This window comes from Homo sapiens, chromosome 4, assembly GCF_000001405.40.
Source record: "Homo sapiens chromosome 4, GRCh38.p14 Primary Assembly".
Lineage (NCBI taxonomy): Eukaryota > Metazoa > Chordata > Mammalia > Primates > Hominidae > Homo > Homo sapiens.
In genome coordinates, this window is record NC_000004.12 from 79,488,346 (window position 1) to 79,776,703 (window position 288,358).

At 36.1% G+C, this 288,358-nt stretch overlaps 4 long non-coding RNA genes and 1 pseudogene across 9 annotated transcripts, besides 5 other annotated features; 3 read left to right on the plus strand and 2 right to left on the minus strand.

The window, feature by feature from the left end:
* Window positions 1-4,247: 4,247 nt before the first annotated feature.
* On the plus strand, window positions 4,248-88,115 carry LINC00989 (long intergenic non-protein coding RNA 989). The gene is made up of 4 exons (NR_038826.1): window positions 4,248-4,429; window positions 4,807-5,240; window positions 25,440-25,557; window positions 86,796-88,115. It is a non-coding gene; the product is annotated as a long intergenic non-protein coding RNA 989 (long non-coding RNA).
* Window positions 70,186-71,183: an enhancer, noted in NCBI's record as "OCT4-NANOG-H3K27ac hESC enhancer chr4:80479685-80480682 (GRCh37/hg19 assembly coordinates)". NCBI's record gives its function as "activates a minimal SCP1, AML or CMV promoter by ChIP-STARR-seq in naive H9 embryonic stem cells {active_cell/tissue: H9 hESC(naive)}" and the evidence as "EXISTENCE:reporter gene assay evidence [ECO:0000049][PMID:30033119]".
* Window positions 71,184-72,179: an enhancer, noted in NCBI's record as "OCT4-NANOG-H3K27ac hESC enhancer chr4:80480683-80481678 (GRCh37/hg19 assembly coordinates)". NCBI's record gives its function as "activates a minimal SCP1, AML or CMV promoter by ChIP-STARR-seq in naive H9 embryonic stem cells {active_cell/tissue: H9 hESC(naive)}" and the evidence as "EXISTENCE:reporter gene assay evidence [ECO:0000049][PMID:30033119]".
* LOC107986294 (uncharacterized) lies at window positions 73,810-135,131 on the plus strand. 2 transcript variants are annotated; one of them, XR_007058155.1, is made up of 7 exons: window positions 73,810-73,956; window positions 96,803-96,882; window positions 108,137-108,254; window positions 108,532-108,636; window positions 112,383-112,432; window positions 118,484-118,615; window positions 134,883-135,131. It is a non-coding gene; the product is annotated as an uncharacterized LOC107986294 (long non-coding RNA). The 2 variants fall into 2 exon arrangements; XR_007058156.1 differs by lacking the exon at window positions 73,810-73,956 and adding an exon at window positions 96,108-96,518.
* Window positions 97,412-98,007: an enhancer, noted in NCBI's record as "OCT4-NANOG hESC enhancer chr4:80506911-80507506 (GRCh37/hg19 assembly coordinates)". NCBI's record gives its function as "activates a minimal SCP1, AML or CMV promoter by ChIP-STARR-seq in naive H9 embryonic stem cells {active_cell/tissue: H9 hESC(naive)}" and the evidence as "EXISTENCE:reporter gene assay evidence [ECO:0000049][PMID:30033119]".
* OR7E94P (olfactory receptor family 7 subfamily E member 94 pseudogene) lies at window positions 99,409-99,738 on the minus strand (annotated as a pseudogene).
* Window positions 173,400-173,570: a silencer, noted in NCBI's record as "fragment chr4:80582899-80583069 (GRCh37/hg19 assembly coordinates)". NCBI's record gives its function as "represses an EF-1alpha promoter that drives an FKBP-Casp9 reporter gene in an ReSE screen in HepG2 liver carcinoma cells {active_cell/tissue: HepG2}" and the evidence as "EXISTENCE:reporter gene assay evidence [ECO:0000049][PMID:32094911]".
* On the plus strand, window positions 175,362-208,109 carry LINC02469 (long intergenic non-protein coding RNA 2469). 3 transcript variants are annotated; one of them, XR_007058159.1, is made up of 3 exons: window positions 175,362-175,503; window positions 179,644-179,782; window positions 208,068-208,109. It is a non-coding gene; the product is annotated as a long intergenic non-protein coding RNA 2469 (long non-coding RNA). The 3 variants fall into 3 exon arrangements; XR_007058158.1 differs by lacking the exon at window positions 208,068-208,109 and adding an exon at window positions 201,643-201,682; XR_007058157.1 differs by lacking the exon at window positions 208,068-208,109 and adding an exon at window positions 198,339-199,004.
* Window positions 208,110-208,566: 457 nt separating this feature from the next.
* LOC105377302 (uncharacterized) lies at window positions 208,567-255,996 on the minus strand. 3 transcript variants are annotated; one of them, XR_938927.3, is made up of 4 exons: window positions 255,874-255,996; window positions 223,114-223,173; window positions 214,546-214,646; window positions 208,567-209,489 (listed from the first exon to the last, which is right to left on the minus strand). It is a non-coding gene; the product is annotated as an uncharacterized LOC105377302 (long non-coding RNA). The 3 variants fall into 3 exon arrangements; XR_938926.3 differs by lacking the exon at window positions 208,567-209,489 and adding an exon at window positions 241,718-241,760 and having other exon boundaries at window positions 212,832-214,646; XR_938924.3 differs by lacking the exon at window positions 208,567-209,489 and having other exon boundaries at window positions 212,832-214,646.
* Window positions 239,250-239,544: a silencer, noted in NCBI's record as "tiled region #5843; HepG2 Repressive non-DNase unmatched - State 24:Quies". NCBI's record gives its function as "represses a minimal TATA promoter and a strong SV40 promoter by Sharpr-MPRA in HepG2 cells {active_cell/tissue: HepG2}" and the evidence as "EXISTENCE:reporter gene assay evidence [ECO:0000049][PMID:27701403]".
* Window positions 255,997-288,358: the final 32,362 nt, after the last annotated feature.

The window sequence follows — 288,358 nt, forward strand, 5'->3', positions numbered from 1 at the left end:
GTTAAATAGGGTGTCCTTTCCCTACTTTATGTTTTTGTTTGCTTTGTTGAAGATCAGTTTGCTGTAACTATTTGACTGTATTTCTGAGATTTCTATTCTATTCCATTGGTCTATGTGCCTATTTTTATACCAGTACCATACTGTTTTGGTGGCTATAACCTTGTAATATTATTTGAAGTCAAGTCATATGATACCTCCAGATTTGTTCTTTTTGCTTAGTCTTGCTTTGGTCGTGCAGACTCTCTTTTGGTTTCATATAAATTTTAGATATGTTTTTTCTAGTTCTGTGAAGAATGATGATGATATTTCAATGGAAATTACATTGAATTTGTAGTTTGCTTTTGGCAGTATGGTCATTTTCACAATATTGATTTTACATATCCATGTGCATGGGATGTGTTTCCATTTGTGTCATCTATGATATCTTTCAGCAGTGTTTTGTAGTTTTCCTTGTAGAAGTCTTTCACCACCTTGGTTAGGTATATCCCTAAGTATTTTATTTATTTTGCAGCTATTGTAAAATGGGTTGAGTTCTTGATTTGATTCTGAGCTTGGTCGCTGTTGGTGTATAGCAGTGCTACCAATTTGTGTACATTGATTTTGTATCCTGAAACTTTACTTAATTTGTTTATCAGGTCTAGGAGCTTTTTGGATGAGTCTTTAGGGTTTTCTAGGTATATGATCATATCATCAGCAAAAAGTGACAGATTGACTTCCTCTTTGCTGATTTGGATGCCTTTATTTCTTTCTCTTTTCTGATTGCTCTGGCTAGGACTTCCCATCCTCTGTAGAATAGAAGTGGTGAGAGTGGGCATCCTTGTCTTCCTCCAGTTCTCAGGGGAAATACTTTCAACTTTTCCCCAATCAGTATAACATGGCTATACGTTTGTCATAGATGACTTTTATTACCTTAAGGTATGTCCCTTCTATGTCAGTTTTGCTGTGGGTTTTAATCATAAAGGAATGCTGGATTTTGTCAAATGCTTTTTATTTTTCTGTTGAGATGATCTTACGATTTTTGTTTTTAATTGTGTTTATGTGATGTATCACATTTATTGACTTGCAGATGTTAAACCATCCCTGCATCCCTGGTATGAAACCCACTTGATCATGGTGGATTATCTTTTTGATATGCTGTTGGATTTGGTTAGCTTGTATTTTGTTGAGAATTTTTGCATCTATGTTTGTCAGGAATATCGGTCTGTAGTTTTTTGGTTGTTGTTGTTATGTTCTTTTCTGGTTTTGGTATTAGCGTGATACTGGCTTCATAGAATGATTCAGGGAGGCTTTCCTCTTTCTCTGGCTTTTGGAATAGTTTCAATAGGATTTGTACCAATTCTTCTTTAAATGTCTGATGGAAATCAGCTGTGATTCCATCTGTTCCTGGACTTTTTTTTTTGTTGTTGGCAATGTTTTTTTGTAACCATTTTAATCTTGCTGCTTGTTGTTTGTCTGTTCAGAGTATTTCTTCCTGGTTTAATCTTGGAGGTTTGCATATTTCCAGGAATTTATCCATCTCCTCTAGGTTTTCTAGTTTGTGTGTGTAAAGGTATTCATAGAAGACTTGAATGATCTTTTGTATTTCTGTGTTATTGGATTTAATATATCCCGTTATGTTTCTGGTTGAGCTTATTTGGATCTCCTCCCATTTTTTCTTGGTTATTCTTGCTAATGGTCTATCAATTTTGTTTATATTTTCAAAGAATCAGCTTTTTGTTTTATTTATCTTTTGTATTTTTTTGTTTCAATTTCATTTAGTTCTGCTCTGATCTTTGTTATTTCTTTTTTTTTTTTTTTTTTCTGCTGGGTTTGGGTTTGGTTTGATCTTATTTCTCTGGTTCCTTGAAGTGTGACCTTAGACTATCTATATGTGTTCTTTCAGACTTTTTGATGTAGGCATTTAATGCTATGAACCTTCCTTTTAACATCGCTTTTGCTGTATCACAGAAGTTTTCATAGGTTGTGTTATTGCTATCATTCAGTTCAAGTAATTTTGAAATTTCCATTATAATTTCATTGTTTACCAAAATATAATTCAGGAGCAGATTATTTTATTTCAATGTATTTGCATGGTTTGAGGATTCCTTTTGGAGTTGATTTTTAATTTTATTCCACTGTGGTCTGAGAGCATATTAATATAATTTTGATTTTCTTAAATTTATTGAGGCTTGTTTTGTGCCTATCATATGATCTACCTTGGAGAATGTTCCATGTGCTGATGAATAGAACATATATTCTGCAGTTGTTTGGTAGAATGTTCTGAATATATCTGCTAAGTCCATTTGTTCTAGGGCATAGTTTAAGTCCATTGTCTGACTTGTTTTTGATGACCTGTCTAGTGCTGTCAGTGGAGTATTGAAGTCACCCACTATTATTGTGTTGCCTCTTATCTCATTTCTTAATTCTAGGAGTAATTGTTTTGTAAATTTAAAGCTCCAGTTTTAGGTGCATATGTATTGAGGATTGTAATATTTTCCTGTTGGACTAGTCCTTTTATTATTCTATAATGTCCCTCTTTGTCTTTTTAAATTGTTGTTGCTTTAAAGTTGGTTTTGTCTGATAAACGAATAGCTACTTCTGCTTGTTTTTGGTGTCCATTTGCATGGAATATCTTTTTCCATCCATTTACCTTACATTTATATGGGTCTGTATGTGTTAGGTGAGTCTCTTGAAGACGCAGATACTTGACTGGTGAATTCTTATCCATTCTGTCATTTTGTATCTTTTAAGTGGAGCATTTAGGCCTTTTACATTCGATGTTATTATTGAGATGTGAGGTACTGTTCTATTCATCCTGCTAGTTGTTGCCTGACTACCTTGTTTTTTTTTTTGTTTGTTTGTTTTTGTTTGTTTTTTATTGCTGGTGAGCTTGTGTGATCATTTGGGGTGTCAATGAATCTTGCTTTGTCATATCATCAGAATTGTTTTTCTGGTTCCTTCTCATTTGGGTAGACTATTTCAGAGGAAAGATCTGGGACTCAAGGGCTGCTAATCTGATTTTTTTTTCCTATGGGGTGATCCCTTGATGTGGTGTTCTTTTTCTTCCCCTAGAAATGGAGCTTCCTGAGAATAAAACTGCAGTGATTGTTATTGTTCTTCTGTGTCTAGTCCCCCAGTGGAGCTACTGGGCTCTGGGCTGGTATTGGGGAGTGTCTGCAAAGATTTCTGTGATGTGATCCTGTGAAGACCTGTCTTCAGGTCTCTCAGCTGTGGATGCCAGTACCTGCCCCAGTGGAGGTAGCAGGGAAGCAAAGTGGACTCTGTGAGAGTGCTGGTTGTAGTTTGTTTAGTGTGCAGATTTTCTCGAATGCTGGTTTGCTAGCAGTGAAGCTGTCATGTGGACAGACTCAGGACCTCTGGTTAGCCAGGGTGTTACAGGTGGTGTTTTCTCCTTTCTTGGAGTAGGATTGTTCTAAGTTGCTGTAATGGCTTGAGTTGGTTGACTTCCAGCCAGGAGGTGGCACTTTTAAGAGAGCATCAGCTGCGGTAGTAGAAGGGGGATACAGGCTTGCCCTAAGTTGGCCAGGGTAAATATTCAGTCGTCTCAGGTAATAGGTGAGGCCATAGAGCTCCCACAAGTTTATATCTTTTGTCTCTGGTTACCAGGAAGGGTAGAGAAAACCATCAGGTGGGGGCAGGGTTAGGCAGGTCTCAGCCTAGACTCTCCTTGGGCTTGCAGTGGCCACTTTGAGGGATATGGGGTGTGTCTCAGGCCAATGGAGTTATGTTCCATGGGAGATTATGGCTGCCTCTGCTGCTTCCTACAGGTTGCCAGGTAAGTGGTGGAAAGCCATCAGTGACAGGCCTTACCCAGCTCCCATGAAACCAGCAAGGCCAGTCTCATTCCTGCCATACTCCCCCAGCAGCCAACAGTGCCCAATTTATACCCAGGCCTCTGGTGCACAGGGCTGAGATCCTGCCCCAGGCTACAAGACTCCCTGCTGAGAGAGCAAGCATGGCTTTCAGTCCTCACCCTTCCCTTCCTGTTGCGGCTTCTGTGCTCCTATCTGTACTTCCCGTTCCCCACACCCCAACCCCCTGGACTCTGCCCAGGAAAATTTGTCGTCTTTGGAAATTATTACAAAGTTCAGCTGGAAGTCTCCTTCTCCCTGTGGACCTTCCCCAATTCCACTGGCTGCCCTCCTCAAGGACCCCTGTGAGATAAATTCAGAAATGGCTATCCTTGGCTTCCCTGGGGAACAAGAGTGCCTGCAGTTCTTTTCCCACTTCTTTTACTTTTCTATTTCACTGGGCTCTCTAAATTCATTTCAGCTCTAGGTAAGGTTAAACTCTTCTCCCGTCTTCTGGATTTTCAGGTTCTCCAGGGCCGATGTATGTTTGGAGATGGATTTCCCCCTCTCACACTTCAGGCACTCAGTTTTTTGGCAGTCTCATGGAGTTTTCAGTGGCAAGCCGCTTATTTCAAATGGTCTGTGAATTCTTTTGGTTTTTCTGATATGTTCCTGGTGTGATTCTTCACCAATTTTATCTCGAATTATATTTTATTCTACATTATGATTGCTATTATTTCCTTATTTTTCTTTGTATTTATGATATATTTCTGCCATTTAAAAAATTTCTTACTACTTCTCTGACATTTGACTTTTGGTCTTTTTCTATTAAGTAAAGATTTTAAAATAATGTTTTAATTTGAGAAACTTTAGTTTTTAATTGAACTACTAAAACGTTTTACACTAATTATATTATTCTTTCTGATCTTGTCAGAGATTCTCTATTTTGCTCACCTATTTCTTTTCTAGCTGATGTTTATTATATTGACTATATTATTATTATTTTTTCTTTTAGGGATTTGGAAAGGATTCCGTGATGGTTAATATTGAGTGTCAACTTGATTGGATTGAAGGATGCAAAGTATTGTTCCTGGGTGTGTCTGTGAGGGTGTCACCAAAGGAGATGAACATTTGAATCAGTGAGCTGGGAGACACAAACCCATACTCAATCTTGGGGGACACCATCTAATCAGCTGCCAGTGCAACTAGGATAAAATCAGGCAGAGAAATTTGGAAAGACTAGACTGGCTGAGTCTTCTGGCCTTCATCTTTCTCCCATGCTAGATGCTTCCTGACCTCGAATATCAGACTCCAAGTTCTTTAGCTTTTGGACTCTTGGACCTTTGGCCACAGACGGAAGGCTGCACTTTTGAAGTTTTGGGACTTGGACTGGCTTCCTTGCTCCTCAGCTTACAGATGGCCTATTGTGGGACTTCACCTTGTGATTGTGTAAGTCAATACTCCTTAATAAACTCTGCTTTATATATATATCTATCCTATTAGTCCTGTCCCTCTAGAGAACCCTGACTAATACAGATACACAGAAAGTTCAATTTTCTAAATTTTAAGCATTTTAAAACTTACTTGGGTCTATTTTTCTCTCATCATCTATGAACAGAGTAAAACAGTAACTATTATCATTCACATCCCTCCAGCTCAGATGCTACATTTGGCATAATTTTCACATTACTATTTTTCCTTCACACTGTTTTGCTGATATAATCTCAGATTTCAGATCCAGGTTATTATTAATTATTAGCTTAATATTTTGTATTTTTATCTTGTAAGTACTACATTTGAAATTTTAAAGCTAATCACTCTATAGAGCTAAGAATTCTATTTGCTGAGTTATTTATATTTATTTCTTAGTTGACTTAAGTGACTAGTCAAATAGTTTTTTTCACAAAGAATTTTATATGACATTGCCTCTCAGTCTAGTGTATCTAAAAACAACTTTCTGTCGCTCTAGCATATAAATATGAGCTTTTCTAACTAAAATGCCTTGGATCTCAATCTTTTCTGCCCAAAGCTCTGTAAACCTTTGTTTTTCTTAGCATTTAATATTGCAAATAAAGTCTGATCTACAGACATTCTGTTTTTTTGTTCCTTTATGGTTCATGGGATTATTTCATACGACAGAAATGTATTCTGAGGGGTACTGGAATATATCACTTCAAAATAAGCCTCTTTGGAATACAATTTTTTTTTATTTTTATTTTTTTTTGTTAAAGGCCACTGAGAAAACTTCTGCCTATTTGTCTCTAATTAATCTGTCTTTGGCTAGTCTAATTCACAGGGCCTCTGCTGGAGAACCTAAGATGAGTAGAGGAAATGATTTGTTGTTTTCCTCTCCTGAAATACCTAACTGTGGGTGTTTATATTAGCAATGATTTTTATCTTCACATTTTTTTCCTGATCTTAGATTGTTTCTTCCATAACATTACACTCCTCATATTAATCTTTTTCAAGGGAATGATAGAGAAATTTATCACAACAGCTGTTTATTTTATTCACTAGCTCAGGCAAAAAGAGCTCGTCCAGGCTCTCTGATTGTCTTGACCATCACCAGACAGATAAGGTGCCCTAAGTTTTGGAGTGGAAGGGTCACTGTAAGCTACCCGCCTACTTTCCATAAGTGCTGATGTTCCACAGGTAGGACAAAAGTGAGTTGGTCCTTTAGGCTTCCATCAAATCTTCGACATGGGCACAGATGCTCCTTGACTTACAATGGGGTAACATCTGGATGAATCCATCATAGGTCAAAAGTATCATTAGTCTAAACGCATTTAATACACCGATAAACCCATCTTAAAGTCAAAAAACCATAAGTCAAACCATCGTAAGTTGGGACCAGTCTATGTAGGATCTAGCAGATTATTTTAACTTTCTATATGTGGATGATATTCTTCACAGTTTCCAGAGCTGATGCAAACTTCCTGTTGTTTTGATATTTGGTCAGCCATTTCCAGCTACAAATATGGGAACTCGGGAGGATCTGTGCTCTAATCTTCAGTCTACCATACTCCCAGCACTTTAGGGGTCTTAAGTCTGATAAAGTTTTGAAAAGGAAAGAGAAAAGCTGCATTCTGTGCTCCTGAGACAGGGAAGCCCAGCGGAAATAAAATATCCAGGATGTGGAGCGGGCGAGATTGTGCACCATTAGTATGTAAAGCCTTGATTCAGATGGATGGTTAGGAGTACAGTGCCAATGAGAGAGAAAGAGAGAGAGAGAGAGAGAGAGAGAGAGAGAGAGAGACACCTCTGTTTGGACCGGGCATCTTTGCTGTTTGAAAGAAACCTTTCATCCAGACAGTTTGAGTCTGATCTTACCTCATTCTACTGGTGAGCTGTACTATGTCTTGCACAGTGCTGCCTCCCTTTTTTTCTGTGGCTCTTTGACACCCCCACCTCCCTGCCAGCCTGGTGTGGCTGATCAAGCTGTTCAAACAACTGGAAGACATCAGAAGTTAAACACTCATTATTTTAATTTGATGCTAATCATGTGTTAATGAGACTAATCCTTGCAATGATTCAGGTAATTTGCTTAATGGCTGCCCAGAGTACAGATTATAGCAATCAGTCACGTCTGATAAGATGTCTGTTGTGGAGGAGGCTGTCAGGTGAATGAAGTGGGAAAAGGCTCAGGAGTAAGGGTCTGATGTCAGGCATGTTCTGTGTTGGAGGGTAGGAGTTAAGGGAAGGAGACAGCTCAGAAATCCAAATTTTCAATGAGAAATGAACATCCTAGTGTTCTTGTTTAGAAGGAAGAAGTTGGTGTTGACAGGCTTTCTCATCTTATAGTGACACATACACACTGAGATAAGCATGACAGTTTGAAGAGAGTTGGATATACAGTTCATTTTGTTCTGGAGAAATCAGTACAATTATTAGTAGACATATTCCTACAACTATTAAATTGAGTTAAAAATCTTTTTTGCTATCAAAATGTCAAAGAAAAGATGAAACCACTCAGAGCAAAGGAAGATACATTTTTTTCTTCTCATCTTAGGAAATAGATGCTAAAATCAACATTCTAAACTGAAGCATTATTATGTTTATAGTATACTCAAGCATTGTAAGTCTATAGTCAGTCCTTCATATCCATGGGTTTTGTATCCATGTTTTCCATCAATCATGCCTTTGAAAATGTCAGAAAAAAAAGTACACCAGTAAAACTAACACAAAACAAAAAATGATACAGTATAGCAACTATTCACATAGCATTTACATTGTATTACATTTTATGAATAACCTGGAGATAATTTAAATTATAGGGGACAATGTGAGTTGGTTATATGCAAATACAATGCCATTTTATATAAGGTACTTAAGCATCACTGGTTTTTGTAATCTGCAGGGGCAGCGCAGGGTAGGACAGATGTCCTGGGACAATCCCTCACAGATACTGAGGGACAACTGAAGATACAGTCTCTGATGTGCTTAAACTAATCAGTTAGTCCTATGTTGGAGGCATGCCACCGTCTACAACTTTGCTGGATTGAATCATGATATATTTTTCAATAAAATATTGAAACTCAATAAATTATAAAATGTACAGATATAGAAATAACAAAACACTTCTAGAGTACATGTTCAAAAATTCTGCCGATTATTTGCTTTGCTTTAATTTATTTGTACTGATAGAAAATTTAAAATTTTATAGATTTATAAATCTAGATATCTGAATTGTTTCATTCCCATTCAGTATTTTGGTGAGGAGAGAAAAGTGAAAAAAAGGAGATAGATTCAGGCATGAAAAAGATTTGTAGTTTATTTTATGTTTAACTTAGTTGTTTTGATACATTCATGATACCCTCTTCTATCTTCTGTGGAATGCAATTTAGTTCAATGTAACAACATTTCTGTAGTATATCTTATCTTCAAGGAGGTGTTATTTAGTTTCTTTTGTTTCTTTATTTGTTTTGTGTTTTACAAAACAAGGGACAAGCATCTTTCTTGGGAGCAAAGAATGTGCCCATCTTATGACAGTGAGGGTAGGAATGGACAGGGAAGGAAAAATTGGAGTCAGCTGTTTGAGGACTAGATGTTCAGCTGCTCTAACTCAGAATGTGAATTTACAATAAGGATGTAGAGGAGATACCGTAACATGAGCATAGTATTTTGGATTGACATCAACAGGAGGATTACACATATGGGAGGGATCATAGCATCTAGGACATTTATAGATACAATTATATGTGAGCATTAGTCCTGTGAACCCAAGTTAACAGTTTTCCTTTTTCACCCTAGTTAAGAAGTTATTTTATCACCATAAAAGGCTTTCATGCACTATTTCATGCTACATAAGTGCAAATAAAATGCACTTGTATCAGTGACAATGATATGGATGAGACTGGTTTCATTTTTAAGAATCAAGATGATTGTTTTATAAGCATGTACCATAAAAAGAACAACCTGTGGTATGCTCTAGAATTTGAGAAGCTAATGCTTTTAAGGCAGGCAGACCATTGTTTTGGTAGCAGTTGTTTTTGTTATTATTTTTATCATTAATTATTATTATCAATCCCATTTTATCTAACAAAAGAGAATGGCTTATTTGGCTTGCTAATGATAAAATAATCTGCACAGAAGCAGGAGGTAAACCTCTCGAAACACTGAACTTTTACTGCATGGCTTCCTTATAGCACATTGCCTCTTCCATTAAGCTGAGGCAAGAAATATATAGAGGAAATGAAGTGAAAAATGCTAAACATCTGTATTTATGTAAGACAATAGAGTTAGAAGAGGATAAGATGATGCTTACATTGCTTCATGTATTGGAAAACTACTTATATAGTCATGATATAAGTGTTTTAGTACATTCAGGTTGCTATACAAAATATCATAAACTATATGGCTTATAAACAACAGAAATTTATTTCTTACACTTCTGGAGGGTAGGAAGTGCAATATGAGGGTGCCAACGTGGTCAAGTTCTGGTGAGGGCCCTCTTCCAGGTTGCAGACTACCAACTTCTCACTGTGTCCTCACAGGATGAAAGGAGCAAACTAGCTTACACTAATCCCATTCACAAGAGTTCTGCTTTCATGCCCCAGTCACCTCTAGAAGGCTCTAACTTCTTAAAGTTATCACATTGGGGATTAGGTTTCAGCATATGAATTTTGGGATGGAAAGGGCACAAAGGTTCAGGCTATAGCAGTAAGTTAGTTTTATTTACACAAACTATATCAAATACAGGTACCTCTTTAAACTGATCCTGGCTCTCTTTTCTCTGTAGTAACACAGTGTATCTTGGCATAATTGTTTTCATTCTTCCCTTTTATTTGAACTTTCGTGTCCTTCAGAAGTTAAGCTAAATGGAAAAATCCTTGAGAAGATACTTAAACTAGCCTACCAATTGTAGGGTATTTGGCCTCTGCTGTTGAAATCACTTTAGACATCTGTGTTTGTTTTTAGGAGGACTTTGACATAATACTTGTTAAGATATTGTGAAATTATACATTCTTTTTAGAAGTTATGCAGTTTGTAGGAGCATATTTTACAAGATTGTAAAATCTCATAATTATTTCATATCTGTGACAAATAACACAAATTATTGTTTTTTTCTTCATATCATCTTCCATGAAATTTAACGGACAGTGCAGTTTCACTTTAACACTAGGTTTTCAGAGTATTAGGATTTATCCAAACACTAAGTTGATTGAGAAAATGTCTCTTTGCCTCATCTATATTGCTAGGCTCTTGAAATTCTAAAGTGTGTTATTTTGCTTAAGTTAGGAATATATTACAAATGATATAAGAAATTTAGAAAATATTAGGAGGAAGAAAAGTTTTAGCCCCAGGTAAAGGGATAATTTTCTGTTTTGCTTTATTTGTGGCAACTTGGTCGGACTTATTTTTATTTCTAATTTTCAGGTTAAATATCAAATATTAAAATATTACTAAAATTATCGCCATTTCAAGACAAAATAATATGAATACATTATTGATATAAATAAATTAATGTGAATTTCTCACTTGCAATTATTGCATTTGCATCTATTTTGATTAATGTATCATGACCAAAATGATTTTTAGATTTTACCATCAAAACAATTTGGTAAAGGGATTCATACTCCTTTAGTAACTTAAAACCGACAAGAAAAAAAGGTGTTCAGTACTTGCTTTTTAAAAATAGCCTCCAATATAATAGATTTAATTTTTCCTATTCCTCTCACTAAATAAACAAAAACCCTGGAAATTATTTGCAAAACAAATAGAAGACTTTGAAATGTGGAGAAAGGAAGGCAGAGCAGTTAGGGACTTTGAGTCCCAAGGAAGTACATGGTGGTAAGTTTCATGTGAATGTATGTATGTAGGTAGGTATTTATTGCCTCGTATATCCTAGACTTGGACCTGAAGTAAACAGCAATCAAGAAACACAAATGGTACAAGACAAACAACAACAACAACAACAAAAACAACAAAGAAAAAACACCCAGCTCCAACAAAAGCCTTCTCTCTTTAGTTAATCCTGAAAAGGTGCTTAGCAGGATAACAAAAGTGTTTGAGAGAAAAGCTACTGTACTTCAGCTAAACACCATAGAAAAATCTGTGGCCCCACTCCACCCATACTAGCAAAGATCACATGGGGACCCTACACGGTCATTTTTGCCAAGATAAAACAAGTTACCCCAATTTTCTTGCTGGGGTGGTATAAGAGAAGGCTGAGTAGGAAGCCTATAATTTTGCTCTAATTTAACAGCAATGAGATGCTCATTCCCCCACTGACTTTCTCTACTGCCCGGCAGTAAGAAGGCAATCTCACTATCACTCCCATGTCTGGCCATCTGGGGAACAGTAGTGAGGCTCTCCTACCTCTCCCAGCCAGAGAAGTAACAGTGAAGGCTTAGTAGGATGTCAAACTCCCACCACCACCCAACGGCCAAAAGGGCTCCACCATTCCTTGTGTGCCAGTGAAGGCTGAGTGAGGAACCTGGACTTCTAACCCCATCTGGAAGTAATGAGGCAATCCCCTTCGCCTCTTCTCTTGCTGGAGTGGCATCAGAGAAAGCCAGCTAAAACAGAAAGTCTAAATAAAATATACAGTCTCATAACATATATCTAAAATGTCCAAGTTTCATTACAAAATTGTGAATCATACCAAGAACCAGAAAAATCTCAACTTAAATGTAATAAAAAATTAATAGACTCCAAAACCAAATGCTAGAGATCTCACAATTATCTAGCAAAAATTTTGAAGCAGTCACAATAAAAAAAAATCTTTAACAAGGAATTATGAACACACTTGAAGCAAATAAAATAAATGGAAATTCTCAATAAGGAAATAGAAGATATAAAGAAGAACTAGGTAAAAAATTTAGTGTTGAAAAATACAATAACCCAAATAAAAACATAAGTGGACTCAATAACAGAATAAAAGGATCAGAGGAAAGACTCATTGTACTTGAGGAAAGAACATTAGAACAACAGAAATGACCTGATGTGAATCACAGAGAAAAGAAGCTAAACAAAATAAAAAGAGCCTCAGAGTTCTGTGGAATTATAACAAGACATCTAAAATTTATGTAATCAGAGTCCTAGAAGGGGAGAAAAAAGTGGGTGGAATGGAACAAGTATTCAAAAATAACAGCTGAAAATTTTCCATATTTTGGGTAAAGATATGTACTTAAAGATTAAGAGGCTGAGTGTAACTTAAACAGGATAAATCTCTGAATAACTCCTATCAAGGCATATCATAAACAAATAGTTAAAAACTTAAGACAAGAACTAAAAATCTTGAAAGCATCAAGATCAAAATGTCACCTTATAGGGGAAAAAAACTAAAAAACTGACATTACAATGGTGTTCGCTTCAGAACCTGTGACAGAGGAAGTGGCACAACATTTCCATGTTTGTGTGCTGAAAGAAAAGAAAAGAAAATTCTATATTCTGTGAAAATATCTGCCAGAAACTGAAGAGAAATGAAAACATATTCAGGTAAAGGAAAACTACGAGTGTGTGACCACTAGGCTTGTGGTAAAAGTATGACTAGAGAAATCAATCAATCGATCAATCGATCAATCAATCATCTATCTATAGAATATTTATACAATATATACATATAATATATATATAGCATATATATACTACCTGGAGAAAACAGTAAAAAAGCTATACAAAGAGATTCATTCAAGTGGCATATAGATAAAATAAAAATAGAGTTTTAAAAAACTTCCAGTTTACCCTCAAAAAGGCAAGAAAAAGAAGAGAGTAACATTTTAAAAGAAACAGAAAGAACAACAGAATGAAAAATAAGATGCCAGACTTAAGCCTTAACATATAAATAATTACTTTAAATAGAAATAGTCTCAATATAACAATTAAAAGGTAGAGATTGGCAGAGTGAATTAAAAATACGAATCAACAATATGCTGCCTACATGAAACTCACTGCAAACATAACAGGATAGATAAGTTGAAAGTGAAGTAATGGAAAAAATCTGTATCATGTAATATGGTTTGGCTCTGTATCCCCACTCAAATTTCGTGTTCAACTGTAATCCACAGTTTTGGAGGTGGGGCCTGGTGGGTGGTGATTGGATCATGGGGGCACCTTCTGATGGTTTAGCATCATCCCCCTTGGTGTTGACGTGGCAAGAGGGAGTTACCAAGAGATCTGGTGATTGAAAAGTATGTAGCCTCCCCTTCTCGCTCTTCTCCCTGTCCTGGCCCCCTGTAAAGATGCCTGCTCCCACTTTGCCTTCTGCCATGAGTAAAGGTTTCCTGAGGCTTCCCCAGAAACCACTATGCCTCCTGCACAGCCTGCAGAACTGTGAGGCAATTAAACCTCTTTTTTAAATAAATTACCCAGTTTCAGGTATTTATAGCAATGAGAGAACAGACTAATACATCATGCAAACCTTAATCAAAATAAGGCAGGAATATTTCTATTTATTATAAGATAAAATGGACATAGCTGCAAAGAAAATTACCAGACACAGAAAGGGAGATTGCATAATGATAAAGAGGATCAACTTATCAAGAAGGTGTAGCAATTTTAAATGTATATAAACCAAACAATGGAGCTGCAAAATATGTGAAGCAAAAAAACTGCAGCTAAAATTACACTTTATAGTAAAAGACTGAATGCTTTCCCCAAGTCTATTAATAAGTGGGACTTATCTGCTGCCACCACTCTTATTCAGCATAGTATGGAAAGTTTTAACCACTGCAGGAAGGAAACAAAAGGAGAAGGAGTCATACAGATTAGAAAGAAATAAATAAAACTGTGCTTATTTGCAGATAGCATGGTCTATGTAGAAAATACAAAGTAATGTACAAAAAATTTCTAGAATTAATAAATGAGTTAAGCAAGATTGTAGAATACTAAGTTAACTTACAAAAATCAAATTTCTGTTTGCAATAGACGTCAGTACAGTAAAATTAAAAATACAGTTTTCTTTACAATTGCTCAAAAAATGAAATATTTTGGTGTAACTCTAACCAAAGATATGAAAGACTTGTATGCTAAAAATTTCATATCTCCTCCAATTGATATGCAGATTTAATGCTATTTCTATCAAAACATAACAATACTTTTATAGATATAGGTAAGATTATTTCAAAATTTATATGAAAAATGAAGAAACTAGAGTAGCCATAACAATTTAGAAAAAGTAGAATAAAATGGGAGAAAGCAGTCTACTTGATTTCAAGACTTATATGGCTACAGTAATCAAGACTGTGTGGTATTAGCAGAGGGATAGACACATAGAACAGTGGAACAGAATACAGAACCCAAAATATAGATCTATATAAATAAATGCAACTGATTTTTAACAAAATTGTAAAAGAAATACAATAGAAGAAAGATAGAGTCTCAACAAATCCATCAACAAAGATAGAGTCTCAACAAATAGTACTGGAGCTATTTAAAATCTCCAGCAAAAAAGAAAAAAAAAACTTCAATTTAAACCTCATCTGTAAACTGAAATAACTCAAAATAGATTATGGATTTAAATATAAAATGTAAAACTACAAAACTTAAAACAAAGTCTTTGGGATCTGGGGCTATGCAAAGAGTTACAATCTGCAAACTAAGAGAAAGATTTGCAAATCACAAATCTCCCAAGAATCTAGTATCTATCCTATGTCTAGAACATATAAAGAAATCTCAAAACTCAAAATTAAGAAAATAAACAATCCATTTAGAAAGGGGGCAAAAGACATGAACAGGCATTTTTCCAAATACTATAAAGTTGAAAAATAATTACTTGAAAATATGTTTAACACCATTAGCTGTTAGGGAAGTGCAAATTAAAACCACAAGAAGATATCCCTACACACCTATTAAAACGTCTAAAACAAAAAATTGTAACAACACCAGATGCTGGTGAGGATGCAGAGAAACTAGGATCATTCATACTTACTTGCATAAATGTAAAGTGGACAACCACTCTGGAAAATGGTATGGCAGTTTCTTTAAAAACTAAACGTGCAATTATCATAAAACCCAGCAATTGTACTCCTAGACATTTATTCCAGAAAAATGTAAACTTAGATTCACGTGAAAATCTGCACATTAGTAGTGTTCATAGCAACATTACTTATAATAGGAAAAAATTTGGAACCACCTAGATGTCCTTCAATGGAAGAATGACTAAACTATGGTACGTCCATACCGTAGTGGTCTACTCAACAATGAACAGGAAAATGCTCCGGATACATGCCACAACCTGGTAAATCTCTAGAGAATTATGCTGAGTGAAAATAAGTTGATTCCAGTTACATACTTTGTGATTTCATTTATATAATATTTTTGAAATGATCAAGTTGTAGAAATTGAGAAGATTATTAGTGGTTACTAGGGATTAAAGAGGGGGTGGAGTGAGTGGAAGAAAAGTGGGTATGAATATAAAAGTGCAACATGAAGAATCCTTGTGGCGACGGAAGTTTCTGTATTTCTACCACATCAATGTCAGTATCCCAGTTGTGATATTGTATTATAATTTTGCAAGATATTGCCTTTGGGAAAACCTGGAGAAATATGGATGAGATTCCTCGAAATTATTTCTTGCAACTCTGTATGAATCTACAATCGTCATAAAACAAGTAGGTGTGGAAAAAAGCCACCCCCCAAAAGATCTCAAATTCACTCCCAACTCCCCAAGCACAAGTACTTTTTATTTGGAATGTTTGAATTCGGTAAATTGAAGGGTTAAATATCCAACACATAGTTCCAGGAGAACATGTGTGCTCTAGACTGATAATTAACCATTTAATTGGTCTTCTCTCCTATCTACATTGTCCAATACTTCTAAATAGTAATTGAAATATAGAAAGTTTTCCCCACTTGGAACAGGCGATACATTCAGACATCATTCTGTTTTTATAATTTATGCACATTTTACATATAGCAAATGGAAAGAAACTCCGTCTTTCATGAATGTGTTATTGACATTAAATGTAAAAAAAAAAAAAAACCTCTAATTCAATTTGCCCACCAGTTGTAAGACATTGGGTACTCTATGTTCTTGCAAAAATAGAGCAGAAATCAAACTTTTTTATAGTTTGGCAATTTGGTGTCATTAGGGAATTATTAAATGATTTGGAGAGGTTCCCTCACATGTTTTACAAGTCATGGAGAGCTTTACCCTCCAATTTTATTTCTAATTTCTATTCCTGAGTGTCCCTTATTTCTCCCTTCTCCATCAGCTATGATCTCCTTCTCATGCTTTTACACATCTTACTTTCTGGTTACCTTCTTCATTGCTACACTCATTCTCAAAAAAATGTATAAGAGGAAAAACTTGTTGCATCCCACAGAACTAACTAAAAATGTTACTGAGGGTATTAAAGGCTATAGATCTAAGTCAAAAGTGTTAGTGTTTCCTAAGTAACTGTAACAGAATTTTTGCAGTGTCTGGGAACCAGAGATTTGCTTTCACCTTACAGTTTTTGTCAGTAGGCTAAAGACGCAGAATGAATTCAAAAGACACTTGAGAACAAATACTCTTATATAACCCCAAGACACATTTTAGTCTTTATTTTCAGACTGATGCCTTGAAAAATATCACTTCTGTTTTGAGTATATTTCTTAGGGCCAATTTTGCTAATTCATGTGTATTTATATTTGGGGGGTTATGGAGTGTGCATTTGAAACTCAAAATAGCATATCTCCTGGAAAAGAAGTGATGACTTCTTTCCAAAGAAAAGAAAATGGAGCCTGGCATTTTTTGCTTAAGGTCTATGACCCTAGACAGAAATTTATGTCAGTATCAAATGGCTGTAGTTCTCAAAGGCTTCCAAACTCCACCTTCCTTTTAGGAGAGACATTTTCAGTCTAAAATTAATTACTAAAATGTGAAACAAATCAAAAGACAAAACAAATCAGGCTGTTAAGACAAACATTAAAAATCAAATTATGCTCTCAAAATAGGCAATTTACAGCTTGGAAGGGTAATTGCCAAACCTGAAATGCATACAAACAGTTGAAATTACTGACTCAAGCTGTATATTACCTATTGGAGGGCATAATTTGACAATGACTCTTGCAAAAGGGTAGAGATTCTATCATTTTTCATGATTTAACAGCAAAATATGGTATAACACTCTGTCTAAGAGTCTGAAGGCGAATTAAATTGAAGAAAGAGCTTTAGCTGTAAGAGAAACGGGTGTTGAAGCTATATGTCAGGAAGAAGCATGGATTGGTTTTAAAGTTTTACAGTCCTGTGTTAAATGAACACTCTCTGCAGAGGCAACTACTGACCACAGTGTTTCAGGAAATCATTTAAATACTTTTAACTTGCTGGCTTTGGAAAGGAGGATAGGAAGTATTCAACTTGACAGTTGAGTGATCAAACGTGGTTTTTTTTGTTGTTGTTGTTTTCTATTATTATACTTTAAGTTCTAGGGTACATGTGCACAACCTGCAGGTTTGTTACATATGTATACATGTGCCATGTTGGTTTCCTGCACCCATTAACTCATCATTTACATTAGGTATTTCTCCTAATGCTATCCCTCCCCCGCCCCTAACCCCCTGACTGACCCCAGTGTGTGATGTTCTCCGCCCTGTGTCCAAGTGTTCTCATTGTTCAATTCCCACCTATGAGTGAGAACATGAGGTGTTTGGTGTTCTCTCTTTGTGATAATTTGCTCAGAATGATGGTTTCCACCTTCATCCATGTCCCTGCAAAGGACATGAACTCATCGTTTTTTATGGCTGCATAGGATTGTGAATAGTGCCGCAATAAACATACATGTGCATGTGTCTTTATAGTAGCATGATCATCTCAGACATAAAGTTCCCTGAACATTAACACATTTACTTACCAAATTTGATTTCAAATTCTAAAACAAAGAACTCATTATTTGCACTTGTGGAAATGTTCATATTGCCAGCATATTCTTTTGCACATTGGAAAAAAACAATCATTCACTTGAAATGGCAATATTTAGAATTTTGGTAGCAGTAATGTAGGGCAGGCGACAGTAGCCAAAGATGGCACAGAGGAAAATATTAAATGTCAGGAGAGGGACGAATCCCATGTGTCCCAGCTAGATTGTATTTTTTCCTGGGGCCATTCATCTATCCCCTCAGTCCTAGTTTATCACTATCTTCTAGCTGTTATGTTTCTTTCAACTGTATCATTTGGTACTCCCTTCTCAGGACAACCTCTCTGCCCTGCACTCAGATTTAGTCACATCTAGATTTTTTCAGTTTGGGCAATTAATATGCTTATGACCAATAAGGCTACAATTTCCATATATGCTTGACACAACCTATACCAGAACAGGGTTCTTTTATTTAACAGCTTTATTGAAGTATGGTTAACGTATAATAAATTACAGTACACAATTTGATAAGTTTTGACTAACGTTTTCACCTGTGAAACAATCACTACAATCAAGATAAGAAACATATCCATTACCTTCAGACATTCCCTAGTGTTCCTTTTAAGTCTTTCCTTTCCACCCACCCCCATTCTTTTTCCCTCTCCCCAGGGATCCACTGATATAACTTATGCTACTATAGATTATTTGCCTTTTCTATAGTTTTATGTAAATAGAACTATATAGTAGATGCTAAATGGAATCATATAGTAGATACTGAAGTTTCTCAGTTAGCATAATAATTTTAAGATTTATACATGTTGTGTGGATTAATTGTTCATTCCTTTTTATTATTAAGTATTAATAACATTTCATTGTATGAAAATACTAAAGTTTGTTCACTTGTTCACTTGTCAATAGATATTTGAATGGTTTCCAATTTTTGGCTCTTACAAATAAAACTCTTAATACTATGAACATTCACGTACTAGTCTTTCCATAAATATATGCTTTCTGTTGAGTTGGGAAAATATCTAGACTTGGATTATTTGGATAATATGGGGGTTATATTTTTCCTTTTTTTAGGAAACTGACAAACTGTTTTCCAAAGTAGTTTTACCATTTTACTTTCCTAGTAGCAATGTACGAAAGTTTTAGTTCTTCTGCACCTTCCCCAAGACATAATATGATCAGTCTTTATTTTAGCCACCCTCATTGGTGTGTAGCCGTATCTCATTATTGTTTTAATTTGCATTTTTCTGTTGATTAATCATGTGAACCTCTTTTTGTGTTCTTATTTGCCATTATTATATCTTTTTTAGTAAAGTGTCCATTTAAATCTTTTGCTTATTTTAATTGGGTTGTTTGCTTTTTCTTGTTGTGTTTAAGGGTTCTTTATGTACTTTGTATATATGTCTTTTATCAGATATATGCTTTGCAAATATCTTCTTTCAGTCTATGGCTTTTCATTTTCTTGAAGTTGCTTTGACAAGCAGAAGCTTTTAATTGCAATAAGATATAATATATCACTTTTAATTTTTAGAGGTCATTATTTTTGCATCATATTGAAAAAACTTTGCCTAATTCAGAGTCACAAAGATTTTTCGTTCAAGTTTTCTTCTCAAACTTTTATCATTTGCAGTTTTACATTTAGATCTATAATCCATTTTAGTTAATTTTTGTGTATGGTATGAGGCACAGTTTGAGGGCTTTTTATTTTTGCATATGGATGGCCAATTTTATCAACATTACTTCTGGAAAACACTATCCTTTCTCTCCTGAATTACCTTCATAACACTTCTTAACAACAACCCACAACCATAAAGCTATTCACTAAACAATGTTTGAATGATAGCATGAATAAATTCAGGAATCACATTACTCTACATATTTTAGTAAAGTGCAAAATATGTGTTTACAGGTCTCCTATGCAAGAATAAGATTACGTTAATCACCAAAGACTTTGATAAGTGTCCTTATAATCGGTACTTAGAAAATAGGATTTGTGAATAAGTAAATGAATAAATGAACAAACAAGTAGTTTACTAGAATGTGTAGATCACGTTTTTAGTTCTGTTGTTTAGGTCATTCATTCTTTTCTTTTATCTTCTTATAACTCTTGACTTCAAATAACACTTAGAGTTTATCAAGTTTTTCCACAGGGACTGAGAGTCCAGCTAGTTCACAGGATTTTACTGCTCTCCGCATAATTCAATTCCAGAAAGTTTAAGTCCCAGTTGCTAACAATGGCAAAATGTAAATCCGTGTCTATTTATTGATTTTTTTTCACCCTTCGTTGCTCACTTTCCCCATTCACTCACTTTTCCTGCCTGAATCAATCCCAAATAAAGTACCTGAATATAAGATCTGGTTTCCAAAAGTGCTATGGGGCAAACCCAAATGAAGGCATGGGTGAATTAGTGATATAATTCCTCTGAAAAGCTGCCAAACTCTGACCAAAGGGGATCCAAATATGGAGTTTTAATTTTTTGGTAAAAAGTTGAGCCCATAGAAACTTTTATGGATAAACTGAATAACCTAGTCTACTTCAATTTTTCAATATTAAATATAAGCAGAATTGAAGGTTGTTATGAAAACAATGATTATTAAATGTTTTATTTGTGTTGAACTTCTCTGTGAAGTTGTTCATAACACATTTTATACACCATACAATGGAAATTTGACTACCTAAAAACTTTAACATGTAGACAATAGCTTGAAACATACTCTTTGACCATCATATATGTTTAAATGCCTATAATATTAGTTCTAAATATTAAAATTCAAATCTTCATCATTCTTAAAATGGGTATTAAATAATCTAAAAAGCTTAGAACAAAATATTATTTGGTATAAAAAATGCTGTGTTATTTGCTTTATTTTCTTATCATTTCTGATTTATAGATAATATCTTGAATACATTTTATATGTATATATTTCACAAAAGCCAGGTCAAAAGAACATGAAAAGAATAGAATAAATGGTAATAGATAACTGATAGAGCACATTTAAATTACTTACGTGTGTAAAGTGCTGCTTTAATATGTAAAATCTATTGCACATCTTTTTAAAAAATTATGATTGATTTTGATGTCAATATTATAATTTCTATTTTGACTTCATTGGAAAGATGGGATTTGATTTCTTGTGCCCATCACTGTAATATAGAGATATCCCCAAACTGGAATTTCAACTTATCTTCACCCAGGTTCTTATGATTTAATTAGACTATTGATTTTTTTTTTTTTTTGGCTGTGAGTTTTGCTCATTATACATTATTCTCTGCTCGGTTAGATAATATTGTCAATGGTTTGTTCAGTCCTCAGTTTTTCCAATTATTTTTATGCACTTTGGGTTTAATCAATTAATTTTCCAAGCTGTAAATTATGCATTTTGAGATCATAATTTGTTTTTAATGTATGTCTTAACACCATGATTTGTTTCATGTTTGTAATTAATTTTGGGCTTTGAAAATAAAATTGCATGACAAATCATTATGGTAATGCCACTGCCGTAGACAGCAAAGCTGAAATTTCTCAGATAAGCAAATTTTCTTTTCATTTTGATTTGTTAAAAAAGTTTAAACAGTTAAAAATGAGTGATATTGAGTCATGGCATTCCAGGAAAATACCAAGCACATTTTCACATTAAAGCGGGACTACCAATATCTAAGTCATTGTAATACATGCTGTATCATTACCTATTACTGCATAACAAACCACTCTAAAACTTAGATCCTTAAAATAATAACAATGTATTACTTTTCACAAGTCTGTGGATCAGATGGACTTTTGTGTTGATCTGATCCAGGCCTGATTGATCTTGACTGGACCTGCCCATGCATTTATGTTTAGTTAGCAGGTCATCTAGGTGACTCTGTTTCTGGGAGTTGGCTGGTTGTTGGGTGGAGTGATAGTGCTACTGGACCACATTTCTCTTCACAACCAACAGGGTAGGCAGGGTTTGATTATATATGGTAGTTGTAGGGCTCCAAGGGCAAGAGTGGAATCACGGAAAACTCCTTGAAACCTAGGCTCAGAACTGGCAAATCCTTTTGACCACATTCTATTTGCCAAATCAAGTTACAAGATTCAATTCAAGAAATGGAGAAATAGAATTCTCTCGATGGGAGAAGTAGCAGAGACTCAAATTCAGGGAGAAGAGAATTGTGGCAATTTAAAAAATCTACTCTTTTCAAATAAATCTGATCTTTCAACTAATCTTTCAGTTTTCAAGCTTTTCACCATGATGAATATTATTTTCCTATCCTCCTCTCTCTATCTCATTCATAAAGTATATTTCCGAAAATATATATTTGGTGCATGCAGATGTATTATTATTACTCAATATTCCACAGGTCCTTATACTATTCAGCTGCTTATTTTTTCCTTGTAAAAATTATGGTGGTCAGAACAGTATAGAAAAAGAAAGTTTAAATAATTAAACTTTGTGTCCTGTTTGGTATTATAAATATATGTTACTATCTACTGTGGAAACCAAATCTGTTATAACATATAAATATATACTACTATCTACTGTGGAAATCAAAATCAAATTTGTCCCAGGTTGTCATATAAACCTGAAAGTCTAGTTTTAAATTTGTTCACTCTCTATTTAGGTTTCATTGATTCAAATCCTGACTCTCTCTGTTGGGCAAGTAGCTTATCTTTTTTGTGCCTGAATTTCCTCATCTGTAAATTAGAAATAATAATCGTACCTGCCTTATACTTTTGTTTTGAGGATTAAATGAGGTTAAATATGTAAAACACTTAAAACAGTCCCTAACATATAGAATTACTCAATACATAACAGATAATGTTTTGATTAACAACCAAATGTCCATAACTGGCTTTCAGTTGACCAGCTTTTATACTTTTTTTTTTTGGTCTCTGTTAGATCATGTAACTAATTTGGGGAGAAAATGTTTGGAATTCAGTAAACAGTACTGATTGGGAAAATTAAACTTGAAATGTTCAATTTATATTTCAAAATGGAAATAAAAAATTAAATAAAATTTGGTGCAACAGATATTTGACTATCTCTTGCTACGTTAGTCCTTCTGATAGATGCTGTGAGTATAAGGAAGAGTAAGACATGGTTCTAACAATAAAGTGCAAAGATTCCCTATAATCATCTTATCCCAGGCTACCATGTTGATGACAGTATTTTTTTAAGTGGCTCCTGGGCATATATCATGGTCAAATACAAACAACATTATTATTAATTATTTTTCTTCAATGGTTGCCAGTAGAGGAGAAAAATAACATTGTAAAATCTGGAATAAGTTGTGGTATGGGGGTTGGAGGTGAGCTATGTGTTAAACAAATTGCAAAAACCTTTTGAGTCCTCTGAGGAGTACCCTTTCAGATCTATGGAATACATCACAGTGAAGAGGAGGGATTTAGGGAGAGAAGAAAAACAGTTAAACAGTGGCAATTTTAAATGAATTGTCACCATTTAAAAAATCTGCTCTTTTCAAATAAGTCTGATCTCTCAACCAATCTTTCAGTTTTCAAACTTTCCACCATGATGAATATTATTTTCTCATCCTCTTCTCTCTGATTCATAAAGTGTATTTCTGAAAATAGGTATTTTGTACATGCAGATGTATGTATCATTATTGCTCAATATTTCAAAGGTCCCAATACTATTTAGCCACTTATTTTTCCCTTGTAAAAATTATGGTGCTCAGAACAGCATAGCACAAGAAGGACACAGTGAAAGAGAAAGGGAGTGAGAATAAGCACATACATTTGAGCTGTTGGGGAAGGGAGTAGAAGGAGTAATCATTGATAATGATGGTAAATTTCATCGTCTAGGATATGAATGAGAAAAATATGGTGTGCTGGCTTTTATATGTGTGTATGGAATATAGAAAAAGCCATAGAATATTTCCAAGAAAATCTAGGAGAGCAAAATTAAGGACTAATTAAAATGTGTTTTTCTAGACCAAGGAATAATTATTAAGAGCATTTTTTGAGATTTCTTCAACCTGTAAAACATTGACCCTCCCAGGTATTCATTTAATAATTGTTACTAACCATAACAACAATATGTATGTTATTAATGTAGTTAATTTATGAGACAATAAATTAAATTTCTATAGCAGCCCCTAGGTAACAAACCACATGCACATTATGTCATTTTGATACCAAGCCCAGGCTGTTTCCCAGTGGAGACTAGATTGAAAAGTCCTCAAAGAAAAAGCATCCATTTTCTTTCATATGGAGAAGTGGCCCTTTCCATCAAATCCAAGGACAAAATAAGCCCAAGAGGTAGAAACATAACACAAATATATATTATGTTTGATAATATTTAACCATTTCCCAAATATGTGAAGTCACTACATATATATATACATATATATATATATATATTTTTTTTTTTTTTTTGACAGAGTCTTGCTGTGTCACCAGGCTGGAGTGCAGTGGCACAATCTCGGCTCTCTGCAATCTCCGCCTCATGGGTTCAAGGGATTCCCCTGCCTTAGCCTCCCGAGTAGCTGGGACTACAGGCGTGCATCACCACGCCCGGCCAACTTTTCTGTATTTTAGTAGAGACAGGGTTTCACCATGTTGGCCAGGGTGATCTAGCTTTCCCGACCTCATGATCCGCCTGCTTGGCCTCCCAAAGTGCTGGGATTACAGGCGTGAACCACTGTGCATGGCCGATGTCACTATTTTTTAACAAACCCAATCACAGGCAGACAAAATATGAAATATTATACCCATTTCATTATGTGAAGAAATTGCAATGCATTTTTATTTCTATTTGTACTTTGTACTTACCCTATACTTTAAAAATAAAATCTAAGAAATAAAAATTGCATGAGAAAATAAACAATAATAAAATTTTTATTTAGTCATTTGCAAAATAATTGACTTTTTAGAGCTTTATTTAAATATCTTTGTTATTTTTAATGTAAAATTTTGATAGGTTATGTATTTGACTATTGGTAGCAGATTTGGGAACATTAGAAGGTGGTTTTTAATGAGATCGATATTATTATGTTAATACTCCCTAAGATTCCATTAGGAGAAGATTTAAAAATAGATAAGAAATACAAGGACGGGAGGAGAAGAATGGAGAGAAAAAGAGAGAGAGAGGGAGAGGATAGACATCTAATTCTAGCTCTTAGATGTACAATATATAGTTTTATTTTGATAAAATGCCATCTTTAGTACTCAATTTTTCCTTCAACAACAACCAAAGATAGTGTTCACTTTGCTATAATTCTCTCCACTTGCCTTATCTCTGTTATCTTTTTTCTACCACACATTTATGTTAGGCAGCTCAGACTAACTACAAAATAGAAATACATTTCTTAGCAGCTGTTACCATAATTCTAAAAATATACTTTTCTTTCTTACAGGATTTCAAACCTTCTGGGTTTCTTCCCAGCGCTAAATCCTGTCGACTGGATTCACTAGGATGAATAGAGAAAGAAGTGTTACATTTTAAGATAATTTCTTTTCTAAACACACAGAAAGGTAATAATTCTGGCATTTTACAAAGCATGTCAATTAGCTTTCTCAATGCTTTTTTTTTCAATTGTTTGCTCACCAGTTTTGTTTTAGTCTTTTGCTTTCTTGCATATTTAGTTTTTAATTATTGGGAGTCATGAACTCATTGGAAAGAGTACACTCAGAATTAGGGAGTTGGGTACATCTTTGCATGGGGCAAATATGAAAAACATGAACAGCAATGACACTTATGATTAGTGTGCTCTACAGTGAACTTCCTATCATGCTCCCAGGAAGGAGGCTTAGCCTCTCCTGGAGTTCAGTGTTATACTACCAAGTCTAGCACATTGCTTTGCTTTTCCAAAATAGCAAATGTCTTAGCACTTACCTAATGATGATCTAAGGAAAAGTACTAGGGAAATGGCATTATTCTGAAGACTTTGTTGACAGCTGCAAACCATAGGCTATGATAGCATTAGGGAAATGGCATTATTCTGAAGACTCTGTTGACAGCTGCAAACCATAGGCTATGACAGCATTGCGGGAAAGCAAGAGAAGACACACCTCTTCCCCCTTCTAACAGAAACCCCTCCCCCAACACACACACACACACACACACACACACACACACACACACACACACACACACACACACACACTCTGGCTATACCCATGGTATGTACCCTTATTTGAGTTCTGTTCATACTGGACATAAATAATTAGATTTTAGATAGTTGGCAGTTACACTCCTCTTCTCTAAAAAGATTTCTTTTTTCTTCTGCACTCCTCACCAGTTAATCTGAGCTCTTTTGTTCTGCTAAAGGAAGATAAGGAAAAAATATTTCTTAGTTCTATTTAATCACTGGCATGCCAGTATTGGAGCTACTGCTCCGTGGAGACTGCCAAAACCTCGACCTAGTTACTGCTCCTTTTTGTGGCATCTTACCATGCGGTTTGTGGCACTTTGGAACACAAATTCACAGTTACCAGAAGTTAGGTTTATCACTGTTGCAAAGCCACTGAGTTCTGATCCAGAATCTCACAAACTGGTACATGCCCACGCAGATCTAGCCTGTCCAGAAGATGAACAGGAGGAAAAACGCAATGCCAAGAAGGAAGCAACCGGGTCCTAATTAATCAGAAACAAATAAGTCATTTTAATAGTGATGTTGAAGGAGATAGAAATGTATTCTTATGAGAACCCTATGTTCCACCAGGATGACACTGTGAAATTATTCTACTGCCAGTTATTGTCACTAAGTTCTGGAATACTGGAAAACAAATGAGTCATTTGGAGTGTGTTCCTATTTTTTGTTTTTATATTTTAATGCACTTCAAGATGTAACACAGCTTCATGGTCTCCTTTTTTAAAAAAATTTTCCTTACACTTAATTCCAAAATGATCCTTGATTAGCAGATGGATAGATATGGAAACAACCACTTTATCTGTGGAAATCAGTTATAAAAAGTGATAAAATACACTCAACATCCCCAAAATTCAGAGTTTAAGATGAGGAAATCCTTACCATTGCCAAAAGGAAAAAAAGAAAAAAGAAAAAAGATTTGAGTGTTGCTAGGACCATTTCATTCAGTAAATGTTTATCAGGCATTTGCACTTTTCTACTTTTATTGCTCATTTGATTTCTGCTGCTTGAAATATTCTCCACTCACTGTCTTTCCCTGAAGACAAACCCAAATGTCACCTATGTTTGAAGCTTTCTTTAATTGCCTTTTTACCCTGAACCCATGAGCCCTTCATTCTCCCTTTACCAAAATTCTCTACCATTTATTATGTACAGGATTGTTTAACACATGTCTTAAAAACACATCCTGTGCTATCAGTTCGAAATCTCCACCTTTGAGAGTTAGGCTTGTCTTATTCATATTTGCATTGTTTGCAGTGCATTGAATCTAGTGGTGGCTCAAGAAAATATTATGTTCAATTTAAAAATAGGTGTTCTATTTCTAGTTTTGCAGCATCTTACTGAACACCAGCACACACTGAAAATAGATCACATATTTCCCTGGCAAACAATTTACGATTTGAATTTTCAATGAGTCCAGCGTTGATGGACTTGTGACAGGACATGTGATTATTTGGTGGATTCAGAATGAACCTATTAATAGCTTTTCAGATAATTCATCTAACGTGGCTGTAGGAGCTTCACAAAGTAATAAAGAAGTCGAGATTTCAGTTAAGAGAGTATCAGACAATATGACTCCTGATGGACTGGGCATACCAACTTCTAGGAAGCTTTAGCAGAGATTTCATTGCAAATGGTAGAGAGAGTTAGCCTCTCTCCTCTTTCCCTTCGCACTATGTCCTAGGATTGGTTGGTTTTTAAAATTCTTTGTCAGAGAACTCCTAACACTGAAACAAAATAGGTAACAATGTTAGAAAATTGCATGAGGGAAATCTAGAAATGCTGACCTTTCATTTGAGAGTAAAGCACCTGAATCAGCTTTCAGATTGTCGAAAAGAAAACACAGCTATTTCCAAAACAACTAAAAAAGTAAATTAAAAAAACTATATTTGGAGAAGAAAATAATAGAAATAATCTGGAATTAGAGAATTAAAAAGTATAGTATAAAAGAGCTTAAACTGAGCAAGTTTTATTTTTTCAAGATAAATGAATGATGGATCTTCTTTGGGATTTGATTGGTAGACATTTTTTGTGCGTTTCTGAAAATGGAGCTGTTCCATAAGACATGAATTGGTCTTCAATCTAATAACAATTTCTAACACTGAACAGAATCTAGGAATCACTTCTGTTTTGAAGTTTCTATAATATGTAAGAATTATGACAACAGTAATGCCAGGCTTACAAATAAATAGTTGTTAAATAATAAGATAAATATATTAAAATAAAAAGCATTTCAAAATAAGCTCTGTACTCTCTAAATATCCACACTGTATTATCACCTTATTATATTTATTTTTACATATTCATTTCTGCATTTATTTTTATAAATCAATGCTCCCATCTACATCTATATTTATCTATCTCTTTATATAGCATCCTCAAGACACAAGGCAGATGCCACGTTCCAGTATGTTTTATGGCACAAAAAGGTACTCAGTAAATGTTAAATTGAATAAGTAAATATTGAAAGATATTGAGCTTAGACAGGCATAAATATAGGATCACACTGAAGGTGAGCTATGTGAAAATGTATAAGTGAAATCTGAAGTGATGGTTTCAATTTTGCTAATAAATAATTTTACAGCAACAGTTTCTAAGGGATGTGAAAGGACAGTGCTTTACCTAGTATTATTTGCTGGCATGAGTGAAATACATTTTAAGAGAAAATTACATGGATGAAACTGTCAACTTTCTTTTTTTTGTATTTTATTATTATTATACTTTAATTTTAGAGTACATGTGCACAACTTGCAGGTTTGTTACATATGTATACATGTGCCATGTTGGTGTGCTGCACCCATTTAACTCATCATTTAGCATTAGGTATATCTCTTAATGCTATCCCTCCCCACTCCCCCCACCCCACAACAGTCCCCGGTGTGTGATGTTCCCCTTCCTGTGTCCATGTGTTCTCATTGTTCAATTCCCACCTATGAGTGAGAACATGCGGTGTTTGGTTTTTTTGTCCTTGCGATAGTTTGCTGAGAATGATGGTTTCCAGTTTCATCCATGTCCCTACAAAGGACATGAACTCATCATTTTTTATGGCTGCATAGTATTCCATGAAGCTATATGTATATGTATATGTGCCACATTTTCTTAATCCAGTCTATCGTTGTTGGACATTTAGGTTGGTTGCAAGTCCTTGCTATCATGAATAGTGCCGCTATAAACATATGTGTGCACGTGTCTTTATAGCAGCATGATTTATAATCCTTTGGTTATATACCCAGTAGTGGGATGGCTGGGTCAAATGATATTTCTAGTTCTAGATCCCTGAGGAATTGCCACACTGACTTCCACAATGGTTGAACTAGTTTACAGTCCCACCAACAGTGTAAAAGTGTCCCTATTTCTCCACATCCTCTCCAGCACCTGTTGTTTCCTGACTTTTTAATGATCGCCATTCTAACTGGTGTGAGATGGTATCTCATGGTGGTTTTGATTTGCATTTCTCTGATGGCCAGTGATGATGAGCATTTTTTCATGTGTTTTTTGGCTGCATAAATGTCTTCTTTTGAGAAGTGTCTGTTCATATCCTTCACCCACTTTTTGATGGGGTTGTTTGTTATTTTCTTGTACATTTGTCTGAGTTCATTGTAGATTCTGGATATTAGCCCTTTGTCAGATAAGTAGATTGCAAAAATTTTCTCCCATTCTGTAGGTTGCCTGTTCACTCTGATGGTAGTTTCTTTTGCTGTGCAGAAGCTCTTTAGTTTAATGAGATCCCATTTGTCAATTTTGGCTTTTGTTGCCATTGCTTTTTGTGTTTTAGACATGAAGTCCTTGCCCATGCCTATGTCCTGAATGGTATTGCCTAGGTTTTCTTCCAGGGTTTTTATGGTTTTAGGTCTAACATTTAAGTTTTTAATCCATCTTGAATTAATTTTAGTATAAGGTGTAAGGAAGGGATCCAGTTTCAGCTTTCTACATATGGCTAGCCAGTTTTCCCAGCACCATTTATTAAATAGGGAATCCTTTCCCCATTGCTTGTTTTTGTCACTTTTGTCAAAGATCAGATGGTTGTAGATATGTGGCATTATTTCTGAGGGCTCTGTTCTGTTCCATTGGTCTATATCTCTGTTTTGGTACCAGTACCATGCTGTTTTGGTTACTGTAGCCTTGTAGTATAGTTTGAAGTCAGGTAACGTGATGCCTCCAGTTTTGTTCTTTTGGCTTAGGATTGACTTGGCAACGTGGGCTCTTTTTTGGTTCCATAGGAACTTTAAAGTAGTATTTTCCAATTCTGTGAATAAAGTCATTGGTAGCTTGATGGGGATGGCATTGAATCTGTAAATTACCTTGGGCAGTATGGCCATTTTCACGATATTGATTCTTCCTACCCATGAGCATGGAATGTTCTTCCATTTGTTTGTATCCTCTTTTATTTCATTGAGCAATGGTTTGTAGTTCTCCTTGAAGAGGTCCTTCACATCCCTCGTAAGCTGGATTCCTAGGTATTTTATTCTCTTTGAAGCAATTGTGAATGGGAGTTCACTCATGATTTGGCTCTCTGTTTGTCTGTTATTGGTGTATAAGAATGCTTGTGATTTTTGTACATCGATTTTGTATCCTGAGACTTTGCTGAAGTTGCTTATCAGCTTGAGGAGATTTTGGGCTGATACAATGGGGTTTTCTACATATACAATCATGTCATCTGCAAACAGGGACAATTTGACTTCCTCTTTTCCTAATTGAATACCCTTTATTTCCTTCTCCTGCCTGATTGCCCTGGCCAGAACTTCCAACACTATGTTGAATAGGAGTGGTGAGAGAGGGCATCCCTGTCTTGTGCCCGTTTTCAAAGGGAATGCTTCCAGTTTTTCCCATTCAGTAACTGGCAAACTGGATAAAGACTCAAGACCCATCAGTGTGCTGTATTCAGGAAACCCATCTCACATTCAGAGACACACATAGGCTCAAAATAAGGGGATGGAGGAAGATCTACCAAGCAAATGGAAAACAAAAAAAGGCAACGGTTGCAATCCTAGTCTCTGATAAAACAGACTGTAAACCAACAAAGATCAAAAGAGACAAAGAAGGCCATTACATAATGGTAAAGGGATCAATTCAACAAGAAGAGCTAACTATCCCAAATATATATGCACCCAATACAGGAGCATCCAGATTCATAAAGCAAGTCCTTAGTGACCTACAAGGAGACTTAGACTCCCACATAATAATAATGGGAGACTTTAACACCCCACTGTCAACATTAGACAGATCAACGAGACAGAAAGTTAACAAGGATGTACAGGAGTTGAACTCAGCTCTGCACCAAGTGGACCTAATAGACATCTACAGAACTCTCCACCCCAAATCAACAGAATATACATTCTTTTCAGCACCACACCACACCTATTCCAAAACTGACCACATAGTTGGAAGTAAAGCACTCCTCAGCAAATGTAAAAGAACAGAAATTATAACAAACTGTCTCTCAGACCACAGTGCAATCAAACTAGAACTCAGGATTAAGAAACTCACTCAAAATCACTCAACTATATGGAAACTGAACAACGTGCTCCTGAATGACTACTGGGTAAATAATGAAATGAAGGCAGAAATAAAGATGTTGTTTCAAACCAATGAGAACAAAGACACAACATACGAGAATCTCCGGGACACATTCAAAGCAGTGTGTAGAGGGAAATTTGTAGCACTAAATGCCCATAAGAGAAAGCAGGAAAGATCTAAAATTGACAACCTAACATCACAAGTAAAAGAACTAGAAAAGCAAGAGCAAACACATTCAAAAGCTAGCAGAAGGCAAGAAATAACTAGGATCAGAGTAGAACTGAAGGAGATAGAGACACAAAAAACCCTTCAAAAAATTAATGAATCCAGGAGCTGTTTTTTTTTTTTTAAAAAGATCAACAAAACTGATGGACCACTAGCAAGACTAATAAAGAAGAAAAGAGAGAAGAATCAAATAGACACAATAAAAAATGATAAAGGCGATATCACCACCGATTCCACAGAAATACAAACTACCATCAGAGAATACTATAAACACCTCTACGCAAATAAACTAGAAAATCTAGAAGAAATGGATAAATTCCTCGACACATACATCCTCCCAAGACTAAACCAGGAAGAAGTTGAATCTCTGAATAGACCAATAACAGGCTCTGAAATTGAGGCAAGAATCAGTAACTTACCAACCAGAAAAAGTCCAGGACCAGATGGATTCACAGCCAAATTCTACCAGAGGTACAAACAGGAGCTGGTACCATTCCTTCTGAAACCATTGCAATCAATAGAAAAAGAGACAATCCTCCTTAACTCATTTTATGAGGCCAGCATCATCCTGATACCAAAGCCTGGCAGAGACACAACCAAAAAAGAGAATTTTAGACCAATATCCTTGATGAACATTGATGCAAATATCCTCAATAAAATACTGGCAAACCGAATCCAGCAGCACATCAGAAAGCTTATCCACCATGATCAAGTGGGCTTCATCCCTGGGATGCAAGGCTGGTTCAACATACGCAAATCAATAGATGTAATCCAACATATAAACAGAACCAAAGACAAAAACCACATGATTATCTCAATAGATGCAGAAAAGACCTTCGACAAAATTCAACAACGCTTCATACTAAAAACTTTCAATAAATTAGGTATTGATGGGAGGTATCTCAAAATAATAAGAGCTATATATGACAAACCCAAGCCAATATCATACTGAAACTGTCAACTTTCTATGACTGTTTCCCTGGTTTCTAAGTTAATCATTAAATTATTTTAGGCCAAACACAAAAGTGATTAAGTGCACTAATGCCCTATCTCTACTTTGTATCCTGAGCAGACTTCTTCAGCTGTCTGGGACATACATACCTTTTGCTCTATTGTACTGATGTATTTTCCTTACATTCATTCAAAAGGAACCTTCTGACCTCACTCCAACTAGGAGACATCTGTTACTGCAGTCATAAGCTGAGGACTACAATTTAATAACCAATAGCTGACAAAGAAAAAAATATTTTAAAAACTCTCCAAAAGGATGGTTTAATTAACAAAAAGAAGACCCCTAAAATGACAAAATAAACCCCAGAATAGCTTTCAGTTAAAGAATAAAATAAACACTTGTCAGTCACCACATTTAAGCTTGAATTAGGCTTTTGAAGGTACCTGTAAAAACCTTATACTTCCCTCTCGCTCTTGCCTTAGAATGACCATCCTATTATATTTTCAAATCCAGGTTCACAGCAACATATAGATGACATTATATTAAGATAAAAGTCTGTATATTTCTTATGATAGCTTACTATTTAAATGGCATGTCTGGTTTAGGATGTCAACAGGACATGTAATAATTGGCAGTAAAGGCACAAGGGTAAATTTGTACAAGAATTTTGTGCTAAGTTTTATGCAACTGGTTCCCAGAAGCTACGGGAAAATAAGGAATTCTGAAAGTGATTTAATAAAGAATAATGAATATTTTAAATACATACAAAACCTTTAATGTGCCTAAAATTGGGCCTTAAGGGGTGATAGGGCTTGTAGTATTTTGATTTTGTCTTGCTTCTCTGTAACAATACATTCCGGATATCCTTCATGGTTATAGAACAGATCATTCAGATGTATGTGAATGGTATTGAACATATAATTTGGGTAGATTATTGTAAAACACCAGTTTCACTGGAGTCACATGATGAAAAAAATCCAGATTTTGAATTAAAGAATGCTGGAATTGTGTATGTATTGGTGATTGGGTGAAGAGAAGTCCTATCTAAGGGACTACTACTGTGGGTTCAGAAATAGGTTTCATAGACTGACTTTCATGAAATATAAAGCTATACTAGAATCATCTACAGAAAAAGGACTAGGCATACCTGAATAAAAAGTGTCTCAGATATTTCTGATTAGAGAGGGATGTTAATCTTTAGCCACAGACCGCTCACCTTCAATGGAAACTAAAATTAGGAACACTTTATTATGTCAACTTCCCTGGATCTGACATTTACAACCTTGTCTTTGAAAAGTTGCTAATCATGATTTAATTGAGATATTCCTTCTTCTCATTTTTCTGTATCTTGTGTGTGCGTGTGTGTGTGTGTGTGAACACTGGTAAGTAAAAAAATGAGACTATATAAATACACATCTAAATATGAAATATCAGGACCTGTTTTAGGAGATTTAGAACCAAAGCATAAAGACATTCAGAATGCAAAATTAGAGTAGTATAGTTGGAGTGTAGGGAGGATAACAGAGCCTGGAGAGGGGAGAAGGCAGAAAGAAAACAGTGTAAGAAAACATTTAGGTGGAGGATGGTAAAAACAAGCACTGATGATTATGTTTTTTTTTTTTTTCATCTGTGTCGTGACTATTCTGCTCTGTTCCACCTTTGATGTCTTATAAGGAAGAACAATCAAGATAAAGTTGTTCCCATCATGTGTGGTTTGAAGCTATTATGCTAATTGTTGGGAAAGTCTTATTCCGCACAAGAAATGCCTGAGATATGTCTTGCAGGCTATGGTGTAAATCGCCATGAGAATTGGTTCAAAAGCATCAAAAACCAACATTTTTAAGCTCTTGTATTTTTCTCCACTCCTATACTTTCCAACGGCGTATATTTAGAAGTTGGCATGTTGGGTTTTGAGTAGCTGTGATCTTGTAAATATTCTTTCCTCGGCCCTGCTAAGAAAAGCCATGTCTGATAATGCTCTATAGATGATAGGGAATCTGGATGGTACCGTTCATTCTACTTGACCCTCTGTTCCTTGACTGACTGAATGTGTGTGTGTGTGTATTCTCCAGAGCCTGCAATTTCTCATCTTCTCTGATGATATTTCTATAAAACCAATAAACAACCACTTCTACTTTCATAATTTTGAAGTCCATCCAGTAGACAAATCACCATTCTTTCTCTTCTATTTGGCCTTTAGTGAGGCAGTCATGTACTTGGACCAACCAAGAAGTAAGTGACTAGGATCATTTTCAGGACCTGGTTAGATCTACAGAAACAAAAGCAAAATGTGTTGAAATTCCCAGTGTGAAAACAGTGCCTTTAAATAGAGAGCCTGCTATCAATCTCAAAGGAATACCATTATTTCCGTTGTCTCTATCTGGGCTATTGCAGCATTTCTACCAACCCATTTACTCTTGAGAAGAGTCCTCTGGTGATTTCCATCTCACAGGCTGCCTTAGGATTTTCCTTATTAGTTAATCTTGCATTAAATATTGTAGCATAATAGTTTCCTTGAGACAGCCACTTTGGACTAGGATAAGTTTTTAAGATTTCATTTCAATCATAAGACTAAGTATCTATCTGGCAAAAAATACACTGTATCAAAAACGAATAAATAAAATAAGCCCACCATTTAAAAACCACTAATAAGAAATGTTCAAAGTATGTCCAATGTGATGAAATACTAAATGTTTTAAGGATATTAAATAGTGATTCTATATATCTTATTAAAAGTACACCTATCAATTGCTAAAAAGATAAAGATATGATTCAACACTAGTTTCTACCAATGTATTTCCCTTACTCTACATCATCAAAACAGTAAGCTATTTGCTGGGGAATGGAAGTAATATCTTATGTAGAACTGGAAGCTATAATGATTATTGAAAAATAAGACTATAATTGATATTCAAAATGTTTTAGAAATTCTAGAATTCTAGAAATTCAAGATTCCTAGATAGGCACAAAATAACTTTGATAGTAGCATAAATAATTTATATTATATTGATAAAATACTCTTTATTTTCCAAAAAAAAATCCCCACAATAACAAAGGACACTATGTCCATAGTCCAAGTGCAAAAGAAAGTGCATATATTTTCTACCTAAAATATTTGGATTTCATTGCGCTCTATGCTACTCTAGTCATTGTATTTTGTATAACCCCTTATCAAAAGCAACATTTTTTTGTGGCCCCACTGTAAGGTAAGCCCCTTACTCTCAAGTTTTTTACAACCTATTTGGATAGGAACCATTTTCATTTATCTGTGATAGAGGCTGACTGAACATCTATACTGTGCAGTACACGGCGAGGAAGGAAAGCATATTGTCCCCAATTTTCAACAGCTCATTTACTCTACATTTTTTCAAGTAGTTTTCCATTTCATTCTTAATTTGTCTTGTAATTCCTATGACATAATGAAGGTAAGTATCCTAAGAGAAAAATGGAAGCCTGGAACATATAAGAGAAAAAAGTTTACAACTAATTAGCAGAAAATAAAATATTAAAGACTAAAAGGAGGTCTTCTCACTGGACCAGAAGTCTGTTCTCTGTTTTATCTTGTATCTTGTCAATGACAAAATTTCTCTGGGTAGGGAAAAAAGTCTGAAAAAAAAAAATTTAACCATACACATATATAAAAATGTATAAAAAATCCTAAGCATATGGAATGCTAAGGAGCAAGCAGTTAGAAGAAGTTGTGTCTATAATTTTAGTAGGCAATTGGTCTGTGGGATTATGTCAAAATTACTTTTAGGGAGAACAATTAAGTGTGTTCCACTTTCATGGTAGAGTCATAAAAGAGATCTAAAAGTATTAATTTGCCAAAATTATATGACGAAATGCAGTGATTAGTTTAACCAAGGTAATTATTTTCCAATTTTTCAGAATGGTTTTCCCTTGGGGTGCTGTAACAAATATACCATAGATTAGGTGGATTATACAACAGACATTTATTTCTCATAGTTCTGGAGTCTGTGAAGTCCAAGATCAAGGTACCAGCAAATTTGACGTCTGGTGAGGAGCTTCCTACTTGTTTGCAGATGGCCACCTTCTTGATGCATGCTCACATGTTTGAGAGAGAGATCGTATCTCTCATGTTTCTTGTTATAAAGGCACTAATCCCATTGATGAGGGCTCCATCTTCATGACCAAATTATTTTCCAAAGGCCTGACCCTCAAATACCCTTACAATAGGGATTAGGGTCTCAACATATGAATTTGGGGTTGGGGAACACAAATATTCAGTCCATAGCAAGAATTGTTTAGTAGACCCAGGGATAGAGTTTTCCTGAATTATCCAGTAGGCATAACAAGCATATGCTACATGCATCAATAAAACAGAGACACCAACAAAATTTTTTTAAGAATTTAACATTTAATTTAAAAAAAAGAACTTAGTACTTTACGGAAGAGAAACCAAATGTTGTAAAGCTTCTTTACACTCATTTCATCATTTAGTATTTTTTTTTTGTGGTTAACTATTTTGTTGTGGGTAGGGCTCTCTTGTCTTTTCTATCCTTATGACTTTTCTAAAGATCTTAATAACAGAGAGCTGGCAAACAGTGTGGATCCATAATGTTTATGGAAGGCATCAGGCACAAGAAAGAGTCCAAGAATGCTCAGGCATGTGCAAAACTGGAGAAGTAACACAGAAGCAAGGAGAGATCATGCTGAATAGGCATTGACAAAAATGGTTATATGTGAAAGGACCTCGACAAGACCAGTCTCTTATTTTAGTTCCAACTTTATGAGTTACTAGCTCTGCGACCTTAGGAAGCTACTTAATGTCAGATTCCTCATTGGTAAAATAGGGAAACAACACAAAGGGCTATATTAAGAATTAAATAAAAAGATGCATATAAATAAATAAATTCTTACACATAGTAAGTGCTCAGGGCCACTTCCCTGCTAAATTTATTATTACTAAGGCCTTCCAAATTCTATCCTCGTGCCCCTCCATGTCCATGAAGGATGGAGTATGTGTGATCTGAAAGGTTATTAATATTTAAAATAAAAACCCTGCCGAGTTGGAGCAAAACATCACAAATAAATTACCTTCTATCAGCAGTAGTTTTTTTAATTGGAATTATATTACCTTATCATTTGCTCATTTATATGTAAATGCTTACTTGTGTTCATATCCTGCCACTATTTTCACATATGCAGCTCTTGTTTATTCATGGAAGGGGGGATGTAAAACATTAGTAAAGAATATGAAATTCAGAAACGATGGCCAATCTTCATTTAAAACTATTTTTGCTAATAGTTTTAATTTCCTTTCCTCAAGTATATTTTTTGAAGGATCAAGCTATGACTAAGAAAGAAATGGTCTCTGCCCTTGCTGAGTTTATGTTGGAGCTAAATACTAATTCATGCATCGTAACATTACCTCAGTCATAGTGTGTAGGTTTCCAAAAGATAGTATAGAAAAAAGACCTACCAGAAAAAATGTACTTTGGGTTTCAGTTTTCTAATTATTTTTGCAACTCATATTTCCAAAATGTAGAAAAGTTAACACACTTTCAAAGATTCCCCTCTTTTATTTTTCTCCAGGAATCTTTTCTGGCAGTTACAAGTTCAGAATGCTTTTGTGCATTCCAAGCAGTCTTGCCCAGATTCTGCCACCTGTTCCATCATTCTGGGTATATTTAGGGTATAGTTCTTTTCCATATGGGCAGTGTAATTCCATTAAGTAGCAATCCAGCACAATTTCTTTTTTTTTTTTTTACGTTAAACCTCGAGAGTTAATCGTCCATCTGTGTGTAATCATCGATTCCATTAAGCCTTATGGCCTTGTCAGATTATCAAACATTTTAAACAGTACTCCTTTCTTCGCAGGAAACACATTTGATAATTAAGGGCATGATGGAATCTAAGTTTTTGAGTCTGACTCCAAGGTCCCACAGTGGCTTATGTTAATCCTGAGTCAAACTTCGCCTCCTCTAGATCACTGAGCTTTGACTACAACAGGACGTATCGTCGATCTCGTTTAGTCAGATTTCCAAACAAGCAAGATATGATGTTTAGATGTCAAAGACAAATCAAATGTTTCACTGGTTTTGTTTTCACCTGCAAGGCGTACTTTCAAATTTCTGTTCGCGATGACTGAGTGAGTCATGAATCACATGAGTATTGAAGAGAGCAGTCCTCGGCTATAGACTGTGTGTGACACAGACTTCTTGCTTGTTTTTATAGGTTTCTGTTGTCTCTTATTGCAGAAGAGACTCGATTTTCAGACTGTCAGTGAGGAACTTCATAGAAGGAGGTAGTGTAGGTGGGTTTCTTGTCAAACTGAATTTGAACTTTGATTTTTTATGAAGTGAAAAATACTAATAATTGTCCACAAAATATTGCCGACTTTAAGTATTTTTGTCCTTATCTTGTTTATTAAGCAGGGATGAGCACAAGTCAAATGAGCAGAGCCTGGAGAAAATTAAAATCAAGAATTCTCACTCCAAGTCACAAAGTACAATCATGATGTGTGACCGGGGTCTTGAGAGCATTAATTTCCCATTCCCTTGACAATGAACTCTCCTAATGTATGTATTAAAGACATAGGATATAGTACTTATTATCAGCATATCATAAATCTTCCATTAAAATAATACAAATAAAGCACTGTGCCTAGGCCACTGGAAATAAAACTGTTGCATAATTGACAGGCTGTAAGTATTTTTTTAAATCAAGTAATAGAAAATTTTGTTGCCTTCCACAGTCTAAATCTCAGAACTATCTAGTTACTTGCTCGGTTTCACTTATTTTATTTCAATGTGAATATTGAAATGTTTGTCTCAGTCTACCAAAATATAAATAATCAAATTTATATTAAATTGTGTATTTTATTTCCTGATACAAAACAAAGACTTTTTTATGATGGTGTAGGGTGTCTGGACCCAGGGAAAGTAGGCTTTGTATGGTCTGGTGGCTGAAGAACTAGACGCACAAAGGGAGAATCTTGGCCTTTGCAGAACAGCAGGTCTGGACAGCTTAGTTCACTGCACAGCCAACTCAGAAGCCCTTCCGGAGCAAATCTGGCCCAGAAGGCTGCACATATTTTTGCCTGGATAGACTTCTTCATGTTCAACAGGAGCCTCTGCAGCGATGATGGGGTCCTCCATATTGCTCACACAAAGCTACAGTATGGGACAGGAAATCTGGCTCTTTAACCCTCTGGCTGCTGCACATGACTATTTGGCTAGCAAAGCAGAAAAATGTCGACAGCCTAAGGTTTAAATGATTAGTAACAGGTTTTTGAGTGATTTTCCCAGAATGTGCTAGCATAAATAGAGGACTGTGAAACTGTGGTTTGTGGTATTTTTTTTCTTCCTTTTGATATTGTGGCTTGTTTGTTTCCATTTCTTTTCATGACACATTCCTTTTTATGACTGTACACCCACGCCAAATATCCAAATGCAGGCTTGAAAGGGAAGGTGCTCACCTCAAAGCACTTCCTGATTAGGAATCAGGTGTCTACATCCAGAATGCTGATAGGCTTTTTAACTCTCCAAAAATTGATCCATTGTGGTGAGTTATTTTGGCTTATACCCTAGATTTTGTTTATAGGCTGGAAGAGACAGACACGACTATTAGTACATTATTACTTACTGCAATATTTGAGAATTTTCTTTTTAATGAGTACATAGACCACTTATTAACAATGTGATGCCTTACTTAAGAAGCAATACAGTGCTTTCTTTTTAAATTTTTAAATGTTTCTTTTCTATATTTACTATTATTATATTTTAAAAAACATGAAACTGACAAATAGATTCATATCCTGGGTGGTTTGATAAATGTTACTTATACATTGTAATAGAGAGATTAAAAATATGACATTTAATGAGTAGAAATGGCACCAAATAATGCAAAGCTTTGAGCGTAGTTTATTGAGATAAGTCATATTATATCAACTTCAGCAAACACGGGTTTCTTAAAATGAATAATGACAATCCTCTGTTGGGAAAACCGTTCTGTTCAGTAACAAAGCACAGGTTTTGAAATCAAGAGCATTGTTTTGAAAATATTTGCAGGAGCCAGTCATTAGCTCCTATATGTGTTATGATATGGATACAGGGCATACCTTATGATTTTCTATGTCTCAGTATGCATTTTTTGGTTAAAATAAGATTTTCTACTTTTTAGTATGAAAGAAAACTGAAGCATCCGAATATGGGAAACCTCCAGGACTTACATAAGTGAATGAAAGAAACCAGCAGGCCTCTGATTTGTATTTGTCACTATTCTTATCTAGTTGGCATTTTATGTTGGTAATCACCACAAGTTTTCTTGTAAAAGCCATGTAAAAAGTACCATATTTAAACAAGAAAGGACAGAAGAAAAAATAGTGCGTTTTCTTAGCACTTATACAGGTGCTGCTTTTCCCAACTTAGGAAAAAAAAACCTCTTTCTAGCCTTTAGAAAGACTATGCATTTCACTGAACACAAAGCCCAATCTCCCACTGCCCCTTTACACATAATCTTCTTGAGAGACAAAATCAGTTCTCTGACTTCACTTTCTCACACGTATTCCATCTGTCTTGCACCCACCACTCTACTGAAACGGTTCTTATTAAAGTCATTTATGACCTTCGGATTGCTAAATCAAACAGACATTTTGATATATCTTGTCTTATTTAATATGATCTCATCTCTTCCCTATGACATTCCATTATTCTTGATGTTTTCTTTACTTCTTTGGCTTCCTTCATACTACTCTTTGCTAGGCTTCTTAATTGATCTACTTTTCTTTGTGGGATTCTTTCCCTCCATCTATCTTTCAATTTTCACGTTTCCTCTGATTAGTCTATCTTAATCTTTTTCTCTCCTCACTTACCACACCCTGACCTGAGCTATGACACTCCTCCTCCCAATGTGCATTACAGCTCACTTGGTGAAAACCTCTGAGTTCGTTAAGATGCTTTTGGATACAAGTAACAGAAATAAAAACATGCATAAGGCATGAAACTCAAAATTTATTAGCTCACATATCTAAAACATTAAGGAGAAAGTTAACTAAAGGCTTGGTTGGATCCAGTAGTGCAAAAATATCAGCAGAACTGTTTCTTTTGTTGCTTTTTAACTTCTGTATTGTCTTCATCTGCAAACTTTACCTATACAGAAACAAAGACACCACCAGTTACTCTGGGCTTACTTATTCTAACAGCTAGTAATCCCACTGGAAAAAACATGACCACCTCTCTTCCGGCATCCTCACCAGTACCTATGTTTGTTTTCTGATTGGCCTGACTTGATTCAAGTGCCCTCCACCATCAGAGGGAGAGGCATGGTGTTTTAATAGTCAAACCAGAATCAGTAACTCAGGAAAGGGGCATTTCACAAAAGAAAGTAAAGAGTAGATTTAAAACAAAACAACACATGAAAACCTCAGTTACAACTCTCAAATCTAGAACGTTTTCCTATACCCTTATCCTAGGACCCAGACAAATGTATTGTCTTCATTTCAAAATTACATCCCCAAAACTTGAATTAGAATTCCTTCTAGTCACACCCCTAAACATATTTATCTTCTTAAGCTTTTGGTAATGCTACCACTACTTAAAATATCATCCAATGCAGAAACATAGAAGATATCTTAAACTTCTGCCTGACAATTCTATCTGCTAAATAAATACCAATGAAATACGTTACATTTGTTTTTTTCTCTCCAAATTTATTGTTACTACATTATTGCAGGTATATGTTATCTTTGAACTGAAGAATGTCCTAACTGGACTTATTTCCCTCGAATCTACTTTCCATATTGCTATTTCATTATCATTCTAATACATAAATATATTCATTTTACTTACCTGCTTTAAGCCAAATCACCCCCAGGATGAGTTATTCTCCAAACTCCTTCCCTGTCAATTCATGCTCTAAGTCAAAACTTAAGCCAAAGTAATCTAGAGTTTTCCAAATATGTCATTCTATTCTTGCTTGAGTGCCTTTGAACCCAGAATTCCTTTGTCCTAGAATAACCTTCCTCTCCTATCTTTTTAAATGCATTTATCTCATAGGATCTATTTTAGGTACCTTCAAGCTGAGTTAAAAACTCCCCCTTTTCAACCATGAACCTTGTATGCAATTTTTTTATTCCATTTATCAAAATGTATTTCTTTACATATTAACCTCTCTCTCTCAAGACTGAACTCCTGAGGGAGGAATATGTTTTATTAGACTTGTTAAGAGTTTATCTAATTCTATCCAATGACAGTCACCATGTCTGTAATATTGCATGAAAAAAAATTTACACTGAATAAATGCATGCAGGCATGAGTGAATGAATGAATACAATAACAAACTTTGATAATCTGAAATTATGAAAACAATGATTACCACCCAAAAGGCAAAGAGGAACTTCATTTTTAGAAAACATTTAAAACAAAAGCTTTAATTTCTGACATTAATGATTTCAATAATATTCATGGTTTATAATCTACATGAATGTTTCAAGCACTTCCACATTGAAAGCATCATTTGCCTTTGCATGATAGGCCAAAAGAAGTATCATTACCATCAGTACTACAGTGCTTATCAGAGGGAGAAGCTAAGGAGCAGATTGGTTGTGTGCCCATCCCAGGTTCATGAAGAGTATTGGCAGTAGCACTAGATCAAAAAAAATTTGTTTCCCTAGTCATTTAAAAGCATAAATTAGAACTATTCTCCAGAATCAATGGAGAAGGCCAGAGCATCCTATTTTAATCAATTATAAAAATTCTCCTTCTCCAATCAAAGAAAGGTATTAGTGAAATGAATGAAAGTAATTAAATCTAATTTAGTCATGCAAATGAGTTTAATTAAAAGAAATCTACCCTTTAATAACTTCAGGGGAAAATGCAGTTCCTTATGGAGTTTGAAATTTAGTTAAGCTCACAAGACACAATAGCTGAACTGATGAGACCACACTGTTGTAATCTGCTTGTGTAAATATTGACACATGTAGCATTTATTTTGTCTCACAGTGATAATACTTGCTCTAGGCTTCTGATGAAATCTGGCATTTATAATTATTAAAAGATGCTTGTTAAAAATATTCTTATCCATCATGTTAATTCTATGAATGAGATCGCTAATACATTGACCTCCAAAATAAAATATTGCCTAAACCAGAGTTTAAGAAAATGAATTTAAATTCAACGCTCATGGAGCCCCTACTCTACAGAAAACGTTGAGCCATAATTATAGCAGGAAAACCAGGGGAGGAGCAACGGGAAGGTCCCTGTCCTGAGCATGCTTACAGTCTAATGACTGCACTGTCTTCTGTCTGTAACAATTACAGACAGAATTATTCAGAATGAAACTACAAGACTTGGATGCCATAAGGAAAAAAACATAATTCCATGGGAGAACAGAAAATGGAACACTTATTTAGAATGACTGGGAAGATACAGGAAACTCTTCACCAATGAAAGCAAATGTGACCTGGCTTTAGAGATAGAGGAGATTTTACTACAAAAATACAATGATGAGGAGAAAGAGGGAGACATAAAAGACAAAACATTATAATAGGCAAAATATTATCCAAAAGAAGGAAAAGTCCATGCTTAAATGCTCTATTAGCTTGGTGGGCTACAGGAGAAAAATTTTAGAAGACAGATCCACAGCTAGTCAGAGGTCAGATTTTGGGGGATTTTAAATGCCATACTTGGTGTCAGGACCGTTATCTGTAGACATTATAGAGGTGGGAAAGGTTTTTGAACAAAGGAGTGGCGTGACTACTTGTCATTTGGAAGGAAGACTCTGATTAAGGATGAAGAAGAATTTATAACGGAGAAATAATGGAGACCAACAGACAGGTAGTTGTTGAATTATTTGAATAAGGGTACAGGATGCTGTGGTGTAAGGCAATGGCAATGAGAATACAAAAGGAGAAGCAGAGTCCCAAGACTTTAGCAACCAGTGAGCTTTAACATCGGTATCAGGGTGGACAGTGATGCTCTCAATTAAACTAGAGAGCACAGAAAGACAGGGAAGAGATACTGAATGAAGCCAATCCACAGCTGTGCATTTCAAACACAACTTCATGCCTCTCACAACCCCCTCACTCTATTCTACTTTTTCTTTTTCTTCATACTTCTATGTTTTCTTAGGTATATTGCATCTTCTTTGCTAAATATAAGCTTCAAAAGGGCAGACAATATTTTGCTCTATTGTTCACTGATGTATCTTGAAAATCTAGCATATTGTAGATGTATCTTAAATGTCTAGCACAGAATAGAGTCTAATACATAATAGATGCTTGAAAAGTATTTGCTAAAAAATGGTAAAAAGATGGTAATATTGAAATCAAGTTATCAGTAAAAAAACTAAAATTAATACATGGCTTCCAAAACCCTGAGTTATCTATCCCTGTTTACTTCTGTTTTTTCTTCTATTACTGTTGTTCAATGGTGTCCCATGCTTCAATTACACAGAATTCCCTTTAGCACCATGAAGGCCTGCTCTCTTCTGTTGTTGAATTATGTTCAAGGCCAATCACAATGTCTCTTATCTCCAGGCCTTTAAACCCATTCCTCCGTCTCCCAAGAATGTGCAAACTACTCCTACCTCCCTTATCTCTGCTCAATCATCTCCTCTTCATTCTTGAGGGATCAATCCTTTCTCTAAGGAGCTTCTCCTTTGGAGAATTGCTTGAGCCAGGGAGGTTGAGGCCGCAGTGAGCCATGGTTGCCCCACTGTACTTCAGCCTGCTGGGGGACAGAATGAGACCCTGTCTCAAAAAAAAAAAAAAGAAACTACTACCGATTCCAAATCTGGTGTGGATGTCTCTGATTTGTCCTTACACAATACTCCATCCCTCTGTCAGGGAAAATTTTTACACTATATGATCATCAATTGCCTAGTCCTTGTTTACTTCCCCATCTATCTGATTGTGTATTTATGAAGGAACACATGAGTATCTTTCACCAATGTTCCCCCAGCGGGTAGCACAGGACCCTGCAAACATGAGCACTTAATACGTTTGTATTCAAATAATAAACATGTGGAAAAAACAGAAAACAAATAATAAACATGGTGGTTCAGTTTTCAAAAGTAAACTTCAAAAATTCTGACACAGAAAAGGAATGCTTAGAATACTAATGTAGAGATATTCTAAATTAGAAGAAAATTAAAATTCATTTATGATTGTACTATTGTTTCACTTAAGTAAAATGAGAGGCTGTTAGTGATGAAGATGGAAGAATTTGGGTTTGAGAGGAAATGGAAAGTAGGTACGACTTGGGATAATTATCTAAGGAAATCAGGTAGAGAGAGGGAGCAAGAAGTGAACAAAAGACTAACATTCCCAATGAATATCAAAGGGCTTAGAAAAGTGCTAATTTGCAAAGAAATTGTCCTCTAAATGGTAAGAGAATGTAAAATTTAAAATATTACAAGTAAGTAGTTGACAAAACAAGAATAAAAATTAACAATCTATTCCATTCTTAAAAAAAAAAAGTGATATTTTGCAATGCAGAATCAGAGATCTGAGGGCTAAGAAGGGTGCTTATGTAATTACTACTTGTATCTGTGCTGGTTGTATTAATACCTTGCACTGAAGCACCCAGTGTCGGGGTGAGTGGGAGCTACAACACAGCTCATAGTCTTCTTGCCAAGCCAAACACCTGATGTGGCCCTATATCCACTAGGAAGAAGGGGCACATTTTCTTAATACTCACCATGACTTTGACTGCCTGCCCAGCCTTCCAACCATATGCCTGGCTCTCTCCAGAGAGGAAGAATTTTCCTGGTTCTCCCAAAGGCACAATATGAACTAGCCTCATTCCTTTATCGGGATGAGGAAATAGGAGGCTTAATTCAAGTTTAACATGTAAATACTAACATTTGGAATTTTAGATTCATGTTGCAAGTGCTTTAATACATTTGCCATCAAAATCAATTTTAGGAAAAGGCAATAATAGTAATCTAATGAATGTGGGATGCTACTAACATCAGCTCATCTAGGACTTCTTTAATGGAGTGATGTTGGCATAAGCCACTTCAAATTTATTTTTGAAAGAGCTGAAAACTGAATAAATGATTGCATGTGACAAATAAGAAATAAACTGATGAATAAATAAATATTATTTTTTTTTTGGTTCAAGTTGTATGGCAAATATTTTCTCTGTATTCCCTTTGTGTATGGCTATTTTCCATTAGTTCAGTATTCCTACGGCATTATTGATGAGGATTTAGTGAGAGAAATGGAATTGGGTATACTTTACCCTGGATTCTCAGTCATTCTGAGCAAACTTGTATGGGTTTCAATGTCCTCATTTTTTAAAATGAGGAGAATAATGAAAGTCTGCCATGAGACTTCAAGGTAAAAATCATAAAGCACAAGAAAACAAATTAGAATAACTGATTCATCTCATCTGGAAGGAAGGATTTTATCCTATCTATAATTACAGTCATAAGCATCCTAGAAGCTTCTATTCGTAATATCTAAGGAGTAATATTTAAATTTTATTTAATAATATTTAAATATTAAATAATTTAAACAATTAAATATTTTAATAATTTTAATAATTTAATTTAAAATAAGTTTAAATTTAAATTTGAAATTTTCATTTAAAATAATTTACATAATTAAATATTTACATAATTAAATATTTAACAATATTTTAAATTTAAATATTTAAATTTAAAATTATAACTTTGTTTAAAGGTTCCAATTATGGGACTCAGAGACAAAAGTTCTTCAAGTCTGTGTCTATTTCTTCTAGAAGAGCTAGGATACAATCTTGTTATAATAAATTATATCCACAAACACATGATCAATGGCTTGTAATGAACAGGTTTTCTTGCATACAATTCAAGTTTGCATGTGTTTTATTTTTCATTCTTCAAGGAAATGGAAAAGTGAAGAATAATGTTCTAAAGGAATGGTAATTTAAAGTGACCCCCAAATTATTAATACCTCTTCTAAGTTGAGAACTCTGTTTTTTGTCCTGATTACATGATAAAATTTTTCTATTGTCTTTTTATTTTTTTTAATTTTGAAACATTTCTTCTCATGAAATCTTCCAGGTTAGTTTGCGATTCTACCATGCTTAATTGCTCATTGCAATTTCCTGTGAGAAACAATTATTGAAAAAAGTAAGATTCTTTTTTTGCGTTCAGAGTTGTAACTACTAACTAAGCAGAAACTACAATGCTTGAGCATTCAATAGTTTAAGGTGATTATGAGCAAATCTAGGAGTCTAGAAAGTTCAACATTTACCAATAAATTTGATAGATTGTAGACATGATGAGGAAGCTAATGCAAACCATTAATATTGATATTGTAGGAGAGAAGCTCTAGAAAGTTCTTGGTTTTTTTTTTGGAAAAAGGAGAGGAATGGTGGCTGATTAATGAGAAAGCTAATGCAAATTATTAATACTGATACTGTGGAAAAGAAGCTCTAGAAAGGGTTTATTTTTTTTAAGGAAAAAGGAGAGGAATGGTGGCTGATTAGGAAGGTACATCTTTAATATTGTTTAGTTATTCTTTTATTATAAAATTCTATATTTCGTTGGTGCTGACTTTATTGAGAGTAGAACATAATAAGGAAAAGCATAATTTCTGGAGTTAACATATTGAGTTTGAATTCTGGCTGTGAAAACTTTAATAAGATATTTACATTTCTAAGCTTTTGTTTCATATGAAAAAAATGTAGATGATGTGCTAATATGTCTATCTTACAAAACGATTTTGATTACTTGTATCAAAGTAATGTGTGGTCAGTAAAACAGAAGTCATCACATGTTTTCTGGATAATAAGTGCTTAATATCAAAATTGAGACTTTCATGATTGTTGACCCTCAAACCCCCACTAGAAGTGCAAGAAGCTGCCTCCAATGTCAGGGAAGCAATCATTGAAGATCTCATATTAAAGCAACAAATAGTGTGGTTCTCATAAAACTTCTAAGAGAAGTTGCTGCAATTCTTCAGAATCTTTGAGAATATTTTATCAATTTTTCTGTCTGTAGCAACAAAGCAGGTGGCTGTCAAGGATTCATCAGGAAGTCTATGAGTCTGGGTAGATCAGCCTTTGGAGACTAAGAGCTTCTTCACCTACATTTTCCTAATTGGTTTCAGTTTCCTATAATTTACAAACTCTAACCAGGAATCTTACAGAAAGGAGGATTCTGGGAAACACATGTCCCATCTTCACTTCTGCCATTCAGGGGAGGCCTTGGAAGGAGATAATAGTGATGCCAAGTAACGTTAGACACACGTTAGACATTCTAAAGTAGGGGTCCCCAGCACCGAGGCTGCAGATCAGTACCAGTCCATGGCCTGTTAGGAACCAGGCTGCACAGCAGGAAGTGAGTGGCGGGAAAGCAAGCAAAGCTTCACCTGTATTTACAGCCGCTCCCCATCACTCACATTACTGTCCGAGCTCCGCCTCCTGTCAGATCAGCAGCAGCATTAGATTCTCATAGTGGGGGAAACCCTGCTGTGAACTGCACATGCGAGGGAACTAGGTTGCATGCTCCTTAAGAGAATCTAATGCCTGATCATCGGTCACTATCCGCCATTAACTCCAGATGGGACCGTCTAGTTGCAGGAAACAAACTCAGGACTCCCACTGATTCTATATTATGGTGAGTTGTCTAATTATTTCATTGTATATTACAATGTAATAATAATAGAAATAAAGTGCACAATAAATGTAATGCACTTGAATCATTCCAAAACCATCCCCCACCACCTGGTCCTGGAAAACTGTTTTTCACAAAATCAGTCCCTGGTACCAAAAATGTTGGGGACTGCTGTTCTAAAGCATTTAGAATAATGCTTCTTGAAAAATGAGCACTTGGTAAATATGGCATAATACTCTGTTGTATTTTGTTAGTAGTGGATTGAATTTGCATAAGAAATCTAAGTCTGTAATGTATTCATATATACACTTCTTGAATGATATCTCTCTTTGGTATCTCTGTCTCTTTTTCCCTCTTTCTCTCTTTTTCCTAAAATTGAATTTTTTTTAAAAAAACCCCACAACTTATCATGAATGAATGAATGAATGAAAGTTGGTAAATTACCTATCAGGCCAGGAAAAGTACAGTACTATAAGGTTTGATATGGGGATGATGAGTGGAGCCATTTAGCTTCTGAGTCCAGGAAGACCACGGTGGATAAAGTCCAGGCTAGGATGGACATTGCTGCCATGTAATTATCAAGGCCCCAGGAATCATGATCGAGGTCTCCTCCGACATTTCAGAAGTAAACTGCTCTCCTAGCTTCTCACCATATCTAGCCATAAGTAAATCACTTATGCTCCTACTTTGATTTTTTTAAATTTTTTTTTTTTTTTTTTTTTTTTTTTTTTTTTTTTTTTTTTTTTGAGACGGAGTCTAACTCTTTCGCCCAGGCCGGAGTGCAGTGGCGCTATCTCGGCTCACTACAAGCTCCGCCTCCTGGGTTCACGCCATTCTCCTGCCTCAGCCTCCGGAGTAGCTGGGACTACAGGCGCCCGCCACCGCGCCCGGCTAATTTTTTGTATTTTTAGTAGAGACGGGGTTTCACTGTGTTAGCCAGGATGGTCTCGATCTCCTGACCTCGTGATCCGCTCGCCTCGGCCTCCCAAAGTGCTGGGATTACAGGCGTGAGCCACTGAGCCCGGCCTATGCTGCTACTTTCAGAGGGTTGGGGTAGGGGACAATAAAGAGAACAGAAGTAAAGAATACAGATATTTTTTCTTGATTGTGGATTATTTTTAATTTTTGTAAATTTATATGTAATTTAGCTATTATAAAAAAATGGTATTACTGGTTTCTCTGGGTTTTTTTGTTCACTGCAACCTCCATCTCTCAGGCTAAAGTGATTCTCATGCCTCGTCCTTCCCAGTAGCTGGGATTACAGGTGTGGGCCACAGCACCTGGCTAATACTTTTTTTTAGTTTTTTTAGTAGAGATGGGGTTTCACCATGTTGGCCAGGCTGGTCTCAAACTCCTGACCTCAAATGATCTCCCCGCCCCCGCCTTCCAAAGTGCTGGGATTGTAAGTGTGAGCCAACATGCCCAGCCCAATTGAGAATTTTCTAAATGCACCTTTTCTCTCTTGATAAGTCTATTAACTGAAGTTTAGTTTGCCTTCTGTTTAAAGAATGTTTTAAGTTGGTAAATTACATATCATTCTCTATGATAGCTGAGCTGAGAATATTGAAATTTTGGAGATTTTTATATACTTTACTTATGTGGTTTGAGAAATAGTTTTACCCATTCTAAGAAGAGAATTTTATCCAGTATTAATAAAGAAATAAATAAAAGTATGAGACTTCCTTGTAGATGAAAAATCACTGACTTCATTCCAGTAAATTTCAGTTTTCAATCAACTTACTGTTTTCCCATTTGCATTGCTGCAGTGCCTGTGTAGCAAAGATTGCTAATAATCACCAATATCCATTTCCCTATTCTTCGTCTTCCTGGTTAAACAGCTAAACCACATTTTCTGTTCCTTTGCAGTTAAATTTGGAATGTGTAATCCAGATTTAGACAATGAATATGGTAGAAATGGTATTACTGCCAGATCTGCCCCATAAAAATCTCTCCCATATAATCTGTCATCTTCTTCCTCTTCCGATAGTTATTCAAGGGACACATTGAATTCAGAGGCATTAGGATTAAAAGAAACATGTCTCTGAATGACTGGTTGGTGTAGATTCTGCTACTGGTCCTTCCCTCCCACTTCAGCAATATCATCTGACTGTTAAATGAGTAAACAAATTGCATTATGTTTAAACCGTGATATTTCAGGCTTTATGTGTTACTTCAGCTTAGCTTAACCTAACTGGCACAGTACTAAGCATAAAACAGGTAATAGTTGGCAAAATAAATAACAAAAAAATTACCAAAGCTATCTTTTAGGTTTACAAATCTTATACTCAGTTAGTTGATTTCCATATTCCAAGAGTGAGTCATTGGATCTTAAATGCTCTGATTTGTGCAGGTGACCCAAGTCTGGATGTAAATGTGTTTTTAGGCAACTTCCACGTGGAAAGAGGTACTCATCAAGTTTAGCTGAATAGTCTTGTGATTCACAGCTTGTCTTTTGAGAAGAGTGGAGGAAATCGTGTCATTTATCATGGGTAATTCCAGTATGGCTCACACTATCAATCTCTCTGACAATCTCCTCAACAACTCGAAGACCAATCTGTGGCTGGAAACTGTCCAGGTGATAAGCATCAGGATGCTGTGGGCCAGGCCTGCTACAACACCTGCTCTAAAGTCAGATGTACCATCTGCAGTGAATGTAACCCAACTTATGAAGAGGAATCCAACAGTGTAACAATGTTACAATATGCACGTAAGAAGGGACTTAGTGATGTCCCCAGTGGGTTCACCTCTCTCTTTGAACTGAGCAATTTTATGATTATAGGAACAACTGTTTTCTTCTTTCATAACATGAGTAAAAAAGCCTGATCAACTTCTGGTGGTATAAAATATTCAGATTCTTAGTAAATAAGAAGTTTAGAGATGGAAATAAATGCTTTATGGATTTGTTGTCTCAGCTAGACACAGGCTTCGAGAATTTAGAATATTTTTCTTTAATATTCACTATCTGAAAAATAAATAAGAATGGATTTTTAGTTTTAAATGATTCAGTAGCCTTGTTTATACTATTTCTTTCTTTTTATAAAAAGTCTCTTTTGCTTCTGGTTTTAATTTATATTCTAAAAGCTTCCTCTTTCTTCTTATATAACTTGGTCTTTCTCATCAGAATGCTTGGTTAGGAAATCACCAGTTACCTCAATCTGAGTCAATCATAGTACCCTAAACCCTTACAGTGGTCCATCCAGAGATAGCCACATGACTCAAGTGGAGCCAGTTGAAGTCCTTCTCCAGATTTTTCAAATTTGACCCCCAAAGAAAGATCTTTATCTGGTTGATGAATCCATGAGAATGTAAGTCCAGGAGTTGTCAGCTGTCCTAGTTTCTGCCATCTTGAGCAATCAAGGCCAGCAATAGAGATAGTCCTGTGAAGAGAAATGGAGGGAGTTTTGTCAATACTTGAGTTCCTGATTCTTGTTTTACTTGAGGTAGGCTTCCCGCCTGCCTTTCCTATAGTATGAGTATATAAAGTATATATTTGGCTATGTAAGCCAATAAATTATTTTGTTGCTCAAATTTAAGGTGTATTTAGTATCATGAAAGCAAGAGTCTTAGTAAAACCATTGAGAGTTTTTAAATATTAACTTTGTTGCAGAATGATTTAAATACAATAAAATGCATACACTTTGCATATTTCCAATGAGTTTAACCAGTTTATATACTGATGTAACTCTTATCACAATTGAAACATAGAAGATATCTAATATCTCAAAATTCCCCTGCTCCCCTATCCTGTTATTGCCCCCAACTTTCAGCCATAGGCAACCACTGATTCACTTTCTATCACTAAAAATTAGATTTATCTCTTCTAGAGCTTCGCATAAATGAAACCATACAATAAATACTCTTGTGTTTGGTCTCTTGCTCATAGCATAATGTTTTTGGGACTCATCTCTGTTGCTCTCTATATATTGTTAGTTCATTTATTTTTATTGCTAAGTAATATTCCATTGTGTTACATACCATAATTTGTTTATCCATTTACTTGTTGATGAACATTGGATTCTTTCCATTTATTAGCTCTTCTGAGTCAAGCTGCTATGAAAATTTGTTTTTAAGTCTTTGTGAGTAAATATCTAGAAATAAAATTGCTCGGTCATACATAAATGGTTAACTTTATAAGAAATTGCTAGCCTATTTTCAAAGCAGCTGCACCATTTTACATTTCCAGTAGCAATGTATAAGAGTATTTTTCCTTATAATTGCGAACACTTTATATTGTCAGCCTTTTAAATTTTAGCCATTCTGGGGTATATTTTATTGTGGTTTTAATTTTCATATCCTGATGACTAATGATGTTCAGCCTCTTTTTATGTGCTTATTGGGCACTTTATCTTCTTTTGTAATGTGTTTATTCAAATGTTTTGCCCATTTTATTTATTTTATTTTATTGAGACGGGGTCTCACTCTATTTTCCAGGCTAGAGCGCAGTGGCACAATTACAGCTCACTGTAGCCTCAAATTCCTGGGCTCAAGTGATCCTCCTGCCTCAGCCTCCCAAGAATCTAGGACTACAGGCATGCATCACCATGCCTAGCTAGTTTTTCATTTTTTCTTGTGGAGACAAGGTCTCGCTATGTTGCCTAGGCCAGTCTCAAACTCCTGGCCTCAAGTGATCCTCCCGCCTTGGCCTCCCAAAGTGCTGGGATTGCAGGCAAGAGTCACCATGCCCAGCCCTTGCCCATTTTATAGGGTTGCTTTTCTTATTATTGTCTTTTAAGAGTTTTTTATCTGTTCTAAATATGTCTTCTGCCAAATATATATATATATATATATATATTTGACAGAAACATATATAGTTATATATATGTATTTGACAGAAGTATATATAAACTGTGAATGTTATCTTATTTTGTGACTTGCATCTTTATTTTCTTAATTATGTCTTTCAAAGAGTAGACATTTTTAATCTTAATGTGACCATTGAGTTTTTTTGTTAATAGGCTTTATTTCTTAAAACAGTTTTAAGTCCATACAAAACTGAGAAAACAGTAGAAGAGTTCCCATATACAGTACTCTCTGTCCGCACATATGCACAGCTTACCAACTGTTGACATTCCACACCAGAGTGATGCATTTGTGAAGACTGATGAACCTACATTTATACATAATTGCCACCCAAAGTTCATAGTTTATATTGGGGTTCACTCTTCTTTTTGTACATTCCATGGGTTTGAAAAAAACTTATAATGACATGTATCCATCACTAAAATATCATACAGAATAGTTTCACTACCCTAAAAACCTCTGGAGTGTGCCTATTCATCATTCCCTCCTCCCAACCCCTGGCAACCACTGATATTTTCACTGTCTCCGTAGCTTTGCCTTTTCTAGAATGTCACACAGTTGAACTCATACAATTGTATAGTCTTTTCAGATTGTCTTTTTTTCATTTACTAATATGCATTTAAGTTTCTTCCATGTCTTTACATGGAAATGGTATGATTGCTCATTTCCTTTTAACACTGAATAATACTCCATTGTCTGAATGAACCACTATTTACTTATTCATTCACTTACTGAGGGATACTTTGGTTGCTTTCAAATTTTGGCAGTTACAGATAAAGCTGCTATAAACATCTGTGTGCAAGTTTTTGTGTAAACGTAAGTTTTCAACTCATTTGAGTAAATACTAAGGAGCATGGTTGCTGGATCACAAGGTAAGCAATGGACTAGAGTTCCTGTTGCTTCACATCCTTGCCAACATTTGGTGTCATCAGTGTTTACATTTCTTTTCCATTCTAAAAGGTGTGTGGTGTCTTATTGTTTTAATATGCAATTCCTTAATGATATATGATATTGAACATCTTTCCATATACTTTGCCATCTGTATGTCTTCTTCAATAAGTTGTCTGTTAGGGTCTTTGGCCCATTTTTAATGGGGTTGTTTTCTTATTGTTGAGTTTTAAGTGTTCTTTTAATATTTTGCATAGAAATACCATAGATCTTAGTGTGTTCACATTGTGTCCTCTGACTTTACTAAAATCATTTATTATTCCTAGGAGTTTTGTTTGTTTGCTTTCAGGTTCCTTGACGTTGTCTTCCTTTCCAATCTGTATGACTTATTTCTCTTCTTGCTTTGTTAAACGTGAAACTGCTTTCAATCTAACATTGAATATGAATGGTAAGAGTGGACATCCTTCCCTTGTTTCTGATCTTAGAGGCAAAGGACTCACTCTTTCACCATCGAGTATGATATCATATCTTCTTCAGATTGTTAAAATGGTGGATTACGTTAACTAATTTTTGAATATTGAACTAGTAGTGCACAATATGGATAAACTTCACTTGCTTATAGTGTATAATGCTTTTTCTATATTGCTGAATTTGATTTTTTTTTCAAAAATTGTTGTATATGTGTTCATGAAAAAATATGTACTATCTTTGGTTTTCCTCTCAGGGTAGTGCTGACTTCATAAAATAGGCTAGTAGATGTTGGCCAGGCACGGTGGCTCACGCCTGTAATCCCAGCACTTTGGGAGGCCAAGGCAGGTGGATCACCCTAGGTCTGGAGTTCGAGACCAGCCTGACCAACATGGTGAAACCCCATCTCTACTAAAAATACAAAATTAGCCGGGCATGGTGCATGCCTGTAATCTCAGCTACTTGGGAGGCTGAGGCAGGAGAATCACTTGAACCCGGGAGGAGGAGGTTGCGGTGAGCTGAGATCGCGTCATTGCACTCCAGCCTGGGCAACAAGAGCAAAACTCTGTCTCAAAAAAAATAAAATAAAATAAAGAAGATTAGTAGGTGTTTTTCCTTCTTCTGTTTTCTGAAACACATTGTGTAGTTTTGTTATTATTTCTACTTTTTATTTTTTTATTTCCTTTCTACGTGTTTCATACAATTTACTTATAATACTCTAGGTCTAAAGATATTTGGGGGAAAGATATTAAATAAATAGGTTTATTCAGGTTATCTATGTTATCTGTTGTAGTTTGTGGTTTATGATGAACTGGTCAGTTTCATCTACATTGTTAAATTTATATGGACAGATTGGTTATAGTATTCCCTTTGTATTCTTTTAAAGTCTGATGTGTCTGTAGTGACATCCCCTGTTTTATGCCTTATATTAGTAATTTGTGTCTTCTCTGTTTTTTCTTTGTACATCAGAATTTTCTTTTTAAGTCTTGCTAGAAGTTGATCATCAAATATATTTTTCAAATTCAAAAAGAGAAGGATAAGCTATTATATTTGTCAATATATTGAATATCTACCCCTTCTTTATTCCTGATGTTCTAAGTTTCTTCTGGAACTATTTCTCTTTTGTTTAAACAAATTCCTTTAGTACTTCATTGTGAGCAGGTGTTATGGCAATACATTCTCTTATTTGTCCTTCATCTGAGTGTATCTTAATTTCAGCTAGAGAGTGATTTTACTGAATATGGAATTTTGAGTTGATAGATTTTTTCTTTTTCTCCTCTATTCTTTTTTACTTTTTCCCCCGAGACAGGGTCTTGCTCTGTCACCCAGGCTGGAGTGCAGTAGCACCGTTTGGCTCACTGTAATCTCAAATTCCCAGGCTCAAGCTATCCTCCCACCTCAGCCTCCTGAGTAGCTGGGGCTACAGGCATGTGCCACCACACCCAGCTATCTTTTTAAAAAAAAAATTTGTAGAGACAGGGTTTCACTATGTCACCCAGGCTGGTCTCAAACTCCTGAGCTCAAGTGATCCACCTGCCTTGGCCTTCCAAAGTGCTGGGATTAGAGGTGTGAGTCACCACGCCTGGCTGACACCTCTTTTCTTGCAGTTTGTTCTATTTTTCTTCTGGCTTCTGTGAGCTTTTCTTGGATCTTCAAATGCTGAGTAATTGTGGATTGTATTCTGGATACATTGCATATGATGTGAGACTCTGAGTCTTGTTTGAATTATATACAGAATGTTGATAATTTTTGTATTGGCAAGCTATTTGGATTTGTCAGTTCACCAGTTCTGACACACTTTCTGTAGGCTGTGGTTCCCTTGTCAGTTCAGTTTCAAAGCCTTTGCAGTATCATTCCGATATTAACTGTGAGATTAAATACAAACAGTAATGCCCCATTTTGACGTTTCCTTCTATGTGCACTGCCCCAGTGGCCAGTCTGGAATCTGGGCAGTGGACTATCTGTTAGTTTAATTCTCAAGGTTTTTGGTATGCTTAAGCTTAGATCCATTCATGCACAGGTGGAGAGTGAGCCCAGGCATCCATAAGCCTGGGCTTATCGATTATTTTCCTAAACTTTTCCCTCTCAGTGATTTCCATACTATGATCTCTGTGATCCAGCGCCTTCTGGGTAAAACCCACTGCCAGTTTGATATTTCAAATTCTGGTCATCTTTCTCATCTGCCTTATATTATTTACTTTTCAGAGTTCTCATCTTCACATATTCTGTCCAAGTTTCATAGCTGTATTCAGTAGAAGAGATAGGGTAAACTGTACTTACTCCATTTACCAGGTAGTTATTGTTTTGTTTATTACATGTAGATCTTCAATTCACCAATAATTGATATATGTAAAAATAAATTGTATTTCTCAATAAACAATAAGAAAATAAAATAAGAACATACCATATATAATAGCATGTTGGCTCACAGGGTATTTGTTGATTAATTTGTTTGTTTGTTTAGTTATTTATTCTCTCTCTCTCCATTAATTTTAGGCACCACGAAGGCTATGCCTAGGCCTGTTTTCCTCACTCATCCTCATAGACCCAGTGCTTAACCCAGTGCCTGATATATAGAAAGAGTTCAGTAAATGTTAGTTGAATTTGTAGATGTCTGTGAATGAAAATGTGTTTTATCATAAGAAAATACATACTGAATATTGCTATTAAATAATATTAAAAAGTGCTACCATTTGATTCAAAGAAAAAGTATAATGAACAAAAAAGATACTGGAAAGACCTACACTAAAATGTTAAGAATGGTTGCCTTTGGTGGAGAAGTTGATTGCATACATATATTCTTCTTTATTTGGGCTTTCTTTGTCTTCCCACTTAACTGCACTGTGTCAGTCTTTAAATTTAAAAATGGTATAAAATAATTTGGCAGTAATCAATGATTGGCATACACAGGATAGAACTGTAAAATAGAAGTTACTTCTCCTAGGTTCAAAGTATGAATCTACCTAGTAGAATTTTTGAGTATTTAAAAAACAAGTGTATAATGAGAAGCTTTTAAAGAATGCTAAAGATCTTAGATCACAAGTGAGTGAAATAAAAATTCTAGCAAAAGGAGTATTGTGTCAAAATAAGAAACATGATTCTAATAAATAAATGATTTCTAAGTTACATGTTAGCAGAAAAAGTTGGTTGTATGAGGTCTAGTCATAGCCATGTGTGAAAAGCTGCCTGAAAGTATAGAATCATCTTGGTGAGGGTTCTAGTCTGCTGCTACCTTGTCAGTGATCTCCTTGACCCTCATTCTTGGATAAGTTTTCATGTTTCTTTTTGCTTGATTCTTGTTTTCTACAAGTTCCCTCTTGGTGGTCCACCTTGGCTAGATAGCACAATCCTCCTTTCAAATTAAATGTGAACGTTAACACCCATTTCTGATGTCCCCTTCTGTGAATACGTTAATATAATGCTAATTTTCTCTTCTATACCTCCCTCGTCCTAGAAACTGGGGCAGTAAAGCTAAGCATTTTTTTCTATTCTTCATGGGACCTACCTGATCAGAGGAGGCATATATTTTTGTTAGTTTCTTCATTGTAATACATTTATAGCATCAAGTCCCTACAGGCAAAGTCAAGCACAGCCTGTGATTTGGAAATCATTCTGTGTAATTTTTGGCTTTAGAATTAGGAAGTCCTTAATTGTCTCAAACTTAATCTGTGTGTTCTAACCTAAGCTTTTATTAGGATTAAAAGTGATACATTGATTGTATGTGCTTCACAATTTTTCCTTTTTACCCACTGGTTCAAAGTTCAAATAGAGAAAATCAGGCCCCTTTGATGTTTAACAGTATCATAGCCTGGATGTTCTTCACTGACCCTAAACATTATTTCTCTAACCTCTTTGTTCACACACATCATTTTGCCCTGCCCAACTCTATACTCTTAAATGGGCATATAACCTTCGTTCTGATTAAATATTCCATAATTTATTTTTCTAGCCTATTGAAATCAGTATCAAGTTGCTATCCAAGAATGTAATAAAGAATGTACCTCAGATAAACAAAAGCCTCTCCAGGTTGAATACTCGTGTGCAGACTGAGAGAAAGGGCTTTATTAAGTGAATGTAGGCTTTTGTACAAATGAGTTTAAATACTGAGTCACTTGACACAATTACATAGTCATTCTGGAAATGGATATTTAAGCCATGCATATTTGGGTGTGTTTTTATTAAAGCAGATTCTTCTTTATGAACAGTAAGTTGATGTTTGTGCATTTTTCATACATTCTTAAGTTATAATAGCAGCATTAAATAGTACAATAGAAAAGATTGTCCTTGATCGCAGCTCTTTGAAGATATAGACATGAAATTAAGAATCTCACATGTACTATACTTTTTCTCAAAGAGGAAAATAAAAAATATGCTTATTTGACATTGTATCAATAGTATATTATGAAGTATTAGAATGTTAAAAACATTTTTTCCTGAAGCAGTTTATAAGAAATCTTGACACCATCCCATTTGTGGACAATTTAGCAGGATTTGAGTGTGATCTTTCAATGTATTACTTTGTTTCCTAAGTTGAAATATATTGCAGTAGAAGTATGTTGTGTACAAATTAGTAAGCCTATGTGATTGCTGGGACTCAAAATGTTTAGACAGTTACAGGTACACGGTAGTCCAGAGAGGTTTCCTTGGAATCAGTGAGATCCTAGAGTTTATATGAAACCCTAGGACTTTATGAAATCCATACTAGTCTCTGAAATTATAAGCAAAAAATCAAGTGAGTGTGTCTTCATGTGTATTAATTATTCTGCAGAAAGAATATACAGTTTTCATCAGATTTTTCAAAGATATTTATAATGTGAAATTTGGCACTTTGGGGCTCAAATAAGTTGTATTTAATTGCCAGAAATAATCTGGCATTTCATTCATTAATTCATTCAGAAATAATTATTGAGTGGATACTATGTATCAGACACTGTTTTAGATACTGGAGAACCAGCAGTAGACAAAACAGTACCTGTCTTTATGAAGTTTACAGGCAAGTAGGGGGAGATAAATATGAAAGAAATTAGTAAATGTATTATGTATCTGAATATGTCAGATAGTTTTAAATGCCACAAACTGATTAATGAAAAAACAAGACCCTATAATCTTCTGCCTAAAAGAGACATACATAAGGACACCTAAGACCCAAAGTAAAAAGGTGGAAAAGGTCTATCAAGCAAATGGAAAACCAGTGAGCAGGGGTAGATACTCTTATAGAAGACAAAACAAAATTTAAGCCAACAACAGTATAAAGAAAAAAGAGAAGAACATTATATGTTGATAAAGTGTTCAATACAATAAGAAGATTTAATTATCTTAAATATATACACACCCAACACTTAACACTTAACGTTTTAAGCATCCAGATTCATAAAACAAATACTATTAGGCCTAAGAAAATAAACTGATAGCAATGCAATAATAGTTAAGGACTTCAACACCCCTCTGACAACACTAGATAGGTCAGAGAGTCAACAAAAAAACTCTGGACATAAACTGGACTCTAGGCCAAATGGAACTAATAGATACTTACAGAACATTCTACGCAAGAACAACAGAACATACATGTTTTTCATCTGCATATGGAACATTCTCCAAAATTGACCATCTGCTTAGCCATAAAGTAAATTTCAGTAAGTTCAAAAAAATCAAAATCATGTCAAATACCTTCTTAGACCACAGTGGAATAAAATTAGAAATCAATACTAAGAGGAAATCTTAAAGTTACATAAGTATATGAAAACTAAACAACTTTCTCTTGAATGACTTTTGGGTAAACAATGACATCAAGGCAGAAATAAAAAAATTTTCCAAAATGAGTGAAAATAGAGACACAACATAGCAAAATCTCTGGGATATAGCAAAAGGAGTCCTAAAAAATGTTTATAGCATTAAATGCCTACATCAAAAAGATAGAAAGATCTCGATTAACAACCTAATGTCACAACTCAAAGAAAAACAAGAACAAATCAAACTGAAAGCTAGCAGGAGAAAAGAAATAACAAAGATCAGACTAGAACCAAATGAGACTGAGACTGACAAAATGATAAAGAGGATGAACAAAACAAAAAGCTGTTTCTTTAAAGGGATAAACAAAATTGATAGACCACTAGCTAGTTTAACGATGAGGAAAAGAGAAGATTCAAATACGTACAATCAGGAATGATAAAGGCAACATTAAAATAGATACCACAGAAATGCAAAAGATTATCATAGATTACTAGGACCATCACTATAGACACAAACTAGAAAACCCAGGGGAAGTGGATAGATTCCTGCAACCATACAACCTCCCAAAATTGAACCAGGAAGAAAAAGAAATCCTTAACAGGACAATAATGTGTAATGAAAGTAATTCAGTAATAAAAAATCTTCAAACAAGTAAAGTCCCAGGATCAGATGGGTTCACAGGCACATTTTACCAGACATACAAAGAAAGGCTGCTACTAATCTTATTAAAACTATTCCAAAAAATAAAGTAGGAGGTATTCCTCTCTAACTTATTTCATGGAACCACTATTACCCTGATAACAAAATCAGACAAGAACATAACAGAAAAAGAAAACCACAGGCCAAAATTCCTGATGAGCACAAATGCAAAAGTCCTCAACAAAGTAATAGCAAACTGAATCCAACAGCACATTAAATAAATAATTCATCATGATCAAGTGGGTTTTATTCCAGGAATGCAAAGGTGGTTCAACATTCACAAATCCGTAAATGTGATTCACCACATATACAGAATTAAAAACAAAAACCATAGATCATCTCAACTGATGCAGAAAAAAAGCACTCATCTAAATCCAACATACCTTCATGATAAAACCCTCAACAAACTAGGCATTGAAGGAATGTGCCTTAATATAATAAGAGACATATATGACAAACCCACAGCTGACATCATACTGAACAGGGAAAAGTTGAAAGGATTCCTCTTAAGAATTGGAGCAAGACAAGGTTATCCCCTTTAATCATTTCTATTCAATATAGAACTGGAAGTCCTAGCCAAAGCAATTAGGTAAGAGAAAGAAATAAAAGTCATCCTATTTGGAAAAGAGGAAGTCATATTATTTCTGTTCATTGATAACAGAATCTTATTATATGTGGAAAACCCAGAAGACTCTTCCAAGACTCATAGGCTTGATAAACAACTTCAGTGAAGTTTCACAATACAAAAATCAATGTAAAAAATTAGTAGCAATTTGATACGCTAGTAACATTCAAGCTGAGAACCAAATCAAGAAGTCAATTCTTACAATAGATACAAAAATAAGTAAATAAAATACATATATATATATATTTAACTGAGGAGGTGAAAGATCTCTATAAGAGGAACTATAAAACACTCATGAAAGAAATAATAGATGATACAAATTAATGCAAAAACATCCCGTGTTTAAAAAATTAATATAGTTGAAATGATCATACTGCCCAAAGCAGTCTACAGATTTGATGCAATTTCTATTAATTGCATTCTGGCTGTTATTAAAAAGTCATGAAGCAATAGATATTGTTGTGGATGCAGAAAAAAGGGTTTGCTTATACACTTTTGGTGGGAATGTAAGTTAGTAAAACATTTATTTAAAACAGTATGGAGATTTCTCAAAAAACTAAAAATAGAACTACCCTTCAACCCAGCAGTCCCACTACTGGATATATACCCGAAGGAAAAGAAATTGGTATATAAAAAGACACCTGAGTTCGTATGTTTATCATAGCACTAATAGCAATAGCAAAGTTATAGAATCAGCTTAAGTGTACATCAATGGTTGAATGAATAAAGAAAATGTTGTATATATACACCATGGAATAATATGCAGCCATGAAAAAGAATGAAATCATGTCCTTTGCAGCAACATGGATGGAGCTGCAGGCCATTATCCTACGTGAACTAACTCCAAAACAGAAAATCAAATATCGCTCATTCTAACTTATAAGTGGGAGCTAACAACTAGGTGCACATGAACGTAATGATGGAAACAATACATGCTGGGGACTCCAAAAGCAGGCAAGGTGGGATAGACATGAGGGTTGAAAAATTGTCTGTTGGGTACAATGGTAACTATTTGGGTGATGAGTACAACAGAACTCCAAACCCCCATTATGCAAAACATCCATGTAACAAATCTGCACATATACTCCCTCAATCTAAAATAAAATAAAAATTTATAAAGTAGAAAAAATGAACTAAATAAATAAATGCCACAGTTTGAGGGTGATAAGATGGACAGGTATGCATGTGTAGTGGAAAAATGTGAGGGAGATTGCTATTTTATAAAGGGAGGTCAAGAAAACTCCCTAGTCATGTGACCTTTGAGCAAAGACCTGTAAAAAGTGAATTTTGTGGATAGATATGTGATTGATTGTATATTGACCAAGATGATCTTGACTTCCCTTCATCTTGACTTAACTTTAGACAGGTTTTTTTATGAGTATGGGCCCTTGACCTCCCTTTTCTTTGAGCATTTCCTTTAGAAATTTTGCAATCTTAAATACCTTCTCTGTTTCTTTGAAATGTAAATTTTCTACAACCAAGGAATGTCTCTCCAAAAGACCTGGAAACCTTTTCTTTTAAATGTAATAAGCTAGAAACACAGGGCCCTTATCTCCCAGTCTCTGTGAAAGGGAAGGGGGGCAATAAATGACAATTAGCAAACACAGATGGTCTATTGGCATTGACCAACCTCCTGGCTAACTTTCTCCAGTACTTTTGCACTATCTCACCTCTGAGCTTAAAATCTCTCCTACTTTTTGTTTCAACCTATCTCTCCTTTTGCAATGGACTCGATCCTTATTGCAATAATTTTGAGTAAAGTTTTTCTTTTTCTTTTTTGGAGATGGGGCCTAGCTCTGAACCCAGGCTGGAAGGCAGTGCCATGAACATGAATACTATAGCCTCAACCTCCCTCCCATCACAGCCTCCCAAGTATCTGGCACCACAGGTGAATGCCACCATGCCTGGCTAGTTTGTTTTTTCTCTTTCTTTCTGAAGAGACAGGGTCCCACTCTGTTGCCCAGGCTGCTCTTGAACTTCTGGGCTCAAGTGATACTCCCACCTCAGCCTCCCAAAGTTCTGGGACCAAATAGTTTTCCTTGCCTGATGAATCACTCCAGAGCATTTTTTTCCTTCACAGTTTAGAGTATGAGAGAAAGAGAAAAGTGAAAATGGCCCCAAGAAATTTGACTTGAGCAATTTAAAGGAAGTCGTTGTCACTGATTCGGAAAAACAAAATCGTTTTGGAAGGAAGAAGAAAATAAATGAAGTCACCTTTGCAGCTGTTACATTTGAGTTATATATTAGATATCTAAGAGGAGAGGTAAAGTGACTAGTTGAAAGTAAGAATCTGGAGTTCAAGGAAGGGTACTGAATGGAAATATGAATGTTTGCAAGTGTCAGTATAGGCATAGTATTCACATCCATAGGGTGAAATGAAAGTCAGTGGGTTTTGCCAAAAAGAGGAAAGAGGTCTAATGATTAAGCCCTGGAAAATTTCATTATTATAAGATGATAGGAGACCAGAAAAGTAAAATAACCAGGTACAGTAAATAAGATGAAAGAGGAACAAGGAGAATAGTGTCCTGGAAGCCAAATGAACAGGGTACTACAAGAAGAAGTGATCAACTGTGTGGAAGGCACAGATAGGTTGAATTAAAGATAAAAATTATGAATGCAGGACTTGATTTATCAAAATGGACATTGCAGGGACTTTGACCAGAGCTTTTCGTTGGAATGATGAGAACAAAAGCCTAATTTTGGTGGGTTCCAGAGTGAAAAAAGGAGAGGAAATGGAGACAATGAGTACACACAACTATTTTGAAGCTTTTCCATAAATGGAAGCAGAGATATGCTATAGTGGTTGAAGAGGAATATGAAGTTGAAGAGTATTTCCCTCCCTCCCTCTCTCCCTTCCTCCCTCCCTTCCTCCCTCTGTCCCTCCCTCCCTCACTCCCTCCTTCCTTCCTTCTTTCTTACCTTCCTTCCTTCCATCCTTCCTTCCTCTCTTTCTTTCACTTTCTCTCTTTCTTTTCTTTCATGCGCGTCCGTGTGAAGAAACCACCAAACAGGCTTTGTGTGAGCAATATAGCTATTTCACCTGGGTGCAGGTGGGCTGAGTCCGAAAAGAGAGTCAGCGAAGGGAGATAAGGGTGGGGCCGTTTTATAGGATTTGGGTAGGTAAAGGAAAATTACAGTCAAAGGGAGTTTGTTCTCTGGCGGGCAGGAGTGGGGGTCCCAAGGTGCTCAGTGGGGGTGCTTTTTGAGCCAGGATGAGCTAGGAAAAGGACTTTCACAAGGTAATGTCATCACTTAAGGCAAGGACCGGCCATTTTCACTTCTTTCATGGTGGAATGTCATCAGTTAAGGTGGGGCAGGGCATATTCACTTCTTTTGTGATTCTTCAGTTACTTCAGGCCATCTGGGCGTATACATGCAAGTCACAGGGGATGCGATGGCTTGGCTTGGGCTCAGAGGCCTGACATTCCTGCCTTCTTATATTAATAAGAAAAATAAAACAAAATAGTGTTGAAGTGCTGGGGCGGCGAAAATTTTTGGGGGGTGGTATGGAGAGAGAATGGGCGATGTTTCTCAGGGCTGCTTCAAGCGGGATTAGGGGCGGCGTGGGAACCTAGAGTGGGAGAGATTAAGCTGAAGGGAGGTCTTGTGGTAAGGGGTGATATTGTGGGGATGTTAGAAGAAACATTTGTCATATAGAATGATTGATGATGGCCTGGATACGGTTTTGGATGAATTGAGAAACTAAATGGAATGACAGAAGGAGAAAAACAGGTATAAAAGGTCTAAGAATTGGGATGACTCAGGATATCTGATTAGAGACTGCCTAAGGAGATTCAGCATAGTCCTGCCAGCAAAGATTATTTATTTAAGAGTTAAGAGTGGCAGTTTGGGGATAGCACCAGGAGATATCAGCTGTGATGGCTTGGAAAAACAGTGTAAACTGGCAGTGTAAACAAGAGCAGGGCATGTATGAGTAGTTGAGAATGGTGAATAGGAGTATGACTAGACAGAAGATAGTAGGGATGACAAGTTTTCTGGGGCACAGTCCAAGTTGGTCTGGTGTCTGGAATGAGACTGGGGCCTAATGAAAAGGAGCGTCTTCTATACAGGAGCTTAAATGGGCTGTACCCTGTAGCATTCTGAGGACAGGCCTGAATTCTGAGAAGGGAAAGTGATAAAAGTATTGTCCAGTCCTTTTTGGTGGCTGAGCTTGGTGAGGTGTGTTTTTAAAAGACCTTCAGTCCATTCTACTTTTCTTGAAGATGGAGGACCGTAAGGGAAATAAAGGTTTCACTGAATACTAAGAGCCTGAAAAACTGCTTGGCTGATTTGACTAATAAAGGCTCATCTGTTATCAGACTGTATAGAGGTGGGAAGGCTAAACTGAGGAATTAAGTCTAACAGAACGGAAGAAATGACTGCGGTGGCCTTCTCAGACCCTGTAGGAAAGGCCTCTACCTATCCAGTGAAAGTATCTACCTAGACTAAGAGGTATTTTAGTTATCTGACTCAGGGCATGTTGAGTAAAGCTAATTTGCCAGTCCTGGGTGGGGCAAATCCTCGAGCTTGATGTGTAGAGAAGGGAAGGGGCCTGAAGAATACCTGAGGAGTAGTAGAATAGCAGATGGAACACTGAGAAGTTATTTCCTTGAGGATAGATTTCTACTATGGAAAGGAAATGAGAGGTTCTAAGAGGCGGGCTAGTGGCTTGTGCTATAGTATAACCTGCCTTTACTGGTGTGTGGCGATTAGGCCTGGGTGGAACCGCCATCAATAAATCAAGCATGATCAGGGTGAGGAACAGAAAAGAAGGAAATTTGGGGAAATGGGGTGAATGTCAGGTGGATCAGAGGGATACAGTCATGGGGGTCAGGTGTGGTATCAGGAATAATGTGGGAGGCCGGATTGAAGTCTGGGCCAGGAACAACGGTAATTGTGGGAGACTCAACAAAGAGTGAGTACAGCTGAAGGAGCCGGGAAGCAGAAAGTATATGCATCAGGTATGAGGAAGAAAATAGATTTTGGAAGTTATGAGAACTGTAGAGAGTGAGTTGAGCATAGTTTGTGATTTTGAGGGCCTCTAAAAGTATTAAAGCAGCGGCAGCCACTGCACGCAGACATGAGGGCTAGGCTAAAACAGTAAGGTCAAGTTTGGACAGAAAGGCTACAGGGTGTGGGCCTGGCTCTTGTGTAAGAATTCTGACCGCGCTAACCATGCCTAGGAAGGAAAGGAGTTGTTGTTTTGTAGAAGGTGCTGGGGTTTGAGGGGTCAGTCAGACACGATTGGCAGGGAGAGCACGTGTGTTTTTATGAGAATTATGCCAAGATAGGTAACAGTTGAGGAAGAAATTTGGGCTTGATTGAAGTAATGGGGGCTGTCTGTGAAGCTTTGCGGCAGTACAGCCTAGGTAATTTGCTGAGCTTGATGGGTGTCAGGGTCAGTCCAAGTGAAAGCGAAGAGAGGCTGGGATTAAGGGTGCAAAGGAATAGTAAAGAAAGCATGTTTGAGATCCAGAACAGAATAATGGGTTGTAGAGGCAGGTATTGAGGATAGGAGAGTATATGGGTTTGGCACCACGGGGTGGATAGGCAAAACAATTTGGTTGATAAGGCGCAGATCCTGAACTAACTTGTAAGGCTTCTCTGGTTTTAGGACAGGTAAAATGGGGGAATTGTAGGGAGAGTTTATAGGCTTTAAAAGGCCATGCTGTAGCAGGCGAGTGATAACAGGCTTTAATCTTTTTAAAGTGTGCTGCGGGATGGGATATTGGCGTTGAGTGGGGTAAGGGTGATTAGGTTTTAATGAGATGGTAAGGGGTGCATGATTGGTCGCCAAGGAGGGAGTAGAGGTATCTTATACTTGTGGGTTAAGGTGGGGGGATACAAGAGGAGAACGCAAAGGAGGCTTTGGATTGGGAAGAAGGGCGGCAATGAGATATAGCTGTAGTCCAGGAATAGTCAGGGAAGCAGGTAATTTAGTTAAAGTGTCTCAGCCTAATAAGAAAACTGGGCAGGTGGGGATAACTAAAAAGGAGTGCTTAAAAGAGTATTGTCTAAGTTGGCACCAGAGTTGGGGAGTTTTAAGAGGTTTAGAAGCCTGGCCATCAATACCCACAACAGTTATGGAGGCAAGGGAAACAGGCCCTTGAAAAGAAGGTAATGTGGAGTGAGTAGCCTCCGTATTGATTAAGAAGGGGATGGGCTTACCTTCCACTGTGAGAGTTACCCGAAGCTTGGCGTCCGTGATGGTCTAGGGGGCTTCCGAGGCTATCGGGCAGTGTCAGTCTTCAGCCGCTAAGCCGAGAAGATCTGAGAAGGAGTCAGTCAGAGAGCCTTGGGCCAGAGTTACAGGGGCTCTGGGAGTGGCTGCCAGGTGAGTTGAACAGTCCGATTTTCGGTGGGGTCCCACAGAGCTGGGACGTGGCTTAGGAAGAATCCCGGGCTGCGGGCATTCCTTGGCCCAGTGGCCAGATTTCTGGCATGTGTAGCAAGCTCCTGTGGGAGGAGGTTCTGGAGGAACGCCTGGCCACTGCGGTTCAGGCGTTTTGAAGTTCTTGTGTGCTGGAGATGTGGCTGGGGTTTGTCTCACAGTGGAGGCAAGGAATTGCAACTTTTTTCTATTATTGTATGCCTGAAGGCGAGGTTAATTAAATCCTGTTGTGGGGTTTGAGGGCCGGAATTTAATTTTTGGAGTTTTATTTAATGTTGGGAGCAGATTGGGTAATAAAATGTATTTTGAGAATAAGACGGCCTTTTGAACTTTTAGGGTCTAGGGCTGTGAAGCGTCTCAGGGTTGCTGCCAAACAAGTCATGAACTGGGCTGGATTTTTATATTTGATGAAAAAGAGCCTAAACGCTTCTGATTTGGGATAAGGAAAAAGGAGCATTAACCTTGACTCTATGCCTTTAGCTCCAGCCACCTTTTTAAGAGTAAATTGCTGGGCAGGAGGGGGAGGGCTAGTCACGGAACGAAACTGTAATCCGGACCAGGTGTGAGGAGGGGAGGTGATAAAAGGATTATAGGGTGGAGGAGCAGAGGCTGAGGAAGAATTGGGACCTAGCTCGGCCTGGCGAGGAGCAGCCTGGGGAGGAAGGGAGAGGTCAGATGGGTCTGTAGAAAAGGAAGATTAGAAAGACTCAACGACGCTTGGGGTTGGTACTGAGGGGACAGGTGGGAGGGAAAGAAGGAAGATTTGGGACGAGTTGCACTGGGCACAGAGACTAGGAAGGGACTGATGTGTAAAAGAATGCCTGGACGTCAGCCACCTCAGACCGTTTGCCTATTTTATGACAAGAATTATTTAGATCTTGCAGGATGGAAAAATTCAAAGTGCCATTTTCTGGCTATTTGGAACTACTGTCGAGTTTGTATTGGGGTCAAGTGGCATTGCAGAAGAAAATAAGGCATTTAAGTTTTAGGTCAGGTGTGAGTTGAAGAGGTTTTAAGTTTTTGAGAACACAGGCCAAGGGAGTAGGAGGAGGAATGGAGGGTGGAAGGTTGCCCATAGTGAAGGAAGCAAGCCTAGAGAAAAGAGAGTAGAGAAACAGAGGGAAGGGGTTCGGGGGATCTTACCTTCCAGAAAAGTGGGGAAAGGGGTTGGGGCACAGAGATAAGAGGTCGGGGCATGGAAATAAGGGATTGGGGTGCAGAGATACGAGGTTGGGGCGTGGAAATAAGGGATTGGGGCACAGAGATAAGAGGTCGGGGTGCGGAAATAAGGGATTGGGGCACAGAGATAAGAGGTTGGGGCGTGGAAATAAGGGATTGGGGGTTCTTGCCCCCTAGAAAAGCAGGACTTGCTGCTAAGGGTGAAGGAGAAGGGGTTGGGGTACTTGCCCCTGCCCCAGGAAAGCGGGACTTGCCACTAAGGGTGAAGGACCAAGGCAGGCGTCCCTGCGTGGTCTGACACCCTTGAAACGTCAGTGTATAATCAGAGAGGCGTCCCTGCAATTATTAAACACCAAGGGAAGGCTGCCTTCCCAGTCCGTGACCAGCGCCGGAGTTTTGGGTCCATGGATAAAACGTGTCTCCTTTGTCTCTATCAGAAAATGAAAGTTATTGAAATTAAGAGAAGAGAGAGATTAAAGAGTGGAAAGGAGAAAGTGGTTGAGGGACAGTGAGAGAGGTTGGAGAAGAGAGTAAGAAGAGGCCGCTTACCTGATTTAAAATTGGTGAGATGTTCCTTGGGCTGGTCAGTCTGAGGACCTGAGGTCATAGGTGGATCTTTCTCACGGAGCAAAGAACAGGAGTACAGGGGATTGAGCTCCCAAGGGAGGTCCCCTGATCCGAGTCACGGCACCAAATTTCATGCGCATCCGTGTGAAGAGACCACCAAACAGGCTTTGTGTGAGCAACATGGCTGTTTATTTCACCTGGGTGCAGGCGGGCTGAGTCTGAAAAGAGAGTCAGTGAAGGGAGATAGGGGTGGGGCCGTTTTATAGGATTTGGGTAGGTAAAGGAAAATTACAGTCAAAGGGGGTTTGTTCTCTGGCAGGCAGGAGTGGGGGTCGCAAGATGCTCAGTGGGGGAGCTTTTTGAGCCAGGATGAGCTAGGAAAAGGACTTTCACAAGGTAATGTCATCACTTAAGGCAAGGACCAGTCATTTACACTTCTTTTGTGGTGGAATGTCATCAGTTAAGGTGGGGCAGGGCATATTCACTTCTTTTGTGATTCTTCAGTTACTTCAGGCCATCAGGGCATATACCGGCAAGTCACAGGGGATGTGATGGCTTGGCTTGGGCTCAGAGGCCTGACTCTCTCTTGATATAAAATATTATAGTATGTTTGTGTGCTGATGGGGGATTTAGTAAAATGAGGGATTTAATGTGATTAGAGAATAATTTATGTCTATTAAAGGAGGAGTTCATCCTAAAGAAAGTCATGGGCTGTACGTGGTGGCTCACGCCTGTAATCCCTGCACTTTGGAAGGCTGAGGCAGGCAGATCACCTGAGGTCAAGAGTTTGAGACTAGCCTGGCCAACATGATGAAACCCCATCTCTACTAAAAATACAAAAAATTAGCTGGGTGTGGTGGCATGCACCTGGAATCCCACCTACTTGGGAGGCTGAGGCAGAAGAATCACTTGAACCTGGGAGGCGGAGGTTGCAGTGAGCCAAAATCATGCCAGTGCACTCCAACCAGAACAAGAGCGAAACTCCATCTCAAAAAAATAAATAGGTAAATAATAAATAAGTCATGGACAGTTTATTCTTGCTGAGAAGCAACAAGGCAGAGTATATTAGCTGTATTTGGGTTGGTTGGTAAATGTAATGTTGGAAATATACAGAAATGAAGTTTCTCAGAAACGTAAGACACATAATCCTCAATTGAGTTTGAGGGAGTCAGAGAAACTATTACAGGTTTGAGGAGATTAAAGTATGTATGAGGTAATTATCACATTTAGCTGTTGAGATGCAAGATTGAGTAGATTAATCAAGATTGGGATTCTGCCAAGTGGGCACAATAAAGGGAGTAGGCAGGGCAGTTGAGGCTTAATATTATATACAAGAAAGTGATTTTAGTAGTGGGCCATTAATACCAACTAATTAAGGAAGGAAGTAAAAACAAAAGGAGGGATGAGAAATAATAAAAAGTTGGTAAGACAACTAACTAACCCTAGATCCAGTGGGAATGAAGGACTGTATGAGCTAGAATGCGCAAAGGTAGGGGTTGGAATGATAGGGGTGGTGATCACAGAGTGGCAGGTTTGGAACTGAGAGAACGGAAGGGTACATTTCTTGGTATCAAGAAGATATAAGTTGTGTCTATGGGGACATACTGCTGAGGTAGGGTAGGCAACAGACTATTAGAGGGGAGAAGGTCAAGAAGCTAAAAAGGCTTTGTATTTTGAATTCCCTCATATCCTTATTCAGAAGTCATCTTCTTAGTGATACTTTTTCTGACCATTCTTAAAATTTCAAAGCCCCATCACCCCACCCCCAAACATATACATTACATAGCTATGTTTCTTGGTTTATCTTTTTCTTCTTCTCAGCCCTTATCATGATCTGAAATACTATATATTTTTACTTTTTGGTTTTATTTATTATCTATCTCCTCCACTTGAATGCCATTTCCTTAAAAGCAGTGATTTTTTTTTTTGCTTTCCTGCTCTATCTCCCACCTTGAAATTAGGGCCTGACAAATTTGAGGCACTCAACAAATATTTGACTTATAAATGAAGGGACAAGTTATTGAAAAGATTGTTTTTATGAATCTTAAAATAATCAAAGATTGTAGAGCTGCAATATTTAAGAGAAATGACCGTGAATAGGGGACTAAAATTTTTACAGAATGAAGGCAAGTGGACCAAGGTGCTGCAAATCTATTAGGAAGGATAGGAGTGATATATTCTGATTGTATAAGCTTAAAATCCAGGGATTTCAGGGAGTAGGGGAAGACAGTAATCTGAAAGTAGCTATAAGAAGCAAGGAAGACATCTGCCATACCTCCATGGTCATGGTGACAAAAAAAAGTGAAGGAGACAATGCTCTGATGAAAATAATGTCTTAGGGAAAGAGGCAAGTTTCAGATAGAGTCAGAAGGAAAAAAGAACAATAAAAGAAAAAATATATAAGCAAATACAATCATCCCGCAGTATCTATTTTGTGAGAATATTACTATTTTTCCTTCGTAGAGCAATTTAGAAAGCATAAAATGATTTGACTTTTGCAAAAAAATGTAGAAGAGAAAAACAGGACTCAGTGAGGTTTAATTAATTGCCCAATATTCCCTGACTAGAAAATGGTAGGCTCAAGACTTTATGCTCTTTTCATTACATCTAAACCGGGAAGCAGATACAGTAGGTGCTGTGCTAATTTAGGTATAAATATAGTTTCTTGGAAGTCTTGGATTAGGAGGTAGTAAAATTAAATAAAGCATGGTATGATGGTTAATATTGAGTGTCAACTTGATTTAATTGAAGGATGCAAAGTAGTGTTCCTGGGTGTGTCTGTAAGGGTGTTACCAAAGGAGATAAACATTTGAGTCAGTGAACTGGGAGAGGCAGACCCACCCTCAGTGTGGGTGGTCACCATCTAATCATCTGCCATTGTGGCTAGAATAAAGCAGGCAGAAAAATGTGGAAGGAGCTGACTTGCTGAGTCTTCTGGTCTTCATCTTTCACCTACACTGGATGCTTCCTGCCCTCGAACATCAGACTCCAAGTTCTTCAACTTTTGGACTCTTGGAGTTACACCAGTAGTTTGCCAGGGGCTCTCGGGCCTTTGGCCATAGACTGAAGGCTGCACAGTTGGCTTCCCTGCTCTTGAGGTTTGGGACTCGGACTGGCTTCCTTGCTCCTCAGTTTGTAGATGGCCTATCGTGGGACTTCACTTTGTGATTGTGTGAGTCATTTCTTAATAAACTCCCCTTCATATATACATATATCCTATTAATTCTGTTCCCTTAAGAGAACCCTGACTAGTACGCATGGGTTGTGAAGCTGGCTAATATTAAGATGAGTCAAATGGGGAGATTTTTTTCAGGGATAAAATTGCTCTGTGTTTGAAAGTAAAAATTCCAAGTTTTAGACTTTTTTCTTTTTTTTTTCTGGAATGGATTGGTACCTCTCTGGTGTCCCCAGAACACTTGGCTAAAGGTACAGGAGAGTAGGAGCTGCCCAACCTCCTCTTTGTATTTCATCTCTCCTTTCCTAGGGCAGAGGAAAGGGATAGTAATATCACATCTTCACCCCTTACATTCTTCCTTAGAATTTGGACATTTCCCCTCATGCCTAGAAATGCCAAGGATTTACACTCACAGTCCCTTAAAATTAAGATTTTTACCTTTGCCTGTTTATTTACAACATGCTTAGACATTTGCTATAGCATCTCATTAACTAATATATGAGAGGGATATATGTAGAAGTTATTTTTTTTTATTTTGAGTTTCCAATTTTGTTAAAGGGAATAGTTATAATTATTCTATGTACTTATATAAATGTTATATATAATTTTATAGATAATAGGCTTAATTAAACAAGGTTATTTATGCTTTAATGATAGAGTTTTTTCTCTTTTCTGCCCTGCATTGGCTTGTGAAATTATGCAATGTTACCTTCCATGCTTTAAATTTTGCAAACACTGTTCATCTCACAGAATTAGTTAAAGTCTTTCCAGATGTGGATTTGATTAATAGAAGCTTACTAACTGTGGCTAATTACTGATAATGATAGTATCACAAGGCAACTTCCTCTCCAAAGTCACCTTGGTCTTTCTTCATTGCTAGAATAGAAAGAAACCCCACAGCCATACCTCCCCCAATCAAAATGAAAACAGAATAATATTTAAACTTTAATTTGGGTGGTAATTAATACAGCTGATATAATACTAGGCTTTTAGTATAAAACAAATGATCATTTATAGATATGTGAGAACTTCAGCCCTCCAGACTGGTTTCACAGTGTGGATAGATGAGTCACGCTGAACTAGTGTCTGGATATTCAGAGTGATGGGCAATGACCTATTCTTCTTTATCTCCTTTGAACCAGATTTCCATTTTAATTGTTTCTATCACCTAGAAACAGAGGAACAGAACCAGTGTGGTAATGATCCAAGCTGAAATGAATGTGTCTTTCCCTGTCCTACTCATTTTCTAAAGAGGTAAAGCCCTCTAGTATTGTTGACTGTTCCTCCTGGCTTCCCTCTTCCAAAGCCATATACTGCTTCTCAGTAAAGTGCCATCAAAAGTGAATTTCTCTAAAGATATGAAAATAGACAATAATTAATTGAATAACAACTTGGAGATGCCTTATTTATCGTCTATTAGAATAGATAACAAAACAATATAGACAAAGACAATAAGATTTAAAAAGAAGTTGAGTTAATATCCCACACTGCCTCTTGTACAGATTTTTTAATATAGCAGAAATTCATGCATATGTGTAAGAGTCCATTGGTCAAATTGCATTCTGACCAAGTGGACGTATGAGAAAGCATTAAAAATCATGGTCATCCAATTCTTCTTTGTCTGTTTGAGTCATTTCAATCAGTCTAAGAAATGTTTTGTATTATGAAATTATGAAAATGTAAGAAATAGTGTTCAAGTTTCTTTTGATACACTGGAATGGAAAACAGAATGACTATCTGCAGAAGAGCTAGAGAAACAAGGCAGTGGAAGATCTTGGAAGAGTGAGTGCTTTGCAATAAACAGAGATGATCTTTAAAAACAATATATAAATCCTGTATTTGTGCCCATTTTGTGATGATTTCTTTTGTAAGGATATTATGATTATTAAGAAGCAAAAGATGATGATGCCAACATCTTGAAACAAATCATTTAATTTGGACAGATTCTATATTATATCTTGCTATTCATATAGCTTATAACATTCATTCAGTTTATTTTAGTAAAGTGATCTTGTAGATTTGCATATGGGGTGCTATAGAGGAGGTTCTGGAAGGGCAAAGAGAAGAAGGAATGTTTTGGGTTTATCAGAGTGCTAAGCTGTAAGAATAGCACCAATGAATTGAGCAAAAAGCAAACATGGGCGACAAGCCACATATTTTATACTTTATTCTTGTAAAATTGACAGCAGTAATGCTGATATTAGTAAATACCAACATTAGATTGCAGAAGTATAAAATTGTTAATTGAGTTTCACAAAATTCAGAGCATTATATTATGAAATATTTATGTTGTAGAGTGTAACCTATATATTTTAAGCCTCATCATCCTAAAAGTATAATACAAGAAACAATTTTTAAAATACATATGATTATGGCATTACTCCCCTTTAAGCTTTATTGCCAGAAATTAGATTGCCAATATATGCCCAGTTATCTGGGGGTTAGGGAGATTTCCCAGTGTGCTTATTCATGGAAACTCTTTATATTGGGTTCTCTTGCCTTTTATTGCTGTGTTTTGCTGCTGCCTTTGCTATGGCCTACTATTAATAGATTTCTATTACTGGGTACAACAGTTCTTCACTGATAGCTATTGCTGGAATTTCCAATATGGTCTTAGGGAAAGGAGACAGCTCTTTCACTAGTTATTCTCCCTAAAACATGGTATAGGTGCTTTTAGATTTTCCATAGCACAAAATAGATCATGCTGTAACTTTAAACAAGACTCAGGGATGATGGATGTGAAGTGTGGTGTAGAGAAACTTTCATCACCTATTAAAAGTGGCCATACTTAAAGCAACTATTTTCCATAGGGGAAACACCCACACAGACTTTGATGTCCCCAGAGGAACTATTACTGGAGTCTTGAAATACATTTTTTGAAGTGTGGATTATTTATTTTTAACTAATTACCTTGGGTAACGTATCGCCCATCCATTTCAGATTGCACGGCATTTATCCTTGACTAGTTTCTTTCCAGACAGAGTCTACACGACCCTTCTGCAGTCTTTTCCAACGAGGCATTACAACTAGGAAAGACCTACTTGCAGAACACATTCTATCATGCAAGGTCATCCAATTATTTATGGAGTCAGAACAGTCTAAATTCAGATTTCAAAGAGACATTCCTCCATAACGAAGGGTATACACTGTTAGTTTGTGAGCCATATCCACTCAGCAGACATATTCTATTTAACTCACATAGGTTTAAAATTATGAATTACTTGCCAACCTTTTAATGATGGGATATTTTGTATAAATGTCTAGAACATCAGCTTCTTTTGAAAAACTGAAATATATGGCAATCTTAGAGTCATATTTCTGCATGATCATAATCTGTTGAGACAGAGTAAATGTTACCCCTTCAACAAAGCATAAACTCTTGGGTTACCTCAAGCCCCACCTGGCTCACTTCACTCATTTACTTTATCAGCCTTCTCTCTGAAGACATTTGAGATTCAGTCCCTGCTCCCAAATCCACAAGGGTGTAAGTACACTAAGATATAGTTAATTTAGATTCCTAAATAAAACAGTACACTTCTTGATCCGGAATGGTGCTTTTTTGCTAATTTTAAGACATACATATAGGTAGGTATTTTCCAAAAACTATGGGCAAGCATTTGACTTAAATTCACATCTAACGATTTGCATTAATCTTCTCCAAAAGTGTAATTTACTTTAAAATTAAATTTCAGTCTTCATCCTTGAAGTTGATAGCTCTTTGTAAACTTTAAATGGCATTTTTGCCAATGTTGACAAATCTCAATTGCCAGTCTTCATTCAGGTAATGCATTAGGAGATTAAAGGTCTATCTTCTTACAGTGAGACTGGAAAGACCAAGCCAGTGTGTGCCCAGTCATCATAGCAGAGGACTAGTGGAAATTGGAGCAAACCATAGAACAATCTGCCTTGTGGTACAAATGGGCTGACTTTTTAAACAAAGAAAACTTTGAAGAAATAATGCAAAAAGCATCAGTTACTTCAGTTTCAGCTTCCATAAGATGTTTATGTGTACTGAAATGATGGACCTGCATCAGATTTCTAGACACACATGTCTGTATCTCCTCTCTCTTCTGGTTCTTCTAGGACAGTAAGAATTCATTGAAATAAACATATAAGAACATTCAAAATGTTCACTCTCAGTGAGCTTTCATCATTTAAAACATATTCATTCACTCAGTTTCTCATTCATTCAGGCATTCAACAAATATCTATTAAGCCCATAGTCGGAGTTGATTGTTAAGCCTATAAAGGTAATTTGCCTGCAGGACTCAATAGTCCATTTGGAGGATCTCTCACATACAAACCTTAATAATTCAATGTAATAAATGTTAAAAGTTGTTCAAAGACAGAAAGAGAGTGACACACTAGGGGAGAACCTAAACCTGGATGATTGATTACATAGGAAATAGCATTTAAAGTGACATTTAAAGGATGAGTATGAGTTTTCCAGTCAGAAAACAGGTACGGGGTTTGAGGATGGTGGGGAGGGGATTCCTAATCAGAAAACAAGAAGGCAAAGAAAACATGGAGACCTAAAAGAGTATGGCTTCTTCCAAGAATTAGACTGAATTTTGCAGTATAATGTACCAGGAAAGTAGGTTAAATGAGCTTAACTAATTAGACAAGAGTTGCTAAAATGTTCAATCAAACTTCACAACATCAGGTCAACTGGGGGATGGCTGTGCAAATATTTTTTAATCCCATATAGTTTTCTTTCTTTCACTAATTTGAATTGCCTGCAAACAAAAAGTTTTCAAATAAAGGTCCTGTTAGGACTATTTTAATTTCCAGATAGCATTCAATACTTTGCGAAGAATTAATTTGTTAACAAGTTAAAAAGGTAGGTTTTTCCAACTCTGCCCTCTTAACTTAGATAACTCCTTTTCATATGTCGGGCAAGGGTTGCAGGGCAAAATTGTCAGTCCAACCCAGGTCAAATGATTACACATCTCAAATTAATTGCAGCTGAGCTAATGAGGCTGTATTGGCTTTGTAGTGGACTAGACAGGAATTCAAAAGAGTTGACAATAGAGAAAAATTGGAGTACATTTAGAAAATTCTTAAAAGAATTTAGATCAGTGCCTCTTAAACTTTACTGCATATATGAATCATCTGGGAATTTGTTAGTAATATAGATTCTGTGTTCTCAGTATGCCTGGGTTTAATTTTATTATTATGAACTGTTCATAAACTCCTAGGTCAGGCTGATGCTTTTGGTCCATGGACCACACTACCAGTAGGAAAAGTAGAATATTTCCTGATCTTTAGAATTAAGAGAAATAAGAAATCTTAGAAAAATCCCAATATGTCAATGCCATATATCTTTATAGTAATCAGCCTTTATCTACTTAAAATGAGAGAGAAGAAAATTTAAGTCTTCAAGGGTAAATCACAACATTAAAAAAAAAGTCTGCTCCTGGATACTTATGTTTACAAATAAGCTAAGTAATTTGCTCATGTAGGATGACCAACTACCTCAGTTTGCCAGGAGGATTGTCCTCATATTAACACTGAAAGTCTCATGACACAGAAATCCCTCAGTCCTAGACAAATGGCCACACTTCATAAGGCACGTGTTGCATTAAGAGAGTTCTCATGGTCTGTTCAAAGTATCATCTTATTATCTATGACAACATTATTTTAAAAAATTAAAATGCTGTATTTGGAATCAACTTGTTTTGTAATTTGGAAGAGGAAAGGAGGGATATTCATATCTTTTATGACAATGTGACCTAAAACTTACTTGCTGAGACAAGCAGTTAACCATGTGACTTTTGTTACTCTTTCATTCTTAAAAACTTGAGCTAAAGAGAAAATATTGATTTAACATAGAAAGTGAACTTTATTTTTGACTTTATATCTACTTCTTTTTGTTTTACCTTGTCTACCTCTCAATTTTTCCATGTTGTTTTCTGATATATTATTTTAATTATTCAAAATATTAATGGAACAGAATATCTTCTTTTAAGTTATGAATGCAATCAATTTTGAGTCTTTAATTTTTTTTCCATAAAATATTTTAATTTAGCCTAATATAATGGCACATCAACCAGTAATAGGTACATTAAATTGAATCATGATGCTCATATACACATTTTATGACACAATCAAATATCTTAATGCATTAATTCATATCTATCAGTTAATAAAATCAAGTAGGAAACATTTCGCTATTGCTGCTAACTGTACTTATCCCATTTACTGGATGAGAAGTCTAAAAAATCTCAACAACTTGATTCTCAGGACTTTTTTCCTTAGATGTCTGGGACTTGGCTATTACTCTAGCTTTTACTAAGTTTATTGGCTGTGGATAAACTAAGAAGCTGCCCCAAATTCTACTTTATGCTTCAGGTTTTCATGAAGTGAAACCATTCTTGTCAAATTAGTAACACACGGAGTCATGCACATATTGTGCCAAATCTGATGGAAAAGTGGTAATGGCTCCCCAAAGGTACCTTAGATCTTGTCTATCATTGACACATCATTAGGAAGTTATTACTTCTGGTGCATTAAATGTTAACCCAGAGTCTTAGAAAAGTTAAAAAGTGAATGGACAAAAGCAAATTATTAGATAAATTAATTACTTTTTTTTGTTCACTATTTTTAGGCTGGAACTGTAGTGGATATTATTTGAGATAAGTTAATATACAATATATATTATCTTATTTTAAAGAGTCAAATACTATTTAGTAAAGCGTGATTAATATACCTGAAACAACTAGAAAGCAATTAAATACTCATCTACAAAGAACTATCTATAAGCTTAATAGGATTTTATGTTCAATATGTTGCTCTTTTTTCTATTTTTCTTCTTCAACTTTTCTTTTCTTTAGACCTAGTATGTGTTTCATGCTAAGCAGAGTATAGTGCATTCTGCTTTACTCAGATAACTAGTTCAAAGTAGCTTAAGGAGAGAAGGTGATTCATTGAAAGGACACTGGAGTGTGTAACAATACTGAAAGAAGAGTTGACTAAATAAACTTCAGGAAGAGCAAGGGTTCCACTGGGCCTCAAGTATAAGATGATAAAGCGGACAGGCCATGACTGTAATCCCAGCATTTTGGGAGGCCAAGTTGGGAGTATTGCTTGAAGTTCTAGAAGAGCTTGGGCAACATAGCAAGACCCCTATCTCTACAAAAAAAAAAAAAAATAGCGGGGCATAGTAGTGTGCACGTGTAGTCCTACCTACTCAGGAAGCTGAGGTGGGAGGATTGCTTGAGTCCAGGAGCTCGAGGTTACAGTGAACTATAATCATGCTACTGCACCCTAGCCTGGATGACAGAACAAGACCCTGTCCCTAAAAGAATAAAAATAAAATGATAGGGAACTGAATTTCATCAGGACTTTCTCTCTCCTACTCTCCATGCCAGCTCTCCTCTGTCCTACTGCAGACCATCTTCCTCCATATGATAGGTAACATTGCTGCTGACAGTTCTTCATTTTACATTTCACGGGTACCACACCAGATGCTACTTTCTTTCCCTATTTGAATGCAAAACATTGCAAAAAGGAATTCAAACTAGCCTGACAGGGCAGGTAGCTCCCATACCCACATTGATAATATAGGATCAAGTTGCCTGAGTAATATACAAGTATAACAATACCCAGCAGAAATGATGGTGTGGAAGGAGGATGGCTCTCATAGAAAGGGAACACTATTCCTGGAAAAACAAAAAGGAGCTGAGCGGTTGTAACCTAGAAGTCCACCATGTACACAATTCTCATGTAATCCTTTCAAAACTTTTAAAAGCAAATATTTTTATTAAAGATTATTATTTTCACTTTTTCTTTTTTCTTTTTTGAGACATCGTTTCGCTCTTGTTGCCCAGAATGGAGTGCAATGGCACGATCTCGGCTCACCACAACCTCTGCCTTCTGGGTTCAAGCCATTCTCCTGCCTCAGCCTCCCGAATAGTTGGGATTACAGGCATGCACCACCACACCCAGCTAATTCTGTATTTTTAGCAGAGACGGGGTTTCACCATGTTGGTCAGGCTGGTCTCGAACTCCCGACCTCAGATGATCCGCCTGCCTCTGCCTCCCAAAGTGCTGGATTACAGGCGTGAGCCACCGCGCCCGGCTATTTTCATTTTATACATTTGAAAATTTCTTTCTTCCACACATGATACTCTGCTGACTTTCTGTACATAAGGTACAATATGACTGGTAATTTCACCGGTTTAGCTTTGTCTTTGACTCTATTAGAGCTACAAATCCTTCCACAAATGGCTAAATACTGAGGACATCTTGAATAGAATTTGTAGACCCCTACCTCACTTGAACTCTAAAACCTGCCTGTGTCTTTCATTTGGTCCTCCTACTTTGAAATTTGACCTCGACCTCTGCCCCAAATCATTGTCTTAGTTTGGGTCCCTTACATGTAGATGTGCAGGCTGTCAACTGCCCAACTGGTAGAATGCCATTCTCCAAATGAATGGAGGCCCCTGGGGTTGTAAAATGTGGAGGATCCTTCTCAGACTTGTGCACCTTCTAACAATTTCTGCTGTACTAGGCCTTTCCAGCCTATTCCATTTTTCAGTCTCCTCTCTTCCATTGTCCAGACTAACTACTTCCAAAGGTGAGATATTTTTCTTGTCCTCCTCAGAAAGATGGGTATTTTATATAATAAGATGAATTAATTGGATATGAAGACATACAGGATTTCTTGCCTAATACACAGTGGACTCTGAAAGCCAAGATGGTATCCTCTAATATCACCTTCCCGATTATTTAACTGCTCCATCTAATTGTGGCCACCTGGTTAAACTGACATCTTTTTCTTGCCTTTGCTCAACCATGGCTCAGCTGTGTAGACTACGTGTTTGCTATCACTTAGGGCTTGCCATAAATTCTATCCTCAAGCTCCAGCTAAGGAACTAGTGAATTATCATGTGTGTGGAAGGGACTAGCACATATACATTAATGACAACAATGACATTTAGAAATGGGTCATTTTCCTCTTTCTCAGTAAAGATAGTCTTTGTGGATTTAAATCATTAATGCTGTTTTTTTCCCCTCACCATTATGTTACCATAAAAATATTGAAGTGTAACAAATGATTTGCTTATCTATTACTACTAACGAAATGGTTGGAAAGAGCTTAGAAACAGTTTTCTGCTTTTATTTAGCTGAAAAAAAAACAGTTTCTATAGCTTCCTTTTTATGCAAATGAAGATGCCTACTCTTTTTGCAGACGTTATTATGGAAGGATATCATTGATCATGTCCTCAGGGTAATAAATAATTACTCTACTAACGTATTGCTCTGAAAGAAACTGACATGAAGTAGTTTCAAATTAACCACTGCTAATTGCATGCATTGTTTCATACTTATTACTGCAATCTGATTAACATGCTACTGAATAGAACTGGCAGGAAAGGTTCTTTCTGCTGTATTTCAACTTGTTTTAGCTAAAAACTTGGCTAAATGTGAAATTTACAAAGTTAGAAGGTTAAATCTATTGCTGAGGAAAACAGGATCATTGTGGTATAATGAGCTTGACCACTGCCAGAATTTTTATTTTACGAATTTATGTTTGAGAAATTGACATATTTTTTAGATTTCCAATAGGAAAAAATGTCCTTTATTATATGCACAATCTGTTATAGATTAAAACACTAAATCTCTGATATGAAGTTTCTTCAGTAAACTCTTCAACATAAGAAAAACAGTGCCACTTTTCAATGTAAAATGAAATCTGTAAGAATAAAAACATCTCAATTTTGGCCTTGTTACTAAATTTGCCATAAAAAATCTAAATTACTATAAAATGGAACTTTAAAAATGGTGTATATTTGCTATTATAATTGTTATTCCTACTTATCTTCCCAAGATAAATGGGATGATATAGAAAGACAAGTGAAATTGTTATGCTTATAAATGTAGAGTTAATCAGTTACACTAGTGAGCATTTTTATCATAGCTATCCTGTGCCTCTGTCCTAAGTTCAAGGGCAAATTATATACTGAAAATGATATTTTGATAAAAGTTGCAAATCTACATTTTATGTACCTTTATTATGCACTTACGCATCAGTCTCCATGCAGTAAATGCACATGTTGTTCTATGCGGTTTACAGTTACTAAGTCATTTAATTTTAAATGACCCGATGGTACTATTAATATCCCTATTTTAATAGATGAGAAAACTGAGGCACAGAGAGGTTAAGTAATTTTCTCAAGGTTTCGGAGCTAATATTTAATACATGGTGGAGCTAGAACTCAAACCCATGGTGTCTGGCTCTAAAAACCATGCACTTAGGACCGGGCGTGGTGGCTCATGCCTGTAATCCCAGCACTTTGGGAGGCTGAGGCGGGCAGATACCTGAGGTTGGGAGTTTGAGACCAGCCTGACCAACATGGAGAAACCCTGTCTCTACTAAAAATACAAAGTTAGCTGGGCGTGTTGGCGCATGCCTGTAATCCCAGCTACTCGGGAGGCTGAGGCAGGAGAATCACTTGAATCCGGGAGGTGGAGGTTGCGGTGAGCTGAGATCATACCATTGCACTCCAGCCTGGGCAACAAAAGCGAAACTCCCTCTCAAAAAAGAAAACAAAACAAAAACAAAAAACATGCTCATTACTGATATACTATGCTGTCTCAGCATATGGACCTGGAAGATGCATTATATTGGTAGATAAGGTAAAATGTATGTTTTTGGAGGGTGGCATTGAAACTGATTCTTATGTTGTTATAACTTTGAAATGTTGGCCTGAGCTCTGATTTATAGCTGATACTGTTCCCCAGCTGCACACAGCTGATCTGTCTATGGCCTTCTGGTCCTTCCTTGGATCCCTATGTCCATCCTCCATTCTATGGCCCAGGGTTTACTCAGCACCCTGAACCCTAGAAGTTCACTTATAATTACTGGTTGGCTGTAGCCTCCTCATACTGGCCTGGGCTATACACATGTCTTTCCAGCTCTGAGTTTAATGACCTCACATTGGTGGCTTGGAATCAGCCAGGGCAAAAGTCTTTACAGCATGGAAACCAGCAAATGCCTTCTCCCCATCCCTCGCCCCATCACTTTGGCAATCTGGTTACTCACACAACACTGCCTAGGATCTACTACCATTCATATCCCAGGATAGGCATACCCCGAACATGGAGGTTTTCATGTGTTTTTACTGTATGTCCCCATATGGCATTATAATGTTAACATTCATGGGTCTAAGCCCTTCCTGGACACCAAAGAAGAACAAAAAAATGGCAGAATCTCAGCAATACAGCAGCAGTGGCAAAATATGATATGTGCTTTCCCTTACAATTCTGCATTTATTGCAAACATTACTAATCACTCATGACATGACAGAGCCTGGCCCCAGACCCAGAATCCTCATCAACATAGCACTCTAAAGTCTCGACAGCCACTGCCAACCACTCAGATTTGGTACATGAGATGAAATTATTTACTGTCCCTCTTAGAATCAGAAATTCTCATTTCTCCCTAGGATATTCCCACTCTGTATTATTTATAACACTTCCCTAAGTTATAGAAAGATTTCTAAAAATGATGACCATGAAAGAAAACTTGTTGTCCCCAAAATTTAAATATTTAGAGCATAAGATCCATCCGCTATTCTGCCTGATAAAATCAGTTATGCAATACTCTACAAAGTACTTCGGCATTTGTAATTTTCCTAAGGACTCCATGCTCATGTATTGATATTCATCCATAATTAAATATATATGTTTGATGTCAATATTCCTTTGTTAGTCAGTGGAAATATATGAGTTCTCTGTTCATTGAAACCAGCTCAATGGAAATATTCTTTGACTTGGTGATTAAAAGAAAGGAAATTTGTCTTGCTACTGATGTCAAAATTGTATCATTAAAACATTTTCTGAATATAGAACAGAGTAAGAAAAAGTTTAAAATGTTACTTATTATTTTTTCATCTTCCTCTTTTCTACCTCAAGCTCAAATTTTTAGAAACAATTCCCTTAATTTGTTCTAGTTTCAAAAAGAGAATTGCAGGGATATATGGAGATACATTTATAGAGTTTGAGTAGTTTAGAGGTATGTTTAAAGGGGAGCATTAATCTATCAATACAGTGAAAAAGCATCTATAAGTGATGAGATTGTATGGTCTATATCTGATATAAATAAGCTCACTTAATATCTACATATATAGTGAAGACTACTCATAATCTCAAGAGATTACTATCCAGACATGTGAAAATTGTATATCCACTTGCAAAATTCCCAAATAACATGAAGAATGCATAAATGCAAATTGAGAGGTTTACAACAATAGCTGTCAGAGGAAAACCTGAGCTAATTGGTGAAAGGTGTTAGAGGCAAGGTTCTGAAGCATGAATGAGAATTGGATGAATGAGAAATAAAATAGAGGGAATGTGAGAAGGTCTGCATGAGCAAAGGCTCCAAAGAAGGATGGTGTAAATCTTATTTAATGGAAAAGCACATCAGAATAGGGGCATTTGCAATGAGGGTAGTGGTCATAAAGAGTAGGTGACTTTGAATATCAAAATAAAGAATTGATTTTTATTTAGAATTGTGTATCGTTTCAGTCTATGAGGCCATTATATTTTTATCTCATGTTTTATAGGCAGAAGTATCCTAATCTTTATATGAACCCTTGCAGAGCAAGGGTAAGCTTCTTATCTAATGTTACAGGAGCCGTGAAACAAGCACAGGATTAAGACTTAGAAAGCGTGGATTTGAATTCTGGGGCTGTCGCTTACTAATGGATGATTTTTGCATGTTGCTTAACCTCTCTGAATCTTAGTTTCTTTATGAACATCATAGTACATAGCTGTTGAGATTGGAGAGCCGAGATAGTTAGGATTAATCATGCTTCTTTCTTCCACTCCAGTTTTGAAACCAATGGAGAGATCAACACAAGCTTTGGAGAGGAGATCAAAATATCTGCTTCACTGGAAGGAGTTTTGGATTGCTCAACAAGGTTCAGATCTGTGGCATAATCAGGCTTCCTAATCCTGAACCAAAGTTGTTGTTGTATCTCGTAGTTGTCACCTGAGAGCTGACTGACCTGTTTCAAGCATATGTGAGATGCCTTCTGGAAATGCCCGGAAGCATATAGCTAATGGGATGAGGCATTTCAAGGTTGAACTTCAGCAAGAGCAAGTGGGATAAAGGGCAAAAAGCAGCACATTCCTTTCAAAATGTCCCCATTTTAAACTGCAGGCTAGAGTAGACAATGGAAATATATGACATATAAAGAAACTGGTGAGATTATTAAGCAGAGGGCCTTCTGGGGAGCATTAAAGAGTGAGCAAGAAAAATTTCTCAGACATGGTGATTCTAGAATTGAAAAATCATAGACTCTTTCTCTTCTCTCTCCTTTGAGAGTTTCCAGATGAATTCTTGGATCTGGCTACTGAGCAAATATATGAATAATAACCTAGGATCAGCTGGGTATAAGAGGTTTCCACCAGAAGTCCATGAAAACCAATGTTTTTAAGCATCTATTGGGCAACTACCATAAACAATCAGCAAGATGTTTAAACAGTTGATTCTGCCGGCGGCCCAACCAGTTTTTAACTGTATCACGAAAACTGGCCTGGGGGTACAGTCTGAGATTATTCCAGCCCTGCTTTTACACCGCCAGAAATTCCCTTTCTGTTACAAATTTCTACCCCAGAGAGGTTTGCATATTCTTGGCATTTTCACTGTGCATCAGTGAATCAGCTAGCCTACGGGCCAAGGAGAGGGGAAAAAAATCCCAAATAAAACTCAACCCAGTTAGGATGTCTTCATCTATTTTTCAGTGGGAAAAAATACAGCTGGACTCAGTGACTTCAGTCAAAAGCAAACATTACTAGTTGCTTCATTTTTCTAATTTTTATTTTTGACTCTCAAGTTTTGGAGGGCATAATAAAGACATAGCCTCAGCAAAGTCACTTAGAAGATTGAGTTCGTTATTTTGCAAAGCTTGGGTAGTGACACTTCTGCAAAATGCACAAGCACATGAGCAGAGAGATGTGTGAATTCAGGAAAGCAGCCAAATGCACATCAGAGCTGAGGAATGTCACAGCGAAATGAAGAAAACTTGTAAACACCTATCTGTATTTTTAGGTAGAGAATGTTCTAACATATTGCCAATGGGTGCTGCCTGTGTGTTCCTTCCCCTAAGCTTTAAACTCAACTGATATTAAAGGTGATTTGAAAACAATGAAAATTGACAGCTTTATTAATCTAGATGGTGTGTGTGAGAGAGAGACAGAGTGTGTGTGTGTGTGTGCGCGAACACGCACATGATGTGTGACTGCTGCATGTATAGACTGTGCATTTTTACTGTGGGCCTTGCACAGACGAGGGAGCCCTCTACTGATTGGAAATTGTACTAGATGTAAACTATAGAGGGATGCTTTCAGTGCGTTGCTCATGTATCCTCCAAAATGCAGACATTTTGCTTATTTATTTTTCAAATTATGACAGCAGATGCTTTATTTTCGGAAAGGAACTAGAGATGTCAGTCATCATGTGCATACAAGTATATGTCATTCCTTCTATTTAAGGTAAAATTCTTTGATTAAAAATATCTACACTCAGTCTTCAACCTTTTAATATAAAGATGATTGTAACACAATTAAACCACAAATGTCTACATGACTGTGATGAGAATGTGTGACAGAGATCATAACCGCGTTTATCTATTATCATGGTTTATCACACACTATTTTTTCCCTTAAGCGTGTATTTCTTATTTTATACTTTTTTTTTCTCAGAGCATAAAGACAGTTTTAGGGGTGACAATTTGAACTCATTCATGTGGACAGGTTTGTATGTGCTATATTTTCATATGCATAGTTAAATCATATTATTAAGTCCTGTGTACAGACAAGATTAATATTTAGTTGCTTTTGAGTTTAGATACCTGATTTTTAACCTCATGTCTTTATAAAATAATTATAGTTCAACTTTTCATTAATTTAAATCAATGAATAAAAGTAAAATATGGCTGGGTGCACTGGCTCACACATATAATCCTAGCACTTTGGGAGGCTGAGGCAGGAAGATCGCTTGAGTCCAGGAGTCCAAGACCAGCTTGGGCAACATGCCAAAATCCCAGCTCTACAAAAAATACACCCAGGTGTGGTGGTGCATGCCTGTAGTCTCAGCTACTTGGGGGGTGGAGGGGGGAGGATGGTTTTAGCCCAGGAGGTGGAGGTTGCAGTGAGCCGAGATCACACCATTGCACTGCAGCCTGGGCGACAGAGTGAGATCCTATCTCAATAAATAAATAAATAGAAATATTGTTCGCTTATTTTCAACATGACTGGCCTAATCCTATTATGGGATAGTCTCTCTTACCCTAAACGAGTTTTTTAATAGATTGTTTATTATTAGAATGCCAATTATTCCAATTTTTAACAAAGAATTAACATTTTTCTTGGAAGTTAGCTTAAACGTTTATTAGTTTTATATATAAATTTTACAAGAGAGCCTTTATTAAATCAAATTTTTTTAGAATTAAACTCAGTTTGAGTCTCATTCTGTACATAACTTTAACCCTAACCGTAGTTGAAGGCACTGTGTGTTGTTAAACAGCTACACCTGGAATTAACATGGCAGCATAGCTGACTGGGACATGACAGTGACACAGCTTTAACATCTGCCATCTTTTGACCACCAGCATTAATTTTGTTTCTACATCCAATGTCCTCATCCCTCACCAATCTGTCACTCTTTCTGTGGTTCCAACATTACAAAATAGCCATTGCCTTTATTTCATTGAGGATAAAACACATAATGTCAACCTAGGATGATCAATTTACTCTGCCATTAACAGCCACCATTTATGAAATGCCTACTGTGTGCCAATCCCTTTTCAAAAAAATGACCCAAACCTTAGAAATCTGCATGGGAAATCTCACTATTCCAGTTTGTCGGTTGGTATTCTTTTTGTTTGCAAATGACAAATTGTACTCAAACAAAGTTAAGCAGAAGAAGGGGACTGTATTACAAAGACACTGGAGTATCTCATATAATCCCAAAGGTCAGGTATTGCTTTCTCAAATGACATGTCCTAATAGCTTCGCCGAGGTTTCATTTATTTCTTACTATGAGTTCACTGAAAGTTAGGTGTGGATAAAAGTATCAGTCATTATTTCTGAGTATTAAACTACAATGATTTTTGGATATGGCTAATTTCTAATATCCCTAATTTTAATTTTGTTTAAGAGAGAAAATCCTTTTTTGCTGATTTTTCTCTAATGTTTTTCACACATATTTGAGTAAAAATAAATGCCAAATCAGTTTATATGCCAGCTAAAGAGTTTCATAAACTTGCTACATAGCTTGTAATGCTTTCAAACTAAAGGAGTAGGCAATAATCAACTATAATAAGTGCTATAGAGTTTCACATTTAGTTTTTATTTCTGTCACTTGTCTATGATTCCACAACAAAGTTCTGGCAATGGTCTGTGGTATCCCCAGTTCCTTCCCCTTGTGGCTGAAGAGCTGGTCAGTGCAGTGACTGGGGAAGTGACCGCAGAAGGAGGGCTGGCAGGATTGCCACAGCGGCGGCTACTGTGCCTGTCCTCATAGTTTAAGCATGTCTCTATGTTGCTGGTGGAACAAGTGGTGACTCTCTGAATGTAAATGCTCCCAATCTGGTTTAATTTACCACCATCACTGGAATCTCCCTTTCATTCTAGCTTGTCTACTGGAATCTGCTTTAGATTCTGCTCTGGTCTCCAGCTCTGCATAGGAATGCCCTGTATATTAAACCTGAATAACAATAATTCAGTGTATTGATGGACAACTTACATTATTAGCATGCAGTGCTGGGATTAGAATATTAGGTGGTGAGATCAAGGATAAGGTGAGATAAGATCATTTAGGATATCTGGTTTCTCTACATTACTGAGAAGGTCATCAGGGGCAGGGATGGGAAAGGTTGAGTTGGCTATGCATTTCACTTACAGTAAAGACCTGCTTTAGTTAGACTGCTCTCCTATTACTAGATAAAAATGAGATCCTGTTGTATGATTGTTGGGGAGTATGTGCCATTCACATAGCCTATGTAGATAGCATTCCTTAGAACATAACCCCAATTACAGTGCAATGCCCTAGAACTGCTGTTACTTGAGTTTGCCTAATAATAGAGATGGATCATGCAGGGTCTGTGCTCTGTTCAATGATCAGAAATGGATACATAAAATTTGGGCGCAGATATGAAATTTGTACAGGCAGAGGAAATTTAATCAAGCCTGAAAAAGAAATGATTACATGTTACTTTTTGGAAGGAATCATTTAGTATGCTACATTTCCAATGAGTTAATTTAACTGTCTGGGGAAAAAATTCCATGAAATATTATGCTCATGTACACTCACCAAAGGAAGAGTATTATTTTAATTTGGAAGCTGTTACTCCTCTTCATATATAATCACTAGGTGAGCAAACTGATTCTTTCATATCATACAGTTGGCAACCGAATAAAAACAGGCAGTTACCCTGTATGTACGTTTTCAGCACATTTTGTCTTGTGATAGGATTGAGTTCTAATGCTTTCTCTTTGTTATTCATAATGGTGTAATTTTTGCAATATATTTCAAAGTGGAGGACTTTCCAAACCTTGTAGCCGAAGGCCTTGAAAGCATACTGTCTCAGGGGGTCATTGGACTGAAAACATGGTTCTGGTTAGCGAGCACAGCCAGCACAGGGGTGAAATGCATTCTGCCCAGAGAAGGCCTGGGCTGAGACATTCGGTTGAACATGTCTCAGTTCCAGTCACCTTCCCAGTCTAGGAATGACCAGAATACCTTTTAATCATACAGCCAGTTTGGTCTCACTAAATTCTGCTGTAAACTCCATATATTGCTTCTGGAAATCTCTTAGACATTCTATTAACTCTTGAAGCCTGATTTCATTTCCTGGACACTGGTTCCCTTGAAAACCTGATGTCTCTTGAGATTTAAATATATAAAGAATAAACTTACAACATGACAAATATATAAAAAATAAACTTACAATGGAGATGCTTTTAAGAATAAAGAAAGAAGGTAATGTTGATAAATCATTACCTTCAGTGCCTGTAACATAAAAAATACTCCTAAGACATCATTATTGCCATGACTCTTCCGGGTTTAGTGTTCAAGTGAAATTTTGTCAACTGTCCTTAAATCCTAGATAGAGTACTCATCAGTGCTAAATAAATTTAACTACTCTAGGTGTCAGCATAGATAATCATATAATGATATGAAAATTTAAAATTCAAAGTTGGCAATTACTTTTCCATCTGATTTAAGGAGTTAATGGATGATTGTAAACTTGGTCATCTGTTTAACTCAAGTGTTTCAGTATGTAGGGTACCCTACAGAGATTAAGACTTGGGGTCCCATGATTTGGAGTCAGAAACCTGAATTCAATTCCAATTCTTCCATTTAGTAGCCATATGTTTCAAAGTGATTCACAATTGCTACAATATCCATATTCTGTAACTCTTCCTAAATACTCTTCTTTGACAAGAACTCTGCAAAGCCATTTCATGTACAGTAAGAAGAACAAAAGTTAAGAACATAGAATTTAGCATCAGACAGAACTGGTTGGGTCCCATTTTTAACACTCACTAGCTATGTGACCTTGGACAACTTCCCAAACCTCTAAAACTCAGTTTCTTCCTCTGGCTACTAAAATTAAAAATAGTATTAATCTTATAGTTGGCTGTGAAGATAAGATCAATTACAGATGAATGCTCATAGCACAGTGCTTGCAACATGCTACATTTTGAAAAAATACTAATTTATTTTATTATTTTCTCATCACTAAAGTTGAAATAATTATATCTTCTTTGTCTATGCTATAGGTTGTTTTGAGTATCAAATGAGGCAATGTGGTATATAAAACTATACATATAAAAAGGAAATTTATAAATGATTTTCTTGAATTTTCTTGGGCAGAAACATACTTGGAAAACAGTGCCAAATGCTAAGGCTTAGAAAGTGTTTTGCCAGAAGATATGTTAATCTTAAGGTTCTCTTCTGTCTACTACTTTAACAGTAAGAAAGTAAAACTGGGACAGTAGTTACTCTTACAAAGCTATCACTCTCTGTCAATGACAAAGCTACATTGTCCTAAGTCAATAAAGTAACATTTATTGATGTCATATATACAAAATCACCATCTCAATTAATTTTTTCTTTTTCAATTAATAAATGAGACACTGTATTTTGTTGTTGTTCTTATTGTTCTCCAAATAGGAAACCTTTAGTTTCTTAATATTTTATCTCCCTTAAGATTCCCTGAAAATTAAAAAAAAATGAAAAAGACTATTAACCCAGTGATAAATATTCATTAAAACTTATATACCTAGAAATGGGATTCTTTTCATAGACAGGTTTCTATGTTTTTTATATTCTCCTAGGCAGCTTTCCAGATTTTCATTCTTGAATTGATAATCTAAGGTCTGATCACCGTAAAGAATTGTGTTAACACTGTATTAGAGTCTTAAAATAGTTTGGAGAAATTTAAAATATATATCTGTATAAAGTTACTATGCAGATGCTACTTCTATCTTCCAAAAGTCTCAAAATTCTTGATGCAAATAAAAAAGTGCATAATATTTTAATATAGGTTCATATTGATTTTATGAGACTCCTCTGAAAATATTTAGTACACTTATTGATATGAAATTTAAATTCAGGCTTTTTTTCCATTATACTGGCCAATTGAATGGAATTTCATCCAGACTGAAATATTCAAACAAATAATAAAGGCACACAAAAAGACATAAGTAAAGTAGATATAATGATGTAATTAAAATTAACGTCCTCTCATTCCTGGATTAACCATTAAATGGGAACATTTTCTAAGGATCTATCATTAATTCTCTTCTGTTTTCAATAATGCATTCCATGAGGGAGATTGCATCCAATCCTTTTATTTTAAATTCTACTCTTACTCCAAGTTATTTTCCATTTTCTACCTTTCTTTTGAGGTTCATATTTATATTTTTCAGTACTCACCAGAAAATTGTACCTGTGTGTTCTGAATAACCGTAATTGAACTATCTTATTTACTCTTTGTCATGTGCCTGTTTCTTTATATTTCCTATACTATTGAATGCTCCATTATCTGCCTAACTCTCCAAAGTAGAAATCTAAGATAATTTATCAGCTTTTATCCCCACCAACTTCTACATCTAAACATTTCACAGCACTGTCCACTTTGTATCACTGAAATAGCTGTTTTAGTCCAGTTAAGCTCTATCTCCTCCTCTGGTGTGAAGAGGAGGAGGATGGTCCCAGGCTTTGATGGACCAAGATCTATTGCCTCAAGGACAGGGCAGTAGTAAATTTTTTAAGAGATTTGTAGGGGATCAGCTCCTTTTCTGAGAGGCCAGCTTGCTGGGGACCAGTCTTGGACAAGTGACCTTTTATTATTAAAATATTATTGGATATTGTTCTAGTCACAGTTATTGAATACAAAAAGTGACTCTTTTACTGCCCTGCTATCTCTGTCTTTGTTTCAACCATCATTCCCCTCCAATATAGCTACCTTTGTCAAAGTCATGCTCTTAAAATACGTAAATGCTCATATTACATACTTAAAATCCTTCCATAAGGCCCCATTGCTTATTGAAATCCAAATCCTTATGTGACCAACAAGGATTTTAATGACCAGGCCTCACTCCACAGACTTAGGCTTACAATTATTCCCATAACAATTTTTATATTCTATACAATGCATTTCATTTGGTATTCTCTTCTTACACTCAATTTTAAGTTGACAAATTCTCACTGATTCTCTAAGATTCTGCCTAAATATTTCTGTGAAGCTTTTCTTGACATTCTTTTTCTACATTTCCCTCTGGAGTTGTACAATGACACAGCCTTGTTTGTGTGTGTCTATCGTACATATATTTATAATTGTAATTGTTCCCTTATAGATTTGCATTTGCTACTAAGTTGGCTGTAAGCTCTTTCAGGAATTTTGCCATTTATGTCTTTGAAGCCCTGTACCTAGCTAGTCACACAGTAATTAGTCAATATCTGTTTTAAATGAACGAATGAGTGAATGAACAGGAAATGAAGTAGCCCATGCACTTGAACTAGAAGATGAACCCTCTTCTGTGGTTCGCTAATATCTACACCCTGCATGAAAACTTTTTGAGTATTGAGAACATAAAACAAAACCAAACATTTTTCTCAAAAAGGAGTATTTCTCACAGAAGTGAAGATGGGAGCAATGGACACTGGAGACTTCCAGAGGGAAGAGGGGTGAGGGCAGAAGGACTGCTTATTGGATGCTGTGCTCACTTCCTGGGTGATGGGATCATCTCTACCCCAAAATTCAGCATCATAGTGTTCCCATGTGACAGACCTGCATATGCACCTCCTGAATCTGAAATAAAAGTTGAAAATATTTTTTAAATAGTGTTTCTCTATCAATTGCTTGTCCATGTAGTCATTGATTGTATTAAACACATTAGTCAAATGAGTTTTGATTTGTACACTCTTCTAAGGAAGTCAGACTCATTGTTTTTGTAGTTGGTAAGAACAAACTTTAAATTTCCTCCTTATAATAGCATTTTACATCCAGAAATTATAATTTATCTGGGAATACATTTCTTACATCATTCAGGGTTGATTCTCCCCCATACAAATTTTGGCTGAATTTTGTTTTCAGCAATGGGAGTCATAAAGAACCGTTCAAAGCTAGAGAGAACAGTAGCTTCAAGCTATAAAATAAATGAAAGATTATAGGGGATGAGGTGCATATATGTGTATGAAGTGTGTGTGTATGTATATGTATGTGTAGTATGTATAGTGTATATTCTGATGGTCTACTTTGGAACATAAAAACATCTTGTAAAGCATCTTTTTTGGACTAAACAAAATTTCATCACCTCTGCTGGAAAACTAGAATGTTACATCTTTTGCATATTCATTTAGGCTGTGATAAATTAGTTTTGGTTATTGTTACTTCATTATTTTTCATAATTCTCCTACCCTCAATTTATTCAATTCAATCTCAGAGCTATAGCTTCTGGTACTTGACTATAAAATTATATATATGTCACAGAGGCAAAGAGATATTACCCACAAGGGCTTAAAAAATAGATCCTAAACTTTAACACTTGTCAGAAGTATTAGCACTTATCAAATTGTGCATTGCTGTTTAAATAAGGCATTTGTGTCTGTGTCCCTGTAATATGAATGTTACTTGACCCAGAAAACTATTCCTCCTGGAAAACATGTACAATATCTGCCAAAAAGGCACTTGGATACTTTGTTGTGACAAGACTTATTTCCTCTCTTGAGCAAGATTTGAAACCAGAGCCAGGAGCATTTGTACTGGTCAATAATTCCCAAACAAATTTTTGGATAAGACGTGAAGAATTAGCCTCAGCCTTAGCCCATTTCCATTTGGCTAATTTTCTTGCACCTGTTAAAATTGTTCTGCATGCTGAATGGCCTTTATACTCTCCAGATAGTTTGTCTCAGGCCACAGAATCAAGAGTCTATGCTTGATTAAAACATTGATATGTCCTGCCAGAGCGCTAGGCTTTGTTTTTCAGTGCACTTGGTGCAGAAACCGTAAACTGGACTGAATGCTTAGAGGTAAAAGGTGTGAATCTTTTGTTATAGGTGGGTGTTGCTCTAATAAAATAAAACTCTGAGTCTCTGGTATAACTCTACTTTATTCTTCTAATGGCTGCTGTAATAGGAATAAGTTACAAATGATGACAAATAATGGAAAGTTTGACCAAGAGTAGTATAAAAAGAGAAGGGTTTATTTTTCTTGCATGACCAGATATTGAGGGGTAGGCAGTCCAGGCTGACACAAAAGACTCTGAAATCTCTTTCATTGTGTAATCCTAACATCTTGTCTTTCGTCCTCATGCTTTTCAGATCGTGGTCACCAGATGGCTGTTGCCCTTCCAGGCTTCCAGCTCCTGTGTTCCAGACTGAAGAAGAGGAACAGAAAAAGGGTCAGACATCTTTCTCCTAGTGCAGCTTTGTTTGATTAGGAAGAGAGAATTCCCCCTCACCGTCCCCCTTGAGATTTCTGCCAGCATCTCATTGACCTGAACTGTGACACCTAGCTATTTCTGTTTCACTCTCTAACAAATGTAGAAAGTGTTAGTAAGGAAGACTGGAGTAGCATACTTAGAAATGGCAACAAGCAGTGCCTCCCACAGCTGCACAGTATCCCAGTTTGTCAGAATCTTCCATGTACTCCTTCAGGTCTACTCTATGCCCTTCTCACTCTGTTCTCTACTCCGGAGGCTGATTTCCAGGGCTACATTCCACAGGCCACCAGGCTTTCCCAGGCCAAGTTCTCTAGAAATAGATCCTGACGTGGGTATTTGAGTACACATGATGTATTGAGAGAGTGCTCCCAGGAGCAACCTTCAGGGGAGTGAGGGAGGCAGACATGGAATGAAAAGGAACTATGGAAAAATGTGGTTTCAGGTGAAATCTAGCTTTGGCATGATCCCATGGAAAGTTCTGTAGTGTAAATTCTGATGCAGAGTCTTTTCCAACGTGGGACAAGGAAACAGGGACTTTGCAGCACCTCTCCAGTCAGTTCTGGGCCATTGGCCCCTAGATGGGGAAAGAATGTATAATTCCCAGGCACCTCCAGGTAAGGCGACCTCAGTCACCTAAGGGCAAGCCTTCTGAGAAGGATGCAGGTGTAAGTCTATAGCAGAAGCACCTGCAGCAACTGAGGAATTAGCACACCAACCATATCATTGAGAGGGATCTCAGGGCTCTGGGTTGCATAACAACAGCTTCTATCTGTGCTTTCTGGCTTCCACTAACCTTGGCCAATGGAGAGCTAGAACAGGCCATGAAGGCATTTCCCTTAACTCGCTCCCTGCTGGGTTTCTTCCCAAGGATTCTTGGACATGAGAGGAAATGTCGTTTCATGAATGTTAAACTAATTTGACTTAACTTATAAAAGATATGAGGCATATCAGAATACTTGAGCTAAATAACAAAAGATCATCAAGTAAAGAGTAAATCATGGTCTTTCATGGAAAAGAAAATTTATTAAGAATTTGTTCTATTCACAGTTATTGAATACAAAAAAACTCCAAGCAGATATAAGTTTGAGTATTTCACTTTTTAAAAATTGATTTTTTAGTAAAAATCTGGAAAATAAATGTTTTCCTAAATCATAAAAAATTTCAAATAAACCGAGTAACAAACATGACATTATTTTAAAATATGTAGAAGTAAGAAGCACATGAAAACGTTTATATGAGTGTGAAGAGAAGAATCAGATACAAATTATTTGGGGATACCCCAAATAATTTCTCTACAGACTATTTTCTTGACATCGTATATCAAGTGTATTCTTGAATTAAAGAGAAATTTGAAAAAGAAATAGCTGTATACTACATTTTATAATTTTCTTTATAATATTCCAGTGTTTAAAAATTTTAAAGTCAAACTTAAATACTCTGTGAACCTAGTTATTGCTTTAAGAGGAGGTGAAATTGCTGCATAGGTGATAGTGACTCATACGATACATTTAAAATGTTTTGCAATAAATTCTATGATAATCATGCATCCAATTCTACCCTATTGCAATGAATAAACATAATTTGTAAAATTCATGGTTAATTTCGGAATATAATGAATGTTTTTAAAATGTCATTAAAAAATCCCAAGTGTTACTTTGCTAACAAAATGAAGTTTCTCTAAATGAAAACTTATTAAAACAAACCATCAAAGAGCTACAATGTTCCAAGAAAGAATGGTTAATCTGTAATTGCTGTAAATATTGCCAAATTATGTGAAAAGAGTGATTACAACTACATAATTGGTGATTTTGCTGAAATGAAGGTAAACATAAATTTATTAAAAATATGTATTTGTGAATTATGTATCTTCATTTTATTATCTGTTAGAGCACAGCAGGCCTAAAGAGAACATTCAGAAAAGCACAATAATAATTAAATTAAGCTCTCTTGTTATTTTACTGGCTTGCAGTCATATAAAAATACACAGCTTTATGCATACATATGCATTTGTATATACATTGATCTTGTTGCTATTAAGGTATATGTATCAAGATAAGAGAACAGGACATGTTTTATTTATGAGTTATTTGCCTTATTTACAACCTTTAAACATTAGACATGTCTTCCATGGAATACTATGCAGCCATAAAAAGGGATGAGTTCATGTACTTTGTAGGGACATGGATGAAGCTGGAAACCATCATTCTCAGCAAGCTATTGCAAGGACAGAAAACCAAACACCGCATGTTCTCACTTACAGGTTGGAATTGAACAATGAGAACACTTGGACACAGGATGGGGAACATCACACACTGGGGCCTGTCGTGGGCTGGGGGGAGGAGGGAGGGATAACATTAGAAGATATACCTAATGTAAATGACGAGTTAATGGGTGCAGCACACCAACATGGCACATGTATACATATATAACAAACCTGCACGTTGTGCACATGTACCCTAGAACTTAAAGTATAATAATAATTGAAAAAAAAAGGACAAAGAAAGACATCTATGTCAGGCAGCCCGCATAAGAGATGACTCTGCTATGCGATTGCATGTCCACAATCATCTTGGGAACCATGGCCGAGGTGAAACCAATGTCAGCCAAGGACAGGTTGAAGAGGAAGAAGTATATGGGGGTGTGGAGGTGGGAGTCAGAGCTGACAGCCAGGATGATGAGCAGGTTCCCCAGCACTGTGACCAGGTAAATGGACAAGGACAGCCAAGCGAGGACAGGCTGCAGTTCTGGATCCTCTGAGAGTCCCAGGAGAAGGAATTCTGAGACACCTGTGAGATTCTGTGGTTCTGTGTGACTTGGACACCTTGAGAAGAAAAGAGGATTGGAAAAAATAAAAAATAAAAACCAGCCCTTAATGCTGTGTGTATATTTTGGATACAAGCAATTCACAAGGAACATTTTCACACTTGAGGACCATCCACCATCAGCAATATTTCTCAGTTGTGACAAACCCAAAAATCTCACAATGATTACATGATTTACACTTTTGCTATTCAACTCTTTCTGTACATACCTACTTTAGATAAAATCCACTGAAGAATGTTAGAAGACCAAAACGTAACATGTAACAAATCCATGATCTCAGTAAAATGTGGCCTACTCTTTTCAGAAAAAATAAAATATAATAAAAAATTAGATGTGTCTTATGTGATTTTCCATTTGTTGTTTTGTTCCAGTCCCCCAAATGAGAGCACCTGCCTCTTTATATTTTCAAGAAAAATTGTAAATACTTATCCCCTGAGGACATTTTGTGTGGTTTTAGCCATTTCAGAAAATTTTATGTTCAGTCCACAGTGATTTAAAGATTTTTGGTTTAGGACTTAAAGTTGTTAACTTTCCTCTATTTGAAAAGTATAAATCATGGAAATAATACTATATAGATTCAGAACAAAGACTTTAAAGACAAATCTGGGTTTAAAAGTTGATCTCATCAATATTATCTAAGAAGATGTGGGCAAGTTAATTAATGTTTTTTGACTTTAATTCCAGTTCTAAATTCAAGACAATTTAATTACTTCATTGGGTTTTTGCCTTTAGCTCAGTAAATAGTTGTATGATGACTGTTATTAATGTCATGTCAGCAAGGCATGTGGCTGGACAGCACACACATCAGACTTGCTGGAGCAGCATTCTAAGATGGGACTCTGGTTGTCTATGCATTCTCAGGCAGACACAGAGGACTAGTCGAGCCAGACTTCCAACCCTGGAAGAAAGACTAGTCCCTCTGTTTGGGGAAGTTCTTAAGCAGGAAAATTACAGAACCCTCCATCAATTCCCTGGCTTGAGCAGGGACTGGGATGCAATAGCAGTATGATTGTGGAGGAATCTTGTCTCCAGCCTCATCTTTCTAGCAAGTGAGTGCACATGTTCGGAGGATGGAGCACCAGCCTCCTCAACACTATGCAATCAGGGGGCTGCAGTCCCAGGCGCACAGTGGAGCTGAATGACAAGGGAAGCTTGCTGCAGGGTTTGCCACTTCCGCATTTATGTTGCGGGAAGCTCTATCTCCTCCTCTGGTGTGACGAGGAGGATGATGGTCCCAGGATTTGCTGGACCAAGACCTGTTTCCTCAAGGACAGGGCAGTAGTAAATTTTTTAGGAGATTTGTAGGGGATCAGCTTCTTTTCTGAGAGGCCAGCTTGCTGGGGACCAGTCTTGGACAAGTGAACTTTTATTATTCAAATATTATTGGATATATACCCAAAGGAAAACAAATCATTCTACCACAAAAACTTACATACCCGTATGTTCATCACTGCACTATTCATGATAGCAAAGACATGGAAACATACGTGCCCGTCAATGGTGAATTGGAAAAAGAAAATGTGACACATATACACCGTGAAATACCATGCAGCTATATAAAAGAATGAAGTCATATCCTTTGCAGCAACATGGATGCAGCTGGAGGTCATTATCCTAAGTGAACTAATCCAGAAACAAAAACCAAATACTGCATGTTCTCACTTACAAGTGGTTGCTAAACATTGAGTACACATGGACTTAAAGATAGACACTGTGGCCTACAAATCGGGGAAGGATGGGAAAAGAGAAAGGTTTGAAAAACTACCTATTGAGTATTGTGCTTGATATGTGGGTGACACGTTCAGTTGTAACCCAAGCCTCAGCATCATGCAGTATACCTTTGAAACAAACCTACCCATGTACCACCAAACCTAAAATAAAAGTTGGAAAAAATATTTAATATGTGTATATAATTTTTATGTGTATATATAATATGTGTATTTAGTATGTGTATATAATTTATATGTGTATATTTAATATGTGTATATAATTTTAATTATGATAAAATCAGTTATATTTTCATTGACTACTGCTTCCATTTTGGACTAACTAAGCTTGAATAGTAGTTCACTTATAATCTTCTATGTAAGTGTGTATGTGGAAGAAGCTTGTTTAATATAGAGCTACATTTTATTCTAATCTATAAGAGATCTTTAAAAGCAAAATCCAGTTTGTAAGTACATGTATTTTTAATGACAAGGGAAAAGAGGTCACAAATAATTACAATTAAAAATGTCAATATAAAGAAAGGAAGGTGGTAAAATGTTTTGGTATAAGAATTTATGACTGAATAAAGAATTATCCTAAAAAGCTGATTTTGAGATAGGCAAATGATCTGATCATGACTTTCACTTTATTATTCTCTCTCTATGTGAGAACTCTGTACAACAAATTTATCATGCAGACAAATGCAAAAAAAAATCACTTAAGTAGCTGATCTTTCAAGTGCCAAAATTCCACCCCAAATTGCAGATATAAACCCTTGCCAACAAGAGTTTATTTTTAAGACTCGGACAGTCTGTTCACTGTGGCAATTCTAGCAGGCTCCATCAAACCACTAATGACATAGAAGAGAAATGAGAAAGAATCGACTTGGAGTAACTTAATGATACTACATTTTAAACCAATGTCAAGCATGCACTGTTCCCTTAGAGATATTAATAAAGTTGGTTGAAGAATATATGTGCTCTAGTTCTATGAGACTCCAAAAGAGATTCCTATTGCTAATTTTTTCCTTTAGCATGTGAAATTGTTAGTCAGCATGCTCTTGCAAGGACAAAAGTTAGATTTTTGTTGTAGGATACTCAGTTTTCTTCCTCCCCCGAAAATGTTAATTTTAGTGCTTCAAGGAATATAGAATTAAGGTTGGTAATTTGCTTCTTTATGAGACTTGGGTGCATGGTCTCACAGCCTGTCATAGATCAGGGGAATAGATCAGGGGAATTCTCTTATCCTTGCCACAATTGAATGTTATTCCTGGAACAATACAGTCTCCCCTTGGGCAAGGCAGAACTGATTTGACATTATCTTGGAATAATCAGTTTTATACATCCAAGCATAATGTTTGCTCCCTTCGTCTGTTTTAGTCTACTGCAAAAGTCTGGGGGATTCTGACAGTCTTGGATAGGTGAATACAAGCAGATTGACCAGGGGCTAGAACTTAACACTATTCTTAATAATTTGTCATGACCCACATGTTTCCCTCCCAGCTTTTGTGTACTATCTTCTCACTGGCTCAAGGTTGCTTTATTCTATACAAGTTAAGGAATGTTGACATTTTGTCCTGTTTTTTTCAATTTAGAGTTTCTGATCCTGACCACTGTTGAGCTTTCCTACACCTCATAAGCTAAGTTTTTCCCTTTAAGCTCTGGCCCTGATTTTGACCCCACTACTCTAGTCTTGTCACTGCTCGTTTGTAATGACTATTCCCTGTTGAGCCACACAGACTGAACACCTCCATTGTGGGCTCTTATTATTTACAATATTTCAGTTTCTTATTCAGATAAGTTTTAGTAAGTTATAAAATGCTTACGAGAGTTAGGTAAATATAAAAGTAGGGAAGAAATGAGGCCCAGAAATTTTCTTCTTTTTCCCCCACAAACCCTTCTTACACTATCAGAAGTGGAGTAGGCTTAAGATCAAGAAAAGAATCCTACATGGTCTCTAAACAAATAATGTTTGGCAGCAAATAAATGCTAGAAATTTTTATTTCAATAATTATCGTTAAGCATAAAGTATACTTGTTTTAAAGCATAGGCAGGTATAACAGTTACTTTTCCTTCTTTATAATTAACCATTACATTCAAGTATATTCTACACTGAACAATATTGTGGGATCTGGCCAGCAGCCCACAATGCAACGGGGCTCTCTCTTTGTTCCCAGGCAGATTGGCAGGTTGAGAAAAAATAGACACACACAAGATAATGAAAGCTGGGTCCAGGGGGGTCACCGCCTTCTGGTCCTGCGGTGCCAACAATGCACTGGATATACTAGCATTTATTATTAAGTTTAGTGAGGGCGGGGATAGGTTAGTGAGAGATTTAGGGTCATTTGATTATGAGGTGAGATGGTCACATGGGGATGAAGTAATTCTTTAACATAACATTTGTATGTAGAAGTACAGTACATTTGTATGTAGAAGTACAGTATACAGAGATAAGAATTTACAATATAGTGTGTGCGTCAGTAATTTCTAACAGAGCCTTAAAACAGAAACACAATCTTTCCATAACCTATGATTAGCAAGATATTAATCAGCAGTAACAATTGCAACAAAAGCTCATTACAAACAATCCATGGAAACAGGACGTGAAGCTAGACAACCGGTTAGACCAGAAATTCTCAGAAGGGAGTATGCCTTAACCCTAAAGAGGCCTAGAAGAGCCGTGGCAAGATGAGGGCGTTTATAGCCCTATCTTATCCATATGGACAGGCGCCCCCTCCCCCAATGCATTCATTTATAGGCTCTCCACAAGGGTCACATTCCATTCCCAGAGCTATGAACATCTACTTTTCTGGGATAGGAATCTTGGTGATGTGAAACCTCCCTAACTGCACGTCCATTCATAGGCTCTCTGCAGGGGGAAGCACATCACGTGCTGTTGGCTCGTTCTGGCAGCCCAACCTGGCATTGTCTTTACACAATCTTGCATGCAATTTTGTATTTAACAATAATCAGGAGGATTTCATCTTTTATTCCGTAGCGATAGTTTCAGGGGGTCTCCCTACAGAGCAAGAAGTCATTTCAAACAGTAGGTGCATGAGAGAGAAGAGACAAGTAAAAATGGGATAGGGAACAGTTACTTTCTAGTGTTATCTGTAGGTTAGCATGGAGCCACAGGCCCAAAGAGAGGCTTCTGAAAAACAACAACAACAACAACAACAATGTGTTGCAAACACTTAAAGGAAATTTATATTATTCTGACAAAAGTCACCCATATTGAATTCCTAAAGAAATCTCAAACATGGTACTACAAAAAAAAAAAAAAAAAAAAAAGAGAAAACAGACTTTTCTACTTGAAATAGTAAATGAAAAAGAAAAAATGGATGAAAACCATATGAGAGGCTTAGGATTATATAATGGAAACAGACTAATTCTCTTGAGAATGGACAAGTTCCTATTAAAGATCAGTTTAAAGAATAATTCTGGGTGCATTACTATATCCACTATGCCTTATATCAACACATAATATGGTGGCTAGTATATTAAAGTTTATTATGTGATTTTTCTTTTAACTTCTCAATTAATTTTAATAGTGACTATGTGAACTTCACAATTCTGCCCCCCATTTTATTTTTTAGTTGACTAAAGTGAGACCCAGAGAGCTATCAATAAGTTAACCCTCAAACAGGCTTGTATTAAAAGCCAAAACTTGATCTCTTGACTATTGACTCTAGAACTTATGACTCATTCCTTTACCCTTTTTACTTCATCACAGCTACTTTATACAATATTGTCATGAACCATGAAAATTAGAAACGACCTTACAGATCTAAGTTGTCCAAACTTTCTTCCAAAGCAGGGTAACTCTGCAATTCTGCCAGTGGCCCTGCCCCAGGATTAGAATTATTTTCATCCCATTGTTGAAGTGCTCTAAATCATTACAAGATTCTTTCATATAAGAAAGCAAAATTTTACATAGAGCATATCCTGGTAAACCAAGTAATAACTAATATAGTCTAAACACAATGCCTTTAGGATTTGAATTTTTAAAATAGTCTTAAGGCTAACCTTAAGAATAGTTCTACTCTAGAACAAATAGAATTATGGCAAAATTTCTTATCTGTGGTGAAATTGAATGAAAGACAGAGACACATCAAGACCAAGATTCAAATCTTAGCTTCACCCTATGTTAGTTCTGACTCAATTTTGTTAATCTAAAGTGAGTATGATAACACCTTTTCCAGGGTTATTGTGAACATTGATTAATATATGTGCAAAGAGGACACTTTAGGAAACAACTATTCTTAGTCATGGCTAATGACTTTTACTCACAACAACCTTATACAATAGAACATGAATTTTCTAGTTAGGAACTATTGTTTCTCTAACCAATCTTTTGATGAACTACCTCACAGTTTATTAGAATTCCAACAATTTATTTTTGTTTCTTGAGAAACTCAGAAAATACTTAAGAATGAAGTTAATGAAAGAATAAATAAATGGATTAGTGGAAACCTACATATTTACTTGCATAGGAGAAGGTTTTCACTTGGTATATGCATTAAATACGTTTTCCCATCCCAAATGTTTTCATATTGGCATTCAGGAAAGGGAACATTTGAGGTATGGTACAGTGGCCTATTGCTGCAGGCTTATCATCTCTTTATTGTTGTTTTCCCTTTTCCACTCTAAGGTCTTCATACACCCCTCTAAACAAGTGAAATTGCCTGCAAGTTAGTAAATGTGTGTGTTCTTGAGTGATTTTAAATTGAGAATCTTGGTAATTAAGGTTTGGGCATAGGAAGACATTTAAGCATCACAATCATTCCATAATACTCCTATTTCAGTTTATTTTGTTCCCTTATGTCTTATTTTTTCCTAAAATAATAGGTCTAGTTGACTGTATTTATGATATCTAATTATAATTCTATGTAGGCGAGGCAAACCTATGATGAGCTCACAATAAAAAAGTGTTCATTTTAAGCAAACAAATGAACTCTAATTGCTGCAACGTGTCCCTGGTTTATGAATGTCATTGACAACAGGATAGGCCAAAATTATACAATTTATATATTTGTGTGCCCTCATTAAAATCATGAGAAACATTAATGTGTATAAATGGTAGAGATTTCCAAATCTAAAATTATGCTAAATATCCAATGTGGTCTAAATTGTGCAGATTGGAACTATGACATATACTTTTACGACTCTGGAGGTCTAATTTATGAACATTGTTACAAGGTTTTTAATGGAGTGAAAATGAAGTCAAATTGAACTTCTTCCTGATGACATTAAAGCTCCAATCACAACACATAGACTAATAAATGTTACTTTTTAGGTAGTGACTGTCCCATCAAAGCCTCTTTAATTTGAGTGAAATTGTAATAGGGAATGTTTTGGACACTAAAGAAAATCACAGTATACCAGCACTATATAGAACACGCATTTTGTTCAACATTTAAATTTTTAGCTTCTAGTTTATGCAAGGCGCTGTATTCATTGCTGGGCAATATACACAATGTAATGAGGCAAAGTTTGAAATTTAAGGGATTCGCAAACTACTAAGGTGCCATCAGTTGTGAGAGGCACCATTATTTCATGTAACACAGAGTAGAAGAAAAACAAAACAAAATGCTGCCAAGTAATTATAAGGTATCACTGTATTCACTGAAAGATGCATGTCAATTTCAAATATGTTTTAGTGTGAAAATCTATTTATCCTAGAATTCATGAAATATGGTGGTTGAGAACTCGAATATAAACTATGCTTTATTAAGAGCTGTAACAAAGATGCAACATGTCCTGAAAACATGGAAGGAAATATTGATTTTGACCAGAAGATCAAAGAGAAAACAAGTATGTGAATCTTTGAAAGAAGACTAGAGTTTAGTCTTATGCAATAAGGGCAGATAAAAGAACAACACTCTCATAAGAGGGAATGAATGCTTAAAAGTTTGGAGAACCACAAGAATCATGTAAAAGTGAACAATAAGGCACATGAGAAATACTAAGAAACAAGTGAAACAGGTGACAAATTGGAAGTTTTGACTGAGGTGTTCATATACAATAGAATGCTGAACCAGATGAAACATTTCCAAGGATTTGGCTGAAAACCAGTTAGCTGACTCTTTTGAACTTCTCAGTGTATCAAATTGCAAAAGCATTGAAAAATAAAAGTGGGAAAATTAGATAGAAGGATTTCTTGAGAGAAACCTGCATTGGTGGATCTCTCCCTCTTCCATTATTACTTCTTCACATCAATTTAGTGAGAATTTCAATGGGGGGCCACTCAGAGGTTTTAATGTGTGTATCCTGTCATCAGGGATATGTCAGACTGCAACCGAACTCTGGCCCCGTGGTCTTTGCAGCAAAATGGGAGTTACAGCTCCACTTATAGCTAGTCAGATATATGCAGATTTGAAGGACTGGCCATGGAAACTAAAGTGGGTTAGTTGCTTTGAAAGGGATTGTACCCAAGATGGTAGTCTTACATACTGAGTGAACCTCCAGCTGTGAGAGATTATGTGGGACCACTGGGAACTGAAAGAAATCTGGGGGACGCACCTCGGGGAGAGGACTTGCTCCCATGGTTAAATGCATTCAGAGAGGTTTAATATGAGTAAGAAATAGTAAACATTGGCCAGGACCAGAAAATGTGAAGCCATCTTATTTTAGCGTCAGTCAATGAGACTTCCCTTACCCTCTCTCTCTCCTTCCTACTCCAGGTTCCACCTTGGCATGGTCAGAAACAGCAGTTGACTAGTGAAGGAGGAAATGAATGAACAAAAAGGAAGATCTCTCTTTTCTACAGCAAGCAGTAGTTTCTCACAGCATCCAGCATAGGTAAAGAAAAGAGATTTGACTTTACATTAGCTTTTGAGCTTTGATTCATCTGTTTTACTGGAAAATTTAGTCACAGAATTTAGATTATGCATATAACTTAAAAGGAGTAAAAGAAAGAAAAAATCCAACAGGAAGAAAAAGGTTGTGAAGTTGTCTAAGTTTGCATCTAGGAGCAGGGGAAGGAGTACACATACGAAACAGGTTTAACGGGATGGTGAAAGATTAAAAAGTAAGTTACTTTTATAATTGTATTTCATTAATTCTTTTCAACATATAGGTTACTCAAGACAAAAAGAGGAGTTTGGATGAAATGGCATAGGGCTGACTACTGGACTAAGAATTCTGGATTTTATTCTGCAAGCTGGTGGAGACACATCAAAGGGTATTGAACAGGAGGCTGACAGGATTACATCTCTGTGTTACAGACATTAGGTCTTTGCATAAAAGTATATGCTCCCTTATATTATACACTTACAGAGGGCTGGCTTTGTTTAACTTGTCCTACATAACTTTCAGTACTGAAAGTGAGCATTATACCATTGATGAGGTTGCTATTAAACCTATGTAAAACATCTGTGCTATCAATAATTTCAGGTATTGTTATAAAAATCAGATGAAAGAACTGGATATCATAAGAAAATTTACAACAACTAAACATATAGAAGAGATTTTTAAAAAGGCCTAAAAAAAGGATGCTGCAATGGTTAACTAGGAGCACAATAACGTTGCATAATGAAACCAACAAATTCTCAGAGTCTTATAATCATAAGGCTTTGTTTAGTTAATGTGGCTATGGGTTAGCTGGAATTGGCTGATTTGGACTGGGTTCAACTGGGGCAACTCAGTTCTGCTTCATGAGTCACTCATTTTCCCCTTGGGACCAGCAGGCTATCCCAGACATGTTATCTCACAGTGATAGTAGAGATGCAAGAGGACGGGTAGAAACATGAAAGTGCTTTTAAAGCCTTAGGTTATGACATGCCAGCTAACATTCAATGATTAAAGCAAGTCACATAGCCAAATCTAAGTTAAAGGGTGAAGAAAGAGTTTATATTTTTTGTGGGAGTAACTTCAAACTCACATGGCTAGTTAATTTTATATGTCAACTTGACTGGGCCATGTGGTGCCCAGACATTTGGTAAAACGTTATTCGGGGTATATCTGTGAGCTTGTTTCTAGATGAGATTAATATTTAAATCAAAGCCTGAATAATACACATGGCAAAGGGCTTTCATACAGGGAATGGTGAAGACTCAGGGCCGCTAATATAATCTACCTACATAGTTACCTAAATCAGTGCCATTTAATAAAAAAAAGAGACAAAAAATATGTTCAAAATACAGCCCCCCGCCACACACAGAATCAAATACCATGCAACAAATGCCACAGTTATTATCAGTAATACCAACAATAGTATTGCTAAATTTGATGTCTGTGAGATAGGATAGGTGGCTTTAAACCTTCTTACTGAAAATCTAAGTGAATATTGAGAGGGAAACCATATGTTCTTCAATAGTAGTGGAATTAAGGCAAACTCTAGGCAGATGGAGGTGAGGGCAATGGACATTTCTGCTTGATCATTTGGTTTTTATCAGTATTTACTGTACTGCTGGATACTAGGGGCCCCATGGCAGCTGGGTGTTGATTAGACCTCCTTCAAAACCTTGGGTATGAAGACATGTCTGAATTACGCAGGGGTGCTAGATTCTAGTGCTTTAGCCTGAGACTTTCTACTGAGGCAATCCTTCCAAGGGTCTCATGCCTCAAGGCCTAAAGCACCAGGTTTAGGTGCTTTTTGTGGTAAAGGGAGGAAGTACAGAATACCTTATTTCTCTGTAACTGCCCTCACCCATGCGTCTCATGCTGCTTGTATTAAGCTTTAGATTTATTTTGTCTAACAGTTCTTTTACCTTTATGCTATCTATATTATTTATTTTGTTTGTTTTTATTTTTTCTTTATTTGATTTTTATAATTTTATCCTTCTATTATTCTCTTTGAGCAAATTATAACTGTGTACTTTCTTATATTTTAAGTTTCTTTTTTAACTTTACTTTTAAAAATAGCAGCCCGAAAGCTAACATCCCCTAAGGGTAATAGTTGTGTGGATGGTTGGTGCCCTAGCCCTTCTCTCCACTAACAGTTCATGGTACCTCGCCGTAGCCTTTCTTTAAGAGACACATCTTGGTGTGAAACACACACACACACTGCAGCTACAACTGAGCTGCAAAGCAGTCTGGAGTGCAAGGGAGTTTTCTGCTTTATTCTGTAACCTGACTTGACAAACCCAGCAGAAGATTTACAAGAGTTCTCTGTCTCCTTCTAAAGGAAGGTGGGAACAGCAGGTAGTGGAAATTGGGATGCATTGCCGGGGCGACAGGAGGACAGCTTGTACTTCTTTTCTGCCAGGGCTGTCTGTGTTCTCTGCCGAAGCAGACACAATCAGTTTCTAGCGTAGGCTGTCTGGCACCAACTGTATTTACCATGGTTTATTCTTGGGATTCCTCTAAAAGGGCATGTGACATTTTTTTTTTTTTTTTTTCAAAACCTAAGAAGGACCTGCTAAAATGTGGGGATTGATAATGGAACCTACTTGGGGCCCAATTCTGGGAGCTCATTTGAACCAAAAGGGACTAGATACAGGCCTTTTTACATCTGAGTCTTCCATAACATAAATTGTCAATGTTATTCCAGTTAATTAAACACATTAAAGGGAAAAAATCAATTAATATTGTAGTAGGTATGGTAAGAATAGACCAACATTCCGAAAACAAATCCTAGCTCTATGCTTCTTAATACCTAGAGTTTGTTAGCAAGAGTCACAGCTTTCTCTATGACTCAGTTTCCTTTTCTGTATAATGATGATAATAATATTATGTACCTCATCAGATTCTTGTGAGGAAAAAATAAGTTACAAGCATATGCACTGCATAAACATTTGTTAAATAAGAATTTATGCAGACATATGTAAATACATCAGCTGCCTGACTATTGCTTCCTGGCCAATAATTACAAGAGAGGAGTGGGACTTCCATTCATTTGGAAGTTGAGAGAGCAGGCTCAGGGAGGAGGAATCACCCATTACCCATACCTTCTCTTGGTGTAGATGCTGAGTGAGTCCTGCTTAGGGTATAAAGAATATCAACACCTCAGCCTGATTGAAGGTGAAGTGAATCTTGCTACCAGAGACTTGGTATCTGGATGAAGGGTGATCCCAGGGCACCGAATTCTTCCTATCATAGTGCACACTCCCATGTTGACCAGTGTCTGTAACAGAAGATCTCCTGCTTTGGAGGCTGCTCCCTTTCTGAACCTGGAGTGCTGCCTGGCTCTCAGCAGATGAATCTTGTTTACTACATCTGCAGCCAGTAGTTTCCTGTTATGCAAAAATCAGTGGCTCCTAAACATAGTTCCCAGACCCACCAGACTCTTGGTTTCACCTGTCACAAGAATGAGAATATTCCCCATTAAAAGTATTTTCCTCTATGGTTCCCTAAGTAAGTCACAGTGCCATCCACTGAGGTAAGCAGGCCCCCAAACCAAAAGCCATTCTGAACACCTGTCTGCTCATCCCAAAATATGTCGCCAATCACAAAACAAGTCAATGGCCCCTCCTAAGCAACTCTAGAGTCCATCTACTCCCCTGCCCTGCACTGCCACCACAATTGTCACTCCTGAATTTCTACACCGGCCTCTGACCTCACCTCCTGCATTGAGTCTTGGCTTCTTCCAACCCGTTCTCTGGACTGAAGCCAAGATTACATTTTTTTCGTAGAAAATCTGTTTATGTTACTCCCTTAATTTAAACTTTTCAGTGGGTTTTCCAATACTTTTTAGATAAAAAGCAAAGTAATCAACATACCTGGGCTCCAAGGCTGCCATTCTGATCCTGCTGCTTCACTCCTTGCTCCCACACACATCGCTCAGTCGCTGCAACACCCTCAAGGCCTCTCACCTCAGGCACATGCTCTTCCCTTGGCAGGATATACTCCTTCCCCCGCTGCCCCCATGTGACAAGTGTATTCTTACTCGTCCCTCAGAATGCCATCCATCTTAGACCTCCTGGGCCACCATAAAAGAATACCACAGACTGATCTGCTTAAATAACATTTTTTTTTTTTTTCTCACAGTGCTGGATGCAGAAAGTCCAAGATCAAGATGCCAGTGGGATTGGTTTCTGGTGAGGCCTCTCTTTCTGGCTTGCAGATGCTGCCTTCTCTCTGTTTCCTCACATGGTCTTTCCCGTATGTGCACACTCTCCTGATGTCTCTTCCTCTTCTTATGAAGACACCAGTCCTATCGGATGAGGGTTCCAATCTTGTGACCTAATTTAGCCTTAATTATCTCCTTAAAGACCCTATCTTCTGGTGAAATCACATTGGGGATTAGGGCTTCAATATATAAATTTGGAAGGGGAACCCTGTTTGGTTCATAACACCACCTAAGCACTACTTCCTCAAGGTTTCTCAAACACATACAGTTTAGTCAGAACTACCTGTTGTACAGTTCCCAAACTATAAATAATTTTTTAAATTACTTGTTCAATGGCTGTCTCTCCTAGTAGTCTATAAGCTCCATGAAGGTAGTTACTTTTCATACCTTGTTTTCCGACTTGTCTTCTATATATCTTCCAATACATCCTCCAATGCCTAGCATAGTGCCTTGTAAGTGAATTCAAACTAGGGTGCTTTTGTTAAAAAACAAAAAACACAGCTTCTGAATGTTAACAACTCCCTATATTAGACGAGAGATCACCTCACCCCTTGGATAGTTTTTGGGACTAGCCAGGTGCTCTCAGACAGAATAGGTTCTATAGTGATTTGGGTCCTTTGGTCTTATCTTTTAATCTCACACTGTTTTCTATAGTTTGGATGTTTTTCCTCTCCAAATCTCGTGTTGAAATGTGATCTCTAATGTTGGAGATGTGGCCTAGTGGGAGGTGTTTGGTTTGTGGAGGGGGGTCCCTGATAAATAGATTAATGCCCTCTTGCAGTGAGGAGGTGGGGAATAAATTCTCACTTTATTAGTTCCCATGAGACCTGGTTGTTAAAAAGAGCCTGGCATTTCCCCTGCCTCTCTTGCTTCCTCTCTCTCCATGTGATCTCTGCACATATTGGCTCTGCTTCGTCTTATACCATGTGTGGAAACATCTTGAAGCCCTCACCAGAAGCAGATGCTGGCACCATGCTCTGTACAGCCTTCAGAACTGTGAGCCAAATAAACCTCTTTTAAGTTACCCAGCCTCAGGTATTCCTTTATAGCAACATCAAATAAACTAAGACACTAGTTTTGCTTGATAATATGGTAAATTTTATACTGCCAGCTCTCCTCCAAAATCCTTCCCTATCACTAACCCTTCATATCCAATTTGTCTGCTATCTACTAATATCTCTCATAACCACGTAATCTTCTTTTATCCTTTTCTGCTTTTCCTCATCACTTAGTTCCTACATTTCTATAGTAATTCTAACTAGATGTATCTATTTCTCCCTAAAATTCCCACCTGTTCTTCCCATGCTATTTGGATAAAAAATAATGAATACCACAAGTCTACAAATATCTTAAGTGGCTGACCCCTGCCTATGGTGTTGTCCTTTGCTCTCAGGATCATGTCCAAACTCTTCATGACAGTTTATTAAGTCATCTTAAAATCTAAACTTTGTTTTATTGTCCAGCTTCATCTTTCACCAGCCTAAACCACTTCCCTTCCCTCAACTCCCCTTGATCTTTCTCATCCATGGCCTTCATGACACTGTTTTTTCTTTCTGGAGTCCATTCTGTTATTCTTCTGGCTCACTCCATCTCTCTACCCCCATGGTTGGTACTGTCTCCAAGAAAATAACCACATTCCCCAAATTTGAGTCTGAGGTCTTTTCTGTAGGTTTTCATCACACCCTGTTCTTTTCCATCTCAGATATCATAATTTTTCTCTTGATAAGGCTACTATTCTCTGCTCAATCTAAGTTGATTTTCTTAAATGGGAGGGAGTTGTTTCATTAAAATAATGTGTACATATCTCCTAAAATCCATGGCAACAAAAGATAGCCAGACTTCAGAAGTGCCTGGAGCTGGGAGGTGGAAAACCATTGAAAATGAAGCCAACCAACTGTTAGATACTATGCCTCCTCCCCTTCTTTTCCCTATTCCTCTCTTCATCGGTTTATGATTCTTGTCTTCATGAGATTAGCTTCTTTGACTTCATCACAAGGGAAAAAGTAACCACCTTGTAGCTTTTGATTTCAAGTAGGAATGGATGAGGAGAGTGATTCTGATCAGCCCGGCATGAGCACGTGTCCTCCACTGAGCCAAATAGCTCTATCCAGGAAGGCAAAGTCATTTAGTATCAACTCCTTCTGGAGACTTCACATTTTGGGGTTAAAAATCATATCTAAGAAAATGTCACCCTTATTGCTGGACTAAACAGTGCCTTTGTGTAAACTCTAAAAAGCTGCTCATTTCTCAACAAAAGTTTACTGCTTAAGGCTAGAAATTTATTATAATAAGTGTACTTATATATGTATAATGACTACAAATGTACACATGTATCAAAAAGCCTTCGATGAGGTTCTTATGAACTGATTGGATAGGTACGTCAAATGACTTTCTTTAATAAACATTAAAAATGAAGCTTATTATTATTGGCAATTGTCCTTCTATTTTGCAAATTGATGCAGTATAAGTATTGCAGAAAAGAATGCCAAGTTTATTGTATGAGATTTTAGGGAAAAAACTATATTCTCACTTATCCAAACATAAATTTTTTAGAAGGACCTCATAGTAGCTACTTATAAAAATGCCTATATTATACATAATTATCAAACTTGAAGATAATTTTTGTGAATTTTTCAACTTAAATTGTCAATCTCTGCAAGGCATGCTGATTGGAATTAGAAACGTATTACATCTGAATGCTATGGGCTCAGAGCCTATCTCCAAATCACTTAGTGACTTAATGTCACATTTAACCTCTACCATATTGTCACCCTCTTGCCAGATCTCTAAATTATAAAGCTTCCTTTTAATAATCACATTTGTTTATGACCCCCACACTCATAGTTATGGTTTAATCTGAAGATAACTTGATCCTTTTTATTCATAGCAGATGAAGAGCAAATAAATAACAGAACATGTGTTGGTGTATACAAAAAATGATGGGGTTGAGAAGCCAAGGTATCTTATTGTTTGACAGAAAGGCAGAAAGCAGATTTAGAATATTTTGGAAAGAATATTGAATGATGGGTAAAGGGCCCATGGTATCTTCCGTAAACACAACTCATGTGGTTACATTTTCTTCAAACGAAACAGGAACTAGCAAAATGTCATAACAACACTCAAGTATGACACGAAGAGATCTTAACGCTGATGTGAAGGAGCAGTTAATCAAAACGAGAAAAGAGTAACTGATCAGCTGAACTTAAAGTTATAAATGCAAGTAACCAGAATAAGCTAGCTCAGGATCTAGTAAATTAAAAAGACCCCTATCTTCTCTGATTTGCTCATTTCCTGTACAGCAGCTATGTTATAGACCAAGTTGATGTTTCTGATATACAGACATATTTAGCAGTCTTCATAGCATGCTCCCTCAATAGACTTTACTGATAAAACATTATATAGTGTCAAAAATTTCCTCAAGCAGTTTGCTGGCTAAGCTTCCCACAATTTGAGAGTGAGAGGGTTAAGTGTTGTGATCATAAACCTTACAGTAATTGCTCTCAGACCTATTAGCAAAATGTCTTGCATAGAGTGTCATCCTGCCATTCCCCATGGGTCCTGTTCACTAACCCCTTGCATTTTGACAGTTATTATCATCCAAGCACAAAACATCACTGCTGCAACATGGAGCTATCTGCATAGTAATGTATCAACATTACTTGGTCTCCAAGAATAACTGTTAAAATCCTGCTATTATTTGGAATCTGAAAAAGGAAAGGCAAGCTTTTGCATTTATTTTTAAAAGACACTAACAACAAAATTAGTTTTGGTTGAAATCACAAGAAATACAACTATGTACATCTCATTCTAAAGCAATGTTGCCCAAGTTACAGAAATAAGAAGTCATTGGTAGACTTTATGCACACTCACTTTGAAAACATTGCATGAGAAGTTCTGAGGAAGCTGTTTTAGCAAAATAGAATGTTTTTCCTTCCTAACTCTTCTTTTCTCTGGGATGCTTGCATTATAAAATATGTTCCATTCTTCAGGATTGCCCATCTCTCCTTTATTCCTATATATTTCTTTATTTGTAGGCTTAGTTTAATTGGATTGTTTTCCACTCCTTAATCATATTTCAGGGAGCAACTGTAATAAACAAAGAACTTCCTGTGTAGCAATGTTGAATCCTCATTCCCTCATTCATTAAATAAATTTTGTACTCAATTTTTAAACTAACTGACTAGAATTAATTAATTTGTCTTTTTATTCATTCACTTATTGACTAAGTGCCTATGATATTGTGAATATACCGGACACTCTCCTAGGTACTGGGTATACAAAAAAATGCATTGATTATGCTCTGGAAAAGCTCATTTTCTGGCAATGGATTGTAGTCTCTGGTTATGTAATGAGTCAGCGATGAGATACTATTATGGTGGTCTCATTCACATACATCTAACTTACCTTGAAACCTGACCGTGGTTTATTTACTCATCTTTAAATAAAACAATGCCTATGGAATACTAAATTTTGCAGAAAATGTGTAATTAGTTAAGTGTTCAATTCAATACGACACAACAATGCTACATTACACTTTATTCCAAACCTCAGTGGCTTAAAACAATAACCAGATTATTATTATTATTATTTATTCCTTTTTTTTTCGTGATAGAGTCTTGCTGTGTCGCCCAGGCTGGAGTGCAATGGAGCAATCTTGGCTCACTGCAACCTCCACCTCCTGGGCTCAAGCGATTCTCCTTCCTCAGCCTCCTGAGTAGCTGGGATTACAGGCATGTGCCACTGCACCCGGCTAAGTATTTTTAGTAGAGACAGGGTTTTACCATGTTGCCCAGGCTGGTCTTGAACTTTTGACCTCAGGTGATCTACCCACTTCAGCCTCCCAAAGTGCTAGGATTACAGGTGTGAGCCACCGTGCTGGGCCATCACAATAACCAGATTATTATTATTCACAAGGCTACAGATCAGCAGGAAAGTTCCTGTAGTTTCAGCTATGCTCTGTATGTGCTGACCAATAGCTGAGTGCTGGGAAAGCCATTGCGTTCATTTTGACTGAGCTCTCATGTATTTAGGGATCAGTGGCTGATGACTAGTCTAGAATAGCCTCAACTCTTCTTCACATGTGCTCATGAAGAGACAGGTATAAGAATGAGCAAGCTCAATTGTTAGGAGAACAAGTAGAAATACACATACATTTTTAAAGCCTCTGCAGTTGTTCCATTTGCTGACATCTTGCTGGCCAAAGCAAGTCACATGGCCAGTCCTTGTGCTCAGGTGGGATGAACTATTAAACCACAAGGTGTGCACTCAGGGTGGGCCTTAAGTAAAATTATTAATACTATTAATTTACCACAATGTATAATATGCTCTGATGTGAAAAGCTCACAATCCAGTAAATATACACACTGAAGACAGATTGATAAATGAGGCATAGTTAGTGAACACTATGGAATAGCAAACATTGACCAGAGAGGGAATATCTTATATAGGAAGTGTAAGATATAGAGATTATCTCATAAAAACAAGAGTCAAATTATGGATTGAAGATCAGCAGCTTTGAGGAGGAAGAGAGAGAAAATAAAGAGAGAAAACAAGCAGGATAGTGGGATGGTTTACATTCTTTTATTCAGAAGAATTAAGATAGCCAATAGTATCATAATTTTCCAGCTAGGTAGATTTAAATGTTTCTGTAAAAAGAATTACTCCTAAGACTTTATTTGTCCTTGCTTAAAATATCCCATTTTATGGCACTAGAATTTTATAAGAACAAACTATATGCAACTGATGGTGTAAATTATGGTCAGCCTCAAGTGGCTAGCTCCGCTTTGGACAAAATCTGTGGAAGACTTTGAGAAATTTGTGCTACAGACAAGAATGAGTTCAGAGAGGGGTAAGAATGTAATTTGTATCAAAGGGATCAACTAGAGCATTCACATTGAAAAAGAAAGGAATATTCACTGTGTATTGATAACTCATTGCTCCTCATAAGGACTCTGGTCAGATATACCAAATACAAATCATGCAGGTATACATCTCAGTTTTCTTCCCATCTTCTCTGCAGTGCTACTTGAAGGGGCACCAAAAAATCATGAGCCCAGGACAGGACAGAGGTGGAACTTATTCTCCAGGTGCTCTACTTTGAAGTCAAGGACATCTTACCATCATCCTGGAGAGCTGGATCCTCCCAGAGTGAGTGAGTTGATAGGTACTCAACAGTCTTTTCAGTACTTAATCATTTCTCAGTCATTTTGCTTTTTATCTTTCGTAACAGCTCATTTTCATTTGGAGTCCTTGGTATCTTACTATGTAGTTTTTACATCTCCCTGCTTCAGTCATCTACAATTCCCCCATACTAATCAAAGAATTTGACCCCAGTATTTGTACTTCTTTCTAACCTAAGGACTTTAATTATAAGTATTTTCTTGAATAATCCACAAACATATTGACTTTAGAAATTTTTTTTTTAAATCTGTTTTACTCTGACAACCTTCAACTTTATCCACCATAGCTATCTACCTTCACAGCCATACCTTCAATCTTGTCATGATTTGGAACAATTCTAACTAAATCATTTCATACCAATGTTCAATGTTTTAACCATAAAATCCTAGGTTTCTAGGTTGCCTATGTCTTTAATCCCATTATGATCTCAGCATGGTATTACAGCATTCAACAAACATTTATTTATATATGTATTTATTTTCTCTTTCAACTTTTATTTTAGATTCAGGGGGTACATGTGCAGGTTTGTTACCTGAGTATATCGCATTATGCTGAGGTTTGGGAACAAATGATCCTTCACCCAGGTCCTGAGCATAGTACCCAACACTTAGTTTTCAACACTTGTCCTCTTTCCTGCCCCCCAGTAGTCCCCAGAGCCTATTGTTGCCATTTTTATGTCCATGAATACCCAGTGTTTAGCTCCCACTTGTAAGTGAAAACATGAAGTATTTCATTTTCTGTTCCTGCATTAATTCACTTAGGATGATGTCCCCCAGCTGCATCCATGTTTCTGCAAAGAACATGATTTTGTTCTTTTTTGTAGCTGCATAATATTCCATGGTGTATATCTGTTACATTATCTAATTCAACACTGATGGTCACCTAGGTTGAGTCCATGACTTGAGTATTGTGAGCAGTGCTGTAATGAACATGCAAGTGCATGTGTCTTTTTATTAGAGTGATTTATTTTCTTTTAAATATATATGCAGTAATGGGATTGGTGGGTCGAATGGTAGTTCTATTTCAAGTTTTTTGAGAAATCTCCAAACATTTTTCCACAGTGGCTGAACTAATTTACATTCCCACTAACAATTTATAAGTGTTTCCTTTTCTCTACAGCCTTGCCAGCATCTGCTATTTTTTTGTCTTTTTTATAATACCCATTCTGACTGGTATGAGAGAGTATCTCATTGTGGTTTTGATTTGCATTTCTCTGATGATTAGTGAGTTGGAGCATTTTTTTCATGTTTTTTGGCCACTTGTATGTCTTTTTTGAGAAGTATCTGTTCTTGTCCTTTGCCCTCTTTTAAATGGGACTTTTTTTTTTGTTTTTTTGTTTTTGTTGTTTTTTTGTTTTGCTTCTGAGCTGTTGAAGTTCCTTAAGATCCTGGATATTAGACCTTTGCTGAATGCAGAGTTTTTGAATATTTTTCTCTTATTCTGTGGACTGTCTGTTTACTTCGTTGATAGTTTATTTTGCTGGATGGAAGCTGTTTAGTTTAATTAGGGTCTCACTTGTCAATGTTTGTTTTTATTGCAATTGCTTTTGAGGACTTAGTCGTAAATTCTTTCCTAACGCCCATGTCTAGGATGGTGTTTCATGGTTTTCTTCTAGGATTCTTATAGTTTGAGGTCTTATATTTAAATCTTTAATCCATCTTGGTTAATTTTTGTATATGCTGAAAGGTATGGTCGAGTTTCATTCTTCTGCATATGGCTAGTAAGCTATCACAGCACCATTTACTGAGTAGGAAGTCCTAACAACATTGCTTATTTTTGTTGACTTTGTCAAAGATTAGATGGCTGTCAGAGTGTGGCTTTATTTGTGGATTACCTTTTCTGTTCCATTGGCCTATGTGTCTGTTCTTACACCAGTATTGTGCTGTTTTGGTTATTGGAGTCTTATAATATATTTTTAAGTCAGATAATAAGAAACCTCCATATTTGTTATTTTTGCTTAGGATTGCTTTGGCAATTCCAGCTCCTTTTTGGTTACATATGAATTTTAGAATAGTTTTTTTGCGGGTTATGTGAAAAATGATCTTGGCAGTTTGATAGAAATAGCATTGAGTCTATAGATTGCTTGGGCAGTGTGGCCAATTACTATTAAATCCATGAGCTTTTAATGTTTTTCCATTTGTTTGTGTCGTCCATGATTTCTTTTAGCAGTGTTTAGTAGTTCTCCTTGTAGAGGTCTTTTTTTCCCCCTTCTAGGCTAGAGGAGTTTCTAGATATTTTATTTTTTTTCTGGCCATTTTAAATGGGATTACATTCTTAATTTGGCTCTCAGTAAGGATATTATTGGTGTATAGAAATGTAACTAATTTTTGTACATTGATTTTTATATTCTGAAATCTTATTGAAGTCATTTATCAGTTCCAGGGGCGCTTTGGTGAAGTCCGTAGGGTTTTCAAGATATAGAATCATATTGTACACAAGGACAGATAGTTTGACTTCTTCTTTTCCTATTTGGATGTCTTTTTTTTTTTTTTTTTTTTTTTTCTCTTGCCTGGTTCCTCTAGCTAGCACTTCCAGTACCATGTTGAACAAGAGTGGTAAGAGTGGGCATCCTCTCCTTGTTCCAGTTCTCAAGAACTGTGCTTCCAGTGTATGCCCCTTCAGTATGATGTTGTTTGTGAATTTGTCACAGATGGCTCTTATTATTTTAGGTGTGATCCATCAGTGCCTAGTTTGTTGAGGGTTTTTAATATAAAGAGATGTTGAATTTTCTCAAAAGCTTTTTCTGTACTATTGAGGAGATCATATGGTTTTTGTTTTTAATTCTGTCCTCATGTTGAATCACATTTAATTTGTGGAATATGTCAAAGAGGAAGTTGCCATATGGCTGTATAGATCATAAAAGAGCTTTTAGCTAGAAAATATACTCTAATACTCTTCTGCTCCACTCACCAGCAAAAGCCCAATCCTGTACCGGTCAGCAATTTACCAACTTTAATCATTCCTACAGCAGTGGTAGTAAGTATTGCTGAGAAAAAATAATGCAAAGCTATGTGTCTCAATGACACTCAGTGTTGATTTATGTTCTAAATCTCCACTGCTTCCCAAATGCCACTTGACCAAGTCATTTGTTTTACTTGGACAACTCCTTCTCTCTTTCCTCTCTTCAAGCAGTCTAAACGTTCCCCACTACTGTCTACCAGCTGTCAAATGGCAATCCTCCATTATTAACAGATTACCTCTCTAATTTTAGATGAAAACCAAAAAGAACATTGGGAGCAGTGTGTCTTTTAACTTTATTATACTCCTCTCTCCTGCTAGCTTATTTACAACTTAACTCTTTCCTCCAGTCTCAGAAAATTAAGTGTTATCCTGATAGCTTCTAGATAATAATCCGTCTCATCTCCTCTCTATTCTCTTTTTCTCTGGGCTTCTTTTCAGCAGACTACAAACATGGACAAGTCTCAAGAGAGAATTTAAAAGTTTTTCCCTTGACATTGACTGTCCTTTTTATTTAATCCCTACATGATGCCAAATTCTGCACCTGTTCCATGAATTTCATCTGTTCTTCCTTTTCAGGAAACACACACTGTTGATTATCCTGCCCTTTTCTTATATATTCTACTTCCCTCACCTAACTTGGTTCTTCTTACTAGTTTTTAATTATGCTCAAACTCTAAATCCCATTTCAGCTACTATTTTATCTACTTTTCCCCCTTACTAACATCTATTATCATTATTTCCAGTGCTTCTTTCCTTCTCCAACAATACAGATATATTTTTGGTTTGTATTACTTCTTTACCTTTGTTTATATCTGTAATGCTTCTTTCCCTTCACCAGCCAAATTCCTACAGTCTTTCAAAGCTCAGCTTGGGCACTAACTCCTCTGACCGTTCATTCTAGGCTGAGTTATGTGTCTCTAGATCCATCATGATACAGTCTACTGGTCATGCACATGAACCCTGAAGTCAAAAAATATGAGCCTAAGAGGTGACATTAATAGTTTATGCCAAGTGCAGAAGATTGTGATGAGAGTTGAGTTAATGCAACTTCTCTTAGCCTGTGTTTCCTGGAATATATAAGTGATGCAAACGTTTTTGTGTGAATTTATTATTTGAAGGTAAAATCCTAGAGAGGCAAGGGTGAAGTCAAATGAAGAAGAAAAGAGGAACGAGGCAGGTAAGGAGAGAACATATTCACAAGGTGGCGCGTTACAGAAGTAAGCACAGTGTTGCAATACAACAAAGCCAGTTGTTCAGTCATGTGAGGGAAAACTGATCTGTCATAAATCACTGAGTCAGGACAAGATAGATGAGCAATTTTTCTGTGGCTCCTTCTACACTCCTGTCTTCCATCGGTCAAGTCACTTACTCCCCCACAAGTAAAGGTTAAGTTATTTTGTCTAGCAACTAATGGGGAAGCTGTAACCTCTGTGGGTTTAGTCTGACCACCACAAGGGTAGAATGGTCTCCTTTTACCAGTTGGCACGACAAGTGAGGGCTACCGGGCCTATGGCAGGGCAGCAGGCAGGATTTTATGGCCACGTGAATGAAGCGAGATTTTGAGAGGTCCCCTCTGACCAAGAAGCAATGGACATTACTGAGGTGGGGAACAGGCAGAGTGGTATGGATCTGGGGATGCACATAAACTGGGACCAATGTGCCAGGGAAGTTTAAAGCACACTACTTTACACATGGGAAGTACTCTGTCAGAACAGCTAACATCCAATTACAGTTAAATCACAGTGGTCTATTTACTGTTATGTCTCTTCTCTATTCATCTGTAAACTTCTTGAATATAGTTTTTACTCATGTTTGTATCCCCAATTTCTAGCCTATAACATACAAGGCATTAGTACGTGTTCATAATTTGATTCAAATGCTATAATAGAGCCAAAAACAAAACTGGAGAGGGAAAGATTACTGTTACTGAAAAACAATTATTCCTCCAGTATTATTTTGGTGATCTAACAACAACCACATACATTTTCAAAAGGCAAAAGTACCATATTAGTTGTCTTCCATCCAGATCAACCATGTCATAGAGACATGATCATTGTTAACAGCTCTAAAAAGCTCAGAGTATCTGCTATCTGAAAAAAAAAAAAGAATCAGTAAAACTTCTACCCTTCTCACTCATTTCTCTTTCAAAAACTTTCTCTGTGCCTTCATTTATGGTTGTGAATGTGAATTCCTGCTTTTCCTCTAAGCTTTTCTAAAAGGATATTCTAAACTTCATTGAATTCCACTTCTCCTTTCCTTTTTCTTCTCTTCCCCTTTCCTTTTTTTCCCCCTTCTCTTCCCTTCCTTTCACTCTCCTTCTTTACCCTACCTATTCCCTTTCCTTTCTTTCTATTTTCCTTCCTTTCCTTCTCTGTGGTGTTGGATTGGATGTTGAATTATTGATGAGATCTCATGGTTTTCAATGTATTTTGATACATATAGAAATCAATACAGATGAAAATATCCATATATATTATGGGAGGATCTGTGAGAAGAGATAACCCAATAGCAGCTAGCACCCAAATATTGGTTTCTTAATTCCATTTGCTACTCAAAAGAAAAGATGTTCTTGGAGAAATGGTTGATTCCTAGGGCTGAGGCCAAGAAAGTAAAAGATGAGGCTGGAGTAATTGTGGTTCTGCTAAAATTATGGACACATGCCAAAAAGACTCAGAAGTCCACTTGAAAGGGCTCCCACTGGCCAAACCAGGAAAATTTTATCATAAAATTAAAGAATGGTCATATAGATTACAAAGCGTAAGATAAAATTGGAATCCACAAGCACATATGTATAAAAACAGATAGCTGAATACATTAAAATTTTGATGAAGAACAATAAATGTATAAAATTTCAAAGTGCCACCCCAGAAAATATGTATTAATTAAAAAGAAAAATAAAGCTATATTTACAGTAAGGATACCTAGCAGACACATCATTAATCACTTGACTAAAATGAACATTCTCAGTAATAGGACAAATTGACACTGTGCACCACCAAGTAGGGTGCAATAAGAATACAGAATCACTTCTATGTTTTTGTCAAAGACACATAACATGACTCTAAGCGTAAGAATTTTATACTTTTAGGAAAACCAGAGCGAAAGAACACACTGAGGGCTGGAAATTAGAAGAACTGAAAGAGGATCGAGGGTAATCTCTGTGAGGGTAGGACTTTTTGCTTGGAATAGTGTCTAGTGTGTAATGGGCACTTAATAAATAAATTTTGAATAAATGAGAGTAAATTGAAAACAAGGGGATCCAAAAGATAAAATGTGGCCTACTTTACCATTTTTGTCTAACACTAATTTGAATGCCAGCCAATAGGTGTTAGAAATATTTGGGAGAGTACTACGGTCATAATTAACCCAGTTATGCTGAATAACTGCTCCTTAAGTAGTCCTGGTTTCAGCAGGAAACATTTAAAAATATTTTTTTCCATGATGTCTATTAATTCTAATGTAAATCCTTCTGATACTGCATAATGAATGCTAATCATGGATAAAAGATGGATGATGACTGTTCAAGTGCACTCTAATTTGATTTGGCATATCCAAAATATTTTTGTCCCCTGATAAAGCTTTTACAATAAATGTCTCAGTGTTCCTGCCAGAAGATATCAACATGACAAATACAGAAAAACTATTGAATGCAGGTTAAGAACAACTTCCAAGTGTGGAACAATTCCCAAGTGTCTTGATATAATATAGCAGCAAAAACAAAAGAAATGTTCTTCAGTGATCAGTATTCTTATGTCCGGTTGTTGATGGCAACAGAAAATATCACCATATAAACCAAACCCCAGAGTTCCCATCAGTCTTTATGGATGGAACCCAGCTTGTAAGGCTGCCCAGAATCGAGTGGGAATTAATTCTTTCTAGACACCATGTGTCAACCTAATTTGTGGATTCCTTCCCTCCTGAGTTGTTGGCAGAGGAAAATATAGTGTCAGTTGCATTGTTTTCTACCTGAGCCATGGTTAGTTCACGCTGGTGTCAATATGAGCAATTACCAACAGAAATGAAGTGGTGACTGATGTATATTCAAAATTTTGGAATTTCTGAAATATTTAAATTAAATCCTCTGCTAATGTGATAATACATTTTTATGTGAAAAAAAGTCCTGTTTCTGAAATTCTATTGATACATCATCAAATATTTTATTGTTTTCTTGCACACCATAAATCAACAGCTGTATGTCCATCCTTATCTTAATTCTACATGTAATGTAGGTACATCTAATCCTACATGTAATGCTATATATATTTTTCCCATGCCTTTTGTTTATGGTCATTGGTAAAGATTGAATACTTTTGATTTATTATCTATCTTGGTTTGTGGGGCCAACATTCACTCAATAACCTAAATTAAAATCTTGGAATTTATTCTTAACGTTTTCTTTCCTCACCTCCTCCAACTCCATTCATCTTACCTCCAATAATCACGTCCCATTTACTTTACTCCTAAATATTTTTATAATTCATCTCCTTTGTCCAGTATTATCACTGTCAATCTTTAGAGCCTCTCAGATTACTTTAAGAGCCTCCTAACTTGTCTTCCTATACCTAGTCTTGGTCCCATTCTTCACATAACAGCCAGAAAGTTTTAAAATCTCACCTAAAATCTTCAAATTGTTAACCATCAATTACTCTACAAGGAGGCTGACTTTAACTATTCAATATCAGATCCCTGGTACCCAGAACACTGCCTGACCTAAGGTGAGCACATGACAATTATTTGTTGAAGGAATTAATATATGGTTCTGAACCAGGAGAGCATGACAGAAATACCTGGGATTCTTCACACTGCACACATGAACTTTCAGCTAGAGTCTCTGTTAGCTTCCAGACCTAGAGAACAGAGCCTAATTTTCTTGGCATTGTGTGCCGGGACCTTCCTAATCTAGCTGATGTGCACAATCCTAGCATCAGCTCCTGCAATGCCCTTTAATTCTGTATCCTCAAGTAATGACAAATTACTTGGAACACTGACACAATGCCTCAATTTCTTGCCCTGTTCATATTAAATATAGTTAACCTCCTCTTTTTCCTTTACAAGGATTTACCCTGATCAGTGCTCCTCCCTCCCCTGCAGCCTTAGCAACTCACATCTTTCCTAGACTATGGAAGATACTCAGAATACTTCGTGCATTTAACTATTGTTGCCTTTATTACCTTGCTTTGTAACCATCTGTTCAAACATCATTCATCCTCCCTAGAGTGTGATACTTGGGGAGTGGAAACCATGACTTCTTCACCTTTGTATTCTCAGTACAAAACATAGGGCTTTATACACTCAATATCAACATGTTGAATGAATAATTGTGGTCCAAATTAGAAGAAAAATAATAGGGATTGTACTATATTAATGTTTCTATTGTGTTTGTGCTTTTAAAAATTAAGACTTTTTAATCAAATTCTTTGTCCCAGTGAGTAACAATAAAAAGTATATTTAAATTTCAGCAGTCAGATCACATTTTAACATTATATTTTTGCCTTTCTCAGAAGGAACCTAGGCTTTTCTAACACCTCTTTTGTTGGCATCTGTAATCAAGACGTTAGCTTTCACTCATACTGATCAAATATTACTAATCATAATAGAAATGTAAGGAAATTGTTGTTTAAATTTGTGGCTTTACCTTCTTTGCTAAGTCTATTTGCTGGTGTTCTATCTTTAGTAAATAGAGTTCACATAAGCTCCGTCTTTCTAAATCACAGGCATCACATTTGAAATGAAATAAAAAGACTTTGGTGCAGAGCTGCTTTTTGTGTGATTGTGAGGTCTGTCCTTTAATTAGCATTCCTATCTGTTGTTTGCAAAGCATGCTGTTTAATCCAATTTCTGTAAAAAAAGAAAGCCAGAAGAGTATTTCTTGCACAAAGAGACAGTGACAGAAAAATATGTTTGAATCTTTTAATCAAAGGGATATGAGCCACTTAAGCTTGGATATTCACTGCTTCTGCAAGAGTTCTGATGGGCAGAAGACTCAACGGCACTGGTGCTTGGGAGACATGCACTGGGGCTGAGGCAAAGATGGTGGAACTTGGAAGACATGCAGTAGGGCTTAGGTGAGACCTAGTTGGATGCAGAATGTCTCTCTGTGAAGCATGGTTGCTATTTTTGTTAGAAGTAATTGGTGGTCAATAGGGACTGGCTTTGTCACTTCTACTCTTTTGAAATGAGCCTGATGTGTCTCTTGTTATCCATGGAAATGCCACCTTTATCCCCACTGTACTTTTCAATTCATTATCCCCTTTGGACAAGTGATTGAGTCCTCCTGTAATGTCTTTAATGGAAGCTGTGTTACTTAACCAAGGAAGCTTGGGATGGAAAAGACAGGTATTTATTTGTAATGGGGTCACCCTGTATCAGGTGAAACTCTCTGCTTATGGGTCAAATGCAAGTGTCACACTGAGTGGATGTTTCTGTGGGATGAGCACAGAGTGGAGCTGGTTCACGCTGCGGTTTCTTAGCCACCTGTCTTGGAAAATATGTACTGCTAACCAGCTTGTAAGTCATCCTTGTTGACAACTAATGTCATGGAATAGTAAGACTCAAAGATAGAAGTTGGTCATTTTTAAAAAATTTATATATGAATACTTTGTCTTGTTGATATGTCAGAAACTGAAAATTCTAGTAACCGGACTCCTCTTTGTCTACTATGCGGGGATGGAGGGGTGGTGTGGTGGGCAGGTCCTGGCAAATATTAGCTTTATCTTTGCCCTTCTGAATAGGATTGACCTAGTTTCTATGATAAAAATCTTTGTAGGGTATAATTTATGTATTGGGAATCACCTTATCTTTTCTCAAACTTTTCACCTTCAGTACTTTAGAAAACTTAAATTTACTTTAGTAAATCACTGTACTTTATTAAAGTTTTTATTCTTTGTTTTTGAAAAATGCAGAGAGCCCATATTGCACATTAATCCATTCTGATTTCTCCCCAGTGTTCTGTTTTCAAAATTCAAACAAATTACTAAGTTACATATGTTTCAGTCACTAAAAGTTTTGACCATGGTTCTGCTCCTAACTAGCTGGATAAAGTATGGGTATGTTTATTTTACAAATAAAATAATGGGATTGGATGACAGCTTTCTCACCTTTTGCTTTTATGAGCTTATGAGCTTATGTACTTTGGGAGGCTATACGACTTGGTATATTACCTATGAAGTGGCATAATATCATCCCTACAAATTATCTGTATAGTATTTAATCTATTCATTTCTATGAAAGTTTAATCTTTATCAATTCAGTAAAATAAAGTAACTAACACAATCTTAGAAAGCAGCCAGGTTATGAGCATCATTGAAGGTTTATTACAACGTACTTTCCCTCAGCTGTCAGGACGTGGCCCATTCTAATGAACGAATGAACCAAGCAAGGCATGTGGCTCTAAGAATCTATCCAACTCAAATAAAACATAGGCCAACCACCTTAACATATAACAATGAGGGATTTTCTTTTCATTTTAAAAATAATTTCCTAAGAAAAGTATTGGCCATAAAACTAAAAATATATGTAGGATACACTTAAAATAATAAGTTTATTCAGTACAGGCAATAAAACGTATCATATAGGGACAATAAAAATGTGTCAAGTAGCTACCGTGTACCAGGCTTTTGTCTAATAATTGAGGGTGTAAGATGTATTAGACAAGCTGCTTTAAGGAACTTATAATCTAGGTAGTGAATAAAGTCAACTGCAAGGAGTGTTTTAATAAAATATGGTGAGTTTAATGTGAACTCTGATAAGGAGGCAAAGAGAAGACATCTTTAGAAGAAAGATTGGGCAAATGAATCAGACAGATTCTAGGAAAGAAAATATCAAAGCCACATTTTGAACAATGTGCAGGAATTTGCCAGGTTGGAAGTGTCTTACTGTAAGTGTCAAAGGTGTGAACGTAGCTGTAGCGGTAGCAGGCAAGAGAGGGAGGCAAATAGCTTGAGGTAAAGAAGGAGCATATAGAGAAAGTTTATATTTTATTAAATGTAGCAATTAAACAGATGGATGTGGTATAGAGAAAGCATCTAATTTGTTAACTATTTTTTTAATTGGTTGGTTTGCAGCCATATAGATCCAATTGCAGGTAACACTTAACTTTGCAAAGACAAATGCAATGTTAATTTATGAGGAAGACCAAATAACCAGTGACTCTGCTAATTAAACACAGTGTTATGGTAGAACTCTTTCCTTTATATATGATACAGTCATCCCTCTGTAGCTGTGGGTTCCACAACCATGGATTCAACCAACTGTAGTCCAAAAATATTCACAAAAAGTTGCATCTGTATGGAAAATGTACAGATGTTTTTCCTTGTCATTATTTCATAAACAAGACAGTATAACAACTATTTACATAGCATTTACATTCTATTAGGTATTATAAGTAACCTAGAGATGATTTAAAGTAAACAAGAGGGATGTGTGTAGGTTATTTGCAAATATTACACCATCTTATATCATGAACTTTAGCATCTGTAAATTTTGGTGCCCATGGGGGTCCCAGAACCCATCCATTATGGATACTGAGAAGTTACTATAATTATTACTTAACTGTTACTTAAATAAATATTTTAAATTATATCACAGAAAAAAAATTGGGAAGTGAAGGTAAAAAAGAAGTTCACCCACATAACACGTTGACACTCTTTTACTTTTGAGTTCCTTGCATTTCTTTACATTTACTTTTTTATTTTGTATAATATAATAATAATAATATTTACTATTTTTAATGTATAGTTTCAAGTTTTGACAAATGTAGTCATGTAACCACTGGCACAATCAAGAAACAGAACAGTTCATTTCCCTCCAAAAATCCACTCATGCTGCCCTTTTGTTGTCAAACCCTTCTGCCACTCTTGACCTCTAGCCACTACTGATCTACTCACTATCCCTGTAGTTTTGCTTTTTTCATATAAATGGCTATAGAATGTCATATAAATGGAATCAAACAAGTTGTATCAATTTGCCCACAGATTCTATCACTTAGCATAATGCATTTGAGTTAAGATTCATCCATGTGGTTGCATGGATCAACATGCATACACACACACACAGACACATACACACACATATATGTATATTTATAAATGATTGGCAAAATATACCATATGTTTGGTATTTTTGAGAATGCCACCGAATGGATACACCACAGTTTATGAATCACCAGTTTAAGTATATTTGCATTGCTTCTAGTTTTTGGAGATTATAACTAAAGTTGCTATAAACATGCATGTATAGAGTTTTGTGTAAATAAAAGATTTCATTTTTACAAGTTGGACTGTTGAGTCATGTGGTAAGTATATATTTAATTTTATAAGAACCTGCAAAACTGTTTCTAAAACAACTACCATTTTGCATCCCCACAAGATGTATACGAGAGTTCTAGTTAATCTAATTCTTCACCAGCACTTGATATTGTCAACATTTTTTAAGCTATCCTAATATATTAGTGGTATTTTATAGTAGTTTTAATTTGTATTTTCTTAATAATTGAAAATGTTGAGCATCCTTACTTCTGCTTATTTGCCATCCAAGTATCTTTGGTAAAATACAAATTCAAATCTTCTGACTATTTTTAAATTGTTTGTTTTCCTACAGTTGAGCTTAAGAGTTCTTTTCATATTCTTGATACAAGTCCTTTGTTGGATGATTAATTTGAAAATATTTTCTCTCAGCATGGTCCTGTCTTTTCATTCCTTTAATAGTGTCTTTTTGCAAAGAAAAATTTTAATTTTGGTGAGGTTCTATTTATCATTTTTTATCATATATAAATGATTCTTTGGGTGTGATTTTTATCCATTTAAAAATATGTTTTAAAACATTTGTAACCATAGAATACATGCAATTTTTATTCTCTGTTTTCATTGAGTATTATATCAACGGTACCTTTTAGTGTTATATACTTTCAACAATCATTGAAAAAATAACATAGTTTTCTGTAGAGGATAATACTCCATGGATTTATTCAGCATCAATGTATTAAATGCCTGTTATGTACAGAACATTACAGAAGCAAGCAAAACAGTAATGGTTCTTACCTTCATATTAAGCTCACATTTTATTACAAAATCCTCCAAAATTGCTTTATCTATTTCTTAAAAGTGCAGACTATCTAGTCCTTTCCCTGATTTAATAGATGTGAGGTGCAGCCCTCAAAATTTTTTTACAATTACCTATAAGTCAAATTTCAATAACATTAATTACATAGACATTAGTAATATTATACAATGTTTCATAATTATTTTAACTTTATTGAATATTTAGATCACTTTTGTGTTTTTCTATAATAAATAATTATGTTAACAATGTCCCTTCATTATTGTTAGCAAAGTCCATCAACACAGGTGTCTTAGTTGTGTTTTTATAACAGAGTACCACAGACTGGGTAATTTACAATGAACAGGAATTTATTGCCTCATGATTCTGGAGGCTGGGAATTCCAAGACTTGGGGGGCTGCCATCTGATGAGGACCTTCTTGCTACATCATCCCATGAAAGAAGTGCAAAGAGAGAGCAAGAGGGAATAAGAAGGGACTGAATGCATTATTTTATAAGAAACCCACTTCTGTGATAATGACTTTAATCCACTAATGAAGGTGGTGCCCCGTGACCTGAACACCTCCTGTTAGGCCTCTCCTTTCAATATCACTGAAAGTTAATCATTGGAAATTAAGTTTTTAACACATGAACTCTGGTGGACACATTCAAACCATAGCAACTTGGCAACAATAAAGATGAACAGTATTGAACTGATAGAGAAATCCACATACATATGCACTCTATGAAAACAAATTACATTGTGTTCTGTGCAACAACTGATAACAGCAAGGTCCAGATTGCTTAAAAAGTAGGTATAATCTTATCTTTGCATGAACCCAACTTGAGTCTACATTTATGGAAATAAGATAGCTTTTTTGAGTGTGACTACTTCAGATAAACAGTATGAATTACATTTATGTTGTTTTCCTGAGAATGTCTTAAAGCATTTTCAGAAGGCTGGAACTATCTGGGAAGATGAATGAAACACCCTGAAGGATCACAGAAATTTTGAGCCAAACAAATGATGTTCTTTTCAACCAAAGTTGTAGCAGCTGCACTTTATTTAGTTCTTTGAACTTCTAACTCTATTCTCTCCCTATAGGAGAGCAGAATACCCAGGAAAGTTGACAAAATATACATGATTATTGTGATTGGGGCCAAATATGAGGAGTTGAATGAAACATTAATACAAACCCATCTTCTTCAGTGACCTTAGCACTGCCTCAGGTTTTGCCAAATTAGTACATGTATGACCTGGTTATTGGTCTTTTGAAACTCGAAACTTCTTAACTGACTTAAAAGAATCTATCTACACAGAATAAGAGTAAGAGTTTGAGTAAGAGCTTGTTTCTTACTTCACACAAATATGCATGGTGAATCTTTCTAGAAAGAAATGACCAAATTCCAGAATTTCAGGATCAGTATAATACAATACTCAAATAAATGATGGATGGGTACAGTGTAAGTATCTATTTCTACTAACTATAAACTTTGAAGAGGCATAAAAATAAAATGTGGTAGGTTTATATAAAGAATATGTGTGAAAAAATATATGCTCAATAGCTGGTTTCCATATCTTAATTATTATGTCCAACATACTGCAAATTTTTAAATAATCATTTTCACCAAGTTCAAAGAACTCTCTCAAGTTCAACACTTTGGAAAGCACAAAAATATTTCCAGTCTTTCAATCATGAATTTCAGCCCTTGTACCCAATTTTTTAAGACAAAGACACAGTCAAAAGCTAACAAACTTCTACTAGTTCTTAAAATATGAAAAACACTCAACTCACCTAAGGGAATGGAGAAAGAAACTATTTTTATTATATACTGGGTGTCAGTAATTTTGCATGGTTCTCTCATTTTACCCATACAATACTCTTTCAAGGTTGACGTAATCATTTTAGGAATGAACTAAGTCAGAGTAACCTTGAAGTGAAGCTTTCCTTAACCTTTAACATTTTGTACCTCCAAAGCAAATGTAAAAAGCAATCTCTGTTGATGGGGTAGAATCAGGTGATCTCATGAATATGTTATTAGTTGGTGTCAGAAATAAAACTGTAAGAAGATGCCATACCGTTGCAATACTCCTTGCCTACCATTGAAAGACACTAGAATAATGAACAGAATACTCAGTGTTTGCAGGATGAATGTGTCTAAATGATTGCCCGTAACACTTGAAAAGGAACATGATCTTCTTGATCCGTCTATCCACAAACTAATAATTTCTCTCTCTCTCTCTTAACTTTTATCAAATAAATACTGTGAAACTGGTCTCTTAATCCACATTATTATTAATACTTTTAAAAATCCAAACAGAATTTTGTGATTCCTGATTTACAGATGAGGAAACTAAGCCCTGGAGATGTGAAGATAATTCCAGCAGTCAGTGGCAGAGTCACGATGTTCATCTACCTCAGCTGAAATAAAAATCTATGCCATTGCTTTTGTGCTATTTCTTCTCTAGATGGTTAACAATTGCTCAATCTGCAATCTGTGTTACACTTTCCACCCTATATTTTTACATTTCACCTCAAATAGACATCCCTGAAATTCCACCTGAAACATACTTTTCCTTTCTTATACTTGGCATGTCATGTCTGCTCTCCAGGTTGGTATCTGATGAAATCTCCCAGTTTTACTTTAATTGGCATTGGCAACATGCGGTCCCTGATAAAAAGCATATTTTCTTTCGAGATTACAATCATCAGTTGGGCTCATTTTTCTTGGCCCCTCCATCGAGCTGAACTTCTTTGGAAAAAGAAACAGCAGCTTGTGGGTTACTAAATGCCAGAGAGCTGAACTTAAAAAAAAAGAGAGAGGAAAAAAAATCACAAAGGAAAACAACTTAAAAATACATTTAGAAAGCCTGCGTGCATGCATGCGTGTGTGTATGTGTGTGTGCATGAGAACATAGACTTGCATTAATCACTCAGTTCACATATGATATATATGCAGAACTAGTGTGTGTATGCAAAACTCTTAAAGGGCATGATTTTTATCCATAGCCTATTTATTCCAAACATAGCTAAATGAGGAGGCCAAATATAGAAAGTGATGCTCCAGGGGCCCTACAGCCTATATAGAATTTAAACTCAAATGATTTGCAAAATCACTACTAAGACAGCTTGCTCATACTGTCAGCGTGCCAGCACCAGAAGCTTGTCGTGTATTTTTGTCTTGGCAGATGCACATTCTGTTATAAAGGTCTGTTCATCTGATGCCTTCCTTGTTTTCAGGTAATGCTCAGCGCCTTCTTGCAGAGGGAAGAGTGAGCCTGTGTCGCTTCTCCATGTCCTGGAGGAGACAGTCTGCACTCAGACTCTGACCATGTGCTGGTGTCCTGGCTTACCTCCATTAAGAGTTCATTTCTGCTCCATAAAACTACAGGTCACGAGTGCTCTCATTCCTTTCTTTTTATATTATTCAATTTTATTTCTGACATTTGCCAGGGCACAGGGAAATAAACCAGTGTTAGTTAATATCAACAATGACTCCGTTTCTTTAAAAATCACCTGAGGTTTGAGGAGGTTGTCTTTTTTTTCTTTTAGATTAAAACATGGTTTCCCAAAACTGATTAGCATAGTTTTTAAGCCACTCTGAAGTGTTTGTTAGGCTTCGCATGCTGGTCTCCATATGCCTCTTTTCAATTACATGTGCCGCCACAAGTATGGCTAAACGAAACGCTTCTTTAAAAACAGAAAGCAAACTGTTAGGCTTTGTGCAGTGTAACTAGTTAGCGTGCGACATCTCAAACTGCCCTGATTTCATCACCAAACTGCTAAATGTTCTGTTTGCAGAAATAGCCATTAAAATGTATCTTAAAATTAGATGCTCTGTCAGAATTAAAGGGGAGACAGGGGAACTGGAAGGGATTAAAATAACAGGAAATGGAGTTTAGACCTTGGTTGTCTTGGAGGCTATCTGTGGAAAACTTTTCATTTTTTGGTGGTAGCAAAAGTAATAATAATAATTCTGTTTATTGAACACTTCTTATGTGTCTGGATGATTGAAAAATCTTCAAGTTATGTCAATTAATTACCAATTATTAATCATTACAGCCACTCTATAAGGTAAGTACTATAATTATACATATTAGGAGACTGCAGCAGTGAGATTTAGTAATTTTCCTGAGGGCATGCAGGAAAGTGGTAGAGCTGAGACAAGACCAGGTACTATAGCTACAGGGTTTACATCTTATTTTGAGGTTAGTAGGAGGAACATGTGCTGGGATTGTATTAGGAAGCTCCTTGTTTATCCACACTTGTGTTGCTGTACACTGGGTTATATTACTAGATTATAAATGCTCTTGTATCACCCACTAAGATGCCTGCCATGTATCCGATTCTCAGAAGATGTTTGTGGAATGAATGAATAGATGAATGAATGATATCTTCCTTTTAGGAAAATGCTATAAGTAAACCAATTTGAGTGCAAAATGAGACATTATTTGGACAAAACAAACTAACGAACAAAAATCAACTTGTGGAAAAATCTACTCAGCTTCTCATTTACTCTTTTACTACAGTGAGAGGCCTTGTACCACATGGTGGGAAAACACACGTAATAATTCGACAGCCAACTGAAGCTCTAGTACTAAATCCAGGCTAGCCACAGACTCACCACTTGATTTTATTTGGTCACTTCAATTTGGGCTTCAGTATCCTTGTTTGCTTAATAAGGGCATTTATTTGGAAAGCAACCTCTCTTAATTCTGATGTCCTACGGTATTTTCAAACAACTGAAATTAGAACTCACTTTTTATAAAAAGTTTTTCCTGAGTGTCCATGGAGTGGATCTAATTTGTGTATTTATGACCATAGAAAGTGCTTCTTTCATCAATGCTAAAAAGGTACATGGTCTCTAAGACAGAAGGAAAGATAGCTTATTTTTTTAAAGTGAGAGAAGTTACTTAGAGAATAGTGAAAATTGAGTTTAGTAATGTTTAGTACATACTAGAAAAGCCTCAAAAACAGGTTTGCAAAAGTTATTAATTCCCACAACACAGTGGAATGCTTTGGAATTATCATCAAATTTATTTATTTTTCTTTTATACAATGGTTGTTTCTGAAAATTTGTATATTTAAATAATAATAAAATTAATGATATTTTAAAAATATTAGGGACATTGATTACTTTAATGTAAATAAATACTATTGAGAAGAATCTTTGGATAAATGCATTCTCAAACTTTAAGGTTCTGTTTAAGTGAATTTCTACTTAGCAAATAAAGTTGGGATCTGGAATAACACAAAATCTCCAGGTCCCATATCTATGGTAAACATGAGGAGCAGCTTGAATATGGTTTTATTTACTTCTAGAAAATAGATTTTGAGTTACAGGTATACCTGGTCACAGGAAATCCAGACACATGCAAAACCAGATTTATACATATGATAAATTATTTTAAGGGTTCTCTGAACATCAATGCCATCATCCATCAACATGAAGCTGCTTCTGCAAATGTGCACACATTTCCTGAAAGGATTTATAATCCAGCCAATACGGTACATTTTGAATGTGTTACAGAAAGGACAGATTTACAGGAGACAATCTGCCTTCATGATGATTGCATATTGTGGCATTTCTAGTCCATATGGATCAGTAAGACTTGGATAGCAGGCATTTGACCTTCAAAATCATGCAAATGTGAAACCAGACTTCTTCTCTTACAGCTGGGAACGTCAGTGGGACTTCTTCAGCTTATTTTGAAGGCAGTGATTAAAGCACAATTTGACTTCTAAAAATTATTGAGATCTTATTTTAATGCTTCTTTCCCCCTATGGAGAATGATTTCGTCTTTTGCTTCCCTCATCCCCATTCCCTCTGGCTAACCTTCACTCATTAGCACCCAGAACTCAAATACTGATCATTTAAGAGAGAACTTGCCAACTCAGAGCCATGGGCTAACTATAAACAAGACTTTAAACCTTTTTGCTAATGCCATAGTTAATCTCAAGTAATAACTTCTGAAAACCTTTGAAAAGGTCTGAGAATGGCTTTCTGTCAGGGGCCTAAGGAAACTGTACATTTTCTCACCGTGAAACCTTGATCATGCCAGATATAATCAGACTGTTTATCTGGCAATGTTAATTTTCTGAGTTTACAGTGTAACAATTCGCCAAGATTATTGGAACAGAATCAGAAGAAGTTATATTTGTTAATCGGCCAATTTTCTTTTTTTGCATTTAAAAATTCAGTGCAAAATGGTATCACATTTTCTAGAGTACTGACGAGACTATGCCTGAATAAATGCATTTGCCAAAGCGAAAGTAATATTAAAAAAAACCCTCGAGATTGAGAGAAACAATTTCAACAGTTTCCCTCTTTGTGATTTAAGGCTTTGAGAACCCTGTAGGGAGAGGCAGACTGGAAGAAACCATAGGCATCCTTGTGACCACATTCTGCCAAGCTAAAGACAACAAGCAAAACCCAATTATAAAGAGGAAAAAAAAGAGATCTGGGCAAAATCTCTGCTTATGAAGAGGCAAACTGGAATTTTTCCCTTCTATTATAGCATCTACAACCAGCTCAGTTACTCCAAAATCTTCTATAAAACAATGGCTTATAAGGTTCTGGTCTAGACAGGCTTTGGGCTTTTTGCTATAACCTTTAATGAATTTATTTGTTTGCTATTTTGTTCATTTCTCCTTCAAAATTGTGTTTCTAGCAACTTACTTTAACTTATGAACCCTTCATTGATAAAGAATAAATCTCATATCGCCTGGCTCTTGTCTCATAACTCAATTTAACCATTTCTCAAATGTAAATGTCTTTCTGTCCAGCTTTAATCAGCTATAAATTTTGGCAGATGCAGGGTTGAGTGTTTCCAAGTGCTTACGATTAGGGCAGTATTTTCCAGTTTCCTTTCTGGACAATGTGAGTATCCAGTGTACTAAGACTCCAAGCACCTAAAAACAGTTAGTGTTTATTAAAAACTTATTATGTGCCATATGACCTTTCCAGGTATTTCTGCTAATTTAATCCTCACAACACCTTTATGAAGTAGGTGCTCTGATTGTCCTCATTTTATAGATAAAGGAGACGCATCCTAACAAAGTTAAGAAACTGCTAATAGTCCATTTTTGGTCATAGTTGGCCCTCATGAAAGAGTTTGAAGCCAAACTGTTCTACCCAACAGCCAACATTCTTTACCATTTTTTTTTAGAAAGAGAAAAGGGGCAATGTGCTGATAAATATTAATTCTAGTTATTTACAGAATTGTTTGAGTGCTATCTTCAATCAAAGGGTTTAGTAGAAAATGGAAAAATCCCCATTAATTATTAATTCACCCTAATAGATAGGTAAAATGGTAGCTGAGCACCTTTATTTTTCAACTACAGATACAAGGAACCAGGAATGTGATAAACAGAAATGACCAGTTGTAGTCAAGTCATATTCTCTCAAGACATCTCAGTTTCTCCTTGAATAACGTGAACAGTTGAAATGGATAAGTTCTAAAGTTCCTCCCACCACTGACATTCTATGACCTTATGATGAATCTTTAGTGGTAGAGATCACAATCATGTTTTAGAATTTGTTTCTATTTATAAAATTTGGTGTTCAGATTCATAACTCAGAAAAAGAAGGGTATAGATTTCTCATTATGTGTTTCTTTCTAGAAAAAGGAGCCAAATCTGTATGTTTCACTTCTAGCATATGAAGACCACTACATAATTCAGTGTAAAAACCAAGAGGAGTATAATGACTACTCCTGAAGAACCACAGTGGCATTTTTTAAAAAAGCCATATAGAAGAGAAATAGGAAATTTATTCTTATAAGATTTTTCCCCTACCTTTAATATACTCCTACAATTTGTACACTCTATCAACCTAAAATGGCCTAGACTATAACACATATATATTTTACATCCCTCAGGGAATATCTAGGACATTATCTCTAAATACTTTTTGAGTTTTGAAAATTTCCTTAAAAAATACACATGTGCCAGGCACGGTGGCTCACGCCTATGATCTCAGCACTTTTAGGAGGCTGAGGCAGGTGTATCACCTGAGGTCAGGGGTTCGAGACCAGCCTGACCAACATGTTAAAACCCCATCTCTACTAAAAATACAAAAAGAAAAAAAAATTAGCCAGGTGTGGTGGTGCACACCTGTAGTCCCAGCTACTTGGGAGGCTGAGGCAGGAGAATCACTCGAAACCAGCAGGCAGAGGTTGCAGTGAGTCCAGATTGCACCACTGCACTTCAGCCTGGGTCACAGAGTGAGACTCTGTCTTAAAAAAAATACACATGAATACACACATGAATACACACACACAACATGTAACATACAATTTCTCTATGTTCCAGAACACTGTTTGAAGTCCTATCACATTATCTGTTGTTTGTAGACCTTTTGGGGCCCTCAGAAGAGTTATAAAGGAGTTTAGCACAGAGCTAGTCATGAATAGGGCACGGGATTTTCTTCTTAGAGATATATCATCAGGCTTGGGGGTGGGAGGTGTGTACATATAGAAGGTAGCCATCATATTCCCATAGAGGTCTCTAAACAGAACAAAAGAGCGTCTGTTAATAATGAAAACAGTCAGATGGCTCTGAGAGGCGAGGATCCAGGAAGGAGAACAACTGCTCACTAATGGGGAAATATTTGTTCTGGTAAACTTTTGTTACCCTTCACCCTTACATCAAATGTCACTGAATACCTCTTCTCCTCAAATGTTCTGGTCTAACTTCTACTGAAAAATAAATAAAGTCTTACAAAAGTATTTTAGATAGGAAGAGACCACAGCATAAAAAGACAAATTTTTATTTATGTTAATAAATCTAAGCAGATTTTTTTTTAATGCAGAATTTTGAATTAGGTAGAATTCTTTAATGGGCAAGATAATTAGCCGATTCACTGTTCATTTGCACTCAGATTTATTTCCTTCCTTCCCCTGCTGTGCATTTCAGGAAACTATATTTTCCAGGGCCCTCTTGTTCTCTTGTGAAGCAAGGCCCTGATACAAGATTACAGAATGAGAAAGGGAAGTCAAAGCATACCCCGAAACTCATCTCCTGTGGCGCTTCCAGAATGGCTAGCCTCATCCATGGTTCCAGCTTTGCCTGGACAGCACCCTTTGTGGTTCTGGCTCTGGCTTGATGGCCCTGGCTTCTGGGTTCTGGAAATACCACTTCCTTTCCTTATTCCTCCAGTTCTGGGATGGTACTTACTGCTGCTACTCTGGTTTGCCTCACCATGCCTTGTTTGGCTTTCAGCTCTTTCATAACCAGTGTAATCCTGAATTAAATTCTTTTATTTCAAAGATCTACAATGGTTTCCATTTTTCTGGTTGGACTCTGATTGTTACTGGAAAACTAGCTATATAGATGTGCTATTTCCATTGCAGGAGATTCAGGAAGTCAGGACAGGTATTCTGGAAAGCAAATAGATTTGAAATATTAGGTGGAAATAGTGGTATAAAATTTCTGATGAAAGATATAAATGTGACTTTTTTTAGGGCAATCTGGAGAGTTTCCATGATTCACTTTCATCAAAACATGTAAAATACCGGATTTATTTTATCGTTGTTCTCCCTTTCAAACTATTTTCATGCTGCATTTCGCACTATGGAACCTACAGGTCTTTCTATGCCAAGTTATAGAATCCCAGAATAATGACAACAACATGAATTGTCTGGGGTTGAGTAAAATTTTTTATAATTGCTTTGAAATGAATGGACCATGACATGAATGCAGGTATCACTTTTAAATTCATAGTTTCAGCCAAAGAAAATATGTAGATAAATAGATCTGCAAGTTTTCTACATTTTCCTCTGTGAGGTTCAGTGGGTAAGCAACGGCCTGGAACTCAAAAGCCTTTGAAATATCCTTTATTCTGCCCCTCATGTTCAATGACCTTGAGTAAGTCACCTAAATCGGAGGCAACTCTGGCCCTGGAGAGAATGATCTAGTGTCTGGGACCAGCAATCCACTTTGCAGAAAAAGCAGGCTACAGAGATGTTCAGTGCTAGGAAAAACTCAACAGACAAAAATAACATTTGGATGTGCCCAAGTGCATGAAGCCCTCCCAAGTGTTTTCTCTATTATTCTAATCAGTCATGTTCGGTTATCTTCGTTTATGCTGATGTATGGGAATTTATATTTCTAACACCCTTTCCCACTAGCCCTGGAGAACCCCTAGAGAGATATTTATTTTGCAATTTCGAAACAATTGCTTAGTTTTCATTTGAATTAATTTCCCATTAGTTCCCTTTGCAATAAATGTCAGCTGGTTAAAGCAAAAAAGTCTGAGACTTAGGTTAAAAGTATTTGCAAACATGCAATTAGGAATTGACTCAGTTATCTACTTCTGCGTTTGATTAAAGCATCAACTGCCGTTTTCAGTATCACATGCCGATTTCTTAACAAAAGGTAACTTTTCTTGGTGAGGGGCACCTAGCACTAGGCCTGACCTTGTTCTTAAGAGAGCTAAACATACTACTCAATCTGGAAATCTCATAATCTGATCTCAGGATCATCTGGGTCAAGTTGCCTTTAGAACAAGATAGTAAAATACTCAGCATATGTATTTACTCCCGCTGTTTCTGTGTCCCTGACAGTCACTGACAATTTCTAGTGGGGCTTTCTCCCACTGAACTCAGATACAGCCTCAAAATGCTTCTTAACCCAGTGTTCCAGGGAGCTTTTACCGATTGATTGGAACTATCATAACTGACATAATTTTTCTTCAGACTGACTTGTAAATACATCGTGAAATGCGAATCCTTTAACAAAGGGTTGACATCAGGTATTTACCTTAATATTAGGTTTTTAGGCAATTCTGGCAAACAGTGTCTTTCAGAAAGCGTCATTATAGAATTTTTAACTTCAAAGATCTGAAAGAGAATACTAGAAAATTTATTAGGAGTAATCATACTCAAAACTCACTGGTATAAATTTTCTGTAGGAACAGGAAAAAAATGAAAGTTGAAGGTAACTAACAACTGAAGGGTTATTTTTATCTGAGACTGATAGAATTCTGAGACGTAGAAGGGATGTCCCTTTGGTGTAAAATCTAAATTGGAGCTGGGGCAAGTACAGTTGGAGAGTATGTAGTGATGGTGAGGAGAAGAGACAGGATGTTTTGGCTTGACATAAATAAAGTAGATACTATCTCACTTGACATTTATTTTTTAGTTTTAGAGGAGTCTTTTCATGGGAAAAAATGCTTAAATTTAAAAATACAGTATATCTCTTTGAGAACATTTTAGCAATAATCATTTTGTAGAATTCAGTCAACAAATATTTATTGAGTGCTTAGTGCATGTAAGATATTATGTTTGGTACTTTCATTTCTTATCTGTAAAATGAGAACAGCAATGCTTGTCCTATCTCACAAGATCGTTAGGAAGATTAAATAAATAAAAATGTTACTTAAGTATCAAATGATATTTTTACTATAGTCATAATGATAATTACTCTTACATAACGAGAAAAATCTGAAGTAAGTATTAATCTTTAAAATGAAAATACAAAAAGTGTGGAAAATCATCAACAGATTGCATGAGGTTACCAAGAACAGTCTGGAATTTTAGGACCATCATGTATATTTTGAGACATAGCATTATAGAGATACTCAGTAAATGTTAAACAATTGAAGAAATGAACAGATGATTGAATTTTAAAATGGGATTTTTGCCTTTACTTTGCCTGTAATTGTGTCTCTGTGGTCGCTTTTTTCACACTACTTTATCTATAAGCTTGCTGTATTTTCCAGGACTCCATAAACTAAAGTGTCATAGAAGCAGGAAGACTCTCTCCTCTGCTGACTCCTCTCCTTCTACCAAACCACATGCATTTTGTGAAGTCTCATCCTCCAGCTTCTGTTCATGGCATGATCACCTTCATGGGTGCCCTCATTTATTCCCACAGCTTCAGTTCTCATTTCTATTTGAGAGACACTTAAGCTAGATTTCTAGCCCTAATGCTGATCTTCCCACCCTATTCACAATGCCCTGCTGGATATTGTGCTGAATTTCTCTTGTTTTTGTTTCTCACTATGTTTCTTATCTCTCTCTCTCTCTCTCTCTCTCTCTACTTTTCTTCCTCTCTTATTAATTATAAAGTTAATAATCAAAGCTAAGAATCTTTCAGTTATCCTCATTTTGTTCTTCTTTTTCTTTTCCCCAACAATCCTCCTCTTAAACTTAATAGCCAGTTCCTTACCACATGGCATTCTGTATCTCCATTCCTGCAAACACATATACTCCATTTCCTATGCCCACTGCCTCTCCTTTAGGTCTGCTAATTACCTCTTCAGACTTGTGTCATACTCTTATCACTTTCCCCAACATGCATTTTCAATGGTTCATCATACTGCCTTGGGCCAGGATTAGCTGTCTGAGACATTATCTGCTCAAGTAACCTGTCTTGTCACCACGCGCTGCTCCATGTTCATCTTAGCCCTGCTAAAACTTTTATAGCTCTTAGTCATCTATAGAATAAAGTCCAAGATCCTGAATATATTTTCGAAGACCTTCCCAGTCTGATTCTTGCCTGTCTTTTAGCTCCATCTCTTCATTCCCTTTCAGTTGCTCTATGTTCTGATAATGCAGAACTATTTATTACTCCCAGGACATACCATGTACCTCTGTGAATTTGTTCATAGTATTTCGCCCACCTGGAATGACTTCCCTTTTCCTCATATCAAAATCATATATACCCTTCAAGTTTCAGGTACAAATCTTTCCTTGGTTTTACTTTTAGGTATTAAAAATGTCTGTTGGTGAATTTCTCATTTTTGGAGTTCTCATTTACCTTAGCTTATTCTTCAGTTGAAGTATCTATATCAGGGTTTGTATCATATGGAATTATTTATATGCCACCCACGACCTCCTACTGGACTGTAAGTAGCTCTTGAATAGTAGGGTTCACATGTTATTGATCTGTGATCTCTTGTACCTACTCTTAAATTCCTGGCACATATATAATAATTGCTGATTAAATTTTTGTTGAATTAAACTGAAGTTTTGTAGAAAAGTACTTTGAAATGTTGTTAACATTTAAAATAACTAATATGTGAGGTAAGTAAGCCTTGATTCATTTGCTGTCAGGTCCAAAGAAATTAATTCATGGAGGAAATAAGCTATCAGGCCAGAGTATAAAGGAGACATATCAAACTCTTCCATTCATTTCTATTTCATGTAGGTCTATACATTTATGTGAAAACAATGTATTAACTCTACACCTGTTCTGATGCTTTCAGTCTAATCAATACAGATCAAGTGAAAGCAGTATAATTAACTAACTCTGAGCAATAGGTAGTAGAAGGAATGATATTATTAAATAGCAATAATGACTATTCTTAATGCCAAGCAAGATTTTTTTGAAGATTAATTGTTTGGGATAAACATCTTATGAAACAAATTCTGTTTTTTTAGGTAATGAAACTATTTATAGTAATGCCTAAACAATATTTTATATCTAAGTTGGAGAGAAAAATATAATTTTCTCAAAATTGTTAAGAAAATAAAATGTAAAGAACAGCAAATGAACTATACTTTTTGGGTTCAACAGGCCTCACAATATCAAGTGTTTGCCAAATTACTGAGAGTAATTTATGAAGAATACTCGTAAGTATACTCTAACTACTTGAAATACTGTTCACTGAAATTTTTAAAATAGAAATTTTTTTATCTAATCCAAATATATATTTATGTATGCATCTATCTGGATCCAATATTAGACATAAAAATATGAACTAGCTCAATTGTTTAAAAATGACCAAAATAACAAAAGAAAGCAACCACTCAAATGAATAATGAAATACATTTGCTCTATAAATTCATCACAGCTTACTTAATCAAAATTGAGAATTGCAATATAGGAAACCATTAAAAACTGTTTATAACATTTTATATGATGGTAATTTATAAATGTTCTGTAACTCAATGGAATCTGGAGATACTTTTTATTTACTTAAAAAATATTTCCTGGTACAATACAAGTATCAGAAACCAATTTTCTTGAAGAGCAATTCAAATAAACGAAATGGCTGTTATTAGTATAAAAGAGCTAAGGAAATAACTTTGCTTATTGGGACCTTAAGGTAAGATAAGGTTATTCAAAATTATATCATTTTTAGGAAAAATCTATTCTGGGAGGGTAACACTTAGTGGGACATGTTCCCTGTCCCTCCGGCTGTAGCTTTCTAAGTATTCTAATAACTCAAGTAAACTGCCGGGACAAACAACACAGCTATGACTGTGTCTGGAGATACTGCATCTGCCTTCCTTAATCAACTTCCTTTCCTGAATATGAATTGCAATAATGAGTCAATTAACGTCCTCAAATGCCAATGAGATGCAAAAGAGATTGGTAGTGGTGGTGGTGGCAGTGCGTTTCGGGAGCTCTTCCAATGTCTGGATTTTAACGAGAATCACACACTGAGCTCACAACTGATTATTTATCTCACGCAAACGTGACTGGCTGGCACTTTCCCCTGCAGCCTTCCCCCCGGCTCCCCCAAGAAAGTAAGGAAGACAAATCTAACCTTGTTATTGAGAAAACCTCTTTGATTTGGAGCCATTAATCTTAAGGCTTAATTTTTAACCTCTTTACTCAGATGAAAAGGCCTACTTTTGATAATTTTCCTTATCAATATTCTGCAATGATATTCTACACATGTTCTGAAATTATGACCTTTTTGGTATATGCTCACAAGTAAAAGCAATTGATTTTCAATCAGCCTCTAGCTGCTCTACCTTTAAGGTACATTTAAATAGTTAACTGTAATTTATTATTTTCTATCTACCAGATAATCTGAGTATCTTACTGTAAATCAAACACTTTTTTTGAGTTAAGTATTATTATTCCCAGTTTACAGATAATAAAACTGAGGCTCAGAGAGAAGTTTATACAACTCAATAGCAACAGCAAACTTTGAAGTCAGGCCCATTAGTCTTCTTACCCAGCCTCTTTGTACCACATTACAAGGCTCACAGCAATGGGGGATTAGATGTTCTGCCTATTTTCATGTAATGTAAAGGAATACTTACGAAAATTTCAAATTTCAGTCAGCAATTTTCTTTTAATTTTATTAAAAATCCCCCAGGTTTAATGAATATTAAATATTCCAGTGCAATTTACTTCTCAGATTTTTTAGTTTCCTCATTTTAAAAGCCTGGACAGCTGGCTGACCACTTGGCAAACATAAGACCCCCAAAGTAAAATGATAACTCTGGCCGCATGGCCACTTTTCCCTGACAGATTGGAACTCCTCACTGGCCATATTTTAATGTAAAAATTGAACTACTGAAATTCAGTCATATGCTTTCTTCCCAGGGAGTCGAGAAGTGTCTTTCTGAGGAGCACGTAGGCATCCATAATAAAATCTGCCATGCCATAGTGACCAATTTAAAGTGTATTCTTTTGAAAATTCATCTTTTCTCATTCTAGCACTAAAAACAGAGTGGACAGAAAGACATAATTTAGTGAATTTTCATGAAAGTCAAGTTATTCTCAAGTTAAACAGGGTTAAAAAAAGAAAAGTTATGTTAAGATTGTTACACAAAGTAAACGTTGTTTTCACTAATGATTGATGCCATTTTAGCAATTTCTTGTGTGGACTGGTTACTTGAGACATTTTCAGTTCCTGCTTAATAATTATATTCAAGATTTTTTTTAATCTTACATTTTGGAATGAGAATCCTTTTATCTTAATAACCCCCCACCCCCTCTTTTTTTTTTTTAATAAATGCTGATGCTTTGCTGCTTAGCAGCAGTTTTAGAATGATTCTCCTATTACTATGAATCAACAAAATAAAACAAAAAATAGGCATTTGAAATGCAATTAAATAATATGTGTGTCATTATCTATGCTGCTTTTACATATTCAATATGAAAAGGGTAAAGTATGATGACCTTTCAGTCATTAAGCGTGTTCTCTACCAGATAAGGGCTGACCCAACAATAAGTTGTGGTCTAGCCACTTTTACTTAGCAAACATAGAATGATGCATTAATAAATGTGTAGTAATAGTTAACTCCTGTGCAATGTAACAGCTTAGAGGTGATGCCATTTTATTTTTAATATTGGAATCATCATGTTGGATTCTCAAAAACAAAATACCTAGTGAGATTTTAGTTTAAATGGTTTAAGCTATAATTTTGTGGACAGAGAACTGCTTGCCATACTTACTTTAACTTTAGAAATCCCTGCAGAATAATTCCTAAACAAGATTACATACGTGTAGCTCTTAGGGAAAAGAAAATGCCTTTGGAATGCGGTATAAAACAATACAACTTAACTATTACTGAGTCTTGCAAAATGTTACACACACAAAAGTAAATCTACAAAGGGATTCCACAGCAAGTCATCTCTGCAAGCAAAAATTACACTTTCACTTGCTTTAGTTCCCTTCAAGATTGTATTTTAAAATACAGATCACAAGAAAAGTGAACTGAAAAAATATCTTCTTGTATTTCAGTAATGTGGCCTGGAGGTGGTAGCTAAATAAGCTCTTTACACACACTATTGAATAATCTATATACTTGAATAATTAAAAGCAACAATCCCAGTTTACTCATAAAAAGTTCTTCCAGGGTCCCCTTCAGAGTAGTTACAGATGTTCCTCTGCTTCCAATCTAAATGAGCTTCAATAAAATGTATTTTACTACCCTCTTTGGTACATTTAGATTCCTAATGAATGTCAAAAAATTCTCCTTTCCTTCAACCCCATTTAAACAAATTGGAAGCTAAGATCTTTACCTTTTCCAGAAATTATCTAATAGTTTTATCTAAGAAGAACTTCTTATGAAAATTTTGATGGCTAAGTTAGATCCCCATAGTCCTTAAAACTTGGCTTAAAAAAAATAAACCTTTAAGCAAGGTTCTTATTTTATAAGCCCACATACAAATTGGAACTTAGGGAATCTAATGGGTGGGATCAAGTTGAATGCTATAATGGATGAAATGCTTTGTGGTTTTTTAAGCTAACACCTGTGGGAGACCTCTTCCTTATCAAAATCTGAATTTTTGATGTCTGATTTTTTTGGGGAGTTTCTTGAGAATGCCCACTAAACTAAGAAGGAGGTTTATGCAATCTCACTGAAATAATAACCAGTGGTTAATCTTGAACCAAGTTGCTGGAGTTAACTACCATCACCATCTCTACATGCTCAGAAAAGTTCAATATGGGACCTTTTGATAATATATTCAGTAGAATCTCACATTCTGCAAACTGGCTTTTTCCCAAATTCTGCCATCTGATCTGTTTTCTGCTGGTGCCTTTCATTCTTTCTTAAGGCAGGTGGTCAGAATTGAACAGATAAGTAGTCACCTCATGGTCAAAAAGAAGCTTTTATTGTAATAACGTGGCCCCATGACTGCTAAGTATTTTTCATTGTTCTGGAGCACAATCAGTAGCATTTTTTTGTCACACCATGCTAATTTGGAAATCAAGACAGTTATTTATTTATTATTAAAATGTATGCACATAGATTCCTATAATAAGAAAATCATCAGAGAAAAACAAATACTCAATAGACAATATTGCATAGTTCCATTCTTTCTGGAATCTTTATTTCCTCTGTAAGAAAAGGCCCCAACCTGCACATTGTGCACATGCACCCTATAACTTAAAGTATAATAATAAAAAAAAACATAAAAACCAGAAAAAAAGAAATAACATGAAAACATACCATTTTTTTCCCATAAATATGTTCAATCCATTTACAATTTCTTGCCTGTTTCTTAACTCATCATTCATTTCTATCATCTAAATTACAAAACATAATGAAAATACCTATAAGAAAGTTCTTAAATATCAAATAAGTTCAAAATTAAAGATCATTTTAAATTATCAGTCAAAAAAAAAAAAAAAGAAAGAAAGAAAAGGTCCCAATCCTTTTTTTTTTTTTTTTTTTTTTTTGAGACGGAATCTCACTCTGTTACCCAGGCTAGAGTGCAGGGGCATGATCTCGGCTCACTGCCACCTCTGCCTCCCAGGTTCAAGGGATTCTCCTGCCTCAACCTCCTAAGTAGCTGAGATTGTAGGTGCACCTGCCGCCACACCTGGGTAATTTTTGTATTTTTAGTAGGGATGGGGTTTCACCATGTTGGTCAGGTTGGTCTCAAACTTCTGACCTCAAGTTATCTGCCTGCCTCAGCCTCCCAAAGTGCTGGGATTACAGGCGTGAGCCACAGCGCCCGGCTATATAACATTTTTCAAAGGATTCTGGTACTTGAATTATCAAACACTGAGGCAATTGAAGCAAAAAATATTATCATTTGTGTGAGTTTGTCATTTATGAAACTTTCATGATTTATAAAAACAAAAACCTCTCTCATGAATTAGGAAAATGACATAGTCATGGATAGTCAATTGAAAGAATATTTCACTCAGTTTCTTACAAGTCATAAGAAGCGTTGGTCATTGACTGAAATAAGAAGTGAAGAGTTGAAATACATGTCTAAGCTTGTATGTATAGATTATGAACTACCTCAAATATCAATTTACGTGGACTCTTTGAAAATTTCTCAATACAAATTTTCTCTTAATGGCATTATAATTATTCTAATTGAGACATAAATTTTTGTAAACAAAAGATATAGCCATTGGAGATTATTGTCTAACATTGTAAAAAGAATATTTAAATTACAACGTTGTAACAAGAAAACAGCCATAATTGCTTGCCACATAATGACTCTGGCCAGCCTTTTGTCATTGATTCAGACTCCTCATTACACAACTGTGAGGAAGATAAGCTTGATAAGAGCAAAGATTTCCTAAAATGTCCCCAGTTGTAGAACTAACACAATTCATCATTTTGTTTCATAAGAAGACCAATAGAAAATTACATATTTTAAAACTGAGTGTCCAAAAAAGCATTTTTTTTTTTTTTTAGTTCTCATGTCCTATATTCTGTTCCAATCACTTTTGTCTTCTTGCTGCATTTGGACACAGATGAGCACACTACTGTCTCAGGGCCTTGCACCTGCTGCTCCCTCTGCCTGCCATACTCCTCCTGACATCACTATGCTTTACTCCATCCCCCTTCTTTCAAGTTTCTGTTTAAATATCTCTTCATCAGAGAGACCTTCCCTGACCACACATTGCAAATTATCAACTACTTCTTTTACAAAATCCAGCACTCTCTCCCGCTTTACCCTGCTTTACTTTTCCTCCTACCCCTTTGCACCATTTTTTATGTTATGCATTTACTGATTTACTGATTTTCTGGTTCTGCAATTAAAATTAAAGTTCCACAAAAGCAGAAACTTGGCCTGTTTTGTTAGTGTATTCCAACACCTAAAACTATGCTTGGCTTATGATTGTTGCTCGAATAAAGATTTGTTAAATGAATGATTAAAGTCAACATCAGCTACTTAGAGAAGCTATTATGATTCTTCCATACAAATCTTACAGCAGAGGAACTACTACATATTCTCAATTTTTAAAAGCGATATATGTATTTGAATATTTCAAGTTTTAATTTCAGTGGCTTACTTTGAGGATTTTTTTTTTAAGGTGAGTTGCACTTTGTATGGCTGAATAGAGATATGTGTTCTTCCGACATATAACCCCTTCACCCTCATAAGATTATTTGTATGCCCCTGGATTGTTGGGAGGATAACCCCATTAACAATGTGTCACTTGTTGTTTCTGGGTAATCAGATTCCCATTATCAGCAAATTAAAATATTCCATATTTTTTCATTTTCCACTTTCTAGATATAGGTCCTAGACTTACTGAAAGCTACAAAGAACAGCCATAATGACAGGCTTGCCATAATTTCCAGAGTTGTCTTATACGTGTCATATGCCTCTTTAATCTATTTGGGGGAAATAGGCAGTTCCTGAAGGTTTTTAATTTTTAGGGATTTGGAGAGAGGGGTCGTGTTTAGAGTGACAATTTTGGAATAATCCGTATTAGTATTCTGCGAATGGTGTGATTGTGGCATATATATCTTCCTACTGCTGCTTCCTCTTCCTCTGGTTTTGCTTCACATTCACACAATTTCAAGGGAGAATACTTGAGATTATTGCCTCTAGTTTTCAATAATTCAAACTGTACTCTCATCACCCATAGTGAATTCCTTGGTCACCTAATTAGTATAAGATTATATGTATCTATTATAGAACTTAATATATCATAGTTTAGATTTGTGTTTAGCAACTGCAACTGTGATTAGCAGCTGTGTAACTTTAAGTTTCATCATTTCCTTGTAAAATGGACATAATAGTTACCTCACAATTGTGAGAATTTAATAAGATAATTTTTTTAAATTCAACATATATGTAAATTTCACACAAGTAGTTTTTGGACACCTGTTAATATTTTTTACTTATCTTTAAAGAAGAATTATTTAGAGAAACTTCAAAAATTCACCCTCTTTTTGTAATAATGGCAATATTAATAGTCGTTACATGCCTTTTTTGTTAATTACAATATTAGTGAATATTAATTATTTATTTTGTGCAAGATACTATGCTAAGTACAACATATACTTTATCTCCCTTAAGCATCACAACAGTAGGATGTAGGTACTATTTTATTCTCCTCATCTTAAACCTGAGAAAACTGAAATTTATAAGAGTCAAATAATTTATCCAGAAGTCACACAGGTCCTAAATGACAGAGGAATCTGAGTCCAGGTTTATTATATCCCATCCTTTTAACCACTATGCCATATTCCTATTTTATGAGTGTCTTTGACAGTAAAGTATTTGAATGCACAAAGATATATAAGGATTCTATATACATATACTATATCTCTCTATATATTTAGCATATACAGATATTACATACATTCATATGTATTCAGTTCCACTCTATTAAGAATATTTGTCAATTACTATATGCCACAGTCTTTGTTAAATACTGTCATATATGCAACCATAAATCTAATATAATCCTTGACTTCAAGGAGCAGTCTGTGTGTGTGTGAGAGAGAGAGAGAATATATTCTTTAGTGTCCATAAATGTCAGACTGAATAGTTGAACTGAGATTTTAAAATATTTCAGCAAATACATTAATCATACAAAATTAGTTAATGGGAAATTATTCCTAGAGGTTAAACTGTAGGGCAGCAAAAATGATATTCTTTATGATACAGAGAAAAAGTGTGTATGTAAGCACATAATATAGAAAACTGGGAGGAAATATTAAGGGCAAAATAATATTTGTGACTACAATAATCTCCATATACAGGCATATCTCATTTTATTGTGCTTCACTTTATTATGTTTTGCAGTTACTGAATTTTTGGAAAACCCTCCATTGAGCAAGTTTTTTTTGTTTGTTTATTTGTTTGTTTGTTTCCAACAGCATGTGCTCACTTAGTGTCACAATGTCACATTTTGGTAATTCTCACTACATTTCAAACATTTCATTACAATTTTGTCTGTTATGATGACCTGTGAAGAGTGATCTTTGATGTCACTATTGCAATTGTTTTGGGCTCCATGAACTGCATCCATATATGATAGCAAAATTAATCAACAAAAATATGTGTTCTGACTGCTCCACCAACCAGCCCTTCCCCCATCTCTTTTCCTCTCATTGGGTCTTCATATTCCCTGAGACACAACAATATTGAATTTAGGCCAGTTAACAACTCTACAATGGTCTCCAAGTGTTCAAGTAAAAGAAAAAGTCACATATCTCACTTTTAAAGCTGAGAAATAATTAAGCTTAGTGAGGAAGGCATGTGAAAAGCTGAGAAAGACTGAAAGCTGGGTGTTTTGCACCAAATAGCTAAGAAGGGAATGCAAAGGAAAAGCTCTTGAAGAAAATTAAAAGTGCTACATCAGTGAAATCACAAATGATAAGAAAGTGAAGCAGCTTTATTGCTGATATACAGGAAGTTCTAGTGATCTGAATAGAACATTAAACCAGCCACATTTCCTTAAGCCAATGGCTTATTCAGAATAAGATTCTAACTCTCTAAAAAAGGATTCATTTCAAATATTACTGTTCATTGGCAACGTACCTAGTCACCCAAAGTTCTGATGGAGAGGTACAAGGAGATGAATGTTGTTTCCATGTGTGCTAACACAACATCCATCCTGCATCCCGTGATCAAGGAGTAATTTCTACTTTTAATTCTTATACTTTAAGAAATACATTTTGCAAGGCTCTAGTTGCCATAGATAGTGATTCCTCTGATAGTCCTGGGCAAATTAAATTGAAAACCTTCTGAAAAGTAGTCATCTTTCTAGATACCAATAAAACCATTTGTGATTCATGGGAGGAGATCAAAATATCAAAGTTAACAGGAGATTGGAAGAAGTTGATTCTAATCCTTATACATGATTTTGAGGGGTTCAAGACTTCACTGGGGGAAGTGAATACAGACGTGGTGAAAAAACAGCAAGAGAAACTAGAATTGGAAGTGCAGCCTGAAGATGTGGCTGAATTACAGCAATCTCATGATACAGCTTAAATGGATGAGGATTTAATTCTTATGGATGAGCAAAGAAAATTGCTCCTTGAGATGGACTCTACTCCTGGTGAAGATACTATGAATATCGCTGAAATGACAACAAAGGATTTAGAATATCATATAAGCTTAGTTAATACTGCAGCATCAGAATGTGAGAGGATTGACTTCAATTTTGAAAGAGGTTTTTCAGGGGTTAAAATGTTATCATATAGCATTGCATGCTACAGAGAAATCTTTTGTAAAACAGAAGAGTTAATCTATGTGCTAATTTCATTGTTGTCTTAAGAAACTGCTGCAGCCACCCCAACCTTCAGCAAACGCCACCCTGCCCAATCAGCAGCCATCAACATTAAGGCAAGACCCTCCACCAGCAAAAAGATAACTTGCTGAAGGCTCAGATGATTGTCAGCAATTTTTAGCAATAAAATATTAATATTTTTAAATGTTCTCTTTTTGCCTTTTAGTTAAACTAATTAATTAGCTCTCATATATATTTTTTTTATTTCAACAGCTCTTAGAATACAAGTGGATTTTGGTTACATGGATGAATTGTACAGTGGTAAAGTCTGAGATTTTAGTGCACCCATTACCAAAAGTAGTGTGCATTGTACCCAATATATTATTTTTAAATCTCTTACACCCCTCCCATCCTCTGTCCTCTTCTGAGTCTTCAAAGTTTATTATATCACTCTGTATGCCAATAAATATTTTAAAATTAATATATGTAAATTGTTATGCATAATGTCACTGCATACTTAACAGACTACAGTATAGTGTAAACATAACTTTTACATGCACTGGGTAACCAGAAAAAACTGTGTGACTGACTTTATTGCAATACTCACTTTTATTCAGTGGTCTGGAACCTAACCCGCAATATCTCCAAGGTGTATCTGTAAAGAGACTAAACCCTAGATTATTGGAGTAAAAATGGAGGTCTACAGTCTATGGGTTTGATGTAATTTGACATGGAAGGACTTTGATAAATAAACCAATGAAACATTTCTTCCCATTTTTTAACTAATAGACAAGGAAAAGAAAATCACCTGAGGCATGAAGGAAGTTGGCCATATTGACACATTGTTATAACAAGAATGTAGTGTCTTGATTTCCCGCCCTGTGGTCTTTCCCATTATATGTGTATTATTTCCACGTATTCATATAGAGAAGAAAATTATAGCTCTAGACAAGGCCTCAGAATTTTTAGTAAAGTGGGTCTCCAGGTAGCCCATAACAATTGATCAGCATTTTTACATGTGATCAAAGCTATTTGCCCTTGTTGATATCCTAGGAAAAACTGAGGGCATTAGACTGGAGCATTTAGTTGTAGTAAGAAGTCTAACGATGACATAGTTCCAGGAAACACACTTAGCTTACCAATGTCTCAGTTTCCTTACCTATATAATGGAGACAACAGTGCTCTACTTTTCCTCAGTTACGGAATGATTGTAAGATTAAGTGAGATAGTATATGAGCATTCTAAGAGGAAAATAAAAGCTTTAATAATACCTACACCAACACAAGGTATTATAGTTATCTATGCATGGGAAATTTCCTACCAATATTGTGTAAGGCTGTTCTTGCATTTCTATAAAGAAATATCTGAGACTAGGTAATTTATTTTTAAAAAGAGGTTAATTGGCTCACAGTTCTGCAGACTACAGGAAGCATCATGCTGACATCTGCTCCTGGGGAGGCCTCAGGATCCTTACAGTCATGACGGAAGGTGAAGCAGGAGCAGGCACTTCATATGGCAAAAACAGCTGGGAGAACAAGAGAGTAGTGGGGCGGTGACACACACTTTTAAATTACCAGGTCTCCCAAGAACTAACTCAATATCACAAAGACAGCACCAAGCCATAACGGATCCACATGATCCAAACACCTCTCACCAGGCCCCACCTCCAGTATTAGCGATTACAATTCAGCATGAGATTTGGGTGGGGACAAATATCTAAACTATATCAAAAGCCCAAGTCCAAACTTCTTCCCTTCCCCCTTTTTTTTAACCTACAAGGTTCTCCTTTTTCTTATCTATAAAATGTCACTAATAATACTTATAGAACTATGAGGATTAAATGAAGAACATATACAAAAGGCCCTAGCATAAGTTTTTGGCGGAATTCAAACTCAATGAAGTGTTATTATTAGCCTCCTCACTAGCCACCTCTCTGGCCAGTGCTAGCATAGTTATTGTTGGGTTGACTCTAATCCCTCAGCATAAATGAGCATGTTTCAGCCACATCCACATAAAAACCAGGAAATAAAATCTGGTAAAGGTTTGAGGTTCCCTGGATGGTGATGTATGGGACTGGTTATATTAGTTATGATGTTTTATTTCAGAAAAGCCAGAAAGGGGATACATGTGAGCAGAAAGAAAAGTGAGATCAAGTCATTGATAATCCAGAGGGCTACAAGTCTATGACAATGAAAGTATGGTAATGATATCATCATCATCATCATCAGCAAAGCTAACATGTATTGAAGGCTTGCTAGCTGGCGGACACTACACTAATCTTTTTGTATGTATTATTTTACTTAGTCCTATTTACAATCTTAAGAAAGCCTATTTTATGGCAAGAAAACAGAGACTTGGGGAAATTAAATAATTTACCCCAAATCAAAAATACAAAGTAATAGAGCTAGAATTTAATGCAGACATAACTAAATCTTATTCACATAATTAATATAAAAGCCAGACTATGGTTCATTAATCCAATAGGCTTTTGTTGACTGCAAAGAAAAGGAGGATGGAATAATAAAAAATGAAGGCCTTTGGAAGTAGAATTTCCAGATTAAACACAGGATGCCTCATTCAACTTGGATTTCAGTTTAAGGAGATATAATATTTTAGAATTATTACGTATCAAATATTATATACCTGAAATTCAAATGTATCTCTGGGGTTTATTTGGTACATTTGGAACCTTATTTATTTGGAAGTAGTGAGGAAAGAGCAAGTGAAGTAGGTTTTACTCAGTAAAATATGTACATAAGGGACATTTTCTGGCTACACTGGGGGGGCATAATTTAAGAACATGTCTAATGCAAGCTGCTCAATCTCTTTATTTCATAGAAAAATAAGGCTTTCACAAGATCTAGAATTTTTCCTATAAATATGGCTTTCTATCAGTTTTGTTTTGTTTCCTATCAGATTTTTCTTTTAGGTCATGGAGTGTCAGAGAATCTAATAGAAGCTCTGGACTATCTCTCCATCAAAAACTTAAACACATGCTCATAGTTCCTCTCTCAAAGTCAATAGTGATCATTTAAAACTCATGCTTTAAACCATCAAAAGAAGACAGCAGCTGGACAATGTGCCTTGAAGTCAGAAAGACATGTCTCACACAGCAGTGCATTGATAAATGTTTAAACTGACCTGCTGGGGAAGGAGAGCCCTGATTTACACCACCTGCCAATTTCCATGGTATAAATACTCCTGCTATGGCTGATTTCAAGCTACTTTCATAGCATCACCAAAATATGGAGTTGGGAAGAAATACATAATAGCACACCATTGTATGGAGTGTCATATGTATATGGTAGATGTAAAAACCCCTCAAGAATATAGATAATAGTAAAATGTAAGAAAGTCATTAGGATGTAATGAGTTTTCAGTAATTATTATCTTTTTTTAATATAACATATTTAATTGTAAGTGAGTCTACACGATTTAATTTTTAATACTGGCCATGTTTGACAAATCGCTTGCAAAATCCCTGAAAAATTCTCACTGCCTCAGCCTGTCACTGGCTTGACCCCTCCTCATGGAATTTGTAACTAAGTCTCTTGGTTAACATAAAAATGAGAGAGAAGGTATTTAAAGCACTTAGAAGTTTCTGACAAGAAGCAAGAAATTGTAAGTGATTTTACTATTGTTGTTACTACTATTAATGTGTAACTTTACTCACAGGAGCTATGTTTCTTAGTAAGTAACACAAGATAATTAATATTCTTGTGTAATTTTTCTATGTTACCCTTTAAAAGGGCGGATAGTTACACTCTGCTCCTTCTAGTGCCTAAGGCATGTTCTGACAGTAAATTCAATTTTGAAAGGTACACTATCTCACTACAAAATACCTAAGTTCAAAATATCACAATATTAATGGAAATTGTCAATTTCAATATAATATACTTCATGAGCCATACTGTGTATATTCAACTTCCCTGGAAGAGTACATGATTTTTTTCAAAGTATAGCAGGGGTTCACTTGGGCACTGAAGTTTATTTGTTTATTTTCTTTTATCCACACTATCTGCCAATTTTAGGTGCTCAGAGAATCATTGGATCTCTATTTATATTTATATGCTCTCATTAAAACAGTAATCCTTGCTGGATTTTTAAATTTATTAAATAATATATTTTCTTCTCTTGTTCTGGTTTCCTTTTCCATTCTTAAATGTGACATAAATATTTAAAGTATTTCTGTTTCTGTATGGTTACCTAAGCATTCAGACACAAGGAGGGAGCAGCAAAATAAGTAAACTGTCTTTTTAAGTTTCAGAAATTGTCCCTTTGTTTCTATAATATGTTACAGTATGTCTGTAAACTGCAGACACTGTGTTTCTCTATATCAATTTCTTAAAGCAGGATGAAACTGTAAGGATCCCTTCTATAAGGTCATCATTTATAGAATAACCAAAAATGTGATCAATCAAGTCATTCCAATGGAGCAATAGCCAGTATGACCTCAACAGACTTTGGCTTTTGGAGCCAGATCGCTTCAGTGACAGACATAACCCTGGTGGGTCGGCAGCATCCTTCACTGCTCACTCTGCCATCTGCCACTGTGGAAACTTCATCATTAAAAGCAGAGTTGTTGCTGGACAAATTTGCAAATGGTTTTGGGAGCATTATTATTGCACAGAACGTTACCATCTGTAAGTAGGCAAATCTGAATTACAGTATATGTCTACCTAACTCTCTTACTCTACATATAACTTAATAGAAAATTTACATGCATTAGTCTCAAAACCGGGAACATTTCCTTTGCTATTATGAAATTATAGCCCTGCAAAGGACTTCCAGAGCTTAGCTTTATGCTTTTAAATATACCTGCATTTAAACCATCACAAATCAAAGAATATTTTATTTTGCGTTTAGTTGTCTATCCTTATTCACAAAGTATTTTTAATTATTTAATATCACTTACATTATTATATTACATTATAATATTATTATCACATATTCACATTTAAATATATCTTTTTAAGAAACGCTTCAATTTTGTCTATGACACTGTACCAGGCAATTTGGATACCATGGAATAAGTTATAAAGAGTATACAAACAATGTAATGGCAACATTAAGTGAGAATTTCCAACTTAGAAGCCAGGCACTATATATATTTATATTCTCTAAGTCCTACTGCATTGAATTAGAATTACTATAATTATAGTTATTGAATTAGAATTATATAATATTTTACATAGCTATATTATTAATAAGATGTTATTATTATTGCTATTGTACAGGCAAAGTAACAAGGCAAAGAGAGGTACACTGATTGCTCAAGGTCACAAAGCAAATTCATGAAGCATTTCATATTTTTTGAACAGTACTGTATTTTTGAAAAACACAGAGCATAGACGTTAAATCCCTCCCCCAGCACTCCCCGACTCCCATTCTTCAAGTCTCGACTCAAATGTTGCATACTTCAATCCCTCAGGCAAGATTAATTACTTCTCTTTCTATATCTCCACAAAACTTCGTTCATAACTTCATCACAGCCCTCATAACATCAGATTATTTTAAATTGCATGTATCAGTCTATTCCACTAGAATATAAGTGCTCAAAGGCTTGACTTACTTTGCTGCATGAATGAAAGTCTCCTTCTGCAAATTGTGATGATGTGTTGTTTAACATTAGCCAGTTTTAAAATATTCACTTATTCTTGTCAATCACTGTGCTAAGTTGCTGATGATGTAACAGTAAGTCAAGACTGTAATGGTTCCTGCCTTCCAAAGGTAACACCTAGTAGGTGATACAGATAATCAAAAAGACTAATATAACATAGTGTGATAAGTTTAACAATTATAATGATGATGGTGACAATGATGATAAGTTAATAGTTAATAGTTATTGAGTACTTTTATGTCCCAGGCCTGGTTCCAAGCACTGCACATGTATTATCCAATTGAATACAACTCAGTAACAGAGGAAGTACAGAGTACTTTCATAGAAGTCAGGAAGAGGACACTTAACTAAGACTTTAGAAGTCAGTGAAAGCTTCCTTAACAAAGTGATTTCTAAATTAAGAGCTGAAAAATGAGTAGGAATTAGGAAGGCGATGCGGGATTCCAGGGGGTGGGAGGGTGGTGACAGAAAAGTATGTGTGTGTGTTGGGCAAGGGTTAAGGAAAGGAAAATATTTCTAACAGAAAACAAAGGCTAATCAATAGATGTATATAAAGGATATTGGGCTTTCTACGTCTAAGTCAGACTATTGGTATCATGGAGCTTAATTCTTTTGGAAACAATCACACAAACTAAAAACTGGACCAGATCCATCACCCTCATTTTACAGATAGGAGCGCCAAATCCCAGTTCGAGGAAATGAGTTCCCCATGCCATGCAGTGTCATTGGCAAGAATCGGGTCCCCAGACCAAGCTCCTTCCGTGATATCATGCTGCTGCTCTGTGGACTGCTAAACGGTTTCTACTTCAACCAGCCAGCAGTAAATGCACACAGACAAATAGCATGTTTTATTATTCCCAAACACCATGTTCCAGCTCACGTTCCTCTCTTGATTTTTATTCTGCAAGAAAAACATAAATTATGGAATATAATAGCACATAACTGCACTTAATCTCTAAACAGACTTGATCTAGAAATTCAATCTTCCTCCCAATCTTCCTCTCAACACATTGGTTTCACCTTGAAAATGTGTCATGACTTTTTATTGTGTAGGCTATAATTCCATCTTAATCATATTTCTAATGGGTACTCTTAGTTGACTCTTATTTTGAGGTAGTTTACATTAGTTGCAAGTGCACGGCTTTTGAAGGCAGACAGACTGGCGTTCCAGTTCTGTATCTGCCATTTACCAGATGTGCCACCTCAAACCAGTCACATAGCATCTCTGCATTAGCACCTAACCTCATGGTGCTCATGTGGGGATTAAGCGAGAACAAGCCTGTAAAGTGAAATGCACAGTGCTTGGCACATGGTACATTTTGAAAACATGTTGACTTGTGAGATACATTTTTTTAACATAAAATCATAAAATTATGGTTAAAAATATCACCTGCTCCAACTCTTCCATCTTACAGATGAGGTGTGTAGACTGGTAAAGTACTTTAAAAAAAAAAACAAAAACTTTTATTTTACATTCAAGGAGTAAATGTACAGTTTGTTACGTGAATATACTGAGTGATGCTGAAGTTTGAGGTACAAATGATCCCATCATTCAGGTACTGAGCATAGTACCAGATAGTTAGTTTCACAACCCTTGCTCCTATCCCTCCCTCCTTTATGTCCATGAGTACCCAATGTTTAGCTCCCACTTTTAATGAGAGCATACAGTATTTGGTTCTCTATTTCTGCTTTAGTTTGCTTAGGATGATGGCCTCTATCTGCATCCATGTTGCTGCAAAGGATGTGATTTTATTCTTTTTTATGGCTGCGAAGTATTCCATGATGTATATGTATCACATTTTGTTTGTTCAATCCAACATTGATGAGCCCCTAGGTTGGTTCCATGTCTTTGTTATTGTGAATAGTGCTGCCAAGAGCATGTGAGTGCATGTGTCTTTTTGATAGAATGATTTGTTTTCTTTTGGTTATATACCCAGTAATGGGATTGCTGGGTCAAAGGTAGTTCTATTTTTTAGTTCTTTGAAAAATTTCTAAACTACTTTCCACAGTGGCTGAACTAATTTACATTCACACCAATAGTGTATAAGTATTCCATTTTCTCCACAGCCTTGCCAGTATCTGTTTTTTGACTTTTTAATAATAGCCATTCTGACTGATATGAGATGGTATCTCTCATTATGGTTTTGATTTGCATGTCTCTGATGACTAATGATGCTGAGCATTTTTTTCATGTATTTGCCTTGTGTGTCGCCTTTTGAGAAGTTAGACTGGTAAAGTGTTACCAAAATGAATTATCCAATTAGTTCCCACCACCAGGCTATGAATTTTGTAAAAGCATGAATTTCCTCGATTCTGACATCTACCACTATGAAAAACCCTTAATAAGTATAAATACATGTTGGTTGAATTATCTAATTATTTAGTGGTTGAGCAAAGGCTACAACTCAAGCTTCCTGACATCTAGTTCTGGCTTTTTTTTTTTCCAGGAAAAATTAAGGTAAAATAAGAATCCTTGATTCTTCAATTTGAAAAGTTTGTTCTGGGGAAAATCTGGTCCTGTGAATTTCAAGTTATTCTATGATGCTCTAATATGTAGCTTTTCATTCTGCCTGGACACAGTTGATACAAATTCACATGAATATTAAATAGTTGGGAAGGGAGTAGGGACTTTCCTTTAGCAATTAGGAAGTGAGACAATGCTTTAGTGTGAATATCCTGCTGGGTGGTTGATATATGGTATGACTCAGGCACTGTGCTTATGCATTTTAAATTGCTTTCTTTACAACTCTAGTCTAGAGGAAATATCATGTCTGAGCCAAACTGGGACAGGGCATTCCAACCCAGTAAAGTGAAACTGAGAAATCTCAAACAGGCACCATACTCCTTGAACTTGGCTACTCTAATTACGTAGAAATGAATTTCACGATGAGCTCCTCTAACATACTGTACTTATGAAAAACCAAAAGCATATAAACAGAGCGTGAACAAATGTTATTTCCAAACCCACTTAAGTTGCTTAAGCTGTGGAGCTCCTGGCCCTAATTTTAGTAGCAGCATTAACAGCTGGTGGAAATAATGCCATGGTTTGTAGATGTGAAATACCATAGAAACCTGATCAGTTTCTCTTGATGAGGTAACATCAGACTCACAATAAATAAGTGCAAGTTTTGTGGTTTTTTTGATTCATCTACTTAAGAAAAAGCAGCTATTATTTTATGCCAAAAATGTGAGCAGTGGTTCCTACTCTTCCCTTTGCTATTCCCTCTTAAGTCAGTGATAAAATATACATGGAACAAATTATCTCAGTCTGCCAATTATGGTTGGAAGTATAACATTATCCTTTAACTTAACATTTATGAAGCAATTTGCTATAGAAATAGGGGTGATGTGATGGTTTTCAGATGGTAAACTGTGTTAACTGCTTGAAAATGCAAACAATTTAGGAGCTGACAGGTTCAATTCTCAAGTAGAGGAGGTGCATTGTGATGTTTGGCATTGGTTAAATATTCAATCATTCCACTACCCTGTCTGTGGGAAATATGCTAATGGGTTATTGCTACAGCCTTTGAACTCCCAGGGCAAGTGAAGCCCAGAATTCCATAGCCCTGATGCCAGTGGGTGTGATTACATTTGATGGATGCAAATAACCTTGGCTTTAATATCTTGATTGATCTGGAATGTATTAAGGAGGAATTTTTATCACACAAACAGAATGCTACAGAATCAAATTCTACTCTAGAAGTCCATTCTGTTTACTCTCACTAATGCCTACTCTCATAGATACAGATATGTCTCCTGACTTTTCTTATTTTATATTAACAACACATATTTTAGCTCAGCCACCACCCAACAAATTAAAATGAGTCCTTAAAAAATAATACGCTTTAATATATCCCATTTTCCAGCAAACAAAACAAAAATGAAATAAAAATAATAAACCTCTCTTACAGAAAGTTTTTAAAAGTTTTTAATTCTAGGAAATTTTATATTTTTAAAGAAAGTACAGCCAAAGATCTGGTTATCATAGACAATAAAAACACAAGTTAAGCAATGGAAGCAGACTATTTTTTCCTGATTACAAAAGAAAGAAAGAAATCTATGGCATGTAGTAATGTGTCCATGTATCTAGTTCACGAGGTTCGTGACTCAAACTGGAAAGTTCACTGAAGAACAGGCAATCATTTTACTGGATTACGCTTTTGGATATGTTTGGATAAGGAAGCTGAGCAAATATTTTTAAATATTTAAGATAAACTTGGAATGTTTGACACAGTTGAAATTTGAGCTTTATTACATGGGCTCATAATAACAGTGAGAGTTTTTCATTCCTGTTCTGGTCTGTGTACATGTTGCACTTTTATTTTTCTTTAGGAGGGATAGGGTACCCAAGGAAAGGAGGGAGAAAAACAAACGGAAATAGTGCACAAAATGTCTCCATAGAAATATAAGGTGTAGCCTTTGTTCTTGTTTCTGTCAAATAGTGAACTTTTTGGTAACATAATAATTATGTTCATATTCTTACTTTATTGCAATCCCACAGTAGCACTGTGTGCAAGGTGCCCTTTACAGATTAGTCTTCCTCAATCAGACAACTGAGGTGAATAAATATGTACAAGTTATTATTAATGCTGAAAATCTCCTCTGGCAGCCCATCTCTTGTTTGGACTGTTTTTGGTTGGTCTTCATTTAGGGATAATGTACTGAGCCAGGACACAGGCATAAACATTAACACTGGCACTGCAACCTTGCTGGCTTGTACTGTGCTAGAATTTATGAGGTCTCTTCCTAGAATTAAGACTCCAGTAGTGATTTAAACCAAATTAATCACTCTGGCCATATTGGTTCAGTTCAACTCTGGAGTATCTTAACTTGGTTAGTGATGCATTTACCAGCAATTAAAATAAATACAAGAATATATATTATTCTCTCACTAAGAGGCAAAACTAGTAAGCATAACATAACGTAATTGTTGAGTTGCTCAGAATTGTCATCAGCCCTTTACTATTTTAAATATCTCTTATAGTTAAGATGCCAGAATCTGTCTATATTATAAAATATATTTATTATATATAAATAAATATATTTATAATATGGTTCATATTTATAAAACATTTATATTTAAAAATTATTAACCATCTTTTTATTAAATGTAATATTTTAAACTAATTTACCTGAAAATAAAATTTAATTACCTATAAATACCAATAATTCTATAAAATAAATGATTTTTCTCTGTCTTCTTCATAACAACCAGCATAGAGATTTGCCCATATTTATATGAGGAAAAAAAGTGGGGCTGTTGAAGTAAAACTAACATATATTTTAAGTCTCTTAGCTGCTAAGTGTTGCCACAATAATGCTGTGTAACCAACCACCCACAACTCAGGGGCTTAAAACAACGATCACTTATTCTTGTTGACCTGTGAGTTCTTTTCTGAGCTCCTCTCAATAGCGCAGGACCTTATGAAATGCAGCTCATAACAATCAGCACATTTTCAACTTTCTGCTTCAAAAGCTCCTTCTCCAAAGCTGGCATTTCAGTAGTTATTTATTTTATTTCTTCAGCGTAACCACAGGTGACAGTCTTACCAAATGTTTTGCCACTACATAATATTTTTTTCGGCCTATTCTATAAGTTTCTTTGCTCTCTGTCACTCAATTCCAAAGCCACTGGCAAATATTTTAAATATTGGTTATGTCAGTACCCCACTTTTAGGTACCGATTTCTGCATTAGTTAATATTTCCACAATAATACCACTTAGAAAATCACTCCGCAATCCAATGGCTTAAAATAACAATTATTTATTAACTTTTGTGTGTTTGTAGGTCAGCTCTGGCTTAGCTGTCGAGGCTGAGCTCAGCTGGTCTTGGCTCCAAGCTGTGAGTCAGGTCTGTGCATGCTCTGGTCTCTGCTGTACGTGAGGCTCAGGTCTGTTCTGTGTGCCAAAACTCTAGGGTCCCGGGTGAACTGCCAATAACTCCCTATGAGAATCTCTTCTCATGTAATTCCAGAAGTGCATGAAACATGCCCAAGCACACAAGCACATCTCAGTTCTCCACTTGTCACATCTGCTACTAACATCTTTTGTCCAACACAAATTACATGACTGACGATCAGGGAAATACACTATGTGTATTCCAAATCCATGGCAAAGTGCACATGTATATTATTACTAAGGGGAACCAAACAATTGTGATCAGTAATTGACAAACAATAGGCCTCATTATTGAAGGACCAATGAAATAATCCAATTTATCATCACTCTACTAAAGATTATGCAAAGTGATACTTAACCTCTTTTTCAATTCCAGTTCCGGCATTCTTATTATATTTTCTAAAACGTGCCAACAGCAAGAAACATTAAGCCAGTTCAATAATTCCATTATCTGCCCAATCATATAGTAGAAAATGTTACTTAAACCAAATGAATAATTTATATATTATATATATATATACACACACACACACACACATATATTTAGGTGATGTACTTTGTAATAGTTAATAATTTTCACAGAAATTAATGACATAGTGGAAATCATCACATCTCACTTAGCTTTCTAACTTATTTTAAAAGGCTCTTTTCAATGTCATCAGGAAATCATTTTTGTTAATTTTTTTCTCAAAAACATCCGGTAAGTTTATATTAATAAGAAGCTTCTTCTCTGAAATTGATTCTTCATCTTGTCATAGTCTACACGCATATTATCTTCAATCCTCAATAGTGAACTAGCAGTGAGAGCAGAAAATGTCTACAGCCCAAAGTCACATTGTCCAAGGTGGAAAAAGTCACTCCAAACATATGCTGCAGTCATTGTCCAAGAGATCTTAGTAAATGACACGGGCAAGACAATGGGAGGCTTTAGGCAGAACTTAATTACTGGGAGTCAGGTAAGGCAGCTATGTTCTTAGGTGCAGGTGGAGTATATACATGTTGGACTAGCCACACACAGAGGTGCAGAGGCATTTCCTAGTAACCCCTAGAGGGGAGACTAACTAAATTCTGTATACCAGGTTTGGAGCCACAGAAAGAACTTCAGACCTCATTTAGTGACATAGAAATAGAGGCTGAGGATGTGCCCTCGTAAGGATTGGCTTAAAAACTGGTCTTTTGTAATAAAGAATTTGGCCAAATTAAGGAAAGATCCCTCTTTCTCAATTTTTTGGAATAGTTTCAGTAGAACCGGTACCAGCTCTTCTTTGTATGTCTGGTGCAATTTGGCTATGAATCCATCTGGTCCAGGGATTTATTTGATTCATAGGTTTTTAATGACAGATTCCATTTTAGAACTTGATATTGTTCTCTTCATGGTTTCAATTTCATCTTAATTCAAACTTGTAAGGGTGTGTGTCCAGGAATTTGTCTATTTCCTCTAGATTTTCTAGTTTGTGTGCACAGAGGTGTTCATAATCATCTCTGAAAATCTTTTGTGTATTTCTGTGGAAATGGTTGTAATGTAAATTTGTCTTTTCTGATTATGCTTGTTTGGACCTTCTATCTTTTTTTCTTTGTTAATCTAGTTAGCAGTCTATCAGTCTTGCTTATCCTTTCAAAGAATGAACATTTGCTTTGGTTGATTTTTTGTATAAAGTTTTGGTCTCAATTTTGTTGAGTTCTTCTCTGATTTTAGTGATTTCTTTTCTTCTGTTAGCTTTGGAGTTAGTTTGTTCTTGTTTTTCTAGTTCCTCTAGGTGTGATATTGGATAGTTAATTTGAGATATTTCTAACTTTTTAATGTAAGAATTTAGCCTATGATTTTTCTCAACACTGATTTTGCTATATCCCAGATATTTCGCTATGTTGTGTCTCCATTTTCATTTATTTCAAATAATTTTTTTTATTCCTGCCTTAATTTCATTGTTTACCCAAAAGTCATTCAGGAGCAAGTTATTTAATTTACATACAGTCATGTGAGATTTTCTTGCTATTTATTTCTATTTTTACTATGTTATGGTCTGAGAGTATGGTTGGTATGACTTTGATTTTTTTTGGTTTATTGAGACAAGTTTTATGGCTGAGCCCATGGTCAATCGTAGGGTATGTTTTCTGTGCAGATGAGAAGGATATACATTCTGTGGTTGATGTGGGAAGTAGTCTATAGATGTGTATTAGGACCTATTGGTCAAGTATTGAATTTAAGTTTAGAATTTCTTTGTTAGCTTTATGGCTTGAAGATCTGTCCACTGCTATCAGTGGGGTGTTGAAGTCTCCAACTATTATTGTGTAGCTATCTAAGTCTTTTTGTAGGTCTCTAAGTACTTGTTTTATGAATCTGGGTGCCCCAGTGTTGGGTGTGTATATATTTAGTTACACACCCAGTTAGGCCTTCATGTTGAATTGAACACTTTTTCATTATGTAATGCCCTTCTTCATCCTTTTTTACTATAATTGGTTTAAAGTCTGTTTTATATGATATAAGAATAGTGGCCCCTGCTTTTTTGATGTTTTCCATTTACATGGTAGATATTGCTCCAACTCTTTTCTTTGAGCCTATGAGTGTTATTACAGGTTCTTTTGAAGATAGCAGATGAATGGGCCTTGTTTTTTCACCCAACTTGTCACTCTGTGCCTCTTCAGCGGGGGCATTTAGACCATTTTCATTCCAGGTTAATATAGATTTGTGAGGTTTTCAACCTATAGTGAGGTTGTTAGCTGGTTGTGTTGTAGTTTCTTTTCTTTTCTTTTTTTTTTTTTTTGCGACAGAATCTTGCTCTGTTGCCCAGGTTGGAGTGCAGTGGCATGATCTCAGCTCACTGCAAGCACTGCCTCCTGGGTTCCCACCATTCTCCTGACTCAGCCTCCCAAGTAGCTGGGATTACAGGTGCCTGCCACCACACCTGGCTAATTTTTTGTATTTTTAGTAGAGACGGGGTTTCACCGTGTTAGCCAGGATGGGCTCGATCTCCCAACCTTGTGATCCACCCGCCTCGGCCTCCCAAAGTGCTGGGATTACAGGCGTGAGCCACTGCGCCCGGCTGCATTGTAGTTTCTATTGTAACTGCTTTGTAGTTGCTTTATAGGGTTTGTGGACGATGTAAGTAAGTGTGTTTTTGTGGTAGCATGTATTATTCTTTTTTCCCTATGTTTAGAAATTCCAGGCTCTCCTGTAAGGCTGGCCTAGTGGTGATGAATTTCCTTAGCAATTGCTTGTTGTAAATTTTTTTATTTCTCCACTGCTTATGAAGCTAAGTATGAAGCCAGCATCACCCTGACACCAAAATCTGGCAAGACACAACAACAAAAAAACTACATCCCAATATTCCTGATGAACATAGAAACAAAAATCCTCAACCAAACTATAGAAAATAGAATCCAACAGCACATCAAAAAGTTAAGTCACCATAATCAAGTAGGCTTTATTCCTGCCATGCAAGGATGGCTCAACATACACAAATCAATAAATGTGATTCACCACATGCATGTAATTAAAAATAAAACCATGTAATCATCTCAATAGATGCAGAGAATGCTTTTAATAAAATCTAACATCTCTTCATGATAATCTAATGTCTCTTCATGAAAATCTAACATCTCTTCAATGAACTAGGCATTGAAGGAATGTACCTCAAAATGATAAGAGCTGTCTCTGGCAAACCCACAGCCAGCAACATATTAAACAGGCAAAATCTGGAAGCATTTCCCTGAAGGACTGGAACACAACAAGGTACCCCACTCCCACCACTCCTATTCAGTGTAGTGCTAGAAGTCCTAGCCAAAGCAATCAGGCAAGAGAAGGAAATAAAAGGCATCCACATAGGACTACAAAAAGTCAAATTATTTCTCTTCACTGATGATAGGACTCTATATTTAGAAAACCCTAAAGACACCATCAAAAGGCTCCCCAATCTGATAAATGATTACAGTAAAGTTTCAGGGTACAAAGTCAATGTACAAAAATTCAGTAACATTTCTATATACTAATGATGTCCAAACTGGGAGCCAAATCAAGAACACAATCTCCTTTACATAACCACAGAAAAAATAAAATGCCTAGGAATACATCTAACCAAAGAGATGACAGATCTCTACAAAGAAAAAAACACACAAAACCTTGGTGAAAGAAATCAGAGATAACACAAACAAATGGAAAAACATTCTATGCTCATGGATTAGAAGTATTAATATCATTAAGATCATCATACTGCCCAAAGCTATTACAGAGTCAATGCTATTACTATCAACCTACCAATTGTCATTTTTTTCACAGAATTAGAAAAAAACAATTCTAAAATTCATATGGAATTAAAAAAAAAACCCAAATAGCAAAAGCAATCCTAAACCAAAAACAAACAAACAAACAAACAAAAAAACAAAAAAAAACAAAACAAAGCTGGAAGTATCACAGTACCCAACTTCAAACTATACTATTAGCGACAACCAAAACAAGGTACTGGTGCAAAAATAGACGCGCAGACCAGTGGAATCGAATAAAGTCACATACCTACAACCGTCTCATCTTCGACAAAGCTGACAAAAATAAACAATGGGGAAAGGACTCTCTATTCAATAAATGGTACTAGGATATCCAGCTAGCCATATGCAGAAGAATGAAATTGAATCCTTACTTTTCACCGTATACAAAAATTAACTCCAGATGGATTAAAGATTTAAATGTAAGTCCTCATACTATAAAATTCCTATAAGAAAACCTAGGAAATACCATTCTGAACATTGGCCTTGGCAAAGAACTTATGACTAAGTCCTCAAAAGCAACTGAAACAAAAACAAAAAGTGATAAGTGGGATCTAATTAAACTAAAAAACTTTTGCACAATGAAAGAAGCTATCAACAGAATAAACAATCCACAGAATGGGAGAAAATATTCATAAATTATGCATTCAACAAAGGTCTAATATCCAGAATTTTAAGAAACCTAAACAAATCAACAAGCAAAAACCAAAATACCCTATTAAAACGTGGGCAAAGGACATTAACAGGCTCTTCTCCTAAGAAGACACATAGGCAGCCAACAAACATGAAAAAAAAAAAACACTCCAAATCACTAATCATCAGAGAAATGCACATCAAAGCCACAAGGAGATACCACCTCATACCTCTCAGAATGGCTATGATTAAAAAGATAAAAAAATAACAGAGGCCAGTGATATGGTTTGGCTGTGTCCCCACCCAAATCTCATCTCTAATTGTAACTTTCACAATTCCCATGTTTCATGGAAGGAACCCAGTGGGAGGTAATTGATTCACGAGGGTGGGTCTTTTCCATGCTGTTCTTTTGATAGTGAATATGTCTTATAAGGTCGGATGACTTTAAAAACAGAAGTTTCCCTGCACAACTCTCTCCTTTTGTCTGGTGCCATCCATGTAAGATGTGACTTGCTCCTCTTTGCCTTCCGCCATGATTGTGAGGCCTCCCCAGCCATGTGGAACTGTAAGTCCATTAAACCTCTTTTTATTCTCAGTCTCGGGTCTGTCTTTATCAGCAGCATGAAAATGGACTAATACAGTAAATTGTTACCAAGAGTGGGGTGCTACTGAAAAGATACCCAAAAATGTGGAAGTGACTTTGAAACTGGGTAACAGGTGTTGGGACAGTTGGAGGGCTCAGAAGACAGGAAAGTGTGGGAAAGTTTGGAACTCCCTAGAGACTTATTGAATGGCTTTGACTAAAATGCTGATAATGATATGGACAATGAAATCCAGGCTGACGTGGTCTCAGATGGAGATGAGGAACTTGTTAGGAACTGGAGCAAAGGTGACTCTTGTTATGTTTTAGCAAAGAGACTGGTGGCATTTTGCCCCTGCCCCAGAGATCTGTGGAACTTTGAACTTTGAAAGAGATGATTTAGGGTATCTGGCAGAAGAAATTTCTAAGGAGCAAAGCAATCAAGATGTGACTTGGGTGCTGCTAAAGGCATTCCATTTTATAAAGGAAGCAGAGCATAAAAGTTCAGAAATTTGCAGCCGACGATGTGATAGAAAAGAAAATCCCAATTTCTGAGGAGAAATTCAAGCTAGCTGCAGAAATTTGCATAAGTAACAAGGAGAAGAATGTTAGTCATCAAGACAATGGGGAAAATGTCTCCAGAGCATGTCAGCGGTCTTCATGGCAGTCTCTCCCTTCACAGGTCCAGAGGCCTAGGAGGAAAAAGTGGCTTCATGGGCCAGGCCTAGGGTCCCCGTGCTGTGTGAAGCCTAGGGACTTGGTGCCCTCTTCCCAGCCCCTCCAGCTGTGGCTGAAAGTGGCCAATGGAGAGCTTGGACCATGGCTTTAGAGGGTACAAGCCCCAAGCCTGGGCAGCTTTCACGTGGTGTTGAGGCTGCAAATGCACAGAAGTCAAGAGTTAAGGTTTGGGAACCTCTGCCTAGATTTCAGAAGATGTATGGAAATGCCTGGATACTCAGGCAGAAGTTTGCTGAAGAGGTGGGGTCCTTATGGAGAACCTCTGCTAGGGCAGTGCAGAAGGGAAATGTGCAGTCAGAGCCCCCATAAAGAGTCCCTGCTAGGGCACTGCCTAGTGGAGGTGTGAGAAGAGGGCTGCCATCCTCCAGAAGCCAGAATGGTAGATCCACTGACAGCTTGCTTTGTGCGCCTGGAAAAGCCACGGACACTTAATGCCAACCTGTGAAGGCAGTGGGGAAGGAGGCTGTATCCTGCAAAGCCACAGGGGTGGAGCTATCCAAAACCATGGGAACTCACCTCTTGCACCAGCGTGACCTAGCTGTGTGACATGGACCCAAAGGAGATTATTTTGGAGCTTTAAGATTTGATTGCCCCACTGGATTTTGGGCTTGCATGGGGCCTCTAGCCCCTTTGTTTTGGCCAATTTCTCCCATTTGGATTGGCTGTATTTACCCAATGCTTGTACCTCCATTGTATCTAGGAAGTAACTAACTTGCTTTTGATTTTACAGGCTCATAAGTGGATGGGACATACCTTGTCTTAAATGAGTCTTTGGACTGTGGACTTTTGAGTTATTGCTGAAATGAATTAAGACTTCAGGGGATTGTTGGGAAGATGTGATTTGTTTTGAAATGTGAGGACATGAGATTTGGGAGGGGCTAGGGTGGAATGATATGGTTTGGCTCTGTGTCTCAACCCAAATCTCATCTTCAGTTGTAACTCCCACAATTCTTATGTGCCCTGGGAGAAACCTGGTGGGAAGTAATTGACTCACAGAGGTAACTGAATCATGGAACTTTTTCATGTTGTTCTCGTGATAATGAATAAGTCTAATGAGATCTGATGACTTTATAGATGGGAATTTCCCTATACACACTCCCTCTTTTTGCTTGCCACCATTAAGACATGACTTGCTCCTCCTTGCCTTCTGCCACGATTGTGAGGCCTCCCCAGCTATGTGGAACTGTAAGTCCATTAAACATTTTCTACTTCCCAGTCTTGGGTATGTCTTTATCAGCAGCATGAAAATGGACTAATACAGCTGGCAAGGCTGTGGAAAAAGGAACACCTTTACAATGTTGGTGTGAATGTCAATTAGTTCAGCCACTTTGGAAAGCAGTTTGGAGATTTCTTAAAGAACTGAAAACAGGCCGGGCACAATGGCTTATGCCTGTAATCCTAGCACTTTGAGAGGCCAAGGCAGGTGGATCACTTGAGATCAAGAATTCGAGACCAGCCTGGTCAACACGGTGAAACCCCATCTCTACTAAAAATATAAAAATTCGCTGGGCATGGTAGCAGACACCTGTAATTCCAGCTACTCGGGAGGCTGAGGCAGGAGAATTGCTTGAACCCGGTAGGTGGAGGTTGCAGTGAGCTGAGACTACACCACTGCACTCCAGCCTGGGTGACAGAGTGATATTCCAACTCAAAAGAAAAAGAAAAAGAAAAAAAGAACTGAAAACAGAACTACCATTCTACCCAGCAATCCCATTACTGGATATATACCTGAAGAAAAATAAATTATTCTACCAAAAAGACATATGTACTTGTATGTTCATGGAAGCACTATTCACAATAGCAGACATGGAATCAATCAACCTAGGGCCCCAGCACTGTTGGATTGGATAAAGAAAATGTAATACATATACATAATGGAATCCTATGCAGCCATAAAATGAATGAAATAATGTCCTTTGTAGCAACATGGATGCAGCTGGAGGCCGTCATCCTAAGTGAATTATCATGGGAACAGATCAGATAACCAAATACTTCATGGTGTCACTTATGCATGGGAGCTGAACATTGGGTACATATAGACATAAAAATGAGAACAACAAAACATTGGGGCTACTAAAAGGGAGAGAGGGAAGGGAGTCAAGGGCTGAAAAATTACCTTTTGGGTTCTGTGCTCATTACCTGGATGATGGGATCATTTTTAACTCAAACCTCAGCATCACTCTATATACCCAGGTAGCAAACCTATACATGTACCCTCTGAATCGAAAATAAAAGTTGAAATTATTTTAAAACAATAATTTAGTAAAAGAATAATGTAAAAGTGCTTTCTTAAAACAGAATTTGGCTGGACTTTTCCCTTAGTTTCTGAGAGGTAGCCTGCAAATCTCTGGAATTTCTGGAGTTATAGGAGTGTCTGTCATTTACGGGTAGTTTATGCTAAAAAGTGACACGTCTATCTGTAGATAGTTTGTAATAAGGCAGTGACTTACAATGTGAGCTAACCACACCAAAAAGACCAACCATGTGATTAGAAGACTGAAGCTTTGAGCCACATGATACCTATCTGACCTTCAGGGAGAAAAGGGGATGTGGGCTTTCAGTTTAATCACAGGCCAATGATTCAATCCATCATTCCGATGCAATGAAACACCAATAGAACTCTGGACACTGGAACCTGGGTGAGCTTCCCTGCTGGCAGTACTTCACATGGTGAAAGGGGTACATTCTGACCCATGGGGAGATGATATTGAAAACTTCATGTTTGGACCCTGTCAGATTTCGTTTTATGAGTCTCTTCTTTTGGCTGGTTCTGATTTGCTTCTTTTTTGATTTAATAAAACTGTTTTAAGTATAGCACTTTCCTGAGTTCTGTGATTTGTTCTAGACAATTATCAAAATGCCAGGGATATTGGAAGCCACCAGATTTGCAGTTAATTGGTCAGAAGTAATGATAGTCTAGAAACACCTAAGTTTGTGGCTGGTGTTTGAAGTGAGAGCAGTCATGTGGAAGAATGTGCCCTGAACCTGTGAAGCGTGGCTTAACTCCAGGTAGTTAGCATCAGAAGTCATTTTAACTGTTCAGAGCAGAGTCTGCAACTGCAATAGCTTCCCCTGGAATGAGAATGGGCTGAGATAGCCAACACAGATGGGATCTGTGTTCTCAGATAATTGCAAAATCACCTTGTCTCTTTGAGGCAACAAGAATTTTACCCTACTTTCTAATCACAGTTTATTTGTGTGTATGTATGTAGTCAAGTACTCCTGTTAAATCATGTTCACAGCACAAGAATCAAATAATTATTTGTTGATATTACAACTATAACTATTATTTTAACTTTTATACCTTTCAAGTGTTTGAAGAAGAAATAAAATATTTATAAGTTGTATGCTATGTAAGGCTGTGACATCACGTATTTGTTCCTTTGCTCCACTCTTACCAACCTTTGCTCTGATTTGTGCCATGAGGACTAGAAACCTGGAAACCTACGTTTCCCAGCTACTCCATCTCCCCACACCGCAGGCTTTCTGTTATGTTCTGATGATGGTAAGCAGTGGAAAGTTATAAACTGAAAGGAAGGATGCCATTTTTCTATTGCTTTACTCTTTTAGGCTGTACTTGTGGTAGTAGAATAAATAGCAAAGGTGCAGACTCCTTCACAGGAGTATGGATTACAGGTTTCTGCTCAGGTTTCTGTTGTAGAGGTGGTGGAGGCATTAGGTGTGTCACGTGGCCTTTAGCAAAGTTCTTTTGGGCTCCGGCTTCAGCAGGTGTAGCTACAGGCCTTGGGATTTTGCAGCGTTAGTTGTGGTGTGAGCTTCTGGTTTCCTCCAACTGATTCCAATGGCAGCAGTTTTCTCAGCCTCAGCTACAAAGCGGTCATGCAATCTGGGTGATTTTCCTTTCTCCTTCCTAAGGTGATAGCAGTTTTGTGTATTTACTATTATCTGGTTTAACTCACCTCCTCATTTTGCTCCTCCAGCCACTCCAATACTTTTTCATCCAATTAGATGCATTTCTCTATTTGAAACACCAATATTTTGTAACCAGAGAGACTGACACAGAGGGCAAGTAACATATTCCTGAAAATTTTGCCAAATGGAATTTTAAAAAATCAAATAACATTTTATATAAATAGGAAAGCTCATTAGGAAAAAAAGGAATCCTTATGATAGTAATACACCATTTCTAATTTTTCTAGTTCAAGCACTCATTAAATAATATATCTGCTACTTAATATATTATTTTTATATCTGCCTTTTTTTTAAAAAAAAAAGCTGGGTGCACCTGTAATTGTATTCCTAATGTATTCTGTTTTCATATAGCTTGCAAATTATTTTGATAATTTTTAGGCAAAGTATATTGTAAATATGAAACACAATCTGGTCAAATTTAAGAACTACTACAAATAGCCTGAGTGACAATGGGGACCGACTTGTTTTATCTACTTAATTTTACAGTTCCGATCTATAACATCAGAGCTGGGACTTGAAATAAAAAGTTCAAAAGTCAATTCCCTAGGCAAAAATATACTAATGAAAAAATGATATGGGAATTTAATTATGCAAGTAATTGTTTAGCTTTTTTTTTCCAATTAGCAATGGTCTTCACATTAAGATTTATTTTTATAAATGAATCTAAAATGGTGCCAGATGAAATCTGAATGTTTCTATGAATTTTGATACTGGAAATCTTTGAGAATAAGTTTGAAACAAGAAACCAAAAACCAAAAAAGCAAAGGAAAACTAAAATAATGTTTTAATGGTCATACTCAATTCATAGATTTTTAAACAAAAGAATTTTGGCTTAGTGAAATGTAATAAATAAGGAAAGGAATTCCAAAAGAATTTTAGTAACTGCTAGAAAATAGTGTTTTGTACTTTCTATATTCTGCTTTACAGCCTTAGTCTTCCTTCAATAGTAAAATAAGAATCGTCATTTTATGGTGACCTCAGTTTTAGCAATGTTAAAATAAATTTAGATGGAGATCAGGCCTGGAGAATCCCTAAGCAGACAAAGCCAGTTAGGTCTCATAAGTTACCTTAACCTTTCCTGATTTTCAAACTTAAGAGAAACTTAGCAAGCCTTTTTTTTTTTTTTGTAATTACCTATATTAAGTAAATATGAAACTTCAGGCTAATCAAACAGAAGCTGCCAATCAACTTACAAGTATATGTATTACTAGAGACTTTTTAGCAGGATAGACCTAATAAGGCAACTGTATAACTGTAACTAATCAAATATATATATATATATATATATATATATATATATATTTGCTTTATTTCCATGTTTGCCCTATAAAAAACCTTCCTCTTTAGTTCTCTTGGTGAAGCCTGAAACCTCCTTTAGGTTGGAGCTGCCCAGTTCATGAACTGCTATTTGCTCAAATAAACGCTTTAAAAATGTCATTTTGCCTCAGTTTACCTTCTAACAGCAGTACATTTTATTTCAATTTTAACTTGTTTGAACGTATGTGATCATCATTTACTACATGTTCCTATTTTGTAACTAATATTTTAATTGGGAACAAGGTATATTTACATAGCATTATAACAGCCAGATAAAAAACATTAAAAAAACCTTTTAGAAAAAAAAGTGTCTACTTTTGTGTATTCAGATGTTTTTGTTATATAAATGAAGTAACTCACTGTTGATGTTTTTAATCCAACTATTTGTAACACATAAAAACAAATACCTTACCTTGCTTTATACTTCAGTGTTCTTATCTATATATTAGAGTTTGCTTGGTGTTTTATCAGTAAGATAACACCAAAATACATAAATTATTTTGAAATTTAGAAAGGAAAGCTCAAATAATTTTTAAAAACACAATCACACCTCTAAAAAAAGCTTGAATAGGTAACTATAGGTAACTACAACCATAAATATAGTCATATTTTTGACCTAGTAACCCTACTTCTAGTTATTCATATGAAGAAAACAGCACTGTAAACAGAAACACATGTGTGTGTATGGATGTGTGTGTATATACATATGTTGATTATCTTCATTAGAATAAAAATTTTAAAAAATCAAAATGTTTAAATAGGACACGATTTGGTAAGTTATAGCACAATATATAAATACTGTTATGATTATGTAAATATAGAAAAATGTATTTGATAGAATGTAGAATGAAAAATCAGAATATATTTGCTATGTAACATAGCAACTATGAAACAAACATGCATTTGGTGAGGTCAACATGCAAAATGAAAATAAGATTTAAAATTATCAAGTTATGTTTTGTTTTTTAAATAATCTGTTTTGTTGATACTTCATTTTAATTTAAAATAAAAGGCTTCCTTTTTGTTAAGTTTATCCATTTGTAAAGGAATCAAAATTATGAGTAAAATGTGGGCAGACCAGAGATGACTTTAAGTTTACTATTAGAGTTAAAATGTCTAAAATCAAAAGATCTTTCTGATTAGATTTAAAGTCAATAAAGAACAACAGCCCTTTCTTCCCATCTCATGTTTAGAACTAGTTGAGAATAAGGCATAAGAGGTGGATTAATGAAGAAGATGTTAGCATTGTTACTAAAAAATGACTAGAGGGCATGGTTTTAGATTTTGGCTGGAAAAACTTGCTTCTTTCTAACACTCTCTGAATTCCTTTCTATAGAGACTCTGGGATAGACCATGGGAGTGAAAGTCAGGAGAGATGCACTTACCGGGATTATAGTTTACATCGATTCAAAAATGAAGGAGGAAGTAAAAGACAACCAATCCCCAGAGTATAAAGCTGTTTCCTAGACAACCTTCACCCTTCACCCACTGTGAAATATCCACCAATGATTATCGTCCACATGCAGATTCCTGTATCCTCCCTCTGACACCTCAGTTATCAAATATAAGCAGATGAAAAACACATATTTATATGAAATTTTATTCTATTGTAAAACTAAAAACAAGGTCATGAAGGAAAAGAGTATCAGAATGATTTTTTCTTTGCAACTTTATTTAACATTATTTTCTCAGTGAAAGAAAATTATCTTTAAAATATTTGGCTTTGTGCAGGGCTGAGACTAGGGTGAGTGAGGCACTGGCTTTTCAAGCAAAATTCAAGGGAGTGCCAAAAAACTCAGTAATAAACGTAAATGACACTTTATGTGACATTTTAATAATCGATTGGTGTGAAAAACCTATGATAAACAAAATATCAAAATGTCAAGTATCAGTATTACTACATTGATAGTAATACTATCAGTACTGCTGACAATATTGCTGTCAGTGTTGTATCAGTTGTATCAGTACCAGTGTTGCTGATAGTATTACTATAAAGACAGGATCGCTATTACTGATTTTTACTTCTGCCTCAAGCTCCCATATGGCTTGGCATGTCAATGGTTTGTTGACTGAAATTTATATATATATAATTTTTTATTTATAAAAATATAAATTTTTTAATATATATTTTAAAAACTATTTTTCAAGCCATATTTTTTTATGTGAAGAATCCAAATTCTAGGGTTTAGATCTGAGAAGTAACAAGAAAAGCATTTTAAAAACTTTCAAGGTTCAAGGTTGTTTATAAAAGTATACCTGGTATGTCATTTTCCATGGCAGCAGTTGAAAGTCAAATGCCAGAAGATTGCGGGTAGGAGGCAGGAATAGCTTACAGCTCTCACTCAGATGGATGGAGCAGCACGTGGAGACTCATGTTATCAACTTTTGCTCCAAGAACTACTGCAGGAACATATCAGGAAAGCCAAGAGAATCCACAGACCCTTTGAAGGAACTGTACCACCCCTGCAGACTCCCTGAGATGCCAAAAACTGTGAATCTGCTTGCTTTCTCAACTGGGAGGCTCATGGTCTGGGGTAAGTTCTCTTCCCTGGTGACTGGCTGCCTGGAAATAGACTCGGTGCTGTTGGGGGGGCCATGGTGAGAGTGAGATTGGCCTTTAGGACTGTGGGATGAATGGCAGCAGGGTGAAGCCTGTAACTTCTGGTTTTCCCCCACTTCCCCGGTGACTTGTATGACTCAGTAGAGGCAGCCACAATCTCCCTGGGAATATAACTCCATTGGGCTAGGAACCACACCCCCATCCCCAACAGCAGCCTTAGCAAACCTCACTCAAGGAGAGGCTGAGGTCAGACACACCTATCCCTGCCCCTACCTGGTAGTCTTTCTCTATCCCCTCTGGTAGCTAAAGACAAAAGTTATAATCTCTTGGGGGCTCTGTGGCCCTGCCCACCACCTGAGAAACCTGAACATTTAACCAGGTGTCCCTAGGGCAAGTTTGCAACCTCCCTATGCAGGACTGTAGCTGATGCACTCTTGAAAACACCACCTCCTGGCTTGAGGCCAACCAACACAAAACCAGTGCACTGAACAAAAACACAACCGAGGACCCTCAGAGTTCACTTCACTCTCCTGCTACTTCCACCGGAGCAGGTGCTGTGTATCTATGGTTGCAAGGCCTGAAGATGGATCGTATCACACGACTCTTTGCAGACACTCCCCAGTACCAGCCCAGAGCCTGGTAGCTCTGCTGAGTGGCTAGACCCAGAAGATCAAAAACAATCACTACAGTTTGGCTCTCAGGAAGCCCCATTCCTAGGAGAAGTGGGAGAACACCACACCAAGGGAGTACCCCATGGGACAAAAGAAACTGAACAGCAGCCCTTGAATCCCAGATCTTCCCTCTGACATAGTCTACCCAAATGAGAAGGAACCAGAAAAACATTTCTGGTAATATGACAAAACAAGGCTCTTTAACACCCCCAAAAGATCATACCAGCTCATCAGCAATGGATCCAAACCAAGACTAAATCTCTGAATGGCCAGAAAGAAATTCAGAAGGTCAATTGTTAAGGCAATCAAGGAGGCAGCAGAGACAGACAAAGTCCAACTTAAAGAAATAAAAAATATACAGGATATGAAAGGTAAATTATTCAGTAAAATGGATAGCATAAATAAAAAACAATCACAACTTCTGGAAATCAAGGACACACTTAGAGAAATGAAAAATACACTGGAAAGTCTCAGCAATAGAATTGAACAAGCAGAAGAAAGAACTTCAGAGCTCAAAGACAAGGCTTTTGAATTAACCGAATCCATCAAAGACAAAGAGAAAAGATTTTTTAAAAAATAAGCAAAGCCTCCAAGAGGTTTGTGACTATGTTAAAAATCCCAACAAAATAATTATTGGTGTTCCCGAGGAAGAAGAGAAATCTAAAAGTTTGGAAAACATCTTTGAGGGAATAATCGAGGAAAACTTCCCTGGTTTTACTAGAGATCTAGACATGCAAGTACAAGAAGCTCAACTAACACCTGGAAAATTCATCACAAAAAGATCAGTGCCTAAGTACATAGTCATCATGTTATCTGAAGTCAAGACAAAGAAAAGAACCTTAAGCGCTGTGAAGAAAAAGCATCAGGTAACCTATAGAGGAAAACTTTTCAGATTAACAGCTGATTTACCAGCAGAAACTCTACAAGCCAGAAGAGATTGGGGTTCTATTTTTAGCCTCCTTAAACAAAACATTATCAGCCAAAAATTTTGTATCCAGCAAAACTAAGCTTCATAAGTGAAGGGAAGATACAGTCTTTTCCAGACAAACAAGTGCTGAGAGAATTCGCTACTACCAACCCAGCACTACAAGAACTGCAAAAAGGAGCTCTAAATCTTGAAATAAATTCTCAAAGTACACCAAAATAGAACCTCCTCAAAGCATAAATCTCACAGGACCTATATAGCAACACAATGAAAAAAAAAAGAAAAACAAAAAAACGAGGTATTCAGGCAACAACTAGTAACTAGTGTGATGAATAGAATAGTACCTTATGTCTCAATACTAACATTGAATGTAAATGTCCTAACCCTGACACTGAAAATACACAGAATGGCAGAATAGATAAGAATTCACCAAATAAGTTTCTGCAATCTTCAGAAGACTCACCTAACACATAAGGACTTAACATAAACTTAAGGTAAAGGGGTGGAAAAAAGCATTCCATGCAAATGGACACCAAAAGTGAGCAGGAGTAGCTATTCTTACACCAAATGAAACAAACTTTAAAGCAACAGCAGTTAAAAAAGACAAAGACAGACACTATATGATGATAAAAGGACTAGTTCAACAGGAAAATATCACAATCTTAAATATATATGCACCTAACACTGGAAGCCCCAAATTTATAAAACAATTACTACTAGACCTAAGAAATGAGATAGATGACAACACAATAATACTGAGGGACCTCAATACTCCACTGACAGTACTAGACAGGTCATCAAGACAGAAAGTCAACAAAGAAACAATTGACTTAAACTATACACTGCAACAAATGGACTTAATGGGTATTTACGGAACATTCTACCCAACAACTGAAGAAAAAACATTCTATTACTCAGCACGTGGAACGTTCTCCAAGATAGACTATATGATAGGCCACAAAACAAGTCTCAGTAAGTTTAAGAAAATCAAAATTATATCAAGTACTCTGTCAGACCATAGTGGAATAAAATTGGAAATCAACTCCAAAAGGAACCCTCAAAACCATGCAAATATATAGAAATTAAATAACCTGCTCTTGAATGATCATTGAGTCAACAATGAAATCAAGATGAAAATTTAAAAATTCTTTGAACTGAACAATAATAGTGACACAACCTATCAAAACCTCCAGGATATGGCAAAAGCAGTGTTAAGAGGAATGTTCATAGCATTAAATGCCTACATCAAAATATGAAAGAGCACAAATAGACAATCTAAGGTTACACCTCATGGGACTGGAAAAGCAAGAATGATCCAAACCCAAACCCAGCAGAAGAAAAGAAATAACAAAGATCAGAGCAGAACTAAATGAAATTGAAACAAACAAACAAACAAAAAACAATACAAAAGATAAATGAAACAAAAAGCTGGTTCTTTGAAAAGATAAATAAAATTGATAAGCCATTAGTGAGATAAACCAAGAAGAGAGAAGATCCAAATAAGCTCAATTAGAAATGGAAGAGAAGATATTACAACTGATATCACAGAAATGCAAAAGTTTATTCAAAGCTACTATGAACATCTTTATTTGCATAAACTAGAAAACCTAGAGAAGATGAATGAATTCCTGGAAATATATAACCCTTGAAGGTTAAACCAGGAAGATATAGAATCTCTGAAAAGGCCAATAACAAGCAGTGAGATTGAAATGATAATTAAGAAGTTACCAACAAAAAAACAAAGTCCAGGACCAGGTGGATTCACAGCTAAATTCTATCAGACATTCAAAAAATTAGTACCAATCCTATTGACACTATTCCAATAGACAGAAAAAGAGAAAATGTTCCCTAAAACATTCTATGAAGCCAGTATTACTCCAATACCCCAAACCAGGGAAAGACATAACAAAAAAAGAAAAATACAGACCAATATCCCTGATGAACATAGATGCAAAAATCCTCACCAAAATACCAGCAAATCAAATCTAACAGCATATCAAAAAGATAATATACCATAATCAAGTGGGTTTCATACTAGGGATACAGGGATGATTTAACATACACAAGTCAAGAAATGTGATACACCACATAAACAATTTTTTTAAAATCACATGATCATCTCAATAGATGCAGAAAAAGCATTTGACAAAATCCAGAATCCTTTATGATTAAAATCCTCTGTAAAATCACCATAGAAGGGACATAACTTTAGGTAATAAGAGCCATCTATGAAAAACCCACAGCCAACATTATACAACATTATACAACAGGGAAAAATTGAAATGATTACCTCTGAGTAACCATTAAGTCGATTGTTTCTTTGTTGACTTTCTGTCTTGATGACCTGTCTAGTGCTGTCAGTGGAGTATTGAAGTCCCCCAGTATTATTATGTTGTCATCTATCTCACTTCTTAGGTCTAGTAGTAATTGTTTTATAAATTTGGGGCTTCCAGTGTTATGTGCATATATATTTAAGATTGTGATATTTTCCTGTTTCCTCTGAGAAAGGGAACAAGATAAGGATGTCCATTTTCACTACTTCTATTCAACATAGTACTGGAAGTCCTAGCTAGAGCAATTACACAAGAGAAAGAAAAAGGATCAAAATTGGTAAAGAGGAAGTCAGATGTCACTGTTCGCTGAAGATGTGAATGTATACCTAGAAAACCCTTAAGACTCATCCAAAAAGCTCCAAAACTGGTAAACGAATTCAGCAAAGTTTCAGGATACAAAATTAATGTACACAAATCAGTAGCTCTGCTATATACCAACAGTGGCCAAACTGAGAATCAAATCAAGAACTCAACCTCTTTCACAATAGTTGCCAAAAAAAAGTACTTTGGAATATACTCAATCAAGGATGTGAAAGAACTCTACAAGGAAACTACAAAAACACTGCTGAAAGAAATCATAAATGACACAAACAAATGGAAACACATCCCATGCTCATCAATATTGTGAAAATGACCATACTGCCAAAGCAATCTAAAAATTCAATGCAACTTCCATCAAACTACCACCATCATTCTTCACAGAACTCAAAAAAACAATCCTAAAGTTCATTTGGAATCACAAAAGAGCCTGCATAGCCAAAGCAAGAAGGACAAATCTGGAAGAATCACATTACCCAACTTCAAACTATATTATAAGACTATAGTCACCAAAACAGCATGGTAGTTGTATAAAAATAGGCACATAGACCAATGGAACAGAATAGAGAACCCAGAAATAAAGCCAAATACTTACTGCCAACTGATCTTCAACAAGCAATCAAAAAAATAAAGTGGGAAAAGGACACCCTATTAAACAAACAGTTCTGGGATAATTGGCAAGCCACATGTAGAAGAAAGAAACTGGATCCTCACCTCTCACCTTATACAAAAATCAACTCAAGATGGATGAAAGACTTAAATCTAACACCTGAAACCATAAAGATTTGAGAAGATAACATCAGAAAAACCCTTCTAGACTTCTAGACATTGGTTTACACAAAGACTTCATGACCAAGAGCCCAAAAGCAAATGCAAAGATAAATAAATGGGACTTAATTAGCTAAAAATCTCCTGCACAGCAAAAGAAATAATCAGCAGAGTAAACACAGTGGGGTGTTAAAAAGGATTCACTGGGGTGTAGGAAGTAAAACCAGCTTTAAATAGATAACATAGTTGTCTATGGGTTATCATTTCACCTAGCACAGGCGTTGGCAATTTTTTTTCTGTAAAGGAACAGACAGTAAATATTTTAGGCTTTGCAACCCATATGGCGTCTATCACAACAACTCAGTTCTGCTTTTGTAGCACAAAAGCCGCCACAGACAATATGCACATAAATGGGCATGGCTGTGTTCCAGTAAAACTTTACAAAAACAGGTCGTAGGCCAGATTTGGCCCTTAGGCCATAGTGTGCCAATTCCTGACCTAGTACAACATAGTATGGATTCAGGAAATTAGAATGTCTTTTCAGGTTAAAGATCATCAGACTCGAAACTCCATAAGAATAGGAACGATTGATTCGTGGAGTTCCTGGAGTTTGTGTTTATCATTGGGTCTCCAGGGAAGAGCTTCATTGGAGTTCTCCACTTTTTCAGGAAATGTTAGCTTCTGAACTGAGCAGTGCCTGGAACTTTTAGTAACACTCAGTAACTAAATGGAAAATGAGATATTTAGACATCTTACTTTAAAACTGTGTTATAATCATAAGACTGTACCTTATGCCTGCTCTTTCCACATCTGTTTTTACACAATAGATAAAATTTTTGGAGAGTCTCACCTTTTTTCTCTCAGCATAAGGTTAGTGACAGAGAAAGAGGAAGTGCTACAACTGTTAAAGAAGGAAATATACACAACCTGGATATGGGGTTCTTTACGCCCAAGCCCACAAAAAAAACCACTGAGGCCTATGGGAGTAAATATCATATATCATTGTAATTTATTAGAAACAAAGGAATGAGGAACCACTTCGGCAGTAGTGTCTTAACACGGCTGTATTACAGTGGTGATACCACATATGTACCTTCTGAAATTTGTACATAAGCACAGTGCTTAATATGTAACTTTAAGAAAAATGTGACCTAAGACATTAAACATACCTTCTTTTCCTGAACATCCTCTACCTTTTCATTCCTTGCGTTTTTTTATGAATGGTTTCTTTTCAGGTGTGATTTTTCTGAAGTTATTAAACATACTCAGGAGAGATTTTATATAAAAATCCGGACCAAATCCAAAGGCTAGTGTTGTCACTGAATAGAGACAGCATTCATTGACAATTTCACTTTCAGTCAATCCATTAATCTGTAAGGGGGCTTTCTAAAACTGTTAGTTATGAAAGGCTTTTTTTTTTTTTTTTTTTTTTTTAAGACGGAGTCTCGCTTGTTGTCCAGGCTGGAGTGCAGTGGTAGCGATCTCAGCTCACTGCAAGCTCTGCCTCCGGGATTCACACCATTCTCCTGTCTCAGCCTCCCGAGTACCTGGGACTACAAGGCACCTGCCACCATGCCCGGCTAATTTTTTTGTATTTTTTTAGTAGAGACGGGGTTTCACTGTGTTAGCCAGGATGGAAAAGCTTTTAAAAGAATAAAAATATATAGAAAACAGTGGAAAAGTAGAGTTTAATGTAGAGGTTTTTTTGTTTTTTGTTTGTTTTACTTTTCTAAGAATGTTTTTAAATAGCTATATCCCTACACAAATATATTTTAATTTCAGAATACAGAAAATACACATTTAAAAGTTTGTGATCTTCTTGCACACATATGTTTATTGTGCACTATTCACAATAGCAAAGACTTGGAACCAACCCAAATGTCCATCAACGATAGACCGGATTAAGAAAATGTGGCACATATATACCATGGAATACTATGCAGCCATAAAAAAGGATGAGTTCATGTCCTTTGTAGGGACATGGATGAAGTTGGAAACCATCATTCTGAGCAAATTATCGCAAGGACAGAAAACCAAATACCACATGTTCTCACCCATTCATAGGTGGGAACTGAACAATGAGAACACTCCCAAACACCATCACACACCAGGGCCTGTCGTGGGGTGGTGGGAGTGGGGAGGGATATCATTAGAAGATACACCTCATGTAAATGATGAGTTAATGAGTGCAGCACACCAACATGGCACATGTATACATACATAACAAACCTGCACATTGTGCACATGTACCCTAGAACTTAAAGTATAATTAAAAAAAAAAAGAGGCTTTTGAGGAGCCAGCTTTCAGGGAGCTACTTGGGAGACTAAGGCAGGAGGATCACTTGAGCACAGCAGTTTGAAGCTGTAGTGTGCCATAACTGTGCCTGTGAATAGACATTGCAGTCCAGCCTGAACAACATAGTGAGACCCCCATCTCTTTAAAAAAATCATTTTTTTAAAAGACTTTCAGGAATAGAGTCTCTCTCTTGCCTTTCCATTTTCTGCCATGGGATGATGTAGCAAGAAGGCCCTTGCCAGATGCTGTCCCCTTGATCTTGGACTTCCCATGCTCCAGAACTGTGAGAAATAAATTTCTGTTCATTATTAATTAAAAAAAAATTTGTGATCTTAAGAAAATGATAAAATCTTAGTATGAAAAATAAGATAAATATTAACTGAGCAAAATTTAGGATAGGTTCTATATTAACCTAGACCAATAACATTATGATATATATATATATAATTTTTCAATTCTATTGATTTACATATCAAAAATTAATACATGCTTATTATGCCAAAGTCTGTGTTTGAACTTGCGAAAACCACAAGTATGCATTTGAAAGCACCCCAACACTGAAAGACCTTGCTACATCGTCCAGGAAATCAATTGCTCACAAATAATATAGGGAAGTAAATAAGCAAAAATGGGTAAGATGAGAAAGAGGCAGATTTGCTCAAAGCAGAAAATATGGGCTAAGTGTAAAGGGGCCAAGCCTCAAAATTACCAGTTGGAATGTTGCTATCATAGAGAAGAAGATCTCCATTCAAATCCCTTTCCAATATGGTTAATGGTAAAGAGCCCCACTGGGGCATTAGTCAAAAAAGCAGGGTGATTGGAGACACTACTCATAAGTGTTAATGACGAAGGAGAATATATACAAAATTGCTAATAGCCAGATTGGAAACAGAATTCAAATGGGATCACTCATTTTTCCTTTCCCTGCTCTTTTTTTTTTAAATTTGCATTGTCATAAAATAAAATGCAGTTTGTTATCTATAGGTGGCAACATTTAGACTGTTCATTTTCTGACATTTTCTGAATTACATTTGGAAACAGATCTACCACCATCCTAATGGTGACAGCAAAATATAGAAATGAGAGAAAGCGCAGGAACTGGAGTTCTGAATAGAGTTTTCAAACAAAATATGAACACAGTAGCAAACATCTAGAGTTCACCTCTACCTTAAAATTATTCCTAGCATTTAGTGACCAGAGTTAGACAGTCTTATTTGAATCTGTAAAAGGCTTGGGCATTTCCACAGCTGCTAGGTCAAGGTTGGGTCATCCATGATCTTAAAGATGCTCCAAGAAACAGTCCATATTCTCTAATGTTTATGTCCTGAAAGAAAGGATCTGGTTTGTCATTTTTGTTCTGATTCCAAATGTTACATAATTAAGAGAGCCTGGGCTTCTAACACACTCAAAAGCTGCGTGAGTCATAAGGTTCAGTGTCATCCTTTTGATTCAAGCTAATTCCAAAACTATATTATGCATGGATCAGTGACCACGTAGGTGCAAAGGAAGGAGGTTGTGACAATTGACTGGAAATGGCTCTGTTCACCTGAGACCAGAAAGAGGATTTTATTAGTAGAAGAAAAGAAAAGCCAAAGATATATAGGATCTGTACATTAGGAGAACTCAGAACAGGTTGTATTCTAGTTTGTAGTGTTCTGAATGGTAATTGTGCATTTGTATATGGTTTTTAGTGATAATGTAATACAGTGGCCCCCACTTATCTGTGATTTCACTTCCTGCTAATTTAGTTACCCATGGTCAACTGCAGTCTGAAAATATTAAGTGGAAAATTCCAGAAATAAACAATTCATAAGTTTCTAAATGTATGTTTTCTGAGGAATGTGATGAAATCTCCAATGCCAACCCACTCCATCCTATACAGGATGTGGATCATCCTTTCATCCAGCATATCCACGCTGTAAATGTACCCACCCATTAGTCACTTATCCTCTGGATTATCAGGCTGTGGTGGTATTGCAGTGCTTGGGTTCAGTACTATCGCTGGTTTCAGGCATCCACTGTGGGTCTTGGAGCGTAGGCCCCGTGGATAAGGGAGGACTACTGTATAATACTGATTGTGGGGGACGTACTGAATAAAACTGATTTCTCTTTTCTTTTCAGCTGTAGTTAATTTACCTATCCTTTTCCTGAAATGCCAGTTTTGGGTATTTCATGAAAGCAGAAGACTAGAAAGATAATAAAAACCAAATGAGTGCTTGGCACATTTCTCACACTGTAATGAAACCAGAGTAATTGAGAGAGTCAGCAAATCACAGTTATCAATCAAATGGTGAATCTGGTGGGTACAGATGCCAAGTCTGATTTGCTGTTGTGGTCCAGAGAACCTGTTTTGTTTTTGTTATTTATTATTTTTGTTTGGTGTTTGCATTATTCTGAAAAACAGAAAAACACACACATTGTCCCACCAGGTGATACTTACATTTCAGCTTAAGAGTGTGGATCCAAAGTGGTATTGTAGGCTCAATTTTTAAAAGGAATCTGCCTAACAAATATCTGGACTTAAAGTGTAAAGGAAGTAGAGGAGGTGATTGCAAATATAAATAAAAAGAAAAAAGCCACTTCAATTAGTGCCTCAGTTAATCTGGATAGATTGAAAACTCACTTCCAATTCAACTCTAAAATTAATCCTCTTTGATAATATAAGGGACATTTTATGCAGTGATTTCAGAAATAATGAATTTATAAAAAAAAATAAGGAAAGGAAAAGAAAAAAAGAGAAGAAAAGGTTAAATCCCAGATCTTTGGATTTAAAAAAAAACTGTTGTCCCTCTTAAATTTTCATTTACCTCCTTTATTTGACCTTACTCCTATCCAGAAAACACAAGTAAATTGTCTTTTTTTCTTCCTTTTTTCTAATTAAAAGATTGTTTTATATATTCAGGCTGGATTCAGAACAAAAGTAATTCTCACCCTAGTGTTGAATTTTTAATATGTGAAGCTCAAAAGTTTTGAGATTTTTGGTTCCAAACATTTTACTAAATGTTAACGTTGACAAATGAGTCACCCAAGTCTTAGTTCTTATCATTTAGTTTCTGATGAAAAAAGTAACTGGCTTTAACCACAACTTAAGGGAAAGAACAGTTGCTTCTCTCCTACTGATAAAAATTTCAGCACTATAGGCAAGTTCCCTTGATGCTAATATAGATATGGTGGGCCCAACAGACAGGTGGAGTTGGCAAATAAATGTTCATTTCTTCCTTTTATGACTCAATGTTATCATGAGGGAAATTGAGAACATTTCCACAACACAGCTGTGTGGGATTCTCCAGCTCGTCTATCAAGATAACACAGTCTTTTACTCCCCTGCAGTTTGGCAACCAGTGGAGAGCTGAGTGGGAGATGGAAGATTACTCTCGAGTTCTTAGCTCCACTTGAAGTGAAAGTCGTGTTTCAGAGTTTGCTACTTCTGTTGATCAATTCAAAGTCTCTGGAGTTATTTGCAGGTTACTCTAGCTAACAGAATCATATTATCAGGACTGGATACAATTTTACAGGTCATTTAATCAGTGCTTGTGCCCCCTGTCTAGCTCACTGCAAGTCCTCTTCCAGCATGTGACTGTATACCTCTGATGAAAGAAAACCTAACACTTTCCACAGATACATTTCTATTTTTAAAGACCTCTATTTTTTAGAAGATTCTTCATTATATTTATTTTAAGCCTACCAAAATACAATTTGTATTTACTGTTTCTGAGTTTGCACTTTGAGGTCATTCATAGGAAACTGACTCCTTTTTATGCAAGTACACCCTTAAATTCTTGAAAGAAATCGTCATGTTCATTAGGTGGTTGTTCCTGTAATAAAGTCTCAAGTCTTTTCTCTTTTGGATGGGATAACTCAGCTCAATACTCAAAGCGTGATTAGATCATTAAGCAGTAAAATGTGCCTGTTACTTTGCTGACTCAATGATTGGACTTTGTCAACTAGAGTTAAGTACTTCCTATGATCTCAGCCCAGCTACAGAAAGAGAAATGGAAGACATTGCTGGCCATTTGTAGGAAGCAACGTAGTTAATGCAGACACATAGTAATAATTTATGCTTTGAATTTCTTCAAGTTTTGAAGGAAAAAAATTACATAAATAAAAATCAAATTTGGTCAGAAATGGCTCATGTGTGTAGCCCCAGCACTTTGGGAGGTCAAGGCAGGAGGACTGCTTGAGGGTAGGAGTTTGAGACCAGCCTGGGCAGCATAGCAAGACCTCATCTCTAAAAAAAAAACTTTAAAATAAAATGATCTGGGTGTAGTGGCACAGATCAACAGTGCTGATTTGTTGTCCTAGCTACTTAGGAGGTTGAGGCAGGAGATTGCTTGATCCCAAGAGGTTGAGGCCAGTGAGCTACAGTTGTGCCACTGTACTCCAGGCAGGGTAACAGAGAGAGACCCTGTCTCTAAAAACAACAACGACAACAAACAAGAAGTCAAATTTGCCATCTTCCCCCATTAGTCAATGACCTTTCCACACACTTCCAGACTCAAAATTTTATAAGTATCCTCTCATCTTCTTCATCTTTGCTATCAAATGAGTTGTCTAGTTTCACTTCATTTCTGCTACTGCCATTCTTGTCCCTGGGGCCTTATTACTAAACTAAAGGCTTAAACTCTTACAGTTTGTTTGATGTGACTTTAGTGACATCTAGCTCAACCATGCACTTATCTTGATTCCTAAGTCTTTAAAATTCTCAAATGCAGTTAAATTGAGTGAGAGCAGGAGGGAAAGGAAAATTATAACAAAGTGACAAACTCATGCCAAGTCAGAAGAGGACTCTATTTTCAAAGGTTCTCGCACAGAAGAATACAAGTTCAGCATTGCCAGGGGCCAGGTTTTTGAGAGAATTACAAATTCCTATTTTTAAATAAACTCCTTTGAGTTTTCTAAAGGTTAGTGTTCTTTAAGGGAGTCCTTTTTGCCAAATGTATCTTCTGGCTAGCTCTAGCCTATGGACCATCAGCTTGGGACCATTGTTCAATACTCAAATGTTCTCGGTCATCTCAATAATTCTTATAATGACCTGAAAAGTATTAAAGAGAGTATTACTGAGACACTAAAAAAGTTATAATACAATATGGAACAACTTTACAAATACTTATAATACAACATTTAACAAAAATATGAAAATTATGTATCGTTTGTTAATAATTATATCCTTAGGATACTGCTTTTGAATAAATAAAGACAATAAAAAATGAACAATTTTATAAGTTTGGATGGAAAGAATGTGGGTGACTAAAATATTTTCTTCCTTCTCCTAGTCATTGTTTTCCTAATTCTCTTCTATGAGACTATATGACTTCCCAAAAGTACAAAATCCATAAATATACCTGAATTATTATATGTAAGTGAAAGGAAAATCAGAACAGAAGACATAGGAATTTACTGGTGTATTAACCTTCCCTTGCAGCATGTCTGTACTCTTTAGTCTTATGTTCTTTTTTTTAAATGCAAACATGTGCTCAAACTGTTTTTTTCAGAAGCAATTTTGGTGGAAAGACTGGAAATGTTGTAACATCAAGTTGAAGGGGATAAAAATGGAAAACGAAAATACTATGTTTACTAGTAAGAGTGTGAAAGAGGGAAAAACATATACCAGATATAAGGTTGATCAAATTAATTTTGCTATGTTGGCTCTTTCTAGTGAGATTTGATTTACTCAAAACTAACATTTTTTGAGCACTTCTTCAAGGTACTATTGCTATCTTCATATATTTTCTCCTTATTAATGATAAAGAAAGTTAGATCTGGTGAGGTTAGCCCAACATCACAGAGCTCCTAAGTACCAGAGCCAGGGTCCATCCCGGGTCACACTTCCTCCGCAGTAGACATGACTGCCTATTGCTTACAAGCCAAATAATCTCAAGTCAACATTGAAAAAACTCTGATTTATGTATGCTAATTCCCAACAAAGCAAAATTAGGACTTGGTGCTTTTCTAATATGTCTCTCTCTCTCATCAGATTTGCGGCCTATCAAATGGACCTGCCATCATGGTCCGTGGTGCTTTCACTGGACATAATTATGCTTCTGCTGAGGTTTCTTTCTTTTCTTATTTTTCCCCTTCTCTTTGCACCCAGCCATACAATGACTATGACTGGCCATTTTGAGTGTCAGAGGTCACATACCCTTCCCTTCTGTACCAAAGTCATTATTAGAAAACTCAAGACTCTTGGATTTGAAATTTCTTCCTTGAAGATAATATAAAGAGCAAATAAGCCACAGCCCTGTTGCCGTAAATTCAATGTAGCATGACAGTGTGAAGGCTAGCTAACTCCACATATTAAAAATATTCTTTTACTTTTTATTCTTGATTAGTTGACACCTAGAGCCCAGGAGAGACTGCCCTTCTCAGGGTTACTTAATAGGGATAGAAATGACACATCTATAAGGGTGTCTTTTCTATGCAAACTAACCCATCCAGAGCCCATATCCCAACTATCTCCTCCATCAGATTTTCATACTCTAGGCCACTATTCTCCATCCTAGTCACCCCAGGGCCAGGTACCAGACAACTACAGATAGCCCCTATACCTTAGAGCCTGCTGGAATTATTCATACTAGGAAACCCTAAACCTTTTTACTCTGTCTCATTTATCCCTTCCCATGGAACAATGCTCTTGTCCATGTTTTCCCCTACACCTTCTGTTTCCTGACTGACTGTGGTGATGCCCTGTGGGCCCCCCAACAGCATGGCAAGATACGTGCCCTCCTCTTGGTATCAGTGAGTATCACAAGCTGTCTTTTCAATGGCAGTCATCTCCTAATGTGTTGGTCCCACCATACCTGAACAAAAACGAAATCTACATTTTAAAACACTCCAGAAAAGCCCAGTCTCATGGCATGATTCACACTCCCTGGAATGCTATGTGTGTTATTATGATTCTGTATGTGGTGAGCATTAAAAGAGCACAGCAGAGTCAGCTGTGATTCCAACTGGGGCTTTTACAGCCTGGTTTGGACAATAGCTCTTAAATGGCTCCACTTATATTAAGAGAGGATTCTTCAGTGTATTGATAATGTACACAAAATCTTTGTTTGTCATACAGATGATTAAAAATATCAGTGCGTCGTGTCAGTGTTTAAAACACGGGATGGGGGAACAGCCTGATGTTTCATCACAGGTCTGCCCCCAGAAACTATGTGAGCTCATGTAGGCACTGACCTATCACATACTAAATGGGTACGTCTAAGCTCTTTGCAAGAAGTTAAAAGTAAAACCAATAGAACGAAGAGTTGCAAGACTAAAACATAAATGTTTAAATGCAACTCTCTCTGAGAAAAGTTTTGAATGCCTAAAATGAATTCAGGCTGAATAGAAAATGCTCACAGCTACCACATAAAGCATTGTTTATTTTCTCTTGTAAAGACTCATTCCCTCAATATCTTTTCTTTGCCAATTTGTGACGTTCTCTGGGGCAATTTCCAATCACCGCTGCTGCCAGCCAGCTGATCACCATAGTAGTCAACACAATGACCCAGGAGAGCACCAAGACACCCCGCTGTCAACCGGTTTGCAGGATGTAGCCTCAGCAAAGTGAAGAGCTCCAAACACCCCTGTGCTCACTGGCTCAAACTTGGCAGTTTGGGGAGGCTGCCAGGACAACACCAGGAGGGGAGCCAGGGGAGCAGTGTGCCAGAGTCAGCAGGTGGCAATGGCCAACAGCAGCTCAGAGAGGCAGATCAGTCTTTCCAGCAGTGAAGACAGCCAACCGAGGTGGGAGCCAATGCAGCCCTTGTTATCCAATGTATAGGCATTGTTATAAATGACATCAGAACCCCCTGTACATTTCTCATTGGGCTTGTTAGCCAGGTGGCAGTCTTACCAGTCATCATTGCTCCAAGCAGAGCGTATGTTATAATGTTTAACTTACACTTGAGGCCAGAGAATTACATTTCTTGGAATAATGTCTTGGAGACACAGTAACAATGAGTTCTAGTATTTATACAATCCTGTTCTATAAAGCAGTTAATGTACCTGACAGACAGCACTTAAGTGAGATTTAGACCACTGCTCACAAATTGGTAAGGAAATGCTATCCAGCCACTTAAAATATTTGAAACCTAATATGTAGATATAATATTTTAGAATTCAGATCATGTAAAAATTGAGATAAAATAAAAATCCAGGAGTTCTGAGTGTCATTTTTATACACAATCCAACATATCAGTTGATGTAGTATATAAAAGTCTGAGTGATGCGAGTACATTTGTGTTCATGTTCTATTCCCCTGAAATGGCAAGACTGAAATACAGTAGAATACTGGCCTCTTTTCTTAATTTCAATCCAGAATAGGATTACATATGCATTAGGGAAGTGAAAATTATTCATTATAAAACTAAATCTTTTCAAGAGCAGAGATAATATACAAAACAGATGTTATAAAAGATACTTTTCAAGTTGGAATGTTCCAACAAGTTGTAATATGTTTCTGAAATGAGCAGAGCCTATCAATCAAGAAATATTCTTGCTTGCTTATAACAAATTAAGCACTCTTCTAGAATTTGTATACTTGAGGAATACATTTAAAAAATTAAAACGGACTATCTGTGTTTTTGAGGATATTACAATCTTGTTGACAGATCAAAACTAGCAAGAGGATTACCAGCCAACATTAAAGGAGACCCAGTTCCAGAATTTTCTTGCTATCAGCCCAGGAGGAGAGAAAAGATTATGGAGGCCAGGAGTAGTACAGGAAGACTGCACGGAGGAGGTGGGATAAATTGCCAGGACTTAGCATGGGTAAGATTGGACTCCACAGCCTTCATTATATGCAGCCCTAGACTAGGAGTCAGAGTTTCATCTGCCACTATATAATGGTGATTACTATGATAAGTTCAATCATTGAGAATCAATCACAAGCCAGGAACTATATCAGAATACTGTGAACAAGACAGGTTGTGATCGTTTTTGGAAGTAAAGACTCCAGTAAATATCCTATAAATGCTGCTAGGTTCACTCAAATTAAATCTGGCTTGTTCTCTGTGCCTGAGGACGACCATGTATGTCCAACAAAACAAACTTACCCAAAGGAAGAAGCAGACCAGATTGTCTTAGTTAAAACTTCCTTCAATTTCCTATCTTTACAGACAATGCTTCTATGGCTTTTTAGAAAAGCAGAATCAACTAAAAATGTGGTGGGAAGTTTTTCTTACTCCCCTCAATCCCCAGGGAATGAATACTTGAAGTAGTTTAACTAGAATCTTAAGACTCAGGAAATAAAGATTGAAAATCGCTGGATAGGCGAATTTTGTCAAAACCCTTTTGATTCTATGATCTTGAAAATAAAGCTAAGAATATCAGGTGGTAATTTCAAGTTCAAGCATAGGCTACATTGTTTCTAAAACATTGTACAAAACAACTGATATGCAAAATTCTGGAACTGGGTATAGAACCACTCCTCTTCCTGCCACCATACTCAGGTCTTCTCGTCTTCCCAGCACTACATTTGCCCCCACTCCACCCCTCCACCCCCAACACACATTGGTTCATCTTTACTCAGGTCTGTGTATGTGTTTTATAATTATGTTACCATATCCCTCCTTTCTTCCTTTTCTTTTGCTATTAACAACTTTAATTTGCTAATACAGGATTGTTCATACTTGTGTTCCAAAGTTTCGAGAAAAGTAGACTCCAGCCATTCTGCCTCACAAGAAGCAATGGACACTTCAATATATCAGAGTTATTTCACACACCTCCTTGCCATTTCTAAGTGACATCTAGCACAACTTGTTTAAAACTGCCACTTCCTGGCTTCAGATTTGTTTCATGTTAGATTTGGGGAAAAAACACATAGGACATTTTGAGCAGACTTCCTCTCTAATACCGTTCTCAGCTCATCTCGTTTCATTCAGTTCTGAGACATCTGGGCAAACTCTAATGAATTACTCGCAGCACTCTCCTGACATTTGCCGGGCCCATGGTAATATTTCACATTGTTCTTCATATTTGAAAATACTGCTGATGCTGTCAGGATGGTAAACAGGATGAGTCCAAACTGAGACAGTCACACATACTCACCTCTCTCTCTTTTGGGATGACACCAGTTTCTGAGAGAGCTGCTGGGAGTTTGGAGGGTGATCTTGAATGTAGAACAGAACCATATGAACAACTACTGTTTAAGGGGTCTTGTGGGTACCTACTAGCTGAACAGGACTGAAGTCACAGTTCCTTTTGTATCACCAACTCACCTCAAGAGATAGTTCAAAAAGGTGAATTGACATTCTAATACAGAGGCTTCAAGCACAGCCAACTAAAATGGCTTCTTTCGGTTCCTCAAGCGGCCCAAGCTTGTTTCAGCCATAGAACACTTACCCCAACTGTTTCCTCCACCTGGGACTCTAATGCTTCCCTTCTTCCCAGCAATGGCACTTTCTTATTCTTTAGCTCTCAGCTCTCAAGTAAATCTTCCTCAGAGAAGCCTTCCCTGATCAGTCTGTCTAATGCAGCATGCTACTCCCACCCCAGTATTCTCTAATACATTTTCCTGTTTTATAATTAATATCTTTATAACACTTATGAAAATCTGAAATGATCTGATAAATTTATTTGTTATTTATTGTTTTATTGTATTTTATTAATTGCTCTGTATTAAATATAGGATTCTGGTGATCATTGACTTAATTAATGTACCATTTGAATAGTGTTTGACGAATCTTATGTGCCCCCCAAACTGTAGAATAAGTAAATAATATACATTTTGCTTTCCAATACATCTTCCAGTTATGGTTTCACTTATTTTTCTCCTCACTCAGTCCTTCCCTTACTTTCTTTTCCATCCTGAAGTTGGAGAAGAGAACTTAGATGGTATAATATGCTAAAGTACAATTGTAGTTAGGAAACATTCTCTGGGAATCCATAAAAATATATTTTCATATAACACCTCTCCCATTTCTGCCCAGTTTGAAAGAATTACCGATTTGCTGGAGATTAGTGTGTCAGCCTGTTACAGATTAATTGCCCAGGTGGCCCTTGTCTGCATGGGAAGTAAGAAAGCAGCAGTACAAATCAGCCCAAGAGAGAACAAACTAGAATCATCACCTGCTCTTTTTCTCTTTGAATTTGCAAATACCAGCCATATATAGTCTCACCATTACAGGAAAGCAAGAGACCTGTTAATTTTTATTATGAACAAATTATAGCTGTTACCTATAATGTCTGATATTTTTACTTTGTAATCCTAAATTCCAAATTGCTTCAATGAACAGAAGAAAATCTTAGAAGCCCATATGGATGTCAAATTAGCAAGTGAAGACTTGGAAACACCACGTCTGAGCCCACTGAATCAGATAAGTAGAGATGCAACTTTGAAGTACTGGGATCTCAACTTATCTCATGTGTAGAAACACAAGAGTTCTATGTATATCATGAATTAACACACACAATCACAAGCTGAGAAAGGAAGAAATAGCATTGGAGCATTGGTACACTATCAAAATCAAAACAAAATAAAAAGGAATAAAGTAAAATGAGCACATATTGAAGTACATAGTATATCTACAAAATATCTTGACAAAGCATAATCTGACCTTAATACATCTTTTTTAATGGGTAGATGATTTTGCATTAGAATCTTACATAAGATGGAGGAATTGCTTCAACAGGGCAGCACTTCTCTGAAGAGCCATTGTGTTTGGCCCATCTGCTAAAGAACTGTGGGGAATAACGTCTGCCCTACTGGCCTCAGCAATCCACTGCATTAATAGAACATAAGCGCTTATGCAATGGCACTGGATCTGTGGCAGCTGTTTGTTCAATGTTTCATGCTTTTAGTCACATCTGCTCCAAATGAGTGTTAATATTACAGTGGCATCCACTAAGGATGGGCTCTGTCAGCTTTGCTGAGGATCAGTCTGACCCCTGAAACAATGGAAAAGCACTTTGTCCCAAAGTACCATCTTTTAAAATATCTGTATCCTCTTAACCTGCAGGTTACACCATCATACCCTCTCTGCCTTCAGCTTTCTGCTCTTTAATCCACACCCCCCACCCCAACAAATGAAAACCCAAGTCAGTGAATCTCAAGGAGAAAAACTGCATTTATTTCTAGCACCCTGTCCAGCAATGTCAGATAACAGTTTATTCATCCCCCGGCCCCTGGATGACATTGAAGCATATCAACAGTGACAAAAGTATATTGAATAATTATCTTGAAATTAATACATTATCCCAAACTTAAATAAATGTCATCTGATCAATATATCTTGGAATGGAAAGGGAAGAGAATGTGAAGGGCATCACTTCATTATTCATTAATTTTAGAGTAATGTAGGCAGATGAAATGGTTATTTCAGAGCACTGCTATTATACTCACTGGCATTTTAAATAACTCCCAATATTTAACAGTATATAGTCTCTTGTTGGAACAGCTTATAGATGTTAACACTTTGGCTTCCAGATTCTACTGTTCTGGGAAGTCAACTGACAATATTCAAAGGCCATTACTTTTGTTTCTCTCTTTAAAAAATGCCTTTCCATTTTCGTTGGTAACTGGTAGCTATAGCATATACTTGTCTTAAATCCTCATGAAATAGCCTATTAATGTTGCAGTCTTGAGGATTCTAATTGTTCCATTAATCATATTCCCAAGGATAAAATAAATAACTCAATTATATTTCATTTCTCTAGTGTGTAAATGAGACATACAGGATCATACCTCCCAGAACTTATATAAACCAGTATGGGAAATATTTTAAAGGGAATAGAGTGTATAGTAACAGGAAATTAGTAGTTAACTTCAGTAGCTAAATTACGACCAAAGGTAATGATTAATGCAAATATACTCTACTTTATTTTGTATTATCCCATTTAATTGGAAATCAGTATATTTCCATATATGGCGATTGTAATATAAGTATAGCATTTATAACTTATAGTCATATTTGAACAGTTTGCCCACTTCCAAAAAGAAAACACTGATAAAATTGTCAAAAACATTTTCTTAAGTATGTCAAGGCAAAGATAATGCTTGTTTAAAATTAAAATATTGAGCTTTATTGTTAGTTAACCCTAAAATGATTTCATGATAGAATCCTTCATTTGCGATTAATGAGAAAGAAAATCGTAGCCACAGAATCCACTGTAATAAAATTAGCTGGTAGAGATGAAGATGGACGTTCTATCAAACCAGTGAGTGATTGATAGTTGGTAAAATTCATAGAAAGTAAACAAACAAACCATTCAAAAGCATTCAAGATCAGATTCTAAAGAAAATAAGTTAGCTAGACACTTCTACTTAGCAATGCTCCAGCTCTCAAGTATATGTGCAGTTTAAATGGGAAATGACTTTGCTAATTAGGCATCTTTGTATTTTCTGCCCATGAAGTCTTTGACTTATGTCAGTTCTCAGGCAGATGTAGCAAGGGAGGTACTCAGTTTCCAGCCATCACCACAGATCCATGACACACCTTCTTGTTTTACAGGCTGGGACATTTCCCATGGAGAGTGGCCACCTGTGCTGGGACTCAGGGCAGTTTTATGACCTCAATACAGAGAAAGTAACACAATTTTTACAACCTTAGTTGTTCTATGACCTGATGAAAGTGAATTCAGTGCACCAGGCTGACATTCTCTTACAGTAGCTAATAACATGATTATAATATACTCTGAAATGCAAAAGAACATTTTATCCGATAGCACAAAAATAGTTGATAATATGTGAGTATTCCTGACACCTTAAAATTTAATTTTTTAGTGATTTAGAATATATTTAGTATTTTTTCTTATTAATCTAGAAACCATTATGTTATGAAAATCTACACTCCTTTGCTTTCCATTTGAAATGATATTTCTTTTTCTTCCTGCCTATTCATATAAAATCAAACCACTTTTAAACTCAGATTATAGCATTTCTCTATCAGGCTTTTCCTCCTAACTTCATGTGAGTTGCTCTTCCTCCTTTAAACTTCTAATGTGATATTTCTCAAAGTATTTTCTATGGATGGTCTGCATCAGAATCACCAACATTAAAATCAATTAAATTTAATTGAATTTAAATTAACTTAAAAAACAACAACAAAAATTACTCAGACCACCCTCTAGAACTTCTGAGTCAAAATTTAATGCCCATTACCCATGTGCTTTATTTTGAGCCTATGCTTTAATTATATAATATTTGGAGAAATTTCTTACATTGTGGTTATTTCTAGCCCTGTTAAGAGTCTGCTCTATTATAGGAACTTATTTTTTGTGTTATATTTTCTACTAGGCTATAAACTCATGAGAGTAAGGACACTGTCTTTTCTTTTTCTTTTCCTTTTCTTTTTTAATATTTTACTTTGTTTTGTCTGGCAGACCATTTTTTTAAAATTTCAACAGATTTTGGGGAATAGGTGGTGTTTGTTTGCATGGAAAAGATCTTTCGTGGTGATATCTGAGATTTTGGTGCACCCGTCACCCAAGCAGTGTACACTATACCCAAGGATTAGTCTTTAATCACTCAGCTGCCTCCCACTCTTCCTGCCAAGTTGCCAAAGTCCATTATATCATTTTTATGCCTATGTGTCCTTACAGCTTAACTCCCACTTATAAGTGAAAATACGTAATGGTCTCCAACTCCATCCAGGTGTCTGTGAATGCCATTATTTCATTCCTTTATATAGGTGAGTAGTATTCTACCACATTTTCTTTATTCACATGTTGGTTGATGGGCATTTAGACTGGTTCCATGTTTTTGCAATTGCAAATTGCGCTGCTATAAATGTGTGTGCAAATGTCTTTTTCATATAATGACTTTGTTAGTGGAATTGATGAATCAAATGGTAGTTCTTCTTTTAGTTACTTATGGAATCTCCATACTGCTTTTCTATAGTGGTTGTATTAGTCTACATTCCTACCAGCAGTGTAAAAGTGTTCCTTTTTTACCACATCCACACCATCTGTTATTTTTTGAATTTTTAGCTGTGGTCATTCTTGCAAGAGTAAGGTAGTATCTCATTGTGGTTTTGACTTGCATATCCCTGATAATTGGTGATGTTGAGCATTTTTTCATATGTTTGTTGGCCATTTGTATGTCTCCTTTTGAGAATTGTCTATTCATGTCCTTTCCTACATTCTTGTGGGATTGTTTATTTTGTTTGTTCTTGCTGATTTGTTTGAGTTCCTTGTGCATTCTGTGTATTAGTCCTTTGTCGGTTGCATAGTTGGTGAATATTTTCTTCCACTCTGTGGCTTGTCTGTTGACTCTGCTAATTATTTCTTTCGCTCTGCAGAAACTTTTCAGTTTAATTAAGTTCCATCAATTTATCTTTGTTTTTGTTGCATTTGCTTTTGGGTTCTTAGTTATGAACACTTTGCCTAAGCCAATGGCTGGAAGAGTTTTTTTGATGTTATGGTTTCAGATGTTAGATTTAAGTCTTTGATCCACCTTAAGTTGATTTTTGTATAAGGTGAGAGATGAGGATCTGGTTTCTTTCTTCTACATGTGGCTTGCCAATTATCCGAGCACCATTTGTTGAATAGGATGTCTATTCCCCACCTTTAGGTTTTTGTTTGCTTTGTCAAAGGTTAGTTGGCTGTAAATATTTGGCTTTATTTCTGGGTTCTATATTCTGTTCCATTGGTCTACATATCTATTTTTATACCAGTACCAGGCTGTTTTGGTAACTACAGCCTTGTAGTACAGTTTAATGTTGGGTAATGTGATGCCTCCCAATTTTTTCTTTTTGCTCATTCGTATACCAGTACCATGCTGTTTTCATAACTATACACTTGTAGTATAGTCTGAATTTGGGTAATGTGATGCCTTTATATATGTGTGTGCGTATATGTGTGTGTATATATATATATATACACACACATATACGCACACACACATTATTATATATACGCACACACACATTATTTTTTTGCTTTGTCTTGCTTAGGCTTACTATATATATGCTTATTATATATAGGCTTATTATATATAGGCTTATTATATATATAGGCTTATTATATATATGCACACACACATTATTTTTTTGGTTTGTCTTGCTTAGGCTATGCGGGCTCCTTCTGGTTTCATATAAATTTTAAGATTGCTTTTCCAAGGTCTGTGAAGAATTATGGTGGTATTTTGATAGAAATTGCATTGAATTTGTAGATTGCTTTTGGCAGTATGGTCGTTTTAATATATTGATTATGCCCATCCATGAACATGTATTTCCATTTGTTTGTGTCATTTATGATTTCTTTCAGCAGTGTTTTGTAGTTTTCCTTGTAGAGATCTTTCACCTCCTTGGTTAGGTATATTCTGAAGTATTTTATTTTAGTTTTTTTGGAACTGTTGTAAAAGGGATTGGATTCTTGATATGATTCTCAGCTTGGTGGTTGTTGGTGTATAGCAGTGCTACTGATTTGTGTACATTGATTTTGTATCCTGAAACTGTACTGAATTTATTTATCAGATCTAGGAGCTTTTTGGATGAGTCTCTAGGGTTTTCTTAGTATAAGATTATACAATTGGTGAACAGCAAAAATTTGACTCCCTCTTTACTGATTTGAATGCCCCTTATTTCTTTCTCTTGTGTGATTGCTCTTGCTAGGACTTCCAAAAAACGTTGAATAGCAGTGAAAGTGTTCATCCTCACCTTGTTGTGGGTCTTGGGGGAATACTTTCAACTTTTCCCCATTCTGTAGAATGTTGGCTGCAGGTTTGTGATAGATGGCTTTTATTACCTTAAGGTATGTTCCTTCTAAGCTGATTTTTGCTAAGGGTTTTAATCATAAAGTGATGCTGGATTTTGTTAAATGCTTTTTCTGCATCTATTGAGATGATCATATAATTTTTGTTTTTAAATCTGTTCATGTGATGTATCACATTTATTGACTTGTGTATGCTAAATTATCCCTGCATCCTTCATATGAAACCCACTTGATCATGGTGTATTATCTTTTTGATATGCTGTTGGGTTTGGCTGGCTGATATTTTGTTGAGGATATTTCATCTATGTTCATCAGGAATATTGTTCTGTAGTGTACTTTTTTTGTTACGTCCTTTCCTGGTTTTGGTATTAGGGTGATACTGGCTTCATAAAATGATTTAGGGAGGATTCCCTTTTCCTTTTCTTTTTGGAATAGTTTCAGTAAGATTAGTAACAACTCTTTTTTTGAAGACCTCTTTTTTGGATCTTTCTTGATTATTCCCTCAGCTGGAAATCTGTCTGGTCCTGGACCTTTTTTTGTTGGCAATTTTTAAATTAACATTTCAATATTGTTACATGTTATTGGTCTGTTCAGAGATTCTATATTTTCCTGGTTTAACCTAGCATGATTGTATATTTCCAGTAATTTATCCTTCTCCTTTAAGTTCTCTAATTTGTGCACATAAAGGTCTCAATAGTAACGTTGAATGATCTTTTTTATTTCTGTGATATTGATTGTTATAGCTCCTATTTCATTTCTAATTGAGCTTATTTGGATCTTCTCTCTTCTTGGTTAATCTTTCTAATGGTTTTTCAGTTTTGTTTATTTTTTCAAAGAACCAGCTATTTGTTTCATTTATCCTTTGTATTTTTATTTGTTTATTTCAATTTCATTTAGTTTTGCTCTGATCTTTATTGTTTCTTTTCTTCTACTGGGTTTGAGTTTGGTTTATTTCTGTTTCTCTACTTTCTTGAGATGTGACCTTAGATTGTCTGTGTGTGCTCTTTCAGACTTTTTGATGTAGGCATTTAATGCTATTAACTTTCCTCTTAGCAGTGCTTTTGCCGTATCCTTGAGGTTTTGATAAGTTGTGTCATTATTATTATTCAGTTCAAAGAATTTTTAGTTTACATCTTGATTTCATTGTTTACCCAAAGATTATTCAGGAGCAGATTATTTAATTTCCATGTATTAGTATAGTTTTGAGTGTTCCTTTGGAGTTAATTTCCAATTTTATTCCACTGTTGTTTGAGAGAATACTTAATATAAGTTTGATTTTCTTAAATTTATTGAGATGAGTTTTGTGGCCCATCATATATGATCGATTTTGGGGAATGTTCCATATGTTAATGAACAGAATCAACTATATTCTGCAGCTGTTGGGCAGAATGTTCTATAAATATCTGTTAAGTCCATTTGTTGTAGGGTATAGTTTAAGTCCATTGTTTCTTTGTTGATTTTTTTGTCTTGATGAGCTATCTAGTGCTGTTAGTGGAGTATTAAAGTTCCCTACTATTATTGTGTTGCCATTTATCTCATTTCTTATGTCAAATAATACCTGTTTTATAAATTTATCCAGTGTTAGATGCATGTATATTTAGGACTGTGATATTTTCCTGTTGGAATGATCCTTTAATCTTTATATAATATCTCTTTGTCTTTTTTAAACTGTTGTTCTTTCAAGTCTGTTTTGTCTGATATTAGAATAGCCATTCCTGCTCAATTTTGATTTCCATTTGCATGGAATATCTTTTTCCAACCCTTTACCTTAAGTTTATGTGAGTCTTTATGTGTTAGGTGAGTCTCTTGAAAACAGCAGATACTTGGTTGGTAGGTTTTTATCCGTTCTGCCATTCTGTGTCTTTTAAGTGGAACATTTAGGCTATTTACATTCAATGTAAGTGTTGAGATGTGAGATACTGTTTTATTCATTTTGCTAGTTGTTGCCTGAATACCTTTTCTTTTTCATTGTATTATTGTTTTATAGGCCCTGAGATTTATGGTTTAAGGAAGTTCTATTTTGTTGTATTTTGAGGTTTTGTTTCAAGATTTCGCACTTCTATTGGTATTTCTTGTAGTTCTGAGTTTGGAGTGGTAGTTTCTCTCAGCACTTGTTTATCTGAAAAAGACTTTCTCTCTTCTTCATTTATAAACCTTAGTTCTGCTGCATACAAAATTCTTGGTTGGCAATTATTTTGTTTATGGAAGCTAAAGATAAGTCCCCAATCCCTCTAGCTTGTAGGGTTTCTGCTGAGAAATCTGCTGTTAATCTGATAGGTTTTCCTCTATATGTTGACTTATGCTTTTGTCTCACAGCTCTTAAGATTCTTTCCTTCATCTTGACTTCAGATAACCTGATGACTATGTAACTATGTGATGATCTTTTTGTGATGAATTTCCCTGGTGTTCTTTGAGCTTCTTGTATTTGGATGTGTAGACCTCTAGCAACACCAGAGTAGTTTTTCTTGATTATTCCCTCAAAGATGTTTTCCAAACTTTTAGATTTCTCTATTTCCTCAGGAACACCAATTATTCTTAGTTTAGTTATTTAACATAATCCCAAATTTCTTGGAGGCTTTACTTTTTAAAATTCTTGTTTCTTTGTCTTTGTTGGATTGGGTTAATTCAAAAGCCTTGTCTTCAAGTGCTGAGGTTCTTTTTTCTACTTTTTCTAGTCTATTGGAGACAATTTCCAGTGCATTTTGTATTTCTATAAATGTGTCTTTTATTTCCAGAAGTTGTAATTGTTTTTCTTTATGATATCCATTTCTCTGGGGAAGTTTTCATCCATATCCTGTATTGTGTTTTTAATTCGTTTACGTTGGTTTTCACCTTCCTCTGTTATCTCCTTGAGTAGCTTAATAATCAACCTTCTGAATTCATTATCTGGCAATTCAGAGATTTATTTTTGGTATGGATACATTGTTGAGGAGCTAGTGTGGGCTTTTGGGGGTGTTATAGAACCTTGTTTTGTCATATTACCAAAATTACTTTCCTGATTGCTTCTAATTTGGGTAGACTATTTCAGAGGAAAAATCTGGAACTCAAAGGCTGCTGTTCAGATTTTTTTTATCCCACAGTGTGATCGCTTGATGTGATGCTCTTCCTTTCTCCTAGAAATGGGGTTTCCTGAGAGCTGGACTCCAGTGATTGCTATTATTCTTTTGGGTCTAGCCACCCAGTGGGTGGAACTACCAGTCTCCAGATTGGTGCTGGGGAATGCCTGTAATGATTTCTGTGATGTGATCCACTTCAGGTTTCCCAGCTGTGCATACCAGCACCTGCTCTGGTGGAGGTGGCAGGGGAGTGAAGTAGACTTCATGAGAGTCCTTGGTTGTAGATATGTTTACTGTGCTGGCTTTCTTGAATGCTGGTTATGATAGCAGTGAGGTTGTCACGTGGACAGTCTCAGGACCTCTTGTTAGCCAGGATGTTGCAGGCAGTGGAATTCACTGTTGTTTTCTCCTTCCTTGAAGCAGGGTTATTCTGTCATGAGTTGCTATAATGTCCTGGGTTGATTGGCCTCCAGCAGGAGGTGATGCTTTCAAGAGAGAATCAGTTGTGATAGTAGAAAGGGGATAAAAGCTTACCAATAATTTACATCTTTGTGATGGGCTACCAGGGCAGGGAGAGAAATACCATCAGGTAGGGGCAGATTTAGGTAGATCTAAGCTCAGAATCTCCTTGGGTGGGGTTTGCCATGGCTACTATGGGGGATGGCAGGGTGGTTCTCAAGCTAATGGGGTTGGTAGCTAGGGAAGTGGGGGAAAGCAGTTAGCAATAGGCCTCATCTAGCTCCCACACAGTTGGTGAGGCCAGTCTCATTCCCAAAGTGTCCTGATAACAGTTGCACATGGCAACAAAATGTTGCCATGTTTATCTCCAGGCAGCTTGTCGATGGGACTCAGACCTTGCCCCAGGCTAAAAGCTTCCCTGCTGAGAAAGCAAACACTGTGTTCAGGCCACCCCCCTCCGCACTACTGCCCACACTGTGGGCTGCAGCTCCCTGCACTCCTTCTGCGCAGTTTCCATTCAATACCCAATTCTGCTCAAAAGAGTTTGCATCAGTTGAAATCATTACAATGTTCAACTGGAAGCTTCTTTCACCTTGTAACCTCTCCCAGATTCTTCTGGCTACCTTCCCCAAGGGCCCCTGTGAGATATAGTCAGGGATGGCTTCTCTGAGTTTGAGCTGGAGAATGGGAGTACCTACAAGGCTCTTCTTGCTACTGCTTCTACTTTTGTAGTTCATGCTAAATCTGTTTCAGCTCTAGGTAAGGTTAAATCCTTATCCTGTAATCTGGATTTTTCAGGTTCCCCAGTGAGGATTGTCAGGCCTCTGAGCCCAAGCTAAGCCATCATATCCCCTGTGACCTGCACGTATACATCCAGATGGCCTGAAGCAACTGAAGATCCACAGAAGAAGTGAAAATAGCCAGTTCCTGCCTTAACTGATGACATTCCACCATTGTAATTTGTTCCTGCCCCACCCTAACTGATCAATTGACTTTGTGACAATACACCCTCCCTACCCTTGCGGTAATGTAATTTGTGATATTCCCTCACCCTTGTGAAGGTACTTTGTACTATACACCCTCCCCACCCTTGAGAAGGTACTTTGTAATATTCTCCCCTGCCCTTAGGAATGTACTTTGTAAGATCCACCCCCTGCCCACAAAAAATTGCTCCTAACTCCACCGCCTATCCCAAACCTGTAAGAACTAATGATAATCCCACCACCCTTTGCTGACTCTCTTTTCGGACTCAGCCCACCTTCACCCAGGTGATAAAAAAGCTTTATTGCTCACACAAAGCCTGTTTGGTGGTCTCTTCACATGGATGTGCATGACAAGGATGTGTGTTTGGAGGCAGGTTTTCCCCTTTCGCCCTTGGTAACTCACAGTTTCTCTCCTGTCTTATGGAATTTGCAGAGGCATGCTGCTTATTTCAAATAATCTGTGAATTATTTCAGTTTTCTTGGTACATTCCTGCAGTGGTTCTTGGAGAAAATCCGCTGTATGAGTCTCCACACACTGTTCTATCTGTCCAAGTGGGAGCTGCACAATTGTCCTGTCTGCTATCTGCCATCTGCCTCCTAAATCCCCCTGTCTTTTCTTCAGCCTCTCATCTTCACCCCTGCATACACACATATACAGGCACACAAAGTTGTCACAGAGCCTTTCAAGAATATTTTGAATACTTATCTGAGTATATAAAGTAGAGATCTGAAGCTCTAAAAATGAAAGTTTTTAAAAATAAAATTTGGCTTAGGATGTGGAATCTGTCCTCATATCATTAACAAAAATATGCTTTGGATACCACTTTGACAGTCCTCCAACACCTATATCAGTCAACAGGCCAACACAAAACAGATGGCACACTCCAAATAAGGCACCTGGAGGAGGGTGCATCTACAACGGACCTAGTTACAGAGGTGTTAAGTACAGGGGAATCGCGAGAGGTAGTGTTGCAATCTAAGACTCAGTAAAGAGAAGAGAGAAGAGATTAGTTAACAGAGAATTTAGAACAGTGACCTGGACAAAGGTCAGCTTATCTTGCAAGGAGAGAGTTAGGCAAATAATGCCCTGACCTCATTCTGCAACTCCCCGCTAAACTTCTGGGGCTTCCCATTGGTTGGACATAGGGGATGTTAGAACACATGAGAACCTCTCAAAATCCATACAGGCCAGGCTCTCAGAGAAGACAGGAGAGTGAAAAACTGGCAGAAAGTGGACCTAAAGGAGAAAGTGAAAGATGCTCAGAACAATATTCTTATTCAGAGGTTATACAAAGATTGTTTTAATTAAATATACAATATATGCTGGAAAAATTAGAATTATGAACAATAAACTTTCTATCAGTCAACTGTAATTCATCATTTTACTGTCTAGATGGACAAAAAGTCAAGTTAGAGAGGTGTGTGTGTGTGTGCGTGTGTGTGTGTATGTGAACATATATTTGACTGTGTTAACGAGGCACTGACCAAAAATTTTTTAAATCATTCGATCATACAAACAGAATTTTGGCACTGGGACTGAAACTATTTTGTCAACAGTACTTTTTCTTTACTTTGTCTTGGTTTGGTTTTCATTGGCTTGTTTTGTTATGGAGTGGACTATTAGTACTGAGAGCAGAGCCTTTGCTTTATCCACTAAGATATGGGAGACCCCAGAAGTGAGAAGAATTACTAAGAGAAAGATAAGGAATCTTCAAAAATTTTATAGAACGACCAGAATTTTTGTAGGTATAGTTGTGAGAGAAGAATGTTATAGTACACATCAGGGGGCTTGGGATTATTCTAGAAATTTTGCTAAGTGTTTTTTGCCTAAAAATTAGCAAATGAACCCCACCCTCATGAATTCTCACAGCTCAGGGAGGAGACAGACATATGTATACATCAGATACATTCAATAAGTTTACACACGCCCTTTTCATTCACCAGGGCATAAGAGATTCAACATTGAAGAAAAATAGGGTGTTTGTGCTCTCATTGATTTTATATTCTAATAAAAGGAAAATACAATAAAACATATAGTAACATGAAAAATATTAGATGGTGATAATTGCTGTGCAGAAAACTAAAATGGAAAATTATATAATTTGATAAACGTGATTATCTGCTTTATTGAATAAACAGGGAAGGCCTCTCAGGTGGTAATGGGTTGAGATCTGAGTGACAGAAGAGTGTTTGCCATAAGAAGATTAGTGAGAAGATTCTGGTGAGAAACAATATTACCTACCAAGGCCTCAAGGTGAGAGAAGCAGGATTTGCCTACACAACTGAAAGAAGGCCAGTAATTCTGGCATTCAGTAAAAAGATGCCAAATAATATAGGTATTGTTAAGCCAAGGTAAGAAGTTTGAATTTTGTTCCAAATATATAGGAAGCCATTGGCTAAGGAGTGGCATGATTTTATTTCTATTTTAATTGATCACCAAGGCTGCTCTATGGAGCACAGACTAGTGGGATGAGAGTGAAGGCCGGAAGCTATGATACCAGTTCAGGAGGGAGGCAATGGGGGCTTAGACTGAAGAAAGTAGTCAATTTAGCAATCTTTTAAACATATAGGCAATATAGTAATTGACTTTGAATCGATAGATTCAAAGCCTACTTTATAGATAAATTGACAGGGCTTTTAATTGAGAGACTGGATGTGAGGTTGATAAAATGAAAAAGAATACCTGATATAATGTTGGCCAATAGGCATGTAAATGTACTATTTCTGCACAGTGCTATAATTGCTGCAAAGCTAATGTATGCAGAGTTCAGTGGACATGTAGAAAAAGATGAGTCTAAGATTTTCTGAGAGAATCCAAGAATGCTGTACGATGGATTTGAAGGATGAACATATCTGAGTACCGAGTAGAGGTAAAGAGTGCAATGCTGGACTTGCATGTCGTTGTCACCAGTGGAAGGAACTTCTGCCCTGTACTCCCTACTCATATTTCTCATTCCCCTATATTTCTGATATTAATTAATGATATCACCACATGTTTAACCTTCAAAGTTACATCTTTGAATTCTCTACCACTGCCCCATCCACACATACTCACACACAAAAGCCTAGAGCAAATATAATCAGTAATGGGGAAAGCATTAGAAGCATTCTCTTCAAAATAAGGGAATAAGAATGGCTATGATCACCAGCTGTACTTGATAATTCTTCTGTACTTTTAATTAATACACTAAGACAAGAAAAATAAATGTAAGATTTAATGATTGGTTAGGAAGACATTACGTTTTATTCTCAGATGATAGTACACTAAAAATCTGAAGAATCTCTACACAAATTTTTAGAAGTAAGATGTTATTAAGGTAAATAGCATATATAGTAGCAACAAATAGAAAATTTAATGAGATACTTTTATATTTACTATAACAATAAAATACTTAAGAGTCATAAAGGAAAAATATCTTAAAAATGCATGAAATTTGTATCCAGAATATTATAAAACTTTTGTGGAGGACATTAAAATATTTTTTAAAATTAAGAGATAACCCAAATTGTTTTTCAAAACTCAAGATTACAAAGATGCTGCTTTGTATTAAATAAATGCATAGATTCAATATAATTAAAATGAAAATTTCAAAGAGTTTTTCATGAAATTTGACAAGCTAAAAGGAGAACAAATATTCCCCATCATTACTCTAATAGTAAATACACCTGTGGCTAATAATATATTTCTCCATAGTAACTGCATTTTCACTGTTACATTAAACACTATTATCCATGTAATTGGTAAGAACATAGAGTAAAAAACAACAACTTAAATATTCATATTGTCACTTCTTGCAGAAATTTCTCTAATCCCTAAAATCCCAGTGAGTATAATTTCTGGCACTCCCACAACATTCTTAATTTCTTCATACACATTCCCTTCTCCTTTGCTTGACACAGTTTTTGCCTATTTGTCCATGTCCCTGACTTTACCAATGATAACATCTTGCAACACTACAGTATGACATCACAGCCAGTATATTGACATTGCTAAGATCCAGAATATTTTCATCACTATGAGGATGCCTCATTTTTACCTTCCCTGACCACACCCACTTTTTCCCACTCTACTCTTTTTAAATCCTGGAAACCACTCATCTTTATCCATTTTAATACTTTTATCATTTCAAAAATGTTATATAAATGGAGTCACATAATATACAACATTTTGAGATTGATTTTTTTCATTCAGCATAATTCTCTAGAGATTCACTCATGTTGTTGCACATATTCATAATTTGATTGTTCTTTTCTTTTCTTTTTTCCTGTTTTTCTTTTCTTTTCTTTTCTTTTCGAGACAGAATCTTACTCTGTCACCCAGGCTGGAGTGCAGTGGCACCATCACGACTAAGTGTAGCCTCGACCTCCCAGGCCCAAGCGATCCTCCTACCTCAGCCTCCTGAGTAACTGGGACCACAGGCACATGCCATCACACCTGGCTAGGGGATTTTGTTGCTGTTGTTTTAAATTTTATTTTGTAGAGACAGAATCTTCCTATGTTTCCCAAGCTGGTCTCGAACTCCTGAGCTCAAGCTACCTCCTGCCTCAGCCTCCCAAAGTGCTGATATTACAGGCATGAGCAGCCATGCCTGGCCTGTTTTTTTTTTTATTGCTAAATAATATTCTAGAGCATGAATGTACCACAGTTTGTTGAACTATTCATCTGTTGAGCAAAATCTGAGCTGTTTCCATTATTCACCTATTGCAAGTCACTATAAACATTTGGTTTTGTGTAAACATAAGACCTCATTTCTCTGAGATAAATGCCTAGAAGTACACCTGCTAGAGCGTGTATTATGTGTATATTTACTTACTTCTGGCCTCCACGATGTTTGATAAAAAACCCACCATTATTCCAATTGTTTTTGCCCTAAAGGTAAGGTGGCATTTCTTTCTCATAGCCTTCAAGATTTTTTCTTTCTCCTTAATTTTCAGAATTTTAATTATTATGTGTTTTGGTGTGTGTTTCTTTGGGTTTATCCTATTTGTGATCCATTTAGTCTCTTGAACCTGTAGCTATGTGTCACACCAATTTGGGAAGTTTTCAGCCATTGTTTCTTCACATACTTTTCCCACATTCATGATTCTGATAGCATGAATGTTAGATCTTTTGTTATAGTTCCAAAGTCTCTAGGGTTCTGTTCGTTTTTTCAGTCTATTTTCTGTTATTCACATTGAGTAGCTCCTATTTATCTAACTTCCGGGTCACTGATTCTTTCTTCTGTCCACATCATTCTTCTGTTGGATATTGCATTTTTAAGTTTTAAAATGTTCATTTGATTTCCTTTATTTCTTCTATTTATTTTCTGAGACTTGACATTTCTTTGCTATATTTTTATTTGTTTCTGGCATGTTTATAATTGTTCACTGGGTCATTTTTTAAAAGTCACGGGTGCTTTAAAATCTTTGACAATTCTAACATCTCTGTTATCTCAGTGTTGTCATCTATTTATTTATTATTTTTTCAATTGGAGATCTTTCTGGTTCTTTATTTTTTTATTGAAATCTGGACATTTCTATGTGATGTTATGATGACAGTCTAGATCTTATTTAAAACATTCTTTTAAACCTGGTTTTCCCTCACATCATTCTGGCAGAGAAAAGGGTTTTGGGCACACTGTAGTATTACTACTAGGTGGGCGTAGATATTCAGCTTCCTAACTTGGCCTCCACTGGCACCTGAGTTGGGGAGTTCCTCCTTACTCCTGGATAAGATGGGTGTTCTGGATTCCCAGGTAGCCTCTCCATTTGAGAGTTAATGCCCAAAGCCATCACTCTCCACTAGATCTCCTCTGACACCACTCTAGCGGGGAGAGGGAGGAGTACCTCATTACTGCCAGGTGGAGATGGAAGACTAGACTCCCTATATGTTCTTCACTGACATTTTTACCATGTGAGGGAGATTTGGGAGAGTCACTCATTACCAGATGGTGCGGATAGAAGTTCTAGCTTCCTACATTGTCTAATCTTACACTACCCTGGCAAGGCTGTTGGATGCCACATTACAGCCTAAAGAGTGTAGAAGTCTAGGCACCGACTAGGCCCTTGCTGGTATGGCTAGGAGTAGGGTCACTCTGCTTTTTCATCTGTTTCTTTTATGGCGTTTCACTGGAGTAGAAAAATTATTGTCTGAATGTTTTCTGTATTACTAGGCTTTCCTTTTTTTTTTGGTCCTTCAACTAGAGGGAGCAGGCTTTTTGAAAGTCTATTTTTGCCCGTTCATTTCTGGGTTGCTGGCTTTTTCAGCTTCAAGCTTGTGATGTTTGAATGAAAAAATAATTCTGGGAACCCACCACCACGTCTTTCTTCAGGTCCTGAGGCAAGTCTTCTTTCTTCTCTCTACCTTTCAGAGTCTTCTGATATCCTTTTTACATATACTGTTCAGTGTCTTTACCTGTAGAGGAAGAATATAGAAAATTGAGTCTAGTGTATATTTCTATAAATGGAAGTCCCCCATACTTATTTTTTACATTTTTATTTTCTAGCAAAAGAAAAATCATAAATAAAGCTTTTGTGAGAAAATTTAACCAATTTTAATTATTATTAGTATATCTTTTGTGCTGGACTTAAAGATGTCTGATACCTCTATGCAGCTCTTAAAGACCCAAAGTCACACTAATTTTGTGTCAAAGTAGCTTTAGTTTGCCATTCAGGATAGTTAAAAACATCAATTTTGGAGTCAGAAAACCTAAATTTGAGTCCTGGATTTTCTGCCTGCTAGCTTTATGAATTTGGCCAAATGATTTGACCTCTCCAAGCCACATTTTCTGAGTGAAAAATTAAGAAAATAATAGAACTCACTCCGTAAGTCTGTTATAATAACTAAATGAGAAAATATGCAGCACAAGAGCTACCATATTAAATGCTTGCTATGAGACAGACACTGTGCTATATATGTGTTTCTACGTGCATAAAAGTCCTGAAATTATAGTTCTTAACATTCTATATTTTAGTAGCTTTCTACTTTGTGCTAGACAAACTTGCCTTTTTTGTAAAATGAGAGGATTGAACTAAATAATAAACACAGGGACTTTATCTTGTGTTGCTGTTTCTCCAGCATCTGGAACAGCATCTGGTTCTTAACCGGTACTCAATAAATTGGATTGAATTAATGAATTGACATATTTGCATAAGATATTGTGGTTTATAATATAATCTTCCTATATTATCATAACTAATTTTAGCATACACACTACATGCTTTGTTGTAATCCATATATTTCCTTCCAAGGTAAGATGTATTAATTGAAGATAATTTTCATACAATTATGCTGATTTTTACTGCATTGTTTATTTAGTGACTATACCTATAGAATGTATATAGTACATAATGTATAAATATATGACAGATTTGATATAGCTCCTAATAGAGACTAATCAAAGATGAACATACAAATTATCTTTCTCAAAAGACTAAACTACTAAAGGTTTTAAGCAGAAGAAACATGTGATTTGAATTACACTTTTATAATTTAAAAAATCGCTTGGATGGAGTATTGAGAACAGACCATGAAGGGATAAGAGCAGAAATAAGGAAACCAAAAATAATACAGAATAGAGCTAATGATGTCTTGAACCAGGAAGGTAGCAGTGGATATTGTTTCTGAAAGTAGGACTTTTGAAAGTAGGATGACAACAGGATTTTCTGACAAATTGGACATGTGATGCTAGAGAAAGACAGGAGTTGAAGGGAATGCCAATGGTATTTATCTGAGCAAACAAAGGATGGAAATGAGGAAGACAGCAGGTGGATTAGATAATGCACAAAGTTATGGTGATGTTGACAAGTGGAGTTTCAATGATGTGGAGGGGCAACAGCTCAGTTGGAGTAGGATTAGGAGAGCCTCAAAAAAGAATTCTAAAATACAAGTATGGGAAACTTTTAGTGCGACTTATTTATGACTACCTTAGAAGGAAAAACAATGATAATCTGATAAGATCTGACCAAAAATCGGTGGAGGAGCCAAGATGGCCGAATAGGAACAGCTCCGGTCTACAGCTCCCAGCGTGAGCGACGCAGAAGACGGGTGATTTCTGCATTTCCATCTGAGATACCGGGTTCATCTCACTAGGGAGTGCCAGACAGTGGGCGCAGGCCAGTGTGTGCGCGCACCGTGCGCGAGCCGAAGCAGGGCGAGGCATTGCCTCACCTGGGAAGCGCAAGGGGTCAGGGAGTTCCCTTTCCGAGTCAAAGAAAGGGGTGACGGACGCACCTGGAAAATCGGGTCACTCCCACCCTAATATTGCGCTTTTCAGACCGGCCTAAGAAACGGCGCACCACGAGACTATATCCCACACCTGGCTCAGAGGGTCCTATGCCCACGGAATCTCGCTGATTGCTAGCACAGCAGTCTGAGATCAAACTGCAAGGCGGCAACGAGGCTGGGGGAGGGGCGCCCGCCATTGCCCAGGCTTGCTTAGGTAAACAAAGCAGCCGGGAAGCTCGAACTGGGTGGAGCCCACCACAGCTCAAGGAGGCCTGCCTGCCTCTGTAGGCTCCACCTCTGGGGGCAGGGCACAGACAAACAAAAAGACAGCAGTAACCTCTGCAGACTTAAGTGTCCCTGTCTGACAGCTTTGAAGAGAGCAGTGGTTCTCCCAGCACGCAGCTGGAGATCTGAGAACGGGCAGACTGCCTCCTCAAGTGGGTCCCTGACCCCTGACCCCCGAGCAGCCTAACTGGGAGGCACCCCCCAGCAGGGGCACACTGACACCTCACACGGCAGGGTATTCCAACAGACCTGCAGCTGAGGGTCCTGTCTGTTAGAAGGAAAACTAACAACCAGAAAGGACATCTACACCGAAAACCCATCTGTACATCACCATCATCAAAGACCAAAAGTAGATAAAACCACAAAGATGGGGAAAAAACAGAACAGAAAAACTGGAAACTCTAAAACGCAGAGCGCCTCTCCTCCTCCAAAGGAACGCAGTTCCTCACCAGCAACGGAACAAAGCTGGATGGAGAATGATTTTGACGAGCTGAGAGAAGAAGGCTTCAGACGATCAAATTACTCTGAGCTACGGGAGGACATTCAAACCAAAGGCAAAGAAGTTGAAAACTTTGAAAAAAATTTAGAAGAATGTATAACTAGAATAACCAATACAGAGAAGTGCTTAAAGGAGCTGATGGAGCTGAAAACCAAGGCTCGAGAACTACATGAAGAATGCAGAAGCCTCAGGAGCCGATGCGATCAACTGGAAGAAAGGGTATCAGCAATGGAAGATGAAATGAATGAAATGAAGCGAGAAGGGAAGTTTAGAGAAAAAAGAATAAAAAGAAATGAGCAAAGCCTCCAAGAAATATGGGACTATGTGAAAAGACCAAATCTACGTCTGATTGGTGTACCTGAAAGTGATGTGGAGAATGGAACCAAGTTGGAAAACACTCTGCAGGATATTATCCAGGAGAACTTCCCCAATCTAGCAAGGCAGGCCAACGTTCAGATTCAGGAAATACAGAGAACGCCACAAAGATACTCCTCGAGAAGAGCAACTCCAAGACACATAATTGTCAGATTCACCAAAGTTGAAATGAAGGAAAAAATGTTAAGGGCAGCCAGAGAGAAAGGTCGGGTTACCCTCAAAGGAAAGCCCATCAGTCTAACGGCGGATCTCTCGGCAGAAACCCTACAAGCCAGAAGAGAGTGGGGGCCAATATTCAACATTCTTAAAGAAAAGAATTTTCAACCCAGAATTTCATATCCAGCCAAACTAAGCTTCATAAGTGAAGGAGAAATAAAATACTTTATAGACAAGCAAATGCTGAGAGATTTTGTCACCACCAGGCCTGCCCTAAAAGAGCTCCTGAAGGAAGCGCTAAACATGGAAAGGAACAACCGGTACCAGCCGCTGCAAAATCATGCCAAAATGTAAAGACCATCGAGACTAGGAAGAAACTGCATCAACTAATGAGCAAAATCACCAGCTAACATCATAATGACAGGATCAAATTGACACATAACAATATTAACTTTAAATATAAATGGACTAAATTCTGCAATTAAAAGACACAGACTGGCAAACTGGATAAAGAGTCAAGACCCATCAGTGTGCTGTATTCAGGAAACCCATCTCACGTGCAGAGACACACATAGGCTCAAAATAAAAGGATGGAGGAAGATCTACCAAGCCAATGGAAAACAAAAAAAGGCAGGGGTTGCAATCCTAGTCTCTGATAAAACAGACTTTAAACCAACAAAGATCAAAAGAGACAAAGAAGGCCATTACATAATGGTAAAGGGATCAATTCAACAAGAGGAGCTAACTATCCTAAATATTTATGCACCCAATACAGGAGCACCCAGATTCATAAAGCAAGTCCTGAGTGACCTACAAAGAGACTTAGACTCCCACACATTAATAATGGGAGACTTTAACACCCCACTGTCAACATTAGACAGATCAACGAGACAGAAAGTCAACAAGGATACCCAGGAATTGAACTCAGCTCTGCACCAAGCAGACCTAATAGACATCTACAGAACTCTCCACCCCAAATCAACAGAATATACATTTTTTTCAGCAACACACCACACCTATTCCAAAATTGACCACATAGTTGGAAGTAAAGCTCTCCTCAGCAAATGTAAAAGAACAGAAATTATAACAAACTATCTCTCAGACCACAGTGCAATCAAACTAGAACTCAGGATTAAGAATCTCACTCAAAGCCGCTCAACTACATGGAAACTGAACAACCTGCTCCTGAATGACTACTGGGTACATAACAAAATGAAGGCAGAAATAAAGATGTTCTTTGAAACCAACGAGAACAAAGACACCACATACCAGAATCTCTGGGACGCATTCAAAGCAGTGTGTAGAGGGAAATTTATAGCACTAAACGCCTACAAGAGAAAGCAGGAAAGATCCAAAATTGACACCCTAACATCACAATTAAAAGAACTAGAAAAGCAAGAGCAAACACATTCAAAAGCTGGCAGAAGGCAAGAAATAACTAAAATCAGAGCAGAACTGAAGGAAATAGAGACACAAAAAACCCTTCAAAAAATCAATGAATCCAGGAGCTGGTTTTTTGAAAGGATCAACAAAATTGATAGACCGCTAGCAAGACTAATAAAGAAAAAAAGAGAGAAGAATCAAATAGACACAATAAAAAATGATAAAGGGGATATCACCACCGATCCCACAGAAATACAAACTACCATCAGAGAATACTACAAACACCTCTACGCAAATAAACTAGAAAATCTAGAAGAAATGGATACATTCCTCGACACATACACTCTCCCAAGACTAAACCAGGAAGAAGTTGAATCTCTGAATAGACCAATAACAGGCTCTGAAATTGTGGCAATAATCAATAGTTTACCAACCAAAAAGAGTCCAGGACCAGATGGATTCACAGCCGAATTCTACCAGAGGTACAAGGAGGAACTGGTACCATTCCTTCTGAAACTATTCCAATCAATAGAAAAAGAGAGAATCCTCCCTAACTCATTTTATGAGGCCAGCATCATTCTGATACCAAAGCCGGGCAGAGACACAACCAAAAAAGAGAATTTTAGACCAATATCCTTGATGAACATTGATGCAAAAATCCTCAATAAAATACTAGCAAACCGAGTCCAGCAGCACATCAAAAAGCTTATCCACCATGATCAAGTGGGCTTCATCCCTGGGATGCAAGGCTGGTTTAATATACGCAAATCAATAAATGTAATCCAGCATATAAACAGAGACAAAGACAAAAACCACATGATTATCTCAATAGATGCAGAAAAAGCCTTTGACAAAATTCAACAACCCTTCATGCTAAAAACTCTCAATAAATTAGGTATTGATGGGACGTATTTCAGAATAATAAGAGCTATCTATGACAAACCCACAGCCAATATCATACTGAATGGGCAAAAACTGGAAGCATTCCCTTTGAAAACTGGCACAAGACAGGGATGCCCTCTCTCACCGCTCCTATTCAACATAGTGTTGGAAGTTCTGGCCAGGGCAATCAGGCAGGAGAAGGAAATAAAGGGTATTCAATTAGGAAAAGAGGAAGTCAAATTGTCCCTGTTTGCAGACGACATGATTGTATATCTAGAAAACCCCATCGTCTCAGCCCAAAATCTCCTTAAGCTGATAAGCAATTTCAGCAAAGTCTCAGGATACAAAATCAATGTACAAAAATCACAAGCATTCTTATACACCAACAACAGACAAACAGAGAGCCAAATCATGAGTGAACTCCCATTCACAATTGCTTCAAAGAGAATAAAATACCTAGGAATCCAACTTACAAGGGATGTGAAGGACCTCTTCAAGGAGAACTACAAACCACTGCTCAAGGAAATAAAAAAGGACACAAACAAATGGAAGAACATTCCATGCTCATGGGTAGGAAGAATCAATATCGTGAAAATGGCCATACTGCCCAAGGTAATTTACAGATTCAATGCCATCCCCATCAAGCTACCAATGACTTTCTTCACAGAATTGGAAAAAACTACTTTAAAGTTCATATGGAACCAAAAAAGAGCCCGCATTGCCAAGTCAATCCTAAGCCAAAAGAACAAAGCTGGAGGCATCACACTACCTGACTTCAAACTATACTACAAGGCTACAGTAACCAAAACAGCATGGTACTGGTACCAAAACAGAGATATAGATCAATGGAACAGAACAGAGCCCTCAGAAATAATGCCGCATATCTACAACTATCTGATCTTTGACAAACCTGAGAAAAACAAGCAATGGGGAAAGGATTCCCTATTTAATAAATGGTGCTGGGAAAACTGGCTAGCCATATGTAGAAAGCTGAAACTGGATCCCTTCCTTACACCTTATACAAAAATCAATTCAAGATGGATTAAAGATTTAAACGTTAGACCTAAAACCATAAAAACCCTAGAAGAAAACCTAGGCATTACCATTCAGGACATAGGCGTGGGCAAGGACTTCATGTCCAAAACACCAAAAGCAATGGCAACAAAAGCCAAAATTGACAAATGGGATCTAATTAAACTCAAGAGCTTCTGCACAGCAAAAGAAACTACCATCAGAGTGAACAGGCAACCTACAACATGGGAGAAAATTTTCGCAACCTACTCATCTGACAAAGGGCTAATATCCAGAATCTACAATGAACTCAAACAAATTTACAAGAAAAAAACAAACAACCCCATCAAAAAGTGGGCGAAGGACATGAACAGACACTTCTCAAAAGAAGACATTTATGCAGCCAAAAAACACGTGAAGAAATGCTCATCATCACTGGCCATCAGAGAAATGCAAATCAAAACCACTATGAGATATCATCTCACACCAGTTAGAATGGCAATCATTAAAAAGTCAGGAAACAACAGGTGCTGGACAGGATGTGGAGAAATAGGAACACTTTTACACTGTTGGTGGGACTGTAAACTAGTTCAACCATTGTGGAAGTCAGTGTGGCCATTCCTCAGGGATCTAGAACTAGAAATACCATTTGACCCAGCCATCCCATTACTGGGTATATACCCAAAGGACTATAAATCATGCTGCTATAAAGACACATGCACACGTATGTTTATTGCAGCACTATTCACAATAGCAAAGACTTGGAACCAACCCAAATGTCCAACAATGATAGACTGGATTAAGAAAATGTGGCACATATACACCATGGAATACTATGCAGCCATAAAAAATGATGAGTTCATGTCCTTTGTAGGGACATGGATGAAATTGGAAACCATCATTCTCAGTAAACTATCGCAAGAACAAAAAACCAAACACCGCATATTCTCACTCATAGGTGGGAATTGAACAATGAGATCACATGGACACAGGAAGGGGAATATCACACTCTGGGGACTGTGGTGGGGTCGGGGGATGGGGAAGGGATAGCATTGGGAGATATACCTAATGCTAGATGACACATTAGTGGGTGCAGCGCACCAGCATGGCACATGTATACATATGTAACTAACCTGCACAATGTGCACATGTACCCTAAAACTTAGAGTATAAAAAAAAAAAAAAAAAAATTAAAAAAAAAAAAAAAAGAGATCTGACCAAAAATCATATATATAAAATATCAAAATTTTATTTTTTTAGTTTTCAAAAATTTCCATGTTTCAATTTATTATCCATTTATTCACTTTCGTGAATTTCATAAAAATTTTTTAAAATGGATTCTGTAAATTTTTTAGTCTACTCTATTTCTGTTAAGAAATACATACTCTCTTTTAAAAAATTAACTTTTATTTTAAGTTCATGGTACATATGCAGGTTTGTTACATAGGTAAACTTGTTTCGTGGGGGTTTGTTGTACATATTATTTTGTCACCTAGATAATATGTCTAGTACCCATTAGTTATCATTCCTGATCCTCTCCCTCCTCCCACCCTCCACCTTGCAATAGGCCCCAGTGTATGTTGTTCCCCTCTACGTGCCCATGTGATCTCACTGTTTAGCTCCCAACTGTAAGTGAAAACTTGTGGTATTTGGTTTTTTGTTCCTGCATTAGTTTTCTAAGGATAACGGCCTCCAGTTTCATCCATGTTCCCACAAAGGACATAATTGCATTCTTTCTCCACACTATTTTTTAGAGAAAGGAAATAAAGGGGGGATATATGCGCAGAATATCACAGAAGGTCTCTAACTCTGTGATCCTGTGTTGTGGAAGCTGGCAGGCTCTCAGTCCCTGCTGAGGGACCTGTAAGGGACACATGGATGGAGCACAGCAGGGATGAGGTGGAAGCTCACCAACAACTTTTCTATTCTTTCTGCTAGAACAGATAAAAGCACAACATAGCCTCAAGACTCAACCCCAGCTGTATCTAGGTCCCAGCACCTTTTAGACCAGAGAGACAAAGAGCTGGAAATAAGAAGTAGGAGAAGGAATTTCATTCAAGTTACCTTTTCAGCAATCACCTGCTCACAGGTATCTTGGTTTATGGTATTTTCCAGATTATATTTCTATAATGAAACATATAAATAAGTGTTTTTATGAACTATTAAAGAAAAGCTATGCTAGCGAACAAGCGAAGACATACTTTAACAGTATTGACATTTTAAAGAAAATATTTCCAAAACCAATATGTGATGTAAGTCCAACTTTGAAAGTCCAAACTCTGAGTAGTTGCTCCAAATGAAATTGAATTCTGGGATTATATTGATCAATAGTACCATTTATGAAATTTATGCATTGTATCATTTTATCTATTGCAGAAAAGAAGTTGAAATGAGAAATATAAAAATTATTGGATATTTCATAATATAGTCATTATATCAGAATAAGATATTTTAAATATAATAGAATAATTGCATTATCTTGTATTAAGCAGAAAGAAATCATGCCTTTTTTTAAGCCCATAAAAGTTCACTTCTTATCTCTTGGTAATGCCCAAACAATTCTGAGAATTAAAATATGAGCTATTCATTCTTCTATTATGAAGAGTAAAGCATTTCAAATTTACTGACCTTTTCTGTGATGACAAGTGGCTGACAGGAGGATGCTACCTAGCAGATATTTTGGGGAAATTTTCAAACATATCCCTTCAAGGTAAAGGTAGCACTTTAACAACTAAGAAAGTAACTTGGACAGTGGAGAAGGCATCTTAAAATGTCCCCATTATTGAGTGATTAGTTTTAGCCCAAAATAAATAAAGATATATAATATTTTCTAATCTGGGCATGCTTTAAATTTAGAAAAAAAGTGTGGCTTTTGAAGTAGTTTGTTAACATTAATATAGTACTTTCTGATTACTTTGCAAGGAAAAGTGATTGACATCAGAGAAGGTGAAAATTTATTAGTCAAATTTCAATAGAAATAGTTTTACTATAACAGGGAATGGGATTTTAAAATTACATGATGTTTTAGTAATCACAACCAAAAATGTCTCCTCTCATTTGGCTCAACATATTTCTATAAAGTCTCTTTTTCGACCATGACAGTTATTATAACCATGTGTGGAAATAAATAATACTTAAGAACCAGAGCTTTGAATTTCTGTATTATAAAGTTTAAAACAGATTTGAAAAGCACATTTAGTTACATTGATTGCATTGCTCTCAGTCTTTTATTTTGGAATCCAAAATAAAATTATAATATGAGAAGGTTTTTGAAATAATAGTAAAAAATAAAATTAAAATATTTAACTTTATTTTTGCCTCATCTGTCTTTAATTTTTATTTTTCAGCATACCTTAAATGTATATATTAGTCTAATAGTACTGATATATAACTCATAAAACAATAAATAAATACATATTTGACAGGTATGCTCAAAATATTAATGAGTGCACTGTTAGAAAAATGTAAAGGACATTCCAATAAAGAGAGCAGAAGTAAACACAAATACTTGTAGCATGACAGGAAAACAGGGCAGAGGCTAAAAACTCTGCTTGTCACACCTAAGGCACAATACTTAAAATATGAGATGGTAGAAAATGATAAACAAGACTTCATCTTCTCAAGAGCTTACTTATTTCCGAAGACATTTTTTACAGATTTGTTTTTACTAATTAAAATATGACTGCCAGGATCCATTTCCCATTAGAATCAAGACAACATTGCTGGAAAAAATATAAGACTTTGTTGTCCTTTTAACAACTTCTTATCTCCATGGGATTCTGATGTATTTCATATTGAAACTAAAGGCAGAGGCTTTCAGAAAAAAAAATATATTTTTTTCTGAAAACACAGTTAACACTCAAATCCTTTTATTCTCTTTCTAATCCTACCCTATCCTATCCTTGGCAATTACATGACAGTATGAGGAAAGAGGGAAACTCTATTTTGAATAGATATTTTAATTAGGCTATAACTGAATATTGACACAACTCTAGGACGCATATCAAAAATTCTAAACATGTGTTGTTCATCTTTTGCAACTGTGTTTTAATTTTTAGGAAAAATGTATCTGAGCCCCAGGAATATATGTTTAGCAAAGATACTCCATTGCAATTAGCTGAGAATGAAAGAAACAAAGGGAAGTCAATTACAGCTGTCTGGTCATTTGGAACCTGGCAGCATTAACTGTCAGCTAATGGAAGAGGCTAGAAACTTTTGCTTCCTCAGACCTTCTTGTAATTAATATAGCTATTAATATTATACTTCACAGCCAGAAATCAATAAATCACTGACAAAAAAGGTAGTGCTTAAGATGCATGTGAAATTTAGTTCTTCATGAAACCTCAAAGACATCCAAACTGACATCTTCAGTGTTCCCATACCTCTGCATACATACTGAACTAATTCAACGTGTTCACAGCTCTACAGTCAGGAAATACAATGTTTAAAACAGCAGAATTGGTCCTTTTAAACAACGTCTGCAGCCTCTACAGAACAGAACATAGGGTATGCAAGGAGGCATTATCTTTTACAGAGCTGTGCATCCCCCTATGCACTATCTCCTCTTAGCCAGTTGCCTGAATGTGGAACATCTGTGTTTATTTTGCATGAGGAAGTTGTTCCTTGGCTTTGCCAAAATGAGCTTTGATGTGGGACTCTGGGTTTGTGGATTTTCCGTAGGGTGATGATAAAGCTCAAGTGGCAGGACATTGTTTTTGTATATAATGCATATTACATGAAGTCATCCATATTTAATGACAAGTGTGCTATATTTTTAATCTTTATAGCTTTAATGTGTGCGAGAGATTTTAATAATTGGTGCTGGGATGATGGTAACGTCCCAGAAATGCTCAGCACAACTGCTGTGGTTCTCAGCCCACAGTTTGCACAGGTTGTAAATTATGAAACTTGATTAGCAATAGACTTGGCAATATCTCTCATCTTTTGAAGATGCCAATCTGTAGCATCATGGGTACAAAATATTTTTATTCATACTTTTAATATTCACCTAGATAGCCTACATGAAAAACTCGAGAAGAAAAATGATGAGCTTTTCAGGGAAATTAAACTGTTTTTCTACAGACTTAGAATTCTACCTGCAAAAACTAAACAGTTTCACCTCCAAAATTGTCCAGTTAAAATTCTAATTTTTCTGTATATGGCAGCAGAGTTTTAAATATTGTGGATATGTATTCTGTAATGTTTCTGGTTTTTTTTTAAAGGCTTTGTGAAGAAATCATATTATTCACAATCACTAATAGGTTACAGTTAGAAATTTCAGAGATCTAACAATTTTGGTAACTTTCATTTTCAACAGTATCAATTTTTGCTTAAATTTTTCCTGTACTCTTGGTCTAAATTATCTATTCCTCAGTTCAGCAATCAGTTCCCTAATGTTGAAAGACAAGATCAGTCAGTCCAATGAGTATTTACTGAGCATATTAGGCCATTCTTGCATTGACATAAAGAAATACCAGAGGCTGGGTAAAAAAAGAGATTTAATGGGCTCAAAGTTCTGTAGGCTGCACAGGAAGCGTGGTGCTGGCATCTGCTTCTGGCGAGGGCCTCAGGAAGCTTACAATCATGGTGGAAAGCCAAGGGGTGTCAGCTGGTCACATGGTGAGAGTGGGAGCAAGAGACAGTGTGAGAAGGAGGTCCAGCTTTTTTAAAGAACCAAATCTCAAGTGAACTAAGAGCAAGAACTCACTGATCACCAAGCGGGTGGTGCTAAGCCATTCTTGAGAGATTCACCTCCATGATTAATTCACTTCTCTCCAAACCCTACCAACAACATTGGGAATCACATTTCAACAAGAGATTTGAAGGTGAGAAACATCCAAACCATATCATTCCATATTTATAGGCAATAAAGAACATCATTGGAGACCCTAGATCCTGCCCATCTACCACACAGCAAAGCAACTATTACCCATTCCCACCCTTATTTCCATCACAGCATAAAATGGAGGATTTACTGTCTGTCAAACCGAGGGGACTCTGGGCATGGGACCACCCAGCTCAGATGAGGGTATAGAGAATATAGCAAACACTTAGGGGTTATGTAAAAGACTACATATAAAAATGAAACACTCCAACCTCCTGGCTCAAACTGTCACAGTCAGCTGAATGATTGTTGGCAACCAGTTTTATATCTCCCAGAAGGGCTAAAAAATAGTTAAGTATTAACATTTGAGTGTACCACCAATGAAAGGTTGTATTCCCAGCAAATCCCTCACTAGTGTAGCTGCTGTGCAACAAACTTCATTTACATACAAAATCTCCAAACAACATTTTACTACCTACTTTGTAAATATCGACGGATAATCAAGCATTCACCAGGCAAGAAAAATTCATGCCACACTGAAACTGAAATTATTATCATCAGAATATTTAATACATTAAACAAAATAAACCCAGCATGTATTTAAAAGGAAATTTCAAGAAAAAAAGAGCTCTGGGAAAAGTAAATATACAAAAGAAAAATTGGAAGATAAATTTGAGGAAACATCCAGAAATTAAAATAAAATCGCCAAGATATAAAATATAGGAAAATAAAGATGAGAAAATTAGAAAATCTGTCCAAGTAATTCAATAATTGAGTAATAGGATTCCAACAGAAAATAACAAAGAAACACAAATCAGATAATTATATTAAGAATACCAGAAAATATCTCAAAACTGAAGGGCATGCATATGAGACTAAAAGTGCACCAAAAGTATTTACCACTATAGATAAAATAGAGACACAATGAAGCATTAGATCAAGCAATTTCAGGTAAATGGAAATGAAATAATCTTTAAAACATTCAAATGTATGTGTGTGCACACACAATTATAAAAAGATCTGGATTCAGGATGAATTCAGATCTCAGTGGAAATATGGAGAGCTAGAAGAAAATGAAGCAAATACCTAAGCAATTCTGAGGGGGGAAAATCATACTACGATTTTATATCCACTCACATGGTCAGTCAGGAGAAAAATGAGGACATTTTTTTCAAGCACACATTCCTCAAAAAATGTAGCTTCTGTGAAACATTTCTCATTTAGCCACTGGAGGATATGGGCTATACTAAGTTAAAAAAAAGATATAAGATACAGGAGACTGAAAACTCTTATCAAATACAGGAGGTAAATCAAGAAGATTTCCAGAGTTTATGGGGATCAAAAATTCTGGGATGAGAACTGTATATCAAGCTTAGAGAAAAATCATTAAAAATTAGAACAGGAAGGTGGTGGAGTACCAAGGCTATATTTGAACATATCGCAAAAAGTTTTAAATTTCTGGCATAGGGTTAGGGAAGAATTTGAGATAGCTACATCTGAGATTAAATAAATGGAAATATAAGGCAAATAAAAACTCCAGGGAAAATAAAAGTACCTTGTAAAATTTTTCTTTGAAAGAAAAATAATGTAAATTATTGTACATCACATGAATCATCTGTAAATAATATAACACACTTACAATAACTAAGCAATAAATTAAATATTAATTTAACAAAAAAATTGATGAATTAATTACATTGGGGAAAAGAATAAATTACCAAATTTTCATCTTGATAATTAAGTAGTCAATACATAATGTCTAAAACTGAAATATCAAAAAGTAGTGGCAAAGGGACCTAGAATAGTTAAAATAATTTTGAAAAGATTAACAAACCTGGAGAGTTTATACTACCTAAGACTCGTTTAAAGATATAGTAATTAAGAGAGTGTGCTATACACACAAAAATATTTAAATAGATTCATGAATCAAAAAAGAGACTCCAGATAGAGACCCACATGTATATGGTCAATTGATTTTTAACAAAGGTGCCAAATAATTTAATGGAAATGATGGCTTTAAAAAAAAAAGTTGTACTGGGTTAATTTAATATCAGTACAGAAAAATAGTCCTTCATCATATCTCATACTATGCTGAAAAATTAATTTGAAATGACTCGCATCCTTAAATGATAAACCTAAAACTATAAAACTTCTGAAAGAAAAATAGTAGAGAATCTTTGTGACTTAAGTTAGGCAAAGATTTCTCAGAAAACAAAAAGCACTCATAAAATAATTAAAATGATAAATTGGCCTTTAACAAAATCAGTAAGCTTTGTTCCTCAAAAGAAAATATATGAATGACCAATAAGCATATGAATAAATGTTCAAAATCATTACTTTCTAAGAAAATGTAAATTAAACCTTGAGATATGACTATACATTCTTGATAATGGCTAAAATTGAAAATGCTGACAAAAACAAGTGTTAGTGATAACATAGAACTGGAACTTGCAGGACAGTTCTTCCGTGTGCCTATACCAACCCATTTCTCCCCGTTTTCTTGCTTGTAGTTCTCAAGAGTAACTGTAGAATGTGCTGGGAATGCAGTATCATAAGTTGGGGGAAACTGCTTGAAACAGTTCAGGTCTTGTTCCTGACCATGCTGAGAAATCTTGAGATAAGGAAAAACTGCCCAAGACAGCTAAGGCTTTGTGTTCACTCCTCTGGAAGCAGGATGTTCTTCAAAGTGTTGCCAAGTGATTCATGTTGCCCCAAAGCTATCAAACCCAAGGCAGGTTGTTTTTTAGGGTCACTCAGCCGAGATGCAAGCAGGGCACACAAAGTCAACACTCCATCTGCCCTAAGTAGCTTTCTTGAGCCTTCAGGACTGGCTCCCAGTGGACTTGAGACTCCTTTCTTCCCTTGCCTACCTGTAAGTAATAAGCCCACCTCATATGTCTTGTTATGTGTGAATGTGCTCTGTCTCATAGGACTTAGACAAATTGGAAGCCAGTGCATGGTGGACCTAAACAGTAGCCCAGGATGCAGTAGGCACAGTATTTGAACTTCTGCTCTTGGTTGTTGGCACAATGATGATGTTGCCACTCTTGATGCACCCTTGGGATTGGTAATTAGTGAACCTGCTTTAGAGAACTCTCATACACTATTAGCGAGAGTTTAAATAGTACAACTTTAAAAGTGTTTTGGCAGTTTCTTACCAAGTTAAATGTATACCTACTGCATGACCAATCATTTCACTACAAAGATAAATGAAAACATATGTTGGCCGGGCACGGTAGCTCACGCTTGTAATGCCAGCACTTTGGGAGGCTGAGGCGGGTGGATCACGGTGAAATCCCATCTCTACTAAAAATACAAAAAAATTAGCCGGGCATGGTGGCTGGCGCCTGTAGTCCCAGCTACTTGGGAGGCTGAGGCAGAAGAATGGCGTGAACCCGGGAGGCAGAGCTTGCAGTGAGCAGAGATCACGCCACTGCACTCCAACCTGGGCGACAAAGCGAGACTCCGTCTCAAAAAAAAAAAAAAAAAACAATAAAAAAGAATACATATGTCTACACAAGACTTGTGCACAAATATTGATAGCAGGTTTAGTCCTACTAGTCAAACACCGGAAATAACTCAAATATCCACCAATGAAAAATTGATTTGAAAACTTGTAGCATATCCACATAGCTAAATATGACACTTCTATACAAAGGAAAAAAATGCTGATACATTCAGCAGCATGAACGAATCTCAAAATTATTTTGCTGAGCAAAAGAAGCGAGAAACAAAAGAAGACATGCTATGTATGAAGATATAGAACAAGTAAAACTAATATGTAATTCTATGCTGAATAAAATGATATCAGTGCCTTGGGTCAGAGTTGGGTAGAAGAATTGACTGGAAAAGAGCACAAGGAACTTCCAGGGGCAATCAGTGTTTTGTCTCTTGAATAGGGTGGTGAGACCAAGGCTGTACACACATATCTAAGTTCATTAAACTGCACATGTTGTGTGATATAATAAATTATAGCTCAGTAAATTTGTTTTATTAAAAATAGTGATATAACCTCTGTTATTTGGAAATATTGAGGTACATGACCAAATAATACAGATAAAAGAATTGAAGAGTTGGAGATTGGGAGTAGGATTTCAGATTTAGAGTAGATAATGGCATTTTTTGTTTGTTTGTTTTATGCCTTGTTAAATGACTTGGGTTTTAAAGTTATGTATAAATTAATTTACATACTTATACAACTGTAATTAAATAAATAACCTTCCTATTTTCTAAATCATATGAGTTGTGCTCCAATTACATCTCTTTTGTTAAGCTCTTTGATCTTGGAAAAGACATTTCACTTCAATACGCTTCTCTGTGAATATTCTTATTCACATTATCAGGAATAGAAATATCCGCTGCCTCATAAATAAGTTGTGAAGTCAAAAACTTATATTTTATGTTAAGCACTTAGTAAAATACCTGGCAAATACTAAATAATTTTTTTTTTCTTTTAGATGGGGTCTCTGTCACCCAGGCTGCATTGCAGTGCCACCATTTGGGCTCACTGCAACCTCTGCCTCCTAGGTTCAAGCAATTCTCATGTCTCAGCCTCCTGAGCAGCTGGAATTACAGGCATGTGCCACCATGCCCAGCTAATTTTTGTATTTTTAGTGCAGATGGGGTTTCACCATGTTGGCCAGGCTGGTCTTGAACTCCTGACCTCAAGTGATCCACCTGCCTCAACCTCCCAAAGTGCTGGGATTAAAGGTTTGAGCCACCATGCCCAGCCTAAGCTTATAGAAGATTTTAACCACTAATATTATTAAATATTTCTATCTTTCCCATTTCCATATCTCACAAATTCCTTTAACAACTACAACAGTCCTAATTTCTTTCTCCTTCCTCCTCATGCTTTTCCATATCTCTAGTATGGAATATTTTGACTATTCAGGGCAAGTCCAAAAAGTGGCCACATACATATTATCAGTGTAAAACAAAAGTATTTGTTTAACAACTATATCCAATTATTAGTCTCGATTTTTTTTTTTTTTTTTTGAGACAGGGTCTTGATCTATGGCCCAGGCTGGAGTGCAGTGGTGTGATCATGCATGACTGACTGCAGCCTCGACCTCCTGGGCTTAAGTGATCCTCCTGCCTCAACTACCCAAGTAGCTGGGGGCATCAGCTGCACATCACTATGCCCAGCTAATGTTTTTATTTTTGTAGAGACAGGGTCTCGTGATGTCGCCTAGTGTTGCCGAGGCTGATCTTGAATTCCTGGGCTCAAGTGATCCTCCCATCTTGGCCTCCCAAAGTGCTGGGATTACAGGTGTGAGCTACCACACCTGGCTTGATCCTTTTCTTTGGTCACATTATTAAAAATTGCAGGTAACTCCTTACTTTAATAAATCATTATATGAAAACTGTTTCTACCAGTGAGCCTTTCCTTGAATAAGACTGAATACATATTCCCTGAATACTGAGAAATTAGAATTTGTTTCCTATGTATAATAATTCACCAGGGTTTCATCTAAATTTTAGTACAAGGAGGAAAATGATAAACAGTGTCTCTTCTGTGAGGAAAGACAGGCTTTCTTTTATATAAAACTTGTGATATACACAATCCAAGATATCTAAAGATTTTAGAGGATTAGTCATTTTTTCACTATTTTAAAAATCATCTACATTGTCCAGTATGTATGTTAGATTGTGAAATACAGTGATGGGTAAGATACAGATGCTGTCTTGGAAGGCTGATAGGCTTCCAAGCCTATGCTAAATGCTATGAACAGAATAAATGCATAATGTTATGAGAGGTCATCATGTTATACCCTCAATAGGAGGGATGTTGAGACCGTATAGAGAGACACAAGGGGCTTTCCAGAAGAAATACCATCAAACAGAGGGTAGCAGAGTGGGTAGCAGGCAGGGATTTCCACACTGGCAATACTGCATACTAGCTGTGTTATCCTGTAAATCTAATAAGAGCACCTGTCTCATCATGTTTGTGATAATAAGATAGTGCCTAGCATATGGTAAATGTCAATAAAAATTTTTTCGCATTAGGAGTTATTTCTAACAGTTCTCGTTCAACTAACTGTTTATAAGTGAAACCAAAAATTGTTGCTATGCAAAAAAAGAAACTGTTTCACAGGACAGCGTTAACACAGGCCTGGAGACTTGCTTTTGCTTGGAAAGAACTACACAAACCTCATTGCCTGTACCTGTACTTTAGCTACAGTTACTTTATCACCTATTAAGACTACCTTTAACTTGCCACTTCAGTTTAAAGTGATGAATAATAAAATATGAAAATTTAAATAGTTACAAAATATAATAAAGCAATTTTAAAGATTAAAAGCATCTTTTTTTAAGTAAAAACAATTTGAATAATTTGTATTTAAAATCTATATCCTCCCAGAAAAAAAATTAACATAGATATTTCATGGCTATATTAGGCTCAAATTTATGATCAAATAATTACTGAGTTTTACAGGGCCTAAATTAATGCATTTCAGTGTGCTTAGTCAGCCTGAATGAATGTGTTCACCAAAGTCTTGACAAACTTGAATATCTTACTATTTATGGAGCTCTAGTCATATTAATTTTAAACATTATTTGAAGATGTTTTAAAATAATTATATATATTATCTGAATAATTTATATCAGAATATTTGAGATTTATTTCTCCTTGGAAAGGGATAGTTTTAAGTTCAATCATGTTTCTATTTTTTAAGTTTTATTGATGGCCGAAGACACTGATTTTTTTTCCATTGTCTATAACTTATGTAGTTATGTGCTTTATTACAAAATTTTTTTAATTTAGAAAATAAACAAGAAAATAGTAATCATGATATCCTGTCACCTAGATATAATTATAAACCTCTTTCCCAATGTTGAAGTACCCCAGGAGACAGTCCTTCCCTCCCTACAGGCTAAACATAGCAGTCATAAAAGGCCATAAAAGGTGATACTTATAAATCCAAGTCATATCTTATCACTCAGCTTCCATAAGACATATATATATTTTATATATGTACACACATACGTATACGTTTTTTGGGTCACCAAGTCCATATGTGCCTCTTTAACTTTTCTGAATATTGACAAAGTTTTCACAAGGAAACTTATATGAGACTCCCAGGGCTCTCAAGGTTGTCTAATGCTTAGTATTGACAAACATTTTCATTTTTTTGCAACATGATATTTTAATTTTTGGTTACCTGACTACAAGTGATGCTGAGCATCTGTTTACAAATGTATTGGTCATTCAGCCTTCTACTCCTAAAAACTGTATATCCTTTCCCATTTTTATTCCTTTGTCACTTTATTTCTGATTTATATGAGTTGTGTGTATTAAAACTGTCACACTAAATTTTGATTAGTTTTAGCAGTTACAGACATTTTTTTCCCAGTCCGAAACTTGTCTTTTCATTTTAATTAAGGTATCTTTTTTAATGTACAGAAGCTTTCTATTTTAATACCAGTTCTATTTGTGGAGTAACCGGCATCTTCTTCCACGATATCTGCTCATATATATTATAAACAGGTGACAAATAGGTATGTATGGTCAGTTTTCTCTGTTTTATTTTATCATATAACTTTAGTCACTCTGGTCTTATAGTTCAATATCTTGCACAGCATAATTTCAGTATACGTTTAAATATCTTGCACAAAATAATTGTTCTCCTCAATTCAAAACTTTATTAATGTCTATTGGCAAAGTTACAGACTTTTCTTCACTGTTCCTACATACTGTTAATCTTGTTCAATATGTTTTTTCTAGCTACCGTGAGATTTTTCCTAATCTTATTTCAAATTCATTATTATAGATATATAAAGAAGAATTGATTTTTCTCCGTTTTTCTACTGGTCATCTTACATAATTCTTATTATTTCTAATATTTTCCACTGATGTTCATAATTTAACACAAATGTCTACATTTTAAAATATTATCTTGTTTCAAATAACTATATAATTTTATTTTCTTGTTATATCACGATGACCAGATCTTTTAAACAAATAAAGGTGAACAAATAAAGGTGATCACAGATATCTTTTCTTTCTGACACTCTTAATATTTAATCATCTTAAAAACAACAAGGTAGATAAAATATATAAACAATCTCGCTGTAGTCTCATCTCAGTTTTGGGCAAATCACATTTATCATCAAATCACATTCCCTGGTTACTGAGACAATAAACTGGTTTCGTTTGTAAGTCAACCTCACTGAATATGTTCATAAAGCAAATAATTGAAAGGAAATGAGGCAAAAGCCAGAATTATTATAGTTTAAATCATTAGGCCCAAATAGTCTATATTGAAGCATGATATTTCCCTGACCCCTTCTCAGGACTCGTGACAAGAGTGCCCCATTTACTCATCCCGCTGCTCTCAACTCCTCACAGTAGGGAGTACACGAGTAAATGAGGCAGGAACTGGAGTACATGAGCTCTGGAACCAGTTAGCTGCTTCGGCACCGGCCGGAGCAAACTGCACTCACTCAGATTCGCTGCGTTCCACCCTTCGCGGGAGGTGAATGGGTGCTGGAGCCAGGGCCAGTGCTTTGAGGCGCCAGCAGGAGCAAACTCCATGCAGGCCCCACGGCACCATCTGGGAGGGTACCTGCCACCCATGAAGCCCCAGAGGGCATGTTACAGTTCTCTTTTAGCTCTGACATCTGCGAATGGCTTCAGTGTAAACAGCTCAGTGGGCCTTTTTGCATCTGCACTCTCGGCTCCCGAGCTCTTGTCCAGGGTCCAGAAAAAATGAAGTCACGTGAACGAATTGAAGGATGGTAAATGCGGGGGATTTTATTGCCAATGAAAGTGGCTCTCCGCAGAAAGAGGGACTGAATAAAGGACAAGGCGACAAGGTAATCTTCCCCTGAAATCCGGCCGTCTCCGGCCAGATTCTTCTCCGAAGTTACTCTGTCAAGCAGCTTCTTTCTGGTGTCTAGCCATGGTCCTTGATGTCCAGCCGCTTCTCCCCTCTGCTGGCTGAGTCTGTGGCCTTTATAGGTATAGGATGGGATGGCGCAGAGCTATGGGTGGTTTAGGAAAAGGCAACATTCAAGCTGGAAAGAGGGATATAAGTTCTCACTTAATGCCAGGGTCTCAGGCTTTTCGGCTTGAGGCTCGGGGCTTCATCAGGGAACCCGCCCTTTTCTGCATAGAATTTATCTGCCTCCTATCCCTATTAATATATTTCATGAGAATATATAAAGAGATAATTCACGGAAAAATTAAATATATTTAATCTCATAATAAAGAACTTTTAATGAAAAATAATAAAATATTTTTCTACATAAAACTAGCAAAGATAAAAAAATCGAATATTTTATGTTGGCAAGGGTACGATGAGATAGGTCTAGTGTACCATACTGTTAATAATAATTGGAACATAATTTTTGGAAATTCCTTTTAAAATCTGCATTTGGGTACAATTTTGCATAGTGTAGCTAGAGTAGGTAATAGACCTACTCTATTTCAGTAGAATTGGGCAATTGTGCGATTAGGAAAGTTTATCAATATAGCAATCCTTCAACCTCTGTCTTGCGGCAATTTCAAATTTCCACTTTCAAGCCCCAGTAGAGTTGCTCATGTTCTTCATGATCTCACCATGTGCTCAATTCTACCTCTTGATTTAAGTAATCTCTTTAGAAATAAGAATGTTTTAAACAATCACTCCTTTAGAGTAAACTTACTTGCAATAATATTTCAGTTTAAATATTATAAATGGGGTTACTTTTTTAAGCATTTAAATAATATGGGATGGTATTAATATTTGGAAATGATAAGGTCTTATGGCTAATATTTTGGGGATAAGAAGCCACATACTCATCTTGCTTCTACAGTTGAGCCTAAGACTAGAAACAGAATTTTTATTTACTCATTTATTTTTGTTGGCGGCCTTTTTTTCCTTTTATTATTTTTTTTTTAAGAAAATGACTATTGTTTTGGTAAAAATTCTTTTTCTGAGACTGAGTCTCACTCTGTCACCCAGGCTGGAGTGCAGTGGCACAATTTCGGCTCACTGCAACCTCTGCCTCCTGGGTTCAAGTTGATTCTCCTGCCTCAGCCTCCTGAGTAGCTGGGATTACAGGCATGTGCCACAACACCCAGCTAATTTTTGTATTTTTAGTAGAGACGGGGTTTCGCCATGTTGGCCAGGCTGGTCTCAAACTCCTGATCTCAAGTGATCTGCCTGCTCAGCCTCCCAAATGTTTTGGTAAAAATTCTATGCCTAGTCAGAGTACAGTGGTGGAATCTGGAGCCTGACCACCTGGGTTTAGCTTCTTTCTTGGCCATACATTGGCTGTGTGACAGTGGGCAAGCGGTTAAACCTTGAAACATAATTTTTAAATGAAACATTATTTCTATATGAATTTTTTTGTGTTTGTATGTGCCAGTTGGTCAAGAATTTAGTGTAAAATAAAAGGTGTTTCCTGCCACCTACTTCATTCCTTTTAAACTATTAACTCAAATCTCAAAGCCATAGATTTCATTGAAAGCATTTCCGTAAGGCAAGGTTCCCCAAACTGTGTTTTCTAGAACAACAACAAAATGTTACTGGGTATTTGTGGAGAAATGAAGTCAACTAAGTTTGGAAAAAGATAGGCTCAATGAAGCTACTTGTATTATATTTCATATGATGTAGTAAAACAATTTATATTAATGTGAAGATTTCACAAATGCAAAATGAAGTTTTTATCAAGATACTTGTATGTGGAACTTTATATACATATGTAGTTTACTGAAGGCAGCGTATGTGACACTTCCTTCAAGATGTCTTTGCAAGTGAGCTTACTCAGACCTTGATATTCCCATGAAATATCAGGAGGGTGATTTGAAGATAACTGCTGTGAACTTTCCATCTCCTCCTTTCTTTTCCCCAAGATATAAATTAGTAAAATAATTTCATAGCTCTCCATTGAAAAGTAGGGACTCCTGGTTAAGAAGTGAAACAGTTTCCTACCATTTAGAACTTCCCTTTTACTCTCATTTGACGATGTAGATACCCATTAAAAAAATAAATCCATGTCTCAGGGAATCCCTTCTCACAAAATAGCTTGGGAAGGCAGTGGTAATGATTTGTGAATGGAAAGGGAACTGTAAGGAAATAAGTTGAGACAATGCTTTAAGAATTTATTGCCAGGATAGTTTTCAAGAAACAGGAACTTCCTGTTAATTTTCTGGGATTCAACAAAATGGGCTTCTGACAACTGAAATAACATTAGACACATAATTAAGCTTTTAAACTTTGAGTGGGTTGCATTGTCCAATTATTTCCCCTGGCATTTCAAACTCACACACCATTGAACAAGCACAAATCCAAATGTTCAAAACAAATATGTGAGGGTGAATGAAACAGACGAGACAGGGTAATTCTTTACTCAGAGGTAAACTGACGATGATGCTTGTGAAGCAATGAGAATTAAATAGAATAGAAATTTAAAACATCAAGCATGCATGCCTGGAAACATAAATAAAATAATGAGACTGGAGTGCCCATAGTGTTCCCTACTATCAAGTGAGATCTCAACAAAAAGTAAAAGAATGAGATTTTTTAATGGACATTATTGAAACTGTAAGAAAAGTAAAGTAACTTTTCTTTCCTAATTTGGAAGTTCCAGTTACTACACTGAGAGCTGCTGTCAGAGTACTTCGTTGCTACCCTACCTATTGCTGATCCCTAGTTCCTGGCACATTGCCCAGAGTAGACTAACTTCTCAATTTACCTTGGGGGTGTAAATTAACCAACCATGAGGTATGGGATGAAAGAGTATCAGGACTCATTGGATCTTCTTAAACATGGACCTAAGGCTATCACTGAAGCAACCATGTGACCAATTGTAATATGTTTGTTAAAATGGATTGGGAGGAAAAAATCTCAGAGCAAATTAACACAACTTGGAAAACAGAGAAGAAAGAGGGAGGATGTAAACATGACTGTAAATGTACTAATTTGTTCATATTTCATAGTGAGTGTTCATTAGATATTACCTCATTTCTGAGGGTGATAGACTAAGAAATATAAATCTTACATTATTACTTAAGTTTATAACAATAACCTCTACTAGAATTAAAAACAGAACTACACCTTTTCCTAATTACTCAAAATAACTAAGCATAGATAATAATGTAAGAAACAAACCCTTATACACACAAAAATAACAAAAAATAAGATAGCAGAAGTGAAATGAAAATATTGTTTCAAAGATTGATCTAAATGTAATAAACTCACATATTAAATGGAATGGATAAAGAAATACAAGAAAGTCTCATTATAACTATATACTACAGATCTACCTAAAAGAAGACTCAGAATGATCCATGGTAATTGATAGGATAAGAGACCACCATCTTAACAAGAGCCCACCATCTTAAAGTATCAGGCTTTTATTTTTCAGAACTGTCCATTGCCACCTGATCAAATCACAAATGTCAACCCTGAGCATATCTTCAACATAACATAATGACCCTAATCACAACAAAGCTTACTGAAGTCCAGCCAACACTTTCCCAACCTCTCCTTGATAGGAACCTCTTTTAGAGCACACTTCCCCCACTGGGCCCTTTTTAAAAAGGATCAGACTGTAAGAGAAGTTTGCTCCTGACCCTGCCGGCCAGAAGCCCTTATCAGGTTTACTCTTAATAAACCTGTCTCAACTGTTGAGCCACCCTCTCATTTCATCTTCCTTCTTGTCTCTCCCTCTGTGCTAACAGTAATGAGGACTAAGCTCAGATATATATACATATTTATCTTGTCCAGATTCCTATCTAACTGGTCTGGGGAGTCATGCCCTACAAACCATAAGTTCTCATCAGATGGGTTTTATTTAACCCTGAATATTGTGACTTACTTTCCAATCTGACTCTGGCATAATGAGGAGGAAAATCAAAATGTTTTACCCCAAAACATGTTTCTCATCCATACTTAAAATTACCCTGCAAAGACTCTTATGGGAAAAATTCACGTTCTATAGAGAATCCCCTTTCCCCTGTGTTTTCTTTCCTTCCTTTCTGGATCCAAGAGATAATCACTTAAGAGCCAGGCATCCTTGTAAGTCTGATAAGAGATATTTTACAACTTGCTCTCTCTGAAGTCTGAGAGCTTCCTCTGCACAATAAAACTTGGTCTCCACAATCCTTTATCTTATCCTGAACATTTCCTTTCATCCCAGGTCTTCAAATAAACTCAACCAATTGTCAATCAAAAGATGTCTGAATTTACCTATAGCCTGGAACCCCCCGCTTCAATGTGTCCCGACTTTCTGAACCAAACTGATGTATTTCTTAAATGTATTTGATTGATGTCTCATGCCTCCCCAAAATATATAAAACCAAGCTGTACCCTGACGACCTTAGGCATATGTTCTCAGGATCTCCTAAGGGCTATGTCATGGCCACGGTCACTCATATTCGGCTGAGAATAAATCTCTTAAAATATTTTACAGAGTTTGGCTCTTTTCCTTAACAGTAATAAAATGATTAAATGTATTTTTTAAAAGTACAAAAAAAAAGAAAACAAAGGTTGCAATATAAATATTTGACAAAGATGGCTGTATATAAATGTGATAAAGTCCTTTTTAAGTAACTAGGAATATGATGCATAATGACAATCTCAGGAAACTGTATCCACCAAATTGCACTTTATTTAAATTGTTTAAGATGTAAGTAAAATTAAGCACTCCTTCCAATTCTTCTGCTCCCATCACCTTCCCCTAAACAATGAGGTAAAAATATCAGCTATAAACAATCTAAATAATTTAACTGTTAATGCTGAGGAAACAGTCTGTAGCTTTCAGTATATTATTAAAGTGCCCTAAAATAAGGTTAAAAATTACTGTTCTCAGACATCTTCTACTTTGTTCTGAGAGAGAGCACTAGTCTAGCCTTTCTTCCATAAACAGCAATAAAACTGTGCTATATATGAGATAAATGTTTTTATATATTTAACAATAAGCTGTACAGGACTATGATCCCTAAGCCCCATATTTCCTCTGCTCTCTGCATCTAGATAGTATATGCATCATGGCATAGGACTATGGAGCTCGTGTCCTGACAGGTTAAAGAGACAGAAATCACACCTTGGAGCTGATAAAATACCTAGATTCAGCAAAGCAGACACCAGTTAGAAAGTGGCAGCACAGGGGTGGAGGGGGACCAGAAGTCTGTTTGAGACTTCTCACAGTCCTTAGACAAGAGTTAGACTTGATGTGAACAAGACAAGACTACACAAGGTTTACTAGCAAGCAGCCACTATTAGGTTGAGTATAGAATGGGGATACTAAGGTAAGACAATGCCAGGGGATTTTTAAAGTCCTAGTCTACCCACCGGGGAAAGACTTTTAAAATTTCAAGCAGCCAGTTAAGATGCCAGAAAAGCCAAGATTTAGATTTAGGTGCTCCCAGAGTAAGGACTATTCCAGACCCACTATAACAAATTCTAAAACCAGGCTTGACAATGACTGCATTGAAGGCAGAGGTAAAAATCTGACCTGCCAAGTTATAAGGGCTTGGGATTTCCTTGAAATTTTTACAAATCATCTCTAACAAAACATTTTTTAAAAATCTAACTACATAAATAATTATAATAAAAGTGAATAAAAATATTTCAATGTCAGACATTATTAGAGTAGGTAAAAAAATCTAACTATAAAAACAAGATCGAACTATATGCTGTATATATGATACTCAGTTAAAATAATAAAGATGCAAAGGATGAAAATTCAAAAAAGTGGAAAAATAAATGCCATACATTACAAAAGCAAGTATGGCTGGCTATATTAATATAAAAATTGTAGAATTCAAAACAAAGTATATTACTAGAGACATTATATAATAACAAAAAAATTATTTATCAAGAAGACGTAACAGCCAAAATATGTACGTACCTGATGACAGATGATGAATTAGATGAAGTAAAATCTGACAGAACTAAAGGGAGAAATAGACAAATCCACAATCATACATTTTAACACCCCTCTCTCATAGAATAAACAAATGAAAAAAGAGTAAGTAAATGTATTACACTGGCAAGCAATACAGCTGTGATGGTTAATACTCAGTGTCAACTTGATTGAATTGAAGAATAAAGTATTGATCCTGGATATGTCTGTGAGGGTGTTGCCAAAGGAGATTAACATTTGAGTTAGTGGGCTTGGAAAGGCAGACCCACCCTTAATCTGGGTGGGCACAATCTAATCAGCTGCCAGTGTGGCTAGAATATAAGCAGGCAGAAAAATATGAAAAGAGATACTGGCCTAGCCTCCTAGCCTACATCTTCCTCCCATTCTGGATGCCCTCTGCCCTCAAACATCACACTCCAAGTTCTTCAGTTTTGGAACTCTGACTGGCTCTCCTTGCTCCTTAGCCTGCAGACAGCCTATTATGGGACCTTCTGATTGTGTGAGTTAATACTTAATAAACTCCATATATATATACACACACACACACGCACACACACATATGTATATGTGTATGTGTATATATATGTATATGTATATATGTATATGTACATATATTCCACTAATTCTGTCCCACTAGAGAACCCTAATACAACAACCTTAACCAATTTTGTAGAAAACTCTGGTACCCAAGAATTAATAATTTTTTTTTCCAAGTGCATATGGAATACTTTACAAGATAGACCATACTCTAGGCCTAAGTCTCTGGGAACTTCGAAAGATGAAAATCTTAGAGTATTTTATCTTACCCCAACAGAACTAAACTAGAAGTGAATGATAATAAAATACATAAAAACAAAAAAATCAAAATTAAATAACATAAATCTAAATAAGCTATGGGATGAAGAAGATATTACAAAGAAAATTTTAAAATATTTTGAAGTAAATGATAATAAAATCACATCCTGTTAAAATTTGAAGGATGAATACAGCTAAACCTATGTTTGAAATGAATTTTTTTACTTTTACAGTTATATTATAAAAGAACATTTGGCCGGGTTTGGTGGCTCACACCTGTAATCCCAGCACTTTGGGAGGCCGAGGCAGTCTGATCACTTGAGGTCAGGACTTCAAGACCACCCTGGACAATACGGTGAAACCCCGTTTCTACTAAAAATAAAAAAATAGCCAGGCTTGGTGATGCACGCCTGTAATCCTAGCTGCTCAGGAGGCTGAGGCAGGAGAATCACTTGAACCCAGGAAGCAGAGGTTGTAGTGAGCCAAGATTGCACCACCACACTCCAGCCTGGGCAATAGAGTGAGACCCTGTCTTAGAAAAAAAGAACATTTGAAGTTAATTATCAAGTTTTCCACTTTACAAAGTTAGAGTGGGGATAAAGCAAATTAAGCCATAAGTTATTGGAAGAAAGAAAATAAAAAAGATAATATCATGAATCAATTAAATTGAAACAGACTGATAATATGAAGATGAAAAGAGTTAAACATTAGTTATTTAAAAATAGTAATAAAGTTTATAATCTAGCAGGAATAATCAAGCATAAGAGGAAAGAAACACAGATTAGGAATAAATGAAAGAGGTGATATCACTACACATCTTAAATATATTACATAAGTAACAGTAAAATATTTTGAAAATATATATGCCAAAACATTCACTATCATAAATGAAATAAACAAATTCCTTGGAAAAATATGACTAGGCCAGAATCTATCAATGATAATTACTTCATAATCAGAAATCTTGTCACAAATAAAACTCAAGGCCAAATGGTTTTGCTAGTAAATTCTGTTAAAGATTTAAAGAAGAAATACCTTAATCTCACTCATAAATGAGGTTAATACGTTAAACCTCAGTTAAAGAATTTAAATTTTCAATTAAGAATTAAATTAAGCCTTTAACTTAAAGGTTTAACATTTTTAAAAGTGTTAAAATTAATAAAATCTTAGAACATAGGGAAATATTATCAAATCATTTTAAGAAGCCAGAATAACCATGATACCAAAACTAGACAAAAATATTGTAAGGAAAGAAAATTATCCTCTCCATGAACATGGTCTCAAAAACTCTCAGCAAACTATCATTATCAATTAGATAAATATGTAAAACGAATAACATACCTTGAGCAAGTGGAATTTATTCTGTGAAAACATGGTTATGTCAAAATTGGAATATCCAGCAATATAATTAACCACATAACAGAATAAATGTAAAAACACCGCATTATTTCAACATGTATGGAAAAAAACACTTAAAAAAATTCATTCATCATACATTTTTTTCAGAAAACTAGAAAAAATGTAGCTAGTATCATATGTAAAGCTGAGATATCACATATTTTTCCCTAAGAGGCAAGCCAAAGACATCTACTCTGTAACAAATGTTATATTGGAAGTCCCATTCAGTACAATAAAGGAAGAAAGAGAAGTTAAAACCATAAAAACTGGAAAATGAGAACTTTTATTCATAACAAAAACCATTTATTTAAACAAAATAATCATCTAAATAAAATTTCCTAAAGAATCTCAAAAAAAGCTACTAATATTTATAAGTGAATATAACAATGCCATAGGTTATGTAATCAATATAAAACATTAGTTGTGTTTTTACAGACTAGCAGCAAACAATTAGAAAATGTAACTAAATACCATTTTCAATAGTATCTTATATTTAAAATATTTATGTTAAAAAATTTTAACTAAAATCTATAAATCACTATACTGGAAAACAAAACAAAACAAAAGCTACTGTGAGAACTAAGGAACAGATAGGTGAAAGATATGTATTTAAAAGATACATAAAGTTTACGAATTTTTATGGTGTCTATTTTCTGCAAATTGATCTATAAATTCCATGTCACCTTGTTTAAAATCCCATTAGCTTTTTAAAATTGACAAAGTGATCTAAAATATGAAGGGGCTAAGATAGCAAAAAAATCTTGAACAAGAACAAAGTTGAAGAGCTTACATTGATTTCAAGACTTGGTATTCAAGATATCATGATATGGCTATAAGAAAAGACATAGTTCAATAGAACAGAGAGTTCAGATATAGACTCACATATATACAGTCAAACTACATTTTTTTACAAAGATGTTAAGGCAGCTCAACATTGGAAATTTAGTGTTTTCTCAACAAATGGTGCTGGAGAAATGGAAGTGTGACTAGAACAAAGTGAACCTCAATCCCTGCCCTACGTCAAACTCAAAAATTAATCTATAATAGACAGTAGATCACAATTTACACAACAGAACCACAAAACTTCTAGGTATAAACATTGGAGAAAATCATACCTTTGGTGTTAGGCAAATATTTCTTAGATTATACCTAAAGAAAAATATTAAGCATTAAAGAAAAAAGTGACAAGTTGGATTTCATCGAAATTAATAACTTCTGCTCTTTATGACATCAGGAAAATGAAAATAGAAACAGGTTATTTTTAGAATTTGATATATGTGTATCTGACAAAGAACTTGCATTCAGGATACATAAAGAACTCCTACAATGCAATGAGTTTGACAACTCTATTAAAACATGAAAAGAAGACTTGGATGGGCACTTCAAAAAAGAAGATACGCAAATCACTAATAAACACATAAAAAGATGTTTAACACCGTTAGTCAGAGAAGTGAAAATTGAAACCAAAATATTATACCCCGTCTTTATCTACACTATAATGGCTAATTAAAAAGACTAACTCCCAAGCATTGGTAGAGGATATGGAACAACTGAATCTCCCATATTTTGCCAGTAGGAATGTTAAAGGATGCAACCACTTTGAATAACAGCTTCCCAGTTTCTAATAAAGGTAGCCATATATTTACCATTTGGCAGAATTCACTCCTGGGTATTTACCCAAGAGAAAAAAAAAACTTACATCCACGCAGACTTACACACAAATGTTCATAGTAGTTTTAGTCATAATACACTAAAAGTAAAACAACAAAAATGTCCATCACCAGATAAATGGATAAACAAATTGTGGTATATTGAGATAATGAACTTAGCAATAAAAAGGAAAAAACTACAAATACACACAATAACATGGATGAACTTCAAAATTATGCTGAATGAGAAAGTAGACACAAGAGTACATACTGTATGATTCCATTCATGTGATGTTTTAGAAAAAAAGCAAAATTAATTTATAGTGATGGAAATCAGATCTTTGGTTGTCAGGGATGGAGTACAAGGTAATTTTTAGGGTGATATAAATATTCTATATTTTGATTAGGTTGGCGTATTAGTCCATTTTCACACTGCTATAAAGAAATACCTGAGACTGGGTAATTTATAAACAAAGGGAGTTTAATTAACTCACAGTTCTGCATGGCTGAGGAGGCCTCAGGAAACTTATAATCATGCTGGAAGGTGAAGGGGAAGCAGGCACCTTCTTCACAAGGCAGCAGGAGACAGAGAAAGTGCAGGAGAAACTGCCACTTTTAAATCCTTAGATCTCATGAGAACTCCCTCACTATCACGAGAACAGCATGGGGATAACCACCTCCATGACCCAATCACCTCCCACAAGGTCCCTACTTTGACACGTGGGGATTACAAATTGTGATGAGATTTGGGTGGGACACGGAGTCAAACCATATCAGATGGTATATTACCTTAGTTTATACATTTTTCAGAACTCATTGGGCTGTATAATTAAAACATGTACATTTTATTTTATGTGTATTATGCTTTTATAATACACATAAAATACACAAAGTTTATCTTTTAAAACTATTGTTCTTAGTGTGTGGAACTACATTAGAATCAAGGGAGATCTTGTTAAAAATATAGCTCCCTGGGTTCTTCGTCAGTCTTATCATTCCTTGGTGTAGGGGATAAGCCACATTTAAACATGTTCTTCAGGTGATTCACATGTACACTGAAGATTAAGGACCACCATTCCAGAGAGTTAAAGGATTTAAATATTAAAACAGCAACAAATTTCTGTATATAGAATGATGAAGTCATGAAGCAAAAATATTGGACTTTTAAATATCACATTATTTGGATATCAAAGTCTAATTTTAGGATATTACAAAAGTCATATTTTTAAGTATCTAAAGCAGAGGTATTTTACCTGAAATAAATCAGAGCTAAAGGAAAAAAGCTCTACACTTGAAATTGATAAAGCTGGAACTGAAAACTTACAATTTTCTCTTTACATAATAAGATAATTTTTGAACCACTCAAACAGTAGACACAACAGAATATTTGATATTAACTGAGTGAGGACATTTCTTATGATTTTATATATTTATATATTTTTTGGTTAAAATAGCTTCCTTGAGATACAGACAACAAATTATTGTATTAATATGAAAATTGTTTCTGTTCCTTTTTTGGTTTCTAAGGTAATTAAAACCAGCAAAGTGCAAGAGGATAATCTTCATTTTCATTCCATCGCACATTTCTACTATAAACTGATGTCTTGTCCAGTGGTGTCATTGAAATGGATGTTGGTAGATCCCATGAGATTCATGTAAATACATCCTTCTGATTTCACAAGAGGCTCTGGAATTAATGTGCTTGAATATCAGAAGAATATTCTTCCATTACTAATAAAAATAAATAATAGATATGAATTTAGAATTAGGTGTCATATTATGAAGTCAAAAAGCGTGGATAGGGTGGGCATCAGCAAGTACTGAGCATTTCTCTCCCAATATCTGGATAACAATGATGCCTCTGCTATAGATCAGTAGCTTTGTATTTTTTCTGGGATAACAGCATAGGGTTACTTTAAAAAAAAAAAAAAAGCTATTCTTGAGCCTTTTTTGGGAAACTCAGGTACATATAACTTTCATAGGTACCAAGGATGATAGGTACCTCTGAAGGATCATAGGAACCTAGGATGATAGGTACCATCCTATCATCTGTCTGACTGATGATAGGATGACAAATCGATTAGTTAAAAAGTAGAAGAATTTACTAAAATCTGTTTTTTTCTATAAGTGGATTGTTTATTATTATTATTTGAGTGATTGATTTTGTCTCATTTAGAGTTAACTTTCTCCTTTAATCAAAACCCTGACATCACCAGTGAGCTCTTTTTTTTCTAAGTCTTTCTTTTTATTAGCATTCTTTTTATTATATATATTTAAGGTGTACAACATGATGTTTTGATATACACAGTGAAGTAGGCACTATAGTCAAGCAAATTAACACCTCCATTACCTTGCATAGTTATCAATTCTTTTGTGATGAGTACCTAAAATCTATTATTTTAGCAAATTTTCAGTATTTATACAATATTGTTATCATAGTCCTCATGTTGTACATTAGAAGTCTAGACCTATTCATCCTACATATTTGCATCATATGCCCTTTGACCTATGTCTCCCCATTTCCCCCACCCCACTCTTAGTAATTTATTCTGTTTCTATGTGGTCAACTTAAAAAAATAGATTTCACATGTAAATGAGATGATGTATGATATGGTTTGGCTCTGTGTCCTCACCCAAATCTCATGTTGAATTATAAACCACAGTGTTAGAGAGGGGCCTGTTAGGAGGTGATTGGATCATGGTAGCAGATTCCTCCTTGCTGTTCTCATGATAGTGAGTAAGTTCTCAGGTGATCTGGTTGTTTAAAAGTGTGTGGCACCTCCCCCTTCTCTCTCTTCCTCCTGGCCAGCCACATAAGACATGCCTCCTTCTTCCTCACCCTCTACCATGGTTGTAAATTTCTTGAGGCCTCCCTAGCCATGTTTCCTGTACAGCCTGTGAAACTGCAAACCAATTAAACCTTTTTTCTTGATAAATTACCCAATCTCGGCAGTTCTTTATAGCAATGTGAGAACAGACTAACACAATGCAGTAGTTTTTTCTATGTCTGGCTTATTTCACTTAGCGTAATGCCTTCCAGTTTCATCCATGTTGTCACAAATGGCAGGATCCCTTTCTGTTTTAAGGTTGAACAGTATTATTTTATAACACACACACACACACATCACAATTTATCCTTTTATCAATCAACAGACACTTAGGTTGTTTCCATGTCTTAGCTACAGTGAATAATGCCACAATCAACATGCAAGTACAGATATCTCTACAAGGTGCTGATTTCATTTCCTTTGGCTATATACTCAGAAGATGGATTGCCGGGTCATATGGTAGTTCTATTTTTAATTTTTTGAGGAATCTCCTTACTGTTTTTCATAATTCCTACACCAATTTACATTTCTACCAACAATATAAAAGGGTTCTCTTCACATTATTGCCAACATTTGTTATTGCCTATCTTTTTGGTAATAGCCATCCTAACAGGTATGAGGTGATGTTTCCCTGTGGTTTTAATTTTCATTTTCCTGATGATTAGTGATGCTGAACACTTTTTAATATACTCCTTGTCTACTTTAATGTCTTTTTTGGAGAAATGTCTATTCAGATCCTTTTCCAAATTTTAAAAATCTAGTTATTTGTTATTTTGCTATATAATTATATGAGTTCTTTATATATTTTTAATATTAATCTCTTATCAGATAAGTGGTTTGCAAATATTTTCTTCCAACCTGTAGGCTCCATTTTCATTACATTGTTTCCTTTCTTTTGTAGAAGCTTTTAATTTGATATAGTCCCACTTGGTTTGGTTATCAGAGCTTTTAGTGTGGTATCCAAAAATTCATTGCCAAGTTCAAGGTCAAAAAGCTTTTCCCCTACATTTTCTTCAAGGGGTTTTGTAGTTTCAGGTCTTAGGTTTAGGTCTTTAGTCCATTTTGAGTTGATTTTTGTATGTGACATAAGATAAGAGTCTGATTTCATTCTTTTCAGATCCTTTTCCAAATCTTAAAAACCTAGTTATTTGTTATTTTGCTATATAATTATGAGTTCCTCATATATTTTTAATATTAATCCTTTATCAGATAAGTGGATATCTAGTTTCCTCAATACCATACAGATAAGCTTCTATACAAATATATAATTTACCAAAACCCAAACGAATAAACATATAGTTTAAGAAGTAATCCATGTACAAAATATTATTTGCTCTTATAATACATAATTGCTTTAAAAGTTGATTTACCTCAATGACCAGCTAACAATTTCCCTTGCTTTGACGTTGCCCTCTAGGGTCTATGGGACCCTTTAAAGCACAGGACTCACTGCCCCCTTTCTAACTTTACTACTCCCCGCTCTTTCTCGCTGGGCTGTAGCTATGTTGAAATGAACCACTGCTGTTCCAGGAATACCAGGTATGATCCCATCTTTGGGACACGGGGCTACTGTTTTCTCTGCTTACAACACTGTTTCCTCAGATATTGCAGAGTTAACTCCCTTACCTCTTTTGACATTTTGTCCAGCATTACCTTCTCAATAAGACCTGCCTCACAAACCCTATTTAGAACTATAATCTGTCCCTATCCTACTCCTTGCCCTCTCAATTCCTTTTACCTTGACCTAGTACTCAACATTAATTCCCTATATAATTTACTTAGGTATTAACTTTATTGATTACTGTCTTTTTCCCCTCTGCCCACCTGGAATGTAAGCTCTAGTAAGGCAGGCATTTTCATTTTATTGATAAATCCTCAGTGCCTGGAAGTAGAAGTGTGACTGACATATAGTTGGTAATAAACTTAATATGTATTTATTGAATGAATAAATTCTATGGAAGATTTACAATGATTAAATTGTCAGAATTTCTATATTCAAGACTTACAGGAACACAGCTACTGAATACCATAACAAATGCTATTTTGTGAAGTGTTTAAATTTTTAGGTTTCTGAAATATCCTTTCCATTTATAGATGTTTCATAAAGAAGATCTGAAGTTCCCACTCCAAAATTGGCCCTTTTGGTTAGTTAAGAAGATGAGGGTATTGTCTAACAAAGAGTTCTCACTGAATAATAATCTCTGGAATGGAGGGAAGGAAACTTCATAATGCTGTAAGAGATTATTTCATCTGATAAGCTACAATAATTATAACATTGTAAGACAGACTCAAAAGAAAAACTTAAAGCCATTTATCAATATTAGCTGAAGACACAATTATTATGAATACTTTGTATATGTTGATGAACACCTATTTATGTTGATCCAAATGGCCTTAACATTCCCCAGAGTTTGACTAAATTTTAGACAGGCTTCTTCCTGACTATAGGCCTCTGACCTCCCTTTTCTTAGAATATTTACTTCAGAAAACTTGTAAATTCTTTCTCTGTTCTTATGAAATGTAAATCTCTCAATCTCTTGCCAGTTCTGCAATACAGGAATGTTTTTCTCAAGGACCTGAGGGCTGTCCTTTTGAAATGGAGTTATCAAGAAATATAGGGCTCCTATTCTCTCCCTCACTAAGGGAGGGTAGGAGCCTAACTTCAATAAGTACCAGTAAGCAAGCACAGATGCCCACATTGACCAAGCTCCCCCTAAGACCCTCCAGGACTTCTTTTCTAGCTCATCCCAGTGTTGAAAACTCTCTCACCTTTTGTTACAGTAGAATTGAGTTCAATCTGTTTCCCTATTACAATACTCTTGAATAAAGTCTTCCTTTGCTTGTTTTACTTATCTCATGCAATTATTTTTTGACAATTCTTTCTTTGATTTTATATCTTTCCAATTTTTTGTTTAAATATTTATTATTTATTTTTGTTAGTAATGGATTAACAACTTCTGCTGTACATCAAATTATTTTATACTTAGTATATTAGTAACACAAATCTAACAAAATGCAACGTGTTTTTATGATCCTAAGTGATGAGATAGCGCACAGATGAGATTCACTCAGTTGTTAAGATTTGGTGTAAAATGTTCCCTGAATGAATGAATTCTAGTAGAAGAAAATTTGGGAGCCATTAGGTTCGGAGAGGCTATTTTGGAGCAGGAGGTTTTAGAGGTTAGAAAGGATGTTCCCAGTGTGACAGCACTGTTGAGTGCAGCATGGAATTGCAAGTTTAGTATTAAGTAAACTACAGAAATTTTTGCTACTGGATTGTAAAATAGAAACGAAATGCAATATGTTTCTATTCAGGAATGTTCTGACGGCTTCCATATTAAATAGAGCATAGGTGAGTAATAGAAAGCATAGGATTTCAAGTCAAAATAAACAGTTTGAATGTCAGCTTTGCCACTGACTAACTGAATAATTCTGAGGAAATTACTTAACTTCTTTGAATCTTTTTCCTTATCATTGAAATGGAGATAATAATAACCACCTCAGAAAGTTTTTGGGAGGACTAAATGCGGAAATGCAAGTGCCTGGATTAGAACAAGGCCCCAGTAAATGTAAATATTTACTCAGTTACTTTGATCCTAGTAAGATACAGGATTTAATTTCTACTCTCAAAGATCTTCCAGGTTTTCTGGGAAATAAATCAAATGAAAATATCAGGAATGCATTTGTGAATTCAATAAATTTTTATTGAGTACCTAATATTTTCCAGCCACTCTTCAAAGCTTGGGGAATATAGCAGTGATCCATGCAGACAAGATCCCTGTCCACACAGACAGACTTCACATTCTAGTGGGAGTAACAGACAACATACAAATGTAAAACGAAATGTTTAATTTCTGATAGTGGTAAATGGTATAAATAAAAATACATTAGGAAAATTACACAGATATTGGTAACAAGGGCCAAGGTAGGGAGACATTACTTAAATCATGTGTTCAAGGGGTGACCCTTTGAAGGCCATTTGAGGAGAGACCTGAACCAAGTGAGGGAACAAACTGTATAAAGGTCTACAGGGGAAGAGCATTCCATGAGAAAAAAATATTTAGGGTAAAGATCCTGAAGTAGAACAAACTTGGCATGTTGAAGAAATAGAAAGAAGCCAGTGGACAATGAGTGTGCTTTCTAAATTGGTAAGAAAGAAATCTTTAATTACATGAAACAACATTTATGAAATCATTGTCTAAAAGTAGTTGCACACAAAATACATTAGTTCAACATAAGCTTTTATGGGTAATTTTTGTGCTAGATCCTGGAAGTATATTTAAAATATATGAAATTGTCTTTGCTATCATAAAGTCTATGGTCTAGTATTACATTTTCATCATTATTAATCTTTATAGTTTATTTATGCTAAATTTTGACTACAATCTAGCCAAATCTAATAGCAGAGCTTGGAATGGGGCTTTACTGTATTTGATAGAAAAAAAAGAAAGTACAGACTGTGTAGTGCAATGCTCTTTTTGAGGTCATAGAATTATATACAGGTCTATAAGAGGACCTAAGACGTAATCATCGTTTTTAAGTTTCAAGTTTTTAAGACAAGCCTCCAAGTCAATTTTGAATATTTTACAATAAGGAAAAATGTTAGAAGTTAAATATGATTTACTAGGACTTATAAAAATCATGGCTGAATGGGGACTTAACTAAATGATAGCCTTCTCTTGTTTCTATACATTTATGTTTAGTTTTATAGAGTATTTTAAATATTTGTATGTACTTTGTATATAGTTGAGAATTGAATGAAAAAGATTTACAGAAAAAGGGAAATCAAGATTATTGAAAAAGTGGAATCAATAAGAAGAAAGTGAATATTAGTGTTAGCATAATTTACTAATTATTATATACATTTCATATAATAATTTAATACATGTGTGACTTAAGATAAGCCAGTAGAACCAAAAATACAGAAGAGTATTAAAGGCATATCTAAGGCCAGAAATCCTGCAGCTGCAAATGCTTAAAGAAACAATTTTGTAGACTGACAGATCTATAGGAGCATATCCAAGAATTCTTAATAGAGGTGATCATTCATTCAACAAACATTTATTGAGTAAGCAAGACAGTAGATGAAAATCTAAAATCTGTACAGCTCTCTACATAACACATTCACATATATCATTCCATTTAATACTTGTTTCAATCCTGTGAGGTGTGTATTCTTATGAGGAGATATTCCCCTATGATTTCTTCAAGGAGTTTTACAGTTTCAGGTCTTAGGTGAGAGCTTTGACCCACTTTAAGTTAATTTTTGTTATTTTGTGGTATAAGATATGAGTCTAATTTCACTATTTTGCCTGTGGACATTTAGATTTCCTAACACCAGACAGATAAACTCTTATATAAACATTAAATACCAAAACCAGAAATTCAAAAGACTTAACATAAATGACCTAGGTCATTTATTAGTAGGTAGAAATGCTGGATGTGAAACCCAGATTCTTCAGCAACACATTCCCTGACCTTTCCAGTACACGATGTTAACTTTCCTATTCGTCTTCACAAGGTCAATACTGTATAGGGCATTCTTCTTCCTATAACCTTAATTTTATTTGATTAAGAGTTATTTTTATCACCAAAAAAAAAGAAAAGGCTAAATATCTTATATAATGTTTTGGATCCAAGTGCCAAGTAGCATACATGTGGTGGAGGGAGAGAATGATATTGAAGAGAGGAGGGAAGTGGGAAAATTCATTTTAATATGTTGAACAGTAAAAGGGTAAAGCAAGAGAATGAGAGGAGGGGAAAAGTGGTAACAGGGCAACAAAAGACGTAGGCACATACTGTGGAAATTTCTTTTGTTTGCTGTATTTTGCAAGTAGCTTTGGTTATTTTAGTCTGTAAAAATATTACCCAGAGAAAAGCATGATAATCCCAGATATCTTACTGCATAACCAACATCAATTTCCCCTAAATTTTGCAGCATCATCTTCAATCCACTCCCATGGCTTTAGTTAACACATCTCAGCTGCTAACTTCATAATTTTGATCTCCAGATCCAACTTCTCTAAGAATACTATATCTCCAGGTGCCTACTGAAAAAAAAAATCAACTTGAACAATTCTTTAAATTCAGCAAGTCCAAAATCAAATTTATGATCTCTGAGAAAATGTCTTATTTCTCTTCCTGTTTCCTTCTATATCTTTCACTTCTCTAAGACAAGGACAGCTACTTTTTTTTTTTTTTTTTTTTTTTGAGACAGAGTCTTGCTCTGTCACACAGGCTGGAGTGCAATGGCATGATCTAGGCTTACTGCAATCTCTGCCTCCTGGGTTCAAGCAATTCACCTGCCTCAGCCTCCCAAATAGCTGGGATTACATGTGACTGTCACTATGCCCAGCTAATTTTTTGTATGTTTAGTAGAGACGAGGTTTTGCCATGATGGCCAGGCCAGTCTCGAACTCCTGACCTCAGGTGATCCACCTGCCTCGGCCTCCCAAAGTGCAGGAATTACAGGCATGAACCACCGCGCCCGGCCAAGGACGGCTATCTTTCTACCTGAGACTTGCAAACCCAGACTCTGTGCAGCTCAGCATTTTCCTCATCCCTACATCCATTCACTAATCCTATTCTTAAGTTTCGTGAAATGTTCATAAATCTATTCTTCATTGGCCTTCTCCATCCTCATTGACCTGGTAATTTCCTCATTATTTCCTGGATTTCCTGAATGACCATAAGAGCCTCTTAATTTTTCTTTCTGCCTCTATCCCAGTCTTCACACTGTCGGTAGAGGCAACTGTTTAAAACACAAATGTAATCATGTAATTTTCTTGAAAGAAATTCTTATGATACCCCCCACTTCCCACAAGATAAAGCGTGGTTTCTAATTTTTTAGCATGGTTTCTAACGCCCTGAGCAAGTTACACTCAACCTTTTTTATACCATCCAAGGCCCCTTCTACTCATAGCCAAACCAAATTTACTTTTTTGCTTAAAAGTCAAAATGTCTTTGTCTGAATCTTAACTCTACCAAAGCAGAACTGTTGGTTTCCATGTCATCCTCCAATTCTCTTTCCTGTCCTCTTTTATATTTTTTTTCCATTTTGATAAATGTCACTTTTTAAAACTAATGGAATTAGGTTCCAAAATCTACAAGTCATCCTTAATTTCTCTCTTTTTTCCAGTCCTTATATGAAAATATATCACTAGTTCCTGTCAACTGTTCTTCCAAAATATAATCCCACAATCTGACTGCTACTCACAACACTCTTATAACCTCCCTGGTCTATCTTTCTCCTGGATAATTGATTGCAACAGGCACCTACTTGCTCCCCATGAATCTGTTCCTGCCTCTCTGTAGCCTATTCTTTGCAGAATAGAATGATCATTCAAAAATACAAATACCTGATTTTTCCCATTCTTGAACTTTTTCAGAGCCTTCTGATCATCATTAGAATAACATCTACACTCTTCACTGTGATCTATAAGATGTAAATGACTGGCCCCAGACTACTCACCAAATGCTGCCACTTCCTTCCATGTATTCCTCATGTACCGATGGCTGCACTTTCTGTCCTGTGGATTTGCCAGGGATATTCTCGCCACAGAGCTTTGCAGTTGCTGTTCCTCCAGTTGGAAATGATTTGATCTCAGATCTTCTCATGCTAATACAGATCTCAACTCACATGACACCCCTTAGACAGCCTTTCCCTGATCACATCTAAAGCTGCCTTCATGGCATGACCTCATTTTTTTTTTCTTCAAAACAAAAGATCATTTTTCATGATGCTGCTTCTCTCTTCACTCTCTCTCTTTTTTCTTTTAAACACTTATCGAGGTCTGGAGTTGTCTTATTTATGTTCATTGTTGGTCTCCTCTCCCATTTTCCCTTATGACTTAGAAGGTACGCTTTCTAAGGGCAATAACTCTATTTACTTTGCCTACTGCTATATCTACAGTGCCTAGAAGTGTCTCAAACATAATAGGTGACCAAGAGATATTTTCAGATTGTCTGACTGACTGACCCAGAAATATACAGACAACTACTTTTGAAGCACAAATCCATGCTATCTGAGAGTCATAATGAATTGGCAAGCTGCTTCATAACATGTCACTTTCTCACTTATCACATCACCTTTCATGCTAAGTAATAAAATGTTTTTAAGGTATAATGGGGAAATGTACAAGCTTGGGTATCAGGAAGACTTAGGTTTGAATTCTAGCTCTGCATTGACTCAGTTACATCATTTAGAAAATAAAGAAATGTTTCCTTCTTTTCACAGTTATTCAGATCATGTGTGATACATATTTACATTATAAAAATTTCCTCCCTCCTTCCTTCCCCCCGGTCTCTTTCTTTTTTCCCACTTCCTTCTCCTCTTCCTATATGATTTAGAACGTGTTTTTGCAAAGGAAGGTGTAAAAGAAGAAGAAGAAAGAGGAACATATCCACATATTAATTTTAAAATGTCTCCTTGTACAGCTTAAAAATCACACTGTCTGGTTTGGAAAGTGATCTTAGGGTTCATCTAGTCTCCTCTATGATGTTTCAATATCCTCTATAATTTCCCAGCACAGTTATTGTCCAGCTTATGCTTAAACAGCTCTCGCAAGGAAAATTCTACCCCTAATACTATCTAGCCACCAAAAAGTATTATAAATTATGTATCAGACCATGTACAATTGTAGCATCAGCTAATATTAAAAATAGTTTTCAAAGTACAGAAAATTCATTAAATTAGTGAGTCCCTTTAAAAGGAAAACTTCAAGTATTTTGCAATTTATCAAGACCTCTAAGGTTGTATTTTTACTGATATTTTTAAAATAAATTCTGATAACATCAAACCTATAAAACGTTCATCACAGACCAAATACCTCCCTAACCTTTTAAGCTTTCACAGTAAAAACTGTCTTTTTTATTTATATAAGTTTGAGAAATATACAAATGTAATCATAACCCCCAAAGCAAAATTTTATGGCAATTTTCAGAACTCTTCACTATAAAAACTACTCAAACCTACAAACATAAAAGTTTCCAATAAAATTTGTTTTAGATACTGGCAATAAAACACTCTTTGCTTGCCTCTTAACTCCAAATTTTGGAGCCACAGCTGTCCAAATGCCAAAGATATATTCTACCTCTCCCAGATACACATACACCAAACTTTTAATCTCTCCCAAATGAAAACACCAACTATTATTAGTTATTAAACATCACTAATATTTCATACTTAGCAAATGTGTATTAATGGAAATAAAAGCAAAAATAGGTCCTAGTAAAGAAATCACAATGAAAATGATACATAAATCACTAATGTATCTTTAAGCAACTACATTTTACTTTTAAAATAATGTCCTCATGCTTTCACCCAAAAATGTTTGTGATTTTGAACCCTGAGTACATTTCATAATTAAAATGTAAATAATAAGGGACAAAAATGTGCATGTAAACATTGAAGTGATTCATATTGGAAGGTCTTCTGAAATTATGTGTATGTGCTACATTAAGGGCATTTGGAAAGCTGATTTCCCTCCCATTCTGGTCCTACCAATACTACTGGAAGGTACTACCAGTGGTTTCAGCACCCAGAAAACACCCAGCAGCCTCCTAGCTCTGGACTCTTCCAACTTACCAGCATGGTCATTTCAGCCCTCAGGTCTTGAAGTCATTTGATTTTATCCATTGCTCTGATCTCTATTTCTTTAAGAGATCACACAAAATATAAACCAGGCCCTTTTCTATAACATCAGCATATTGTGCACTGTGGATGGAGCTAGGTGGTATATTGAAAATGCCCTGCACTCAATCCATTCCTTACATAGATGTTGTTCTTTTGTTTTAGGGAAGGAATGTTGTATGGAGACATGCACAGACTTTGGCACTCAGCCCTGCCACTTTCTAATTGTATTAGCTTGGCAAGTTAACCTTTACCAAGTGACAATTTTTCTCATTTATAAAACTGTGAGTAGTTTCCTTCTCTTTGTCTTATTCCTGACCCTATGGTGTCATTGCTAATCTTTCATGAAACTCTTTCAACGATATACTTGGTCTCTCTTTAAGTATACTCTCCATCATAATTCAGATTCAGCAAAGCAAACCCTGAGACAAAGATTCCTGTACAAGTGACTCACTAGGGAAAAACTACTAGGAGAGACCTGCAAGGAGATGTGGGAAACAGGCAAGGAGAGAGAAGAAGGCAACCAAGGGTCCACTTTCAAGCAATGAATTGGCCTCACCTGATGTCACAGAGTTTGGGAGCATAAATTACACATATAAGTTTGTCCCCATCATAAGGTTGCCCAATGAAGTACAAGACATCCAATTAAATCTGAATTTCAGATCAACCATTAATTCTAGCAAAAGTATGTTTCGAGTATTGCATGCAACAAACTTTTACTAAAAAAAGTATTTGCCATTTACCTGAAATTCAAATTTAACTTGCCATCCTGTGTTTTGATTAGTAAATCTGGGAACCCTAAGGGTTGCTGGGCTTTCACACTTAGGGCTGTGAAGGTGGGGAGATGGGCACTGGGACATGGGCAATTAAGGTTCATAAAAATGGTAAGAGAGATTGAGTGGGATCTGAGTGGAGCACAAACAGTGTCTGTTAGTGTCTTCTATTTCCTCATTTTCTTCAGAAGAAACTCCTTCCACCTCCTTTCCATTTTGGAAACTTGGCCCATCTCCAAAGAAAGCACACTTCTCTTCAGTGGAGCCTACTTTTTCTCTGTGACAAAAATGGCTCTCTACAGTTCTTCACTGTGGAAAGATTTATGGCTTCCAGATTACAAGTTCATTGCTCTAACTCACTAGAGGTGAAGTCTTTCTTCTTTGAGCTCTGCCTATTATTGCCTTCTATCCCCTTGCAGTTTTACCTACATCCAAGGGACTTAACTAATTCACTGATAACAGTGGCATTCAGGTCACAGGTTTACTTGAGCCCCAATTTCTGCCACAATCTTAGTTACAATTTTGTCAGTTAAGTAGATTTGAAGTTCCATGATCACTTCTCCATTTCCACAGCATGTCTTTGTAATTTCACTCTTATCTAATCATCATTGGGAATTGCCCCATCCCTGAAAGCTTCATTAGCCACCTTAAAAATACTGTTGTTTATTCAGTTTTCACTCCCTTACTCCTACTGTATTAGGCCTTAGACTTAATGGAGACCTTTCCTAATCCATTGACTCCTCCTGAATTACTTTCTTCTCTCATCACCCACACATTTCAGTCTTTCCTCAATATTTATAGACCTTCTCAATAGCCTCATCCACTTTGCATTCTGCTACACACACCCTGAAAGACTTCAAACCCCGTCAATGCAAACACCTCTCCTCTCCATCCTTCCAGAATTTAGCTGAGAGATTACCAGGATATCATGTGTATTGGGAGAGCAAAACTTTCACTAATAATGACAGGAAAAAAAATGTAAATCTTACTGAAATTGACTACATTATATATTGCTACAACATAGCATTTCCAGTGATTGGCATTTGAAGTACAAAGATACTGTGATACATTGCAATTTTTCTTTAGGGGTCATGTGACATTTAAGATGAAAAATATGAGATTGAGTAGAATAGAAGCATGAGTCTCTATACCTAGTAATTTATGTCATAATATAATTTGAAAACACTGTGTTAAAAAATGCCAAATCTATGTTAAGAATTATACATTAAAAATATACATGGGAAAAATATAACTAATAATATTGCTTTAAAATTAGGCTTGAATTTGACCCCTTTTTTCAATAACATTTGATTACATTTACTTATTTTGTAGTCTGAAAGGATAAAAGAGGCAGAAGAAATAAAGATAAAAAAAGAAAGCAAAATCAGAGGGGCAGAGCAAAATGGTAGGATGGGACTCTCCACAGAGACATCAATTTGAAAAATTATCCATGCACTAAAATACTTTTTCACAAGAGCTAAGGAAATCAGGTGAGAGATTATAGTAAGTGTTTGCAGCACAATAAGAAAAGAAATATTGAAGAGAGTAGGAGTGATAGTCTTATATTACCCACATTGCCCATCTCCCAATCCTAGGCAGCAAAGTCCAGCAACAAATACTGTCCATGTCAGGAAAGAGAGGAAAGTGAGCACAGTACCTTGCCTGTGCCCTAACACTAGGTTGGCCACTGCAAAACCCAACAACAGGTAGGCCCCACAGTACCAGAATCCAGGCCAGTACCCACAGGCTGAGCCTCCAGACATGCCCTCATGCTAGGTAGGACCCCTCCAGCCTCAGGCTTCAGGCCTGTGAGGTAGACTCAATCTCCAGTATGCCCTTAATGGTGACAGGAAGTGGACAGCTCTCAGTGCTTGGCAGGCCTTGGTCGCCTTGAGCTTCCAGCTCACCCCAGTGACATGCATGCTGGCCACAGTGGACTCTGACTTTGGGTGTAACCCAACCCCTTGCTGGCCACAGCAGCCCAAGGCTTTGGGCCTACCCCGCCACTTCACTGTCCTTCAAAAGTGAATGAGAGATAAAGACTTTCTCAAACAGAAGCTGAGGGAGTTTATCACCACCAAACCTATCTTGCAAGAAATGCTGAAAGGGAGCTTAAGATGAAAGAAATGGACACTAATAAGTAACAGGAAAACTTGCTTTTATCTTTTCAGATAAAAAAATAAAAATCTGAAATGATAAAAATCTCTGGTAAAAGTAAACACACAGTCAAATTAATAATGCTCTTCATACTGTAATGTTGGTGTTTAAATCACTATATCTTTAGCATGAAGCTTAAAAGACAAAACTACTAAAATAATAATTGCTACAATACTTTTTAAGGACTCTACAATATAAAAAGATATAAATTGGGATATCAAAAATGTAAAATGTTGGGAAGGTAGTGGAGTAAAACTGTAGAGTTTTTTGTTGTTGTTGAGATAAATTTAAGTTGTTATACATTTAAAATAACCTGTTATGACTATAAGATGTTTTTGTAAGCCTCATGAAAGCCACAAACCAAAAATGTACAGTATATACACAAAAAACAAAAAGTCAAACATAAAACTAGAGGAAATTGCTTAGCTACAAAGGAAGATAACAAGAAAGATAGAAAAGAACAAAGATCTACAAAACAACTAGAAGTCAATTAACACAATGGTAGCAATAAGTCCTTACTTATCAATAATTACAATGAATGTAAATTGTTAACCCAAATCAAAAGACACAGAGTGGCTAAATGGCCTTTTTAAAGGACTCAAATGTATGCTACCTATAAGAGACTCAATTCACCTGGAAGAACACCCATGGATGAAGGGATGGAAAAAGATATTCCATGCAAATGGAAGCTAAAAGAAAGCAGGAGTATCAGATAAAATAGACCTTAGGTCAAAATCTGTAGAAACAGGCAAAGAATGTTACTGTAAAATAATAAGGGGGTAAATTTAGCAACCGGATCTAACAATTGTAAATATATATGCACTCAACATTAGAGTATCTAAATATATAAACCAAATATTCATAGATCTAAAGGAAAAGACTACAGTAAAATAAGCATAGGAGATTTCAATGCTCTTCTTCCATCAATGACAGATCATCCACACAGAAAATGGATAAAGAAACATGGATCTCAAACTACACTTTAGATCAAACGGACCTAACACACATATACAGAACATTCCAAACAAAGGCTGAAGAATGCATATTCTTCTCAACTGCACATGGAACATTATTCACAGTGGATCTACATTAGACCACAAAAAAAGTCTTAACAAATTTAAGAATATTAAAATAATATCAAGTATCTTTTCTGACCACAATGATATGAAACTAAAAATAAGTAACACAAAGGACTTCAGGAGGTTCACAAATACAAGGAAGTTAAATAACCATGCTCTTGGACAACCAATCGATCAATGAAGAAATTAAAAGGGAAATTTAAAAATACCTAAAGACAAAAATGGAAACACAATATAGTAAAACTTATGGGTTACAGTAAAAGAACTTATAAGAGGCACATTTATAGCAATAAATACAGAAAGAAAAAGAAAAAAGAAAGAAAGAAAGATCTCAAATAAACAAGCTAACACTGCACCTCAAGGAACTAGAAAAATAAGAATAAATTAGGCCCAATGATAGTAGAAATAATATAAAAATAAAAATCAGGGCAGAAATAAATGAAATAGAGATTAGAAAAAAAACAAAACAAAAGGTCAGCAAAACTAAGGGTTGGGTTTTTAAACACAAAATTTATGAATCATTAGCTATGTTAACTAAGAAAAAAAAGGTAAGACTCAAATAAATAAAACCAGAAATAGAAAAGGAGATATCACAACTGATATAACACAAATACAAAAGATCATAAGAGACTAGACTATTATGAACAATTATATGCCAATAAATTTGATAACCTAGAAGAAATGGATAAATTCCTTGAAACATAAAAGTTATCAAGATTAAATTATAAAGAAATAAACAATTGAAACAGACCAATAGTAAGAAGATTGACTCAGTAATAAAGGTTTCCATCAAAGAAAAGCCTAGGACTTAATAGTTTTACTGCTGAGTTCTACCAAACAATTAAAGAAAAACTGATACTAATTCTTTTCAAACTAGCCCCCAAAAAATTAAAGAGGACAGAACACTTCCAAACTCATTCTCTGAGGCCAGCATCACCCTGATACCAACACCAAACAAGGACACTGCAAAAAAAGAAAACTGTCAGCCAATATTCCTGTTGGACATAGATGCAAAAATTCTGAACAAATTACTAGCAAACCAAATCCAATGGCACATTAAAAATATCATTCTACATGATCAAGTGGGATTCATCGTATGTAAATCAATAAATGTAATATATCACATTAGCACAATGCAAGAAAGACTAATATGATCATTTCAATAGATGGAGAAAAACCATTTGACAAAATTCTACATCCTTTCATAATGAAAACCATCAGCAAATTAGGTTTAGAAAGTATGTACCTCATAAAGGCCATATATTACAAACTCAGCACTACCATACCCAACAAGGAAAAATTGAAAGCTTTTTCTCTAACCTCTGGAAGAAGGTAAATATGCCCACTCTCACTACTTCAATTTAAAATAGTACTGGAAGACCTAGCCAGAGCAATTAGGAAAAAGAAAAGAATGAGAGGCATACAAATAAGAAATAAAGATGTTAAATTGCCCCTGTTTGAAGATGACTTGATTTTATACTTAGAAAACCCTAAACACTTCACCAAATAACTGTTAGAACTAATAAATGAATTTGGTAAAGCTGCAGGACACAAAATCAAGATACAAAAGTTAGTAATGTTTCTGTACATTAACAACAAACTACCTGTAAAAGGAATCAAGAAAAAAGAACATTTATAACAGCTATCAAAAGTTTTTTTAAATACTGAGGAATAAATTTAACCAATGAGGTGAAAGTTCTCTACACTAAAAACTATAAAACCTTGATGAAAGAAATTGAAAAAGACAAATAAGTGGGAAGACATCTGATGTTCACAGATTGAAATAATTAATATTGATGCTGGGTGCAGTGGCTCAAGCCTGTAAATCCCAGCACTTTGGAAGGCCAAGGTGAGCAGATCACTTGAGGCCAGAAGTTGGAGACCATTTTCGCAAACATGGCAAAAACCCGTCTCTACTAAAAATACAAAAATTAGCCAGGCATGTTGGTGCGTGCCTATAATCCCAGCTACTTGGAAGGCTGAGGCACGAAAATTGCTTGAACTTAGGAGGCAGAGGTTACAGTGAGCCAAGATGGTGCCACTGCACTCCAGCCTGGGCAACAGAGTGAGACTCTGTCTCCAAAAAACAACAAAAACAACAACAAAAATTAATATTTTTTAAATGCCCTCACTACCTAGAGAAATCTAGAGATTCAATGTAATCTTTATCAAAGTAACAATGACATTCTTCACAGAAATAGAAAAAAATCCTAAAATTTGTATGGAACAATAAAAAGCCTCAAACAGACCCCCAAAAATTGATAGAAAAGAATAAATCTTTAGTCATCACACTACCTGACTTTAAAATATACTACAAAGCTATAGTAGCTATAGCAGACACAACAGCATGCTACTGGCATAAAAAGAGACAGACACATAGACCAATAGACTAGAACAGAGAATCAAGAAGCAAGAAAATGAATAACCCAATTGGAAAATAGGCAGATAACTTGAATAGCCATTCTTCAAAGAAGACATAAAAATTACCAATAGGTATTTGAAAAATTCTCAACATTACTAATCAGCAGAGAAATGCAAATTAGAACTAGAATGAAATCACCTCACACTACTTAGAATTTGGTATTATCCAAAAGACAAAAGATAACAAATGTTACAGAGTATGTGGAGAAAGCGGATTCCTTGAACACTGTTGATAAGAATGCAAATTAGTACAGCCATTATGGAAAGCAGTATGCAGGATCCTCAAAAAATTAAAAATAGTACTACCTTATAATTCTGTGATCCCACTTCTGGGTATATATCTGTAGGAAATGAAATCAATATCTCAAAGAAATACTGTGCTGCCATGTTTATTGTAGCATTATTCACAATAGCTAAGATATAGATTATATCTAAGTGTCCATCAACAAACTAATGGAAAAAGAAAATGTGGTGTATGGAATGGAATACTATTCAGCCATACAAAATAAGGAAATCCTCCTATTTGTGAAAACAGTGATGAACCTGGAACACATTATGTTATATGGAATAAAGCAGACACAGGAAAATAAGTATTATATGAACTCATTCATATATGGAATCTAAAAAAGCAGATCTCGTAGAACTAGAGAATACAATGGTGGTTACCAGGGCCTGGGGCTATTGGAAGCGGGAGGAGGCTTGGTGTTTACCAAAGGCTACAAAATTTCAGTTAAATAGGAGGAATAAGTTCAAGAGATCTATTGCAAAATATAGTAATTACAACCAATAACAATATATTATATTCTTGAAAAATGCTAAGAAAATGGATAAATATCATCACAAATATAATAACTATGTGAGGTAATGAATACACTAATCAGCTACATTAATTCATTCCACAATGTTTATTGCTTCAAAACACCATGATGTACACAGTAAAAACATTCAATTTTATCTGTCAATTAAAAAACAAATAAATTAATAAAGAAAAATAGCAATTATCACTCACAAGTTGTTGGATGACATATATTAGTACATAAATGCAAAAATTAAGATGAAACAGAGAAATTGTTATACATACACATAAACACAATGTTGACAAATTTATAAAGTTTATATTATTTTCTTGGAATTAAAAAGTTGAGGAGCAACTTTAAAACACTAAAAATTTTGAAGTTCAATCTTTCAAAATTAAATATAAATTCTGCTTACTTCAAAACAACTCTAGCAAGATGTTTTGCAGCAGCTTAATTCATTACGCTATCAGTGTTCAGAAACAAAAATGACTAAAAGCTGGAAACTACACAGAGCATCCCCCTGACTTCAAGTAATGAAATTGAAGTAAAGGTTAATGATATTTTAAAAGTTTTTTTCTTCTTTCTTGCATTATTTTACTGTCTTAGTCATTTAGTATTTAGTATTCATGAAGGTGTGTGAACATTAATTTTGGTTTTTATATACTTGCCTCAGACATACTTAAACTGAAATAGTTTGATTACCACCTGAAGTAGAAGGTAATAAATCATATTGCTTCTCCTTTTAGTACAACTTGATTTTACCAATCTTTAGCCTTAAGTTTTATTTGCTGGACTTTAATAGCCCCAAATGTGCACATATGTGTAATAGATTCCTTCAGCCTGGGTCCTGAGTCCCAGTGTAAGTTGTTGGGTGAGGTGAGGTAGTCTAATATGACTACAGTAATAGCAAAACTATTACTATAAGTAGCTGAAATGAAGTGGCCCAAAGAATGGGTTCCAGATTCATAATAATTAGTTGGTTTCTCTTTGGATCTAAGCCTGAGTCTAAAATTTCAGATCCAAGCAGTCTCTCAGAACTGCAAGAGACAAAAACTCAAAAACATATCTTCTATAAATAAACTTTTAGGAACTTAGAGCATCTTAAAGCAACACATTGTAGAGAGATTCACCTGACATCTCCACCCACAACATAAACACACACACATAGACAGAAAGACATAAAAATATTAAATGAGTTGGGCACTACTGAGATAGACATGTCTTTGGACTCATTATCTAATATAGAATACTTATGCCAGTCTTAACAAGCAAAAAGTTCTGCAGATTAAAAAAATGTTTCTAAATGACTAAATGTACCTTCCCAGTTGATGCCCATAAAATATCATCTGAAAATCTCTACTTAATTTGAAGGTGATGTTGGAACGATCTACCTTTACCATTTAAGGTTTTCATTCGTTTATTTGTTCATTTATTCAACAAGTGTTGATTGAATGTTTACCATGTTTCAAGCACTCTACTGAGTACTGAAAAGAATAGAACTGTGCCAGAAATAAATGTTGTTTTAGCACCCTGGGAACATAAGTATTAATATGATGAGTGTTAAGATCCAGGCAATATGCAACACATGTGGCCAGAGAGCTTTCCATGTATGAGTCAGGAAAGACATCTTTGACCAAGTGGCTTTTCAGAAAAGACCTTATTTGAGTGGCCAGGAGTTGTTGAGGAAGGGCAGAGGGAATCCAAAAGATAGAATAGCTCTTTTCTCTCGAAAGGACTAACTCTGTATTTAGCCTTCATTTTCACTTGTTCTGATACATTCACAATGATTACAAATAAAGGTATAAAAAAGAAAATATGAGGGAAAGGTGAAAGCTGGCATTCTTTTTGGTCTCCTTGCTATTTAAAGGGCTCATTCCTGTCGGTTTGACTTTAAACAGATGGCATGTAGTAACGACTTAATGAGATAAATGCTCCTCCCCAGGTTAGGATTTGTGGCTGGGCCTTTCTCTTAGAAAAAGTATTTACCAAAGAATAAAATCAATTTCTTATATATTAGCATTTCTTAAACTCATAACATTTTATATATCTATGATTCAATATTAGCATTTATGATCTGCGATATGGTTATGCTATCAATTCATTTAGTACTTTACTTCTTCTGGTTTATCTAAAGCAGCACTACTGTATAATTGCTTTTGTGCTTTCCCATTTGCTTTTTTCTTGTAAAAGAAAAAAGAATGAGAATATTAACAAGCCAGCTGTTAGCACTTCTTTGATATTTCCCTATGGTCTGCTCCATTAGAGGGGGCTAAGTTCTTAATAACCATTGGATTTGTTAATTATTGGTAAACAGTGGTCTACGAATTTGGATAATGGATTCATTTGATGCATTTATTTTTACCAAGGCAATTTGGGGTTCTCTTGTCTTTAATAGGTTTGTTAAAATATTCCTGAAAGCATAATTCAGATGTTCAAGCTTTCAGTCAAATTAAATAAAATCTTTCCTTTAGTTGTATAGCTAAAGCAGATACAATTTCTAGTTTTTTTTCAAGAGTTTATTTCAAATGGTCTCAGGTCATATTCTCTATACTTAGCACAAAGGAGGAAAATAATATAAAAGGCCATTGCATTCATGACATGAATTAACATTTTATTCAATTATTCATTTACTCAGGTTCTACTTTATACCAGGTTTTCTGCTAGGCTTTGTGGAGATGAAAGCAATGGTAACTATGGGGAAAATTTCACCCTAGAGACTCCTAAACAGTTGATCCTTTCAGATAAAGTTCAAGGGCATTTGGCATGGCATTTACTTTTCTATAGGAGACAAAGACAAACTCTAGTAAATTACGCTACAGAAAGTCAACAAATGCCTAATTCTATTGTCCTTGGTGATTGCCCACTCTGGGATAGATAAATTTATGTCTTTACAGCTGTATCACAAGAGATACCCATGGGGAAACCAAGAGACATAGATCTGTATGTTTATCCCTAAGGCAGAGAGATAATAGGAATAATGTATTTCACCAGAAGTAGTTTTAAAAAGAAGAAAAACTCTCCTACCAAGTGAGCTCATTCAGAAAACATCTCTGGGCTGAACCCTATGCTATGAAATCTAGTGGTACCTGCTGAATGGCTCTAAGATCAGACATCTTGAGAGCTCATCCTCTCCCCCTAAGGCAATCTTCATGAAGTATATGACAACTGAAACACAGAGAGCAAAATACACTGAGAGAACTTAAGCTTTGGGTGCTTTCCAGGATCCTCAGATAACATTTATAATTTATCTAAGACAGGGACGAGTTTTATTCATATTTCTCACAGAGGCAGAAGCATAAATAAGATGCAAACTGCTTTACAATTTGCTTAACTAATGATTGTTTTCCAGAACTGACTCTTAAAAGCCTACTCAGTCAGTTCCAAGAACATCCTAAAGAAGTTGACCACTTCCCTAATTGGAAAATTTACAAGGCAATAGATTTCTCTCCACCTCTCTGCATGTATAGGTCCATGGAGGACAACAAACTGAAATGATCCTCCCTCCTGGAACCAATATGGAGGCAATATGAAGTGCAGGCATATCCCCTGAGTCCTAAATGGCCTTCAGCAGACATGTCCTAATGAAGCAAAGTTAAAAATTGGTAATAAATTAATAAGAATGTGCCTCTTAGTGACAATCATCCATCCATTTCCTCTTAGAGCACCTTTTAATTATTGTTACCAATGACAGAGTTTGGGGGTCACTGCTTTCATAAAAGAAGAAAACTTTTCTGCTCTCAAGTCAGTAATGTATAGCCTTTGCATTCTTCAAACTTGGAATAACCAATACTTATTACTCATGGTTGTTTCTTTTTTAAATGCTGGGCAATGCCAGTGCTACACTGCTCTGAAAACACATTTCCTAAGTCCCCCCCGTCCTCCGCCACCCCATCAGAAGGAGACTTTCATTTTGGGCTGCTCATCATTTAGAGACAATAATGACAAGAGTATGGTCTCTATACACCTTCTTTGTCTTCATAGGGTGTCTTGATAACCCATAAAGCATCATGGGTATTAAAAAAAAACCAATAAACCACAATGCCCTATTCTTTCATTTTTCTTCATTTTTCTGTTAACTGGGTTTATACTAACTTAAGCAGAGAATCATTCAGCTGTTCATTGGTGATCTTCATAGCTGCTGACTAATACAGCCTCTTAAACATCTCTAAGAAGCTGTAAAATGTGCTCAGGAATTTGTCACACTGACATGTGTTGGCAGCAATTTTATTTCTCAAAGAACCATGGAGTAATGCACTGTGACTTTCCCTTTCTCCCTTTTCTTCCTTCCCACTATACTCATGACATCTTCCAAATGGGGTGACTTTTTAGAATTACCTCTGCTGGAATATAATTTAACAGTTTGGAAATTGTACTTAGTAAAACATGTTTCAAAGTAAATGAAGAGCAATTAACATGAGTCAATAATTCATCACTGTTTTTCTAGGCAACAAAACTAACTGGGGAATAGAAGTTAAGGACATCATGCTGAACAGCAACAGAGCATGGGACAGAAACCACTGTTCTAGAGCACTCTGCTTGGCCATCCATGGTAAACTCATACCCATTGCTGTCCTATCATTTCCTTCCAGCTACCAAAATCATATGGACTCTCTTTGTCCTGTAACTCCCAGTTTTAAAAATGGTGGAGAGATAAAAAGAGTTGAGTCTATTTTCTAGTGACTTATGAGAAACTATGGACTTCATCACTTTTCTGATTACTGTTCTAACTCTTTTCTGCTTAATAAAGGAGGAAGAAATTACAGGCAGTGCTAGAAAGCTCATGACTAGGAAAATAAGAAGGACAACTATATATGCATGTATATAGATGAGATACACACAAATATATATATGTGCTTTTTTACATATACATACATATATAAGTATATATATGCATATATATACACACATATTGATATATATAATATATATATATAAATGAAGACTTTTATTGAGCTGTACATTTTCACAGTGTTTCCCACAATAGTACATATTTTACCTTTTAAGACTGTGAATACCGGATAGGTTACTTAATAGAAAATATCAAAAGAGTTTTTAAACACGATCTTGAGTAGAAGGAGATTGTAGATCTATATGCATCACTGTCTATAGTGATTATTCTTGGCCGGACAAAATATTGATCCCAGTCCAATGTGAAAATTCCCCAACAGAATGAAAGTTAGAATTTAACAGAGGCAGCAAACTCTTGATTCAGCAAGCTCTCCATTGGATGAGAGATTTACATAATGAAGTACATCAGTAGTCAACAGGTTTAGGGCACCCTTTCCAGTCCTCTTCACCATAAGCTCAGCAAGGTTCAGCCCTATCTTCTCATTTACACTTATTCTCATCTTCAGTTTAGAATTGAAAAGTGAACAATCCAAGTTTCTCATAGGCCTTGTCAAAAAATGCACCCTCACCTGAATTATCACCATTTTTGCAATGCTTTCTAACAGGCTAATGCAGCCCCCGTAAGGAGAAATACTTTGAGGAACAAAAGAAAACACAATCAGATATATGCACCCAGTCTCAAAAGTATCATTGACAGTGAAATTTGTTCATCAAAATGTCTTTCACCTGGGTAAAAGGGAAGCTCATCCATGCAGATGATAGCAAGTCCCATGTTTCACTTTCTCCTTCATAGGGCCAGAACGTTTCATTGCCACCAGTTGCTATGAGGTTAGGGAAAGATACGTTGATTCACATATTCATGTGTTTTAAAGAATACATTTCCGAATTTTTTAGATTTTACAATTTAATTGTCCACAAGTTCTAGAGGTCTTGATTAGAAAGCCATAAATTTAAGGTACTGTTGTTTGGACGTTAAATTAGTAGCAACTATTAGAAGGGCTGCCTGAATTAATTATGTGGGGTTTGTCCTGCCCTGTAGATTTGTGAGCTAGATTTTGCTTTGGTTTCATCATTTGTTGTACCACCCAGAAGAACAAATAACTCTGTATTGCTACTGTATGTTTTATTTCAACATGACATTTATCTCTTGTCAATAGGTAAAAAGCAATAACTTTACTCGTGCGACCTGGAATTAAGAGGGAAAACCATGAGAAGATATAGCTCATATATGATTTTGCTTATTCAAGTCTCTGTGACTAAAACATAGTTGACAACATACTTTTTATTCTATGCTTTCTTGCATAATATCTCTATGTCCTCCAAAGAGAACTTGAATTGTTTCCCCTAATTCAAATCCCAATGATCTATTATTGCTCTTTAATATTAACAGTCATTGCTAGTCTGTCTCTGACAAGACAAGCAGCTTAAGCTCCAAATCTCAAGGTCTAAAGACCATAGTCATTGTATAATGAGCCCCAGGAAGTCCTAGAGTAGCTCAGCCCATTAAGCAAGCTGAGTCTCAAGCAAGGGCTGCTGAAAGTTGACCTGAGACTGCCAAAATTCTCCTTTGTGGGGTTTTGTTTTGAGTCATAAAACTCACTTCCTTCATGGCAAATCTAGCAGTATTTGTTAATGATGTCTCTGCTCCATGCCATAAGCTTTACCTCACTAGAACATCTGCTTGGGATTCAGCCTGTTGCTACTGATCATTTTCTACTTTCCAGTCACTAACTTTTAAGAAGCACCAGTGTGATATAGTGAAAATACACCCTTAAAGAGGTGTCGTGAGACTTGATTTTGATTCCCATTTCTGCCAATAACTATTCAAGTAGCATGGAGGGAGTCATTTGACCCCTCTGAACTTCAGTTTCCTCATCTGCAAAATGGAGGCAGTGGGGAATATACTAGATAATACCCAAGGTCCCCAGCTTTAATGTTTCAGTCTGTTCGTATAAAAAGAAAAGCCTTTGCCTTGACCATTTCAATGTAACTTTTGGTGAAATGGCACACGTTTACATAAATATTTTTTTAAAAGATCATTGGATCATCAGTTACCAAATTCTGGGGATGACTCTTTAAAACAATGTAAAAATATTCCTGAGTTTCACAGTATACTGGGAGACTTAAACCTGATAAAATGCTCTAAGAGTGCAAAACATAATCTATTTTTATTATTCATCCATTTAAAATCTGGGTTTGCTAGTTGTAATACTTTGTGTTTAGTGTTGTGTGGTTACATGTTGCTCGTTTTGCAACATCTCAGCTATCCAAAGTACCACCTTTACTTTCTAAGTAGGGAAATTAAAACACAACTTTGGAACCTGTGGTCCTTATTCCTATTGATCTCTCTGCCAAGTAATAATTGGCTACTCCCTTCTTAACACCTACTTCTCATTGCCTGTTCCTTCTTGACTTCTCATTGGATCCTCTTCCTCTGTTCACTCATTATACATGAGTGTTTTCTCCAGATTTCATTCTAAATTCTCCACTATAGTCCCTCTCTACATGTCCCATTGGTAATTTCTTTGATTACATGCAGATAATTTTCAGGCATTTCTTTATTTAAAAATCCTTCGGTGGCAAGCTTAATTACTTAAAAAGGCACATGAGGTACTAGCCTAGCTTTCTAGAATAATTGCCTTTTTTCTTTCCTACAAACACTTTGTGATCTAACCTTGCTTAACTAGTGACATTCTCTGAGTTCTCAAGGACTTTCAAGTTTCCCTTCTTTTGCCCATGTTATTTACTCCTTTTGAAATGTCCCGCTCTTTGCTACCCTATGTCTTAGAATGTTCTATTCATTTTTTATTTTTATTTTTTTAATTACACTTTAAGTTCTAGGGTACATGTGCACAACGTGCAGGTTTGTTATATATGTATACACGTGCCATGTTGGTGCGCTGTACCCATTAACTCATCATTTACATTAGGTATATCTCCTAATGCTATCCCTCCCCCCTCCCCCCACCCCCCAGCAGGCCCCAGTATGTGATGTTCCCCGCCCTGTGTTCAAGTGTTCTCATGGTTCAATTCCCACCTATGAGTGAGAGCATGCAGTGTTTGATTTTCTGTCCTTGCGATAGTTTGCTGAGAATGATGGTTTCCAGCTTCATCCATGTCCCTACAAAGGATATGAACTCATCATTTTTTATGGCTGCATAGTATTCCATGGTGTATATGTGCCACATTTTCTTAATCCAGTCTATCATTGATGGACATTTGGGTTGGTTCCAAGTCTTTGCTATTGTGAATAATGCCACAATAAACATACGTGTGCATGTGTCTTTATAGCAGCGTGATTTATAATCCTTTGGGTATATACCCAGTAATAGGATTGTTGTGTCAAATGGTATTTCTAGTTCTAGATCCTTGAGGAATTGCCACACTGTCTTCCACAATGGTTGAACTAGTTTACAGTCCCACCAACAGTGTAAAAGTGTTCCTATTTCTCCACATCCTCTCCAGCACCTGTTGTTTACTGACTTTTTAATGATCTCCATTCTAACTGGTGTGAGATGGTATCTCATTGTGGTTTTGATTTGCATTTCTCTTCATTTTTTAAAGGCACAGATCAAAGTCCCTTTTCTCTTTCTAGCCTTACTGACCCAACAGGCAAAATGAATTGCTCCCTTCCTTCTACCAGGATTTCCAAGAATTCCTCTAGGACATTTTTATGCTTTCCTATGATAGGTATTATATTATTTTACTTCTGTATATGGTTAATTAGTTAATCTGTATTTTGTGGAGAAGAAACAGAAAGCAACTTTATTCTATTTTACCACTATCCCTTTGAACTAACTTTGTCAAATAGTTCTTTCCTGACAATGAATTAAATCTTGAGTGCATCTCACCATTAAAAAAATTCTTTTTCCTCATTCTGTGGTTCTGTATCTTTTAAGGAGAGCATAAGAATGATACAACATACTTTGGGGACTTTGGGGGAAGAGTGGGAGGGGGACGAGGGATAAAAGACAACATCTGTGGTGCAGTATATACTGCTTAGGTGATGGGGGCAGCAGGATCTCACAAATCACCACTAAAGAACTTACTCATGTAACCAAATACCACCTGTACCCCAACAACTTACAGAAAAATAAAAATAAAATAAAATAAAATCCTTTTCATATATGAAAAAGCCCAGTGCCATTTAAAACAAAACAAAAAAACCTTTAATCTGTTATTGAATTTAAAACTTCTCTCCTCTAGCTTAGGCCTAACTCAGCCTCAGAAACCCGAGGACAGAGGGAGAGTTTATCCAGATCCTTTCTCTTCCTTGCACTCTCTCTTCCTCTGTCTTCTTCCCAATCCTAGTTGCCATTTCAGGCTCAGATCGATCAAGTAAAGGAGGTGGGATTAGGTGGAAAAAGTAAAGTCGTATATACCTTTCTAGTTTTAAAAAATGTGGCAAGTGTAAATAAATATTTTTTTTCTCTTGTGGAAATTTTTGTTAGTAAATTGGAAACCATGTGTCAGCTTGGTCTGCCATACCAAAATACCGTAGACTTTATGGCTTAAACACTTATTTTCTCACATTTCTGAGGCTATAAATCCAAGATTAAGGTGCCATCTTGGTCAATGTCTGGTGAGGGCCTTTTTGTTGGCTTGTAGATGGTTGCCTTCTTGCTGTGTTATCACATGGCAGAGAGAGACCAGAAAGCTCTGTGGTATCTCTTCTCATAAGAGCAATAATTCCATCATGATTACCCATCATTATCTAAACCTAATTATATCTCAAAGACCCCATTTCCAAATACCATCACATTGATGAATAGGATTTCAACATATGAATTTTGGGGAAAACACAGTCTGTAACATTCTGTTTCCAATCCCCCAAAATTTATGTACTTCTTGCCTGTAAAATACATTAATTTTATACCAAAAGCCCTACAAGTCTTAACTCATTCTGGCATCAACTCTAAAATCTACAGTCCAAAGTTTTAGCTAAATAACATATAAGTCATATATGTATGAGACTCTAAGTACAATTAATCCCAAGGCAAATTCCCCTTCAGCTGTGAGCCTGTGAAACCTGAAAAGTTATCTGCCCACAAAATATAATGATGAGAGAGGCATAGGATGGACATTCGCATTGAAAAAGGAAAAATATAGAAAGGAAGAAAAAGGTGGCAGGTCTTAAGCAAGTCCAAAACCTAGCTAGGCAAATTCTATTAGACCTTAAGTTTCAAATATAATCCTCTTTGGCTCCATGTCTCACCTTTTCGGCCCACTGGGGGCGGCAACATCACTCAATGGCTCTAGGCAGGGCTCCCGCTGCCCAAGGTTCTACAGGGTAGTTCCTTCCCCATGTTTTTGAACAGAGGTCACCCAGCCTTTTGAAACCAAGGTGGTGGTCCTAATGATCTCTGAATCATCTTTACAGTTATTTTCTCAAGAAGTGGTTGAAGCAATATACAACACATCAGCATTTTTTTCCTAATTTTCTTTAAACTCCCAATATTTATTGACAGATTCTTGAGGCAAGCATGATTGGTTTATTCAAGGAACTGAAACCAAACTTTTATGGCTGGAATGTAATTAGTGAGGGGAGAGTGACAAACAATGAATTCAGACAGGTAAGCAAGACTGAGATCACACAAAGCATTGAGGTTATGATGAAGATCTGAGTTTTATTCAAAATGCAGCGGATAGCCATTGGAGCCATTGGAGGTCTTTAAGCAGGAAAGGGATGTGCGCAACACACTGAGATTTACCTTTTAAAGATACACCTGTAGCTGGTATATAGAAAATTTATTATAAAGGGGGGAGAGTAGAAGCAAGGAGACCAAATAACAGGCTACCAAGTAATTCAGGCAAGAGATGTATGTGGTTTGGCTTAGAATGATAGCAGCGGAGAGGAAGGGAAGGTGATAGATAAGACAGAATGGTTTGAAAGTACAGCTGACAGTATGTGGTAAAGGACTAATGCAGAGTGTAAGGGAAGTAAATGCTTCAGAATGACTTCTAATTTGGGGGAGAACAGCTAGGTGGATGGGGTGGTATTAACTGGTATGGAAAATACTGAGCTAAGAGCAGATTTTATTTTTATTTTTGTTTCCTGCTCTGTGTTTGAGGGCAGAAGGGATTACAGGGTTCTACTCCAATTGTATTAAATCTGAGGTATTTATTGGAATTTCAAGCGGATATGCCAAAAGACAAATAAAAACATATTTAAATTTGGAACTCAGTGGCTATGGCTAGAGATAGAAATTTAGTTTCCATGGGCCTACACATGGGTTGAAAATTCAATAAATGAATGAAAATATCTATGAGAGAAGGTAGAAGAAGAAGAGTGGCCAAGTATCTGGATCTGGGACAACTAACATTGAGAAGTTACTCACAGGAGTAGCAGCCAGCAGAAACAAAGAAGAATCAGGATACAAGTTATTCAACAATGTTTTAACATTTAAAATACACAGGTAATGAAACATTTATTCTTCAGTCATATCTCACCTCAGCACTGGTGAGAATACAAAACAGCAAGACCTAAGAGGAAACTGTCCAATTTGTAATTCAATAGACAATTATTTGAAAACATTTTTTAAAGTTTGGAAAACTTCTCTATTATTGCTGATTACTGTAGAATTGGACTTATGTATTACTCCAGCCATCATGGGCCATTATTATATGTAAACGTTAGTATGCATAGGTTAAGAGCATAGGCTTTTTAAACACCAAACTTCACTTTGAAGCTGAGACCCTGGGCAGGTCACTTAGCCTCTCTGAACCTCCATGTTTTCATCTGTTAAATGAAGATAACAATAATAGAACTGATCTCATAGGACTAATCTGAGGGTTAAATTATTTGATAGATGTGAAATACTTAGAAAAGTCCCTATAACATAATAGCACTAAAATAAATGTTAGCTATGAGCAGAACATATAGTTATCTTCTGGGAGTTTAAAACACCTAGGATATATCCAGACTAATGTAAAAATACAGGATAATTTTCTAGAATCAAGCATGAATTGAATGTTCAGCTCATTATGTACTGGAAAGAACTAATTATGAATTAGGTAGAAAACAGATTTGTCTTACAATTCTGGCACTTACCAGGATCATGGCTTTAGAAAAGTCATTTAAATCACAAGGTCCCAGTAGTCCAAATTGCAGAATGGAGAATAGAGAGACTAAAATTTCTTAATGGTTTTCTGTAATTTTATGAATTTTAAGATAGGTGCAGCAAACCACCATGGCACACGTATACCTATGTAAAAAACCTACACATTCCGTACATGTATCCCAGAACATAAAGTAAAATTTTAAATAAATAAATAAATAATAATTTGAAATAAAAAAGGGTTAATTAAGTTTTCTTTATTTCTTATTGGACATTATTTTCTTTCTTTTGTGTCTACTAATGGATGGAATCCACTGCAAAATGGGTTAAAATATTCACTTAAAGTTTGTACATAATTCTTCTCATAGCCAACTTTTAAGGAACTTGAGATCATAGGGATTTTATATTCTTTGTATTTTTGTAGATCCCATATACTCATGTTCTGAAATAACTCTTACTGTAAACCTATTCAAATATCACATTTGGAAGCCAGATGCAAGCTATTTAGGAAAATTCTAACTTTTGTTGAGTCTGAGGTAAAAATTTATTTTGTCTATCACTCATTTGTAAGTTGACTTTTTAAAAAAAATATATAGTGATTTCAATACTGTTAGATTAAAATTGATCTACTTTCAGAACTATTTACTTAAAATTGCACATTCGGCAAGTATATTTTTGGATCTAAAGTTTAACTCTAAATTCTGATTTGATTGAGGACATGTACACAGTGTAATTAAATGTGCAAGTATCTTAATCTGACCAGAGCATTGTAACAGAAACTATTACAAATATTACTACTTTTTTTCCCTTTTCAAATATGTCAAAAATAAATTTAACCTAGGAAAATAATTTCAGGGATTTGGCAATGCTACTTGGCTATGATCAGACATTGGCTATGATCAGACATTTGGGGCACTCAGTCACCCAGCCTTCTGGAGACCTTGTGTCTAACTAACTACACAAAATTATTTCTCTCCTTCTTAATAGCAATGAGATCTTTTACCTAGAGATTTCAGAACAAAAGGTAAGAAAGACAATTAATTATAGCCTAGGCCTCACATGCAAAGTTAATGAATTTTAATGCATATCAATTAATAGCTAATTGGGTTTTGCCTGACTATAGATGGAGGTGTTGGGTGATGAGAAGGAAAGAGGTCCTATTTTAGCTGAAATACAACAGTCATTCTTCTAGGACTTTGTCTTCCCAGTTCTCCTTGTCTTTAAGTCAAAATAAGAAACAAAATATCCAAGGCTTCTAATGAACTCTCTGAAATTCAAAGCTTACATGTATACATGTCAGCATTTAGAAGTATAAGAATTGTCTTTTCACATCAGGTAAATACAAAACTCTCTGTAAGTTTATACAGAATATTATTTTTCAAAGCATTCTTGCTTGATGTGTAGGCAAGGCATCTATTATATTTTTAATTTCTAAAATAAGGAAAGGGAGAAGAAAATAAATAAAGGAAAGAGAGAGGGAGAGATGATAGATGGTCTTAGAAGATTTAAGGTCTTGGTTTCATTTCTTGGTTAGTGTAGTTCACACAGACTCAAGACTCCAAATGTTATGAATCCAGCAGTTTCCTCTCACCACAAAATAAAAAGGTCCAAATTTAATATACCATAAACAAACAAAGACACACCTTCCACTTATAGTAATGTAGTCTGTGTGATGTTGCCCTAAGGATAGGCAAATATATCAATGAAAATAATGTGAAGTCCAGCAATAGACACACATGTGGCTGACTGATTTTTCAACAAAGGTATCTACATAATTCGCCAGGAGAAAGAATAGAGTTTTCAACCCATGGTGCTGGAAACAACTACACATGTCTTTAAAGGAAACAATTTAATCTTGACTCCTACATTGTATCATACACAAAAATTAATTTGAAATGGATCATACAGTTAAATATAAAATCTAGAACTACAAGGTGCTTACAAAAAATAAGAGAATGTTTTTGTTATTGGAATAGGAGATTTTTTCAGGGACAAAAAAAATCATAAAAATTATACACATTAAATGTTATCTAAGTTAAAACCTTCATCTCATCAAAAGACACAATTTAAAAAGTGAAAAGGTAAGCTATAACCAGGGAGAAAATATTTGCAATGCATCTATAAGACAAAGAACTTGTATCCAAAATACGTAATTGATAAATACACAAACCACCCAAGCAAATATTTGCTAAAAAATTAAGACAAAGGGAAAGTCTTGCAACCAGAAGAAAAAGACATATTACCTACAAAGAAACAAGGATAAGAATTACAGCAGATCTTTCATCAGAAAGCATTCAAGAAAGTATAAAATGGAGTGATGTCTTTTCAAGCACTGGTAGGGAATCACTGTCAACCCAGAATTCTATACCTAGTAAAATATCATTCAAAAATTGAGGAAAAAATAACGATTTCCTTATGTAAATAAAAAATGAGTGATTTATTGCTAGAAGATATTTTTGAAAGAATTGTAGAAATGTTAGAGAATGTTCTTCAATGTAATAAATTTTTATAATTTTGTGTTGCCTTAGCATTTATTCTGAATACAAGTTTAATTTTTTCATACCAGAAGCACACAGTTTCCAGTTGTATCCCACATCCACATAGTTCAAGCCAGTGGCCACAGATAAGAACCTAGAGGTGTCTCTGCCATCTAGCAGACTGGGCTCCTTGCTTTCCCACTAGCTCCTTTAAATGGACTGTTCAGCCATTTGCTCACCAACTTAAAGTAACCCACACCTATTCCCTCATATACATTCCCAGTTGCTGGGCCCTCTCTGTCTATCTCTTTCTTTCATTCTCTCTCTCTCTCCATCTAATTCTTCATTCCTGCCTTGCATGACCTGAAGACAGAGGGTTGCCCTTCTGATTCACCACACTGCACTTTCCCAGAATCTGCACATAAAGATTTTTGTACTTGTTTCCTTTTTTGGTGTTATATTGAATTTGCACTTTCCATCTAAAGAACTAAGGGTTTCCCCAGGCTGAGGGAACACAAGGTTGGACTCACTGCCAGAATGATGGTCAGGCAGCCATAAACTAGAAACTTGTCAGACAAGAACCACAAGGATAACCATAAGCAAGTTTCCTGTGTGAAGGAAACCCCCATCATAAGTTGGACAAGTAGGTGTTATTAGGTTATCTACCAGGTAAGAAAAAAAGTATCCAATGAAAGGCACACCATGAACACATCCAGCAGTCCTTCATTTTCTGTTAAAGCAGGGTTGCTAGTCACTCTGATACTGGAACTTGAATTTAGCGAGGGGCTCCTAAAACATTCAGGCAGAGGAATATAAAATAATAAATTTGGATTTACCTTAAGAAAAGTACTGGAAATAGAATCAATTAAGGTAAAGTAATTTATGAGGTTCTTGATTTTCATTACTCTGATTATAATTGCTTGGAGCAAAAATTGTAACTATTTATTGTGTGCTTATAGTATATGTAAAAGTAAAAAATATGTGATACCAGTACCATGAAGAATAAGAGGAAAGAATTAGGAATATAAAGGTATATCCCAGGTCATTAGCATATGAAGGTGCTATAAATATAATATTTATTAATATTATATAATATTTATATAATTATTTAATATAATATTTAATAATATAATATTATTTGAACACAAACTCCAAGAACAACTACTATTTTTAAGAAAAATATAAATAATAGCTCAGTAGAGAAGAGAAAATGAAATTATTTTAAAAATGTATAAGCCCAGAAAAGGCAAAAAGTAAAGAGGATTAAAAATAAAGAACAAATGGAACTAATGAAAAACAGCTAGCAAGATGGTATGTTTTAATGAAACTATATCAATAATCCCTGTAAAAATGAATAGTGTAGACACACAATTTAAAAGACAAAGATTATCAGATTGGTTAAAAAAGCATAACCTGGGGAATGACAACAGCAAGATGGCAGAATAGGAAGTTCCAGTTTATGTCCCTTACACAAAACAATTCAATAACTACCAACCAACAAAAATAGCTCTGGGAGAACGCTGAATTACAATGAAGAAACTGCAACACCCAGTGGAGCACAAAAAGAATGGCTGCGTAGAGAAGAATAGGAAACATTTTACCTGCAAAAGCACTTCCCCAACCCAGCACAATTTGTCACATAGGTTGATCCTGTTGGCTACAATCTGCCCCTGTGAGTGAAAGAAAGAGCAAAAGGTCCCCAGCAGACTTTGCCACTGAAGGTCTCAGCAGCCTTCACCTTCTTTACAAATACACACAGCATTTGCCACCCAAAATGACTGTATTAGCCAACACTGAACCCCTCCAGGGCCAGAGCCACTGAATTCTCCCCCCAAACCCCATAGCTTCCACACTCCTCTCAGCCAGTGCCCTCATACCTACCTGTAGGAAAAGATCTTCCCCCACTGCAGCCAATCCATAAATCTGAAAGAGGTGACTGCTCCTTCATATGTGCAACACAAGTCTACAAGGAAAACAGAAATCAGGAAAACATGATACCACCAGAAAACAAAAACCACAATGAATTTCCAGTAACTAATCCCAAAGAAATAAAGATGTATAAATTTCTAAAGAGCTCAAAATTACCGAAAGAGTTGTTTTAGAGGAGTTCAGGTAGCTACAAGAAAACAGAGACAGACAAATCAATACAATCAGGAAACAGTACACAAATAAAATTAAAAATTTAATAAAGAATTAGAAATTATTTAAAAAAACAGATATTCTGGAGCAGTAAAACACAATGAATGAAATCAAAAATGCGATAGAGCACCTTAAGAACAATCAATCAAGCAGAAAAAATAACCTTTAAATTAGAAGACATATAAGTTGAAATTATGCAGTCAGAGAAGAAGAAAATGATTTTAAGAGTGAAGAAAGCTTATGGCATTTAAGGGAAATTATTAACTGAACTAAGATGTGCATTCTAAGTATTCAAGAAGGAGAAGAGAGATATAGAGAGACAGAAAGCTTATATAAAGAACTGTTGGATGAAAAGTTCCCAGATTTTGGGAAGACTGAATCTTCCCAAATCTCTAGGGAGATCAAAAATCTCCCTAGAAAGAAAAGCCCAAAACCTGATGGTTTCACAGGTGAATTCTACCAAACACTCAAAAAACTAATAACAGTTTTTTATACTCTTCCAAAAAAATAAAACAAGAAACACTACCAAACTAATGTTATGAGACAAGTATCATCCCAGCACCAAAATCAGAAAAAGTCACCATAAGAAAATAAAACTACAGGCTAACATTCCTGATGAACATATCTGCAAAAATTCACAATGAAATAATAGCAAACCAAGTTCAACAGCCCTATAAAAAATCAGAATCCACAACCAAGTGGGATTTATCCTTGAAGAACAAGAATAATTTAATATATGCAGATCAATAATTCTGATACATCACATTAACATAATGAAAAGGAAAAAATCACATCATCATCTTAGTAGATGTAGAAAAATATTTGACAAAGTTTAACACTAATTCACGATTACTAAAATTCTCAAGAAAATAGTTGTAGAAGAAATTACCTTAACACAATATAGACTATAAATGAAAAGCTCATAGATGACATCATAATTAAAGAAGATAAACTGAAAACTTTCCCACTAAGGTCCAGTACAATACACAGATGACCACTCTTTCAACTTCTTTTCAACATAATACTGGAAGTCCTAGGCAGAACAATTGGACAAGAAAAAAAAAGGCATCTAAATCAGAAAGAACAAAGTAAGATTATATCTGTTTGCTGATGACATGATCCTCTATGTAGAAAACCCTAAAGAATCAACTACATCAACAACAACGATAACAAGAAAACAGAACTAAAATTTAGAAAGTTGCAGGATACAAAATCAACAAATAAAAATTAGTAGTGTTAATCCTATACACAGAGAATATTGTGTAGGCTTTCCTGAAAAGGATATTAAGAAAACAATATCTCTTGGGGGATACAAAAAATAGGAGGCAAGACTAACTTGTAGCTCCCACTTGGACAGACAGAACAGTGTGTGGGGACTCACACAGTGAACTTTTGATCCAAAAATTACTGCAGGAACATACCAAGAAAACTGAAATAATACACAGGCCTTGTGAAAGAAATGGCTTGCCATTGCAAACTCCATAAGACAGCTGAAAAACTCAGCTGCAGCAGGCCCCACCCAAGGAGAGTCTGAGCTCAGACACACCTAGCCCTGCCTCAACTTGATGGTCTTTTTCTACCCACCCTGGTAGGTGATGACAAAATACATAATTTCTTGGGAGCTCTATGACCCCATCCATTGCTTGAGAAACCCAAATACTTAACACAGGCCATGTTAGGGCAAGCTTGAATCCCCCCATACTACCACAGCTGAGGCTCTCTGGAAAGCGCAACCTCCTGGCTGGAGGTCAACCAACACAAGCCATTAAAGGAACTCATAAAATAATAACTCCACTCCAAGAAAGGAGAAAGCAACAGCTAATTCCTCTGCCGGTAACATCCTGGCTAATCAGAGGTCCTGAGTCTGTCCATGTGACAACTTAATTGCTAGTGCAACCAGCATTTGAGAAAACCAGTGCACTGAACAAAACTGTAACCAAGGGCTCTTGCAGAGTCCACTTGACTCCCCTGCTACCTGCACCGTATCAGGTGCTGGTACTCATGGCTGGCAGACTTGAAGATGGATTACATCACAGGACTCTTAGCAGACACTCCCCAGTACCATCCAAGAGCCCAGTAGCTTCCCTGGGTGACTAGACCCAGGAGAGCAATAACAATGCAGTCTGGTTCTCAGGAAGCCCCATCCCTAGGGAAAGGGGGAGGGCACCACATCAAGGGATCACCCCATGGGACAAAAGAATGAAAAGCAGCCCTTGAGCTTTGATTTTCCCTCTGACATAGTCTACTTGAATAAGAAGGAACCAGAAAAACAGTTTTGGTAATATGATAAAGCAAGTTTCTTTAACTCCCTCAAAAGATTACTTTAGCCCACTCATAATGAATTTGAAACAAGGAGAAATTTCTGAAGTACCAGAAAAAGAATTTGGAAGGCTGATTTTTTAAGTTACTCAAGGAGGCCTCAGAGAAAGGTGAAAAACAACTTAAAGAAATTTTAAAAAACTTCAGGATATGTATGAAAATCTCCACAGAAAATTTCTAGAAACAGCATAAATGAAAAACAATCACAACTCCTGGAAATGAAAGACATACTTAGAGAAATGCAAAATACACTGGAAAGTTTCAACAGTATAATTTAACAAGGAGAAGAAAGAACATTAGAACTTGAAGACAAGGCTTTTGAATTAACCCAATCTGACAAAGACAAAGAAAAAAATCAAAACAAATGAACACAGCCTAAAATAAATTTGGGATTATGTTAAATAGCCAACCCTAAGAATAATTGGTGTTTCCAAGGAAGAAGAGACATCTAAAAGTTTAGAAACCTTATTTGGGAATAATTGATGAAAACTTCCCTGGCCTTGCTGGAGATCTAAACATCCAAATACAAGAAGCTCAAAGAACACCTGGGAAATTCATCGCAAAAGTATCATCGCCTAGGCACATAGTCATCAGGTTATCTACAGTCAAGACAAAGAAAAGAATATTAAGAGCTGTGAGGCAAAAGCATCAGGTAACCTATAAAGGAAAACCTATCAGATTAAGAGCAGATTTCCCAGCAGGAAAACTATAAGCTAGAAGGGATTGCGGTCCTATCTTTAGCCTCTTAAACAAAACAATTAGCCCAGAGTTTTGTATCCAGCAATACTAAGCTTCATAAATGAAGGAAAGATACAGTCTCATTCAAAGAAACAAATGCTGAGAGAATTTGCCACTTCCAAGTCAGAAATACAAGAACTGCTAAAAGGAGTTCTAAATCTTGAACCAAAACCTCAAAACAAACCAAAGTAGGACTTCCTTAAATCATAAATCTCACAGTACCTAAAAAACAATAACACAATGAAAAACAAAATAAGATACTCAGGCAACAACTAGTATGATGAATAGAACAGTACTTCACATCTCAATACTAACATTGATTATCAATGGTCAAAATGCTCCACTTAAAAGATACAGAATGACAGAATGAATAAGAATTCACCAACCAAGTATCTGCTGTCTTCAAGAGACTCACCTAACCCATAAGTACTTGCATAAACTTAAGGAAAAGGAGTGGAAAAAGATATTCTATGCAAATGGACACCAAAAGCAAGCAGGAGTAGCTATTCTTATATCAGACAAAAAAGACTTTAAAGCAAAAGCAGTTTACAAATACAAAGAAGGACATTATATAATGATAAAAGGACTAGTCCAACAGGAAAATATTACATCTTAAATATATATGTACCTAATAGTGGAGTCCCAAATGTGTAAAACAATTATTACTAGACATAAGAAATGAGAAAGACAGCAACACAATAATAGTCAGGGAATTCAGTACTCCATTGACAGTACTAGACAGGTCATCAAGACAGAAAATCAACAAAGAAACAATGAACTTAAACAATACCCTAGAACAAATAGACTTAACAGATATTTAAAGAACATTCTACCCAACAACTGCAGAAAATACATTCTATTCATCAGCACATAGAACATTCTCCAAGATAGACCATAAGATAAGCCACAAAACAAGTCTCAATAAATTTAAGAAAATTGAAATTATATCAAGTACTCTCTCAGACAACAGTGGAATAAAACTGAAAATTAACTCCAAAAGGAACCCTCTAAACTATACTAATACATGGAAATTAAATAATCTGCTCCTGAATGACCATTGGGTGAATAATGTAATCAAGATAAAATTTTAAAAATTATTTGACCTGTACAATAATAGTGACCCAACCTATCAAAACCTCTGGGATACAGCAAAAATAGTGCTAACAGGAAAGTTCATAGCATTAAATGACTACATGAAAAATTCTGAAAGAACACAAAGAAGTAATCTCAGGTGATACTTTGAGGAACTAGAGAAATAAGAACAAATCAAACCCAAACCCAGCAGAAGAAAGGAAATAACAAAGATAAGAGCAGAACTAAATAAAACTGAAAAAAAAAACCACAAAAGGTAAATGGAACAAAAAACTGGTTCTTTGAAAAGATAAACAAAATTAATGGACCATTAGCGAGATGAACCAGAAAGGAAGAGAGAACATCCAAATAAGCTCAATTAGAAGCAAAATGAGAGATACTACAACCGATACCACAGAAATAACAAAAGATCACTCAAGACTATGAAGAACACCTCTAAGCACACAAACTAGAAAACCTAGAGGAGATTAATGAATTCCTGGAAATATAATACCCTCGTACATTAAACCAGGAAGAAATAGAAACTCTGAGCAGACTAATAACAAGCAGGAAGATTGGAATGGTAATAAAAACATTGACAACAAAAAAATTCTAGGACCAGATTGAGTCACAGCTAAGTTCTACCAGACATTCAAAGAAGGATTGGTACCAACCCTATACACTATTCCAAAAAGAGAGAGAGAGGGAATCCTCCTAATCTTTCTATGAACCAGTATCTCTCTAATACCCAAACCAGGAAAGGACATAAAAAAAGAAGAAAAGAAAACTACAGACCAATGTCCCTGACAAACATAGATGCAAAAATCATCAACAAAATACTATTTAACTAAATCCAACAGCATGTCAAAAAAATAATACACCAAGATCAAGTGGGTTTCATCAGGGATGCAGGGGTGGTTTAACGTGATACACCACATAAACAGATTTAAAAACAAAAATCATATGATCATCTCAATAGATACATAAAAAGCATTTGACAAAATCCAGCATGCTTTTATGATTAAAAACTTCAGCAAAATTGGCATAAAAGGGGCATAACTTAAGGTAATAAAGGCCATCTGTGACAAACTCACAGCCAACATTACACTGCATGGGGAAAAGTTGAAAGCATTGAGAACTGGAGCAAGACAAAGATGACCACCTTCACCACTTTTATTCAACATAGTACTGGACAGCCTAGCCAGAGCAATCAGACAAGAGAAAGAAGTAAAGGGCATTGAAATCAATAAAACCGAAGTCAAACTGTCACTGTTCACCAATGATATGACCATATACTTAGAAAAGGCTTATCAAAAAAGCTGCTAGATCTGATAAATAAATTCAGTAAACTTTCAGGATACAAAATCAATGTACACAAATCTATATCACTGCTATAAACGAGCAGTTACCAAGCTGAGAGTCAAATCAATAACTCAACCTATTTTACAGTAGCTGCAAAAAAAAAAAAAAAGAAAAACAACTTAAGAATATACCTAACCAAGGTGGTGAAAAACCTCTACGAGGAGAACTACAAAACACTTCTGAAAGAAATCATAGATGACACAAACAAATGGAAACACATCCCTTGCTTGTGGATGGGTAGAATCAATATTGTGAAAATGAACATACTGCCAAAAGTAGCCTACAAATTCAATGCAATTCCCATCAAAATACCACCATTGTCCTTCACAGAACCAGAAAAAAACTATCCTAAAATTCATATGGAACCAAAAAAGAGCCTGCATAGACAAAACAAAGAACAATTTTGGAGGCATCACATTACCCAACTTCAAACTATATTATAAGGCTATAGTCACCAAAACAGCATGGCACTGGTATAAAAATAGGTACATAGACCAATGGAACCCAGAAATAAAGCCAAACACTTGCAGCCAAGATCTTCATCAATGCAAACAAAAACATAAAGTGGGGAAAGGACATACTATTCAACAAATGGTGTTAGAATAATTGGCAAACCACATGTAGGAGAATAAAACTGGGTCCTTATCTCTCACCTTACACAAAAATCAACTCAAGATCTATCCAAGACTTAAATCTAAGACCTGAAACCATAAAAATTCTAGAAGATAACATTGGAAAAACCCTAATAGACATTGGCTTAAGCAAAGTGTTCATTACCAAGAACCCAAAACAAATGCAACAAAAACAAAGATAAATAGATAGGACTTAATTAAACTAAAAAGCTACACAGCAAAAGAAATAATCAGCAGGGTAAACAGACAACCCACAGGGTGGGTGAAAATCTTTGCAAACTATTCATGCAACAAAAGACTAATATCCAAAAACTACTAGGAACTCAAACAATTCAGCAATAAATAAAACAACAATCCAATCAAAAAGTGGGCTAAGGACATGAATACACAATTCTCAGAAGAAGATATACAAATGGCCAACAAACATATGAAAAAATGCTCAACATCTCTAATG